At 42.7% G+C, this 278303-nt stretch overlaps 3 protein-coding genes and 2 long non-coding RNA genes across 10 annotated transcripts; 2 read left to right on the forward strand and 3 right to left on the reverse strand.

Moving 5' to 3' along the window:
* Positions 1 to 7945: 7945 nt before the first annotated feature.
* Positions 7946 to 154010, forward strand: ROCK1 (Rho associated coiled-coil containing protein kinase 1). 4 transcript variants are annotated; one of them, XM_006139046.4, is made up of 34 exons: positions 7946 to 9706; positions 63718 to 63799; positions 70110 to 70210; positions 71341 to 71478; positions 73168 to 73343; positions 76326 to 76410; positions 86732 to 86876; positions 89811 to 89949; positions 93849 to 93940; positions 94809 to 94968; positions 98477 to 98543; positions 103747 to 103835; positions 106620 to 106668; positions 107836 to 107971; positions 109292 to 109383; positions 109580 to 109826; positions 111522 to 111628; positions 112444 to 112594; positions 114041 to 114201; positions 115487 to 115671; positions 116323 to 116392; positions 121736 to 121830; positions 128505 to 128670; positions 130901 to 130994; positions 132511 to 132599; positions 133250 to 133438; positions 134143 to 134308; positions 138891 to 138961; positions 140659 to 140747; positions 141571 to 141649; positions 141740 to 142001; positions 144129 to 144336; positions 148622 to 148678; positions 152557 to 154010. In XM_006139046.4, exons 1-34 carry the CDS (start codon positions 9614 to 9616, stop codon positions 152558 to 152560), a joined length of 4134 nt encoding a protein of 1377 aa, XP_006139108.1. In that variant the 5' UTR covers positions 7946 to 9613; the 3' UTR covers positions 152561 to 154010. The 4 variants fall into 4 exon arrangements, with proteins under 4 accessions (XP_006139108.1, XP_075777025.1, XP_089632422.1 ...); XM_075920910.2 differs by lacking the exon at positions 148622 to 148678; XM_089776296.1 differs by lacking the exons at positions 148622 to 148678; positions 152557 to 154010 and having other exon boundaries at positions 144129 to 144340.
* A 2484-nt stretch (positions 154011 to 156494) lies between these two features.
* Positions 156495 to 158196, reverse strand: LOC142827109 (uncharacterized). The gene is made up of 2 exons (XR_012901532.2): positions 157891 to 158196; positions 156495 to 156639 (listed from the first exon to the last, which is right to left on the reverse strand). It is a non-coding gene; the product is annotated as an uncharacterized LOC142827109 (long non-coding RNA).
* Positions 158197 to 160191: 1995 nt separating this feature from the next.
* USP14 (ubiquitin specific peptidase 14) lies at positions 160192 to 197849 on the forward strand. The gene is made up of 16 exons (XM_075920914.2): positions 160192 to 160624; positions 162709 to 162854; positions 163494 to 163526; positions 165916 to 166020; positions 169340 to 169443; positions 171351 to 171409; positions 173438 to 173568; positions 175867 to 175947; positions 177617 to 177696; positions 180781 to 180895; positions 185493 to 185558; positions 186957 to 187049; positions 191189 to 191317; positions 193601 to 193661; positions 196878 to 196985; positions 197161 to 197849. The coding sequence occupies exons 1-16, from the start codon at positions 160609 to 160611 to the stop codon at positions 197304 to 197306; spliced, it is 1473 nt and encodes a 490-aa protein (XP_075777029.1). The 5' UTR covers positions 160192 to 160608; the 3' UTR covers positions 197307 to 197849.
* Positions 196417 to 202034, reverse strand: LOC149525298 (uncharacterized). The gene is made up of 3 exons (XR_016348789.1): positions 200647 to 202034; positions 198967 to 199004; positions 196417 to 198132 (listed from the first exon to the last, which is right to left on the reverse strand). It is a non-coding gene; the product is annotated as an uncharacterized LOC149525298 (long non-coding RNA).
* An 11624-nt stretch (positions 202035 to 213658) lies between these two features.
* THOC1 (THO complex subunit 1) lies at positions 213659 to 244977 on the reverse strand. Of its 3 annotated transcripts, none has more exons than XM_075920913.2 (21): positions 244820 to 244977; positions 242497 to 242570; positions 242339 to 242399; positions 241061 to 241127; positions 237458 to 237576; positions 235080 to 235128; positions 234420 to 234515; positions 234022 to 234104; positions 231544 to 231617; positions 228869 to 228977; positions 226990 to 227121; positions 225254 to 225354; positions 223940 to 224006; positions 223022 to 223072; positions 222339 to 222409; positions 220536 to 220631; positions 218828 to 218893; positions 218324 to 218407; positions 217571 to 217718; positions 216249 to 216327; positions 213659 to 214071 (listed from the first exon to the last, which is right to left on the reverse strand). In XM_075920913.2, exons 1-21 carry the CDS (start codon positions 244865 to 244867, stop codon positions 213776 to 213778), a joined length of 1971 nt encoding a protein of 656 aa, XP_075777028.2. In that variant the 5' UTR covers positions 244868 to 244977; the 3' UTR covers positions 213659 to 213775. The 3 variants fall into 3 exon arrangements, with proteins under 3 accessions (XP_075777028.2, XP_075777027.2, XP_089632423.1); XM_075920912.2 differs by having other exon boundaries at positions 233998 to 234104; XM_089776297.1 differs by lacking the exon at positions 213659 to 214071 and having other exon boundaries at positions 216267 to 216424; positions 233998 to 234104.
* Positions 244978 to 278303: the final 33326 nt, after the last annotated feature.

The raw sequence follows: 278303 nt of genomic DNA on the forward strand, positions 1-278303 counted from the left end.
CTCCTGCCGCACCCAGCGCTGGAGGGGGATGTCATTCTGACGTCACCAGCTGGCTCCACCCCTCCCGCAGTGTCTGTGCCACCGCCGCGCCTGAGATGGTCAGCTGGTCTGTGGCGTGGGTACACCCGGCACAATGCCGCTGCGCGCTTCCCCGCTGCCCGAATAGGGCTTTTGCTGCGGGGGTTTTAGTGCGGGGTTGCGGGGCCCCGTCACACCCCCTCCACCACAATGTGGGCCCTGCTGAGACTGGCATTAAAGGCCTGCTAGGAGGGGTTGAGGTGTCCCATGTAGGGCTTCATGACCCAGGGATGTAGCAGGTAGGCCGCATCCCCAACCAGGCAGACAGGCATGTACACGTCACCGACCCTGATGTGGCGGTCGGGGAAGAAGGTCCCGGCGTGCATCCTCTGGCACATAGAGGAGTTGCGGTATGCCCGCGCGTCGTGTGCTTTGCTGGACCAGCCCACGTTGATGTCCAGGAAGCGGCCTCGGTGGCATAGGCCCTGTGGCCAAACAGACTCTACTCCTGTAAGGGCTCTGGGGTTAGGGGGGAGGGGAGCAGAAGAATTTTCCTGATTTGGCCCAGAGTGGCCACGAGGGCACCCTGGGAAGGGCTGGAGGCCCCTATTTCGAAATAAGCGTCTACACAGTGATTTCAATTTAGTTATTTCAGATTTGGTATTATTCATCGTAGAATGCGGTTTACCAAATTTGAAATAAGTGCTCCGCTATTTCAAATTTATTTCGAAATAGCGGTTTGCCTGTGTAGACACTATTAAAGTTAATTTGAAATAATGGCTGTTATTTCGAATTAACTTTGATGTGTAGACATACCCTATGAGAATTTGGGGGAATTTGATAGGCAAACTATGGCACAGAGTGTTAGATCTCCACATGCTGTTTGAGTACTATGGAAGCAGGAGTTGAAAGACAAGGAAAAGCTGACTGAAGTTGTGACGGGGCATACAGCCCATCTGTGCTGCCCCGCACTGAGATAAATGTCAGACGGGGGACTGGGCAGACAGGCGGGGTGGTGGGCGGCAGCAGGTCAGCCGTGGGGAACCCTGGGGCCGTGCTGACCGCGTCCAAGGCAGCCGCGGACGGGGATTGGAGGCCCGGGCAGACGTGCCCTGATGACGCCCTCCGTGACGTCATCCGGGAGTGCCCGGAGAACGGGACGGTGCATGCAGGGGCAGGGCCAGCTGGAGACGCCAAGCCGCGGCCCTTTCAAAAGGGCTGGGGGCAGGAGGACAGAGGGGGGAGCGGCTGGGAATGAGAGCATCCCTCCACCCCTCCTAGTTGGCGGACCAACGGCGGGCAGCTGCAGCTTTCCATCCCCCTGAGAAGGCGACCAGCGGTGAGTTTATCCCCACGCTGGGGAACCAAACTTTGACCGGGAAGAAGTGACCCAGGGCAGGGCTGTGGTCCCCATGAGTGGAGGGTTTAGGGGTCTCAGCCCCCTCCACTGGCAAGGGACTAGTGTCCCTGTCTTAGGGCCTTGGGTCGGGGCTCGGAGAGAGGGAGGGCCCGAGTCCCCTTCCCGACCCCTGGCAAGTAAGCGGGTCTGAATACGGCTATACATAGCAATACATAACAATTAGAAAGGTCTCGTGGGGAGGACCGCGGATATGGGACAGCTTCCCACCCGAACTCGGAGTGAGTCCTGGTAATAGGGTAACAGAAGTCAAAACTAAGTTTTGAAAATAAGTTATGGATGGAAAGTCATATGTCCAAATGTGGATTTAGATTTTTTTTATAAACTTAAGGGTAAAAAAGAGACAATAAGTATTAAAAACAAAGTATAGTGGTTCAGAAATGAAACGTGGAGTCAGTTTTGTCAAATATATACAGATGGGTTCAGAAAAGAAAAACAGGAAGAGTAGGAATGGCATTACTGCATACCAAAACTGGGAATCAGTACATCTAAAAGACTGTCTGACTATATAGCTGTCATAACATCTGAACTACTAGTAATAATGCTGGTATTAGATTGAATCTGGGATGTTTGCCCAGCAGCTTTTTTTTTTTTTTAATTCAATTCCAGGCCTTACGGCATTTTTTAAAAAAGGGTGTCTCAGTATGTAGAAGTGATTTAATCAGTGAAGTTATATTTCTAATAACAGAGTACAGAAAGCACGTAGCATTAGCTTCGATGCCAGAACATTTTGGGACTGAAGGGAACAAAATGGTGCACAAACAAGTTAAAAATGCTGTAAGAAATGGAAGGATTAAAATAAAATACTCTTGGGTAAACAGGAATTCAAAAGCCTAGTACAGAAAAATTTAAAAGAGGAATGGCAAAAAATGTGGATTAATGAAAACAGCAGCAGCAGATGTTTTTTAATTGTTCTCTATATTTAAGGATTACAACATAATTCAGGACCTGAATAGGACTGATGAAGTGCTTTTGTTTAGCATACTAACTGCCCACTGTGGCTTAACTCTTTTCCCAACAAGAAGACATATTGTCCTTTCCTTAAGGTGAAAAAATAATTGATCACCTTTTATGGGCATGTAAGGGCTCTGATAAAGAGAAGGAAAAGCTTTTTGAGGAATTAAACTGTCTTAAGGTTTTAAAAAATTGCATTATATGATTTAGTAAAAACATTGGTGAAATGGAATACAGGTTGAACCACTCTAGTCTGGCACCCTTGGGATCTGACTGGTGCCAAACCAAAGAATTTGCCAGACCACAAGAAGTCAATATTGTCTAGCAGCATTACTAACACTTCCATTTAAGGGTAATTTAAAGCTAAATAACAGCGCAGAACACTGAGACCTAGGACTAGTGGCTATAAACAAACATTATGGGACCACGGGAAACTTCGCCACACCTATATGAGTGAACATCCAGCTAACTAAAATCATGCTTGGGTAAGGCAAGCAAGGCGGTAACTTTGGGCCCTGCACTACCTGGTGCCCACCCAGCTGGCCACTCGCTGCCCTTGCTGGGAGCTGCCTACCCATGCGGCACAGCCAACCACAGCATGCTGCCTTGAACTCGCAAACTCTTTGACCAGGCCTGATCAAGGATGGATCACAGTGGATGTAGTGGACCAGAGAGTGCAGGACTAGAAAGGCTCAACAAGTATTATTGAAAAGGTGATGTTACATGATTTGAAAGACATGGGGCAGAGTGAAAAGATATAAACTGCTAAGTACCGAGGAATCATGGCAGTTATAGACTATTCAGTCAAGTCTACTTCACCAGAGAAAAAAAAAAGATGTGACAGAGGAGACCCTGACTTGGAGAAGTGTTTCCTAGCTGGTTGGTGAACTCCAGCTAGGAAAAGCTAGATCTGGCAGCTTTTGAAAGAGCAGACTAGGACTAAAGAAGAACTCTGCATCTGGAGCAATCCTCCGCACCCAGGGCCCCAGACGCAGGGCCTGGACAACCACCCTGCCTTTCCCTTGCTTCATCCCTCCCCAGCAGTGTTCCCTGCAAGCTGGGCAGCAGAATAGCTTCACAGGTGATTAATCAGTTCCAATGCATGGAGCCCTGACTGGGCAGGGCTGATTAATCACCTGTGAAACTGTACTGCCGGGCGGCTTAGAGGGAACACTGCTCCCCAGCCCCCCTTACCCCTTTCCTTGAGCAACATACGGCCCTGGGAATTATAGAAGCCTGGTTCAGTGGCACAAGGGTTACTTACCTCCCCTCTTCCCCACTCACAACATGGGTGGCAAGAGCCGGTGTGACCTGGCAGCCTCCTCTGGCTTGCTGCACCTTGCTTTTCCACGGGCGACAGGAACTGGAGTGCCCCGGGGTGCAGCGCTCTGCTTGCTAATGCACACAGCAAACCAGGAGAGGATGGTGGGGCAGCCTACCTGTGGAGTGGAGGAGGTGACTCCTCCTTCTATCATGCCAGGCTCCTGTAATCCCCCGGTCTCGCCCATCCATAGGATGGTTGAGGTGGCCTCAAAAGCATGGGGTCTGGAGCAGCCACCCTGATTCATCCTATGGACAGGATGGCTCAGTGTGGTACAAGTCCTCATGTGACATCTGCTCAGCTCTGGGCCTGAGGCCTCTGCACTCTACCTGTCCCTTCCCTATCCCACATTGGTGGGGAGGGTCCTATCCTAACATAGTGAATGCTAGTGGGAATGCGGTAGGTTTAGAAGATAAAATAAAAAAAAGAACAAGTTAAAAATTGCTTTGAAAAGTTAGATGTCTTCAAGTCACCAGGGCCTAATTAAATGCAACCTAGAATACTCAAGGACCTGATAAAGGAGGTATCTGAGCCTTTAGCTATCATCTTTGAAAAATCATGGAAGATGGGAGAAATTCCAGAAGACTGATATAGAGCCCATCTATAAAAAGGGCAATAAGAACAAGCCAGGAAACTACAGACCAGTCAGTTTAACTTCTGTGCCAGGAAAGATAATGGAGCAAGTAATTAAGGAATTAATCTGCAAACATCTGGAAGAAAATAAGGTGATAGGTAACAGCCAGCATGGATTTGTAAAGACCAAATCATGACAAGCCATTGATGACTTTCTTTGATAGGATAGCAAGTCTTGTGGATAAGGAAGAAGCAGTGGGCGTGGTATACCTAGACTTTAGGAAGGCAGTTGATATGGTCTCTCATTATCTTGTTATTAATAAACTAGGCAAATACAACTTAGATGGGGCTAATGTAAAGGGGCGGGAAGGCATAACTGTCTGGATACCCATTCTCAGAGAGTAGTTATTAATGGTTGACAGTCATGCTAGAAGGGCATAACAAATCTGGTTCCACAGGGTTTTGGGACCGGTTCTGTTCAATAACTTCATCAATGATTTAGATATCGGCATAGAGAGTACATTTATTAAGTTTGCAGATGATACCAAGCTGGGAGGGGTTGTAACTTCTTTGGAGGATAGGGTCATAATTCAAACTGTGTGACACTGTTGCAAAAAAAGCAAATATGATTCTGGGATGCATTAACGGGAGTGTTGTGAGCAAGACACGAGAAGTCATTCTTCCGCTCTACTCTTCACTGATTAGAGCTCAGTTAGAGTATTGTGTCCAGTTCTGGGCACCACATTTCAAGAAAGATGTGGAGAAATTGGAAAAGGTCCAGAGAAGAGCAACAAGAATGATTAAAGGTCTAGAGAACATGACCTATGAGGGAAGGCTGAAAGAATTGGGCTTGTTTAGTTTGGAAAGCAGAAGACTGAGAGGGGACATGATAGAGGTTTTCAAGTATCCAAAAGGGTGTCACAAGGAGAAAAATTATCGTCCTTGGCCTCTGAGAACAGGACAAGAAGCAATGGGCAGGGGAGGTTTAGGTTGGGAATTAGGAAAAACCAGTGCTTTTTATATATATATATATAAAAAAGGTGTCAGTACTAGGGTTTGGTCAAAAAAAAAAAAAAAAAAAAAAGAAAAGAAAAGCACCAGGGAGATGCTTTTTAAAGGAAGCCCCTTTAATTGCCGTGTGTCCTGAGCAGGCTTCCATCTGGCACGGCATGGCGTGAGTGTTCCCCAGGTCAGCTGGGGGCTGTGCTGTAGAAAAGCGGCGAGTGCTCTCAAAAAAAGATGACAGTACATACTGGCACAAAAAAAAACAAAACAAAAAACACGCTGGGAAAACTTCCTAACTATAAGAACAGGTTGGATAGGCCTCTATCAGGGATGATCTAGAATGGTGCTTGGTCCTGCCCTGAGGGCAGGGGACTGGACTCAATGACCTCTCAAAGTCCCTTCCAGTTCTAGTGTTCTATGATCCACACTGGATACTGATTTCTTAACTGCAGCAGCAAAAGGAGTCCATGGCCCAAGAAGACACTTCCTCCATTGTGTCTGTATTGGTATTTCCCCCAGCCCTGCCTCCAGCCCTATCTTCCTGCATGGCTGTACAGACCTCAGCAGATGTGGCTGTGTGAAAGGAGCGGGGTGGTATACGCCAGAGGAACTGCCAGCATGGGATTGCCCAGCTGTCTCTTGTTCCGTTCTTTTTGCCACTGAGGTCCCTGCTGAATGTGCTCCCACCACACATGTGGGGAAGGGCACGTGACCTTTCTTGTCCTTCCCATTTGTCACCATTAGCTGAGTATGAATTTTTATGTTGCAACATTGGACTTTAGTTTGGAACCTTAGGGATACTTTTGAACTGTTTCTGTTATTAAACCAGTCCCAAGCAAGGGTAACATTAGTCATGAAAAAGAGTGTGATGTTTTGAAGTGGCCCCAAAGACAGAAAATAAGAGGCAGGATGCTATAAGTGCCACCACTGGCTATGGACGGGTGCTCAGGAGATGGCTGACCCTGTTACAGACCTGTGGAATAGCTAAGGCTCCAGTGCTGCATACATGCACTTAATTCTATACATGCACAATTCTATAAAGTAGCTTCAATGAAGTTACACATGTATGAATAAGTGTCTCTTTTCAGAGTGGGACTTAATACATTATTTAGGTTACTAATGTGTCTCCAGCGTGCTCAACCTAATGGCTCTATGCCCTTGGTGTCTGCTGTACAGTTTCTCTTCTTTCTGCTGCTTTTGTAGCGGAATCTGTCTCTCTCGGTTTTATTTAAATGTATCCTTTAACTGCAATTTTTAAAAACTATTATGGCTATAAAGATTATTTTAGCTGTATTTTAAACAGATTACTTGCTGCATCACATACAAAACCTTTGCACAAATATACACATATAATAAGCCTTGTCTTGTATATGATATGTTCTCTGTGGATGGAGGTTATTCAAACAGAACACTGCTATTTCAAAGAACAATCAACAATTCAAGGTTTTGTGGTAGCAGCCAGCAAGTGTTCCAGAGTATGTGTACTTCAACAATAACTTTGTATAATTTATTTTTATTATTGGAGATATATAGTTATGGCTGAGAATTAAAAAATAAATGACCTGCTTCTACACTTCATAGAGAATATCGCATCATTAAACTTTTGCTTTTCTAATGACTAGTAGTCTTCATAGACTTTCAGGTCAGAAGGGACCATTATGATAATCTAGTCTGACTCCCTGCACAGTACAGGCCACAGAATCTTGCCCACCCCTCTTAGAATAATCCTCTCACCTATGTCTCAGATATTGAAGCCTTCAAATACTTTGAAGGCCCCAACATGCAGAGAGTCCTTCAGCTGTGATCTGTGCCCAATGCTACAGAGGAAGGCGAAAAACCTCCAGGGCCTCTGCCAATCTACCCTGGAGGAAAATTCCTTCCTGACCCCAAATATGGCGATCAGCTAAACCCTGAGCATGTGGGCAAGACTCACCAGCCAGACACCCAGAAAGTTCCCTATAGCAACTCCTATCATCCCTCCATTGACCTATTTCCAACTGATAATGAATGGTCAATTAGTTACCAAGATCATGTTATTTCATCCAACCATCCCCTTATCATAGAATCATAGAACTGGAAGAGACCTCAGAAGGGCGTCAAGTCCAGCCCCCCGCTCTAGGCAGGACCAATCCCATCTAAATCAACCCGGCCAGGGCTTTGTCAAGCCGAGACTTAAACACCTCTAGGGATGGAGACTCCACTACTTCCCTGGGTAACCCATTCCAATGCAATCCAAAACAAGTTTTATATAACACAGTTTGCAACTGCAACAGAAGGCAAGGAACTGAATCTGCACAGGAACTTCTTGATATGTAACGAATCTATACCATTTGAGTAATAATTAAAAAGTGATGATCCTTGTTGGAATTACAAATAAATATTTGTTCATAGATACTTTACTTTGTAAAAATGAAGCAGCAATTCAAGAAATACTGTAGAGCTGAAGTGTTCAATACCATGTTTTTTTAAACTTCTGATGTATTATTTTTACTTTGTCAGTCTCTGTTCCACGTGTGGGTCTTGGCGGATTGTATATGGCAGAATATCGCATCTCGGGGCCTCCTGTAGTATGGATTGTGTGCAGGGAAGCAGACTTTGCACCGGAGACACTCCATCCCGGCGGCCAAATGTCCACTCCCAGTCTACGTGTCCTGGATATGTTGCTGTTTTATGCAACTACTTTTTCTGCTTGCAGTGTACAGTAAACTTGAAACTGGAGAGTCGGGAGTGGAAAGATCACAAAGTCTCAGTTTCTTGACTCCGGATGGTGCAAGGCTATACCAAGAATTGTACCTCTCTAATCAACATAATTGGTAGAGGAGCTCTGAAAGCATAGTGTGTGAGAGCACCCTTGCAAAACAGCAACATCCTTTTAAAAGTGACATCAGCACATTTTATGGGGAACAACTCTGAAGCGGTCTACAATATTGAAAGCGCAGACTTCGCCAGCTTCAGTTTCCCATTCAACTAGTGCCGTTGCTCCTTTTTCTGCAACTGCACTTAACTTCCTTATGCAATAGACAACCCCTGCCGCAGAACGGTCCCTATCCTGAAGCTCACCCCGGTCTCTAGTTTACGGCAGTTTGGAAAGACGGGGAGAGAGGCTGGAGCAGGACATACCACAACCCTGCTACTCCCTTGCAGCTTCTCACCTCCTGCCACCTCAACGTTCCACTAGCGCTGACTGGCCCACGAGAAATCGCTCGCGCACCAGCGGCGAACGCTGCCGGCGGCTCGTGGGCATCCATCCGGGTAGCGGGCGCGCGCTTCCACCCGTCACGTCAGTTCGTGCGTGGGCAGGAAATTCGCTCGCGCGTGCTCGGCGGCAGTTGAGCGGTGGGCTTGGGGGAAGCGCGAGCTTTTTGGTCTCTGCACCGCTTCCTCCCTCTCCCCTCCTCCCCCCCACTCACTGGCGCATGCGCCCTGGTTCCAGGCCCTTCGGTTTAAGCGGAAGGCGGACATATTTTTGAGTCTCCCCCTCGCTTACTGAGGCGGCTGCCCCTGGACCTTGCGTCGCTCGGTTCCTTCTGCCGGAGAAGCGGCTTCCTTCGACGGGCCCCTGGGGGACAGAGATGGGCCAGGAGCCGGGGCTGGAAGTTGCGGCGAGTTGAAGCGCGGCTCCCGGCCGGGGACTGAAGCGGGCGGCGAGTCCCTGCGGGGCCGGTCAGGAGGGGCGCGGGGGAACCGCGGAGGAGCCGCCGGGGCCAGGCAGGGCGGAAGATGCCGCTGTCGCTCCGCTGAAGCCGTTCGTGCCCGAGGGCTGTCGCCGCGCTCTAGAGAGGCCGTCTGCTCCCCCGGAAGTGGGGGCCGGGGAGGCCTGCGCAGCTGGCACCCCCGCTGCCCGGAGCAGCCTGGGCACAGGGCGGGGGCAGCGCCTTTCTCCGCACCCCCGCCCCAGGGGCTCCATGGAGGGAGTAGCTCCGAGGCGCTGAGGAGTTTCCTGTTTTCATGGTGGTTTTCGCTTCAAAAGAAAACTGCTCTTCGGGAGCTGGCGCCGAGCAGCGGCAGCCGCGAGAGGAGGAACCGCTCCGCTGGCTCCGAGGGCGGCCGCCTGGCTGGCGAAATGCGGCTGGTGAGACAGAGGTGGAGCAAGGAAGCCTGCAGGGTTGTGATCACAGCCTAGAAACGCGTGTGTGCGCGTTAGGGGGGAAGCAGCTCTTCCTGCCCCACCCTCGGCTCTAAATCTTGGGGGGCGTGTGAGGACTTTCCTCCCCCCCCCCCCTCCCGTCCTGACTTCTCCGATCTAGGCGATACTCAGGAAGAATCGCAGCCTGGTGGTTTAACTTACTTTGTTCTGAAATAAGGAAAACTTTATCCTCGAAAACATGTCGACAGGAGAAAACTTTGAGTCTCGGTTTGAAAAAATCGATGTAATGTTAAGGGATCCCAAATCTGAAGTGAACTGTGACTGCTTACTGGTAAGTAGCGTGTGCATGGAGATCCCTCTGTGCCTTGTTTCTATGAATCTGCAACCATGTAGAATCAAACTCTACACACTTTGCTTAGCCGCGTCACTTAACTCCTACTTATGTTTGTTTACCAGTGATAAGTGCTATATTGTGTGCGAGTATCTGAAAGGTGAGTGAATCTTCTATAAACGCTCGAAGTGTCTGCTTAGTCTTCACTCCTCCCCCTTACGTTTCCTATACGTCATATGTTCTTGTTCTAGCTCTTTGACTTCGCTACGTTTATAGGGGGCAATGTTCAGGTTATTGCCACGTCTGAACCTAGACAGTATCCTGTAGCTTGTCGAGGTATATACACTTTCTTAATTGTATTGTTGAGAAGTGTGAGGCTTATATGCAACTTAGGAATCCTTTCATTTGAGAATCTCAGTAAATACTTACTGCTCATATACAATAGTGCTGTGCAACTACTAATTTTTACAGTGTTGCAGTAAAGGTGGTGAAAACCATCTTACATATGGGGAAAATAAACATGGGGTTAAGTGATTTGCTGAAGATTTCCTGGCAAGCCTGTTAGAGTGCTGGGAGAACTGGGGGCACTGTTTTCGAGTGGGGAACTTAAGGTCCGGGGGTTGGATGCAGCCCCTGGCTTGCCTGGATCTGGAGCTTGGGGCCCTGAGGCTTGGGGCTTCCCCCATCATTGAGGAGCCCAATCTGGTGAGGGGTGTTTTTTTTTTAATTGTTTTTCTCACTTGTGTGCAGCCCCTGACCTGATTTTTTTCTATGGATCACTGGCCACTGACCCAAAAAAGAACAAGGGTGGGGAACCTACTTGGTCCTATAGCCCTGGTTGCTTCCTCAATTCTTTAGTGTCTTGACACATTTCAATATCATAATGAGTTACACATGCTAAAACAAAAGATCTCTAGCTCTTGAAATGGTTTTCTCAAATGGTAAAGTCTGACGACCATATGAAACTGTGTACTGTTTCTTTCTGATTGCTTTGTAATGTAAATTTGAAATAGACTCGTGTGGCATGGATGCCTTAATTTTACAGTTGTTATACCTCATAATGATGAGTTATGTAAGTTCTGCAAAATTTCTTGCTGGAGTGAAGTCCCCAGTGAAATAAAATAGATGTTTTTCAGTATTGTTGTGGTGAAGGGCAAGTAAAGTAGATTTTGTACCTAATAAGCTGTAGAAAAGCTGTGTTGGAGATACACACAATTGTTCTTTTTCATAGTTGTTACCTTATACTTGTGGCAAGATTCAACCTCAGATGTAGGCAAAAAGGGTATGTGGTACCAAACAGAATGTGTACATGTTGAATGCAGTGATTTGAAAGTAACCATTTGTAAGCCAAGCTGAATCTACTACTTAATTATGGAATTTTGAAGTTCTAACATTTTGTATTTTAGCCAACCAGATAAACTTCTCTTAAGCTACATCTAGACTACATCCCTCTGTTGCGAGAGGGGTGCAAATGAAAAACTTCAAAAGTGCAAATTTAAATATCCTGCACTTCATTTGCATAATCATGTAATGGCGCTGTTTCAAAAAAGTGCTATTTTGAAATTGAAACCATAGTCTAGACGCGGTTCTTTCGAAAACAGGGTGCTTTTTCGAAAGATCCTGTAAACCTCAGTCACGCCATTATGTGATTATAAAAATGAAGCGTGGGATATTTAAATCCTGGCTTCATTTGCACTTTCAAAGTACTTCATTTACATCCCTCTGCCAACAGAGGGATGTAGTCTAGACGTTGCCTTAATTAAAAGTGAGTGGGGCATAACTATTACTATTTCATGTAACTTCTGAGAAATGCATGCTCTAAAAGATGCAAGCGTCAATTTATTTTTGCATCAATATGAATATTTTGTTGATGGCGCTACAGTCTAACATAGTTGAACTCCTAATGAGTAATAGTATTATATAAGTATGGAAGTACTGTTCTTGCTATTCTTTAATTATTTTTTAACAAATTTTAATACTTGTATCTAACATAGGTGTATCTGTGGTGTATATTTTGTTTTCACCACAGCAAGTCAAATATTTCCTCTATACAACGCTTGCGGTTTTTATGCTAGCTTTGAGTAACAAATCACTAGAACATCTCCTTGTCCACCTCATAAAACTGACTACAGACATAATATGGGAACTGTGGCACAGGAATTACAATAATGTTGTTACCTCTTATTCCTACCACTTGCATTATCAAAGTTTACACCCAACATATTAGACCGCAAATATGTCAAGGAACTTGGTTACACACATCGCTCCAACTTGTAATGTAAATTGGACCTTACCCATATTTCATAGCCTTCTTTTGCCTCATCTCTTAGGTTCACTGACCTACTTATGATGTAGATAGGGCTTGTTGTTAGCTCCAGCCCAAGACTTGACTCTTTTAGTTTTGGGGTCTTACAGGACAGATAAGTGGGATTAGATTCATGTTTGAATAGAACAAAGCAGTCTAAAACTTATTTTTGCTGACTGACAGGAAATGCTTTTTTTCCCCTAATAGTATTAATGTCGTAAGTCCTTTGTATCTTGAATATAAAATCATTGCTGACTGGATGCTGACTCCATGTCTCATACAGCTGCTTTTAGTGAAAGCCTACTACTGCCAGAGCATTTAAAATCTGTACACTAATTTAAGTTGTCCTAAGATCTTGGGTATGTACTGGTTGATATCAATCTGTCACCACAATTGGGATGTCAATGTGTAATTGACTATACGATTCACTGATAAGCCTAGGCTTATCAGTTAATCTTGTCAACTACATGCTGAGGCAGTGAGTGGGAGCCAGTGCCCCAGAGGAGCTGGCTTTAAGCAGGCTCTCCATGAACACCAGATCTGCCTGCCTATCCTCCACCCCTGTGCTGTTGTCTCTGCCTTTCAAGCTGGCTGCCCATGTGTTCTGGTTCCGTGGACCATCTGCACCCCCCCCCCCCCGCTGCCTCCCCCATCAGCTCCAGCTCCACGGTGCCATCTGCCCATATCCCCGCCCCCTTGCTGCTGCCTCTATTAGATGGAGAAGGGGGGGAGGAGTGGCCGCTTTGCAGAAGCAGCCTCTGTCCACGGGGATCCAAGCTCCCATGGAGCAGCTTCTGTCCGTGGGGCACTTAGACCCCCCCTTGGACAGGGGCTGCTGCCACCCTGCAGCTCATCTGCAAGGGTAGCTGGTTTTTAAACTGGCTCCCATTGTGGACCAGCCACCCTGTTCTGTCGCTTCTAATGGCGGGGGGAAGGGGCTGGGAGAGCACTGGTTTCTGGCCCTGCCCCCGGGAAATATCCAATAGTCATATCACTGTGTGTTTCTCCATAACAGTGAAGCATCTCCCAGGTGGGGTGAGCATTGAAAGATGCAAGTAGACGGGAAGGCTGGAACAGCAGGGTACAGGGTTAGTCCCCAGGGAGAAGGTGCTGGGAGCGCTGGGGCAGTGCTGGCTGCTTAGCCTTGCGGGCACAATTTGGGAGGTGCTGACTGGCTTACACTGGCCACGTTTGGGTCCGGCACTGCGGCCAGGCAGTCCTGCCTCTGTCTCGCATGGAGCGATGGACTCCCACGTGGGGATGTCAGCCCTGCTGGTAATCCAGGACTGGGCTCCTGGGCACCTGTCCTTTTTTGCCCCTCGTGTCTGCCATGACTCGTCCAGCTCCCTGCCCGCCGCAGGCTAGAGTGTTCTGGCTTGGAAACTTTTTTTTTGGACACAGAAGAAGCCTGAAGCTTCAAGCTAAACAACCAAATCACTGGTATACAATTTTCTTTTTAATAAGAAACATTAAAAATGGCAACAAAGAAGAGATGCTTGTTGGATGAACACAGCGGTTCAACCCTGTTTGAGAGATGGAATTCACTTTTGCAGAGGTAAATGGAAAACTGATGTGTCGTCTTTGTCAAAAGACTGTTGCTGTGTTAAAGAAAACAAACCTGCAACGGCATCATGAATTTTGTCACCCTGAATTCAAAGACTTGTATCTACTAGCAATTTAAGAAGAACTAAGATACGTTCCTTACTGAAGGATTTCTGTACTCAACAAGATATGTTCCATTCACAAGTTAAAGACAGCGATGCCATTGCAGAAGCCTCCTTCAAAATGGCTTGACATATACCGAAATCAAAAAGACTCTTTACTAAAGGTGAATTGATGAAGCAGTGCTTGTTTGACCGCAGCAAATCACTTTTTGCAGAATTTAATAACCAAGAGGATATAATTAAACAAATATAAAAACTGCACATGTCTGATTCAACTGTAGTAAGACTAATTGAAAGCATTTCAGGCGATCTATTTTCAAAACTGCTAAAAGACATTGAAAGCACTATTTCAGTTTGGCGATGGACAAATCTACTGATCGTTCAGACATATCTCAGCTCATTATTGGGGTGCGTTTTCTCAATGGCAAAAAGTATGATGAAGCACAGTAAACATTTATACCTTTGACTGGTCACACTATGGGAGAAGACATTTATTCTGCGCTGGTGGCATTTTTTGAAGGACCAGGAATATACATTGACTTTTTTAAATAAGCTTACTTCAGTAACAACTGATGGTGCTCCCTCCATGGTTGGAAAACAGAAGGGGTTAATTTGTTTGCTGAAGAAAAATCCACAGTTTCCAGATTTCTTTTCATACCATTGCACCCTGCACCAAGAACAGTTATGCTGCAAACTGAAAAGAGGATTTCTCAAGAGCACAATGGATCACAATCATTAACTTCATTGTTGCAAATGCCTTGAAACATAGACAATTTCGAGCTTTAGTTGAGGGTTCTGAAACACGGGATGGTGACTTGGCAATGCTTGCAGAAGTTAGATGGCTGAGTCGAGGCAAAGTGTTAGTTAGGTTTATATATCTACTGCCTGCTGTAGGAGTGTTTTTGGAGGCAAAGGATCACCAGGATTTACTGTCATGTTTAGATGATGAGAGATTCCTGCTAAACGTGGCTGATATGACACACCACTTAAGTGCACTCAATTTTAAACTTCATGGCAAAGAAAAAAACCTGCTTTCTCTGATGTGTGATGTTTCTGCATTTGAAACAAAACTGGCCTTTTTTTTTATCAGCTTCATGAGTGAGACTTTACTTACTTTCCCGTCCTCAACTCACAAGTGACACAGCTGAGTGAATGTGCATTTTTGGGGGGGGGGGCCTGATTTTTTACGGAGTATATCTCAGAGCTGACAACCGAATTTTCTTTTCACTTTCTAGATGTCAAATCCCTGAAGACAGTTCTTGAATTTATACTCCATTTTCAATTGAGGTCAGTAAAGACAGTCTTACATTCAGCAGTGAGATCTGGTGATGAGAGGGCCACATTTGAAGAAGTGATGATAGACCTGCAAAACAATTGTTTTTTAAAAGCTAGGCATAAGGAAGAGGACACTGAAACATTTTGGATGACCTATGTACAGGAAGACAAGTACCCTGCATTACTGAAATGTGCCAAAAATGGTGCTAACTGGCTTTGGGTTCATATATGCCTATGAAAGTTCATTCTCCTCCATGGGAATCAAGTGAAAATTGTGCACCTCTCTTAGGCTATGTCTACACTGCCATTTTTTTGCAGCAGAAGATATGCAAATCGCACTCTTTTGCATATCTTCTGCCGGTCCTTTTTTGGAAGATATGTAAATGAGAGCACGATTTGCATATCTTCTGTCGCAAAGAAATGGCAGTGTAGACGTAGGCTTACTGATAGACATCTGACCAACTACTGCTGCTACAATACAAGCCTGATGTGAAACAGCTGGTGAACAGTTTGTAGACACATTCTTCACATTGATTGTACTTGTACTCCAGTAAATTCCAGTACTGCATTGGCAGTTTTTGTTGATCTATTAAAATTGTGAAGCCAAAACAAAGAAGTAGTCAATATAATGGTCTTCTGTTGATATGTGTTTTAGTAGTTAAATTCCTGGACTGTCATTGTTCATTAAAAGTGCTGCCATATGCAGGGCTCGACAAAACATTGAATCTACTCGCCCGTGGCCAGAAGAACCAATGGACAAGAGTGATGAAATATAAATTGTAAACATATACCTGCTGCTTGCTCTTTTTCTGTGAGTTCTAAGTTAGGAACTGGAAGAAGTAAGATGAAGTAATCAAATGAATTACTATGCCTACAAAAAATATTGGGCATGGGAATGGAACAGGCCTTGACGTACAGATGGTAAGTAGATAGAGAAATGTATGTTTAGTCACGATCAGAATATTTTGCTGCTTGGTTAAACTTCTCTGTGAAATCCATGTGCTTTCACATTTCCCCCCCCCCCCCCATTCACTATACCTAAGCTGTGCCAGAGATACCATTTTTCTTTGTTTAATCTGCTTTTTTTCTCAGTTGCTCTATAATACCTAGCAATCAAGTATGCTTTATCGCAGTGGCTCCCAACCTTTTTGAGCATACCAGACCCCTTTTGAATCTAATAAAATTTTATGGGGGCCTCCAAACAATATAGCTGTTTTCAAATATTCCATTACTTGATAATCATTAGATAACATGAACTATTATACGTTTCAAAACTAATATAGTAATATTGAGAGCTAATACAGGGTGTCCACATTGAAACATAACAGCATTGAGGTGTCTTATATTTTTAGTGAATAATGCGAATAGAAGAATATGTACACAACTTACAGGTAATATGTTTGTTACATTTGGCCTATGGGTACACATTATTAAGGTGCACATGTGGAATGTGTACCATTCTTAGCATGGACTGTGTCACATTGATCCTCAATTTCCCTCCACACATAGTCTAATATTGCAGGTGTCAGTCTGAAACACGGAAGAACATAACAAAAACAATGTGGTATCTGTGCAAGATTCAACTTTCTCCCATGCATTATAATTTTTTTTTAGATATGATTCAAAGTTGTTACACTTCAGTGTGGACACCCTGTACTTCACTTAGTTAATGAGGTGGCTGATGCTGTAGAGCTGATGACAGAGTATGGACGTCTGGTTGGACTGATTACCCTCGCAGCCTTAGATCTGATTCCATGTTCAGTCAGCATCAATTTTAATGGAACCAGTGCGGAAAATTCAGTCTAACAAATGCAAATTGTTGGAAAAGAGATCAAGTATTTTACAGCCTCGTAAGAAAGTTCTGGATACTCAGTAACAACTTGTAGCCACAAGTCAGTCAAGAGCTTGTGTTTGAAGACAAGCTTCAGTGAGTTGTCACGTGATTGTCTTGTTTTTGGTGTGTCAGACTTCGTTGGTAGCCATGTCCACAAATGGGAGTCTGATCCTGTTGTTGTTCGTGTTGGTGATAGGAAAGTGCTCACTCATCTGTACTTTGAGGTTTTGCAAATGCTCTCTGATTACACATTTACATTATCTGTGAGTTGCATTTCTGAGCTGGCCAAAAAATTGGACAGATTTGGCAAAGAATCATAGTTAAATTGATCAAGTAAAGATGTCCACAGGCCCAATTTCTTGATCATAGCATCAATTTTGTCATTGAACTGGAAGATGGTCACAGCTTTTTCCTGAAAACTTAGATTAAGCCCATTTAGGTAGTTGAAGATATTGGTTAAGTAAGCCAATTTAGCTAGCCAAAGAAACTCAACGAGGTGATGAAAGAGCTCAAAATGATGGTTCAGCAAAAAAAATCCTCATTTCATCACGCAATTCAAACAGGCACAAGAGAACCTTCCTCTTGAAAGCCAGAGAACTTCTGTGTGAAGAAGTTGGCTGTTATCACTGCCCATCTCATCACACAAAGCAACAAATAGTCTTGAATTCAATGGATAGGCCTTGAAGAGATTGACCATCATCACTGACTCATCCAAACCTGTCCTTAGGTCAGCAGGCATTTTTTTAACAGCATTTCCCTGTGAATGCTGCAGTGAATGAATGTAGCTAACACTGTCACTGCTTTTACTTGAACAGTTACTTCAGTGTTCTGGCTGGTTATTGCCCAAGCTCTATTGGTACTGATCCCCACACATTTTGACCAGTCAATATCATGCTTCCTCATGAAATTGCTCAACACATCAAATATAGCCTAGCCAGTTGTGTGTGGGGGCAAAAATTTGCAAAAGAAAGTCCTCTTGGCTTAGAAATGTACTTGCCATGTTTCGTTTGTGTGATGCCGAACATTAGCTGGTTTTAAGCTCTCGTTTGACAGCACTTCCTTACTTTGTAAGCATAATGGACATGGTTCAGATTCATTGCCAATCCATATAAACCGTAATTCCAAGTATACATCGCTATATTTTTGCATTTTGTGTTTACTTGTGTTTTGAAATGGAACTTGATATTCCACAATGGTCTCCGGTTCCTTTCTTTTCAGCATCCCTGTCTTGATCCACTAATCCATTTTTGCTATCCCAACTAAACCCTTCCCACCACTCTAATAGCTTTTGAACGGTTAGAATGGGATAACGTATTCATGTAACATAATCACGGAACTAAATATCTAATATATATATTTGTGTTCACATAATATACGAATTAGTGTTTTACACTATACGTTTCCTTTAATTTCTATTTTAATCTTTCTGTGGACTCCCCTAGAGCAGTGTTTCTTAAAATTTTTGAGACCACGGAACACCAAACTTTTTTTATGCGGAACACGAAAATTTTCTTCAAAAAAAATTGTCAGACAAAAACAAAAAAGAGGTCACGGCACACCTGTGAGTTGTTCACAGAATACCAGTTTTCCGTGGAACATAGTTTAAGAAACTCTGCCCTAAAGTACTGCCACGGACCCTCAGGTGTCCATGAACCACAAATTGGGAACCACTGCTTTATTGAGTTTCTTTTTGCTGTGTTAATAAAACCACCTTTTTTAAGGAGATGATTTGATTCTTGTATCCTGGAAGGTAACAGGTTTGTGTGTGTATCTGCCTAGGCTGAGAGGTCTGCTATTAGAGATTGCAGTTGTTTTTTCTGTTTTCTTTTTTTTGCTCTCTTGTAGTAAAAGAGCTTGGGGTGGGTAGTCTTCTGGAAGAAGTTGAAGTGATTCTTTCAGAGTTTTGAAAGAAGGAGTTGGACACTTGATGTGGTAACCTATCTCTGTGTCAGTGAATCTGTGGCTCTGGGGAATTCTTGTAAGCAGAGCCTATAAAGGCAAGGTATTTTTAAGGTCTCTTTCAGGCCCCCACTTTCTGCACTTGGAGTGCCAGAATGGGGAACCAATCCTGACAGCATCCTACCTTTTTAGGTGTAGGAAACATGTTTTTTTTTATAGTTGTCAAGTGCTTCCTACCCCCTTTCTTCCCAACTTGCTTACTTTATATGTGTATTTCCTTGTCATGTAATTCTGTATCATTCAGATTTGTGCACATCATGGACAAGTTTCTCTGTAATCTTTGCTGTCCTTGTAATGAAATCTGAAATATGATATGAGCATAAGACAAGGAAGACAAATGCAAAGAGACTGGGAAGTGCCAAAGAAATGAAGGGGTAGTATGATGTGTGAAAAGTGACATCAGAGCTGAAGAAAAACCTATCCTGGGGAAGAGAAGCTGCACTGGCCAGTAAGAAGAACAAAGTGAACTTGGGAAGAAAAATACGAATGCCGAAAAGACAAAGAATAATAGGAAGAACAAAATTCACACTGTTTTATTAACTACTTAATTTCTGTCTTCAGTTAATTTTATTATGTGTTGGTGTGGTAGTTCTACAGTTTCACTTTCTTTAAAAAATACGTGTCAGAGGGCATCCGGTAACTTCTCAAGATATGAAGCCTTGAAAGTTTAATATGTAATGTTGAAACGATCAAATAAATCAGAGGGTGTATTAAACAAGTAGTAAGACATTCTAGGGTGTGCACTAATGACTGGTGCACACCTAATGTAGTAAACAGGGCTAGAGGCAAAATAAGAGACAAGCTATTAATGCAAGCTGTTTGACTAAAAACATTAAACAATTAAAACTTATGTTTGTTGAATATACTCTCTACAGTTTGTATAATTTTTGTATTAATGAGAAAATGGTCCAAACCTTTGTTCTAGTACTTCAGCACTTTCTGAATAAAAATGTGTTGCTCTGAAATGTCTCCTACTTTTTATAAGAAACACGTAAGTTTTTTAAAATGGTTTGGTAAAATTCCATTTGTCTATTTTTTGATTTCTGAGTACAAAAAGGTCTAACTTGTTTTCATGCCTTAACTATCATTCAGACATTTGATTAACTCGCACAGCTTACTTTTCAAACTTCAAACTTATCATAGTCTTAATCCTCAGAACACTAAGTTCCTGTTGATTTGTTCAGTAAATTGACTTAAAAATAACTGTTTGACAGAAATGTGTACTGCACTATCCACTGCTAATTTTATCGAGTATTAGAAGAGGTAACCGTTTGTTTCAAAATGTTTTTGTACAAATTCTGGATTATGCAGTACTTTTCCTAGCAGTTTAAGGATGTGATGTAGATGTTTTGATCTTTCTTAGGTTTAATGAAATTACTGACCCCATGTTAATGGCCCAAACTTACACTAGTGTGATTTGATTTACCCATTTAAGTCTGCCTTCCCCAAAGAGAGATCTATTTGCTTTAAAATATTTAGTATTAACTTTCTGTTGCTATTAGAATATTTTTTCTGGAGATTTAACCACACCCTCTTTCAGCTAGCACTAATTTGAATTTTTTGCAGTCATATTCCTTTCCATTCTCCCTCTGTATAAAACTGTGATGTTGCATGACATAGTGAAAGAGATGCATTGAACCATGAAAGAAGTAATATTTCAGATAGGGATGTGAACGGATTAACTGTTACCAAGGAGAATAACTGGTTAACCTGCACTGGCTCCCAGCTGCTAGCCCTGCTCCTGGGAGCAGGGCCAGGAGCCAGTGCATCCTAGCGAAGAGTGCAACCATAAGTGTATACTGGCTCCTGCTTGCCCTCCTAACCTCACCCCGCACTGCTGCCTCTATATTGGGGAGGGAGCAGGTGGGTCCGCAGAAGGTGGTGCTCTTGGGGACCCAGCTTTTAAGCTGGCTCCCACTTGCTCCCCAAGCTGCTGCTCCCCAGGCAGCAAGGCAGGGGGTGATGGTGGTGTATTCATTAGGATTAACTGATAAGATCAGGCTTACCAGTTAATTATGTAAATGGTGGGACATCCCTATTTATTACCCAGTGCAGATTCCTGTTTTATGTTCCAGGCCTTGGAGCATGTCACATATCAAGTTTAGGTGGGGCTAGTTCTGAGCTTGATTACTGGGTTGCAGGGGGAGGATGTCCCTGGCATGGACCTCTTCCCCCTCCCACACTTTTTTTAAAAGAATAAAAAATGGGGGCTGATTTGATGTGCATTTTTCCAGTATTTTCAATGAACCTCTCAAAGTCCGCATTACCGAGTCTGCTTTACGATTGCTCTTGCATACCGTGGAGTCAGCCCCTTCATTTGTCCCCCGGTTCAGATGTTTGGCCATTGATGCTGCACTCCATCATTCCAGTACCTGTTTAACTCTGTTTTCGAAAATAACTAAAGATGAGTTATCAGTGGAGTCCAGTTTAAGGCCTTCCTGGACCTGTACATCCAGATAGTCACCAGATTGCGTGAATGGCAACTGGAATGTAGAGAGCCCACCTAACTCATGCTCTTAAACTAAGGTTGTGCCCTCCGACCCAAGCAAGCTAAATTTTGGTCAAGTTCATACTAGATGACAGTGGATGGCTCCATCTATCCCTGGAGGAGCAGAGTATAACAGTTTCCAAGTGTCTCGTCAAAATTGCTGCTAACCTAATGATAGAAGAGACTAATTCCACCCCTAGTTAGGGACCGGAGATTGGGTACCACTAAGGAGAAGCCTTGTGGTTATGCTAACCCATCTATCTCCATATTTACGGATTCCCTTGCAGTTGTGGATCCTGCAGATTTTTGTGTGCAATGGACCTTGATTGATTGGGAGCAACTTTATGAATTTTTTTTCCGTGGCGTAGGTGGTAGTAGTATAAGCTAGCTTTACCCTAGATGGGGTAGAAAAAGTGGATTGGTCACTACTTGCTATGGATGCAGGTACACCTAAGACTTCACAATTGGAAGTGGTGACTGTGGAACACTGCAAAGTCCTGAGATGTATCCTTATTTCCTCCCTAGGTTTCCCTCTGATTTTTTTGGGGGGGAGGGAGCCGCACCCTGGCTTATTGTTATGGTCCCAATGTCTCATTGCCTTCCCATAGATCTTTTATTGGAAGAAGTATGTTTTCACTAGCTGGAGTGACTCGGCGTTGCTCAGTCCCGCTCCCCGCTGGCTGATTCGCTTCCCGTCCCACCAGCCCTGCTTCCTGCTGGCCGTTTCTCCTCCTCCTGATCTCCCCTGGCCAGCTCTGTTCCCGCCAGCCCTGCTGCCCTGACACCCTCCCCTCCCTCCCAGCCCTGCTTTCCGGCCCCCCGCCTTCCTCCCAGCCAGCCCCGCTCCCCTCCTGGCCGGTTCCTCTCTCTCTCTTCTCTCTCCCCCCCCGCCCCCCAATCAAATATGTCTGGTGTTTTTTTCGTTTTTGTTTTTGCCCAAGCCATTGTGGGGGTTGGGTGAGTCCTGGACGGCATGGGGGGGCTGCAGGCGGTGGGCATATGACCTAGGATGGGCGGGGCTGCCCATGCAGTGAGGCGGGTTATTTTTTATTTTTACAGGTTGAAATCGGGCTCGATCAGGTCCAAAAGTACCCTAACCTTTCCTCCAGAAGAAGGTTTTATCCCATGGAAAATTTGGTTGCGGTATGTCTTATAGGGTACGTCTACACTACATGCCTCTGTCGGCAGAGGCATGTACATTTGTTTATTCAGCAAAGGTAAATGAAGCCGCGATTTAAATGATCGCGGCTTCATTTACATTTACATGGCTGCCGCGCTGAGCCGACAAACAGCTAATCAGCTGTTTGTCGGCTCGCCGCTAGTCTGGACGTTCCCCCTGTCGACATAAAAACCCTTTGTCGGCAGCCCCGTTATTCCTCGTGGAATGAGGTTTACCGGGGCTGCCGACAAAGGGCTTTGATGTCGACAGGGGGAACGTCCAGACTAGCGGCGAGCCGACAAACAGCTGATTAGCTGTTTGTCGGCTCAGAGCGGCAGCCATGTAAATGTAAATGAAGCAGCGATCATTTAAATCGTGGCTTCATTTACCTTTGCCTACAACCCTAATCTACATGCCTCTGCTGACAGAGGCATGTAGTGTAGACACAGCCATAGTGTCCAAGTTATTAGAGTACAAACATACAAACATTCTCCTTTGTATATTATAGAAGATTATGGCTTTTTCTCCTCTTTCTTCGCATGACCAAAATGGGTCAGAAAACTGAACTAGACTGGTGTCTATAATCCTATGATATATTTAATGATTCAGACCATGGTTCCATACTCTTGTACAGATAGCAACATGCAAACTTTAGAAATCATTTAGGCTTTAAACAGTCTGCTTCATGAAGACCTCTTTGCTCACCCTGACCTTTACAGATTTGATTTTTAGTCTGGTACCTGAGTGAGCCATTGTGGATACTTTTAGAGCAATGGTTAACTTTCTGTTAACCCTAGAACCTTCCATAAGCACAGTGTATGAGAATGCAGGTTTCCTCTAACTAGTATATAAAAAGCAGTCTAAATCAGTTTTTCGCATCTGTTGAACAGCCATAGAACTTTGTAAAAACTTAAAACAACAACGAATAGCCTAGCAGCACCTTAAAGACTAATAAAACATGTAGATGATCTCTTTGGTTAGCCTTTAAGGTGCTGCTAGACTATCCGTTGTTGTTTTAAGTTTTTCCAGTTACAGGCAGTCCCCGGGTTACGTACAAGCTAGGGACTGTAGGTTTGTTCTTAAGTTGAATCTGTATGTAAATCGGAACTGGCGTCCAGATTCAGCCTCAGAAGCGCGGGAACCTGCCGCGGCTGCGGCTTTGCTCCCGATGCCCCTGGTCTGCTGGAGACGGTCCCCAGCAGACCAGGGGCACTGGGAGCAGCTTTTCTCGCCCCGGAGGTCGAGGTGGCTGACTGCTGCCTGTGAGCTCCGGAGCGAGAGAGCCCCTTTCGTAAGTGCGGATCCGACATAAGTCGGATCCGCGTAAGTCGGGGACTGCCTGTAGTTTGTAACTCAGCTATCCTTCTGAAGCTTATAGAACTTTGTATTCTTCTCCTCCATGAGGGATTAAGCCTCCTTTACTGAAAGGTTCTGTCCTCTGACTTTTGGGGTTATTAATCCAAGTTTTCTGCTGGCATCTGTTTTTTTCATTCTTATTGCATAGCAGAATCACTGTGGAATTGTAGCATTTCTTCAGACCCTTTCAATGCCTCGTTTTTAAACTAATCCTCCTTGTATTTTTCCTTTTCCTTTCTTGTAGCAGTTGTTTCCTAGTAGTTGAAAAGGGTTGGGAATTTTGATAGTTAAATAGCTCTATCATTTTTTTCCTGCAAAATAAGTTGAAGATCTTGCTTAATTTGTAGGTCCAATTATTACCTGTGTGCTCAACTATTTAAAAAAAAAAAAAAAGCTGAACATTCATAAAATGACTAGATTGTTGATGGAGGGGAAAAATAAAAGAAAGCTAGACTAGCTCAAAGTAAAACACTTGCTGAAATAATGTGTAGGGACTAGGTTTAAAATAATGCCTGATAAATAAAGTGTGGGAGCAGAAATCTACAAATCGGAATCGGTGTATTGGAAATAAGCCTAAGTGATGGACAGAACTAGAGGATGGGCTATTCTGCGAATCACTCCTGTTTGGGGGTTGCCAGAAAGAGACTAGGTGACTGGACATGGATGTTGCTAAGAGAAGGGAATGGAGTCAGTTTAATTGCAGCAGCCATTTCTGCGACAGCCATGGGCCTTTTTCATTCTGATTCTGAAAATATCTTAATCAAACTGGGCGGGAGAGGATTTCAGATGATTTAACATTCAGCGTAGGCTAAATCTTTAATATTACCCTGGGGGGAGGGGGGGGAAGATTCTGTCACCAACCTTTCCCTATTATGTTGTGTGTGGTTTTTTTTTCCTCTCTTCCCTGCCTTATTTTTTTCATAGCTAAGATTATATATTGCAAGTCTGTGCCCAGAAAGCCAGCTAAAAGAGCTACTGTAAATATTCTGTTACAGTACAAATTTGTCAGGTTTTGAAGTGGCTAATAAGACCATGTGGTAAACGTGATTTATTTATTAATAAAGAAGTGAAATGTAGTGAAAGTCAACAGTAGAGTCAGAAACTGAATTTTCTTTCTTTACTGATCTTTTCTCTTTTTTGTGGCATTTTGCCTTTTAGGAAATGGTTTTGAATGTTTAATAACAGATCTGGCCCATCTCAACTAAATTTTTTGCTCTTTCCCAAAAAGGACAGTGCTTAGCAGTCCACCTAAGAAACTGTTAGAAGTTTTTTCCATTTGAAATTTGCTACACCTACACGGAAAAGAAACAAGGGATGTTGTTAAAGTAAAAGCTTTATTTAATATTTTGTATGTCAAATGCATTGTTTTCCCCTCTATCTTTAATAAAAGAGAAAAAGGATTTGTGATGGTTGCTTTGTATCATAGCAAATACATCTGAAGTGCCTCTATACCAAACCCTGAAAACTCACTTAAAATTCTTGAATGTTGGACAATGACAGGCCCATATTAACATCTGTGACTCTTTGGACCATTTATTCAGTCTGAATTTAATATAGTAACCTCCAAGAGTGACTTGTACATAACTTAGTTTAAGTAGAAATTTTTGACTATTGCCTTATTTTTGTTTATATCTAAATATTGAAAGGGGGTAGCATTAGTTAAATGTAAAATAAGTTTAACTGCCACAGACTAAAGGAAGGAGAAAGATAACTTTGTTCATTTTTCATGATGAAGGTCTTCAAGAAAGTTTTAGAATCACTACGTGGTCTTTCAGCGGATCACATCATACGTATCAAGCATGCAAAGCATCCAAGAAGAATTTTCTTCAGAGGGGCATCAAATTACATTCTGTAAAGGGCTAATCAGAATCTTAAGCTGAGAAACATAGAGCTTTGTATAATCAAACTTGAAACATGTGGTAGGTTGAGATCCGCAGTTTTTCATCAAAGTCTACAAGCCTTTCAGTTATCAAGGCAGTCTTTGATTGTTTGTTTCCCTTGATCTAAATGCAGTAAGCAAATAACTTTAAAAATAAAACTAAAAGGACTTGTTTTTTTAACTTCTAAAGGGATTGGGTATTGTGCTTAATACTTCTTCCCTTCTATATTATAAAGCCTGGCCATTACTGCTTGCTTCTTCTCTTGATCCTCATATATGAGGGGGAAAATTACATTCCTTACAAAAAAAGCAAGTTTGTAAGTATCAAGACTATCCAGTGATCTGAACATGCCACATCTGTAAATCAAAATTGCCCCTTTACCTTAGTCCATCTCATGCTTTCTACCACATTTTCCATGCTTGCTTACCAACTGCCATGTGACCTAAGTCCTCCCATTTCAAATTAAAATTTTCTATAATTGTACTCTTCTAAGTCATGCCAGGTCACCCCTTCCCCTTTCTTGTTGGATTTTCTGGCTTCTGAGAGCCATAATTGGTAATCAGTTATGATCCATTCATAACACATGCCCTAGCCATTGATGTTTTCTATACAGTAAAACTCCAAGTGTCCGGCAACCAGTGGTCCAGCACTCCTGATAGTTCGGCACCAACTGGAACCCGGAAGTGCTCCGGCCAGCTGGGCAATTGAAGAAGCCAGGGGCAGAGCAGCTCCAAGTCAGCCGCTGCTGAAACTGACCGGCGGCTGACTTGGGGAAGCCGGGGGCAGAGCAGCTGGGGTGCTGCTGGGTTGGTTCTGCAGCGCTGCCCTCTCCCATGCTGCACAGTTCCTTGCCGACCCCTCCCCCAACTCCACCCCAGACCCTTTAAAATCCCTTTCCGGTACTCCGGCATATCTGATAATCCGGCACCCTGTGGGTCCTAAAGGTGCCGGATTATCGGAAGTTTACTGTATAAATTATTTGTGATAGAGGTTTCGGCTTGGCCATTTTCTGTCGTCCTTGTTGGTTTGTTTTTCATCACAGCTTACTCCTAATGTTTTTCGCAAGCACTTAAGATGAAATGCCTCTAACTTCTTAGCATCTGTTTACTTAAGTTGCCAGATTTAACTGTCATAGGTTGATATTGCGTTAGTGACAGCTGTATAGATGATCTACTTTCCGCTAGCTGTTAATGGTTGATTTTTTTTAAAAAAAAATGTTTAATCCATATCTCCAATTACAGTGGTTTTCTCCATTGTTTCTTTAACTTCATTTGTGCATGCTTGAGAGTCCTTCAGCATTTTCACTTCTTTTTTTTCTTGGCATGAAGATTATTTTCTTTATCAATAATTTTTATTTCTCATTATTAATGGTTTCTACTTGTCTAAATAATACTCATTCAACCACCATGGATGCAGCTTGGACACCTTGTTGCCCTTTCCTTCTCAGTTCCTTACTCCTCTGCCAAATTATTGGTCCCTGAACATAAGAGTAGATTTCCAAAACTGCCTATGAACTAGGACACATTAATCTTAGGATGTGGAGTTGGTGTTTGATCTATTCGCGTCTTTGCTTCTTTATCACCCTGTCATTGGCCTTTGCTTGCTTGTTTTTAGCTATGCTGGTCTTTGCCTAATTTTTTAAGTTCTGAATTAAGGTGGTGTTTAACATGAACACTAGATATCTATTATTATAAAGCAGGGCTCCTCAACATGCGGCCCCGCAAGTCGCATGCGGCCTGAGGCTCATTTGTTTGCGGCCCATGGTGCAGTTTGGATTTATGCAGGGCTCAACCAAAACAAAAATGTAGTCAATATAATGGTCTTCTGTTGATATGCATTTTAGTAGTTAAATTCCTGGACTATCATTGCTCATGAAAAGTGCTGCCATATGGTTGGAAATTGGGTCAATATTGCATTTTATTAATATCCGCAGACCTGACTTAAATGGGGTCTACATGTTGTGTAGTCTTGCTTTTATCTTTGTATTTATGCCTGTCAGTGTGAAAGAAGCTATTTGCATAGCTATTTGCATGTATATGCAACCACACTTAAGTTGAGGCCCTTGGCATGTGCTGTGAGTATCATTGTGGCCTCTGGGGCTTGCAAAGTTGAGTAGCTCTGTTATAAAGTAACATATCTCATTTAATCAAATGTTGACTAATCTTATAGTAGATCACTAGTCAGATAACTTAGCTCTTACAAAAAAAGATTGTGATGCAAGAGTTGGAATGGCAGTTTGGGTGAGATGTTTTGAGGTACAGTAATGCTAATCAAAAAGCATGTTGTGTGATCCTTCCATAGATGGATTCCATGCTCCAAAAGGCATTGGTGTAAATTAAGTCACGAACCCATGCCTATCTTAAGGCTTGGGGGGAAAAAGTACATGTTCCTGCTCTTTACTTCTGGATGTTATTTGTTTATATTCTGATAGTGCCTTAACTAAGATTGGGGCTACATTTTGTTAAGCTTTATACAGAGAAGGGATATGATAGTGTAAAGGTGTAAAAGGTTAACCAACTTTCAAATTACATGCAGGCCCCCCTCTTCACTGCTACCTCTATCAACAGCAGCACGCAGGAGGAGGGGAGGCAAGCGAGAGCTGGCTTTTAAGCTGGCCCCCCCATGTGTGTTGGCTCCTGTGGAGCTGCCTCCCCTACCTCCTATGTGTAAATGTGTACCTGCTGAAAACTACCAAAATAACATCCCTAATACAGAGGCAGACAACATTTGATATCTAAAAGGGCATGATAGACAGAAAGTGAGAGTTATTTTTTATTACCTGAATAAACTGAACATCGTGATGAGATGTGAACTTTGCTTAAGCATGTTAGGCATTAAATGTGTACAGTTTCAAGTAGATCTCTAAAGCATTTCTGTAAACCTATGCTGCATATAGTGTTGAGTCCATGTTCGATCCATAAGCTTGAGCTCATAGAGGTGAATCTTAACCTTTCTTTATCCCTCATTTTTATGGATGGGGGAAACTAAGATACTGAGGGTATGTCTAGATACTAGGTTCGTCGGGGGACGGTGACCAAAACCCTGAGGGGAGTGGGAAAGTCAGATACCGGGAAGAAATGCATAGAGCAAGGAGCGAGAAAGGAGGACCCCAGTTTCGAATGGAGAAGATAGTGCAATCAACTGGTTACCTGAAGTGTTTGTACACTAATGCGAGAAGCCTGGGCAACAAGCAGGAAGAACTGGAGGCCCTGGCCCAGACCAAGAAATATGATTTAATTGGGATAACAGAGACTTGGTGGGATGACTCGCATGACTGGAGTGCTGTCATGGAAGGGTATAGATTGTTCAGGAAGAATAGGCAGGGGAGAAAAGGAGGAGGAGTTGCACTATATGTAAGAGAGCACTATGATTGCTCTGAACTCCAGTATAAAGAGGGAGAAAAACTTGTTGAAAGTCTATGGGTCAGGTTTAAAGGAGCAAACAGCAGTGATGTTGTGGTTGGTGTCTGCTACAGGCCACCGAACCAGGTGGATGAGGTAGATGAGGCTTTCTTCGGACAACTGAGCGAAGCTTCCAGATCGCAGGCCCTGGTTCTCGTGCGGGACTTTAATCACCCTGACATCTGTTGGGAAACCAATACGGCAGTACACAGGCAATCCTGGAAGTTTTTGGAGAATGTTGGGGATAACTTCTTGGTACAAGTGCTGAAGGATCCGACCAGGGGCCGTGCACAGCTTGACCTTCTCCTCACAAACAGGGAGGAACTAATAGGGGACGTAGAGGTGGGTGACAACCTGGGAAGCAGTGATCATGAGATGGTAGATTTCAGGATCCTGACCAAAGGAAGGAAAGAGAGTAGTAAAATACACACCTTGGACTTCAAAAAAGCAGATTTTGACTCCCTCAGAGATCTGATGGAAAGAATCCCCTGGGATGTTAACATGAAGGGGAAAGGAGTCCAGGACAGCTGGCAGTATTTTAAAGAAGCCTTATTGAAGGCACAGAAAGAAACCATCCCGACGCGTAGCAAGAGAGGCAAACCTGGTAGGAGACCGGATTGGCTTACAGGGGAAATCCTTGGTGTACTTAAGCACAAAAAGGAAGCTTACAGAAAGTGGAAACTTGGACAAATGACTAGGGAGGAGTTTAAATGTATAGTTCGAGAATGCCAGGGGGTTATCAGGAAGGCGAAAGCGCAAATGGAGTTGCGACTAGCTAAGGATGTAAAGGATAACAAGAAAGGTTTCTACAGGCATGTCAACAAGAAGAAGGTAATCAGAGAGGGTGTGCAGTCCCTAATGGATGAAGGAGGTAACCTAGTGACAGAGGATGTGGGGAAAGCTGAAGTACTCAATGCTTTCTTTGCCTCTGTATTCACGGACAAGGTCGGCTCCTGGACTTCTGTGCTAAGCGATGCAAGATGGGAAGAAGATGGACAGCCCTTGGTGGGTAAAGAACAGGTTAGGAAATATTTAGAAAAACTAAACGTACACAAATCCATGGGTCCGGACTTAATGCACCCAAGGGTACTGAAGGAGTTGGCAAATGTCATTGAGGAGCCTTTGGCCATTATCTTTGAAAAGTCGTGGAGATCGGGCGAAATCCCGGATGATTGGAAAAAGGCAAATGTAGTGCCCATCTTCAAAAAAGGGAAGAAGGACGATCCAGGGAACTATAGGCCGGTCAGTCTTACCTCGGTTCCTGGAAAAATCATGGAAGGGATCCTAAAGGAATCCATTTTGAGACACTTGAATGAGAGGAAAGTGATCAGGAATAGTCAGCATGGATTCACAAAGGGCAAGTCGTGCTTGACCAATCTGATTAGCTTCTATGATGAGGTAACTGGCTCAGTGGACATGGGAAAGTCAGTGGATGTTATATACCTTGACTTTAGCAAGGCTTTTGATACGGTCTCCCACAATATTCTTGCCAGCAAGTTAAGGGAATGCGGATTGGATAAATGGACGGTAAGATGGATAGACAGATGGCTAGAAGGCCGGGCCCAGCGGGTAGTGATCAATGGCTCGATGTCAGGATGGCGGTCGGTTTCTAGTGGAGTGCCCCAAGGTTCGGTTCTAGGACCAGTTTTGTTCAATATCTTTATTAATGACCTGGATGAGGGGATAGATTGCACCCTCAGCAAGTTTGCAGATGACACTAAGCTAGGGGGAGAGGTAGATACGCTTAAGGGCAGAGATAGGGTCCAGAGTGACTTAGACAAATTGGAGGATTGGGCCACTAGAAATCTCATGAGATTCAACAAAGACAAGTGTAGAGTCCTGCACTTGGGACGGAAGAATCCCAAGCATAGTTACAGGCTGGGGACCAACCAGTTAAGTAGTAGTTCTGCAGAAAAGGACCTGGGGGTTACAGTGGATGAGAAGCTAGATATGAGTCAACAGTGTGCCCTTGTAGCCAAGAAGGCTAATGGCATATTAGGATGCATTAAGAGGAGCATTGCCAGCAGATCCAGAGATGTCATTATTCCCCTTTATTCGGCTTTGGTGAGGCCACATCTGGAGTACTGTGTCCAGTTCTGGGCCCCCCACTACAAAAAGGATGCGGACGCATTGGAGAGGGTCCAGCGGAGGGCAACCAAAATGATTAGGGGTCTGGAGCACATGACCTACGAGGAGAGGCTGAGGGACTTGGGTCTGTTTAGTCTGCAGAAGCGAAGAGTAAGGGGGGACTTGATAGCAGCCTTCAACTTCCTGAAGGGAGGTTCCAAAGAGGATGGAGAGAGGCTGTTCTCAGTAGTGACAGATGGCAGAACAAGGAGCAATGGTCTCAAGTTGTGGTTGGAGCGGTCCAGATTGGATATTAGGAAAAACTATTTTACTAGGAGGGTAGTGAAGCATTGGAATGGGTTACCTAGGGAAGTAGTGGAGTCTCCATCCCTAGAGGTGTTTAAGTCTCGGCTTGACAAAACCCTGGCCGGGTTGATTTAGATGGGATTGGTCCTGCCTAGAGCGGAGGGCTGGACTTGACGACCTTCTGAGGTCTCTTCCAGTTCTATGATTCTATGATAAGGGGATGGTTGGATGAAATAACATGATCTTGGTAACTAATTGACCATTCATTATAGGGAACTTTCTGGGTGTCTGGCTGGTGAGTCTTGCCCACATGCTCAGGGCTTAGCTGATCGCCATATTTGGGGTCAGGAAGGAATTTTCCTCCAGGGTAGATTGGCAGAGGCCCTGGAGGTTTTTCGCCTTCCTCTGTAGCATTGGGCACAGATCACAGCTGAAGGACTCTCTACATGTTGAGGCCTTCGAAGTATTTGAAGGCTTCAATATCTGAGACATAGGTGAGAGGATTATTCTAAGAGGGGTGGGCGAGATTCTGTGGCCTGCGCTGTGCAGGGGGTCGGACTAGATGATCATAATGGTCCCTTCTGACCTTAAAGTCTATGAGTCTACACGTCAAAGTTAAGTCGCAATAATAGCTGCTATTCTGAATTAACTTCCATAGCGTCTATACAAGCAAACCCCTATTTCGAATTAAATTTGAAATAGCGGGGCGCTTAATTCGACTTGGGCATTATTCCTCGTAGAATGAGGTTTAACTAACTCGAATTAGCTAATTTGGAATAAGCGCTGTGTAGATGCTTAATCTGAAATAGGGGGCCTCCAGCCTTCCCAGTTTCCCCTGGTGGCCACTCTGGGCCAAACCAAGAAAACTCTTCTCCCTCCCCCCAGCCCTGGAGCACTTAAAGGGGCAGACTCTGGCCATAGTGCCTGTGCCAGCTCCAAGCCTGCTGGCCCAGAGCCAGCAGTCACTGCCCCGACTCAGTGGCCCCAAAACATGAGCCAGCAAGCCACCAGCCGCCAGCCCTCCACTGTGCCCCAGGAGTAGTCTGCCAGCTCCCAGGAGCCTGCCAGGGCCCAGAGAAGGCAGGCGCCTTCCTGGGCCAGGGCGGAGATCAGGGTGGACTGTACTCAAGTTTGGGGGGGATGCCCCCAACGTCCATGATCTCTGCACTAGACAGAGGAACACAGCCATCTATGGCAGGATAGCTGTCAGCCTGGCCTCCCAATGCCACATGCAAACCCAGGAGCAGGTTTGCTTGAAAATCAGGTTGGTCAGGCAAGACCCCCCCAACCCTGAGCTTCTCCTCCCCCTTCCTTCCCTTGCCTCCCCCTTCCAGCTCCCTCCTCCCAGGTTTCCCCCTCCCTTTTCCCACCCTCATTCCCACCCCAGTTTTGGTCAATAAAGAGAGTTTGTTTTTGACAAGAAATGTGTTTTTATTTGATATCAGGAAGGAGGATTTGGAAGGGGTAAGTGGAAGGAGGGAGGACACACTAGGGAGGCTCTTAGTGTTCCTCAGGGTGGAAGCTTTCCTGAAGGGCCCCCTGGATACTGACAGCCCCCTGATGGACCTCTGGGATGGCAGTGTGCAGAAAGTGCAGCCAGGCTCGCAGCAACACGTCCACGAGAAGCCCAGGGTCAGCTCCAGCTCCATGTTGCAGAGTGCTGTGGTGTCCCAAGTGAGGGCAACCAGAGCACGCAGAGACACAAATGCTTTGCTGTCCCTCATCGAGGCAGACAAGCAAGCAGAGACACCTGAGAACCAGGGGGCGGGGGAGTGGGGTGTCCCTTTAAGCACAGGGGTCAGCCTCAGGCAGCAGCCACACACACACAATCCTGACTTGATGCCCTGCCTGACCTGGTTTTGGCTGGCCTTAAATCCAATTCTGTGTCCAGTCAATGTGGATGCAGTATTTCGAATTAGCAAAATGTTAATTCAAACTGCATTTTGTGTGTAGATGCGTTAATTCGAATTAGCTTTATTCAAATTAACTATTTCGAATTAAGATAACTCAAATTAACACTGTAGTGTAGACATACTCTCTCAGGGTAAGTGACTTGGCTAAACTGACACAGGAAGTCTGAGTATAGCTGGGAGATCTAGATTCATTTCCGAAGTCCCATTCTAGTGCCTTGACCACAAGACCACCACCCTTAGAAATGATTATTCAGACCAATAGAGTAAAGTATAATTTTGTGCCTGGTATATTGGGCACTTTTTCTTTAAAAGGAAAAAAAACACCTAATAAGTGATCATTAAGCTGTCATTTCTTTCTATTTGCATTAGAGCGTTGATACTTCCAATTCATTTTACATTACATAGGAAGTGATATTGCAGTGACAGGCACTAGGAAAAAGTCCACAACGAACATGTGGTTTCTAGCACATATTGTGTACTAGTGTGATGGGATAGTCTGCCCCTTGAGAGAGACTATCTGTTGGTCAGTCCACCCTGCTAGCTTACTGGCTCTTAAAGAATTGAAAGGTCCAATTATAGAACAAGGACTAGGAAGGTATTAGGAAAGTGAAAGTGGTCCTTGGGGTAAGTACCAAAAACTCCTCCCAAATTTTACTTTTTGTTTTGTTTTGATTTTTGTTAAATAGTTCAGGGCCTGCAGTCTTCTCCTTACTATCTGAGGATGAGATGAGGATTCAAATAGATGGTGCTTCCTCCATACTAGTACACATTGAAGAGAGTAAGATGTAGGGATGTTAAAATGTGTGTGGTTCCCCCCCTTTTTTTGGGTAAATGTAATTCAGCAGTTACATATTGACACAGTGAAGGAGCTGGCTTTTAAGGTAGCTCTCCATGCGCACCGACTCCCATGGAGACATCTCCCCCCATTCTCTCATGCTGCAGAATGTGTGGGAGGGTAGAGGTGCCCCCACAGGCAGCAGCACAAGCTGTCTCCCTGCAAGCATCTGCCCCACCCAAGCTGCTGCCTCTGATACTGAAGCAGCAGCAGGCGTGGGGAGGGTTTGCATGTAACCATGAAGGTTAACTGATAACCCTGGCTCATCGGTTAAACATGTACACTATCCTATCCCTAGTCAGAATGCTTGTGCAGCACCTTGAGTTAACAGAAAATATCAGGAGTAGGTTGGCCTCAAGACTAAATGGATACAGCTGAAAGAGACAAATTTCAAACCAGCTCCAAGAGAAGAGCTGGGGACTCTTGGTTAGGAGAGGGACAATAATTGCTTGAACTAAGCAAATTTCAGGAGGTCAGCTGGTACCCCAGCCATGAAAAGACATGAAGGCGAGAGAACTTAGAGAGATGGGAATAGAACAGAGATGGTAGGCTTCACTTCAGAGGAACCCTGAAAGCAAAATGCATGTTTTGTTTGTGGGCCTCATGTTAATGACCCTTTCTGCATGAGGTTTTGTAATACCCTTTTAAGGATTGATTAGTTTATAGTAAGTCAAGCCTTATAAATGCCCAAAATGATGTTATTGGCTTTCTGATAAGGGAAACGGAAGCAGTGAGTAAGTGTAATGCTATGCTAATTCATGGGGAGAAGGGGTTCTCACATGACAGGTATACCCTATGACTAGTATAGTGTAGAAGGTTCTGCTTGGAGTAGTTTGTATGTGAGGGGTGAATTTGTGTAGAGTAGGGATAGATTAGAAGGAGGGCTTGTTATTGCCATTTTAGTTCTGAGGGAAAAGCTTATTAGCAAGGGAGGTTTTGCACTCTTCCTAAAAGCTATTAGACTTCAGATTAATCTAGTCTTTGTAAAGGTTTTTTTCCCCCTTTGGTATAATGGATCCCCTCAGCTGAGTATTTTTGTTCCAGCTCTCATTTCTCCGTACTCTTAGTTAGAGATTTTTCTGCTCCTTCTCATTCAACAGTCCAGTGGGTTTCCTTCTGCTATTCAGATCTGACATGTAGAATGAATAATCAGTTACTGTTTCCAGTATTTCTTTACCACTCATCTGTCATCTTCCTCCTGGTTGCCTCCTGCACTTTCCTCAGTATGACTGTTCCTCCAGCTGCCTGCATTTTCTCATAGAGTAGTTCATCAGCTGGAGGAATGGGAAACACTTTGGGTGTGGTTGTGTCTAGAGACTTTCATTGGCAGGTCCATTGTGCCATTGTTGTGCTGCTAATCCTTAACTATATCTACACTGCTAATAAGTCCTATGTCAGCTGACACAGGAAAGTCAAATTAAGGCACACAACTCTAGCTAGGTTAATTTGAGTTTCCATGTGGTCTCCACAGCAAGAGCAAATGTTTGTCAGTTTCCCTTACTCCCTGGCAAAGAGCAGGAGTTTTATTTAGCAGGTCTTAATCAGACTTCAGAAGATTGATTGTGGCAGCATCGATCTTCTTTGTAATGAAGACAGTGTCAGGCCCCAGGGACTTGGGCTCTGAGACAGTTTAATTGAAATATATAGACTTCTGAGTTCAGGTCTTAGCCTGAGCTCTGACAACTTTTCACCTCATAAGGTCCTGCAATCTGAGCTCCAGCTAGAGCCCAGAAGTCTACACTGTAATTAAACAGTCATTCAGCCAGAGCTCTATGAGCCCAAGTCAGCTGGTAGGACCAGACGCTGTTGTCTAATGACATTGTAGACATATCTTCAAAGGCTGACTTTAGCAACCTCAGTCTTACTTGATTCTAAGCACAGGTGGTAGAATTTTCAGCAAAACCTTTGACAATTGCAGAAGGCCAGGAAGTTCTAAGTTCAACTTTTTCTTGGGCTTAAGTTTTTGTGTAAAACAAACCATCCAAAACTAAAAGAGAATCTTACCTTGAAAGGAAGATACATACTTCTAACGTGTATGTTGACACTAAAAGTTGTCTGGTAGTTTATGAAGCCTGTGTGTTGTAAAAGGGGAGTTACAAAAGTTAAGGTGTGTAGTTTTTATATTGCTGTAGGTAGAGAAATTGAAATTATGGTTGACTATAATTCTTTCTTGGATTTTCAGTGTTAGAAGAAAACTTGTTCTGATTGACTGGGGTAATCTTAATTTATTTTAAGTAATGTTGTGGTTTTGCCACTGTCCTCTGATAGATACTACAATATATGCTTTATACCGGGGTGACCAAAATGGCTTGCAAGCCACATGAAGCTGTTTCATCATTAAAGTGTGCTTGCAGAGCACCCCCATACCCTGCCCAATTCTCCGTCTACAGATTTGGGGTTGGGATGGGAGCGGGAGAGTTCAGGATGTCTGCCTTGCTAGAAGGTGGTCTGAAAGGGTTTCTGGGGTGGGGTGGGGTGTCTCAGATCTTCAGCACTACAGGGTAAACCTGTCCTGGGGCTCAGGAATTCAGCAGAAGCAGGGCTGAAGCCAAGAGCTCAGAAAGATCCACTCTGGCTCTAAACTTCCAAAGATTATCATATGAAACTAGGAAAGTCAGTAAGTTTCACCACCCTTGCTTTATACTATCATGTATCTTACATATTCTGCATATGTTTGAACAGCTGTTTTAGGAATGCCTTACTCCCAATTCTATTGCAAATGGTGTTTTCTGTACCTGAACATTCTGATCTGCAATAAAGGATACACGAGGGCTCTTCCAGGATTAGAGAAAAATGCTGGATCCTAGTGGTAAGCAGGTAGTATTTCCTTCTAGTCTTGCAAATATTGGACTTTAAACTCACCACATTTAAGAATAGGAAAGACCAGGACTGAATGTTACTTGTTTTGGACCTCAAAACAAGTGTGATTTTGGTAGAATAATGCCATATGAGGAATACTAAAGAAGTTTCCTTTTGTACTTTTCAAAAATGCCAAAAAAAAAACCAGCTACTTAGAAGCTGATATGTATTTTAGAATGATCAAAAAACAGGACTAACAAGATGGTTTATTAGGTGATGAGCTTTCGTGGGCCAGACCCACTTCCTCAGATCAAATAGCGGAAGAAAATTGTAACAACCATATATACCAAAGGATACAATTAAAAAAATGAACACACATGAAAAGGACAAATCAAATTTCAGAACAGAAGGAGGATGGGGGAGGGAGGGAAGGTAAATGTCAGAGAGCTAGTGATATTAGAGGTTGATAATTGGGGAAGCCATCTTTGTAATGGGTAAGGTAATGGGCTGTGGGGGAAGGCCACTTAATACATATAGTTGAGGGAGGGCAGGATGGGTATAGCTTTTTAAGGGACATGGTGGCACAAGAAGTTCTTCAGTTTGAGGTACGCTGATAGTAGATGAGCAAAACCCTTCAGAGCTGGGTGCCCAGCTAGCAACTGCTGCTCTTCACTCTGCTGCCAAAACAGGGTAGTGGTGGTATAAGTACGTGGGAGGAATTATAAACAACTATAGATACAGAGTAGGGGTGCCTGGTCAGATAAATTCGAGAACCATTGCTTTAGCATAGTTGTGGAGATCAGTGCTGCAGACTTTAGAGTCCTGAATTTAGAGTGGGGTAGGCAAATACCAACCAGCAGTCTGGATCCAGTCTGTCAGGGTTAGCTCCTGGCAGGGCCCCATCCCCAATATTTCCTCTAAGATTTTCCATCTGTGGATGGGTTGAATTTTTTTATGGGCATGTTGAAATTTATGTGCGCCACCAATATTGAGGTGGTGTGTGGATGTGTACCCACCAGTACAAACAAAAACCATACATATAAATATATATTTTTAAATAGTTCGTAAGTATGGAAGAAAATATGTTAAAACAAGGGATAATTAACAAGCAGCAATGCTTATGACTGTGTAATATGAAATCAAATAAAAAGAAAATTAACACTACCCTTGACAGAAGTGGGTTGTGCCCTCGAAAGCTCATGATACTATTTATATATTTTTGTTAGTCTAAAGTGCTACAGGACCGTTGTTGTTGTTTTAAGTTTGTTTGTTTGGTTTTTTTTAAGACCCAGACTAACATAGCTACCCCCTCTGAGACTTTGTATACAGACTTTGTAACAGACAAATGCATGATTCAGAGATCTTGCAAATAAGGTTTCATCCAAAAAACAGCTGGCATCACACCTAGTACTTGTTGCTTCTGACTCGTAAGAGCCAGCACTCTACCAGATAGCAAAGATTTGGCCTTAATGCAATATGGTTTACCATGTATTAATTAGTAACATGGGATTTTAAAAAGATCATTAAGATCAGAGTTGTAGATATCTGCAACACTCCAAAAAAATCTGTTAAAAGAATCTTTTTCTTTCTTACCGTAAGCCAACAACACAAGGGTGGGCAATATTTTTTATGTTAATGGAGGAGGTGTAGGAGTCTGGGGTGGAGGGTAGGGTGCAGAAGGGAGCTTGGGTAAGGGACTAGGGTGTGGGATCTGGGAGGGAGTTTGGGTGAAGCAGGGAATTGTGGACTGGGGTGAGGAGGGGTTGCAGAGTCTGGTGACTTGAGGGGGGTGGTGTAGGGATTTGGGCTGTGACGAGGGATAGCAGATTGGGGGGCAAGATCTGAGGGGGCTGTGACTTGAGGAGGGATGTAGGAGGGGATGCAGTGTCTGGGAAAGTGTATGGGGGCTGGTGCCGGGGTACAGAAAATTTAGGTTACATGGGGTAGAGAGGCAGAGGGTTAGGGGAAGGAGGGACAGAGGGGCTGGGATGCCAGAGATAAGGTCTCTCAGCCAGACACTAGCTGGCTCCAAGCCAGCAGCCCAGCAGGTTCCTTAGCCAGGGTCCCTGCCTTTCAGTCCCTTTACATGCCCGGGGAGTTGCAAGAACCACATTTATTGCTCTGAACTGAATGCTGTGAGCCTGGGCGATGAGGGAAGAGGGACACTTCACATACTGCCTGTCCTGCAAATGGGTAGCTTCTATTGGCTAAAACCAGCCAATGGGAGCTATTGGCCCAAACTGGTCAGTGGGGTGGGGGGCAGCGTAAGAAGCTTGTTTCCCCTCCCTCCAGGCTCTCAACATTCTCAAACTCATTCTGGGCCCTGCATCCAACTTTCCTGAGTGCCGGGTGGGGGCAGGGAAGGCATGGAGCCGGTTGAGGCTCTGGCTGCTGGATCTGGGCCGCAGATCATCTTTTGTCCAGCACTGGAGTAGAGGCTAGAGCCAGCTTCTCCATTTTTAGCAGGCAGCAGCTGCTGCTGCTTCAGCTCCTCCAAGAAGGCAAGGGCCCTTCATCCTTTCCCCAATCGATCTGTTGAGCTCCCTGCCTGCCTGCAAGGGAGCTCAGAATCTCTGCGCAGGGCTCAGAAAAGGGTTGCATGACAGTGCAGGTGCACAGCTTACAGGGAATCTTGCCCATCACTAGATTTATCTGCAAGGCCACAGGTACTAGCGATCCCAGGTCCAACTCCATACTGCTTCCTATTGCTCCCATTGACTGGGAACGGTGATCCACAGCCAACGGGAGCTGTGATCGCCACTGCCTGTGGCTGTGCAGGTAAAGATAGTGGCTGCAGCCCACCAGGAGCTAACCATGGCAAACTGCCACCATTTTAGTCCCCGCCCCTGCTTTGTGTCTGTACTAATGACCTATTAGAGACAAAATTCCTTTAATAGAATTTGAGATTTTTTTTTTTAAGTTTAAACAAACTAGTCAATTACATAAGATGTTCAAAGAGCATTTAAAGTTGCAAAGTCCCAACGTCTTAGGAAATACCAGAATCAAAGTTGTCTATTCAGCCTTAATTTGCCCTTCTTGTATGCCTTATGATAGTTTTAATTGTACTATATTGGTCTTAAAAAAACCTCTGCTTGCTATGGCACAGCGAATAAGAACTGAATATATGCTTATTAGAACTGTCAAGTGATTAAAAAGTTAATTATGATTAATTGTGCTGTTGAACAAAAATTGAATACCGTTTATCTAGATGTAGTGTAAACTCTAATGAAAAACGAACTCACAAATGTAGAATTATGTACAAAAAATAACTGCATTTAGAAAGAAACTGTAAAATTTTAGTTTATTGGTCCATTCACTCCTCCTCCTTGTTCAGCCAATCACCAAGGCAATCAAATGTATTTATTTACAGTGTTTTTGAGTGCAGATATGTAACAAATTTACATTTGCAAGTTGCACTTTCACAATAAGGAGATAGCTCTGCAATGCTTTTGAGGTGAATTTACTATTTCTTTTGTTTTTTACAGTGCAAATATTTGTAATAAAAATATAAAGCGAGCACTGTACTCTTTGTATTCTGTATTGTAATTGAAATAAATATATTTGAAGATGAAGATAATTTCCCAAAATATTTAATAAACTTCAGTGGGTATTCTATTGTTTATCAGAGCAATGAAAATGGCAATTAAGTTTTTCATTTTTTGAGTTAATCCTGTGAAACAGGAGAGCTGTCAATCAATTGCAGTTTTTAGATATTGGAATTTTTCTGGCTCTACTACAGATTTCGTGATTTTTGGGAAGACTTTCATAATACACATGCAAAAAAGATCCAAATTAAGTTGGTATATACAACCTAATTTCTGATGTTTCCTAGCATTTCGGTGCTTGACATTGTAACATTAATTTTTGTAATTTTTTTTGTGGTCTCTAATTACACCTTTGTGTGTTATTTAGGGTTCTATGTATCTTATTCCTGTCATAGTTGTGGAAGGAGAAGGTAATCTGTAAGAGAGAGTATCTGTTAAAAGAAATGTAGATCAAGTGATGCTTTGGGTATCAGCTTCTTCATATCCACAGAGTTATGCTGTGATTGTTTAATGTCTTAAGTGGTGAGATGACTCTTCACTTGGATGGTGATTGACAATGACTTAGAAATATACTTCAACCTTTTCAGAGTTTTAAAAAAACTTTTTATTACTTGTGGGCACTGCTGGCCAATGTTCCCTTTTCTTGTTCAAGAAAATGCAGAAAAACTAGAGTTCTTAAGTCTGTTACTTAAATTCTTTCCACTTCTTTTTTCCCCCCTCTTTTTTTCCCCCTTTTCTTTTTTTTTTTCCTCCCTTCTCTTTTGACAGTGTCACATCTGTTGCCCTATTGCTGTGGCAGAGGCATGATTTAAAAGTTAGTTCTTGTCTACATTTGCAAGTTTTGTCACCAAAACCCCCTTTTTGTGACAAAACCAAGAGAGCATTCACATTGAGATGCGGCAAACACTCATTTTTGGCAATAAAAAACTTCTGCACAAGACTTTTGTGTCTCACCTTGCTATTATGGTCAACAGTCATGTAGCCTATACTGTAGTAGGTTTTTTGGTCAAGTTTATTGATATCCAGCATGTTTTCTCTAGGGATGTTAAGATGCATTTAATTATGTAATCATTTAACTGCTTAAAATGTCAGTTACATGATTACACACAGGAGGCAGCAGGGGGAGGGGCCGGAGTTTGGTCGGGGTGTGTGTGTGTGGCTGGGGGGGGGGGGAAGGAACTGGCTTAAAAGAGGCAGCATTGCTGGGGGAGGAGGACCTGCATATAACTGTGTACATTAACCGATGAATGAATTGGTTCACTGTGTAAATTGTTACACCTTCACATTCCTATTTCCCACACTGCCTGATAAGCCACTCTGGCCAGTGTTTTGAACTCTGCTGCTCTGAGTTAGGTAAACTGATGCACCTCTCCCGCCCCTGAAAACCTTAGGAACTTTAAAAATCGCCATATCCTGATGTCTGGCTCACTGTGTTGTGGTCCTCATGGTATCTTCTCAGGGAACCATGGGCGGGTATCACTCAAAACGCTCTCCTACTTGGAGGGATGCAGAGTTTTTGAATCTTATCTGTGTGTGTGTGGTGAAGAATCGGTGCATTCAGAGCTTTGAGTGACCCAGAGTGACTGGGACACATATGGTCACATTACTCGAGCCCTGTGTCAGAAGGAATATAAGCAAGACACCTTGAAATGCAGAGCCAAGGTAAACAAACTCCTTTGGCTTCTGGTACGCCTAATGGAGGCAAATAATTGGTCTGGGTTGCACCTAAATCATGCCGTTTTTATAAAGAGCTGATGCAATGCTGGGTGGGAACCCCTTGTCAATACCCAAGGAGAGCGTGAATACTTCACATAGCACAGAATCAGAAATACTTGTTCCAGAGACTGAAATTATCGATGAAGGAGTGGAAGTGGACAAAAGGGAGAGTTAGGGTTAATCTGGTGGCAACCAGTGTGCCAGGCAGTGAAGATTTGTTTTCAAGTCCCAGTGTTTGCAAGGACTCTCGGCAACTGGATGTGGAGTACGAAAGAGATGCGGGGGAAGAGATGCAAGGAAGAGATGCGGGGCCATGAAGCAAGGGAAGAGACGCAGGGTATGTTGCTGTGCAGTCAGGGGGTGGCAGTCTGATTGGTGGCCATGCGGGGTACAAAGTTCTAGTGCAGCCAGGGAGAGGGAGCTGCAGTCGCCTGGGGTGCTAAGATGCTCTAGTCTAATACAGTTGGAGTGTGGGGGGGTGCTGGCTCTGTGAGGTGCTTAGTCACTGTGTATTTCCAGTTGGGGGTGGGATGGGCGACGCCAGCACAGGGTGATAAGTAGCTCTTGCAGTGGAGTGGGGGAGCGGTGGGTGGCAGTGTGGGGCTAATGGAAGCTATCTTTTGAGCTGGCTGTGTCCTGCCTGGGTCTGCTTATGTCCAAACAGCACATTGATGCACACAGAGATATCAGTAGAATCTTGCTGAGAGATGGTGTTGAACCTTTGCCCAATGTACTTATCAATTTTCTCATGGAGATTCCATGGCAGGGCTTGCCATTTCCACATCACTGTGGTACGACACTCTCCCAAATCATTCCACCGTGCTGCCAGAACCATGGTGGTGCAGAGTTTTGCCGCATACAGAGCAGTGCACCCCCTCACATGCAGAAGCTGAGCTTTAGCTGTTAACCGTCAGTGGGGATATATCAATTAGCGTACCCTTAGCCTGTGGACAAATGTAAGATTATTATAAATTGTTTCCATGTGCAGCTGCTGCGCAAGCCCAGGCTGTACTTTCTTGGGGAACCTGTGCCTCACACTCATTCCCCACCTTTACTCCCACATATAAAACCCACCATGATCAGAATAAGATGGATGCAGAAGGTTACCAACGAGGAATTATGTAGGAAGATACAGCCATAAGAGAACTACTGCAGAAGGTTATACAACTGAAGTTACAGCTATTCGGGCATATCTGCAGAATGAACGACAAGAGAAAAGTTAAGACCCTGGTATTCAGCATAATGTATGGTCTGAATTGGAGAGGCAGACCCCACGGGGAATGGGTAGATGATATAGTAGATTGGTGTGGAGCTAATCTACAGAAACTAAGCCACTCCAGACTGGACAGGGAAAGATGGAAGGAAATAGTGAGGGAGGTATCGGACACCAACGGGCGTTGAGCCCATGGTCGATGATGATCAGAGGGTCTGGAGAAATGTATGTTTTGCTTCTAGGGTAACAAGAAAAGTGGCAAGTTTCGATCAGAGACGTTCATGTTAGTGAAACATTACAATTTTTATCATGAATGGAACAGTCATTTCATTGTTAATGGTTACTTTTCCAGACCAGACCTTGAAGTCATGCATGTTCACCAGCAAATAGACTCCATCGACTAAGAAAAAACCCACAGAACACCACAAAGGATCTGGTCAAGGCTGTGTTGCATCACTCAGCACTTCAAGCAGAGAAAAGAGAGCAAAGAAGAGCTACGGAGATCAAAGTGAGAACACCAGTTAGTGCATGCTAAAGCTCATGGAAGACCAAAGTGAGATGCTGAGGAGTCCTATCAAGATGCAGAGTGAACATAACCACAGGCCCCACTGTCAACACATGCAGAAATCTTTTTGCAGCGATCATCCTTCTATGGCTGCACATGCAAAGTTCTTTATCCAGCAACCTTTCCTCTGTCCACACACTCATTTTCACAATCAAATAACCATTTTTTCCCTACTAACTCCAGTCCCTGTGAAAAGCAGCTGTAACTTTTAACAGATGGATGTTAATACTATAAGGTTTTCCAATAACCCTTACCACTGAACATCCTGGCTGAAAGACATTAATAAAGACAAATGTTTAAAGACACGAGTTTTGTTTTGTGTGATACAACCCCCACCAATGGCTTTGATCCCCTGTAGAAGCATAAAATATCCCTTGGGTTTCATGGGAATGCCTTGCTTAGGATAAGCAGTAGGATGAGGCAGGGAAGCAACCCTAACAAACAGAAATGTCAGCGCCCATTATTGTTCAAGTGGTTCCTCAGACCCTGACAGCATGAATGTCTGCCTGTTCAAACTGTGCATCCAGACAGTGTGTCTCATTTTTTCCATCTATGGCCTTACTTTCACACAAATTATGTAAGCAACAGTAGGCTGCCACCATGTTGGAGATATGATCCTCCAAAAGGTCCGGCCTGCCATAGAAATGCTTCCATCTAGTTTTCAATCTGCCAAGGCACATTCAACAACCATGTGGCATCAGCTTAGCCTGTTGTTCAATTAGTCCTTACTGCTGTCCAAGTGCCCCATACAAGGCTTCGTGAGCCAGGGCTTAAAGGGGTAAGCCGTGTCACATGGAATCAATATAGTGATTTCCATATTCCCCATTGTAACTTTCTGATCTGGAAAGTAAGTCCGAGTATGCAGCTTTCTGAATAGACCAGTGTTACTGAAGATGTGTGCATTATACACCTTTCTAGAACACTACACATTTATGTCTGTGAAATGCCCATAGGGATCCACAAGCACTTGAAGCACCATGGAGAAGTAAACCTTACGGTTGATATACTGTGAGTCAAGGTGGGGTGGTGCTACAGTGGGAATATGTGCTCTATCTGTTGCCCTGCCACAGTTTGGAAAGCCCATGTTAGCAAAGCCAGCTACTGTCATCCACGTTTCCCAGAGTCAGTCCTACACAGTAAAATGTGATTTATTGAACTGCACACTTGCATAAGTGCTGCCCCGACCAGACTTCCCAGCTCCAAACTGATTTGCAACTGAATGGTAGCAATCAGAAGTCTCTGTCTTCCACAAAGCAATGGCAACACATTTCTCTACTGAGAGGGCAGCTGGTTTCCCTAGCCCAAAAGCTGTCTTTGGTGCACAACTAATCTGTGACAGCCCAGTGCAAAGACAGTGTCCCTGTCAACATTTTTGTCCAAATCCGAGTCTTTGTCCTCTATAATGAATTGCTTTAAGAAGCTGTGCTGCAATATACAATGTCCTAAGTACATACAAGACAGCATGGGAGAGAATTGTGGGATTCATTATTTCTCACAGCAGATGCTGGAATTTGCAGTAAAGACTGTCATTCAAGTGGTGTAAAAGTAAGCTGGAAGTCCAGGAGTGTTGGGAACTAAAGAGGACATTTTTCATGTTCCCAAAATGCACAGCACTATGTTGTACATTCCCAGAGTGCTTAGCGTCTGACTGAAGGTGATGCCTGGACAACTCTGGAATGCTCTCCCACATTGTTTTACTCTATCTGTAGACAGGGTGTTAACAATGTGACCATGAAATGTTAACAGTAGGTGGCAGAAAAAACAGTTTGGTTTTCACTTTTGGTGACTTTGCATGTCGACAGCACTTTCCTAGCCAAACCTTCCCAGTGGCTGTGGCCTTACGCTATCTCTCCTGGCACTTTGGGCATTACGACTTCTATTGCTTGGGAATGGGAAGGCATAGATGGCTTTATTTTGTTGCCAGGAGAAAACTCTCCCAACAAAAAAGAGTGGTTACATAAGCACACCTTACAGAACTGTGCTACAACAGCATAGCGGTGCCATTGCAAGGTATGCAGTGTAGCTGTAGCTTTGTATTCCATCAGTGGTTATGAACTTGTTGTCCACAGACCCGTGGGCATATATTGGGATGTTAAAATGTGCTTAAATAATCATGTATTACATGTGTATGTGGGTAGTCGGCTCCCAGGCTCATTGGTTAACTGTGTACACAGTTACACTTTCACAACTCTAGTATTGATAGCTTATATCTAAGATTTTCAAAGAAGTCTGCAATTTGAATGTGAAAAATTTGAAATTTTTAGGATGTTGAAAACCACTGTATTAGATTTTGAAACTCCTTTTGCAGTAATTACTTAATTCTACTAAAAGCTGTATTCTCAGCTTGAAAATGCTTTTTGAAAATTGTTGAATACGCATATTGGTTCTTTTATGTTGATGGTGATGAAATTCCATAAATTGTGTGGCAGTATTTCCAGCATTTGGCAGTACTTCACATGGAATCTTTAATAACATGAAATCAGCTGGTGATTTAAGATATCTAAACTTAAATTTGAAAATCAGTCCTGCTGAGAATACATTTTTTTTGATGGAGGAATTAATGAAGTGTAAGAAAACTGAATGATTTTGTCTATTGAGGAAAAACTTGTATTCACCAAAGGGCACAACTGAGCCTTTTTATAACACATACAAAACAAGCCTATACAGTAGCTAGTGGCTGCTGTATAGATCTACACAATACACTTATTTTACAGTTTAACAGTGCTAAGGTCTTGTTCAGTTACCTATTTTAAATGTGTGTGATTGCTTGCAATGGAATACTGCAGATATGTAGCTAGTGTCATGACAGGAAGTTGTGCATTCACGAGCATCTCAAGTTGAGTGCTCTTTGACTCTGCAACAATTCAGTCTATTTCTGTTGTGCAGCTTATACGCTTGGGCTACACATGACGACAACAACAACACAAAGTCCATACTTGAAAGAAATGAGAATAGTAGTTCACAGGTACTTTGTGATGTTGTTCTTGACCTTAATTTGTATGTTGCCATAGTTGTTTTTTATCTCCCTATTTGAGGGGAGACTGGGAACTTGCTACTGTTCAGGTATAGAGCCACCCTCACTTTCTCAGTTTCAGTTAGTAATGCTTGTTCAGTAAAAGTACAAAATTGATGGATTCTTCTAAAATTTGAGTTGTGCACTAAACAACTGTGTGTTTGTGTGGGGCAAATAGGTCTGTCCTTTTAAAGCTATTTTATGACGTGTAAAAGAAGGCCTGAGAGGTTAGTAATGAAGTGATGGGAGACTTTTAAAAAAAAATTTTTTTTCAGAGATTAAAGCCATCCTGGACCCTGAGGATCATCTGGTCCTACCATCTGTGTAAAATACCATGGAATTTTGCAAAATGATTCCTGTTTCAGACCCATAACTTCTGAAAGACATTCATTAGTTTCAGAGGGGTAGCCATGTTAGTCTCTTTTTGCAAAAACAAAGAATCCTATGGTGCCTTCATGACTTTTTTTTTTTTTTTTTAAATTTAGGCATAAGTTTTTGTGGGCTGACAAAATACATGAAGTGGATACTTCTGTTTGGCAGGCGTATATACAGCTGGTCCCCGAGTTGTGAATGGTCGACTTACGACCATTCGCAGTCACAACCAAAGGTGTCGTAAATGGCTGACCCCGAGTTATGAACGTGATCCGCGCTTACGAACAGCGCGGTTGCGTGTAACTCTATGGGATCCGATTTACAAATGAACCGAGTTACGACGAATTGCTTGGTCCATAACTTGTTAGTAAGTTGGGAAGAGGCTGCACACACATGCAAAGGTGAATGTGTTACATTAGGATGGGGAGGACTAGTGCTAACAAGGTCAATTTAATCAGGATGGATGTGGCCCATTTCCAACAGCTGATGAGAAGGTGAGAGTATCAAGAGGGAAAATGACTTTTTGTAGTGAGTTAGCCACTTCTAGTCCTTAATCAGACCCAGTATGATAGTGTCAAGTTTGTGTATGCAGTTTCATGCTAAAGTCTGTCTTTGAAGTTTTTTGCTGAAGTATGGCAACTTCCAAATCTATTAATTGAGTGTCCAGGAAATAGAAGTACTTTCCTATCGTTTTTTGGATGTTACCACATTTGATGTCTGATTTATGTCTACTCTTTGACCAAACCAGTATTTCTTTACGCAAATGTAAATGGCAAAGGGGCATTGCTGGGATATGGTGGCATATTAGTTAGATGTGCAGGTGAACAAGCCCCTGATGGCATAGCTGCTGTGGTTAAGCCCGATGATAGTGTCACTTGAGTAGAAATGTGGACAGAATTGGCAACAGGATTTGTTGCCAGGATTGGTTTGGGGTTTAATGTTTCTGTTGTGTGATTGTTTCATGTTGGGGTGCTGTCTGTAAGGGAGGATTGGCCTCCTGATAAAAATCTTGTCCAACCTTACTTACTTATATTCAGTTACAATTCTGTACCTTTTTTATTTCTGCTCTGAATCTGTATAGCTTCTGAATCCATTCATTGAGTCTAATTTTCTGTAATCAAATGGATAATCAGTATACAATCAAAATTGCTCAAGTAACCTCTAAATGTTTTGTATTAAACTAAACAGTTGAAGCTTTTAGTTTCTTGAGTTTAAGGCAGAGTTTCCAGAGCTCAAAATACTCAACAGTTCGTTCTTGGCATCCTTCTTAGGTGGCATACTCAACAACTCCTTTTCTGCATCCTGCTTTGGGCTGTAGAGGGCTTGCCTTTTGTACTTCCATTTTCTATCCTGCCTCATATTTTCCAACAGAGGAGGTGAGGCCTTACAGTCCACAGGGTGGGTTGTGTGGTCCCTCTTGGTTTAACTCTAAGGGAGGCTATGCCTCCTTGCTACATTTGGAAAATCTTGTTTTATTCCTTGAGTTTTGGGGTGCTCCCTTTTTGATGCTTTCATTGACTTCCATGTATATTTCAAATTTCTTGTCCTTATCTCCAACACTCTGACCAGCTTGTTCTTTCCTGTAACTTTGCCCTCTCTGCCTACTTTCTTTATACAAGTCTTTTCTAGTTCATTCTTGACCCTTGTGAATTTTGTTTTATCTGCAAGCTTCTCCTTCCTTTGATATGTCAAATATCTATCTTTTCATTCTAGCCCTTTCTTTGTAATTTCTAATCTTGCTTTCAGAAAGCCTAGTAACTTTTTGCTGTACTGTTTGTGTAGGGATGTTAGTGTATAGTCGAGTAAACGATTTACTGATAAGCCTATGTTTCTTGGTTAATCCTATCAACTACACACACTCCCCCCCACCTTCCTGTTTCTGTATCAGTGCCTGTGAGGAGTTGGCTTTAAGCAGGGTCCCCATGAGCACCAGAGGCAGCAGCACAGAGGATGAGGGGGGATGCATGAGCCAATACACGCAAGGAGCTGGCTTTGAAGACAGCTCCCCACATGTACTGGCTCCAGCAAATCTGTCCCCCCCCCCCCCCCCCGCTGCCTCCTAGAGGAGGCAGGCAGGAGCCGATGCTGGGGAGAGCCTACTTAAAAGTGGGTTTCCTGCAGCACCAGCTGTGTGCTGCCAAGCTCCACACAAGCAGAGGCTGCTCCACATCCCATAGAGCAGCCTCTGTCGACAGTAAGCCTGGGCCTACTGCAGGCAGAGGCTGCTTCATGATGGCAGCCTCTGCCTGTGTGGGGGTCCAAGCTCCCACAGACAGGGGCTGCTGCCACTTCATGCTGCTGCCTCTGTATCAGGGGAGCTGGTTTTTAAACGGGTTCCCCTTGTGGACCAGCTCCTGCCTGCTATCCTGTGCTGCTTCCTCTGATAAAGAGGCAGCAGTATGTGGTAGCAAGGGGCTCCTCAGGAGTGAGGCTGGAGTGCACTGGCTGCTGGCCCTGCCCGTGGGGACTATTAAATAGCTGTGTAAAGGATAATATTTTGTGATTACATGACTATTCAATTGCATGATATCTAACATCCCTAGTTTGTTTTTAATATAACAGTGCATGGCTCTGAGATCACTTCAACTTGTGCATGAGTCTGAATTGTATCTAAGCTTTTGTCTTTTTTCTGCATTAATTTTATTGGTATCTCTTGTTTCTGATATTGTCAAAGTGTACATGGAAAAGAGAATAACTTCCTAAAACCCTGTCAACTCCTGATAATGTTTAATTATCATGTATCATTAAATGGAAGTCAGACCTGCACTCCTGATGATAAACTAAAATAATGAAGGATAAGACTTGACTCTTTTCAGCAGTTTCCTTGGTATTCTGAGAGAAAACATATCGCTCTGTAACAGTTTCCTGTATTGAATTGATTGAAAGGAGTTTTGATAGATCTTAATATATTCAGAGAAATAATTATACATTTAAGTTTAGCACGATAAAAGTTTGGTCACATAAAATGTATGTTTAAAAAAGCAAACCAAAATGAAAACAAATTGAGAGCAGTGGAAGTCAACCTAAGCTTGAGTTTCAAAATCCTTTATCCATCATTTAGAAACATCTCAGAAAAGCTTTTTGTCCATGAAAGAATACTAAAGAATATTATTAATCTCTTTAAAGTAACCCAGATTCTTTGTGTTTATTATTATATTAATACTAGATAATGAAGTGAAATAGGAATGACTTTTGTGCCAATAAATAGCACAAGGAGAAACTCTCAGACAAATTAATTCTTTGAGTGCATATGTTTCAATACACTGAAAGATTGTGCAGAGTATATAGTGAACAGACAATCCGAGTGCCATTACATGCTCTGATGTTGAAAAGCAGTGACATAGAATGACACTAGAGATAAGGTATTGAGCTTTCCAGTAAATGTTGCAAACATGGCAGAATTCAGAGCAGGCCAGAGTAGTGAAGTTAATGATTAAGGCTTAGTTAAATCTCCTCCCACTGCTCCAGTTTTTGGTTTCTGTGTGTGAGTATAACTGTTTTTCTTCTCATAGTGCTATTAATATCTTGCCTCCTTTGTCTATTGATGTTCTTCCACTTGCAGCTGAAGGAAAAAATGTCTCCCTGAGATACACTGGCATAATTGTGGTCTGTAGAGTTGCTAATGCTAGAGCGGGGGGCCGCTGGAAGGATTTAAGAATGGTTTTCTGCTCTGATTTGAAATCACTTAGGCAAATCTATCTTCTGTGTACATGTCAGGGGGCACTTTTTTGAGGCGGCTTGTGAGAGAGCTGGCCTTGGAAGAATTAGAGGAAGAATTAGCTAATATGTTGGGTGTAATCATTTCTATGGTGCACTGATGCTATTCTTAGAGGGAATTAAAATTTTGTATTTGGCTTTGTGATTTTGAATAATTGGTGTACTTAGACCCTAGGTACAGATCCTTTTAAAAAATACTCCTCTTTTCTAGCATTATTAATCTATTCATATACGAGCATCCGTTCAAAACAAGGTTCACAGTGAAAAATCCATTTTAAGCAGTAGAAACATGCTGCTTAAAGTGTAATTACAGGATTATTGCTGTTCATGGATTGGGGGTAGGGAGTGTTACTATTGATAGCTCTGAATTTGTGTCTGTGTAGAGAAAGCATAAGATTCCAGTAGATTATCCTGGTTGGATTGTGCTTTTTCCAGAGGTAAGTAGTGTTGTGCCAGGTCTGTGAAACTCCATTGACCTTAGAAGATGCATTAGGCCATCAGGAACATCTGTTCCAATATCCTCTCTGAGCTTTAGGCTTTATCTGTATTTGTAACTTGAGAGGGCAGCTGCGGCAGTGCTATAACATGGCAATATGGTCATAGCATTAGCAGTGGGAGGAGGTCTCCTACTGTGCTAGGTAACCCATCTACATGAAGGGGTAGCTATCAGTGCTGGGAGCCTGTTTACTCTGGTGCTTTACAGAACTATAACATGCTGCACTTGTGTGTGTGTGTGTGTGTGTGTGTGTGTGTGTGTGTGTGTGTGTGTGTGTGTGTTTTTGCACAGCAAATTACAACGTAAGAAAATGGCAGTGTAGACGAGCCTTTAGTGTATATCCTCTTAAGCTTGTCACATTCTCAGGTCTTACACAATTTGCCATATTTTTAGGCTGGTTCAGGTGTAGTATAGAGATAGAGGGATAAAAGAATCCTTTCAGAATCAGAAGAAAACATGCCCTCTGTTAATAGAGTATTAGAAATAATTAATGTGTGCAGTGTTTCCCTGAGTGCCTATTAAGACTCTTTTTTTTAATGTATTTATGGTAATTTTGTGGAGTCTGTTTTAGAGAAGTCAAGAAAACTATACTTCAGACTTTACAGATCTTTAAAGAAGTAATAATAAACTCTAAATTTGTTGAGAGATGATTGCAACTTTAGTGGGTAGTATGTTACACTTTTACCCTCATGAAACAAAAGGTTTAACCATCTGAAATATTTAGTACAGGTTGAACCTCTCTGGTCCAGCATGCTTTTAGTTAGCCGGATGTGCATTTACCATGGGTGTGACCAAGTTTGCCATGGTGCCATAAAGTTTGTTTACAACCACCAGTCATGGTTCTCGCTATTCTGTGCTGTTGTTTAGCTCTGTTTTACCCCTAAATATCTTCCAAGAGCCCAGTAAGGAGTGGAAATGTTGGTAGTGCAGCTAGCCAATACTGACCTCAGGATCTGGCATATTTTCTGGTTCATCATTGGTCAAGTCCCGAGGGTGCTGGATTAGAGAGAATGAACCTATATAAACAAGTATTTCTGTTTAAAAAAAAAAAAAAAAAAAAAAAAAAGTCCTCTTAGGAAAGAGGAGACAAAGGGGGGGGGGGTGATGTGATAGAGGTCTATACAATCATGACAGGTATGGAAAAAGTGAATAAGGAAAAGTTATTTACTTATTCCCACAATATAAGAACTAGAGGTCACCAAATGAAATTAATAGACAGCAGGTTTAAAACAAACAAAAGGAAGCTTTACTTCACTAAGTGCACAGTCAGCCTGTGGAACTCCTTGCCAGAGGATGTGGTCTTCGCTAGGACTTCAACGGTTCAAAAAAGAGCTAGATAGATTCGTGGAGATTAGATCAATCAATGGCTATTAGCAGGGCTCGCCGAACTGCAGTGAGCCCCGCTCGCCAGCCGCGCTGTCCAGCAATATGTGCATGCGCAGGTCGCCCGAACCCAGCTCTTCCGGGTTACAATCTACTCACCACAGGTGAGTAGATTGTATTACTTGTTGAGCCCTGCTAGCCCAGGATGGGTAGAAATGGTGTCCCTAGCCTCCATTTGTCTGGAAATGGGTGATAGAAGAGGGATCACGTAAGGACTACCTTTTGTGTTCCCTGCTTCTGGGGCATCTGGTATTGGCCACTGTCGGCAGACAGGATATTGGGCTAGATGGACCGTTGGTCTGACCCAGTGTGGCTGTTCTTAAGTTCTTATCTAATTTTTCATCTTGAGAAACTAGTATTCACAATTTTTTTAAAAGAATTTTGACAATTTTCAGGACAATTTTACTTTAAATGAAAAAATTACTGAAAATTCTTTCTAAACCATATAAGCCTAGGAATTGCCTCTTCTATTTGTGTTATTTGGTCACATCAAAATATGGCTCTTGTCTTATATCGTTGTATTTCATTTCTCTAATCACTTGTTAATCTTATCTCACTTTTTATAAATACAGATGTGGAAACTAGGGATGTGATAGTGTAAACATGTAAACGGCTAACCTTCATGGGTTAACCTTCACGGTTACACACATGTCTTTCACCCTCTTACCCCATTTGCCCTGCTTCCTCTGGATCAGAGTCTGCTGCCTGCTAAGCCACTTCTGCTCCTCCTCCCCCCATGTTAATGTGTAGCTGATAAATTTTGTCAGTTACATGTTAACCTGAATAAACACTTTTTAATATTCCCAGTGGAAACTTAATGCATTAAATTTGTTCTATGTCTGCATCTGTCCTCTGCCTCCTCTCCTGCTTCACTCACCAGATTTCTAGTTTTCTGTGCCAGAGAATATGTTGTTTAGCCTTCCAAAATTAGAACTACCCATTCTAAAAAGTCAGCTGGTTTAGAAGAAGAAAAACTCACCTTTTTGAGAGTTTTAGTTGTCAGCATCCATATTAATATTTAGTCAGTGTATAAATGGCCTGCTTTAAAAAATTGTAGCTGAATTGCCCACTGTGGATAGCAGGGAAGGTTAGGGAGCAGTGTTCCCTCTAAGCCAGGGGTGGGCAAAGGGCTGCCAAGACGGTGGATCCATCCGTGGCTGCCCTGGTGCTCCCCCACCTCCAGGATACTCCAGGCCAATCAGGATGGGAGGAAAGCACAAGAAGTCTAGCCCCGTGCCTTCCGGGGTGGCCCAGTGCCACTTCAGAAATTTCTGAAGTAGCCCCCTTTTTAAAAAAAATTATTGCCCACCCCTGCTCTAAGCTGTGAGGCAGCACAGCTTCACAGGTGATTAACCAGCCCTGCTCAGTCAGTCAACTGCATGCAAGGAGCCCTGAGCCTCTGACTGGGTGGGGCTGATTAGTCACCTGTGAAGCTGTGCTGCAGTGCAGTTTAGAGGGAACATTGTTAGGGAGCTGGATTAATTTGCTATATAATCTTGGGCATATTGTCTTTCAAAGATTGGAAGGAAATCAGTGTCTTATAGATCTTATGTAAAACTATTATGTTGGATACTAATGGAATATTTCTGAATGTGTTAATAAATTGAGTCCCTATTGGGCAAGGATTGATATACTGTAACCAACCTTTTCTATGCGTCTGGGCTGTCCCGCTGCCCGCGTGCTCCGCGGCTTTGCTCCCCGTCTCCCTGGTCTGCTGGTCTCCCGGAGACCCGGAGCAAAGCCGCGGAGGACCCGGGCAGCGGGACTGCGGTGCGACTCGGTCCGCCGCCCGTGTCTCCCTGGTCTGCGGGGGGGGGGAGGCCAGCTAGTGCGCCCCCCTCCCTCCCCAGCAGACCAGGCTTTTCTCCGGACACCTGTGGTAGAGCAGCTGGGGTGCTGCCGGTTGGTCCCGCAGCGCCGCTCTGGGCGCTGCTGGACCAACCTGGTAGCACCCCAGCTGCTCTGCCCCAGGTGTCCTGATTCAGCCGCTGCTGGTCAGTTTCAGCAGCGGCTGTATCAGGACGCCTGGGGCAGCGCAGTTTGGGTGCTGCTGGGTTGGTCCAGTAGCGCCGAGGAGCAGTGCTACTAGAGCAACCGAGCAGCACCCCAGCTGCTCTGCCCCAGGTGTCCCCAAGTCAGCCGCTGCTGAAACTGACCAGTGCTGACTACAGGAAGCCCGAGGCAGAGTTGCTCTGCCCCGGGCTTCCTGGAATCAGCCGCTGATCAGTTTCAGCAGCGGTTGAATCTGGATGCCAGTTCCGACTTACATACAGATTCAACTTAAGAACAAACCTACAGTCCCTCTCTTGTACGTAACCCGGGGGCTGCCTGTATACTGCTATTTTTGATTAGCAGTTTATCTGAAAATCATAATTTTGATATGGGGGGGAAGTATTTGATCAGTTAAGATTTAGACAAACAAATAAAACGTATGTGCCAACACCAAAGCAAAAAGAGATCAATACTTGATAAATAATACTAAATGTTCACTTTCTAGGTAAACAACTTCATTACTGAATGTTTCCCTTAATTATTGAGCAAATAATTAAGGAGTTCATCTGCAAACGTCGTCTTATGTTCCAGATAAGTAACAGTCAGCATGGATTTGTAATGAATAGATCATGTCAAACCAGTCTGATAGCTTTCTATGTTAAGATAAAAAGGCTTGTGGATAAGGGGAAAGCAGGAGATGTGATTTAACTAGACTTTAGTGTAAAGCATTTGATACAACCTTGTATGAGCTTCATATCAATAAACTAGGGAAATACAGCATAGATGGGGTTACTATAAGGTGGGTACATAACTGGCTGGATAACTGTTCTCAGAGTAGTTATGAATGGTTCACAGTCATGCTGGAAAGGTGTAACAATTGGGGTTCTGCAGGGATCAGTTTGGGACTGGTTCTGTTACATATCTTCCTCAACGATTTGGATATTGGCATAGAGAGTACGCTTATTAAATTTGCAGGTAATGCCAAGCTGGGTGGGGTTGCAAGTGTTTTGGAGGTTAGGGTCATAATTCAAAATGATCTGGGCAAACTGGAGAAATGTACTGAGGTGAGTAGGATGAAGTTTAATAAGGACAAATGCAAAGTACCCCACTTACGAAGGAACAGTCAGTTGCACACCTACAAAATGAGAAACGACTGTCTAGGGGGGAGTACTGCAGAAAAGGATCTGGTGGTCATAAAGGATCACAAGCTAAATATGAGTCAACAGTATGACATTGTTGCATAAAATTCAAACATGATTCTGGGTTGCTCATAACATTCCTGATTAATGCATGATGCAAGAAGTAATCTTTTGCTCTACTCTGTACTGATTAGGCCTAAATTGGAATATTGTTCCAGTTCTGGGCACCACTCTTCAAGAACGATGTGGAGAAATTGGAGAGCATCCAGAGAAGAGCAACAAAAATGTTTAAAGGTCTAGAAAACATAACCTACGAGGGAAGACTGAAAGAACTGGGTTTATTGCTTTTGGAATAGTGAAGAATGAGAGGAGACATGATAGCAGCTTTCAAATACCTAAAAGGGTGTTACAAGGAGGAGGGAGAAAAATTATTTTCCTTTCCCTCCTGATGATAGGACAAGATGCAAGGGGCTTAAATTGCAGCATGGGAGGTTTAGGATGGACATTAGTTAGGAAGTTTTTCCTAGTCTTATTGGTTAATCCAAATGATTACATGCAGCCTCCATCCCTTTCTGCCTCTGTGCCAGAGGCAGCAAGGAGAGGCAGAGCTGGTGTCTAAGGGGAGCCAGCTTTTAAGCAGGCTCCCTGTGCGTTTTGGTTCCTACAAAGCCGCTTGCTTCCCAGAGGCAGCATCATGGGGGACAAAATGGAAGCTTAAAAGCCAGCTCCCCGTGACCCTGGGCTCCATGCAGCACTGCTTCTTTGAAACGCTGCGCGGAGCACAAGGCCAGTGGGGGACTGCTAAGTGGGGCTGTTGCTACACTTCAAAGGCAGAGGCGCCTTATTAAATAGTCAATGCTAATTCCATTGACTATTTGATTAGCCGATTAATCTAAATTTAACATGCCACACTATTGACTCACATCCAGTTTGTCATCCACTGTAATCCCCAGGTCCTTTTCTGCTGAGCTGCTGCTTAGTCATTCGGTCCCCAGCCTGTAACAAAGCTTGGGATTTTTTCTGTCCCTAGTGCAGGACCTTGCACATATCCTTGTTGAACCTCATCAGATTTCTTTTGGTCCAATCTTCCAATTTGTCTAGGTCACTCTGGACCCTATCCCTACCCCCCAGCATATCTACCTCTCCTCCTAGCTTAGTGTCATCTGCAAACTTGCTGAGGTTGCTTATGTAGAGCACATGGCTGCAGTCTCCTTTCATTTTAAAATGATTGAGGCAGGGTGGATTTGATTTAAAGCAAATTGATTTAAATCATGATTTAAATAACTTGTGAGGAAGACTTGATTTAATCGTAAAAACAGTGTATAGTCCTGTGGCACCTTAAAGACTAACACAAATACATATAAGTATCATGAGTTCTCGTGGTCAAAACCCACTTCATTTATTTTGCCCATGATAGCTCATGATACTGTAAATATTTTTGTTAGTCTCTAAGGTTCCACGGGAATGCTCATTTTTTTTAAAGTTACAGACTAATACGGTTACCCCTCTGAATTGATTTAATCATGGTTTTCTACATAAAAGTGCATCCTTGTTGGTTGTTATAACCTTAATACATATTCTTCACAACTCAGATGTTGGTTTCATTTTTAGAACATTGATTTATTTTATGCATTTTTAAACAGTGATTTATTTTGAAAACTTTTGGGATTAGTTTTACATTTATATCAGAAAATTAATGATTGTTTGGTTATTTCATTTATCAAAGGAAATTGAAGCAGATATTTATGAAATCATTGGGAGGTGAATTATCTCCATTTCAACATGTTAATCCGGTGTTTCTCAAACTGTGGGTACTGACCCCCTGGAGGGTCACGAGCAACTTAGAGGGGGGTTGCGGTATCACAGAGTTTGAGAACCCCTGGGTTAATCGTTAATATTTGGAAGATTTTCTTGCTATTCTGTATTAGAAAAGGAGAACATCACCAGACAGACATTTAAATTGTTGTATTTAACTAAAACAACAATGTTATATAGTCTGGATTTTTTTTCTTCAACAGCAAACGTAATATTTTAACAAAACAAGCATATACTTTTTTAAATTTAAACATTCAAGTTTTTAAAAATCAGCTTTGCTTATCTAAAATAGGTAAATGAAATATTTAAAAAAAAATTGACTAGGTCAGCCAAGTCAACATGAGAAATTTGCAGATTCAGACTAACACAGCTACCCCTCTGATACTTGACAGGTATGTTTGTCCACCACAGTCCTCCATCCCCATACCAGTTACTCTGTCAAAGAAGGAAATCAAAGTTGGCTTGGTATGATTTATTCTTAGTAAATCTATGTTGGCTGCTAGTGATTACCCTTTTATCTTCCATGTATTTATAAACTGAACCTTTTATATATTGCTCTAGTACAGTGGTCTCCAACCTTTTTAAACATGAGATCACTTTTTGAATTTAAGTGTAACCCTAGATCTACCTCAGATCCAAATACCCTTACTCCACCTCCTTTGTGCTCTTTTTCCAAGGCTTCACCCCTGGTCACTCCATCCTTCCTCCCCCATCCTCCCTCACTTTCAGTTGGGGCAGAGGGTTGGGGTGCAGGCTTTGGTCTTGGATTGAGGTATTTGGAGTGCGAGAGGGGCTCTAAGCTGAGCTTGGGACAGGCAATTAGGGTGCTGGTGGAGGTTCTAAGTGTGGGTTCTGGGAGGATGTTTGGATTCAGGGGTGCTTGGGCAGGGGCTTGGAGTGGAGGAGGGGGTTCATGACTGGGGTAGAGTTTCAGGATGTGAGCTCCAACTGGACACTGATTACCTCAGGCTGCTCCTGAGGCCCTGCACCACTTCCAAAAGCAGCCAGCAAACTCCTTCCATCCCAAGCCCTGTTGTGTCTTCTCTCTGCTCTGTGAAGATAGGATACAGGATGGGAGGGGGAACCCCCAGAATTATCAGGGGTATTGGTGGCTGAACAACTTGTCAGGGCTGGGTGGCCCTGGCTGGGGAACTCCGGGGAACTCCTGGTGGCAGCAGGGCGGGGAGCCCAAGCCTTGAGAACCCCAAAGAGAGGAGCCGGTAGTGGGGCAGCCAGCAGGGAAACATTGACCACCTCTGGTCCAGCAAACTCCCTGGTTTGGGACAATTCAGGCCCCGAGGGTGCCTGACTAGGGAGGTTTAATCTGTACTTAGTTTTTTTATTATTTGTATTACTTTTCTGTTCAACAGTATGGATTCCAAGATTTTTAGTAATTTTCATTCAGATGGCATTCATTCAAGCTCTAAAATGTTGTGATATGAACTATAGTAAAAACATGTTGAAATTGAAAGTATATGGAAAGCTTTATATTTTTTTAAGCCAGAAAAATTTGGTTTTGTTGTGCTGTCTAATGTAATGTTTTTTGAAAAAATAGATTTTCAAATGGCGTATATCAGAGCATTTATTTTCCAGCCATGAGAGTTTTTGGGATATTGATCAATAGTGTGGGCTTATTTTATGGTGTTGGTCAAGACTTAATCTACAAAGTTTCAGGTCTTACACTAACTCAGTTCACTCTGATTTATTTTTGTTGCCACATAAACATCTGACTGCAATTGAAGGTCTCAAAACAGTTTTTCTCATCAAAAGTATAGTCATCCAGGACACTTGATGGGCTTTTATTAGATGAGGTACCATTTTTTGTTGTGAGGTAGAGTTTGTTTTATTATCAGACCTATAAGGCATAGCCATGTGAGGTGCTATATGCTTCCTGTGAAGTTAAGAGCACATTCCACTCGTAATGGGAAAGCACATAGTACTTTATAGGACCTGCAAAATATCTTGTATGCATTTGTGCGTGTTCTTGAGTATCCTAAGGCTTGTGTAGATTATCAGCTAGTGAGCAGCAAGTAATATACAGTGCAGCTGAAGGTGGTTGGAGAACATTAACTTTTTATATGGACCTTGCTATTATGCAGTGAAAGTTTCCTGATGTGCTATGATTAAGAATGTAAAAGATTAACCAGTTACCCGATAAGCATTTGCCTTACCAGCAAGCTTACTGGGGTAACCGGTTAAGAGGAGGCCTGGCTGGAGCAGCTTGCAGTGTGCTTTGGCCGACCGGAGCAGCGCCTTCCCATCCCCCACCTAGGGTATGGCAGGCCTTGCCCTGACTGGTTAGAGCAGTCCACAGTGTGGCGGGCCCAGATGGGCTGGAGCAGGTCACGGCCCATGTTGCCTTGCGGGTAGAGGGCTGTTCCAGACTGTCCAGGCCCACCGCACCATTCTGAGGGTGGGCAGTTGTTCTAGCCTGGTCAGACTGGAGCAGCTCCTTGTTGTGGGATCCTGGTTAACCAGTTACACGGTATTTTTTAACTTTTAAAATGGGATTTTTACATACCTAGCTATGATATATTCCACTTTGATATCCAAATTGTTTACTAGGGAACTTTGAGTGTGCAATAAAAGGGCCTACATATATTTACACCACTGCTATAGACATCAGTTTCTCTTCTTGCTGGGGGTAGAGGTGTGCTTGCCCCTACCGCTCCAGGACCCAACCCTACTCCACCCCTTCCTGCCTTTTCCTGTCCCTGTTTCTATCCTGCCCACCTCTTCCCTACCTCTTCCCCCAAGCACTCTTTGTCCCTGTTCCTACCCCTCTCTCCCAGAGCTTGAATGCTGCAAATCAGCTGTTCCTGGCACTTTAGAGTGCTGGGGGTGGGGAGGAGGAGTAGGAGTTGGTCAGTGAGGCTGTCAGCACCCGAGATGTGTGGGGGGAGGGAGGGGATGAATGAGAGGAGAACTTGGGGCAGATGGGTGTTCTGCACCCATTAATTTTCCTCTGTGTGCGCTCCAGCCAGGGCACTCATGGAATTGGTGCCTGTGCCTCAGCTTGTCACTTTTGATTAAGACAAGCTGTGATGGATAGGAAGAGTGCCAGCCTTTTCTGAACACCCTAGCATTCAGTAACCAAAGGGTTAAACTCAGGTAGCTAGGAGGTGTTGTCAGGGAGCCAGGAGAGAGTGGTGGAAGGTGTTGAGATCTGAAATGAGAGAAACTCTGCTTGCTTTTTTCTTTGTGTTGGTTTTCTTTGTGTTGGTTGGGAGCTGGGGGAACAAGATGAATTGAACCAGGCAGGACTACCCTGCCTACAAAGAATACTGTGCATGGAGGGATAACTCAGTGGTTTGAGCATTGGCCTGCTAAATCCAGGGTTGTGTGTTCAAGCCCTTGAGGGGGCCATTTAGGGATCTGAGGCAAATTTGTAAGGGATGGTACTTGGTCCTGCTATGAGGGCAGGGGATCGGACTCAGTGACCTCTCAAGCTCCTTTCCAGTTCTGTGAAATAGGACCTTGAAGCACAGATCTGTGAATGATAGGAAATGTCCATGTAGATGCGATCAGGTTATTTTCTTCATTTTGTTGTTTTGTTAAAACTTCTCTGTGCCAAGTCCACGTGCCCCTTCGTACTTTAAGCTGTATCCCAGGGATGGAATTTCTCTGTTTTTTAGATTGTTCTTTTCTCAGTTACTTTACAACACCTAGCAACCAAGTATGCTTTATCAAGTATGTCTCTTGGTTTTGTTTAATAAAATCACCTTTTTTAAGGTGGTGATTTGATTTCTGTGTCCTGACAGCTAACCTCTCAGTCCTAGGCATGCATACACAGACCTCCTGTTATCTATCAGAGATTGCTTTTTTTTTTTTCTTTCCCCAAGCTCTTTTGTGGTAAGAGTTTGGGGTAACCCTCTGGAAGAAGGTACCAACTGCTTTCTTCCTGGGTTCAAGAAGAAAAGGTGTTGTTGTTTTTTTGTTTGTTTTTTCCGCTTGCCTGGTGGCAGACACCTCTGAAGGGAACCTGTGATCTTGGGAAGCTTTTAAGCAGAAGCCTAATTTAGTCATGGTATTTTTAAGGTCTCTTGTGGGCCACCCCCTTCTGCACTCAAAGTGCCAGAGTGGGGAACAGCCTTGACATAAGCCCTAATACTTTACACTTTTATAGTAGCTAGAGGACTCATAGCTGACTGTTTCTTATTCTATGCTAAGCTTTGTTGCAGCAAAACACTTCTATATAAAATCACATGCTTATGAGTCAGGCCCTACCAAATTCACTGTCATGAAAAATGTGTTCTGGACCATGAAATTGGTCTGTTACCCTGTCCTATACAAATTTAATGTGGAGGGACAGGACCAGCATTTCCCAAATTGGGGGGCCTGACCCAAAAGGGATTTGCAAGGGAGCGGGTCACACAGTGGTGTTTTTTTGTTTTTTAAGGAGGAGGTAGTGTGATTGCCATTCTTTCTTCTGTGCTGCCTTCAGAGCTTGGGTGGAAGGTAGCACAGCAGCACAGGAATAAGGGTGGCAACACTATACCATGCCATCCTTACTTCAGCAGCACTGCTGGGAGTGGCTCTGCCTTGAGAGATGTGGTCCAGGCTAGCAGTTGTAACTCTCCAGCTACCCAGCTCTGAATGCAGTGCTGCCATAAGTACAGAAGTAAGAATAGCAGTACTGCAACCCTCCCTATAATAACCTTGCAATCCCCCTCCCCACAACTTATTTTTGGGATGGTACTCCTACAATTACAACATTGATATTTAAAATATAAATAGCTGAAATCATGAAATACAGGATTTTTAAAATCTTATCTGGGAAATTGACCAAAATGATGAATTTGGTAGGACCCTACTTACGAATAAGTTTGTTTTAGTCATGGGATTTTTTAATAAAAGTCATGGGCAGCAAATAAAAATCCACTGCCTGAACCTGTCCATGACTTGCACTATATGCCCCAGACTAAGTTCTAAGGGCAGCCTGAGGGTGCCCCAGATGCTTGGGGTGGGGTGGGGTGCGCAGGTGTATGGAGGTGTGCAGCCCAGGGTACTTGCTGTTGCTTGTGTGTATGTAGGCAGACAGATGGCCGGACATGGCATAGTACCCCTGCTGCTACGGTGGTGGCACTGATATTGCTTCTACTTGGTTCTGTGTCTCTCCCCAGAAGTGGCATTACATCGGTTCCTCAGCTCCTAGGTGGATCTGTGGCAAGGTTGGCTCTGCATGCTGCCTCCGCCCAGAGCGCCAGCTTCTCAGCTATGATTGCCTGGGAACTGCTCTCTAGTACATAGTCCCTTTCCCACCCAATCTCTTGTTGTTGCTTGTGGAAGGAGTGGAGGGGGTACCAGACTGCCCCTGCAGCAGCCAGTGTGGCTGGCCCAGGTGCTGTCTGAGCTACTCAGGCAGCTTCCTGTCCAGCCTCACCTGGCTTGTGCTTCTTGCTATGACATACTTTACTCTTTGGCAGTAGTACACTTTAGTCCACATCAAAATTATGTTTTCTTCACTTTCTAGAATGGATAACAAGGTGCAAGAAGAGTACTTGAGAAATGGCATGCTTTTTTTTTCTTTTAAAACAAATTGTCCATCTTTTTCTCTTGTTTTTTTTTTCTTTCTTTCCCCTTTTATAGGATGCATGGAATTTGTGTTTTAGGCAGATATGCAGGCAAAATCAGTGTATTGCCTTAAATGTATTTAAAGTTTATTATGCAATTAGCAAACTTTAATTTCATTAGTGTGGAAATTTGGCAAGGTCAATTGTTTGTCTGATTTTGATTTAACATAAGACTTAATTGTGTTTCAAAAGGAGATATAATTTTGTTTGTGTTTTTTTTTCTGTGTTCAGGATGGATTGGATGCTTTGGTGTATGATTTGGATTTCCCTGCCTTAAGAAAAAACAAAAATATAGACAACTTTTTAAACAGATGTAAGTATTTAGTATTTTATTATATTATCAAATAAATTTTAACTAATAAAGTTATTAATACTAAGATTTAAAATTTCAAAAGTTACAAACAGTGAGTATTCCTGTGGCACATTAGAGACTAACACAAATATATATGATATCATGAGCTTTTGTGGACCAAAACCTACTTCTTCAGATGAGCTGGAGTGGAAAATAAAGGAACCCAGAACAGAAAAAGGGGGGGGGGGAAGAAAATACCCTGTCAATTATAGTGCCACTGCTAATGAGGCTAATTGAGTGGGCTGGAAGTGTCCCAAACTTAGCTTTTGATGTGTATGAGGTGTTAAATGTATGGAAAGGTGATTTTATAATAGGGCATCCAGTTATTGTCTTTGTTCAAGCCAAGGAACAGTGCCAGATATGCATATGAAGGTGAATTACACACACTTCCTCTGTAATTGGCTTGTGAAAATCATAAGTACATTTTTTGAGTCTTGAAATTTTAAAGGTGCCGGACTTTCAGAAAAGACTGAACACCCAATCCTGAAAATCGAGACCCTTCAAGGTATTTTATGTTGGGACACTAAAACTCATTAGTAAATTTGAAAATGTAAGCCTGGATCATACTTTTTTCTATATTCTTCTCAATCTGGAAGATTGACTTTCCCTGTCAAAATTTGTGCTACAGCTGTCCTACTGGCAGAAGTGAGGATCCATTTCACTTTGAAGCTAGAGGGAATGCTAGTACTTTAAGCAGTGCCTCTGTTTCCCCCTTTCACATTCAGCATACTAAATTCTCAGAAGTAAGGGACTGTATGCTACTCTACCAAGCTTTAAGCAGTGCATGTTTGCTGATGAAGTTTTAAAGCAAGTGAATCTATTGGACTGTTGGAAGTCAGTGGCTAAGCACCTTGAACGGGAGTTTGCTGAAGTACTAAACAAATTTGAGACAGGAGTAGCCTTTTTTTGTAGGAACAGAGGATATTTTCTTTCAGCTTATTTTGCTGGTTCAGTTTAATGACTAGTTCATTCAAAGTTAAGAAACTGATTAGACATTAAACACAAGCATTGCTGTGTTTTTCCCATCCAATCAGCAAATAAAAACTAGATATGAGAGGATGAGATCTATTAGTTCTAAAATGTTGAAGGACATGGTGACTAGAAAAACTCAGTTTAAATCACTAGCTATCAATACTACTACTATTATTGATTACATTTGTTAATTTTAAAAGCAAAACTTGTTTTAAGAAATCCTCTTTCATACATGTCCAGTTCATTTAAAATGGTTTTATTTAAAATATTTTAAAAAATCAAGAAGACATTTAAATGTTTTTGTCCATTATAATGGAATTCCAATTTCTAGCCAAATAGAGCTTGACACAAATCATGAGTTAAAATGATCCTCTAGTCTAGTAAATAAGAAAATGCTTAATTTGCTGTTTTCTATCATAATAAAAAAGTAAGTTACGACAGTGATTATATGTTAAGCTCTACAGTTGTTTAAATCAATGTGTAACTAAAGTGTGTGCTGGTTAACAAAAAGTTCCAAATTCAGTTGCACATTTGACGTGTTTTGTAATAGTTACCAACCATGAAGAATCAGCCTTTAGGAAAATAACTAAAAAGTATGAATGCAAAACAAGATTAAAACGGATTATTTAAATTGTGGTTTCCAGCTTGCTTGATTTTTAAATCATGATTAAAATAAATTATTTTAATTACTCTGATTTTAAATCAGTCCACCTTATTATTTGAGGATGGAGAAGGTGCTGATATGGAGCTTGGTGTTACTGTGAACTGAACTGACCGGCATTATAATAGTGTTTTTAAAGTATTTTATTTTTAAGGCTGTTTAATATTAAATAACTTGTAATTGCATTTATTGTATAATAGGGAAAAATATGATTAAAATAATGCAATTAATTTATGACTTAACATTTTTACTATAAATTTGGGTTTGTTTTTTTCCCTCATGATCAGACCATGAATTTTCAAATAATCTTACTTGATAAACTTCTATCCCTAATACGGTGTCTAGTGAAAAATGAAATAAGTAGAGCCCACTTGGATTTAGGTAAGAGTTTTTTTGCTGCCTGGTTGCTCAGATGCCTAAGATCAAGTGTTTTGTTTAACTTCCTACAACTGAAGTTACACCTAAGGTAGTATAACCTTGTTATCATGAACATATTGTGTATTCAGTTGTTCTCAAAGAAGGTGTGGTGAAACTTTATTGGAGAAAGGGGAAGGTAGAGCTGGGCAAATAAAATATTCATTGCAGCAATTAAAATTAATGTCATTTTGATGATTAGAAAACAACTAGGCTTAGAAAACTTTGAATTAGTGGTAAGAAAAGGAAACTCACATTTGCATCTTCATTAAAACCTATTTCTCTAAGTAAAAATTATATATCATAGATGGAAGCATAACAGTACAGCCTGAAATAGTATCAAGGTGGAGATATATACAACAAAAGCAAAGGAAATAAGATCACAGTGCTCCATGTGCAAAATGCCATGACACAGTGGGGTGAGTTTGAGACAGTAGTTGCCATAAAGAGACATAGTCAGGTCTTATTTGATAGATAGTGTTACTATAATAATAATACAAAAAAGCTTTTACACATCCTAAGAAATATTGCAACAATTCTATTTTTCTTTCTAGTTTTTTTTTTTTTAGTTCCAATGGAAAATAGTTTTAGAAGAACCAAAGAAATACGCTCTTGCAGTGTTTGCAATCTAAATATTGTAGCATTGTTCTAAGACCCTAAAATGAAATTGCCTACAACAAAAACTAAAGCTTGCTGATTTGCTTTCGCAGTCCAACTTGAGAGACATGCAAAACAATTACATTTTAAAATAGCCAACTATAACAACTTAGAGTGTTTTAACTACATTTTCTTGTTTGTGTCATTGTTCAAAATATAAAAGAATTAAAGATGAATTTTAAAAAAACCAGGTATAATAAGATAAAATGAAAAAAGATTACACAATGAAAATGTATTTGCCGAAGGAGATTCAAATTAGCAATTGGGCAAGGACAACCCAACCCATGGCTTGGACAATCCAGTCCCCATTCTGTTCGCAGTTTGGCTGGAGCATACCAAAGTAGAGCCAGTCAATGGAGTACTTATAATTATCTTATTCTGCCAGATACACATGTATCTAAAGCTATGTCTACACAGCAGCGTTATTTCAGAATGTCAATCATTCTGAAATAATGTAGTGCAGGTCTACACAGCAAGCCCATTATTTTGAAATAAATACAAAATAACGAGCTTCTTACTTTGATTCCTGTAACCCTCTTTGTATTGTATGAGGGGTGTAAGGGAAGTCAGCTATTTCGAAATAATTGCAGTGTAGACAGTGCCAAAAGTCAAAATAAGCTATTCCGACTTGAGCTACGGTAATTGCGTAGCTTATTTCAAGTTTAGCCCTACTTTATAGATGTGCACTAACAGATCCTTGTATTTCCGTGTCTAACAGAGTATCCAGACACTGAAGAACAAACCCCGCAAAAGTGAGAGAGGGTTGATGTATAGCAGTGGTCCCCAACGCGGTGCCTGCGGGTGCCAAGGTGCACGCCGGAACATTTATGTGTGCCCGCTGAAACATCTGGGCTGGCCGTGCCCCGGGCGCATGGCACATGCATGGTGCCAGCCCCGCGTGCATGGCGCATGGGTGTTCCCTACCCCAGGCGTGTGGCGCATGGGTGTTCCCTACCCCAGGCGTGTGGCGCATGGGTGTTCCCTGCCCCGGGCGCGCGGCACATGCGTGGTGCTGTCCCTGGGCTCAGGGCGAGTGGGCGGCCCCTGCCCCGGGCGTGTGGCACATGCGCAGTGCTGGCTCAGGGCGCATGGGCGGCCCGCACCCCCGGGCATGCAGCGCATGCGTGGCCGCGGCCTCGCCCCTGGGCGCCCGGCACATGAGCAGCCCCGCCCCTGGGTGCCCGGCAGACACGAAAGGTTGGGGACCACTGATGTAGAATATCACTGCAAGTAAAAAAAAGACCAATTATTTTCTTGCCCATAAATGGGGATGGAAAGTAGAGAGAAGGGGGTATATCGTTGGAGGAGGGGGAAAAGCATGGTTAATTCTCCTTCACAGAGAAATTTCCCATCAGTATCTATTAGGTCTATATTATTATTCAAGTTTATTGAATACCTAGAAGCCAAAACATTTAGCTCCAAATAGTGCTTAGCGTAGTACCTGTTTAGCACATACCTCTGCATTAATGTGAAGGCTTTTCCTACAGTGTTGACAGTCTTTTTGTCATTGGATTGTTAGGCAATCAGTTGTTAACAAACAGAAAAAATTTGTCATGGTGATTGTTATCTATCAGCCCTGTCAATCCTACTGATCCTCTAGCCTTAGACTAAGTCACCGTGCTCAAATAGTCAAAGAACTTAAATTAGATCTTATGCAAATTTACCAAAAAAACTGACCATTTTTACAAAATCTGAATCACACTTGTAATTCCATATTTATATAGTATCATTTATTAAAATCTTTGTATTATATACTTCTCTGTAAACTATGGGTTAGCGTTAGAAAGCAAGAGAAAAGACTACTCAAACTAAGGTAAATTCAGCTATGTTCCTGTTTTTTTACTTTAAATTTGTCCTTTTAAATATGCAAATTAATTTCTGTATGCATCTTTGCTTTTAAATATGCTCCCAATGTAGGGAAACCAAGTCTCTTTCAGTAGCATGCCAAAGAATTAGGATTTTTTTTTAAATGATTACTGCAGTGTCAATTCCTGTCCTCACAATTCTTTCAAACTTTCCTTTTTGGTCTAAAATTCTATTTTGGAAATAAAAAAGGTTTACTGCTATAAATGCTCCTTAAAAATGGGGCTGTTTAAAAGCTGTTCCATTCTTATACTAAAATGTGAAGCTTTTCCATGTAATCTCATGTGATTGTTGACCTATATGGATTAAAATAGCCTGTTTTTAATCTATGACCAAATTTGGAATTAGAGTATCTGCCCACTGGGAGTTTGTAAATTATTGTAGTTTATAGAGTGATAGGTTTATATAAATATTACAGTGATTCCCACTGCATGTTTTAAATTAAAACCCACTTTTGCAAGTACAGAAAAGTAATAAAAGTACCAACAGTGTATTTTCTAAGGAATTTATTTCAGTGTATTTTATATCTATATGGTATGTTAGTTTCTCAAGTCTTTTGCATACATGCCCTTTTAACGAAGATCTTTTATATTCTGTATATAAGCAGGTCACTCTAGATGCAGAATTTCTGCATTCCAGTAGCTGTTTGATATTTGTTTTGAATGAAAGCTTTCAATATTGAAACGGTTTGTTTCTCAGCTCGATCCTACAGTGAAGTTCTTGTACAGTATGGCATTTTTCTGTTACCATGGTGATGAAAGTGAGGTCATGGTTTCAGAATAAAGATTTCCAATAAGAAGATGAGCAAGTCCTTGTCTTAAACATACCTTTTAAGAAGCATCAGGTGTTGCAGGAACAATTATGAGTAAATGAATTGTACATTTGATTTTTGTGTTTAAATCCAATATGCTTGAAAGATTTTCTTAATATGGATGTTTTAATATTACTTCTGGGTGAATTCTTCACACAGTAGTTTAGAATTCTGCAAAACTCTGTGTATTTTATTTGTCAAAATAATACAATATAATCATACAAGTTTCAATTATTTTGTTAATATATTTAAAAATACCTCTCAATAAGTATATCTGTAACAATACAGACTACAGAAAGATTCAGGAAATACTATTTTGAAAAATAAATTCCTAACTAGGCATATTAATATAGAACTTTGTGTAATTCATTTGAACTACATCGCCATTTCTCCTGGCATTCTCTGTCCTCGTGTGGCTTTGCATCCCCCTGCCAATTGAGTCCCAGGCTCAATGTTGTTTTCCCCCCACTAGCTCCTGTGTCCTCAGTAGCCCTTCTGAACCCCATTGTGTGACTTCTCCAGGAATTCCATGTGCCCTGCTATGTCTAACCCCCCTGACCCTGTGAACTGTGTTCTGCAAGGAAGGCAGTCTCTGTCTTCCCTCTTACCACAGCTGGCTGCTCCAGGCCATGAGCCAGCTGTCCTCGCTTTTGGGACCACATCAGGCCCCAGGGGGCAAAAGGTGTAAATGTAGCATGACTCCTTTTGTTGCTTTCCTTTGGCTCCCCAGTGGAATCAGAGATAATGTGCAGGGAATATTAATTCTGAACTTGAACAATGACACAGGTGTATAATTTATAGTTCTGTAATTACCTGTATAGAAAGACACTGACAGTTTTATTAATGAATTGCTATACTGGTTTAATGCTTTATATTTTTTCTCTTTATACAAGATAAAGATATACTTAGTAAAATCAGGGATTTGCGAATGAAAGCTGAAGATTATGAAGTGGTGAAGGTGATTGGCAGAGGTGCATTTGGGGAAGTTCAGTTGGTAGGTTGTATTTCAATGTGTAAATAGATTTGGATATTACTTTGTGCTAGAGTGCCACTTACCTTTTTATTTTTAATAAGATACAGGTTGAGCCTCTCTAGTCCCAGCACCCTTGGGACTTGATGGGTTCCAAACCAGAGAATTTTCTGGACCACGGGAGGTCAATATTGTCTAGCAGCATTACCAACACTTCCACTGCTTAGTGGGCTGTTAGAGGATGTTTATGGGTAAATGAGGGGTATATAAAGTACAGAACATGGAGAACTAGGACTAGTGGCTGTAAACAAATTTTATGGGACTATGGGAAACTTGGTCACACCCATGAAAAGTGGACATCTGGCTTACTAAAATCATTCCGGACCATGGATGTTTCCGGATGAGAGTTCTGAACTAGAGAGGTTCAACCCGTATTTTAAAAATTACCTTAATCTTGTTATATAGGAGCTGTAAGCCTCATGAGCATTTTATTCTCAGAAAGTTTTCTATTATCATAACTTTTAATATACATGCATAAAAGCTGAAAGTGCGTGTTCCCTACCCAGAGGCTGAGTACCTCTCCGTAGTCCTGGTCACTGCAACTCTGTGAATTTGTGAAGCAGTTCTTGTGCTGGTGTAAATTGTCATAAGCTGATGTCAGTATGTTCTGACAATTTGCATCATCTGAGGAGCTGCTTCTAAGACCTGAACAGAGATTTTCCATTTATAATATTTTTGTGTGTTGTGAGTTCACAACCATTCTTGAATTGAATCATTTAGATGGGTAGCTAATGGATGAAATGTTAAATAAAGAAAATGTGCTCTTCAAAATCTTGATTTTCTTTTTACATTATTTAACAAAAATATCTACCCTTTTATTAAAAATAAATGCAAATTATGGAGCAATTATTTTGTACGTAGATCTTTTAAATATTTTAGCAAATGTTTTGGTAATCATATTGTAGTAAGAAACTGCAATTGTATACCATGTTCAGCAATATAATAATTATTTTTACCAAATAATAGCTAAGAATTGGATAAAATTGGTTAATTAAGGAAAAATGGGCAAAGCAGAAAAAATATTGAATTAAATATTTTAATTGATTGTCAGTATGAAAAAAACCTATTTTTATATCTTAATTTTATCTTCAAAGGTAAGGCATAAATCATCAAGGAAGGTGTATGCTATGAAACTTCTGAGCAAGTTTGAGATGATAAAGAGATCAGATTCTGCATTCTTTTGGGAAGAAAGAGACATTATGGCTTTTGCTAATAGCCCCTGGGTTGTTCAGGTATTGATACTACTGTTAGTATTTTTTTTATTATAGCCAGGTGATTTTGTTATATCACTGGATAGATTTCATTGTAATTAAAGCATTATATAATTGTTCAGTTCTAGCTTTGTTTCCTAAACAACTTACAAAACTGCCTTTTTCAGCCAAATTGAAATATTCTGTTTGGAAAATCCATTGAAAATTTGAAAGCTGCAAAATCAAAATTGTAATTGCCACAATTATTTTAAAATATTAAATTAAAGAGATATGAGTCTTGCAAATACTTAGCCGTGGTACTACTCTTAATTTTAAGAATAGTGTCTTCATCTTTGGTGGGTTATGATTTGAATGGCCAAACTTACAAGATCAAGCTCTTGTAAGCCATATTTACATTGATCTGGGAAATCATAATAGTATTTTTCCTATACAATTATTGTCTGAAAAGATTTTTTTTCATTGTTTCCAGACAGAGGTGTGTAAGTTTACGAGCCATTAATTCATTCGTGGTGTGTATTTTGTGCAAACTTATACTAACAAATAAAAGATGGACTTTTTATTTACTTTTCAGATTGTGTGAGTTGATAGAAGAATGCTAAATTTGCAATAGTAAATCAAATGACCAGAGTTATAAGAACATTGCAGAAAAATCAGAAAAATTGAATACAGTAATTCCTCCTTTAACACTATAGATGCGTTTCTGAACATGTTTGTGCTAAGCGAAAACGTGGTATGCGGGGTCAATTTTCCCATTAAAAATAATGGAAAAGGTGGGGGTTTCATTTCAGGTTATGGTGGCAAAGTCAGTTTTTTGTTGGTGCTGGGTTGTCAATGTCAACATCAGATATCTTGCGACACAAGATATCTACCAACACAAGTTGCCAAGGTTTGTTAAAACACAAAGATTAACACATAAGTGAGTGGAGGAGTGCTGTGGCCACGTGTATTCATCTACTCATGCGTATTACCATTGTTTTCACCAACTTATACCGCCGCGTGAAGTAGTCCGCCACTTGATTATTTTTGTTTTATTTCGGGGACAGTCATGTTATTTGAAAAAGTTCCCAAAAAATATTGTGCTATTACGAAAACGTGTTAAGCAGGCACGTGTTAAACAAGTAATTATTGTAGTTGACATCGATAGCTTATGCATTATTGATAGGCAGATATACACTCCTGTATTGCTTCATGCATTGGTTAGATGACCAATTTGTAGTTCTATGCAATACATTATTTTAATAAGATCCTAAATGAAACCACTATCTAAAGACAATATGCAGGCACTTCAGGATAAAATGCAGACAGATACCTTTGATAAAGTATTTCTTTTTTTGTGCATTTGTAAACTAATGAATTGTCTACTACTGTAAACTAATGAACTAATTGATGGAAGTTTGTTGCCTAGTTATATGTACGTGTATAGTCTGAAGTGATCTCAGTGTTCATTGGGTCAGATTGTCTATCAGTCAATCTCCTTTAAACTATTCTTTAGCAGCATAAAGAGACAGGAGACAGCAGAAATACTGCCGCCTCTTCATATAGGAATTCTGGTTGACAAAAGTTGCAGGAATGGTTCTAGTAATTCTAGTAATCTTTAAATGGTAAAGTATTTGCAGAGAAAATAATTAGATTAATATAATACACAAAAATTGCAAGCTTTTACATTGAATTACTGAATATTCAGTTACTTATTTTTGTTCTCTTTTATAGTTATTTTTTGCATTCCAAGATGACCGTTACCTTTACATAGTGATGGAATATATGCCCGGTGGGGATCTTGTGAATTTAATGAGCAACTATGATGTTCCTGAGAAATGGGCAAGATTTTATACTGCAGAAGTTGTTCTTGCATTGGATGCAATTCACTCAATGGGCTTTATTCACAGGTGCATATAATTGCTATAGTTAAAATAAATCTCTATTCATCTTTACTTTTTCAGAATGTCTTTTTAAGAATTACTTAATCTGTTTTAAATTTGTTGCTGATGTTATTACTGCATGGCTGTTCCCCATAGACACCTTCAAAATTTCTTTGTGTGAGGAAATGCAAATTGGAGATAACTTTCAATGTTAAGATTTTCAGCAATTGACAGTACATCAGTATTCTGTTCTCTGTCTGAGTTTGGGTTTTCTAGGATTTGCCCACTTTACAGGAAATAGAAACAAAACCAAAATGGATCTAGTAAACTTTCCCAAGACTTGTTACTAAAATTTTTAGTTTGGTAGAGAAACTACATGATTTAGTAACTAGATAATAATAGCATTTGGTAGTGTCTACTACTAGGTATTACTAGTTATTGGAAGTATTGGAATAGAGCCTAGTGATCAGGGCTCCATAGGGCTAATTACTGTGCATGCAGCTAGTAAGAGAAAGTTTCTGTGACAGTTTTGCTCACAATTTAGAGGAACAAGAAAACCAAAGGGTAAGAGGGGAAACCGTCAGAGATGGATAGTGTCTTATTGTAGGTTGCATAGCAGATCTAACTGGAATAGAAATTGGCCTGGAACTTGGGTTATCAGTACCCTAATCCACTGGATGAAGCTGCAATATTTGCATTAGACTATAATTCTAATGACATCCAATCAGTCTTACCAGTCCTCGGATTATAAAGGATTGAACAAATCTCAGGATTGGGTACAATCTTTCTGTATTTGTTCTGGGAAGTAAGCGACTAGTGGAGTGACTACTTGACTACTCGCTCTCCCCCTCCTCCCCTCTCTTGCTGCCTCTGTATTAGAGGCAGCAGCGGGGAGGAGAAACAGGAGCCGGTGTTGATTGGGGGTGGGGGGGCGGAAAGCGGGTTTAAAAGACAGTTCCCCTGCACATCTGGCTTCTTCTATAATTCAACTGAAGAGCTACAGTGGGAATAGCTCCTGGACCTGACGCAAGCCTTATCGACTAATGGTGTAGTCGATACAAATTGTATCGACTACATGATTATACAGTTACCCGCTTCTTAATATCCTTAATTTGTTCTACTTCAATAAATGTAATTTAGTTTTGTCTCCAAACTAAATTAAATTGAGGTATATTAGTAAGTAAAGTAGCTCTTTCAGCCTCTTGCTAATAAGGTAACACTGAAAGAGCACGTCAGAGAAAGGAATAATACTACTTGCAACTACAGCAATCATTTTTCAATTCCTTAGACATGGATTTCTGTCTGTGCATGTTAGTTGATTCACAGGAACAAAAAAATAACATGTACCACACTTCCATTCATAGTCTCCATCTCAGATTTTTTTTTAATTCATCCCTTCTTATTTGTAAAAGCAGAGTGCCTAGATAGAATACACCAATTTTAATGGCCTTTTACTTAATCCATGGTTGATTATGGATTGGCTATATAAAGAATGGGAGGCTTGTTTTAGTAAATGACATATATTGATATCTGCTTAATACCCATGAATGTGGCTACAGAATCTGTGTCCCCACAGGATTTTATATATAATCCATATTTTTCATTTTTTGTGTGTTTAAAAACAGCAGAATATTACAGTTCTAATTTACTGTACTATTAATCCAAATACAAGTTTCAGTAAAACCTCAAAACCACTAAACAAAGGAACATTTGACTATTTGCTTTGGTTGAAAAGAAAATGATCTAACATACAAATTTTCTGTTGTACAATGAAACAACATAAATTAATCAAATTATTTTGAATTAAATATGTATAATTCATTGCATTGTGAGGGGTCCAAAATACTTTGCACACTGTATACATTTAAGAATTACCTACTCATAACTGGAATAAGAATGCCTGGTGTAGAATAAAATAGGTATTTTGTGGTTAGAATTTGTGTAAAGTTTTTTGTTTTTTTTATTATTAATTATGAACTCAAGAATAACTGCTCCAACTGAGAATATAAGGGTAATTTTAACTTAGGACAAAGTAAATATCCTATTTGCAGTTTGGCCTTGTGGTCAGGATTGATACTTTAACAAAAAGAACTACTGTAAGAGTCAGATGTTTGGTAGAATTAATATTATACATAATTAATGATTAGCCATATCAAACACAATGAAAACCAGTTCCCATTATATGAAAGTGCATGTGTATTGCCAAAGTTAAAAGTAAAGTTAAATCACTGAGGAAGTGGCTAATAGCATTCATAGGTAGGTTGTTGAATTTACATATTTGTTTTTTATTAGACTCTTTTTTTCTTCTTTTGGATTTCTTTATTTAAATTTAGGAAGTGAATAGACAAGAAAGTGGGAAAAGTAATCTTTCTGTTCTAAACAATGAACAAAAACCAGATAGCAACTGAAGAGTCTGTTCTAGAGAATGTCCTAGATTTAATGAATTTTATATAAGTATAATCTAATACTAGTTGTGTGCGTGTTTCACATATACTTAAGTTTGAAACCTGTGTCCTGAATGTATTATGGCTCCAACTGAAGATGTAAAGACTGGGACATCCCTAGCATTCCCTTCTTGCCACTTGTGGCTGCAAGTCAGAGTGTGCAGCATCCAAACTTCTCCACACACAAATGGTATATTGTTTATGTAAATAAGTGTGCTGAGATTAATCCAGTGCACAAGGACTTTCTCATAAGGAAGGTAATTGAGGCGCTTGAGTTTCTGTAATACAGAGACTCTTGAACTGAACCTGTATCTGAGTCTCAGCTCAGTGTCTTAATTAGAAGACCATGCTTTTACTGATAATGGAAATTTGGGGTGTGGTAGTAGTTTGAGAATTTGAAAAATTGGAGAGGGACAAAAGGAACACTTGCGTTTCTTTTTAAAAATATCTTTTTTTGCTGCTTTAAGTGTCTTAATCTCTCCTTGTCATGTTATATCAGAAAAATAGCAGTCTCTTGGTAAGTGTAGCTAATTTGTATTTTAATTAATAAACTGATTTTTTTCAGAGATGTGAAGCCTGATAATATGCTGCTGGATAAAGCTGGCCATTTAAAACTAGCAGATTTTGGTACTTGTATGAAGATGAATAAGGTTGGTATATTTAAATCTTAAATCAGTACTGCTATTTGAAGGGAGGATCCAGTGATAGTGTTCTTTGGGATGCTGTTTGCTATAGATTGATTAACATGTTGGTGCTTAGCACTGTTGTGTTTGAGCTAGGGATGTTAGCTATTAGGTAACTGAATAGTCGTGTAACCACATGAAATTTTAGCAGTTACACGACTATTCAGTAGTTCCCGAGGGTGGGGCCAGCAACCCCTTCTATCCCACGCTGCTGCTGCTCGATCAGAGGAAGCGGTGCAAACTGACAGGGTGAGCCAGACTGTGAGGAGAGCCAGTTTAAAAACTCTGTTTTAACAGCAGCTCCCCAGGGATAGATGCAACAGGTCGGAGGGTCAGCTCCTCCCAGCTCCTGATCCCCTCCTTGCTGCCTCCGATACAGATGCAGGGAGAGCTGAGTGTGCATGCAGTCTACAACAGTGGATCCCAACCTTTTTTATGTCACGGACCAGCAAACCCACTCACAAACATTTGGTGGACCAGTGACATTTTATTTGCACATTTTCATTATGCAAATTATGAATATGCAAATACAAATAAAATGTTCCCGTTCTGCCTAACCCTAACCCAGCTCCTTGCTCCCCAGTGCCTAACACCTTTTAACCCCCACTCCTATATCCCATGCTCTTAGACCCTTTAACCTCTGACTTCTACAGCCCATGCCAACACCTTCTTGCCCCATGACCACACCATGCCCTCACCCATCACCCATTTGCCCCCATGTTCACCAGAACAAGGCTTCCCCCTCTAGGGAGTGTGGCCATTACTGCTGTATGGGTAGGGAGAGTGGCCTTTCTCCTTCGCGCCTCCTCCCCCCAGCATGTCTTGCACTCCTATGGGAAGGAGATCACGGAGCCTTGGCTGGCTGACATTATGGGGGCGGGGAGAGGAGGGAGGGAGAGAGGTAGGCGCCTCCTACTTCGCCACCTTTTGTTGGTGCCTCAGCACCACTGCTGGCAAAAGCAGCTGCGTGGGTGGGGGAGAAGGGGAAGTGGAGTCCTGGAGGAGGTGCCTTCTGCTTTGCTTCCTCCTGCCACCGCCAGCAAAAGTAGCCGCGCAAGCAGGGGGAGTGGCCATTGGAAGTGCACACGCCTCCCTTCTTTTTCGTACACCCTCTCTCTCCAAGTGTCTCTCCCCAAGTGGGGAGGAAGGAGGTGCTTCCTGCTCCGCCTCCTGCTGTTGCTGCCTGAGCCACCATGGTGGCTGGAGGTGAGCTTCTGGGAACAGCTGGCTTGAGCTCAGACAGCGGCTCGGTGATTGGGAACCACTGGTCTACAAGATTCACCGATAAGCCTAGGCTTATTGGTTAATCGTTTAGTTGACTGCACATTGACATTCCTAGTTTGAGCACCTCATGTCTGCTAACAAATTTAGCCTCACAGCATCCCTGTGAATTACAGAGAAATTAATGTATCAGTTTTGCAGATGAGGTATTGAAGTACTAAGAGATTAAGTGCCTTTCAGACACACACAAACATAAAAAGAAATTAAGTGCCCTGGTATTTGCCTTAGTCATAAGAAAATCTTTTTCATATCTAGGTGTGTAATAATTTCCGCAGTGTGTACAGTGGAAAATTGTTTGTGTTGTGCTCCATGGTTTCAATTCAAAGAGGGCAAATGACTTATTCTCTATTTGGTGTTGGTTAAAAGGAGACTGCTAAAAGTACTGACACCTCTTAGGTGGTTACCAACTGGGAAAGTACATTTAAAAAAAAAAAAAAACACCTCCAAGAACTTGGGGAAAAAGGGGATGCAACTCTCTCAAAGTACTGCTTTTTCAAATGGTGAGAATGTAAAATGCCTTTGTTGTAGGTTTTTGTTTTTTCTTTTCCTTCCTCTCTCTACTTCTCTCATTGATCTAGACTTGAAGAGTGAGCTTCTTGTTTCATTTGTTTTAGGGGACTTAAGTTATTTAGCAGTGGTAAAAGGGGAAAATAAAAATAAGAATGTTAGAGAAAGGAGACTCTTATCTCCCCCTGAAGACAATACTCTTAATATTATTGTTCTTTCTGTAAGGATGAACAGGGGAGGAGTCCCTATCCTCCCAAGTTCCTGAACTTTTTTCTTAGCTCTGGTGCATGAGCGTTCGGATTTAGCACAGAGCACCAGCGCCTTGGTGTGCAGTGCCCCAGCACTACCAGCATCACCCACCAGCTCCATACAAGCCTAGGCAAGGTCAGGGCAGGCCTTCTGGAGACAGGCCCAGGATGACAACATCTCCAGCTGTTGTTAAGCAGAGATCTCAGGTTTCTTCAGAGTTTGGGTCCCCCCCTCGCTCCCCGGCCCGATCTCAGAGTGGCATTCAACAGCTCCGGATGCCATCGACGCCAGAGGCTTTGCAGGTAACTCAGAACATCTTGTCTATGCCAGTGCCACTCTCACCTGTAGTTACAGGGACCACGCAACAAGGAAAAGCCAGCTACGGCACCTCCCCGGTCTCTGTAGAGGCACTGTTCCCTCTCTGGTGGAATGTCAAAAGACTCACCTCCCTGAAGCCTGGCCCAGTCCCCGGTGGGGCCCAGGGCCACTGACAGCAGTCGGAACTTTGGCGCAGATCTTTTGGGGCATGTACCTCCTGCTATGGACATTATGCTTGGCCCTGGTATTCCACATGGTCCGCATCCTGTTCGAGGGACAGGTCCCTGGCACTGCATCGCTCACCACGCCAGTACCTTTCCTTGGCTCGCAACTCCCCACAGCGTGTCCTTGAGCTGGGAAAGGGCTGGTGATCCTGCTCGACTTTGCAGCGTGTTTTGGTTCATTGGCATTTGTCTTGCAGCCACTCCTGAGAATGCCGGCCACGATCACCCAGACTGCAGATCTCATAGTGGACAACGCTTGCAGGAGGATCGTTTCTGGTGGTCCTCCATGTCCCGAGCATTTGTGTCACTGATGAATGTATAGTGCCACACTGATGCCAGCCCTTGTTCCTGGTCCCCCAGCACGGCGCACTCCAGGCTGGCCTTATATCAAGCCTTAGTACCCCCAGTACAAGCTCCTCCTCTGATGCCTCCAGTACCACAGATGGAACTCCAGTTGGTGTAATGGCTGCAGGTATTGCAGCCTCAGTGGTACCGCTGAAACCTATGCGAGTTCTTTGTACTGTCCCAGGTATTGCACTCAGTAGCTGGTAAGCTAAAGGAACCATCGGCCAACTCCACCTCTATTAAACACCTCCAAGCTTCCAAGGCTCCCAGCCCGCAGGAGGAGAAGAAGGTTGAGACACAGGCTCTGGCCTTCCTCTGGCCTTGAGGAGGTTCCCCCAGCGCAAGCATCTTCATCATCTCCAGATCTGGTCATCATGGGACCCCCCGATGATGCGTGGTCCCACTAGGATTTCTTCAGGTGGGTAGCCACCAGGTTGAACCTCCAAGTGGAGGAACTTATGAGCCAGAGGATACCCTCTTTGGGGGTATTAATACAGTCAGCCCAGCCAGGGTGTCCTTATCCTTCATGACAGTGACCAAGATCATCACAGCCTTGTAATAAATGCCCTCCTCCATTCCCCCTACCTCCAAAAGGGCAGAAAGAAAGTACTTTGTCCCGAAGAAGGGACATGAATATCTTTACTCCCCTCCAGCTCCCAACTCCCTGGTGATGGAAGCCATTAACCACTGAGGTGACCCTGAAAAATAAAGACTTAAAGAGACTGTATTTATTTGGACAAAAGTTTTATTCGTTCTCCAGCTTATAGCTCTGGGTGGCATATTACTAAGCCTTCATGGCCTGCTACGGGATAAATCATGAAGTTCGAGTCCTCTCGTTTGGATGTCTTGAAGGAGTTTCAGGTCTCGTCAGAGGGGGCAACGGCTGCTTGAGCAGCACTCCAGGCTGCCTCAGATGTGGCAAATGTGGCAGCTTGCTCCATAGCATCGCCCATATTTATGCAGAGAATGTCATGGATGCCTCTCACTATCCTCTCCCCCAAGACACAGCAATCTGTGCAGGAGCTCCCCTTTGAAGAGTGGCTCCATTTTGCAGAGCAGAAGGATAGTAAACTGCACAGGCACCATCCTCCACACCCTTGGCTCACATTTCCCAGGACTGTCATGTAACTAATTCAGGCCTCAGACCCCGTCTGCTCAGCCTTTCTAGCCTTGCCAGGAGTTGGGGCAGAGCTAATATAAAGGGTTTAGAAAGAAACAGTCCCAGTCTCGTTCTTCCACGCAACCTGGCTCCTCCTATTGTAAGGTCATTTCCAAGTGCCTCTTTTGAGGATATGAGAGAGGATGACATACCTCTTAGACTGCCTTCTGGATCCTTATCTTGAGACCTTTTCACACTGTCTGCACCCTTTCCTCCCAACTTGGTGTTCTATAAGCACAGAGACAGTGTCCTCAGCATGGTGCAGCAGAGTTATACCCTCCAACTCTCCTCTACTCCATCCCCATCCCTCTTCAGGGACCCTTTTCACAACACGCACCTTCTGTATGAAGTCAGGGGCAGTGGAGGCACCCAGACTGGGGGAGGTGGAGGAGATTTTGCATTGCTACCAGAGCCAAAGGTTTAATTCCCACTACTTTCTGATCCTTAAGGCCAACAAGGGGCTCTGGCCCATTCTGGGCCTGTACAGCCTGAACCATTGCCTGGAGAGTCTCAAGTTCCCCATGGTATACCTGGCTGCTATTCCCTGGATTTGGAAGATTGGTATATTGCCCTTGATCTCAAGGATGCTTACCTTCCACATTTGCCATTTTCGAGGGTCACAGATGTTTTCTATGTTTCGTGGTGGAAGCGAACCACTACCAGTTTGTTGTTCCCCCATTTGGCTTTGCCACAATCCCTCAAGTTTCTACTAAATGTATGTCAGTGGTGGCCATCTACCTCAGGCAACAAGGGGTGCAGATTTATCCTTACCTGGATGATTGGCTCATCAAGTGCGACTCCTGTTCCAAGGTCCATTTGCATGTAGATCTTCTGTTCTGCCTATGCCACTGTCTCAGCCTGTTTATGAATGCAGAAAACTCACAGAGTTTGTGTCAATTCAGCTCATCGAGTTTGAGAGTGGTGCTAGTTTTGTCTCTGGCAAGAGCCTTCCTCCCTATGGACAAATTTTGTGCCCTTTTGGACTTTCTGACTCGCCTGGGCACTTCACTGACTACTATAGCCTGGGCATGTCCAGCTAATTGGGCACATGGCGGCATCCACTTATGTGGTCATGTATGCCAGACTCCTTAAGTGTCCCCTCCACCAATGGCTGATATCGGTCTATACCCCCTCCAGCAGGGTGGAATGATTTAAATCAAGACTATTTAAATCAGTGATTTTTAAACCACCAAACATCATTGATTTTTTTTAAATCAAGTTTTCCACTGATCACATTTCTTCAAACAGTATTGCGAACACGTTAATTTACATCTTAGTACAGCATATAAGAGGATCTATTGTATTTTTTTTTTTAGATAGTGCATAATACTCATTACTTGTATCAAGCTGCAGATGCAGCAGCAATATATTAGGAATGGTAAGAACTAAATCACACACAAACTCATTAGCACTTACATTTTACTAAACAAAACTTTGAATGTTAAATATTTCACATTTGCAGTTAAAGAGAATCCTGAGTTGGCGGCTGATGGCTGTCCTTAAACTCTATTTTTTTTATTTTCAAATTTTATTAACTCTTAACTGACAAGTCCTCAAGACACTAAATGTATGGTGTCCTTAAAACTTCTACAACTAGCTCTCATCTTCCTCCACTTTCACTGTCATTTTGAGTGAGATCTAATTCCAAGTTACCAAGAAAGCTAAGACTGTATTTAAGAGTGCACTTAATTTTGGAGTAACCACCTTTGAAAACAAGTATGCGATGGGGTTCCTTTGAGAAAGCAGAGTTACACTGAAGTTAAAAAGGGAATATACTTATGGCATCACTATTACGGTGTATGACCACGATGTTCCAAAATAAGAGGCATATATTATGTATTTAAAAAAAAGAAAATGACACTCAGTGGCAACTGGCAACTCTAGCTTTCTGTACTGTACTTGGTGATAGATTCTAAATCTAGTTAACTAATTAAATAAGCCATAAAGATTAGCTAAGCCAAACTTTTTTTTATTAACATCCAACATAGTAAACAGTTTGGGAATTTACTTATTAAATCACACTTATACTAAAAGGCATAAAGTGTCTTGAAGAATGATGCATTGCAAAAATTGATCCACCTTGTCCTTCAGAAATATCTACATCATTTTCTCCCAATAAGCAGTTTTCCTTGTGTTTCATTCTTGAAGGTAGGTTCTGTATCCTCTTCCTGGTCGGCTTACACTTGACACATTTTCCTTTTTTACCCAGGGAATGAATTTCTTCAAAATATTCCTGGATAGGGTCTCTTGTGTACCCAGAAACCATGACAGTTTTTTGGAGGCAAAAGTGCAGGGGAATATAGGAAACTGTGTGTGTGCTGAATAATGTCTTCCCTTTTTCCTTTCTAGTCCAATGTTCTTTTCCACGCTGTCTCTGATTTTGGACAATCATAGAATCCTAGAATACTAGAACTGGAAGGGACCTCTAGAGGCGAAGTCCAGTTCCCTGCCCTCATGGGAGAAGCAAGTACCATCTAGATCATCCCTGACAGAGGTCTCTCTAACCTGCTGTTAAATATCTCCGGTGATGGAGATTCCACAACCTCCCTAGGTAATTTATTCCAGTACTTAATTACCCTGGCAGAAAGTTTTTCCTAATTTCCAACCTAAGCTTCCCTTGCTGCAATTTAAACTCATTGCTTCCTGTCCTGTCATCAGAAGTTAAGGTGAATATTTTTTTTCTCCTTTCTCCTTGTAAGATACTTCCTCCTTTTAGATACTTGAAAGCGGCTATCATGTCCCCTCTGTCTTCTCTTTTCCAAACTAAAGAAACCCAATTCTTTCAGTCTTCCCTCATAGGTCATGTATTCTAGACCTTTAATAATTTTTTTGCTCTTTTCTGGACCGTCTCCAACTTCTCCACATCTTTCCCTGAATTGTGGTGCCAAGAACAGGACACAGTACTCCAACTGAGGCCTAATCAGCACAGAGTAGAGGATAAGAATCACTTCCTGTGTCTTTTTCTCACAACACTCCTGTTAATGCATCCCAGAAAATTTGGTGATTTTTTTTTTCCCCCCAACAATATCACACTGTTGACTAATATTTAGCTTGTGATCCACTAGATCTTTTTTTGCAGTACTGTACTCCTTCCTTCACAGTCATTTCCCATTTTTTGAGAACTTCGCATTTGCCCTTATTGGACTCTATCCTCTATCTCTAGTTGGTTCAGATCATTTTGAATTATGACCCTATCCTCCAAAACACGTGCAAGTCCTCCCAGCTTGATACCATCTGTAAACTTTATATGCATACTCTCTTTGCCATTAAGATATTGAACAGAACCAGTCCCAAAACTGATCACTGTAGAACCCCACTTACGCCCTTCCAGCATGACTGTGAACTATGGATAACTACTCTCTGAGACTGGTTATCCAACCAGTTACGCATCCACCTTATACTAGCTGTATATTGTATCAACCTAAGGTGGTCTCTGCTTTTCATATGGGTCAGGATATTTTACTCCCAGTCTTCATACTGATGCCTGATTCCTCATGCAACTGCAGAGGAGAGGCAGTTGCATGCCCTGGATGTTCGCAGAGTTCTTGCGTTGTACATTGTCAAAACAAAGCCATTCTGCAAATCTCTACAGCTCTTTTTTGCCTATGCTAAGTGGATGAAGGGATCTCTAAATGGATAACCTCTTGCATTTGTACATGCTATCAGCTGGTGAGGACTCACTTGTCCAAGCCTCCTCTGTGACCTATCCAAGCCCCCTCTGTGACCTTCCTTACCAATGTTCCTATCCTGGACATTGGTGAGGTTACAAACCTGGTCTTCAGTACACACCATGCACTATGCCATGCACTATGCCATGCTGCAACAAGCCCAAGAGGATGCTGCCTCTTTGAAAGAGCTGTGTGGCAGTCAGCATGCAAGTGGACTCTTCCCATCTCCAGACATATTGCTTGCAGTCACTTATGTTGAATGGAGATGAGCATTCATTCGAAGAAGAACAGACAGTTACCTATTTCAATAACTGGTGTTCTTCGAGATGTGTTGCTCATGTCCATTCAACTTCTCACCCTTCTTCCCCACTGTCAAGAGTTGTCCAGCAAGAAGAAATTGAGAGTGGAGGACACCAGAGGTGCCCTATAAAGAGCGACATGTGCGCACCACTCCAAAGGGCACCACTCCAAGGGGCTGGCTCCCCTACTGGTACTGCTGAGGGAAAACCATCCGGCACCAGTGCACGTGGCGGGCACCAGTGCACGCACAATGAATGGACATGAGCAATACATCTTGAAGAATGCCAGTTACGGAAACTTTTTTCCCCCCCTAAATGGTGTTGTAATTGGTTTCTGTCAGACAGTACTGCATATATGAACATATGGGGATGGGGGGAAACCTTGAAATAAGTGATCTTTGATATGCCACATGTCACTGAGCCAGCACACCTGCTAAATCTTTTCAGGAATACTTAAATGAAGAATTTGCTTACAATAAATAAAAGACAATAAGAGCTCCTACAAATAAAGCCAGACTTATGAAGTATGTGTGATCAGTTCCTCACCTTAGTGGCTTCACTGGGATCTCCTAGGAATGAATTTGGCTCTATGTTAAGCTTAATTATTTGTAGACTTGGAACAGTAAGGTAGTGATGAATTATGATGAAGAAAAGAGACTCCCGCATATACTGGTGTTGCAGAGGCACTTCTGTGTGTGGGATACACTTACTTTTACTCTGAAAAAAAAATTGCATTTACAATGCTAGTTTAAAATTGGATGTGTTAAGCAAAATATAGTTATAAGCAGCAGTCTTCCATTATGAAATGGCCTCTGCAAATCCCCTCTTTGAAGCCCTGTCCTATGGAGCCTAGAATCATTTCAGACTTGTAAGATTAAGGTGGCCCTGCTGGGACACCCAGGCACACAACTGCCGCAGGTTTAAAATGCAGCCAGGTGGCTCTCTGTTCTGGAGGGAGGGAGAGGCTTCATGTGATCTCCCTGCCCCCAGCCCAGTCCTCAGCTCCTATTGGCCAGATACAAGCTGCCAATAAGAACTGACCCCAGGAAACAACCAGCCAATAGGAGCTGAGAGATTAGCCTTGGGGTTGGGGGCAGTGAATCTCTCCCCCCTCCCACCCCCAAGCTGCATGAAGGGAATAAACTGCAGCTCTAAGTGATCTGGGGCTGTAGCAAGCAGGGATCCCAACCTGCCTTAGGGGTGCTGGCCAGGAGACGCTTTAAGAACCTCCCAGCCATAGCCTGTCTCTGGCACCCCTGCCCATCCCACACCTCAACTCCCTCCCCAGGTCACCATCCAAACCCTCTGCACTCCCCTGCCCTGGGTCACAACTCCTTCTTCCCAGGTTCTGTACCCCCTCCTACACTTCTCCTCAGGCAAGAATCCTCTTCTCCATCCAGACACCCTCCTAGACCTTGCACCCCCATTCCCTGACCCAGATCACAACTCCCTCCTTCACTCAAACTCCCCCTTAGACCATATACTGTCTCCTTCACCCCAGTCCCTTACCCGTGCGCCCTTCTATATCCAGTCTCCGTCCTAGACCCAGCACCTCCACCACAGAAAAGTGCGGCCCTTTACCACTTTCCAAAATCTAACCCCCCCCCCCCCCCCCCCCCAAAAAAAAGCATTGCCTACCCTGGGCCAGACCCAGGGGTGAGGAACATTTTTTGGGTCGGGGTCTTCTGAACCACAGAAAAAAAACAGTTGGGTGGGGGGCCGTGGCAGCTGGATTGCCAGCACGAGCACCCCAGTACTGGGGGGGTAGAAGCCCTGGAGGCTGGATCTTGCCTCTGGGCCTTAGGTTCCCCACCCTGGTTTAGACTATGAATCCAGTATTCTAAATCACAGCCAAAAGACTGACCCAGATTTGTCAATTCTTTCTCCACTGGCACAAGAAGTCATGGAACATTCCTTCCAGCTCTTAGCCCTTATTTAGTTTGTCATCTTAACATTTCAAGTTTCAATATTTAGTTTTTGTGTTACTGTGGATTTTTTCAGATATGCTGAATAGTTATTTAATAGCATTAAAATATATCTTTGGCAGATCAAGAGTTGTGTGCTGCATTCGAGAGATATTTTTAGAATTCTAAAATGCCCATCTCAAACCAACATTGTCAGAGTCTCCATTGTTTAGGAAAAGAGTATTTGCCTAGATGATAAATATCTCTTTAAAATATTGTGTATTTCCAAATATAAACATTTGAACATTACTGTTTTGTTTTGTTTTTTTTGTAGGAAGGTATGGTACGATGTGATACAGCTGTTGGAACACCAGATTATATTTCTCCTGAAGTACTAAAATCCCAAGGTGGTGATGGTTACTATGGACGAGAATGTGACTGGTGGTCAGTTGGGGTCTTTCTGTATGAAATGCTTGTTGGTGAGTAACAAGATTTTCAGTGTTTTATGACTACACTTACCACCTGAGTTTAACATTACATTTTTATGTTTCTCAAGAACTTCATTTCAGAGTTATCCTGCCTTTATAGATTGCCCATAACTGTAATATATACAAAAAAAATTGTGCTTTACCTAAGCACCAGCAATATTATATCAGTAGGCTTTTGTGGGCTAGCATTGTTGATTTTGTTACTAAGTTAAAGGGACTACAGGCAGTCCCCGAGTTACGCGGATCCGACTTATGTCGGATCCGCACTTACGAACGGGGCTTTCTCGCCCCGGAGCTCGCAGGCACTGGGACCACCCAGAGTGCAGCGGTCCCGCTACCTTGACCTCCGGGGCGAGAAAAGCTGCTCCGGGTGCCTCTGGTCTGCTGGGGACCGTCTCCAGCAGACCAGGGACACCTGGAGCAAAGCCGGGGAGGCGGAGGGGTCCCGCGCCTCTGAGGCTTTGCTCTGGCAAAGCCTCAGAGGCGCGGGACTCCACCGCCGCTGTGGCTTTGCTCCCAGTGTCCCTGGTCTGCTGGAGATGGTCCCCAGCAGACCAGGGACACCGGGAGCAAAGCCGCGGAGCACGCGGGTAGCGGACTGCCCAGACGCGCTGCTGCTGTCCCGCTGCCGGCGTGCTCCGGGGCTTTGCTCCCCGTCTCCCTGGTCTGCTGGTCTCCAGCAGACCAGGGAGACGCAGAGCAAAGCCACGGAGGACCCGGGCGGCGGAACCGCGGTGCATCTCGGTCCCCCGCCTGCATCTCCCTGGTCTGCTGGGGGGGAGGGGGAGCGCAGCTAGTACGCCCCCCCCCCACCCCCCCCCCCGAGCAGTCCAGGCTTTTCTCCAGACGCCTGTGGTAGAGCAGCTGGGGCGCTGCCGGTTGGTCCCGCAGCGCCGCTCTGGGCGCTACTGGACCAACCCGGCAGCACCCCAGCTGCTCTGCCCCAGGCGTCCTGATTCAGCCGCTGCTGGTCAGTTTCAGCAGTGGCTGAATCAGGACGCCTGGGGCAGAGCAGCTGGGGTGCTGGTGGATTGGTCCAGTAGCGCCGAGGAGTGGCGCTACTGGAGCAACCCAGCAGCACCCCAGCTGCTTTGCCCCAGGCGTCCCCAAGTCAGCCGCTGCTGAAACTGACCAGCGCTGACTACAGGAAGCCCGAGGCAGAGTTCCTGGAATCAACCGCTGATCAGTTTCAGCAGCAGCTGACTTGGGAATACCTGGGCTTCTTAAGTTGAATCTGTATGTAAGTTGGAACTGGCGTCCAGATTCAGCCTGTTGAAACTGATCAGAGGTTGATTCCAGGAAGTCCGGGGCAGAGCAACTCTGCCTCGGGCTTCCTGTAGTCAGCTGCTGGTCAGTTTCAGCAGCGGCTGAATCTGGACTCCAGTTGCGACTTACATACAGATTCAACTTAGGGACTGTAGGTTTGTTCTTATCTTGTACGTAACCCGGGGACTGCCTGTATAGATAGAATTCCTGGCTTCTGATGTACTTTTATTCTTATCGCAGATACTGCAAAAACTTCCCTGTCGGGGGGGAGGGGGCGGATGGGATGGCCTGTGGAATGCACTGAAATGCATCAAGTAGCAGGTATTTTCAAAGATGTTTTGCAAGGAAGCCTAGTTCTGGTGATCCTAGAAGTTCTTAACTCACTTTCTCTCTCATTTCAGATGAAACAAGTTGAATTATTTGCTGTATCTATACACTGGTCTATTATTCGGAAACGATATAAAAATTTGAGCATAGTGCACTTCATATAGCTTGGCCCAGTGTTAATGGTCATGGTTATGAGAGACCATTTTTTAAAAAATGGGCAAATAAATGAGTATATTCATTTTCTCTTTCTTTTTGCAAACATATAGTTATGCATGTGCCTGTTCATCACAGGCTGAGGAGAGTGGGAACTGAGAATCCCCCCCCTAATAAAATATTGTCAGCACTTCAGTAGTGGACATTTTAGAAACTTAGAATACTACTTTCTTGAAGTCTTACAGAACAGTAAGCACCTTAACAATTTTGTTTGATATGAACAAAAGGAATCATCACAATGTTTTTCCTATAAATGCGATGCTTATATTAGTAAGACTTAATTTATTGTGGTTATTGATGAACCCAACTCAATGACATCTGAGTATATTTATGTAGCTATAATTTTATATCAGTCATTTTGCCTATAATATATTGTAGCAAGAGCCACCCACCAAAAATGCTACTTAAACCAAAATCAGGCAAATAATTGAGCAAATAAACTAACCATCAGTCACAGCAAGATCAACTAACTCAGGGTACGTCTAGACTACATGCCTCTGTCGCCAGAGGCAGGTAGATTAGGCTACCAGGCATAGTAAAATGAAGCGGCGTTTTAAATAATCGCCGCTTCATTTAAATTTACATGGCTGCTGCGCTGAGCCGACAAACAGCTCATCCCAGGAGGCATACCTGGGTGGTCGACAAATACCTTTGATGTCGACACCTGCGCGTCCAGACTATCGCCCTGAGCCGACAAACAGCTGATCAGCCATCTTCATTGTGTTTTCTTTTGTAGCGCTGTCTGAAAACCTTAGGTGATTTAAAAGGATGTTATTGAATATTTCAGATTTCCTTAGGCATTAGATTTGCTATGGAGTCTGAAAATACTTATTAATGTCTAAAATAAATGTGCACAAAAATTGAAACTTGCATATTATATGTCAAATATCAAATTAAGAAAGTGATGTGCTTATCCAATTCAAATCTGGGGGCTATTTGATGTTTTTATTGAAGTTTTAAAATGAAGAATGTGTTCACTTTTAATTGAGTATGAGCACTGAGTGTCTTCAAAGGCACAGAATATGATAAAGAAATATAATGTTTTAAATTATACTTCCGTTTCTTTTGCTATTTATATTTTATATTGAGATATTTAACTTTTTATTTCTATTTCTTCAGGCGATACACCATTTTATGCGGATTCCTTGGTTGGAACATATAGTAAAATTATGAACCATAAGAATTCTCTTACCTTCCCTGATGATAATGATATCTCTAAAGATGCAAAAAGCCTTATATGTGCATTCCTAACTGACAGGTAAAATAGCTCCAAATTTTGTTCAGAATTTAAAATTGGTTTTTGTTAATGACACTTTCTTCTCTTGTACAAAACAAAAAAATAGATTGTGTATAAACGATAAATTGTTGAACAATATTGAAAAAATCAGTTGTTCTGACCTCTGTGAAATATATTTATAGACACTGTCACAGTTGTGAGACCAGCTGTACTTTCTGTCTGTTTTCTTGTTTCTCTAAGAGCACCTCTATCGGCTTTAGCCGCTTCCACTTTTTTTCCCTCCTCTTTTCCCACCCTCATTTCTCTTTACGTTTCTTGGGTGGGAATCTCACAAAAAGGAGCCCGTACACTACTCTATTTAGAGAAAACTAACAACCTGCATATTGAGTCTCACCTAATCTTCTGCTTCTGTACAAGCTTAGCTAGGCTTTTCCTTTAAATTACAAGTTCCTCTCTGTGTATCTCATTCTGATTTCCCAGGTGATAAGGGCAGTAGAACCAGAGAACTTTGTTGGTTCAGTTTCTAGCATCTCAAATGATATTCCATTCTCGTCAGTAGGGCCTGCAAACAAAAATTTGACATGTCGTTTTGGTATTGTGCCATAACATCACATTTAATTCAGTTTGTACACATGAAAAGTGTTTTTGTCATGGTAATTTTTTAATTGGCAATTTGATACATTTCCTACATTGCTAAATGGATGTTGCTTGATTTTTAGATTAATTGCTAATCCTTAAATAGAATTACATGCTCACCTGGTAATTAATTGTGTAAATGTAGATGAGAAATCAATATTTTAAATTCCATAAAAGATGATATGGGAAAGTTTAATTCTGGACATTCCAAATGTTTTTCTCCTCAGATTTTGAGAGCATGGGATTAAATATTATCCAGGCTCCAACACAATCAACTATCTAGGGGTGTGTCTAGACTACATGCCTCCTTCGACGGAGGCATGTAGATTAGCCAGATCGGAAGAGGGAAATGAAGCCGCGATTAAAATAATCGCGGCTTCATTTAAATTTAAATGGCTGCCCCGATCTGCCGATCAGCTGTTTGTCGGCAGATCGGGGGAGTCTGGACGCGATGCCCCGACAAAGAAGCCTTTCTTCATCGACACAGGTAAACCTGGTTTCACGAGGCTTACCTGTGTCGATGAAGAAAGGCTTCTTTGTCGGGGCATCGCGTCCAGACTCCCCCGATCTGCCGACAAACAGCTGATCGGCAGATCGGGGCAGCCATTTAAATTTAAATGAAGCCGCGATTATTTTAATCGCGGCTTCATTTCCCTCTTCCGATCTGGCTAATCTACATGCCTCCGTCGAAGGAGGCATGTAGTCTAGACACACCCTAGGTGAATAGCAAGAGAAGAAAGAATCCTAATTTTTAAGTGCAGCTTTCTATTACTTCAGAACTTGTTAGATTATTATAAGGGTAATTGATTTTACTTCTTTGTAGTCTGGTGGACTACCAAAAATGTAATTATAATAATTGATTTCAATTTTAGAGTGAACATTTTATGTGGTATACTAGTGTTAGTTTTTTATCCTTGTCTTTACTTCTGACGTAATATTGTTATCTGTTTCTCTTCCTCTGATTTCATCTTTCTCAGTCTTAGTTTTTTATCCTTGTCTTGACTTCCTGGTCTTTTTCCCTGTGCCCACTTGTAATTGCTTTTTTTTCCCCGTATCTTTTTTTCTCAATTTTCTTTTGCATTGTTGCCAAGTAACAATGGTCTGCATATGGAAATGCTACATGAGAAAGCTGAGTGCGTCATGTGAAACATTTTTATTGATGGTCATATATTGGTTAGTTCTGCTCCTTCTGACGTTGGGTGAATGCTGTCAGTGAACACTGTTTTTATCATAAAGAACTTGGACAAAAGATAATGGGCCTGATTCTCCTTAGCAAGTTAAACTGAGTTTCATAGAATCACTGATTTTCAACAGTGACATTGAGGTCCAGGTTCTCAGAGACACACGTCTTCAGCTGTGATTTGATAGTGTATAGCCTTGTAAACACTGAAAGGTTTATTTGTATACAGGCAGTCCCCGGGTTACGTACAAGATAGGGACTGTAGGTTTGTTCTTAAGTTGAATTTGTATGTAAGTCGGAACTGGTATCAGCCGCTGCTGAAACTGATCAGTTTCAACAGCCGCTGAATCTGGACACCAGTTCCACTTACATACAGATTCAAGGTAAGAACACCAGGCGTCCCCAAGTCAACTGCTGCTGAAACTGATCAGCAGCTGATTCCAGGAAGCCCAGGGCAGAGCAACTCTGCCTCGGGCTTCCTGTAGTCAGCTGCTGGTCAGTTTCAGCAGCGGCTGACTTTGGGACGCCTGGGGCAGAGCAGCTGGGGTGCTGCTGGGTTGGTCCAGTAGCGCCAAGGAGCGGTGCTGCGGGACCAACCGGCAGTGCCCCACCTGCTCTACCACAGGCCCCCGGCTTTGCTCCACGTCTCCCTGGTCTGCTGGGGGAGCACTAGCTGCGCTCCCCCTCCCCCCCAGCAGACCAGGGAGATGTGGAGCAAAGCTGCGGAGGACCCAGGCCGAACCGTGGCGCTTCCAGATCAGCGCCGCGGTCCGGCCCGGGTCCTCCGTGGCTTTGCTCAGCGTCTCCCTGGTCTGCAGACCAGGGAGATGCTGAGCAAAGCCACGGAGGACCCGGGCGGACCCGAGGCTTCCAGATCAGCTGAAAGCGCTGCGGGTCCGGCCCGGGTCCTCCGCCGCTCTGCTCAGCGTCTCCCTGGTCTGCAGACCAGGGAGACGCTGAACAAAGCGGCGGAGCACCCGGGGCCAGACCCGCGCCACTTCCAGCTGATCTGGAAGCGGCGCGGGTCCAGCCGGGTGCTCCACCGCTTTGTTCAGCGTCTCCCTGGTCTGCAGACCAGGGAGACGCTGAACAGAGCGGCGGAGCACCGGAGGCCGGACCTGCGGCCGCTTCCAGATCAGCTGGAAGCGGTGCACGTCCGGCCCCGGGTGCTCCGCCGCTTTGTTCAGTGTCTGCAGACCAGGGAGACGCTGAACAAAGTGGCGGAGCACCCGGCTGGACCTGCGCCGCTTCCAGCTGATCTGGAAGCGGCCGCGGGTCCGGCCCCCGGTGCTCCGCCGCCTTGCTCCCGTCTCCCTGGTCTGCTGGCTCTGCCAGCAGACCAGGGAGACGAGGAGCAGCTTTTCTCGCCCCGGAGAAGGCGGGCGGCGGGACCAGGCGTCCTGCTGCTCTAGTTCTCCGGGGCGAGAAATCCCCATTCGGAACTGCGGATCCGACATAAGTCGGATCCGCGTAACTCGGGGACTGCCTGTACACAAAGGTGTGAATTTAATTGAATATAATTATCAGTATGACCTCTCCTTTAAGTACTCTAATTGAAGAGTAAGAATGTAATTGATTGATTAGTTGATTTGTTTGCTTAGCTTATGTTGGTTATAAGAGTAGCAATATTGGTTTAAGATAAACCAAAAAGGCCAGTTATACCGGAATGAGTGTCTATATTTATGTGTGTGGGCAGGGAGGAAGCAGTGTTATGCATAGAGCCCTATGTGGATACAGAATTGATATCTACATTTGCATCTATAAAAATGATCTAGGAATGTGATTACCTGCAGATGTGCATGGATTTGTAGGGCTCTAGTTATGCAGATATGACTATACATCAGTGTAATCGATAAAACTTTCCCATGTTAGACAAAGCCTAAGACCAGATAGCAATCTGGGATGAAGGGAAGAAATCCCATGAACCTACTTTTGCTGGTATAGGGCATTCCATGTCACAACTTCGGAGAAACTAGAGCTTTTAAATGCCCCTTAGTTAACAGGTGTAAGCTCTTGCATCTAAATAGTAGGTAGGACATTTGAACCACTCATGTTTAAAGAAAGGGAAAAATCTTACATGGTATTTTTTTAAACATCTTTACAGGGAAGTAAGGTTAGGACGAAATGGCGTAGACGAAATCAAGAGACACCTCTTCTTCAAAAATGATCAGTGGGCTTGGGAAACTCTTAGAGACGGTGAGTAATTCTTTATACAGAAGCAATAATAGGGTATGTCTACACTTGCAGCCTATTCCTGTGCTTGATTTGCATCTTCCCGGCCGGGCGCCATTTTTTGAAATTTACAAGCCCGGAATAACTGCCTGCTTCTGTACGTGGCAGTGAAATGGGAGTTCGAAATAGGGCTTTATTTTGAACTACCTGTTAACCTCATTGCAGGAGGAATAAGAGGTAGTTTGAAATAGGACTTTATTTTGAACTCCCGTTTCACTGCCGTGTGTAGATGCGGGCAGTTATTCTGGGCTTGTAAATTTCAAAAAATGCAAGAGGGGAGGGACGGTTGGTGTGTGAATCAACTATGCTTTCTTTGCTCTAATTAAGATCTCATCAACATTAGCAGAAATCAAATTGGCGTTTTTCTGCCTCTCTTTCACTGCCTGAGTAGCACAAAGGAGCTAGATCACACAAGAAGATCTTGTACTAAGGAACATAGTGATTCTTTACTGGGCTGCTCTTCAGTTTTGTCTTTAAACTCCTCTCTTGATTTTTCATGCTGTCCAAGGTTAGCTTGATCTAAGTTGAAGCCCAGATCCTATGTATTGCATAGCACAAAAGTGAACTGATGCACCTGCACAAAGCCCCACTGAGTAGCACTGTAGGATCGGGACCTAAGTTTGTTCAGATGACACTGTCACATTGGTCCACCTACTGACACACAGGAATCCCTAGATGTCAAGACATGGCTATTTAAAATTACACAAAATTTAGTTACTCTGACTCGTGTAGCAGAAGGGACAATTCTAATATTAGTCATAATATACACATGTATTTATCATTCATCTGGTTGTTATTTGAATGGAATTATGATAATTTTATTTTATTGTAGCTGTGGCACCAGTTGTTCCTGATTTAAGTAGTGATATTGATACTAGTAACTTTGATGATTTGGAAGAAGACAAGGGAGAGGAAGAAACATTCCCGATACCAAAAGCATTTGTTGGCAACCAGCTACCTTTTGTAGGATTTACATACTACAGCAACCATCAGTAAGTATAGAGGAAACAAATTAATGTTGTGTATTGTCACCAAGTTTTGTATTTTTGATTCTTCTTCATATATTTAGATAATAGACAATTTTAAAATGAAAAATTCTAGTGTCATAGTTCGTGATATTTACATGAGACTGCTACCACTACAGGACAGTAGTGTTTTTAAATATTACAGGAAGCTTTTAATTGGGTCAGTGTTGCCAATTATGAATTAACCATATGTATAGTGGCACAGTAGTAATTGGACTTAAATGTATACAGCTGGAATCCCATACAAAAGGCTGAAGATTAGTTTTGTGAGTGTCTCTGCAGAGTCAGAGGGGTGAAGTCAAAACCAGAGATCCCAGGGCATGGAAAGCTAAGTACAGGCCAAATTCACTTTATTCCCAAGATGATGTTTCTGGACTTTGCTTGGGGAATTTCTTTTAGCTCAGTTTCTAACTAAAAGATAAAGAATAGATTGAAAATCACCTCGTGTGCTAGAACAAATAAGGAATTTTCTTATTCCAACTTGTCAGTGGTGAAGGTAGTAGTTTCAGTACTTTACTTTGCCTATTAGCCTTTTTATTCTTTTGAAGTTTTTCAAAACACCAGCATTAAATTGATGTGGTGGTTTTTTTTCTGCCCATAAGATTTTAAACAACATCATTTCATACAAATAGCAATGCATACAGTTTGAACATGTCTGTTCAGTATTTTAGGTGGTGTTGGTAGCAACAATCGTTAATGGATGCTTAATTTCTTCTGTTATAAGACTCTGTTTTCGCTTGCTTGTAACGAAGTTTTTAGGGCTCCATTTCTGTCAGAGGTTGTAAAAGTCACAGATTCCATGACTTCCGCAGCTATTAGGGTGGCAGGCCTCAGGACCAGTTGCTTAAACAGCTCTAGGAACAACTACACCCTGTCACTGCTGAAATGGTTCTGCAGCCAACTGCTTGGGTGGTACCTCAGCCAGCCACTGCTGGAACAGTCCGAGCCCTGTGGCCAACTGCATTGGCCATGGCTCGGTCAGCCTGGGGCAGCTAGCCTAAGGACTACAGAAGTAGTGGCTGATGCAGCTGGCCCGAGAGATTTCCTGAGCAGTGGCTTCGGGATGGCCAAAGCAGCTGGAGCTTGGTGACTCCTAGCAGCAGTGGTTGGAACTGTAGGTGACCTGGGGCTGCCCCTCCAATGACATCCAGAGGGACAGTGAGTCCCCCAAGTGCTCACTCCACCCATGTCTGGAGAGGCAGCAGTCCCTCATGGAGCAGCAGCAGCTTGTCCCTGGGCTCCCATTCCCAGTGCTTACTTCCCCCCCCCAAAAAAAGATTGTCAGGTTTTGGGGTTTTTTTGCCTGTTATTTGTCCATGACTTTTACTAAAAATATCCATATTAAAGTTTAGCTTTACTTATAAGTTTTGCTGAACTTAGCTGTTGAGACATATTTTCCATGACAATGTATTCCTCAGGCATTTTTTTAACAGTTTGAGCAAAAAAATCAAGTTAGCTGTTTGAGAATGTGGTTAGGGAAAAAGTAAATAGTTTTGCCTGTGTTAAAATATATTACAGAGAAATGGTAGTGCATCTGTGCTTTGGAGCCAGGCCCTGAAATTTGGCTGGTGACTCAACTTTGTGTCAGATGCATGTTTTTCATCACTGTGGAAAATCTCCCCAAATTCCGGATAAATTTATAACCCTTTGAAAATAACAATTTAGATATGCTTACTAGTGATTTGTTAGAGGCTGGCAGCTAAATTTTCTAAAGATTGTTTGTGCTGTGCAAGCTTTATCTACACAAAGTATGTTACGTACAGGCAGTCCCCGGGTTACGTACAAGATAGGGACTGTAGGTTTGTTCTTAAGTTGAATTTGTATGTAAGTCGGAACTGGTACATATTGTAGGGGAAACTCTAGCCAAACATTTCTCCAGAGCTCAGTTTTATTCTCCCACACCTCACTTCCCTCAGTCCTTTATTCTCAAGCTGAGGTGTCTGCTGAGAAAAGCCGCTCTGTGTCTCCCTGGTCTGCTGGGCTGCGGGGGGGGCGCTAGCTTCGCGTCTCCCTGGTCTGCTGGGGGGAAGCAGCTAGTGCGGGGTTGCCTCACCCCGTTTGTAAGTAGGGATCCGATGTAAGTCGGATCCATGTAACCCGGGGACTGCCTGTATATGCCAGCCAAGCTGTGCACATGTCATTTGCACAGAGTGAATGATCATGCTTAGTCCTGGGGCTACAGGAACTGAGAACATCTTTCCCTGCAATTGTTCCTCCTGGCTGACAGGGACCACTGTAATGTGATACACAAGAATGAATAGTAGGAAAGCTATTTTTCCTGCCTTCCTAGTGCCTTGAGGTGGTGCTCAAGCTTTTTGGAGGAAACTGTCTGATTTTAATTGAAAGGAATAAGGAGCAAACTGGGGGTAGGAGTAGTCTGGGGTTGATCGGATAAAGCACAGGAGACCACTCTGGGGGTGATATTAGATGGAAACAGGGATTGGAATCAAGATGGGCATAAATAGTGAGCATAAGAAGGGATGGGGCGGAGTGCATAGCAATAAAAGATAGAAGCCTGAATGGGACAAATATGGGGTGGATGAGATGAGAATCACATGTAAGCACTAAGGATGTTAAGGAGTAGTTGACCATCTGATAAGCAAATGCTTATCTGATAGCCGAGTCAACTAGTCAATCCCCTCACCCCCCCCCCCCCCCGCTACCTCCATCCGATAGAGGCAGCAAAGGGGGAGGGGAAGAGTGGGTACTTCAAAGTGGTAGTGCTGCACAGAGCCCATACCCAGGCTCCATGCGGCGCTGCTGCTTTGAAATGCCCTGGTGGTATTTCAAAGTGGTGCAGCACAGAGCTGACCCTGGGCTCAGCTGTGTGGTACTGCACCTTTGAAACACCATGGCGGCGTTTCACAGCTGAGCCCAGGCTTTGTGCGGCGCTGCCCCTTTAAAACGCTGCTGTGGCATTTGCGTGGAGTCAGCTGTGTGGCATTTGAAAGCAGCAGCGCAACATGGAGCCTGGGATTAGTGGGGGACTCCAAGTCCACCGCTGACCCTGAGCTCCATGAGGGCTCTTCTGCTTTGAAATGCACAAGAGTCCCCATGTGGACGCCGCATGCAGCCCGAAGTGAGCAGAATTTCTTCCTGTCCCCGGACTGCACCTGGAGTTTCGCATTCCTTCTTTGAAATGTACAAGAGCCCCAACAGGGCTAGTAATTTACTCAATATTTTACATCCTTAATAAGCACTAGAGCACACACTTGTTGAAAATCGGGAATAGGACCTGGGATTCCTGAGTTGCAGTATCTCCTGAATGTGGTTTTCAAAAATTCTTGTTTTAACATTTGAGAAAAGCCAATACCTTTTTCCTAGTAAAATGGTAAAAACTGCAGATTTCTACTTAACACAAAGGAACTATGTTTTTAAAAGAAATGTGTTTACATCTTAACATAGAAAAAAGTGCTTGCGTTTGTTTTCTCATAACCTTGTTTTTAAATAATTTTAATTAAATATTTTGTTACAGGTATTTATCTGTCTCTGCAGAAAATTCAAATGACAACAGAACAAGCTCCAGTATAGACAAAAGCCTGGTATGTATTTTGAAAGTTTTGTGTAAACTGATAGTGCATAAACTGTATATTGAAATACTGAAGTAACTTTAAATTACATGAAATGGCTTTAGTGTTTTGAAATACGGGAAACTATTACATTTATTTTAATTATTTAGTCTGACCTATAGGAGCGGTCAGGAAAACAAAAATTTCAGTTCTGAAAAATGAATTGATATTTCAGAAAAAATTACCCCGAATCAGACTGAAAAATGCCAAGAACTCAGAATTTTCACTGAATTAAACCTCCACATGGGTGCCTTCTTTGCCGCTGGGGACTCTTGTGCATTTCAGTGAAGGCATCCATATGCAGCCCGGAGTGAGCAGGACTTCCAATTGGTCCCAGTCTGTATGCATTGTTCTGCATTCCTCCTTTTGAAATGTACAAAAGCCCCAGAGGAGACTCTTGTACATTTCAAAGGAAGAATGCAGAAGTGCCTATCGACTAGGCAAAAAACTATCCTATAACAAAATGCTTATTGACTAGCCTTTAACATCCTTACTCTGGATACCATTGGAGTCCCAGCTCCAGAGCAGCTTTGCCTCATGAGCTGCCAAGTAACCTTGAGAGCCTCTCAAGCTCCCCATCAAATAAGATACTGAGAGGCAAAGATTCCAAGATCTCAAGCTCCTTGCCAGGTGACCTATTGAACCTGGGAAGGTCCAGTTTCCAGGAAGGCGGTAGGGTGGAGGAATAAAATTAATCAGATTTCCATAGAAATTTTTGAAAAAAATAATCCATTGCTGCTGAATATCAAAACTGAAAATGTTCCATCAGAAAATTTTCTGGCAAGCTCTAACAGCTGTTGTGGTAGGCTTGGATGGCACTAGCAATATCCATACCTAAGCACATATCTGTAATTGTTCTATTACTATTTATTATTAATTAGATTGAAATACAAGGTGTTCTCCATACAGAGGAAGATAAAGAGTTGAATGAAAGAACAAAAAAAGGGGGCTACTGCAGAACTTGCTCTAATTTATGTCTATTTTTGATGACTTGATAGCAGTGGTTCTCAAAGTGTGGTCTGTGGAGGCTTGGGGCTTGTCCCTCTGCCCTCCTGTGCCGCCTGCCTGCATAGGATACCCACACCAGTGCTTCAACCATCCCGTCCCATTAGGTTGGAGTTCTAGTGCCTGCTTCCTACTGTTGGGGATGGGGTCTGGAGCCCTGAACCTCGTTGACTGGCTCTGGCTTGTGGGGGAAGGAGTAACCAGCTCCCACTGGCTGGGGAAACGGCAGTGCAGGAAATAGCTCGCCAGAAAGCTTTCCTTGCTGCTTTTATTAATGGGAGCAGCTGAGGGAGATGCTTGGGAGCAGTGGGGGGGTGCAGAGCCAGGTAAGCCCTCCCCATGTCACTCATGCCTAGACTCCAACCCCGTCTCACACATCTCTGTTGCCCAGGCCCCTCACCTCCATCCCAGTCCTGCATCCTACCTCCTGCCCAGACTCCCTGCTTATGCACCCATCTTCCTGCTCAGACTCTCCATCCCCAGCCTGCTCTTGCACCCATTTTGTCATCATGGATGATTGGTTGATGGTCCACGAAAATCTTGTGTTGAGCGGGGCTGGACTGTGGACCAAAAAGTTTGAGAACCACTGCCTTATAGTTCTTAAATACTGTATTACCTACAGATATTTCAGAGAAAGCAATTTCTCTTTCAAAGGAACAGGAAGGATTTCTTATAGACTTACAAGTTAAAAAGACAGTTTTAAACAATTTCTTACTAACTTATAATACACAACATATTGTAATACCTCGCAGCAGCAATAAAACAAAACTTTGTAAACAAAATCTACATAATTATATAAAACAAAGCTATAAAATAAAGTCTATGTAACTACTACTGTGTGTCAGGCCTACACTTAGATACAACATTGTAAATAGTATTACAAGTAAATGTAACACAAGATACTTTCTAGGTCTACCTGTGTAATTATGCAAGATGCTGTGTGCCTTCTGGGAGGAATTGAGTGCCTGCAATTTCCAGGGAATACACTAGGTTATGAGGATCTTCAGAACCTCATAGCATTTGACCTTAAGATTCTAAAGCAGAGGTCAGCAACCTATGGCATGCATACCATAAACAGCATGAAAGCTGATATTTCTGTGACATGTGGGGTGGGAGCTTATCTGCACCCTTTCCCACATGCAGTGGGGCACTTGTGCTGTGGCTTAAGCCTCAGCCACACAGCTGCATGCTGGAGCACCAGCTCTGACTTCCTACTGAGAGGAAGGGGCAGGAGAGGCACGCATGTGTCCTTGGGACTGCCCCTGCCCAGTCTGGGTATGCAGCTCCTGGGAGCTAAGAGGTTAAAACTCTAGAGAGCTTTTTTTTATTTGCTTTCTCCATTGTTGGCAGACTTCTCCAGACTCTCTCCTTGCCTTGGAATACAAAACAAAAACTGAAAAGTAACGAAAACATATATTTATTCTAACTGCTCAGTTTGTTGAGTTCTAGGCTTTTACTGGGTGGTATTTAGCCTTAGACTTTAGCCAAAACCTCTTTGATAGTTATTAGAAGAGAGGCTAAGGTAACTGGCTGCAGCAGCTGCTAGCATAGCATGTCTGGGCAGGCTTCTGAGGGAATTACACCATATAGGCACCCAGAAGCACAAGGCAGCCTGCTCCAAAGACAGCAGCAGGATTGAGTACAGAAATGCCTGGGCTACCCTCAGCAGTCGATTTGGACAACTATTGCTCCCCTTCACCAGCCTCCCCCAAAGGGCTCCCTTGAATAGTAATTATGATGAGAGATGGAGGGAAAAAAAGAGAAGAGTAACCTAGACTCACAGGAGCAAGTAGGCAGAAAGGAGCCCTTCATTTACTTCTAACTCCCATGCCCTTTCTTATCGAAGTCTGAGTGAACCTTAATGCATTAACCCAGTCTTATTTTTTGTGTGACTCAATCACGCAAAGTGGTTCTTCCATGTACAAGCTTTTCTGGGTCCCACCTTTTGTCACCCCAAATTATGAAGCTAGGCACCACCCATAAAGTCAAAGGGGTACAGCTTAGGAATCTTTTCTTTCCAGGGTCTCTCACATTCTATTGAGCAGAAGTAGGTTGGATTCTACCTTTAGATTTCCTTGTCATGCCTATTCCAACATCTCAGGATAGAGTCCACTTCCTCTGGCAGAGATTAGGGAACTCCATGGTATCTCAAAGCTTTGTGGCGAGTCTGATAAACTCACAGCATCCTGTCTTATCTAGATAGAGGACAGTTACAGAGCTCTTTTACTCTACCTCTGGATACATCAAAGCAGCCTATTTATGTGGAAGCAACATGATAAAACCAGCAGCAGCAGGCCAAACTTCTCAGTCTGTTGTGGAATATGAATTCTGTGTCCTTTTCATTCCATTGGAATAGCAAGAAAAGTCTAACAGATAGAAAAAGGAAGTGAGGAAACATCCTGCAGATGAAAAAACCTCACATTTCTCCCATTTAAGATATATAAAGTGTTAGAGTCTCTCCCCAAATATTAGATACCAGCAGAGCAGAGGAATAGTTCCTGTAGAAAGTATTCAGAAGGAGCATGGACAGGTGTCAGGTGGAACCTCCTTTCTCAATCCTACTATGCATCCTTATAACCTAATTTCTCAAAGCACAAATTCAGAAGGAAGTGAGGTGGGTGGGGATCAAGAAGAGTAGACCTTCGATCCCTCTTCCTGCAATAACTGATAGTTGTCTAACCCCTCAGAATACAGGAAGAGACCTGAAACAAAGCTCTTGCCCCAAAGTATTTTCATTCTGTTGTAAAAAAAGTCGTAGCACATCTACACTTTCCTTCAGACAACCCACCTGAGAAGTTGCTTGAGGAGGGTGACAGGATACATAGGAAAAACACTTGGATACTTGTCCTTTCAGGATATCAGTTGGAATTGTCGGTCCCTTTCTGTGTAGCTCTTAAAATATGAGGAGTGAAGACTTGGGGCTATGTCTAGACTGCAAGCCTCTTTCGAAAGAGGCTCTTTCGAAAGATACTTTCGAAAGAGCCTCTTTCGAAAGAGAGGGTCTAGACTGCATGCGGAATTTCGAAAAAGCAAGCCGCTTTTTCGAAAGAAAGCACCCAGTGAGTCTGGATGCTCTCTTTCTAAAAAGCCTGTTTGCTTTCAAGAACGCCTTCTTTCGAAAGAGCACTTTCGAAAGAAGGCGTTCTTCCTCGTGGAATTAGGTTTACCACCTTCGAAAGAAAAGCCGCATTCTTTCGATTTAATTTCGAAAGAATGCGGCTGCAGTCTAGACGCAGGTGAAGTTTTTTCGAAAAAAGGCTACTTTTTTCGAAAAAACCCCTGAGTCTGGACACAGCCTGGGAGAACCAACTAAGGTCAAACAACTGAAGAGACTGAAAATATTGAATGTCTTGGATGTATCTTGGTAGCCATTGTTTTATGGCAAAAAATAGATTTTGTGCCGTAACTTTATTGTACTAAGATACTCTGAAGTCCTTCATAATAGCTACAAAGTGGTCATAAAGTAGAATCTGTGGAAATTCTCTCAGATCAGCTAGATCTTTGAGGACTGAACAGCTTCCTCAAAGTAAAGGCTCCCAGTTCGGATTCTGCTTCCAGAGCTGTTAACAGGCAAAAGATTTAATAGAAAAAGATTTGTGGCTCTTCCTACCAGAGAGGGAAAAGGAATTTTTTATGTAATGCAAATACTGTATCCTATGTCTATTGCGATACTTGATCTTGGAAACACTTAAGCATACAACTGATTTTTTTTTCATGCGTTTTTAGCAGTACTATTTATGTACATAAAGTTTCATTTTTGGGCCCAGATGTTTGCATGATCAGACCTTACATAATTTTACATATTCTGTATAATGAATCATGAGTTGAGAGAGTACCAAAAGAATAAGTTGAACTTTGATTGAGAGATACTTTGCTCAATTTCTTTATTGCTACATTGTGGTGGTGTTTTCGCAATTACTGTATTTTAAAAACCTCAAGAAGGGAATGTTACTTTAATAAGCAACAGAACAGTCTTTACATTTTTCTTCCCATGCACCTACTGGTGCATGGAGTGGAAACCAGTCTCTTCCTTTCTCTCTCATTAAATGCTTAATATAAAATAGATTGACATCATTTAGCAAGTCCAGGCAAATGCTGGAATTTTTTCTACAGGCTTCATAGACTGTAGTGCATATTTTTAATATGTGCATATATATATATATAATTTAAGCTGGAAAATATGCAGAAAACTATCTATCAGTTGGAAGAGCAGCTTCAGAATGAAATGCAACTGAAAGATGAAATGGAGCAAAAGTGCAGGTAAGACTGAACTTAAATACATTTTCAGAATTCAATAATATAAAACATCAGCTATGTAAAAATACATTAAGGATAACAAGCATGATATCTGTATAACTACTGTAGTAATTCAGAGGTCTAAGAGTTCCTAGGCCACAAATTAAATGACTTGAAAATTATATCTCAGAATGTACATTTTCCTGTGTATTTAAAGAGGAAAGTGATTTGTTTGTGTTAGTATTTGTGAAACAGACAAATATCTTACCCCTGAATATTTGAAAGCTGTGGTGATTTTCCTTCAACTACCCTGATAGGTTTAACAACTCCTGCAGGACACAGCAAACCCATAGTTTTTTATATTCTTAAGAAAGCTATTTGCATCACATGTACTAAAATATTGGAGTTTAACATTGTCCAGAATCCTGGTATGTTAAATGCTGCTGTATTAGTGAAAGGTCCAATATGTGACTTTTATTGAGATAGATAGAAAACTGCTGCTCATATCTGTCAGAGTACTAAATTCTGTTATGTTCTTGAAAAAAATAAATATCTGAAAAATTACTGCCTATTCTTCCACATTCATCAACATGAGCATACAGTTGAAACTCTTGGCATCTGATAGTCATGGAACATAGTGTGCACACAGAGCAGTTGATCATTTTAGAAGAATTGCTGTCAGAAATGGCCTTAAGGGATTTCAGACCAGTCAGAGTCAGTCTCTCTCTCTCTCTCTCTCTCTCTCTCTCTCTCTCTCTCTCTCTCTCATATATATATATATATATATATATATATATATATATATATACACACACACACACACACACACACACACACACACACACACACACACACACACACACACACACACACACACACACACACAATCTTTTAGAGTACATCTCTCTTTGTGTCTGTCTGCAAGTCTGTTCAAGAACTCCACCTAAATGGTAAGAGCTAGAACCACCAAATTTGGTATGCAGCTTCCTCTTAAACCAAAGTCAGGGGTTGGTTGTGCCTTGAAAACACAAATTGCCAGGAATGGGACTATTTCCCATAACATGGAAGGGGAGGGAGCAGAGAGAGGAGGAATGCGAAAGGGAGGGACACAAAAATGGGGGGTATGCAATACTGAGAGTGGCCAGTGGGCCTGAGGCTCCACCATCTTGCTTGCCAGAACACTGTTAAAGAGCCTGCCTGCCCCCCCGAGTAGAGCCTGCAGGCTGTGAGTGTGTGTGGGGCAGCTGGAATGGGGGACTGGCCCCAGAGTCTGGCCACTCCACAGACTAGATTGCTGACTGCTGGAGGGGGGGGGGGCGTGTTGGAGGGAGGAAAGCCCCTGGCGCTTCCCCTCCTCCCCAGAAAGCCTGCAGATCCTGGGGGGAGAGGGTGCTGGAGGCAGCAGCAGCCCTCCTGACTTTGCACCTCCCTAACAGCTTGCAGGCCCCGGGGGAGGGTGGGGAACTTAGAGAAGGGGAAGTTGGAGTTAGGGAAGCCTTGAGAGCCTGGCCTCGCCCCACATAGCCTGCAGGCCATGGGTAGAGATAACGGGGCGGGGGGGGGGGGGGGGAGGAGGGTGTGTATGTGTGCTGGCAGGAGAGTCCTGTCCTGGCGTCTGGGAGGAGTTGTCACCACAGCAGTGCCACCCTCGCCACCACTGGTGGTCTGGGTAGGCCCCCCCACTACCTTCCTCCCTCTGCCTGAGCCCCCCCTACTTCCCAAACCCTGCCCTAAGCCACCTTCCTCCTACCCCACCTCACGCCCAAACTTTCACTCCACCCTTCATTTTCCTTCGTTTTAAAAAAAAAAGAGAGAGAGAGAGAGAGAGAGAGAGATCACTTCATTTACAGACTGAGTGATGCTAGGTACATCTGCTAGTACTATTTAATACATAGTGTGCACTTTTACACATGATCAATGTTTCACTGTCCAAATACTGACTACCTACTACATGATAGCATTTGGAATACTGAAAATATATTCAACAATTATATCCCTATAATCACACTGTCAGTGTGGATTTAGTAACATCAGCATGTCCTCTGATATCTCACTGTTAATAAATTTGATTACATATGTTGGTATAAACTGCTGTATATTACATGTCAGTTACTACTATGTCAATCATTATTGCTATAACTTTTTGGACAAAGGTAAATAATTAAAACAGGCGAACAGTTTGTTGTGGCCTAATGTTTTATAAAAGTTGGACAGATATACATATCAAATATATAGAACTGGGGGAAATCTTGCTGCAAAGTAATGGACATTCCATATTGCTGGCTGCTGAGTTTGTATTTCTTTTCTGAGGTGTTATTCAGCACTTCACTTTTTTGTGGGGCCTGGCGAGGCCTGGGAGTGTTCCCTCTCCAGGAGGCCAGGAGAGAGAGCCTGATTGGGAGGGTGAGAGGCCGGAGTTGGCTACAAGTGGCGGTGTGTGTGCGTCCGAGAGGCCAGGCTGGCATGATTGCTGGCCCTCCCTGGATTCCGGGAGGAGAGCCGGGCCTGCCTACCCCACAGATAGGGGGCTTGGCAAGTGTAGTGAGCAGGGGTGGCACTGCCTCCTATTTAGTACAAAAATCTCTTACTTTCCACATTTTTTTGTGGATTTAGGGACAGAATTTGACCCTTTGCATTTTTGGCACCCACTATAAACTACTTGGCATTTTTCAATTTAAAATATTTTAGAATGAAGCATCATGTATATAGTAAGCCTTTTTTAAATAATGGTCTTGAATAGTTTAACTATTGAAATGTATGAAATAAAGTATTAATCATTTATACATTAAAATAATTCATTGTTTATAGAACTTCAATCATAAAACTAGACAAGATAATGAAGGAACTGGATGAAGAGGTAAGTTGGTGTTTTTGTTAATCACAGAATATTTAACTGCTAGACGTTTATAATTTTCCTTTAAAAATTTGCACTCGCAATTTAAATTTGAGAAGAAATCTCCACAATACAAAACGCAAATCATTTTGGCTATATTTGTTATAAAAATGCAAAATGTAATTGTAGAATTAAATTTGTTTTTGCTTCTAGAATTCAAAACTACTTGCTGAATCTTAAATCTCGGCAGAATTCTCTGTTAGCCTCATTCTTCAGAATATTCAATATAATTTTTCAAAATCAGCTAGATTTCTATAAATCAGAGTGCAGATAATCCTGTAGCACATCATTATTCTGTGGTATTCATAAACCTAGTACAGTAAAACTCCGATGGTCCGGCATCTGATGGTCTGGCACTCCTAATGGTCCAGCACCATCAGGAACCCGGAAGTGCTCCGGGCAGCCGGACCATTGGAGCTGCTCTGCCCCCAGCTTCCCCGATTCAGCCTCTGCTAAAACTGACCAGCGGCTGAATCGGGGAAGCAGGGGGCAGAGCAGCTGGAGTGCTGCTGGTAGGTCCTGTAGCACTGCCCCTCGGCGCTATGGGACCTACCGGTAGGTAGCCAAGGGTCAGCACTACGGGACCAACCTGGCAGCACCCCAGCTGCTCTGTTGCAGGCGTCCCCGATTCAGCCGCTGCTGAAACTGACCAGCAGCGGCTGAATCAGGGACGCCTGGGGCAGAGCCAGACTATTGGAAGGGGGGGCTATGAGGAGTCTGGGGTGGCATCCCCCTCACCCCATCCCAGACCCCTCATAGCCCCCCCTTCCGATAGTCTGGCATATCTGATAATCCAGCACCCTCTGGGTCCTAAAGGTGCCGAATTATCAGAAGTTTACTGTAAACAGGAATTTTTTTGCTTTTGTGTGAAATGCAGTCATTGCAGTGATATGATAGCTTTAATGAGAGAGGAGCTTCAAAAGTGATTATGGGAATTATTAGATTCTGATCTGCAAACCTGCTGTTCATATTGGTCATCTTACTTGGTGAAATACTTGCCCTACTGGTTTCATTTGATCCAAGGTATCACCAGCTGAAGTCAATGAATTAGATTTACTGTACAGAATAAAGAAGTTTTTAAGATCATTCTGTAAAATGTGAATCGAAAATGCTGGTTTATTGTAATTTCAGGGAAATCAAAGAAGAAACTTAGAATTGACATTATCTCAGACTGAGAAGGAAAACATGCTGCTGCAACATAAAATAAATGAATACCAAAGAAAAGTGGAACAGGAGAATGAAAAAAGACGGAATGTAGAAAATGAAGGTAATCGATGTTACCCATGTGCCAGAAATATGGGCTTGAACACTACAATACAGTTTTATGAATAATGTGCTTTACTTCAGGTGCTTGTCCACGTTGATCCCAAATCAGGTTTGTGCACATCACATACACGGTTGTCTGAAACTTTTCCCCTAGCAGTCTCTGTAGGGTCAGCTAAGGGAGCTCCCTGGAGTGGCGCTGGTATATGGCTGACCCACACCCACCAGTTCCTTCTTACCGTCCATGCTGGCTTTGGAACATTGCTCGCTTCCTCTGTGAGTGTGCCATACCCTAGGTTGAGTTCAATAGTTCATTTTCTTCTCGATTTCTATCCTAAGCCACATATTAATTCAAGGCAACAGCTGCTACACTCACTGGATGTGTGTAGAGTGCTTGCTTTTACATTGAGTGCAAGAAACCTTTAAGAAAGTCTTCACAGCTTTTTGTGGCAGTTGTGGACTGCATGAGAGGTCTTCCTGTTTCTTCTCAGTGCATTTCTTTGTGGATCACAGAATATATCCATAAATACTCTGAGTTAGCAGATTCCTGCCCTGGCGATTGCCACCTAGTTCATGAGGGCCTTGTCCTCTTCTATGGCCTTTTTAGCCCAGCTCTTGATTCAGGACATCTGCAAGGCACCTATCTCTTCCTCAGTGACCACCCATTGATCACCAGGCTTGAAATGACGCTGCAATTTGTAGTGAACTAACTCAGATTCGTAACTGTACTTTGAGATGTGTTCACATCGGTTCCGATACCCATCCTCCTGCCCTTCTATCGGAGTAGCCAGCAAGAAGGAACTGAGGGAGGGTGGGTCAGCAGGGTGATATATTCCAGCTTCAGTCAATGGTGCTCTCTGACTGATCCTTCAGAGGCTGATAGGGGAAGGTTTCTAATAACTGTGTACGCAGTGTGTGCACATGTAAATTGGAATGGACGTGAACAGTACATCTTGAAGAAAAATGGTTATGAAAGGTTAGTAATTTTTTTTTTTGCATTTGAAATGTCAGAATAGGGTTTTTTGTAAATACTGACTGATAAAAAGATTAATCCTTTTGTCATAGATATAAAAGGAATGTAGCCTTTTATGTTTTTGATATTTGAAATATCAGATTCTGCCTTTAGATGTATGCATGTGGCGTTCCTAATAATTTGTGTGATAGTGAGATATATATATTCAAGAACAAAATTTGGCCTCAAGAATTTAAAAGGAAATATCCTAATTATTAATGCAGAAATGTCTAGTAATGTCTCAAAGATTTTCTGTTCTGATCTGCTAGGGAAATTGAATTCCTTATTTAATACTCTTATTTCTGTATCTAGTGTCCACATTAAAAGATCAGTTAGAAGACTTGAAAAAAATTAGCCAGCATTCACAAACTACAAACGAGAAGATGACTCAGATACAAAAGCAAGTAAGTGATTGCTTTTCAATGTTTTCATTGTTCGTTCAAATTTGTCATAGACCATTGATTATGTATGTAACAAAGCCGAATCTTGAAAACGAGTAGTCCTTAAAGACTAACAAAAGACATATATATGTGTATATATATGAATTTGTTAATTATTACACTTTGAATGAGAGAATCTTTCCTTTTTTTATACTAATAGCTAGAAGAAGCCAATGATTTGCTAAGGACAGAATCAGATACAGCAGCGAGATTGAGAAAGAGTCATACAGAAATGAGCAAGTCCATAAGTCAGTTAGAATCCTTAAATAGAGAACTTCAGGAAAGAAGTAGAGTTCTAGAGAGCACAAAATTGGAAGCGGAAAAGAACAATTTTCAATTGCAAGCAGCATTGGAAGCAGAACGAAGGGACAGAAGTCATGGATCTGAAATGATTGGAGATTTACAAGGTAAATTCCATGCACAGCAATTTTTTAATGTTGCTGTAAATATTTATTTTTACCAAAATCAATTTTTATATCTTCACTATGTTGCTTTATACTATTCTCTATAGCTTGGAAAAGATGTACCATCAGTTTTCAGGGAATTTAATTTTATTCATTTAGTCTAGCAGAGCAGTAATCCGCATATGAATTGCGTATCTCTGGAAGGCTAATACTTCAGGGAATTTTAAAATATGGTTTAAGGTATCAAATGTCTTATTAACTCAGGTACATAATTCTTTTGTGGTTTAAATTTGGGGCTAAGAGGGAAAGCAGTATATTGTGGACAGCAGCAATTTTCCCCTTACCGTTCTCCTACATAATTTTTCTCTCTATGGATCTTAATTGCTTTAGAGCAATGTTTATATATTCTAGCACAGTGACATAGCAGAGGTAATACTGTAAATTATCCAAAGGCGCACTATTCACTTGGAGAAGAGTAGGTATTCTGCTTGTTCCTTAGAGTTAAGGAGCAGGTTTTTCCTTTTGGTATATATTAGGGTTTTGCAGCAGGAGTAGTGGTAATTGTATTTTAGGATGCAGAATAATAATCCACCCTCTCTTTTTTCCAAATGTCTGAGTGGTAGAAATATCAGAAATGTCCAGACAATTTGGAGAGTTGCGTATTTAAGAAATATATTAAATTCTCTAGTCCAAGATAGTCACAATGAGAGCAAGTGACAACTCACTGAGACAGCTCAATAGAACAAATTGATTTCAGATTAATTAATTTAGACTTTTACTGGGGTAAAATGTAAGAGGGCAATTTAGCCAACAGAAGAAAAATAAATATGTTCAAAAAGTCAGAGGGGCAAGAGGAAGTTCTCCTGTACACTTTGAAGCAAACCTAACTGATGCAGTGTTAGAGCTACACAGCACTTAAGGCAAGCATGAAAGGGTAATCTTTTTCAGAGTTCCTGAACTGTACATACCAGGATTTTCTGCTGGTATCTAGCCAGAGAGTTCCACAATAAATTTGCGCACACTATTGCCAGTTGTTAACAAGCAAATCTTTGACAACTAAACACAGCATTGAAATTCTGGACGAAAAAGTGTTTTCTTTTTCACATCATTTAGTCCTCTAAGAATTCCTAGGACACTTTAAAAAAACAACTATGATTATCATGCAGTGTTTCAGGTAGACTGATATACTTATGAGCGATGTGCATACACACATGTAAGGTATGACATTTTAACACACAGTAATACAAGTGTCCAAATTACAGTTGCAATTGGAAACTTAATATGTTATTGACTTTCTGTTTAAAGTCTCCAGTTTACGCTAAAGTAGCTTCCTGAGATGAGACAAGCTGTTTCAAACTCAAGATGTCAATTTTGTGCAGTGATCTATAGGTTAAAAATAATTCCTTTTTCTCTGAAGAGCGTCTTCAGTGTGTACATTATTTTATTTAGGTTTATATACTTTTGCAATATCATCTTGTGTTCCCAGATGAAGTAGAGGCTCCATTGTGTTGTGGACTGAATCTACCCATGTTAATGTCCTCAGAAATTGTGGCTATTGTGGCTCATTTTGTAATGAGACATGTATTAATGAAAGGAAGCATCTATATATTAATAGTTGGTCAAAATAAAATCGAAGTCCTGTTTCTGCATCTAGGCATTGAGGCTGAATTTGAACTATTTTTAATTTGTGTATGCTAGCTCGGATTACATCTTTACAAGAAGAAGTAAAAAATCTTAAAAATAATCTTGAAAGAGTGGAAGTGGAAAGAAAACAGGCACAAGACTCACTTAATCATTGTGAAAAGGTAAGATAACTAATAATACATAGTAATTAAAGAAAATGCATCTTACTGGCTGTGGTCAGAATATAATCATGCATTGAATTGTTTTGTATTGTGTAAATAAATCACAGCTTCTTTGAGTGTGCCAGTATGGATCCCACTCTGGACACGCATGCATCTCCTATGTGAGAATGGACCTTTATTCTTGATCTGAGGAGACTCAGAAAATACATAATCCAGTCTGAGAATGGTAATGTGTGCCTGCATTGCTCCAAGCTCTTTGGTGGTTTGTTGTTTTGGACTTCCAGGATGGTATCCTTACATAATGCCATCCGTCTGGCCCATCGGAAGTGCCTAAGGTTAATAGTGGGGATCAGCCACTCCTAGTTCAGGGTGTTGCCTTTCACACTCTCCATGGCGCTGAGGGCAACATATTTAAGAAAACATGGCATTTACACCTGTTCCTATGTAGATGATGGACTGATCAGAAGCAGGTTCCAGCAGGAGATGAGAATGGCCCTGGATTGTGTTTTCTTCTTGTCTCACTTTATGAATCATAGCCTGCTAAATAAAATGAGTGATTTTTCTTCAAAGACTTCTTTACCCCTTTTATGCCTTGTTTTTAAATACCTAAAAAAGCATGGTATAGTACACACTATTAATATTGTGACTTGTGAATAAACAAGCGTGACATCTTTTTGTTGTTGTTGTTGTTGTTGTTGTTGTTGAAGGAGGAAAAGAAAACGTGGGTTCCTTTCATGGCCTTGTAAAATACTGCAGAATTTCATTTACAGTTCTGTTTTAATAACATATTGGGTTTTTTTGGTCCTGATTTGCAGGAAAAGAATAATTTAGAAATAGATTTAAACTATAAACTCAAAACATTACAACAGCATCTGGAACAAGAGGTCAATGAGCATAAAGTGACTAAAGCTCGGTTAACTGACAAACATCAGTCAATTGAGGAGGCAAAATCAGTTGCAATGTGCGGTATGTATTTCCTTTTAGTTTCAAATAGACTTTATTAGTGCTTAATATTTTATTTTCCTAATTCCATTATAATGGCAATTTTTTTAACGCAGTGTTTGTAAAATCAGCTTTTAATCCTTGATGTAGGGAGAGCATAGATGCATGTCAAAATTTAAAAATCTACATAATGCAATACATTATTTAAAGATTCCGGGCTATCTTGTTAGCTGGTGTGAGTCAGCATAGCTCTGTTAATATCAGTGTACTATACATTTGATAATCCTGTATTGTTTATATCTTTAAGTTAAGGGAAAGTTATTTATTTATAATTTCACTGCTTCGAAGTTTTCACCACACATGACTTGTCCTCATCCACCTGCTTCCCCTCAGAGTTTAGAGGCTTGGTCACCGCTACTGATCGGGTCACTAAAAGTTCAATTGGCAGCACAAAGGGGCTAAGGCAGGCTCCCTTCCAGCCCTGGCTCCATGCAGCTCCCTGGCTTATAGGCACAGTGGTGGCAATGGAGGGGCCATGCACTGTGAGAGCTCCTCAGCTCCCATGGACAAATGAGAGCTGTGGGGGCAGCTCCTGCAGGTTCAGGCGGCATGCAGATTCCCCTGGCCCTTACTCATAGGAGCCAGACATGTCTGTAGCTTCCAGGTAAGTGCTGAACACATGCAACTTGCACCCCAAACCTCCTTCCCCAGCTGTGTAATCCCTCCTGTAGCCCGTACCTTCTCCAACACCAATCCCCTGCCCCAGTCATGTGTCATCTCCTATACCCCACCCCAGAGCTAAAATCCCAACCTCCTACCCCACCTGTGAGCCCCTCCCCCCACACACAAACGCACTGTGAATCCCTTAGTCCCAGCCTGTAACCTACTTCTACACTCCAAATTCCTCATCCACAGCCCCATTCTGGAGTTTGCACCACCTCACACATTCCAACTCCCTGCCCCAGCCTGGTGAAAGTGAGTGAGGGTGAAGGAGAGACAGAGGGAGGAAGAATGGAGTGAATAAGGATGGAGCCTCAGAGCAGGGTTACCAAGTTAGAAACTGTAATGTGTTCATACGCTTCAGGATATTTTTTGCTATTCAGTCTTCTCCAAAAAAATTATTTGATTGAATTTCCAAATGGCTGCTGTTGGCAGTTAGTGGACTGACAAGTAGCTGTCTGTATGAGGGATGTAATTTACTGATATTCACTATCACTATCCCTCTGTTTGTTGAAACAGTATTATGATTTTGTTCAGTGGTAGACTAGAGATGCATTCTCATCTGGCTGTGAAGGATTTCTAACATCTCAGCCTTGGGAGTTTAGGTTGTAGAAATCCTGTGTTAAATCCCAAAGAAAGAATATTTAAGAAAGGCATGGTCAAGCAAACACATTCTTAGAAGTACCATGTTTGTATTTTTGCATATATACATTTTTATTGTGCTGTTAATTGCTTTCGTTTCCTATTTAGAAATGGAAAAAAAAGTGAAGGAAGAGAGGGCAGCAAGAGACAGAGCAGAAAATCGAATAGTTCAGATTGAAAAACAATGTTCCATGCTGGACTTTGACCTGAAGCAGTCTCAGCAGAAACTTGAGCACCTCATTGAGCAAAAAGAGAGACTAGAGGATGAAGTAAGCAACATTTGCATTGTTACCTATCATATTTTCTGTGTAAAAGACAAGTGGGGAAAAAAAATCTATTTAAATTGAGATGTTTATGTAGCATAATGCAAAAGAATATGACTCTACTAAGAAATGTCACTTAAATGGTCAAATGCCATATCTTTCAGTCTTCCTAATAAGAGCTGTGCATTAACAGTGAGCTTATTTCAGACATGAAGTCACAGGGGTCCTATGTAATATAGATATGCAGGAAATAAGTTTTGCAGAGTTTATGGGTGTCAGAGTGGCTAGCATATTTTCTTATGCATTATCAAAGCCATCTCTATATTACTGAAGGATATACTATTTATTCTATCTGTTCTGTGTATTAAAGGACTCTAAGCTGAATTGCAAATGTTAATGTTTCCATATTAATGTTATTTAACCAGATCTGACATTTGACATATTGTAGTCATGTATGCTGTTATCCTTGCATGGCTTAATATATAATGTTTCTATTGTGGGAAGCTAACTTGTTGGTGTCCTGTCTCTCTTTGTGTTTTGAGCTTTTACCTGGTTGGTAATTTTTAAATTTCATTTTATTTTTATTTTTTTAAATATCTTTTCTGTGAGTTTGAACATGCTTTCACATTGCACTTGCAAAATAGACATTTTGTGTGATCTGAATTTGCATCCTTCAAAATGAGTGTGCAAAACTTGATCCCAGGAACACCAGTTGAAAGTTGTTGTAAGATACATATGAGCTAGTTATTTTTTTAAAAAAAATTATTGTTGTTGTCATCCCTGTGATCCTTTCAGATTAAATTGGAAGAGTCAGTCTGAAAACCTTTCTGCTGGGCCATGATATCTGCAGTTCAAATTTTAGACCACTCAGAGAAGCATAATTTCTAGGGTAAAAAAGAGACAAAACTTGTAAAAGCTGAATTCTACAAAGAATGGGGATTTGTCAAACTACTTGGGTCTCATCCACTATCCCCCTTAGGGCTGAGAAGATGAGAGTGAATTCAGACCTTACTCTTGAGCCTGTTACAAAAGACACTATGGCTGGAAACAAGGACATTTTTAGGCCAAAATATAGACCAAAATCTATAAGAGAAACTGGTTTCTATGATACTGTACTCAAGTCATTTTGGAGGCTATTTTGAATATTTAAATACATTATTTCACGGATAAAATATAGGAAATGGTTATTGTTGATATAAAATAATGCATATGAGAAACATTACTTTCAACAAAATTTAGGAAAATATTTGGAAAAACCATTTTAAATTTAAATGATTTATTATACCATTAGGTTAAGAATCTAACACTTCAGCTGGAACAAGAGACAAATAAGCGAGTAATGACACAGAATGAACTGAAAATGCAAGCTTTTGTGGCAGACAGTTTGAAGGGTTCTGAGAAGCAGCTGAAACAGGAGATCAATACGTTGTTGGAAGCGAAGAGATTATTGGAATTTGAGTTGGCTCAACTCACTAAGTAAGTAGAGCTCTGCCATAAAATGAAAACCCCTTTTTTCATGTTCATGTATTTTGTCACTTTTTTCCAGAACCCCCAAATAATTGAGTATTGGTATTATTTTTTGAAAATGTGTGTCTGTGAAGATGTATATTTATTTATAGCGTTAGGATGTTTTTTTGTGTACTTTCCTGATACTTCTATGCTTACGCTTGGCCAGCCTCACTGGAGCACTTGAAGTGCCTGTCCCCAAAACTACCATTTGAGACTTAAATTTTTAGACCACCCGTTGAAGGATAACTGAGCTTCATGACTGGGTACATTTTTTTCTCCTTAAAAACATTCCTCCTCTTGCTTATTTTTTTAGTTTGACAGGATACAGCAACAAGAATATCCTTCCTTTAGTGAACCTCTGCCGTATAGTCTAGAGGTTGAAGACTGAAATAAAGTACTTTTCTCAGCACTGCTTCCCATCTAAATTACTCATTATGGTACCATAATTTATATTGTTAAATCAGAATCTTAAGATAAGGTTTTCATGAATTACAGGTTTATAGTTTACAGGTGCTATGTGAGTAAGGTAGTGAGTGCAAATGATGGAAAAAATGCTGTGTTTAAAGGTGCACGTGTCATGGATGGCTTTTGTATGAGGTTTTGTTTTCTCTCTTTTAGGCAGTATAGAGGAAATGAAGGTCAGATGCGGGAACTTCAGGATCAGCTTGAAGCTGAACAGTATTTTTCGGTAGGATAAACAAAGGATAGTTTTGTTTTAATAACTTTGACTTTGTACCTCAGTGCCCAGGCATAAATGAGTGATACACAAAATGCTACTAAAACACGCACACAAATCAAGCTAACAAGATGAAAGATTGTGCTATATGTATATTAACAATCATAAATACTGTATTGGATCTATTACTATTTTGTTTATATGATTTAGTGGGCAGCAACATTTTGTATTCCACTTAAGTTGTACTTCAAGAGTTACGCAGCATCACTTGGGTCCTTAACTCAATTAACTTTAGTTTTTCTTCCTTTAAATAATTGTGCTGGGAATGAGGGTTCAGTATATGAGCTTCTGGGGTATATGGGCTACCCCAGTCCTCTTACTGCAGCAGCTTGGGGCCAGGTGAGAAGCACTTCTCCATGCTGCTGCAACTCCAGTGGGCACAGCCTGGGGAGGGATGCATATCCCCAGGCTGGGGCAGGTCCAGGTGTGTTTCCCCTGTGCTCCCCAGCTGGAGTGAGGAGTACAGCAAACTGTGCTCTTTCTTCTCAGGGGAACAGACAACAATGTTCCAGTACAAATTATGGATGGAGGTGATTCAGCCCTGTTTTCTCCCCCAAAGGGCTCTTGGGTAATGGGAGGCTTGGGGCTGAGGTAGTCCTGGATGTGGGCAGAGCCTTTCAGCTGCCAGTTGATTCTGTTTTCTGAATGGTTTTATGAGAAGCAATCCCATTCCAGGAACATTTAATTTTCCTGGCACAACCAAATCCTTACCTTGTTTTAAATTACGATAAGAGGAAGCTGTATACTGAATTTGGTGATCCTAGCTTTTTCCGTTTAGGAGTAGTTCTTGGACAGACTGACTCACAGACAAACTCTCTCAGATATATTAGATTTGAATTTGTCTAGCTTTTGCTTCTACAACAGGTTCTTGTTATGCCATTCTCCTCAAAGTTAGAGCCCTCTAGTGCCCAGTACTTTCTCCTCATGAAAATAATTATATACTGCATTCCAGTCACATTCTTTATGTCTTTCTTTCTGCCTTTTTAAAGTAAATGCTAGAGGGCTGTGCCTCCTGCTCACTATGCTCACCAACCCCCCTCTCGTGGGAGGTAGGCAATCCTGACTGTCCCACTGTATCAGCCCATACTCCTTCCCCACAGCCGTGCCACTCTGAACCCCTTCTTCCTCTGCGCCCCTCCCACCATGTCAGCTGGGCCCTTTCTCTCACCCCCCGCCCCTTTGGCTGTGACCTAACCCTAACTCCTCTCCCAACTGTGGTGGTCCGCGCACTCTCCTCCCTTCCTTTAGGAGGGCTGCTTTGAGGCCTCGCAAGCCCACGTGGCAGCCGAGCACTGCGGAGGGAGGAGGCAGGCGGGACGCAGAGTTGACATGATGACGTCACTCTGCCGTCCTGCAGGAAAAGATTTTTTTCTCTAATATATTGAGAGAGATTGAGCTTTGAGTCTCTCTGTGTACAGTATTTTATCTGGCCTCCAATAACTTGAGGTTTTGTTCTGCACCTTCTCCAATTTTTCAACATTCTTTTTTATAATGGACAGCAAAGAGATGCACAGTAGTTCAATATCAGTCTCACCAATGTCATATATGTATAAGGCAATATTAAGTGATGATTCCTCTTCGAGTGGTCCCCATGAGTGCTCCACTCATGGTGTCGGGCTCGTCCCGCACCGCAGCTCGGATGCTTTGTTTAGCTGTTTTCAGCCGGGTGCGCAGGATACAGCTCGTGCCGTTCGCACTCTTTGATCTTCGCGCACACCCGGCTTCCCTGTCAGTTCCTCTTAACCGTCCCTGAACGCAGACAGAGCTCTGATCTTTTCCTCACAGCATTTCTCCTTCCCTCAGGGAATCTGTAGTTAAATAGTTAATTGTATATAGTTAGATTACCTTTATTGTTCTTTGATCTTGTTTACTGAATTAAAAAAAAAAAAAGGATACCTCTTCATTTAAACCGAGGCTTACAGCCACTTCCCACTGTTAACAGCTGAAAGAGCAAGAACAAAACCACAAAACAAAAAAACCACTTTGTCTCAGGAAGAAACTGATCAATAATCATGCCTGGGTCTCCAGGCTTCAAGAAATGTGGCCATTATGGTGAGCCAATGCCTCTCTCAGACGGGCATTTGCTTTGTGTGCGTTGCCTGGGGGGAAGCCACACTCCCCACAAGTGTGGGCACTGTGCGAAAATGACAGCCCGAATTCGGCGAGATAGAGAGATAAGGCTGAATGGGTTTCTACTTGATAAAGCGCTGGACTCCAGGACAGAAAATGTTGAACAGAGGGGGAGAACCCCTTAACAGAGGATCTCTTCCCCGGATCTGAGGGAGAAGAGGCAAAGAATCTCCCCAGCCAGATCCCTACCATCCGATTATATTGGTGGTAGGTGACTGAGTAACTTCTCATAATCCTCTCCAATTTTTCAACATTCTGCCTATTTGTGTATGTGTATTACGATAGTCTGTAATTACATGATTTCATACAATTTCTTTTTCCTGTAGGACATGTGCTGCTTTCACTAGACAAGTTGAATATGTAAGGAGTGGAATTAAGGCTGAATAGACAACTGTAAATCTGGCATTTCTTATCTATTGAATACTTGGCTTTGCAATCAAAATGTTTAATATGCCTTTTTGTATGTAATATTATACCGACTTTGTTCAAATGGCTCTTCATGCCCACAAAACCTGTTCCTTTAATACACGAGATTCTTGATTCATAATTGGGCCAGTCAAACCAAACCATCTTTAAGTTAAATGCTCTTTATCAGAAGATTTTCAGTGTGTTGCGCTTTGTTTGTGGTGTAGGTTAATACTTGTCTACTCCTGCGTCACAGAGAGATCCATTGTCTACAGCCAAGCACGTAGGTACAACCATATTTTCTCCAGCCCCTCAGTCAGAGACCAACACCTACAAAATCTTCAACAAGCATTCTTGAAACTGATACCCATACGAGGAAGTAAGGAAACAGATCAATAGAGCCAGAAGTGTACTCAGAAGCCTCCTGCTGCGGGACAAGCCCAAAAAAGAAACCAACAGAACACCACTGGCCATCACCTACAGTCCTCAGCTAATACCTCTCCAACGCATCATCAATGATCTACAACCCATCCTGGACAACAATCCCTCACTTTCACAGGCCTTGGGAGGCAGGCCAGTCCTTGCCCACAGGCAACCTGCCAACCTGCATATTCTCATCAGCAACTATACACCGCACCACAGTAACTCTTAACTCAGGAACCAATCCCTGCAACAAACCTCGGTGCCAACTCTGCCCACATATCTACACCAGCGACACCTAACCAGGACCTAACCAGATCAGCCACACCATCACTAGCTCATTCACCTGCACATCTACCAATGTAATATATGCCATTGTGTGCCAGCAATGCCCCTCTGCTATATACATTGGCCAAACTGGACAGTCCCTACGCAAAAGAATAAATGGACACAAATCAGATATTCGGAATGGCAATATACAAAACCCTATAGGTGAACACTTCAATTTCCCTGGACACACAATAGCAGATTTAAAGGTAGCCATCCTGCAGCAAAAAAACTTCAGGACCAGACTTCAGAGAGAAACTGCTGAGCTTCAGTTTATCTGCAAATTTGACACCATTAGCTCAGGATTAAACAAAGATTGTGAATGGCTATCCAATTACAAAAGCAGTTTCTCCTCTCTTGGTGTTCACATCTCCAGATCAGCTGCTAGAAGTGGGCCTCATCCTCCCTGATTGAATTTACCTCATTATCTCTAGCCTGACTCTGGCCTGCATATTTATACCTGCCTCTGGAAATTTCCACTACATGCATCTGATAAAGTGGGTCTTTGCTCACAAAAGCTTATGCTCCAATACATCTGTTAGTCTGTATTGCTACAGGAGTCCTTTTTGCACAAAAAAAACCCTTTTGCGCAAGAGCCGTTCTTCCTCATTTTGAGGGGGTTTTTACGCAAAAAGGCGCCATCTACATAGTGCTTTTTTGTGCAGAAACCTCTTGTGCAAAAGGGAAAGGAAGAGGAAATGCAAATGAGTGTGGCATGTGCAAATGAGCGCTCTATTTGCATTTGGTCTTCCACAAGAGGCTCGTAGTTTAGACGAAGCCTAAGGAGATATGATAGAGGTCTATACAATCATGACTGGTATGGAAAAAGTGAATAAGGAAAAGTTATTTACTTATTCCCACAATATAAGAATTAGGGGTCACCAAATGAAATGAATAGGCAGCAGGTTTAAAACAAACAACTGGTAGAACTCCTTTCCAGAGAAGGCTGTGAAAACCAGGAGTTTAACAGTATTAAAAAAAAGAGCTAGATAGCCATTGATTGCCTAACCTCCATGAATCTATTAGCCAGGATGGGTAGGAATGGTGTCCCTAGCCTGTTTTTCTGGAGTTGGGTGACAAGGAAGGGATCACGTGAGGATTACCTGTTGTGTTCCCTCCCTCTGGGGCATCTGGTATTGGCCACTGTCGGCAGACAAGATACTGGGCTGGATGAACCATTGGTCTGACCCAGTATGACCATTCTTACGTTCTTATTCCTAAAATGATCTCAGAATTCCACCTGAACCAGTCTATTACCATACAAGTTTTTTCCTGAGGCCATCCTCATTGCCTGGAGAAAACAAGCTTCATACTCTGGATGCTTCCAAGGTCTTGCTTTATTACCTGGATGGGATCAAGTCCTTCATATTTTCTCTTTCTGTCTCTTCTTGGCTTTGTCTGGTGCATCAGCAAAGTCAAAGCAGAACATTCCAGAGAATCTCAAACAAAATACAGGACTATGTAGCAATTTAAAGACTAACAAGATGGTTTATTAGATGATGAGCTTTCATGGGCCAGACCCACTTCCTCAGATCAAGCAAAAGTACAGTATTTTTAATCTGATTTTTCCCCCTCCATTTCATGAATTCCTATAATTAAACAAAGAAACATTAATTGGCATGATCTGAATTCTTGGCCATATTTCTTCAGAATGAAATGTTTCTTTTAAGCTTACAGGTTTATAATGCTCTTTTTAACATTTGTATTACCCTGGTACCTAGGGATCCTGGTCAAGAACCAGGACTCCATTGTGTAATGTTGTGTCCAAACAATAAAAATATATCCTCTGCTCCCAAGAGCTTGCCATCTAAGTATAAAACAAGAAACAATAGGTGAATACAGATAGACGGGGAGTATGAAGAAGCAATGAGACCATATTAATCGGCAGCAACTGCAGTGATATTAGTGTACTATGTGTCTGATTGTTGTAAATTTTTTTTGTAGGAATCACAGCAAAGGAGAGTTTTAAGGAGGGATTGGACTAATGATATCTTTCTAATGCTTCTCTCACAGACACTTTACAAAACTCAGGTTAAAGAGCTTAAAGAAGAAATTGAGGAGAAGAATAAAGAAATTCAAAGAAAAGTACAGGATTTTCAAAATGAAAAGTAAGTCTATTTTATATTTTCAAGCAGAAATACTTTTACTTTACATAGTAATGTGATATCAATATTGAAACCCTGAATCCAGGATAAAAAAAATAAAATGCTGTAGTAATGCTGGAAAATGACTACTTATAAAAATATAATAGGATTTGTAATATGATAAATACATAGGATGTTACTCACATTGATTGATGATTAAGGATGGAGTCAGGACTTACATTTATTTTCTTGGACTAGGTTTGGGGGTTTTGAAGACAATTATTATTAGTCCTGAGTGTTTAGAAATGTGTGAAAAATTGTTTGTTGTTTCCATAATTTATTTGTGAGACTCCTCCAAAAATGTTAGCCTGGTAATTGCCTATAGGTTTTGAGCCAATAAATACTTTTCAGACAAAGAATTTTAATGGAGACTAGAGGTCTGTGCTTGCTGAGCTTGCCAACCCCGGCTCTCCCCCCCCAGCCACTGTGGAGAGCTGGGCTTACAGCTGTGCTAGTCCAGGTCCTTTCTTCCTCCCCCTTCCCTCCCGCCCAGGGCCCTTCTCTCCCTCCCCCCACCGCCCGGGCCCCTTCTCCTTCCCCTGCCATGCCAGCCCAGAGCTCCCTTTTCTTTCCTCCCCCCCACCAGACTGGGACCTGTCTGTCTCTCCCCCCTTCCCTCCCCCAGTCATGGCTCATGCCAGGGCCAGCTCTAGCCCCGGTGGCCAGGGAGGCACAGAGTGTCTGCCCACCCTGCGCAGGGCACTGTAAGGCGCAGGTAGTGCCTTGCGCATATAGTATTCCAGGACACTGCAGCTTGCTGAGGTTGGGAAAGCAACAGCATGGGGGGCCACTGTCTCGACCTCTCCCCCATGTGGTCTCACCTGTGCTGCTAATTGCCCAGCTCTTCCCGCAGAGCCCAGGGCCATCTGCCCACCAGGAGCAGAAGGGAAGGAGCAGATAGGTTGGTGTGGCGGCTCCCCCAGGCAACCTGGGGGTGCTCTGGCAGCCATGGTAAGTGCAGCTGTTGGGGAGGACATGAGTCTCCACAGGAGCGGACAGACTCTAGGCATTCAGGTACTGCGCTCCTGCTTCCCAAGGACCTGGTGGTGAGAGAGCCCCCAAGAGCCCACTGCTGCTGCACAAGCCTGGCTGGGAGCCCCGCTCCTAGTGCCTGTTCCAAGCACCACACTCTCACCTCCTGCCCCTGGGCTGTCACAGCTGCAATGTGGAGTCTGCCAGCTATTGTGCCATGTTTCTTGGCATTGAAAATCCTGTAGGGTGGGGGTGGAGGAAGGTAGAAAGGTGTGACTCAAAGCAACGTGATGATGTCACTCTGTCATCCCGCAGGAAAAACCCAATATATATAGAGAGAATACTTCATTTGAAACCTATTCTAAATGTGTAGCACTAATTACAACCAAATCAATTGTTTGCAAACAGTTTTGTAATTGAAGAATATACAGTTTCAGTATTTCAAAACTTATAAAAGAATATTACTTAAAACTGTTTCCCATTCAATCATTTGTTCTTCTATCTATGCAGAATTAGACCTGTCCATTTAATAATTTTCATTGAGAAATGGTATTTTTACACTTGTCTATATTATAGAACATGATACTTCAGAAGCATGATCCATCCATACTGCACACAAGTCATAAGAGTAAATGAGAGAATGTTAAAAACGAGTAGCCCCGTGGCATCTTAGAGACTAACAAAACATATATATAGGGTATCACAAGTGGGCTTTACCCACGAAAGCTCATGATACTATATACTTTTTTGTTAATCTCTGAGGGTATGTCTACACTACCACCCTAGTTCGAACTAGGGTGGTTAATGTAGTCATACGAACTTGCAAATGAAGCCCGGGATTTGAATTTCCCGGGCTTCATTTGCATGTTGCCAGGCGCTGCCATTTTTAAATGTCCGCTAGTGCAGACTCCGTGCCCGCGGCTACACGTGGCACAAACTAGATAGTTCGGACTAGGCTTCCTATTCCGAACTATCTGTACGCCTCATTCCAAATTCCAATCCCGGGCTTCATTTGCAAGTTCATATGACTACATTAACCACCCTAGTTTGAACTAGGGTGGTAGTGTAGACATACCCTGAGGTGCCACAGGACTACCTGTTATTTTTAAAGTTACAGACTAACACGGCTACCCCTCAAAGACTGTTCAAAAACAATGTTCACCGTGGATTTGGGAAGAAGGAAGGGAAGGAGAGAGATGACACCATGTTGTTAAATATGATATAAGGAGAGAATATTAGTCATCCACAGCCTGGGAGCAGAGAGGGGGGAGAGAGAGAGAGACTCAGTTCCTCCAGGTGGTTAGAAGAGCGGATCCCTCTAGCTGTCTTAGTATCTCTTCACTTCTTTGCCCAATCCCATTTATTTTTATTCCTTCACCTCTTCAGCATAACATACATTATATTTTTAGATTTGTACACAATCTATTCCAAATTTATTCTGTCTGATTGTTGCCTGTCTATGCTTGAGGCATTCTGTTCTACAAATACACCATATAAGGGAGTCAGGTTCAGTACAGTTGTCCTTGAATGGTGAAAACTTATTTTTATTTTGCAATACAGATAGGCCTTTAACATTACCTCCTACTGCAGTAAAAACTATAACTGGTTTTAGCAGGGTTTGGGGAAATTGTGAATGATACTTTTTTTTTTTTTTTTTTTTTAAATCATGCTTGTGGCTGTGATGTTTCCCTAAATTGTGAGGTAACTTGCTACATCTTCCCTTAACTTGAAAAATCTTTGCATAGTGCCAGCTGTGGGTTAGCTCCCGAGTGCCACTGGCCACGGGTAACACAAACACTACTATCTAGGCCCCACAGGTCCTACTGTTACTCTGTAGGTTACTGATTGGCACAACCAATGTCTCCGACCCTCCAAATGTCTCCCTGGAGTCTCCAGCCCCTTGTTGGACACTCTCTTAGTTTTCACAGATTTACTACTTCCAAAGAAATATTGGTCCCAGTTAGATATGTTCATAGGGAAATGAAGTATAAGTTAATTTAACAAAGCATAGAGATTCAAGTAGTAGCAATTAGAACTATTGGAAAACAAACAGTTACATAATAAATAAAATCATAACACATTCAGGAGCCTAGATTTAAGACATTAGAGTGTCTTGTTAATTATAGAGTATTGTTTTCCCAAAATACTTAGTGCTTCATCATCAGATTGAATCTTTCACCTAGGAGGCCAACTAACAGTGTGCTTGTCTCATGAAAGGAGCATCAGAACCAATGTGTTCATTGTACTCCAACCTTTTGTCTTTATTCATAAAGAAGATACCCTCCCCCTGTTCCTTGTTTCCTGTAGATTTTCTCACTTGTAGATTTTGCAATCACACCATTCACACTTGGTCATAAAATCATAGAAGATTACAGTAGGAAGATATCTCAAGAGGTCATCTAGTCCATCCCCATGCTTGCAGGAGAGCCAACCCCTACTAAATCATCTCAGCCATGGCTTTGTCACGACAGGCTTTTTAAAACCTCTAAGGATGGAGATTCTGTCATCTCCCTAGATAATCCATTCCTGTGTTTCTCCACCCTCCTAGTGAAATACTACTTCCTAATATCCAACCTTGACATCCCCCAATGCAACTTGAGACCATTGCTGTTTATTCTGTCGTCTGCTACCACCGAGAACAGCCTATCTCCATCCCCTTTGTAGTCCGTTCGTCCGTCCCCCCCCCCATTAGATAGTTGAAGGTTGCTATCAAGTCCCCCATCTTTCTTATATTCTGCAGGCTAAATAAACCCAATTTCCCTCATAAATCATGTTCTTTGTCCTGCTAATCATTTTCATTTCCCCATGCTGGACACTCCAATTTGTCCACATCCTTTCTGTAGTGGTCGGGGGGCGGGGGGGTGGCAAAACTGGATGCACTACCCCAGGTCAGGTCTTACCAGTGCCAAATACATCTGCTGACAATGCTCCTACTAATAAAGCCCAGTATGCCATTAGCCTGCTTGGCAACAAGGGCACACAGTTGACTTGGATCCAGCTTCTTGTCCACTGTAATCCCCAGCTCCTTTTCTGCACAACTGCCACTTAGCAGTTGGTCCCCAACTTGTAGCAGTGCATGGAATTCTTCTGTGCAATCTGTACTTGTTCTTCTTGAACCTTGTTAGATTTCTTTTGACCCAGTCCTCCATTTTATTTAGGTCATTCTGGACACTATCCCTACCCTCCATCACATCTTATCTTGGCCTCCCTTCCCAGCTTAGTATCATCTGCAAACTTGCTGAGGGTGCAGCCCCTCCCGCCTTCCAAATTACTAAAGAAAATGTTGAACAAAATGAGCCTCAGGACTGACAGCTGGGCATTCTGGTCCAATATGCATATAGCCGTGGTCCCCAACACGCCATGGCGCCCGCGGGGGCATTTCTCTGTGCCCACCAAGTGCTCAGGGCTGGCCTGGCCCCGGGCACGTGGCGCATGCGCGGTGCTGGAGCCGCCCCGGGCGCGTGGCGCACGGTGAGCGCTGGCCCTGGGGGCGCCGCGGATTCACCCCCCGCGGCGCATGGGGGAGAGAGAGCGCCAGCGCCGGCCCCGCGCGCGTGGCGCTTGCGGGGGGAGGAAGCGCTAGCGCCGGCTCCGGGCGCGCGGCGCCGGCCCCGGGCGCGCGGCGCTTGCGGGGGGAGGAAGCGCTAGCGCCGGCTCCGGGCGCGCGGCGCTTGGGGGGGGCGGAGGGGGGAAAGAGCGCCGGCCCGGGCGCGCGGCGCTTGCGGGGGGAGGAAGCGCTAGCGCCGGCTCCGGGCGCGCGGCGCTTGGGGGGGGGGGAGGGGGGAAAGAGCGCCGGCCCGGGCGCGCGGCGCTTGGGGGAGGGAGGGAGGAAGGAAAGAGCGCCGGCCCTGGAGCGCGGCGGAGGGAGGGAGGAAAGAGCGCCGGCCCGGGCCCGCGGCGCTTGGGAGGAGGAAGGAGGGAGGGGGTAAAGAGCGCCAGCGCCGGCCCCCGGCGCGCGGCGCTTGGGGGAGGGATGGGAAAGAGCGCCAGCGCCGGCCCTGGGCGCGCGGCGCTTGATGGGAGAGCGCTGGCCCCTGGAATGCGGCTATGGGGGGGCCCCCCCCGGCGCCCTGCGGGCGAACGGCCACGCCCCCGGCGCCCGGCAACCCCAAAAGGTTGGGGACCACTGGCATATAGGTATATAATACAGGTTGAACCTCTACAATCTGGGACTATCTGGTCTGACAACATATGTGGTCGGGGCTGGTGCAGAGCAAGAGCGCAGTCCCGGCTGGGGCTAGTGGCGGTGAACTCAGCTGCAGCTGGCGCTGGAGTCAGCTGGGCACACAGCTTGGACCAGCACTGTGGCTGGAGGGGAGGTGCAGCCACTGCCGGGGCTGGAAGCATCAGAGTTGCAGGGCTGGCCCCTGTCTAAGGCTGGCACGATGGGGGGCTCAGGGCTGGCACAGTTGGGGAGAGGGGCGGGGGGGCTGAAGGCAGCAGCAGGGAACACAGCCCTACCTGGAAGCAGAGCATACAGCTGAGATGGGAGTCTTGTCCTCCCCTTGTCTGGCAAACTCCATTGTTCCCAAGGGTGCCGGACCAGGGAGTTCCAACCTGTACACAAATGGCCCGACAGAGAGACTAGTATTACAGTAAAACTCTGATGGTCCGGCATTTGATGGTCCGGCACTCCTGATGGTTCGGCACCATCAGGAACCCGGAAGTGCTCCGGACTATTGGAGCTGCTCTGCCCCCAGCTTCCCGGATTCAGCTGCTGCTAAAACTGACCAGCGGCTGAATCGGGGAAGTCGGGGGCAGAGCAGCTGGAGTGCCACAGGGTAGGTCCCGTAGCGCTGACCCTTAGGGCTGTGGGACCAACCTGGCAGCACCCCAGCTGTCCCCGATTCAGCCGCTGCTGAAACTGACCAGCGGCTGACTCCAGGAAGCCCGGGGCAGAGCATCTCTGCCTCGGGCTTCCTGGAATCAGCCCCTGATCAGTATCAGCAGCGGCTAACTTGGAGACACCTAGGGCTGAGCAGCTGGGGTGCTGCTGGGTTGGTTCAGTAGCGCCGAGGAGCGGCGCTGCGGGACCAACCCGGCAGCACCCCAGCTGCTCTGCCCTAGGTGTCCCCAAGAGCAGCTGGGGTGCTGCCGGGTTGGTCTCGCTGCGCCAAGGGTCGGTGCTACCTGACCAACCCGGCAGCACTCCAGCTGCTCTGCTGCAGGCGTCCCGATTCAGCCGCTGCTGAAACTGACCAGCAGCGGCTGAATCAGGGACGCGTGGGGCAGAGCCGGACTACTGGAAGGGGTGGGCTATGAGGGGTCTGGAGTGGCATCCCCCCCCCCACTCCAGACCCCTCATAGCCCCCCCTTCCGATGGTCCGGCATATCTGATAATCCGGCACCCCCTGGGTCCTAAAGGTGCCGGATTATTGGACGTTTACTGTAGTTTCCTCCTGCCTGAAATGAACACCTTCATTGTATGTCAAGTCCTGGTGACCTGCTGAAGACGTTAACAACATAATTTATTAGCATACCATGCATACATATATTTCGCAGTGATTATCTAGTGGGCTTCTAGCTCTTGGGAGAGATATTGTATGCCTCTGTTCAATGAACACATCTCACATGTGGAATCTCTGTAAAACTATTAAGCGTTTGTTTTCCCTGCAAATGTTAAATATTTTCCATAGGAAACATAAGATCTTAAAATTCTGTTACAGAGAAACTCTTGCTACACAGTTGGATCTGGCTGAAACCAAAGCTGAGTCAGAGCAGTTGGCCCGAGGTATCCTGGAAGAACAGTATTTTGAACTGACTCAGGAAAGCAAGAAAGCAGCGTCAAGAAATAGACAAGAAACTACAGATAAGGACAACATTATAAGCCGGGTAAGTTGTTACTATTTAAACCTGTAAGAAGTGGTTTTGTTGTTTTTTAAAAAATGCAAACAATTATCTAAAAGTGCCCCCTCATAGCCCTCACTTCTCCCCAGTCCTCTCTGAGCTTGAATGCTATTTGCGATGCTCTGGAAACTCTGGGAGAAGCGAGGGAAGAATTGCTGAGTGCCGGGCCCCTAGCTTTTCCCCATGAGTGCTCCAACCCCAGATTACTACAGATGCAGAATAGGGATGTTTCCAGATGAGGGAAATCCAGTTTATAGAGGCCCAACCTCTTCTTTTTAAACTGTTCTTTCACTGCAGCTTCCTGCATATGTGTACTGCCTAACATAAGCCTCCAGTAGAATGTTAAGCAAACTAAAATGTGGTATTTTTCTTGCATGGTATTATGCACTTTACATCCTTATACTAAATTATTTGACATTACTGCATACGTGTTCCATGTGCTGTAGCCATATGAAATAACCTTTAACTTTACAGAATGCCCCATTTTCATAAGGGACTATTTTAAATGACTGCATCAAGGTGGATTCTTAAGTACAAACTTCCAACCCATAAGTTGTCAACTTCAGATACTGTTGTTTTTCTAACACAGTCATTCAATATATTTCTGTAGATTTCAAGGAAAACTTGCTTACTGAACACAACTGTATTCTTCTTAGCATGTGTTGTATGGCATCCAGCAAAGTGATACTGATTGGGAGCTAATATAGGCAAATAATACAGGTTGGATCTACCTGGTCCGGCACCCTCAGGATCTGATCAATACTGAATGATGAAAGCGGGGCCTCTAGCCCTCCTGCCATCTGCCCAAAAGCTGCCACCAGCTCTGCTGCTGCTGGGACTGGAGCTCCATGTCTGGGGCTAGAGCTCCATGGTTGCCACCACAGAGCTCCCTTGCTATGGCTGGAAATACACAGCCGGTGCTGGCCCTACTACTGGGGCCAGAAGTCCCCACTGAGTCACCAGCCTCCCTTGCTACACTCCTGTCCTACTACCAGACCTCTATGTTCCTGGGCTCTGGTCCAGGAACGTCTGTTCTCTAGTTGCTGGACTAGAGGGTCCTACCTTAATTTTCCCTTACAGTTTATTCATAAATCCTGTGTGCACTGTTTCACAGAATCATATAATTGGAAGGGACCTCTCAAGGTCATCAAGTCCAGTCACCTGCACTCATGGCAAAATACAAATCATTTCTTTTTAACCATATCTCTGTCTCTTTTCCAAGATATATAACACTACCCAAATGTAAAATTCATGGACTGAGAGTGATATTAAATTCTATAGCTATATCCTCTCTATTTAGTTGTGGCTAGTTATATGTTTATTGTTTACACAGAAGTTCCTTAAAATGTAGTGAAAGCTGCTGCACCAAGTACACTGCAGTTCTGCTTAATTCCTTAAATTATGTTGATTATTGTTTATTGCCTTCTGAAAGTGTGTTCAACAGTTCATGGATCATAAAAGGAGACCTAGTCCTTTTCTCAGATATAGTTGTATATTCAATGTCTTTTTTGTGAAAGAAAAGGGGATCAGAAAGAAAATACAAAGTTGTACCTCCCTGATCTGGCAACCTTGGGACCTGATCGGTCCCAGACAAGGGAGTTTGCCAGACCCATGGGAGGTCAGAGAGAGGGAGGGCACCAGCCTCCCCACTGGGATCCTCTCCCCGAGGATGAAGGTTCTGTTGCTCCCAGTTCTGGCAGCCATGCTGGCTACATAGCCCCATGGCTACTGGCAAATCCTCCCTCCCCCAGTTCTGCAGCCCTGTAGCTTCAGGTGGCCCTGCTGGATGTGCGGACTCTGCTGCCCCGTCAGTCCTGCAGACTGTGCTGCCCCATGGGCTTCAGCGGCCCTACGGACTGTGTAATCCTGTAGGCTCTGTTGCCCCCTGAGCTGTGCTGCCCCACTGGCCCTGTCAGCCTGCTTTGCTCCCTGCTTCTGAAACCTTCTATTGCTGGGGCTCTCTGATTCAGAAATGCCTGTGGTCCTGCCAGACCATGCTTGTTCCTAGACCAAAGAGTCCCAGACCATAGAGGTTCAACCTGTATCTAACTTTATGTACAGTTATGAAGCATGAACAGTTGAGTTAGTATGCAATCTAAGAATGGTGATTCTATGTGGAATAGCATTATTGATTTAAGAATATTTTAAAGAATAAATGCAGTTTTGAATATGAATAGCAAATGCTTTGTTTTAAAATGTGTTTGTTTTCATGTAGCTGGAAGAAACAAATAATGCATTAACCAATGATGTTGAGTTTCTAACAAAAGAAAATGCAGAGCTCGTTGACAAAAATAAAAAACAGGAAGAAGGTATGCTATGTTTTGAGTTTTCAGTGATGTTATGATGATATAGAGAATCACGTTTGCTGTTGCGACTTGAAAATCAGTATAACAGTTTTGTCCTTCAGTATTAAGGGCCTTAAAATCTTTCTGCCCTGTCAGCATAAAATTATAATTTCCTCCCTCTCATGTGATGGGGTACCCGGTGGTCCCCTTTCTTCTACTTAGGGATTTCAAGTGGAAACACCTATTGAGGGAACTTGTATTGTTATGAGGATGAGAAAAGGCTACGGGGAGCTATGAGCTAATGAAAAGACTTGCCTGGACCTGCTGGTTTGTAGGCCAAATCCTCCGCCACATTTCATTTGTACACCAAGATTGCAAATCCCACCCTCTCCTATAAAGAACAGATTATGAGTACAAAGTATACGTAATACAAGCTTTGTGCTTTTAGCTTAATTGTATATCTGAATATGTTCAACACGATATAGAATATAGAACACAGATTGGAAATAAACATTTTTTTATATTCCATATTCTAATCTTCATGATGGCACTTAAATATTAATGGAGTTTTGAAAATTTTAGTATGAATATTTAATGTTATGCCAGCGATGTTCATGACCGCATAATTAAGGCTGCATTTGAGTTTTTGTTTTGGCAAAACTTTTAAACCTTTCTTTTGTAAAAATCTCATAAAAATTGCAAAAATCAAAACAAAATATGAACTTCCAAGTGCTAGAAACAATATTTATGAGGTCCTTTGATTGTTCTCTTTTTTGGGATTGTTTATAAAAAAAAATGCCAGTACTGAATTGGTCTGAGATCAAGATAAAATTAAGTAAAGATAAGTATAAAGTACTGCCCTTAAGAAGGAAAACTGAATATTAACCCGCTATGTAATTCAGTTTTGAGAGACTTAATATTGTTCCTGGGGTAAATCATAGGAGTGTCAGAAATAAATTCCAGGAGGAAATCATTTTGTTCTACCTTAGCATCAGTGAGACATCAGTTGGAGTTTTGTGTCTAGTTCTGGGCATCACATTTCAGCATTGGAAAACTTGGAGAGTCCAAAGGAGAGCAACAAAAATGACTGGATGTGGGGAACAATGGTAACATTTTTTTTCAAATTATGTTTGTGGCGCTCATGGGCTAAATCTGCCGCAAGGTTGAAGTTGGATATTAGGAAAAAAACATTCCATCTAATGGGTAGTAGGCTTCCAGGGAAGTTTGTGGAATGTCCATCACTGGAGTTTTTTAAGAATAGTGTAGATAAATACGTATCAGGGATATTCTAATATGTTTGGTCCTGCATCAGAGCTGGAGACTGGAATAGATCACCTTTTGAGGTTCTAAATTTCCATTACTTTATATCATTAAATATGTGGGTTTTATGGTTACAAAATGTCTGTGTTTGTATGCAAAGTCAAAGAACAGTAAGATGGGGGAGGGGGGCCCACATACTGTGGAGAAATGAATTAACTTTAAAAATGATTTTCTTGTCATAAAATGAATATCTGAGAAAAGTAATGTTATTTTTGGACAGAATTTAGATTGAAGAAAGAAGAGGAAATCAACAGTATTAAAATCCATTATGAGAAGAATCTTCACACTGAAAGAACTCTTAAAACACAGGTATTAATTTTAAAGCATTTTATCTGAGCACTTCGACTTCATTGTGATATACCAGAAGTTTTCAAATTTAAACTTTCATTCCATCTGAAATCAGTCCTCCCAGCTCTTTGTGTCTTCGTGTAATTACTTCTCAGCCTATAGCTAGATGAAATTTGTATTAATACCTCTGTGCAATTCTTAAATTTCTATTGATGTAATTTAAAGCTAAAATCATAGGTCGTAATTGTGTAAATATGGTACTTGATTAAAGAATGTTGAGAGTTTACAGGATCAGACCCACAGAAGCAACATGTTCATAGGAGTTTTTTTTTTTTTGTAGTCCATGCATTCACTTCTCTAATTATGTTCTGGAAAATCCACACCTTTTTAAGCGACTCCGGTCATTAAAAAAAAATTCAAAATTGAAATGTTATATTTTTCTTTTCTCTTATTTCTTTTGTATTACCGAAATGTGTGTATTTTAGCAGTTTGACAGCTACAGTAAGAAGGGGAGAGAAAGCCAGAGAATTCTATATGATAGCATGCTGAAATATAATGTGGATTTCTGTAATCCAAGTGATCTTTTTCTCTCTGACATTGTGATTCTGTACCAAGAGGAACTTTTATATTCTTTACAATAGCATTTCTCTTAATTCATTTACTTTGTGCAGGCTGTGAACAAATTGGCTGAGATAATGAATCGGAAAGATTTTAAAATAGACAGAAAGAAAGCTAACATGCAAGATTTGAGGAAAAAAGAAAAGGAAAATCGAAAGCTACAATTGGAGCTTAATCAAGAAAAAGAGAAATACAATCAGATGGTAGTGAAATACCAGAAGGAGCTCAATGAAATGCAAGCGGTAAAACCTTTTCCTTTTTCATGATAGTCTGTGATCCAATCCAAAGGGAAAGAAAGTACAGACATAAAAGTAACTGTTATGATATAGTTGCATGTACTAAAGGCACATTTTTTTCTGTCCAAAACACTGTGACTATATTTTTCCAATACAGTAGAATCTACTTGATAGACCCATTTCATTTTAACAATTACCTGGGAACAAATCTGATACTATGCAGTTGACTGGTTGAACAGTGGAAAAAAATGTCCTAGATAATATGGTCTATTTTTTGCAAGCCAATTTACAGTAGTTTATGGGTACAAAGAGGTGTTTGCTGGTATAAAAATTCCCTTACCTGATCTTTAACTTGCTTTATTACAAATTAAAGAAATTTATTCTTGCTCTAATTTAGTTTTTAAATGGTTTGATTAATACTTGATATTTTAAGAAAAATGTTAATGACAATCAAAATATTTCTTAATGTAATGTATTCTCATGAGTCCTTAATAACTGGACTGATTGCTTAGTTAGTTATTTTAGTTTCAAACAAAAGCCCAAACCACTTCAGAGAATTCTATTATAGTCATACAATAGTAAAAGATTATGAATAGTAATGTTACCAGATTTGTAGATTTACTGAAGTATTGCAATCCATCATAATTCATTATTATTTTGTTTCCATATTCTCTTTGGACCGTATACTTATGGTGTATATGTAAATACAGCAACTAGTGGAAGAGTCAACATATAGGAATGAGCTTCAGATGCAATTGGATAGTAAAGAGAGTGATATAGAACAATTGCGTAGTAAAATTTTGGACCTTCAGCAAGGAATGGACTCTGCCAGTGTTGCTAGCCTCCAGTCAGATGAAACTGATGGAAACCTTACAGGTAAGAGAATTATGCATTTAGGCAATTTGTCTTTTGTAGATGCATACACTTAGTGTTACAAATAATCACCTTTTAAAATGACTTTTCTCTTACCCTTTCTGCATCCCCTGTTCATTATTTTAACTATTGTATTTATTAGTTAGTTGAAGTCCTGAATGGGGGAAAAAAAATACAAATTGAACCTCTGAAATTCGGAACTCTGGTCTGGCAGATGTTGCGGGATCAGAGAACCCCAGCACCTGTCCCAGAGGAGTCCCGGGTGTGACAGCAGCAGGGCAGCCAGCAGCAGAAGTGGGGCAGCCGGCAAGCCCTGTCCCTGCAGAATCCTGTCCAGGTGGGACAAGTGAACCCTGTCCCTGGGGATCCCCAGTCGAGTGTGGCAGAAGCAGAGCAGATGACAAGCCCCATCTCCGGGGATTCCTGGTTGGGCGGCAGAGAAGCGGGGCTGCTACAGCTGATGAACTCTGTCTCCTGGGTGCCCCCACAGGTTGGAGTCCAAGCCCTTCAGGCTGGAGCCCAGTGGCAGTGGGGCTGGAGAGGAAAGCTAGCTGCAGGCAGGAGGAGCATTCTGGGAGGCTGGTGGCAGGGACTAACTAGTGATTTCATAGTTTTGCTAGCTATGAATACGGGACAGTTATGCCTTCATTCCATCTGAAATCAGTCCTCCCCAGTTAGAGCCATCACTTCCATTCAGTGAAAGAGACAAGTCGTACAGTTGTCATTATTGTTGCTACACTGTGTGACTATAATCGATGGAATATGTGTTGTAAATGAGGAATCTCAAATCTTTTCAAAATGCAGACCATATTGTAATGCAACACTTCTTTATGGACCACCTCCCTCTAGTTTACGTAGCATCACTGTGGCAATGACAAAAAAATTCTCTGAAAAGGTAATGTTAGGAAAATATTTAATACATATTTTCTAAATATTGTGATTCAGCAGATGAACTAACCATCTCTCTGCAGACCACGAATGTGTAGTTTAGACTGCAGTTTGAGAATCATTGTTGTAGACACTAATTACTTTTTCTGGTACTAGAACAGAATAACCAGATCTCTATTATGCCAACATACAAGATCTGTTTTAGACACAGAACAGCATTCAGTAATAATATGCTGTGCTTTAAACTGCCCATAGGGCAAAGTTATCTAGATTATTTTCTATATACTGTGGTGTAATTTTCCTCATCAAATTAGTAATAATTATGTTTATCATGTGACTTTAAAATCTGAGTGCAAAGTATCAAAATACATCTAAATATCTGTAAATAAGGGTTGGACAATGTCATCAATAGCATTATAGACAGGAGGAAGAATGGTTCTTTGTTTACACATGACCATACAACCTCAGTGGATGAGTAATGTAAAAGAAAACATTTTAGGCATGTCTCTTTTCCTATTGATGCATTTTCTGTAGACCTTCAGTTTTTCCAAATCTTAAAATGGTTGAAATCTTGAATTTCAGGTATGTAACAATCGCTAGTGAATATTTTTAGATAGTAGCCTCCCTACCTTTGTCTGCATTGGTGTCGTCTTGTCTTAGTTAATTTTTGTGTGTATATGGGTGTTTTTTTTTTTTTTTTTACTTTAAATGTTGATTTTAAATTATATACCTTTCCCAAGTGTTTTTAGTCAGTTATTAGAATGTCAGAATTATCACGATTGTTGTACCATGCACAATTCAAACTGTAAAATAGTAAGATTTTTGAAAACCCAAATGGTATGTGTGTGCTGTATTTGTTCCAGAACATTTTTGAGCTGTTGGTATATTTGATGTTATACCTCTCTCACATTTGCTGTTGGTGACTCCTACAGTCATTATATTCATGTAGGAACACGTCTCTCCTTGTTTTCAAACTCTAGGAAGTCTCTTGTTGTTACCAAACTGTCAGTAATATCCAAGTCTGTTCCAAGGAACTTTTATTCCTTGATGACATTTTTAATGTTATTTACTAAGCTATTGAAAAGGGATCAGAGATCTTCAGCTGGTAGCTTTCCAAATGTTACTAAATGACATCAAGCCTTTTGTTCAGCAATATCTACTATATGAAAAGAACCTCTGTTGAACCTGCCTACACAATTTCTGAGCTCTTACCATTTGAAATCATAATTTTCTCCCCTAATTGGTTAATATCTTAGAAATCTTGTGTTGTCTAGGAAGTATGTCCTTCATCTGTTGAGTTCTAATTATATCCAGTCCAAAACTACCAAAAATACTCAACAGTTAGCTATAACCATGTACTTACTTGTGTTTCATCTACTCCAAACCAAGGAGGTTCCCCACAAAGTGGAGTCATAGCCCTTCTTATGTTGATAAAATCACAAGGACAAAATTATGGCAGTACTGAATACAAAAGGATTGTGAAGGATGAAACTATAACTGTGTTTAAAAAAAAGAATTAGATAAGTTCATGGAGCATAGGTCCATCAGTGGCTGCTAGTCAAGATGGTCAACTATGCAGCCCCATTCTCTGGATGTTCCTTCCCTCAGAATGCCGGATACTGAGACTAAGGGTATGTCTACACTTGCATCCTCTTCCGAGAAAGGGGTGCATATGAAGACATTTGAAATTGCAAATGAAGCCGGGGTTTAAATATCCTGTGCTTCATTTGCATATTCGTGTTATGGCGCTATTTCGAAATAACAGCTGCTGTTAAGACGCGGTTATTTCGAGAGAAAACCCTTCTTTCAAAATAACCCTTATTCCTCATACAATGAGGTTTACCAGTTATTTTGAGAGAAGGGTTTTCTCTCCAAGTAACTGTGTCTTAACAGCGTCTGTTATTTCAAAATGCCATTTCGAAATAGCGCCATAACGTGAATATGCAAATGAAGCGCGGGATATTTAAATCCCAGCTTCATTTGAAATTTCAACTGTCTTCATTTGCATCCCTCTCTCGAAAGAGGGTGCAAGTGTAGATATACCCTAAGAAACTTGATAATTGCCATGTTCCATTCATTCTCTTTGAAGCATTTGACTTCAGAAGATAGGCTACTGGGCTAGATGAACAATTGGTTTGATCCAGTATGACAATTTTTAGGTCATTATGTAAAGCACTCAACAAATGCCCGAAAGAAGGAAAATATTGCCTTCTATATGTTCCAGTCAGGCCACACCATCAAGTGTTTCTGAGGTTTACACTGGCTTCTATAGACAATCAGTATAAAGCACTGTCATTGGTCTTTCAGCTACCCCTCACTCTTTATAGAAGTGCTAGTGACCATTGTTGCCACACTTCACTACCCAGGGATCCACTTTGTTCCTAGATGTTACAGCAGACTTCCGATAATCCGGCACCGTTGGGACCCAGGGGGTGTCGGATTATTGGATATGCCGGAGTATCAGGAGGTACTCCGGCGGGGGGGGGGGCTGTGACGGGGTGGGGGGGGAGGTAGGGCGGGGAACGGCCCAGCGTGGGGCGAGCCAGGTATTGGTGAAGGGCAGCACTGCGGGACCAACCCAGCTGCACCCCAGCTGCTCTGCCCCAGGGCTTCCCCAAGTCCGCCGCTGGTCAGTTTCAGCAGCGGCAGCAGAGGACTTGAGGAAGCGGTGCGGAGCAGTCCCAATTGTCCGGCTGGCCGGAGCACTTCCGGGTTCCAATAGGTGCCGGACTGTTGGGAGTACCGGACCACTGGATGCTGGACAATTGGAGTTTTACTGTACTTTTATGATACGTTCTCTACTTCTAAAACTATACTTAATTATAATATAGATTTTCCATGATGAATATCCATTGTTATTTAAACTCAGTTGAAAGCAAGACCATGTTTCATTACTGTTCAGTTCTACTCATATTTTTAAAGCTGCATCCCAAACAGTTTAGATTTAGAACCTCAGAAAGCTAGAGTTTTCTGTAGTGATAGCCAGAATGAAGCAACAAAACATTAAGGTCAGTATGGGAAACCTCAGTTCTTTTCAGCGTTCAAAATAATGAATTTTTCTTTCAGTAAATGTGTTGTAGGAAAATACATTATCAAAATACTCATCAGAAAATTGTCCTATGAAAAACAAATAAAATGTTTGTTTCTTATTCTTTATATCTAGTTGATTCTTCCTGCATTCCTTATTTATTTATCTTCTATTCTTATCTTCTGTGAGTAATGGGACACTTGCGTACCTTTGCTTGCTTTTTTCTGCACTCTCTTTTTATATTTTGTAAATTATGGCTCTGGTTTGTTTCATTTGCAGCATATTCCTGCTAAATATTTTCATATAGCCAATTTGAATATTAAATTGTGTTTATCTTCCATTTTTGCTGCAACAAATTTTCAAACCAAAGCATCCTTTTCTGGCTTTAACTTTTTTTTTTTTAAACATAGTGTTAGATACTAGCCTTCTAGAAAACAGCTTGACATTTTTTCTGCAATAGCTGTGTGAAAATAAAATGTTAGTTTGTGATGAAGCATGAAATATAAATGCTTATATCCTTGTTTTATTTAGCTATTCTTTTAATTCATGCTTTGCTGATCTTTTGGGTAATTGCCTATGGCCGCATGAAGGCAAGTGCGCTTTGTTAAAGTATTTTGTTTTTTTATAATATGTTAAAAGTCTATTTAATTTGCATGTTTTTTAAACCAGAATCAAGAATTGAGGGTTGGCTTTCCATACCAAACAAAGGAAATATAAAACGACATGGCTGGAAAAAGCAGGTATGAAAAGATTCCCTTCATTCCCACCCTGCCATCCCTGAATAGTTCTTTAAGCATACATCAACATTAATATTGACAGTACAGTTTACATTTAGAAATATATATATATATATATATATAAAATACATTGTGTCTGTCTGTCTGTTATGGATGTAGTCTACACATGCCCTATGAGTACATTCCTAGTGAATTCAAGGAGATGAGTCTCCTCCTTGTATTTCACTCTATTTACCTACCAGGAGTAATACATGAAATCTGGCAGGACAAGGCCAGGATTATTCTCGTTGCCCTAGTGTAGACCAGATGTCAGTGGCCTTCAGACATTGTAGGAAACACATCTATTTTTATCATTTTCACAAGATCTTTTGACACAAGTGGAGAAAGATCCATCAAAGATATTTCATCTAGCATCTGGATGTTTGATTCTCATTGTTTCACAGCTTCGTTGCTCATCTGAAGTATGTTGAGTGCTGGATCTCCAGAATGCTGTCAGTCCTTCCCTTCTGTTGCCTATAAGTGGGAAAGATTCTCTCTGTGGGCTGGGTCAGGTAGTGTAGCTCCATCCTTAGCAGTTGTTCCTTTTTTACTGGAATATTTACTGTACCTCAAGTTGGTGGGATTGTCACTTTCTTCAGTCAAGAAACATCTGTAAATCATTTCTGTAGTGTAATTCTGTCTAAACCCATGGGAGAATGTTCCCTGTTTCTCCCTTTTAAAAGAACTTTGATGATAGCTGTAACAGAACGGTGCTGCTATGATTCAGTCTGTGCACCCCATTAGTGAAACTACCCTATCACAGGACATCATCTTGTTTTCAACAGTCTTCTAGCCCACTGAGATGATGAAGGGCCATTTGTGAAGCACACTCACTAGCCTAAGTTACCCAATGCTGCTTTATGGCCCTCCATAAGAATTGAATGGTCCTTTGAATCTTTCCAAAATTTCTTGATAGGCTGGTAACTGTTTTCCCTTTCAATCAGAGCTTGAATCTGTGAGTATTTTTCCCAAAACGTCACTCTTTTCCAGGGGAAGTGAAGTCACATACTTTAGAGACAAAGATGACATTACTGTATTTAATTAAGTTAAAAAAAAAAAGTATTCTCCTAGGCTTTTTCCTGTGGGGATAATCATGAGAGTCAGGTGATTGCAATTTGATAGGTGTCCAAGTTGACAAAATGCTATGTTAAGGAATGCTCTAAACAGCCTTGAGTCCCTATTAGAGGAGCTCAGGGTCTATTCAACCAAGGCTATGGCAATTTCCGTGTTTCATCTTAGGTCTGTCCCAGTAATTAAGATCTGCAGAGCTGCTGAGTGAAGCTGAGTCAACACATTCTCAAAACGCTATTTAGTGGACATGGCATCAAGATCTGATGCTCAATTTGGGGAAGCCATGTTACTCAACATTTAAATAGGACTCTTCATCCAGCCATTCTAGGGAGGATAAGCACTGCTTACTAGACTTCAAGTAGTGGGAAGTAGTTGAAAGCATTTTACTCCTCTTTCTATTGCCTCACCTTCAAAAGTTTGCAAGGAAGGAGTGCCTTGGAACATCTAGTGATCACTGCTTCCTGAAGTTTCAACCAAATCAGTCAAACTACTAGCACATCTCCTAATAGTGAGGTAAATCAGAAGTTCATCTTGAAGAACTCCAGTTATTGGTGTGTAACTGTGTGTAACCTTTCCCCCTTTTATTTCAGTATGTTGTTGTAAGCAGTAAAAAGATATTGTTCTATAATGATGAAAAGGACAAGGACCAGTCTAATCCATCCATGGTACTAGATATTGAGTAAGTGAAGCTACTGTTAATTTGACGTAAAACAAATTTGGTAGAAAAGCATTTTATATACAGTGACTGAGAAATTTGAAAACTCAGAATCAAGATACGGGAAACAACTTTGAGTCTCCTTTGTGTTTTTGAATATTCATGTTTATCTGTCCTGCTTCAAGATACACTGAACATACTAGTACTTTGTTTCTAATATCTTCAACATTTAGACTTCAGTGATAATTTCTAGTGCACAGGTAGTCAATACATGGACCATGAGCAAAATCCAGTCTGTTAGATGGTTTTGAATGGACCCCCCAAAATTTTTGTATATTTATCATCATTATTATTATTTGTATTGTTTTCTCTGGAGTCTGGCTCTTGACTATACCTTGATTAAGAAATTTGACAAAAAATTGACTGCCTCTGTCCTAGTGTCTTGTTTTGATAAAATATAAAGGAAACAAATTAACTACAGGATATGATGATGATTTAGGCCTAGTACTTCCATCCATAGTTATCATATTGCAAACATTAATGAATTAGGCCTCACAGTATTACTCTGAGGCTCTAAAACCTCCCTTCCTGTCTTCAAAAAGAATGCATACTTAATAAAATGATCCTAGTCCCATTTTACATATTTTGGTATTCCTTGTGTACAAAGGAACAAATTATGCATAAACATATTACTAAAGCCAGATTACAGCCCTGATATCAGTGGGATAACGTGTATGAGTACAGTTAATAATAAGATTGAGCCTGCAATCATGTCTAGAGCAGTTTAACCAAGAGATTTTATGTATTTTCTATTAGCACTTTCCAAATCTCGTTTGTATAATTTCAGTAAACTATTCCATGTCCGACCTGTAACCCAAGGAGATGTATATAGAGCAGAAACTGAAGAGATCCCTAAAATATTCCAGGTAAAAAGGAACCTAAATACTTCTTTAAAATCAGTAAAATTTGTTTATTATAAAAGTTTTTCCAATAAATCTTTTTAAAATTTTGCTCAGATTCTCTATGCTAATGAGGGGGAATGCAGAAAAGATTTGGAAGCAGAACCAGCACAAACAATGGAGAAGACAAATTTTCTAAATCACAGAGGTCATGAATTTATTCCTACATTATACCACTTTCCAGCCAACTGTGAGGCCTGTGCCAAACCCCTCTGGCATGTCTTTAAGCCACCCCCTGCCTTGGAATGTCGAAAGTGCCATGTTAAGTGCCATAAAGATCACATAGATAAAAAGGAGGAATTAATTGTCCCATGCAAAGGTAAGGCACTCTAGCTATTATATTTGTTTTGTAACTTGAAACAGCTATTCTGTGCATTTCTAGCCAAATATTTCAAATTACTAGAGGAAAACAAAAATAATTAATGATAGGTTTAGAAGAATCTTCATTGGTAAGGATAGTGTTAAAATGTTAGACAACTAACACATTGCCATTAAAGAGGCTAACTGTGTTCTGCCTTCACTTGCTGTATTATAATATATGTAGAGTAGTGTATTACATGAAGAGAATAGGCAGTAGGAAGGGGAATCTATGGAGCACTCACTGCCACATGGATTCTCCCATCTTCTGTGCCAGGGAAGATAATGGAGCAAGTAATTAAGGAAATCATTTGTAAACACTTGGAAAGTGGCAAGGTGATAGGGAACAGCCAGCATGGATGTGTAAAGAATAAATCCTGTCAAACCAATCTGATAGCTTTCTTCAATAGGATAACAAGTCTTGTGGATAAGGGAGAAGCGGTGAATGTGGTACACCTAGACTTTAGTAAGGTGTTTGATACTGTCTTGCATGATATTCTTATAATAAACTAGGCAAATACAACTTAGATGGGGCTACTATAAGGTGGGTGCATAACTGGCTGGATAACCGTACTCAGAGAGTAGTTATTAATGGTTCACAATTCTGCTGGAAAGGTATGACAAGTGGGGTTCCGCAGGGGTCTGTTTTGGGACCGGCTCTGTTCAATATCTTCATCAACGATTTAGATATTGGCATAGAAAGTACACTTATTAAGTTTGCAGATGATACCAAGCTGGGAGGGGTTGCGACTGCTCTGAAGGATAGAGTCATAATTCAAAATGAACTGCACAAATTGGAGAAATGGTCTGAGGTAAACAGGATGAAGTTTAATAAAGACAAATGTAAAGTGCTCCACTTAGGAAGGAACAATCAGTTTCACACATACAGAATGGGAAGTGACTGTCTAGGAAGAAGTACGGCAGAAAGGGATCTAGGAGTTAGTGGACCACAAGCTGAATATGAGTCAGCAGTGTGATGCTGTTGCAAAAAAAGCAGACATGATTCTAGGATGCATTAACAGGTGTGTTGTGAGCAAGACACGAGAAGTCATTCTTCCGCTCTACTCTGCACTGGTTAGGCCTCAGTTGGAGTATTGTGTCCAGTTCTGGGCACCGCATTTCAAGAAAGATGTGGAGAAATTGGAAAGGATCCAGAGAAGAGCAACAAGAATGATTAAAGGTGTAGAGAACATGACCTATGAAGGAAGGCTGAAAGAACTGGGTTTGTTTAGTTTAGAAAAGAGAAGATTGAGGGGGGACATGATAGCAGTTTTCAGATATCTAAAAGGGTGTCATAAGGAGGAGGGAGAAAACTTGTTCATCTTGGCCTCTGAGGCTAGAACAAGAAGCAGTGGGCTTAAACTGCAGCAAGGGAGGTTTAGGTTGCACATTAGGAAAAAGTTCCTAACTGTCAGAGTAGTCAAACACTGGAATAAATTGCCCAGGGAGGTTGTGCAATCCCCATCTCTGGAGATATTTAAGAGTAGGTTAGATAAATGTCTGTCAGGGATGGTCTAGACAGAATTTGGTCCTGCCATGGGGGCAGCGGACTGGACTCGATGATCTCTCGAGGTCCCTTCCAGTCCTTGTATTCTATGATTATATGATCATTTTCTGCACCTTCATAGAGGGACACATTGGAACCATAGAGGATACTGTAGCCTAAGGCTAGAACAGCAGCCTTGAAGTGGCTATGCATCTGTCCCATGGGCAGAAGGTGAGCATTCTGCCTTTGTGCTCCCAGAGAGCAGTACACATCCCTATACTGGGGATGTGTGTTTCTCTTGAATTTGGGCCAGAGAGTACCAACACAATTGTACCAGCTCTATTAAGACTAAAATTAAAGTCAGTCTCCATAACATTGATTATATTAATGTAGACAGCTTTGCAGATTTTTGTTTAATTTCTGTAATTTCTCTTCAACATTTATTGTATGTTTTACAAATATATAACCCATTTCAATAAAAATGTGCTAGGTTATGCAGATTCCAGCATTCTCCAAGCAGCATCATTATCATAACATTGTAATCCTATTAATGATGATTCCTAGATTTTAATTGAACAGTCTTCTTTCTTCTCTTATTTATAGTGAGTTATGATGTAACTTCAGCAAGAGACATGTTGTTGTTGGCATCCTGTCAGGATGAACAGAAGAAATGGGTCACTCATTTAGTAAAGAAGATCCCCAAGACACCCCCATCCAGTTTCATTCGTTCTTCCCCTAGAACTCTGTCTGGAAGATCCTCTGCAAATCAGTCTTTCCGAAAAGTTGTTAAAAATGCTTCTGGAAAAACTAGGTAAGAAATTAACTATAAAATTTCTAGCTCATTTTCATGCAAAAAGTCCATGTATCATACGTTATGGAGGCTTTGTTAGTAATTCTGCAGATAAACTTGTGATGAACTTTCCACTTACAAAGTAAAATTGCTTTGTTTCACAGTTTCATTTTTTAATAATCTTCATGAAAAACAGATACAAATCAATTTTGAAATTTAGTCCTGAGACTCTCATCTTTCAACTTTGAGTGATTGTCCATATGCATATTCCATTAATGGGGTGTGTGTAGCTCCTGCACCTCAGCGCAGAACCTGTTGTCCAGCATATCTGTATCAGGAACATGAGGAGCTGCAGATGCATGTGCATAAGTGAGGGCATAATTGGTGGAGAACACCATCTGCCATCAGTTTCTCTGTCACGATTTGGCAGTAACATAAAGCAGTTGTTGTCCATACCCCTATGTTCTAGTTTAGTAGTGCATTCATATTTATAATTATAGATAGTGTGCTTTCTAATATTGAGAGAGAGAGAAAATACTTTTTCTGAGGTGGCCACCTTAGGGTCTCCAAAGTTTAAGTACATCCCTTTTTTCTAAAGGACCATGTCCACCAGTGAGACATGTATTAAAGGCTACTAGTCTTTCAGAGAATTTTACATTCCTGGAAAATATAAAAGTTGAAAATTATTCACATTGCAGGCTTGTAAAAACAGAGAGGGCAGTACTTCAGATTTTTCTGTGTTAGATCCATAGAGCTGACATCAAATCCAGGCTGACTACCGTCCCCTTTTTCCCCCTACCCCAGTATGCTCTGCTCCAAAGAGTATATTTGTGGGCTCCTTACTGCACTGGTGGTCATGCTGCATGACCCACAAATTAAGAACAATGAAGAAGAGGCAAGCTGAAGAAAAAACTCAGAGCACAGGAAACTCTAAGGGCAGATTCTTTCTTGTAAGAATTGTGCAAAGTGGAGTTCTCCTCTCATGCACAACTTATCAGAAGTTTTGTAGCCAGCCATGCACCTGTAGAAGCTTGATGTGTCTTACTACTGAGGAATCTCTGAGGTTGACACCCTCAGGATCCCGGAAAACAAGCGACACCAATCCTTGATTTACTGCCTTAAAAAGCTACATTTGGGTGGGGTGGGTGGGTGGGTGGGTGTGTGGGTGTGTGTGTGTGTGTGTTTTCTGTCAGGTGACAGATTGATTTCATCATGCTCTCTAGCCGCGAAAGCCTCCGCAGATAGGGGGCTTGGTGAGCACAGGGTGCTGCTATTATTCTTTATGAGCACCTTGTATCAATTTAATTTAAAATAATTTTCTTTAAGGACACCATACATACATGATTCCCTTTGCCTCAGTGGATAAAGAATCTATGAACAGGGGAAGGTTCAGTCAGTTAGCGCAAACTCTTCCCCTTGCGGAATTCCAATTGTTCAGCTCCCTCTGAACCTTTTTATTCAGTTCCTTTTTGAATGCAGTCAACAGTTGAGCTATGTAAGCTGCTCACTCACACTACTCCTGCTCTCTTTTAAAACGTGCTTTAAAACTCCACTGGATCCTTCATTCATCATTCCCTTTTAATTAATTAATTTTTAGTTGGCATTGAGCCTTTAGACTCAGTTTTGAATAGCTTTCTTGAAAATCCTGGTTGTTTCCAAGAACACTTCTGTCTGGGGTTTGAGGCTGCTATTTCATCTTTGTCTGTTGAAGTTTAAAGCAATTAAGAAGTCTTAATTTGCCTGTGCCACATTGGAACAATAGCTTTCTTTGGCACATTGATGTGTCAGGAATGAGGACATCTCCTGCATTCAATTAATTTGTTAGTATGGGTAGTATATCCTATTTCTTCCCCTCTCCCCATCTTTCGTTTGTTTCTTTGTTTGTTCTCTCAGGGGGTTTGTTTATCTGTGAAGGCTACTTCCACTAGTCTTCACCACATAGCACTTGAGGTTAATCTGGCAATATTTTCTGGATGGCTTATGCCTGGTTCAGTGACCTTCTGTCATCAGATTCCTAAATTCTATAAATATATCTCTAGCCAGAGTTAAGGCATTTCCTCCAGTTAAAGGTCAAAGATCTCAGTATCTCTGCAATCTAACTGTCATGTCTGGGTTTTATACTGGGGTCTAGCAAAGACTTGAACTGTCAGGGTTGTTCGCTTTCAGCACAAAGTAGCCTTCTGACACCTTGCTCACTACTAACTTTTATCTGACAAATTTAACCTCCTCATACTACTAAGAATGTAATAGGATCCCCCCATACCACTTGGATAATCATTGCTCCCTTATGAGGTCTGGAGAGCTGTCTTACACACAGTAGTTTACCAAATGTATGCCTCAACAAGCCCAATAGCTGCTTCAACTATTAAGGCTCTAGCACTTGGGGGATCCCAAATAGCACTCTAACTGCTGAACAACTATCCTTCTCCCAGGACAACTAGAGATCCTGCCTCTGAGCCATTCTAACAAAAGCCCTGATCCAAACCCCATGCAAGTCAGTGGAAAGACTCCCATTGACTTAAATTTGGATTAGGTCTTAAACTAATAATGGGCAATCTAGGCTAGTGACTGGGCCGAAAGAGTGGCCCTTCTTCGTCTTCAGGGGCCGCAAGATTGTGGTAACCAAGATAGTCTCCTGGGATAGGGTAGTTTAGCTTAACTGTTCTTGCATATTTAGAATTTGCGGGTTGTGCCAGTTTAACCATAGCAATGCTTTCATTGGATGCAGAGGGAGTGCATGGCTCTTTTGGTCAGTGTTGTGTGCAGCCTCATTTCACATGCCCTTGCTTTACATGTGTCACTTGAGTAATACCAGTAAGGGGGAAGGGAGGGAACTATGCTGATGGAAATTAGCATAATCTGGCAACCCTGCGTGTAGGCAGCATTAAACAAAATGTCTCATGAGCCCCACATAGAATCCCAGTGGGCTGTATGTTGCCCACCACTGCCTTAAGTGGTCTTCCACCTGCCATAGAATATTCTTCTTTTGGCACCCTCTAATTCTCCTCATGAAAAAAGAACCCACTGATGATTTAATATTGTTTAGCTGATTCTTAACATAACCTTGTAATTCTGCTTCTTTTAAGATACCTTCACATAGCATTCTTCCTTTCCCACTCGCTTTGCCTTATAATTTAAGGGTTTTATTGTAAATTTGTGTGTTGCTTTCAGCGCCTTTGTATGTTCATCCTTGAAATGATCTTCATGCAGTGAATTCTGGAGTATTCATAATTGTGGTTGAATACACTTTTGCATTATCTAAGCACAAGGAAAGATGCTTCTAAAAAGGAACGTGCATTGTTGGGTACCTCTCTGGAACAAATCCCAGATTTCTTCTAAAGGATGAATTTAGGGAAAAGGGGAATAATATAACATTGTATTATGTATCTTAAGGCAAAATGTGTTGTGTTGATCATTGGAAATATACAAAATAAAAATAACCATTGGAATGTCACAGTCCTCATTGAATGATTGTAAAAACTACATTTTTTGAGTATGCCAACCAATATATCTGCCTGTTTATTATGCAGTGTCTGTTGCATACTGTCACATTTATGCCTGTAAAATAGCTTATATTTTACTTTTTGTATATTTATAGATTTGTGTCCTTGGTTTTCTCTTATCAGGGAGTTACTTTTTCCTTGTGCAAAGGTTTCAAGTAGCTGTTACTGTGTAATAGTCCAGTAACGCGATCTTCAGCTTATGGCATATTGATCCAATGATCTTATCAATTGTATATTCTTCAAATTATAGCAACAGAAGTCTCCGGATGGACTTTCGCACATGCATCCTCACAACAAAAAATCATCAGTCTCTGTTTCTGATTTTACTTACTTCAAGGCTCATTTAAGCCAAGGGTTTCATTTTATATCACAATACCACGTTAGACCAAGAAGTTCTGCTGTTCAGCTAGATTACAATTGTCAATCTCTTTGTTGGATTCTCTTGTACTTGAAGAACAATCAGATTCTTCACTTAGATCATGCACTTTTGAATCGAGCAACTTGGCTTCTGAGATTTACCATTTCAGGATCTTGAACTTCACCCACATATTCTTAAAGATTATTTAGGAGACACACAAACTTCCCATTCAGACTCTTAAAAAATAATGAGAAGACATTCTCTGAGAAGTGGAAAACCAGTTAACTGAATCCTTTCCTCTCTCTTTTAATAGCAGTTTGCTCTGGGTCTTGTCTTTAACGAGCCTAGACATACAGTTTACTTTTTTAGATGCTCACATAGAGTGCATTGAGCATTCAGTGCATCTGAAATTTTTCTTGAAATGTTCATTTCTACATTTCAATAGGTCAAAAGATTGTGGATCTATGGGGGAAAGTACCCATTCAGAAATCTCCAGTTATTGGTGAGTAATCTTCCCTTTTAATCCAATTGACACCTTTGTGTCATGTAACAGCAAAAAATCTGGGAAAGAGTCATTGTGTTCTAGCACTGAATAAAGAACTTCATTATAAAAAAAAAGGAAAACAGATTCCTAATTTTCTAAATTATCTGTTTTTCTCTCTCCCCTTCTTCCCTCCGCCACTTCATTGTAGATCTTCTGCCCAAACCTTCTTTTGCCCCTTTACTTTGCCTTCCTGCTATCGCTGTAAATAAACTAATCAGATACATGCTCTCAGTGTAGGATCTGAATTTTACTAATACAGTATGTGCCAGGATGGTGGGAGTTAAAACTTTAATAGCAATATATTCTTCTCAGACCTACTCTGAATCTCTTGGTGGAGATGTACATAATATCAGCAAAGAAACATGCCCCAAGAAATATTGTCATGTTCTCAGGACTAATTCAGACCTACTTTATTTGCAAAACACACAGCATTTTCTGCATTTTAACTGTCAGAGACTGTAAGAATTGAGTGTGTATCCTGGGATAGATACTGTTCTTCAAGTGATTGCTCATGTGCATTCCAATATGCGTTCATGTGCACAACCATCAGAAGATTTTTCCCATCGGTTCTGCTGTAGCGCTCCTTGTGGAGATGCTTTGCAGCATCACACATATAAATCTGCCTACCTGACCTCCACTTCAGTTCCTTCTTTCCGCCAGTGACCGTGTTGGAGTTTCACAAGTAGTTAGTCCCTAGCATAAGGTTTCTTTTTGTTGGTTGTGTAAATTAGTTGTTCTTCTAGTTAGTTGGTTGGTTAGTTTGGGGAGGGGTCCCCCTCTTATTGTTCATGCTCCCAGGGCATTCAGCAGCCCCAGGGTTTCAAGCAGTGTGTGAAGTGTGGTAAGCAAATGCCTGCTTGAAGTGCCTTGGAGGGGTCACCTGCTAGATAAGTATAGTATCTGCAGGGGGTTTAAGTTGAGAACCAAAAATGAGAGGGACCAGCACTGGGTTGGGGCACTTATGAACCTGGTGTCCCATGTGTTTAGAAGGCTGCCGCTGAGGCTGGTCCTGCTCTCCCATGACAAAGGTCGTTTGCTCCATCCAAGCCTCAGGTCGCTCCATTTGACAACATGGCTCATCCATGATTGAAGCTGCAGGAGTTGGCATGTTTGGGGGACATGCAGCGGATTCTCCTTGGGAGTTGTAAGCCCTCAGCGCAATCCACCTACGCTGCTAAAGGACCTGTTTTTCCATGTGGGTGCGGCAGCGGTGAGTAGTTCCTGCCGAGGCCTCCCTTCAGGAGATCCTGGACTACTTGCTGTCCCTGAAGTTGCAGGGTATGGCTTTGGCCACCATCAAGGTCCACTTGGCGACCATCTCCGTCTTTCACCCACTGCTGCAGGTCATTCAGTATTCTTCCATGGATTACCTCTTGGTTCCTAAGGAGACTGGGTGGCTCTACCCCCAAGTCAGGGACCCTCTTCTGCATTGGGATCTTAACCTGGTCCTGGCAAGGCTCACGGGTCCCCCATTCGAGCCATTAGCCATGTGCCCCCTTTTGCTACTCTTCTTCAAGGTGGCCTTCCTGATTGGCATTACCTTGGCTAGACTGGTATTGGAACTCCAAGAGATGATGTCAGAACTTCCGTATATCCAGTTCTTTAAGGACAATACCCAGCCTTTCTCCGTGAGGTGGTCTCCACCTTCCATGTGTACCAGGGCATTTTTCAGTCAGTCTTCTACTCTAAGCCTCATGCAAACAAGAAGTGCCTCCATTCACTGGATGTGCGTGAGATGCTGGCTTTTTACCTGGTGTTGATGAGGGCCTTTCATAGCTTTATGCAGATGTTTGTGGCCTATGTGGAGCACAGGAGGGGTTCCCCATCTCCTCCCAGAAACTGTCTAAATGGATTACTTCCTGCATCCATATGTGCTATGAGTTAGTGAGGGCCCAGCCACCAAAGATGATTAGGGCCCAGTCCACTAGGGCTCAAGCTTCCTCACGAGCTTACCTCACACATTTCCCAATCCAGGATATCTGTAAGGTGGCAACATGTTCATCGGTTCATACATTCATGTCTCATTATGCCATCACACAGGAGGCCTAGGAAGATGCTGCATTTGGCAGGGTTGTGTTGCAGTCTGCATTTTCATAACTCCTACCCCCCTCAGCAAACATTGCTTTCAGTCACCTATGTTGAATGGACATGAGTACACACTCGAAGAAGAAAAGACAGTTACCTATTCTGTAACTGGTGTTCTTCGAGATGTGTTGCTCATGTCCATTCAACCTCCCACCCTCAGCCCCTCTGTCAGAGTTCCAGCAAAAAGGAACTGAGGAGGGAGGGGCTGAGGGGGCGCCCTATACAGCGTGGTGAATGTGCACCACTCCAGGGGGTGCTGGGGACCCCAGGCTCTACGGGTGCTGCTTAGGGAAATACTTTCAGCACCAGTGCATGTGGCAGGCACACACACACGCCTTTGTTGAATGGACATGAGCCACATGAAGGCACCATTTATAGAACTGGTAACTGTCTTTTTATGACCAATACTGTCTGCAGATCTGAAAGGACACTTTATGATTCTCACACAACTTTTTATGTTGAGGGTTGGTGTGCCTCTTAATATTTTTTATATTTATTTTGATATAGTAGCTTAGAATTACAAGGAGAGTGCGTAAGATCATTACTGTATTTGCAACATTAATATTTACACTGAAACCGAATAGGCTTATCAGGTAAAGTCCATTGTTTTGGTCATTTCCACTTCAAAACTTTATAAAAGCTTTGTGATATTTTCCTTCACTATTAACTTAATCCCATTGATTTTTATATGCATTTACCTTATGTGAGACAAGGTAGGTGAGGTAATATATTTTATTGGACTAACTTCTATTTGTTACCTCATGCACGTCTCTCTCAAACATCCAGGACCAACATGGCTACAATACTGCATACATCAATCTTATGTATAATCTAATTGTGATTTTAAAACTTTTAATATAAAGAATTTCATTTTCTTGTCTAAAGTGATACTATGAATGAATTTTCATTTAATCACAACATATTTACTTGGAATTTTATGTGAGCTTTATGGCTTTTATAATTTGCTATTTTGTAAGTGTGGCTGTAGTGCAGTGGTTCTTAAAAGCATGGTCCATGGACCATTTTGCAGGGGGCTCCCTCCCACAGCAGGGAGCCCTCGTTAGCATTTCAGCCCCGCCCCCTTCCCATGGTGATGGCACATCAATGCCTGTTTCCCGCTGCAAGGCGGTGGAGACTCATGTACTGGATCCAGCTTTCAGGGTAAGGAAGTGACTGTGTACTCTTCCACTCCCCCTTTCCCTAGCTGGGACAGGGGCAGGGAGCAGCAGCATAGGAAACTGCTCACCTGGAGGCTTTCCTTGCTGCTCCCATTGGCCAGAATCACAACCAGTGGGAACAGAGAGGGGCAGTGCCGAGAGCAGCAGGAGGATTGTAGCCGGATGAAAGTCCCCCTCATGCCCAGACCATGCACCCACATCACCCTCCCATGCACCTCCTCCGGCCAACATCCCACACCCCCACTGTGCTCCTGCACTCTCCCTTTCTCCCAGATCACACACCCCCACTGTGACCCTGCTCCCTTTCCTTTCTCCACCCTCAGCCCAAAAGCTCCACCCTCAGCCCAATCCTGCACCCACTTTGTCATCGTGGGTGGGTGGTTGGTTGGTGGTCCATAGAAAGGTCTCTTTTGAGTGGGATGGACCAAAATGTTTGAGAACCACTGCTTTAGTGTCATGCTGTTATAATTGGAAAAAAGTTAGAATTTTTTTTTATTTAATCTCTTGATTAACATTAACAATGAGTGTCCTTGTGATTTTTCATTAATTGCAATGTTGTCTTCTTTCTTGCAGCTAACCATATATACAGTAATTCATGGAATCTCATGGGATGCAGTCTGAGAAACTGGGCTTCTTTAAGCACACAGAGCAGTGCAGACAAACTGTTGTTCTTTTCAACACAATTATCCCAGGCTTCAGGGTTAAGATTGCTGTTACTCTCGCCTCCCTGCTTTGGCACAAAAAGCACAATGAGGGTGTTTTATTGCGGGTTGCCTAAAGGTAGATTAGATTAATTATTACTATGTAATGCGAGTTAAAGAAAATAACGCTTAGCTAGGTGTATGAAAAAGGTGCTGCTTTTTTGGATTTATAAGAAAATTCCTGTCAATCATGATGAAATGCAGTCAACTTTCCTCATGTCAATGAGAGAGAAATACTGTTTGCCTTTTGGAGAGGATATTTATATCAAGTTCAGTACACAAACTTGAGCAGAGAAGGAAGATATCTCAAAATGAGAAGAACTGAAATTTCTTTGAAGACTCTGAGTTGTGCTGTTGAACACTGCAGAACTAGCTTAAAAATGAAGCTGTATACTCACTTGAACTTCAGTGCCTTCACTGCAGAGCTCTTAACAGCCTTAATGCTAATCACCCATAATAGAGTTGATTGAAGTGTTAAATAGTTTGCATTATGCTTTACAAAATATTGATTCAGAAAGTGTGTAAAGGGATGAGGACAACAAACATTTAATCTATGCATTTTTGCCAAGCCATATTGAATTATTTTACTATTAGAGGCATTAGAAACTAACCACAAAAGAACCAAGTTTGGAAGAATATTTTGGGGTACATGATTTCTGTAATTGTTTAACATATTGCCTTATTGTTTTAAATGATAACATACATTAAGTTAAATGACATTTAAGAAATGTATGCACTGTTTGAAATATAAATTATTCTTAGAACACTTAAAATGGGTGTTGGATTTCCCTTTTAGTGCCTTATTTTGAGATAATTGTATTATTGCCATGTCAATAAGTGTAGAAATCTCAAAAATCTATTCTGTATCAGTAGTTTTACTGAACTTTAATTGGTTGAAAGTATTGTAGATAGTAGATGCATTTCCTAAATTGAATACAAGAATGAAAACTCCTGTTACAAAGAAAAAATTCGCATTCATAAGTCAAGAAATTACCAGAAAATTCAAAAAGCATACAACACAGAAACAACAATAAACAGTATACCCATGAAACTTTTTAAAACTCCAGATAATTCAGGAATTAAAGTATAAATGCTGTTTAAACTCTTGCTTTGTCACAGGGATACATTCATGGTATGGACAATATGGTTTTATTTCCTATTTTATTTTTTTAACCAAATACCTCCTCAGTAATTTATAATGGCTTTGCAGTTGTATATTAAATAAGAAGCACTGGAAAACTGATTCGTTTTGCATGTTTCAAGTAGTGTTGAAAGACACACTGCACTGATGGATATGTAATAATAAACATATCAGTTATTAATATGGTAATGACTCTGTGCTCATTCAATGAGAAATAAAAGTAATTTATGGAAGGATCTTTTTGAAAATGACTGGTTTGATGTTTTTGCCTGACTAAAGTGTACATGTCTTTGAGCACCCAAAACATTTGCTGTAAAATAGGATGAGTATGTCAAAATATTATTTCAGTTTCTCTTACTTTAAAAATTGTTGCATCTGTTTAAGTTGGTGCAAGAAGCTGGTACAGAGTACATTGTAATTTGTTGTTTATGGATCTGAAGAATTACTTGTTCTGCTACATGAACAAGTAAATACCATAGTAACAATACTTGATTTTCAGCTGAAGAAATCTGAGTAATAACAGTGGTAAGTAGCTTACCAAGTAATAGTTCTTGAAATCTCATATAATAATTTTTGTTTTGTAACTTAGTAATCTTTATGTTTTCAGTTATAATTATAACATGGCTAAAAGCAAAATGTATGTATTGCAATACATCTAGGGCAGTGGTTCTCAAACTTTTTGGCCTGTGGCCCACCCGGCTCAATGCAGACCTTTTTCTGCAGAAAACCACCAGTCAGCCACCCATGATGACAAAACAGGTGCAGGAGGGGGGTTTGGCCAGGAGGTTGGGTGCAAGAGCAGGCTGTGGGTGGGAAGATCTGGGTAGGAGGCTGGGTGCAGAAGTGGGCTGAGGGTGGAAAGTTCTGGGTGGGAGGGAGGGTGCAGAAGTGGGTTGAGCCAGTGGGAGCAGCAGAGAGATCCTCCTGGTGAGCAGTTTCCTGTGCTGTCCCTCCAGCCACTTCCTTTGCCCCGTGAGGCTCCTTCCCACCCAAGCAGGGAGCCCGCATTGGCATACCAACCTCAGGAGAGGGGGAGGTCTGGGGTGTCAGTGCAGGCTCTGGGAGGGTTGGGAGGGGCAGAGAGTGAGTCTTAAGCCTGTGGCCCACCTGCAAGATGGTCGTGGACCACACTTTGAGAACCACTGATCTAGGGTCACCAATTGAGAATCAGTACTCCATTGTGCTAGTCACTTACTCAGAAAAAGCTAGTCCTTGTTGCAAAGAGTTCCACACAAGGCTATGGCAACACAATGTGTGGACTCTACTGAATCTTACATATCTTAGTTGCCTTTTTTATTATGAAGTGAATACTTCACACAAACACAATGACCTTATCCCACATTGTTTAGAGTAAAAGATGATGGTAAGAAGTTGGCATGGAAGCTTAGCATTAGGAAGTTTCACAAAAAACAAAGGATTTAAACTAGTGATTTCTGATTAACAGATGAGAAAGTGATATAATGCTTCAAGAATAAAGACGGGAAAAGGAAGATCATCAAACGTGGACATGAAGATATTACCTCATTCACCTATTTGTTCAGTTTTTCCCTGAAATAGATGTATCCATGTCTATAATTGGCCTAAATCATAAAAATACATTTGAAACATTTTTAATAAGGGGTTTATTTATTAAGAGAGTGTGGGCAGGTACACACAAAACAGAACCTACCCATCTTCTCCCATTCAACCCCTGTCTTCGCAAAGAAAAGTAAGCTGATCAAATTTAGATTACCTTGCTTCAGAAGTACACACACATTATAAAAGACATTTGATTAAAAAAAAAATGACAGGCATTTCCTCCCTGGGGTCAGATAATTCTCAAGAACTGGGTGTTTTGTTAGTTTTCCAATTCCATTATGAAGGACTGAATTTTTGTACTTGAGACTTAGAGCCTGTTCTTGCAGTGAGATATGAGATTTGGCAGCAATATCATTCCTCATTTAGAGTTTAAGTGTTGAAGGCCTTTAAAGATGTATAACAATGTTGAAGGTAGACAGTGACTTGCAAAATAGGTTATGACTGTGAAGCAATAGATAGGCTTCATAAACTACTTAATATGTACCTGCACTAAATTTTTTTGAATTCTGTTTTTATACTTAGAGAGGAACTTGTGAAGTATAAATTTAAATTGATTTGTATGTTGGGTACGTTGCAACCAAATATAATAAAGTCTAGACATGCAAATTACAATTTGTGTGCTGCTATGTAGACATTGATAATTGTTTACTGTAAGTGTGCTGTATATATACACAGGACAAGAGTATTTTGAATGACACACCCAGGCACATATATTCACTCTCAGAAATTCTTGATTATGACGACAATGTCTGAGCTGGCTTGTCAGGGCAAAAAAAATCACTGAATTATTATTAAACATCAACTGTGCCATTCTGAAAGAAGGCATGAAACTATACTTATTATTGCTGTTATCTTTTTACCTGCTTTATATCATCTTAAGGTAACTCAACTGTTTTCCCTGCCATTTAAGTTCTATTATCCCATAGGGATATTTTATCCATATGAATTGTAATACAATGCAAGAATGAATGTAAGATCTGAACATTTCAGAACTACATGTCTGGACAGCATAAATCAGCATAGCTCCAACAAAGTCAGTGGTGCTATGATGACCTATACCTATTGAGAATCAGAAGAGACCTATTCATTCATTCTGACCAATAATGATCAGGTTTTAATTGCAGCCTCCATCCATCCTATGTCCTCTCACTATAGGCATCCTTAGCATGAGTAGGATGCCAAGATGAGTTTTCGGTCTTCATAAGCCTCTCAACTCCTCAAGACTCCTGGTTCCTGCTGAAGGAAGCACAAAAAGGAACATAATTGATGGGTAAATTACTGGAGTGAAACTGCCTAAATGGAAAGGGGCAGACATCTCCAAGGAATGGGAAGAATTCTACAGAAATTCCCATAGACCTACCAGCAACAAAACTAGGATACAGAAGAAAATGCCTCAAAAGACCACTAGACTCTGGTGGTCTCTGCCACCCGGAAGGGTAAGTGAATGGTAGAAGAGAAGCTTTTACAAGAATCCCTTCATTAAAGAGTCTAGGAACTTCAACATTTTTCCATGGAAAGAAGATCATTTAGTTCCTTCATCAACACACAGTAAATACTCAGATACATGTTACTTCAGTGATTAGAGTAGGGTGGGCTGTAAGTGGTTTGTGGACTGGATGCAGTTCTGCAGAGTTAGCCCCCAGTGGAGTCATCAAACACTTTATTTAGGTACAGCCACTCAGAGTTCCTTTTCACCATTCCCAGACAATGAGAGCTGTGGGAAGCTGTGGCCTGGCCCACATCGCTTTCTGCAGCTCCCATTGATCAGAAATAGTGAAGTGGGGCCAACAGAAGCTGCAAGAGGCACACCGGCAGATATGCAAGTAAATAAACATTTGGCGGTTGCCAGGGGTTAACCCTGGCAAACCACATCTGGCCCATGGGCCACTTGCCCACACCTTGGTTAGAGGAAAGTGACTCTTAGAACACTGATTTGACCAGGAGTAGGTTCAATGCTAAATACCCAGTAAGCAAGGGATAACTCTGTGTCTTCTCCCTTTGCACAAGTATTCAAAAGATGGGCTAAAATGGGCAGCTGGAGAGCAAGAAACAGGAGTAGATCTGGAAGGCAAGGCTCCATGTACAAATTACAAGGATTGGACTAAATGCTGTCTAGGGAAGTGATTGATTTGTTTGGTTTATGTGTGTGGAGAGGCGCGGCCCGCCCCGAGGGCCACGCAGGGTCCTCCGCCCTCCCTTCCGATCTCCCTCACCCGAGGTCTCGTCCTCTTCGTGCTCCCCGATCACCCAAGAGCCCTGTCCCGAGTCTGACAGGGTCCGTCCACGCTCGGTCTACTGCGAGTGGCGTCCACGTTGGCGTGAGGGGGTAGGGGGGCTCGGGCCCACCCTCACTCCGAGCCCCGACCAAGGGCCCTAAGGTCTGGGGGGGATACGCCAATTCCCCGCAGTCCTGGTTGGTGGGGGATGGACCCCCTAAACACACCAACCCCCCTGGGTTCTAGCACCCTGCCCTGGGTCGCTTCCTACCTCCCTCGCCGGGCCGCCGTGACGACTAGGTCTCGGGTGTTTACGCAGACGGGGTCCAAGGTGCCTCTGTTGGTGCTTCCTCCTTCCAGCTGCGTGTCTGCCTTTCCCCCCTTGTCTCCGGCGGCAGCGCTCCTTTTAAGCATCCCGCTGCACTGACATCCTCCGTAGTGGGGCCGGCACGCCCCCTCCGTGGGGGTGGCTGGCCCGCCAGGGCACCAGTGCGGGTCGACGCCATGGGCAGTGTCAGCGCCCGGCACTCTGGCACAGCTGGGGAAGCGGCGGTGGAGTCGGGCGCAGCTGATTGGGGCTGCTGCTTGGCCCCGCCCGCGGTAGAACAAGCCGCGCAGGGCAGGAACCGGCACGGGGCCGCTGCTTCTCCCCAGGAAGCTGGGGACGGCTCCTGGTGAGTGCGGGGCGCGGGGGTTGCCCCGTCACAATGTGCAAGAGAGAAACATGAGGTATTACGTTAGCTTTGCCCACACAACTTTATTTATGGTTATAAAAATTGGCTCCTGCTGAAAATAAGATCACTACTAACTTCTGATGTCTTAAGTTATACAACTGTTTTCAATTACATATACCATCTTGCTCTGTCCTTGCCTTCCATTCATATGCCACTGTCTATGGTGCTATCCATGAATGGTTAGAAATGCTAAATTATAAAACTGACCATTCAGAATAATCCTCACTGGAAGAAAGAGTAGTACCTCTGTCAGATGGCAAGATGAGTAGAATGGAAACAATAGGAGCTGGGTTAAAGTCAGCAAGCCCATATTGTGTAGAGGCAATGTTGCACAGACATTACAGAAAGATGATTGGCGGACCTTTTTTTGTTTGTTAGTTTTTTGGGGGTGGGAGGAGAGTGGTGGTGAAATTTTTTTCACTTTTTTCCAGTTCTTCTGAGATTGTTAAATAACTGAAAGTATAGGAAGGAAAACATTTTAGGATACATTTTCAGAAGATCATCCGGTAAGCAGCTTTCTTGTACCTTTACAATCATTACACTTGAAAGATGTGTCCAGCCAGATAGCAGGATGTAGCTTTGTTATAAACTATACTCCAGAATTACTGGCAAAAACTATGGTTTGATAGTGAAAAAGATAATATATTTTCACAGATCATTGAAACTACACCCAATAGTAAATATCCCTTTCTGAAGAATAATCATTTGAGTGTGTGTTTTAATTCTCATTTACTAAGTTTCCAGAATAATAATAACAAATCTGTTTCATATGAGCTTCATTACAAAGAGAAAAAAAATCCTAAACTGCTGGATTCACGGGGATGGCTCGATTGCTCAGTGGATCTGAACAAATTGTCACCAGTCAATGAGTCAGTCATTCTGCCCCGTATTTCCCCTATTATGTACAGTGACCATCTGTCCTGGATTTTCTGGGACTATCCTGATTTGAGCCTCAGTCTTCCCTATCCCTTCCCCTTGTACTGTGGGGCTAGAGTGCCAGAGGAGTGCGGTGTCTCAGTTGACAGGCACACCAAGTAGGCGTTTTCGTGTTTCCCTGCCATAAAGAAAGAAAACATTGAAACCCAGGTGGTTTACAAGCCAAAACATTTGAGAACCACCTAGCTAGATGCACCCCCCGGCTCTCACTGCGTTAATGCCGTGCAAGTTGGGTTATTGCAGTTCTGCTATGTCTACGTTGGCAAGATTTTGCGCAAATACTTTTAATGCAAGAGTTTTTGCGTTAAAGTATTTGCACAAGAGAGCATCTACAGTGGCATGTGCTTTTGCGCAAAAGCATCTGTGCCAGTGTAGACACTCTCTTGCGCAAGAACACTCCGATGGCCATTTTAGCCATTGGCCTTTCTTGCGCAAGAAATTAACGTTGCTTGTCTATACTGGCCTCTTGTGCAAAAACAGTTGCGCAAGAGGACTTATCAGTGAGCAGGTGCCTCAGAGTATTTGTGCAAGAAGCACTGATTTTCTACATTGGAACGTCAGTGTTCTTGCGCAAGTATTCGTGGCCAGTGTAGACAGGTGGCAAGATAGTGCAGAAAAGCAGCTACTTTTGCACAAAATCTTGCCAACGTAGACGCAGCCTTCCCATGTAGTTGCATGGGGAGCCTTATGCTGCACAACCCCATCTTTGTTGGTAGAGGATGGGGGGAGGAGTCCTATGACCCCCTTTCCTTTGGGTTATGTTCTGTGTTCATCTTAACCTCAGCAGTACCACAGCCAGGCCCGGCACTGCAGTGGTAAGTAGGTGGGGCTACGGCGTCAGGGGCGTGGCTAACGTTCCCATTTTGGTTCGGAAACCTGGTCTCCCTGCCCTGCCGAGAGCGGGATCCTGAGCCCCACCCGCCTCTCCCAGTCCCCGCGGGGGGCTCTGGCTGCGGGCTCTCAGCAGCGCTGCCGCGTCTTCGTGCGGGCCAGGCATGAGCAGCCCGGCCCACGAGCAGCGCCGCAGGGAGGGGCGGGTGAGGGAGAAGCCTAGGCCCACGGGCACGAGCCGGCGAGGCGGGGCCGCGCTCAAGTCCCGTCTCCGCAAGGGAGCCGAGCGCAACCGCGTGGAGCCGACCCCGTGACAGGAAGCGCCGGCGTCTCTTCCGGAGCTGCGCGCGCCGCTTCCTGCCTTTCCACACACACCGCTTCCGGCGCCCGGGCTCCGCTTGCAGCGTCATCGCGAAGGGCCGGTTTGAATGAGACCCTGAGAGGGGGACGCGCCGCAGCCGCCGCCCCTCCCCGCCCGCCCGCCCGCCATGCCGCTCTTCTCAGGTGAGCCGGGCCTCCCGCGCGGGCCTGGCGGTCCCGCCCTCCTCGGCCGCGCTGCCCCCGCAGAGCCCCCGGCTGGGGGGCGAGCCCGGAAGAGCTTCCCCGCCGCAGGGCGCCGAGCGGGCCGCTTGCGTTCCCGAGCGGCCGGGGCCCCGCGTGGGGCCGTTGCGCCTGGAGCCGCTGGGTAGCGAGCGCGCTGGAGCAGTCGAGTGGCAGCGCTCGGGCTCCGAGCCGGGGGCTGCCCCCGCTTGATAGGAGCGTCCGGTAGCCGCGCTCCTCTCGTTGCAACCGCAAACCAGCGCGGCCTGCTGCCTTGTGCCGTGTGAACGCGGCCGGGCCGCCCGGCGCCGGGGCTCGTGACTTCTGTGTCTGTCCCCTTCCCCAGGAAGCCATTTCCCGGTGCGCTGCCAAAGCGGGGTCTGCTGCGTCAGGGCATGTGCGCTCAGTCGGCGGTTCTTATAAAGATCGTTTAAAACCCCTTGAAAGCGTCTTACCTATTGCTCGAAATACACTGCTGTTGACCAGACAACGTAATTCTACGCTCATTTCTCCTAATACAGGCCCATCAGCCTGGGCTTTAAAAAAAAAAAGCTGCATTGTGTTCTTGTAAGCACTAGAGAAACTGCAGTTTAGCACAATTGTTTTTCGTCTCCCCACCCGTTTCCAACATGTAACTGACAAAACCTGTCAGAGCCCAGAACTCCCACTCTTTGGTGCCTCTCTTCAGGGAGTTCTTGCTGGTGATCTGCATTTCATTGTTTAGCCCTTGCAGGCACGTTGCAACATTTCAGTGCTTGGCTAATGAACTTAAAATGGGACTGTGAATTAATATACTTCTCTGTCTCCCTGCAACCTGATCAGTGGTTTGCAAATTGGGGCATTGTTTGGAGTTGATGAATATGGCTTCTCAAACTCATTTAAACTGTCTGTTTCTGTGCTGTATTGCCAAAGCACCATTACTACTTGCCCCATTCCCCCCACTATGCTTTCCAATAGATGGCCTAACTTCTGTTTTAGTTGTTTGGTATAATCTTTGCTTGTATTGTTTTATTGCCTTTTCAACAGCACTGATATTGTACAGTATATTTCTGTTTCTATTTCCTCCCATAGCAGCGGATGGGGCGGGGGGTAGGGGAGAACTGGAAGTGAAGGGGAACACAGATTGCCAGGTAAAGCACCCTTTGCCAACCCCCTCACTTTCTCCTTGGCCTGGCAAAAACTTCAATCCAGCAAACCCTATTATGCAGGATTGCTGAATTAGAGATGCAAGTGTATTAAAATTACCCCCAGACATTTTCCCATAGTCCACTATCCCGAACCTATATAAATGATGAAAGACCCTGTATTGATTCATGCACACTTTATCCTTTATTGAGAAATCCTAAATTGCGGGTTTGATAAGAACAGATATTGTCGTGACTAATATGCTTCAGCCCAGCTGGAGCAGCCCCTGCCTGCAAGTCGCCTGGGCTTGCCATAGACAGAAGCTGCTCCAGCTAGGACAGGCCCACAGGGCTGGAACAACCCCTTACAGCCCTCACTGGTTAACCCTGAAGTTTAAGTGTGACCTGGTAGGGTTAACTAGTTAAACATTCATGTCCCTATTTGCCACCAAAAGTATTAACTTCTATTTAAGAATTGTTTTGTTTTGGAAGAGAATAGGGTTATCTCACAGAGAATTATACTTACTGTCCCATGATTGTTTGGTTGTTGCAATGAGCATGTCTATAGATTGGAATTAACTTTCTAATGATTTCCTAAATCTGCACAGATAAATAGTTTTGCTTCATTTCATTATGAAACGTGAATTGAGCACTGACAGTATGATGCAGTTGAAAATGAAATTTACACTTGCTTTACATAATCATATTATGTACTTGTTTTGAAAAATGTATTCTAATGGCAGAGACTGTTGAATCTTGAATAATCTTTTCAGACATGTTGATAGTCCACCTGAAACTGAATGTGTGGTGTGAGGGCTCAGGTCAGACTTAGGTAATGTAGTGTATATACTCAGAAGTTGATTCTAGAAACTAAATAAACTAATGTAAAAATAATGATCCACATGTGTAATGTTGTCTTTGCAGTGAATGTAAAATGGGGGAAAGAGAAATTTGATGGTGTAGAGCTGAATACTGATGAACCTCCAATGGTGTTCAAGGCTCAGCTTTTTGCATTGACTGGAGTTCAGCCAGATAGGCAGAAAGTTGTGGTGAAAGGAGGCGCTCTAAAGGTAGGAATCACCAATAACTTCCTTGTATTTGTCTAATTCTGTTTAATGTTCTGATGAATGTTTAGTCAACAATAAGAATATAATGGTACAAATTTATAAATGCAACCTTGAGCAGTGCAGAAAAAAATGTGGTATGATGTGTTGATGCTGTAGGGTCTATTGCTTGTTACTGGCCTTTTGCAAGTCTACCGCTTAGTGCCGAGATAGTATGTTGGTATTTTCCTTGTTGCCTAAGAAATCAATAATACTTAACTAGAATTTTCTTTCTTATAGTTTGGTTAAGAATTTTAGTTTGTTTCTGCGCTGCAGGCCAGAAAAAACAATCCAGAACAGATACTTTTTATGCCAATATGCCAATCAATATGACTTGGTTTTGACAATTTGCCTTCTTTTCCTTCCTTCTAAACAGATATTTGAGCTGATCAGTTGTAAAACTATAAAAAGCCATCTAGAAAACGGGACCTTGCTGGGTTTTTTGTTTAGATTGACACAAGATTGGAAAAAGTATAGTCTTTAGTAAAGTCTATAGTATGCTGCTCAGAGACAAATGGCTAATGTTGGTGAAAGTATCTGTTAGCCTTTTGAGTCTTCTAAATATAGTATAAGATTTTAACAGTCGTTTTCTTTCCTTCAAAATAGGATGATGAGTGGGGCAATATCAAAATCAAGAATGTGAGTATCATCAAAAATTCATGGTACACTGCCAAAGCTTATTCATTTTATTGTAGTGATGGTCTTTTTAAGAGTCATTTGTATCATAATTGAGGTGATAGTTTTATGACTTTCAGGAAAACATAAGAATTCTGTAGTGAAGACCACCAAAATAATGGGAGACAATCAAAATTTTCATTGGTATTGTTTTGTAACTGCAGTGGCCTTTAGATTAGGAAATATTTGTCTTTCCTGCTCATATTTTATAGAATTTCCACACTGGGTCTCTTAACATTTATTTTTCTGGGAATATAGCAAGAGAATCTTGTGAGCTAAAACATGTGAGGAAATGACATTGTCTTCCTGATATGGTTTGAGAGTTTTATTACATTTTACATTGATAACCACTACTCAGTCATTTGTTCTTCTAGGATCATTTCTGTTGTATAAGGTATGTCCTGCTTTCACCAACTTGACAGATGGGCTTTAACTGCAATTTTTCCACTCCCTGGGGTAATGCAAGAGATTCTTCTTGTATTTGTTGTTGTTCTTGCCTTGTTTTTGTTCTTTACTTTTTTTGTTGTTCTTGCCTTGTAGCCTACTGGCTATTTTACTCTACACATTCATGTTGTTTACCCATTATTCTGACCAGCCCAGGGCAGAGGTTGCTCCTGAGGTCTCTGTGATACTTCCTTTCTGCATGAACTTAATAGTTCCCCTCCCTTAGATTAAACAGCAGTCTTGTAGGGAGGGGCTCTTTTAATGAGCAAATAGAGGAATGTTGCTTGATTCTCCTAGCTCTCCAGCACTAATGCAGTGTGTCAGGGTGGTGTGATAGATCAAAGAGATATGGCAAAGGCCAGGGCTCGACAAACTATGTAATCTATTCATCCATGGTGAGTAGATTACATCCCAGAAGAGCCGGGTTCAGGCGATCTGCGCATGTGCAGAATGCCGGACAGCGCGAATGGCGAGCGGGGCTCGCCGTGACTCGGCGAGCCCTGACAAAAGCTATCTCTAGCGATGTGCACTAGGGATAGGTAAAATTGTGATCTTGGATGGTGTACCAGTTGATGGTGGCCTTCCTCCAATAATCTAACTACACTTTGGGGTATCTTAAGGAATGTATACTACTTGAGGTGAATCTCTGGTTACTTCTTATTCATATTCTGATGTGCCCTTCTCATCACCAGCACCATACTTTCAAACACTGATTTGTTGGCTGAATGGGAAAAATGTATATGGTGTAGAGCCATCCAGATTATGATGGCAAGCTCCTTTTGCACATGTTGTCCCGGGAAAGGCTATTGCACCAGTATTTTTTTTCACTGACTGTCCACCTCTTGTTCTCTGGGCAATAATGTGGAATACCCCAGCCCATTTTTCCCTCATATCTATGACATATTTGCTACCCTAGACCACAGGGGCAGATGTCCATTTTGCGGGGCCCCGGGCAGCATAATTCCGCGGGGCTTTCTGAAGCACGAGGTCCGGGGCGGCTGCCCCATTTGCCCTGCCCTATATCCGCCCCTGCTAGACCAAATATTTCTCATTTCCTCAAATGGATTCCCCTGTCCTTAAAGGTAGCAGTTCGTTTTTCCCCACTACTATTAGTAATCCCAGAACAAAGTCCACAAGACAATCATCTTGCTAATTAATTCATTAAGAGCCTCTCAGTCACTTCCAAATCCTTTGCCAAATAAGGATAAATTTCTTCCCATGCAGAAGTAATCTGAATTTGACTAATTAGGAGCTTTTGCACACAGAGATAGAGATTATAGTAAACTTTATTTTATCCATTCGCATCTGAACATAGTTCTGGCTCCTAATTTCTTGACACCCAAGATCAGACAAAAGGAGGTTAAAGTATTTTCCCTTGAACTGGAGTATGAAAGATGGTTGACTCTGAAAGGCTCAAAAATGGAGTTTTCATTTAAGGGTATTTTGTGGCTCATTAATTTTATAGTCTAATCTGATTTTAGTTAAAGCTATTCATTAGAAAGATCTTGACTGCTGGCTGACTACAGTGGCAAGTCCAGATGGAAACTTGTCAAAAATACTATGAATTTTTTCCTGTTGTGCATTTTTTACATAATTAGAAAGTTAGCAGTCCTACTTGGAGATTAATGGGCTAATTTTTTTAAGATTTCATGAAGGAAGCATGTTTCAGTAGAAAGATAAAAGAATAAAGCTGTAGTTTCATTTCAGATTTTGTTTCTTTAGTTACCTTTATCTTCAGAAACAATAATACAGTATCAAATAGACGTTATAAGAGAACACTGTTAATTTACCCTCCAGTAGGAGATATCTGAAATTATTAAATTTTAGAGAGATGCAGATTTCTACTTTTCTTGCACTTATATTTTATGGATGTCTTTAATGTGTTGGATTATATCTGCTGTATTTACAGGGGATGACCTTATTAATGATGGGCTCCGCAGATGCACTCCCTGAGGAACCGGTAGCTAGACCAGTGTTTGTTGAAGACATGACGGAGGAGCAGTTAGCCTCAGCTGTAAGCATATTTTATATCTTAGATTCCATTTTTTTGAATAACTTCATTTTTCAATAAGGATGTAATAGTGTAGTCGATTAAACGATAAGCAGGTGCTTAATGCTGTTGGCTACACACAATCCTTTCCCATCTCCCCCCAAGTAAAATTTTTAGTGGGCTAACTGACAGGCTGGTTCAGTCCCGGCTCATGCCGGGTCTTGGCAGCAACCTCTGCCACGACTTTGCGTTATTATGGGAGTAGGGAGCCAGTGCGCAAGCAGTCTGGCTCAGTTCCAGGTTGAGCTGGGTCTCAATATCAACCCCCGTTGTGGGTGTATATTAGAAACACTTTGAGACAGCATGCAGGCAGGTCGGCTCAGTCCCCATATAATGCAGAGCTACAGCAGGAGATGTTGCCGGGGTCCTGCTGGAGCCAGGATTAAGTGCTTGCAATGCTAACACTGATCGATTAATCATGTAGTCAACACAATTTTTGTCAACTTCTCGATTAACGAATTACGTGTTTCTTAACATCCATACTTTTCAGTGTATTCATAATTTTTATTTGAAAGTGGATCTTAAGCTACACTTTATCTTTTATAGTATCTAACATGAAGGTGTTGACAATGTAACGTGACTTAGGAGAAAATGATACAAAGTTTGCTTTAATTTGTAGCTCATTTAACTAATATCATTTAGCTTGAAGCAACTTTATTATGGGATAGTAGAACCTCAGAGTTACAAACATCAGAGTTATGAACTGACCAGTTAATCACATGCCTCATTTGGAACTGGAAGTACACAATCAGCACTAGAGGCAGGGAAAAGCCAATACAGTACAGTACTGGACTTCTCTTGAACAGAGACTGTTACCTGAATCAGATTTCTTGGTGGCTTTTGTGTATTTACAATAGTGTACCCTGAATATATTCTGGTTGTCTTTTGTGATAATTTTGTTCTTGGTTGAAAATTTGAAACTACTTTTCCAACTGCTGGAGTAGAAGGGGGTGACAACATACAGCATGTTGACTGAATCCGATGCACTAAACATTTCTTCGGCCCATCATGATCTACCAGGCCATAGCTGGAAGAAAATATTCTGCGGGGCAGTGAGGCAGTCTGTCTGCTTGTCACTGGCTTGGCTGTGCTGCTGCTAGCACCCTATCCCTTAATATCTTTCATTATATATAAAAATGTTTTTCCTGCTTGGTGACAGAACGATGTCATCACGTCAGCAGCTCTCTCGGTGAAGCGAAAGCGGCCAGAGGGGGAGGAGGGTAGGTGAGCAGAGGGCACAACCCCCTAGTAATAGAAAAGTGCAGTCTGTGACCAGTTACCAAAATTCTGGGAGAGCACTCTCCCTCTCTCCCCCCCCACAAAAATTGCTTACCTCCAAAGTAGAAGGAATTTTCTTTGGGAAAGAAGGATCTTGCGGGGGAGTGGGAGGGAATTGATTAAATGTTTGAAAACAAGTTTCCCTAGTTTGGGATTTTTTTTAAATAACTTGAATAGTTTTGTTTCTTTAATTTTAACTATGAGCTCTTTATGATGTTTTTTAAATTAAAGTAGAACAGCCAAGGTGACTTTTGAACACTGGGCTACTGCACACGTGAAACAATATTATTATTATAAATATCCATATGTTGACAGCTTTGTAATTTAGGATTGGCATGTATTTTAATACTTACATAAGAGCTGCCTAGGGACAGCTTTGTAATTTAGGATTGGCATGTATTTTAATACTTACATAAAAGCTGCCTAGGGTCTAACAGGAAAATAATTTATACTTAAATGGTATAAACCTAGGAGACTATAGCTATCCAGGTGAAAAAGGAGGCATTCGTCTTGGATAAAATATGAAGAACTTGTTACTTTTTCTTTTATCCAATTTGTATGTACTTGCATTTTTGACACATGAATTTCAGATATGCTTCCAGTCTGTTTAATAAATACACTGCACAGATTGGGTAGCTAGATTAATGCTTTTCCCCAACAAATTTACCCAAATTCATAATTGACTCGTTTTGTATTAATCCTTTTTTCCTGACATCTGGCTCACTTCTTATTAAATAAGCTTTACAGGATACCATAATGTATTTGTGCATTTATTTATAATGATTCCTGAAATTATGGTCCAGTTGTTATTAGTATAAAAGAAATTAGATCAATATTAAAATGTAAACTTGAGGATTTCAGAAGTTTAAAACATTTCTTGAATTCCTCCTTGTACACCAATGATAAAGCAAAATATATTTTAAAATTTTAACCATGGGTTCATTAGTTTTTCAGAGTTCTGCTGAGAATGTAGACATTGTTTTAACCTTGATTTACCGTATATACTCATTCATAAGCCGAATTTTTTGGTAAAAAATATCCCACTGTGAGGAGCAGGGGTTGGCTTATGAGTGGGTTCTTCCATGGTGGGGAGGGGTTGGCAAACTTCCTATGGCTCCCATTGGCTAATGGGCCCCTGCCCACTATGTAGTTCAGCCATATGGTCTTGCCTGCCTGCCACAGCGATCCTTGCTCTGGCTGCAGGCACAGAAGCTCTCAGCTTCCATTAGCTGGTGCTGAGAGACTCTATGCCTTCAGCCAGCACTAGGATCGCAGTGGCAGGCAGGCAGGGTAAACTGTATGGCTGAGCTACATGCAGGCAAGGTAAAAGACCAATGTGAGCCACGGGAAGCAGCGCGGGCTGAGGGGATGTGCTAGCTGCAGGCACAGAGCCTCTCAGCTTCCATTGACTGTGTACAGCAAAGAGTAGCCAATGGGAGCTGAAGGGCACTGAGGCTGATGAGCTGTATGCTGGAGGCAGCTTATAAAAGGGTCATTGACTTAAAATTTTTTTTTCTGTGAGTTTGGGGTGTCCGCTTATGAATGAATGGGCTTATGTTCTAGTATATATGGTAAGTTTATTATCACTGTCATTAAAAAGATATGCAAGATTATCAAAGCAATCAGCAAGAATTTTATTATAATTTTATTTTAATTTGAACCTTTGTGAATACTTTTCAAGAGTTTGTCCTGTAAATTTCATTCTATTTATTATACCAAAATGTACATAAATAAAATGAAGCACTCTTTAATGTTTTTAAAAGCACCAAAACACAGTAAATTCACACTAATAAGGTACTAGAACTGGGAAATAAATACACTTTATAAAAATTAAGTTTGTTTAATAGATTTACTAGATGAATTTGTTGTAACATGGTGGTTGATCAGATTTCTTTAATTTCAGACCTCTCCTGTTCAAACACGGTAGTGTCTGAGTTACAGTATGTATACTAAAATTATTTCATCTCTCTTAAATCTTCAAGCACCTTGTATGTTTTCTTGGCAGATGGAATTACCGTGTGGTTTGACAAATCTTGGCAACACTTGTTACATGAATGCTACAGTTCAGTGTATCCGCTCTGTGCCAGAACTGAAAGAGGCCCTTAAGAAGTAGGTTTCAATACAAAAGTAGTAAGATTAAAATTGTTTTCTTTGGATTATGAAGTGTCTTTTGGGTAAAACTGTCTTCCTAATAGTGCTACAGACTAATAGAATCATTGTACAGTAAAACTCCAGTTGACCGGCATCCAGTGGTCCGGCACTCCTGCTAGTCCGGCACCACCTGGAACCCGGAAGTGCTCCAGGCAGCCAGACAATTGGAGCTGCTCTGCCCCGGGCTTCCCAGAGTCAGCTGCTGGTTAGTTTCAGCAGCGGCTGACTTGGGGTGCCCGGAGCAGAGCAGCTGGGGTGCTGCCGGGTTGGTCCTGCAGCGCCGCCCCCCCATCCCTCTCACACCACCCCAGACCCCTCATATTCCCCCCTTCCGATAGTCTGGCATATTTGATAATCCGGCACCCCCTGGGTCCTAAAGGTGCCGGATTATCGGAAGTTTACTGTATGTGGTACATCTTTGTCCTTAGTAAGAATTCAAAACAGTTCACAGTTTGTGTTGTAAAGTTAAAGCTGCATATTTATAGGAGCTGCAATATTTTTAATAGGGAGTTGATTCTGTCTTGCTAAAAAGTTCACATCCAAATTCTGATCCAGTCTGTTGCAAATAAAACTTCACAAAACTGTTCTGACAGGCTGTTGTGTGATCATCTGCTCTTTGGAGGTTAATATTTTGATCTTGCTTAATGTATTACAATTAGGGTCCAACCAAAATCACAGTCCATTTTGGTTAATTTCACAGTCATGGGGTTTTAAAAATAGTAAATTTCATTATTTCAGCTATTTAAATCTTAAATGTCATTATGTTGAATTGTAATAGAGAGGTAGCTGTGTTAGTCTGCTCTTGCTAAAACAAAAGGAAAAACTGTGTAGCACTTTAAAGACTAACAAGGTGGTTTAATAAATGATGAGCTTTTGTGGGCCAGACCCACTTCCTCAGATCATATTCTGGAAGAGAATTGGCATGACCATATATACCAAAGGAATACAATGAAAAAAGTGAACACATGATTAAACTGACAAATCAGATTTAGTACAGAAGATGGGGCGAGGGGGAGGGAGGGAGGGAATAGTTATTTGAGTCAATGAATGGCTAATCAGGGGTGATAAGTGGGAAGCTTATCTTTGTAATGGTTAAGGCAATTAGCATCTTTGTTAAGGCCTGTTTGTAAAGTGTCAAATTTAAGCATGAAAGAAAGTTCTGAAATTTCCCTCTGTAATCTGGTGTTAGTCTCTTTGAAGTAAGATGCATGTAGTAAGGTCTTTAAAACTATGATGCATCTTACTTCAAATGCTCCCTGTGCATTGACTCCTCCCCTGTGGCTTAGGAGTGATGGGGGTAGAAAATTGGAGGATGCAAAACTTCCTGCATCTGGGGATATGATCTAGGCATGGCTGCTCCATGCAGGGAAAATGTTCTGCCATCTGAGCCTGTCACAGAGTAGGAGCCACTGTATAGAGCTGGGGAATGCAAGGAAGCAAAGAAATCTGTGCAGGACATGGTTCGGCAAGTGTTCAGCCTTACTTTTCAAGTGCTAACCAAGGAAAGCCTCCTCTTCCAAGAAACAGGAGGGAAAGGGGGAGATAATTAAATGGAAATAGAGTGCATGCAAAATTCATAATAAAATAATTGTTAAACATTTGGTTTCATTCACAATTTAACAGAAATGATTTGAGGAATGCTAGCCTTTTCTCTGCTTCAGCATGATTATAGCAGAAATGATGGTTTAGAATGAATGTCAAAGCTCTGGACAGTGTATGCTGTCAGGTGGTCACTGGATCTCCCCAAAAGAAGTTTTCACGGTGTTTTTAAAATATTTAACCATTTAACCCCCCTTTTGTAAATTTTAATCCTGGTTGTTTTTTAGATGCTTTAATTTCATGCAAATTATTTGAATCTGTTTTAGGTACGGTGGTGCCTTAAGAGCTTCGGGAGAAATGGCCTCTGCTCAATATATTACTGCAGGTTGGTATTTGGATTAGAATCCAATGTTTTTGCTATTGTGTAACTTTACTTCTTGGCAGCTGGAGTCCAGGAATGCTATTGCAAGTCATCAATGTGTGTTTTTTCTTTTGAATCTATGCCTTGGGAGCTCCAGATTCATTACCACTGAAGGGTTCATTTTAACTTTTACCAGCTAATGTACTTCCAAGGAAAAAACTATTAGATGCAAAGCATACTTTTGTGCACCTTGCAAAATGTACTGCAACAAAGGCACACTTGAAATAGTGTGGATTGCATACATGAATCTAGGCACAATCTAGCTGTAAATGTTTAAAAGCATTATATCCCTTATTTCTCAAGTCTGTTTTAGAGTAATTGGGACTTTGTAAGGCACTCCTTTTCTTCATTTGAGGTGAACATTTTCCATGTAACCATTTCAGTGGACAATTCTTTTTTTTTTCCTCTTAATGGTAGGCTGTAACTACACTTTTTGAATTCACTGTCCTAGTAACACTACTTTTAATAGATGTTAATCGGCCTTGTAATACCAGTAATTTCAACTACTATCATCAGTATGCCATAATCCTTATGCTAGAGATTCGAGCATTGTAATAGTGTCAGACATTTAATCTCCAAAAGGAAAGCCACGTTTTATTTTGGTGGTGGTGGTGGTTTGGGTAGCAGGAGCTCACAAAGGCCCAGTATCTCTGAGCTCTAACTAGAACTCTAGTTAGACCCTCGACATTTGAATAAGGGTACTACTTGTCCACTTTGTTTTCTTTTTTTACTCTATTTCATTGCCCCACTAAGATGCTGGGTCAGCACACTGGGATTTCTACCAGTCCATTTAAGGAAAAACAAAACAAAATAAAGAAGGAAAGGTCCTGTTTGTGGGTATGCCTGCTGATCGAATTTTGGGGTGGTAAGTTCAATGGTTACTCTATACAACCATGCCTGCCCCTTCCCCTCTCACTGCATCTACTTTGTGTCCCTTATTTTCTTTTGAGGTGACAATGTTGCTTCTGAGGAGTCTAATACATTGATAAGTAAATCTTTAGTTAACTCTTTGGTGCTGGGCTGGTCAGGAGCTCCTGCATGACACACAGGCATTTTTAAAGGCATTTTTGGGATAATGCCTCTTCTTGGAGCAATATTTAAGAGCTGTTGTATCAATGGGACAGAAGGAAACAGGCCAGAAAATTTAGTTCCTTTTGTTATAAAATAACATTAGCTATATCCATTGGTATGAAAGCTTTCATGCCTCAGTCTCCTTACCTGTAAAGCATATATCATAGGCTGTTGTAAGCAGCAGTCAGTGTCCATAAAGCACTCTATAAACTTAGTGCTGTATAATGGGTACATTTTTAGGAATAAGATTAATATATACTGCTAGGAGTGTGGGGAAAAGGTGTGTGTGATGCCACTCAACATACTCTTAATCAGCATCATCCACTGCTAATAGTTTTTGAAATCTCTGCACTTGTGTACATTCACTTACTTTTCCTGGGTGCAAAGTTTAAGCATTCTCTGAAGAATTTTAAGTGTGGAAAATCAAGTTTAGTTTTGTATTGTCAGCAATAAGTGACATTTTTATTATTACATTTCTATGGCTTTCAGTTACAGAAAGCGAATCTTAACCCTGAACACTTTTTAATATTTTTAGATGTAGATGTGTTACAAGGACATTGTGCATCAGGAGTGTTAAATAGTTTCTGATGAATGTAAATTCCATTTTGGGACTGTTAGTGAGGAACCCGATTCCAGTGGCATCAAAGGGCAAGGCACTGTGTGCCTATCTTTCATATTTGGGTCATTTGTTATACCTGTTGTAGTAATGCTTGCAGGCATATTTTGCCAGTGCAGTTGTTGTGCCTACTGTTATACAATTTGGCCCTATCCTGAAAAGCTCTAATTTTATGCTGTTAAATAAGTGTTCCCTTTGAACATTGTCGTCGTCTTGCTGTTCATTTTAACTACTAGTTTGCTGTAATATTTTAAGTGGATTTTTAAATTAATTTCCTTTCAAAACTTACTTGCTTTATTTTTAAGCTCTTAGAGATTTGTTTGAGTCCATGGATAAAACATCCTCCAGCATCCCGCCCATCATTCTCCTGCAGTTTTTACACATGGCTTTCCCACAGTTTGCAGAAAAAGGTGATCAGGGCCAATACCTGCAACAGGTAAAGACTGATACTTAAAGTATAATATATTGTGCGGTATTCAAGCAATACATTTCTGGAGATGTATTTATTAAATAATTTATTCTGTCATAGAATATAGTTAGAACATAAGAACGGCCCTACTGGGTCAGACCAAAGGTCCATCTAGCCCAGTATCCTGTCTACCGACAGTGGCCAGCACCAGGTACCCCAGAGAGGGTTGACCGAAGACAATGATCAAGCGATTTGTCTCCTGCCATCCCTCTCCAGCCTCTGACAAACAGAGGCCAAGGACACCATTTTATCCCCTGGCTAATAGCCTTTTATGAACCTAACCTCCATGAATTTATCCAGCTACTCTTTAAACTCTATTATAGTCCTAGCCTTCACAGCCTCCTCTGGCAAGGAGTTCCACAGGTTGACAACACGCTGTGTGAAGAAGAACTTCCTTTTATTAGTTTTAAACCTGCTACCCATTAATTTCATTTGGTGACCTCTAGTTCTTCTATTATGGGAACTAATAAATAACTTTTCTTTATCAGCCCTCTCCACACCACTCATGATTTTATAGACCTCTATCATATCCCCCCTCAGTCTCCTCTTTTCTAAACTGTAAAGTCCCAGTCTCTTTAGCCTCTCCTCATATGGGACCCGTTCCAAACCCCTAATCATTTTAGTTGCCGTTTTCTGAACCCTTTCCAAGGCCAAAATATCTTTTTTGAGGTGAGGAGACCACATCTGTACACAGTATTCAAGATGTGGGCGTACCATAGTTTTATACAGGGGCAGTAAGATGTTCTGGGTCTTATTTTCTATCCCTTTCCTAATAATTCCTAGCATCCTATTTGCCTTTTTGACCGCCGCTGCACACTGTGTGGAAGTTTTCAGAGAACTGTCCACGATAACTCCAAGATCTCTTTCCTGATTTGTCGTAGCCAAATTAGCCCCCATCATACTGTACGTATAGTTGGGGTTATTTTTCCCGATGTGCGTTACTTTACACTTATCCACATTAAATTTCATTTGCCATTTTGTTGCCCAATCACTCAGTTTGGTGAGATCTTCTTGGAGTCCCTCACAGTCTGCTTCTGTCTTGACTATCCTAAACAGTTTGGTATCATCTGCAAACTTTACTATCTCACTGCTTACCCCTTTCTCCAGATCATTTATGAATAAGTTGAAAAGGACTGGTCCCAGGACTGACCCTTGGGGTACACCACTAGTTACCCCTCTCCAATCTGAAAATTTACCATTTATTCCTACCCTTTGTTTCCTGTCTTTTAGCCAGTTCTCAATCCAAGAAAGGACCTTCCCTCTTATCCCATGGCCATGTAATTTACATAAGAGCCTTTGGTGAGGGACCTTGTCAAAGGCTTTCTGAAAATCCAAGTATACTATATCTACTGGATCCCCCTTGTCCGCATGTTTGTTAACCCCTTCAAAGAACTCTAATAGATTAGTAAGACAGGATTTCCCTTTACAGAAACCATGTTGACTTTTGTCCAACAAATTATGTTCTTCTACATGATTCACAATTTTATTCTTTACTATTGTTTCGACTAATTTGCCCGGTACTGAAGTTAGACTTACCGGTCTGTAATTGTCAGGATCGCCTCTAGAGCCCTTTTTAAATATTGGTGTCACGTTGGCTACCTTCCAGTCATTAGGTACGGAAGCCGATTTAAAGGATAGGTTACAAACCACAGATAATAGCTCAGCAATTTCCCATTTAAGTTTTTAGAACCCTTGGATGAATGCCATCCGGTCCCGGAGATTTGTTAACATTAAGTTTTTCTATTTGTTCCAAAACCTCCTCTAATGACACTTCAATCCGGGACAGTTCCTCAGATTCATCACCCACAAAGGACGGTGCAGATTCAGGAATCTCCCCAACATCCTCAGCCGTGAAGACTGAAGCAAAGAAATCATTTAGTTTCTCCGCAATGGCTAAATGCAAAATTGCTTCTTACGTCTAGCTTTTAAAGTCCAAAAATCATTCTGTAGTCTTTTGAATCCTAAAAAGCCAGATCATAGATTCATAGAACAGTAGAACTGGAAGGGACCCTGAGAGGTCATCGATTCCAGTCCCCAGATGTTTTTGTAGAATGTAGAAAAAGTTGCATGAAGACTCAAACACCAGCTCAGTCAAATTAGTACTTTTGGAATGGCAATAAGTTCAGCGTTAATGAAGTGTCAAATTCCAAATGTCACGTTATAATTAGGGAATTGACGTTTAGTTTCGTAATATTACATATCTAAAATAATAAATGCCAATTACTGGTATGTAGTCAAATTTCAATAGTCTGTGTTTTTTTATAGGATGCTAATGAATGCTGGGTACAAATGATGAGGGTACTACAGCAAAAGCTGGAAGGGGTAGAAGGTGATGCTCTTATGGAGGTAATTGAAATCATCTTATAGTCTATGATTCTGACTGTACATAAGGCTATAAAATGGTATTCATGACTTGTTGGATGTGCATATTGTAGTAGGGTCACCAGTGTAATAGGTCAGGATTTACTGGTGTGATGTCCTGACAGGTCTCCTGCTCTGTCAGTGATGATAACCAGAAGGTTGCATGCATGTGTGCTCAATCATATGTGCTGTGTTGAGAGAACCCCCAAAGACCACAAATCAGATAAGGATCTAAGGTACCCAGCCAGGTTTATTGTTGAGTGAAGTACAGTAATAATTGTCAATTGACTCTACTGAACCACTACACATCTGTAACAATGGACTTAGCTCAATCAGTGGGAGGTCCCACTGCCCCCTAGGCTGAACAAAGATTGCCCCTCCAAAATATCACTTTATATACAGGTACAAGCAAGTTACACCTCACTCCTGAGAGGGTGGTAACCTGATATGACTCTACTTAGATACCACTCATCACACTGTACCTTGTTCGATTAGAACATCTATATCTATTATGCTGTAAGTTCAGACTGTTTCCTGAACCTGAGTCAGTATCTTTGGGGAGAATGGGTACCAAGGTCTTTTTTTTTTTTTTTTTTTTTTTATGAGCTGGTGGTACCATCCTTTAGAACGTGCTTTCAACTTATGACCAGTACCAATTACTGTTCTACACCTGGGCCTATTACCAGTTAGTGTTTTGCACTCTCAGCCATGTTTATGCCAAGTTCTGTGAGCAGGGGCCTCTCTCTTGCTCACAACTTAGCTTTGCTTTATATTAGCCAAGTTTTGTCCATTGTTAGCTAGGCCTGTGCTGCATGGACTTATGTTTTAGGCCCTCATCTTACTACATATATCAATAAGTAGTTGAACCAATTTCATTAGGCTGGAGCACACTACCATGTTTTCCTTGTGTTATGTTTATAGACTAGTAAGTGTAAATGCCCCATGATTTTGAGGGACAGTACAAAGCCCTCCATGCCATTTAAATCCCATATTGATGTGCCCGAACTCTGGAAAGTGCCTCCCTATGTAATCCAGGGTGGAAGACCACAGTGGTTATGGGTCTCAGGATCGATGCTTGTTTGAGTCTAGTGGCACTAACATTGTATTCATTCAATACGTCTTTGGCTGTTACTGAAAAGCATCTTTGTGCTGTGTGGAATCAGAGAGGGATGTCAGCAGGAACGCTGTGGCAAACAAAGGATTAGCTTTGTCAACTCACTGAGAAGTTTATTTCCTTTGGGGTTAAGGCTGAGATTTCCTCCAAAGTATATTTTTTATAAAATACATTGTGGAAAGTTTGGGGTTAAAAGGTCACTGGTAAAACAGCTTCATTTATAATTTAAAAAGTATTCTAGAGTACTTTATCTTTCAGTGGAAAATAAAGCAGTGCTGTTCTTGATAACACAGACGCTTGTTGGTTTTTGGTTTAAAGAGACTGCTTTCATAGTAATTAAATATTGTTGGTGTCTAGTCTGATTCTTTTTCCTTCTGATATGGAAATTTCAACATACTTACTTTTCTTACATTAATGATAGGTGTGTGTTCTTTTGGAATGACTAGGCATTAATGAACTTTTAAAAGTACTTGTCTGAATGAAAGTGACTTATTTTTGTTTGCTACTTACAATTATAATAAAGGAGAATCTGTTTTGCAGACAGACTCTGGAGCTACAGCAGCAGCCTCTAAAAAGAAGAGTTTAGTTGATCAGTTCTTCAGCATTGAATTTGAAACAACGTATCCTAAGGATTCTAAATCAAGATGTGAAGAGCAGTACTGATTTAGTAATTAAATTAGGGGATTTCACATATAAGGGATAGGATAACATACATTAAAAGCATAGTCCAGAAGAGGCTACAGAGAGAAGATACCTGGGTAAAAAGTGTGCCTGGTATTATAGAAGCACATAAAAGGATATTAAACAAAAATTAGAATAAGCAGTAACAGGGAAAATGGTGCCTTTTGGGGAAAAAAATCCAACCCAACCTGAAACATACACGGTGCTTCTCTAGAGACTAACAACATTTGAAGTTCTTTGCCTAGGGAAATGTTGAAAGTCTACTTTTACAGGGATGCTTAACAGTATCTGAATATAGGGGGGAGGGATAGTTTAGTGGTTTGAGCATTGGCCTGCTAAACCCAGGGTTGTGAGTTCAATCCTTGTGGAGGCCACTTAGGGATTTGGGGCAAAAGTTTGTCAGGGATGGTACTTGGTCCTGCTGTGAAGGCAGGGGACTGGACTCAATGACCTTCAAGGTCCCTTCCAGTTCTAGGAGATAGGCAATCTCCATTAATTTTAATTTAATATAAATATGGCTAGATTCTTAACAATGTATAAAACATGGAGTAGACTGCCCCTTTCCAGAGGAATTTTGTCAAATGCAAAAAATAAGTCTCACAACCTTCAGAGGTGAGGAAGTGGGCCCATACACAATTTTTAAGCAGTAGGTTTTTAAATAGAAAAATAATGTGTTTAGGGAGGTGGATCAACACTGGCATACTCAAGGGAAGTGGCATTTCAGGAATAATGTGGTATTCTTGCACATCTACCTGTAATGAATTTAAATACCTTATTTGGGGCCTGGGAAATATTTTTCTCTGGACATATGGGAAGGACCTAAGGCAGTTTGTTTTCCTTTCTGAGATATTGAGAAGGAAATGTCTGTTAAGCTCAGGGTAGCAATCACATATAATTCTCTAGAGTGTAAAGACAGGCATTAGATCTTAGGTCTTTTTGGAGCAAGAGGGTCATGCTTTTCTGTTCTCATACCATGGACATCATCTTAGTATTTCAGCCCCTAAATTGTGGCAGGAACAGATTGTGTAGTGTAAGAGAATGGATGCATAGGTTAGTGGCATGATGAAATGAGTCCACAGAAAGTTTGGGGTGCAGTTTGGAGGACGGGGAGAACATGGCAATGGAAGGGCATAGTGGAACAGAGATGAAGGTATGGGGAAGAGAAGAATTAGTTGATAGGAGGCTAGGAGTGTGCAGTAGAAGAAACCACAAAAGAGGAGAGCCTGGTTGTAGATAACCTAGCCGACAGGTGATCCACTGAAAGGAAGGAAAAGGAAAGGGGAGGATGGATAGAGTTACAGAAAAGAGGAAATGATGAGGACACTAGTTAGAGAATCAGGGAAGAAGGAAGGGGAAAGGAAGAAGGTGTTGGGGGGGTGGGGGGGAGAATGTGTACCACCTCTGAAGATCCGATTTAGTCATAGCAGTTATGACTTCAGTGGCTGAAGCTGGGGCTGTGCCCACTCGCCCTCCTTCGCCCCCACAGCTTTGATTGGGACTGTGCACCTCTCTGCAGATTTGATTGGGGCTGCAGCCAGGATTGCAGGCTACTGCCGCAATGGCTGGAGCCAGGACTGTGCATCCTTCCATGTGGCTGCATGTGGATCTGGAACTCTGCCCACCCACGCACTGTGGCTGGGGCCATGCACCCTTACCATGTGAATTTGAAAGGAGGGCTGTGCTCCCTCTTCTCCCCCACCACTCTGGGCTGCAACGAAGGTCAGAGGCAAGGCTGTGTTCCTCCCCAATCATGGCAGTGGGGCTTGTTCTCTCATTCCGTCCTTCCCCCTCTCCCAAATGGGGCACCAGCTGTCATTCCTCTTCCCTCACTAGCCTAGCTCCCTGTTTATTTGGATCGTGTATTCCTGTGAATATTTGTCTGACTTTTAGTAAAAAAATAACTGACAACATTTGAACTTTAACCATCAAAAAATACCAACCAGTTTGCAAAGAGAAGGCTAGTGGTCTAAAGCAGTGTTTCTCAACCGTTCTGTATAAAGTACTCCTTTTTCACAAAAAAAAGTACACATTAAACTTAATCATAGCCGGGCGGGCGATGAAATTTTTGGGTGTAAAAAATACAAAATAAAGCGTTGTAAAACTTAAAACAAAATTACAGTTTCCCCAAATTTCAGTTGTGTTGATGTACCCTCCAGACTTCTCTTGAGTATTCCTAAGGGTACTCGTACCACTGATTGAGAAACACTGGTCTAAAGAAGTGGGGGAGCCAGGAAAATAGCAAATGTAAAAGAACTTTTCTCTATTTCCCTCATTCACTACCAGTAGAGTGTAATATTGCAGCAGATGCCAGGATTTAATATTGGCAAATTAAGTCGAGCAATTAATTTCCTGGTAGTAAAATGGCCTTTACAAGGCGAAGTATCAACAAAATGTTTATTGCGAGTTGTTGCTAACACTCTAGCCATTAGATTTGTTAAAGCAGAGATGAATGGGTAGGGATTTGTTTAACAGAAGGGCTTTTCAGTGTACTAAATCTTAGTACAGTTAAAGCTTTGTTATCCGGTACTCTGTTAACCAGAAAGCTTTAACCAGCATTGCCCCCAGCCACAATACTGTCACATCTTCAAGTGCACAGGCCTGGCTTGGTTTACCATGACTGGCTTAACAATTTTTTATTTAAGAAGTACTAACCATCTTTAACTCAAAATAGAAATGTGAGCCCAACTACCTCACACTACAGAACTACCAATATTAAAAACGAGTTTTACTGTTGTCCATTGTTTTTTCCTAGGTTGATGGGACCTTCAGATAACCAGAATTTTTAGATAACCAGAACGCCCTAATCCCTGAGCATGCTGGATAACACAGGTTTTACTGTAGTTCTTCTGATACTAAAACCATATTCATGTAAAAATTAAGGTTTCTAAAGGGATGAATAAAGTACTATGCAATGAGGAGTTTCAGATTGTATTCACTGATTTAGTATTCCATTGATCCTATCTATGTAAATAGCACAACAGTTTATCACTTAGGATGTCATGGTTTTCCTTAACTGCATGAAGCATGAAATGTACAGAAGCAGAAGATGAGGAAGTAACTAAAGGAAAAGAAAATCAACTTCAACTTAGCTGTTTTATTAATCAAGAAGTCAAATATCTTTTTACAGGACTTAAATTGGTGAGTAATATTAAATATACCTTGTTTAATTTGCATTCTAAATGACCTATATCAGTGCCCTTGGCTTTGAGTCAGCATATGATAGCAGGTTTCACTTTCCCAGCTTTAAAAGGTAGCTGAAATTTTGGGGTGGAATATGGCAAGAGGAAAAGGGGAAGTAAATTGCATATTAACAAACAAATAAAACAGCACTAGTTGGAACCTGACATAATGCAGCCAGAGATTAGGGGTGTAAAAAGTGCTTTTAAAACTTAACCATGTGACCACTAAAAATCCTGGTGGTTACACAGTTACATATATAAAGCTTTATACTGCAGAGCCCCTGGTGAGCCAACACTGCTCATACCCGGGGAGGCTTTGCTGCTCCAGTGAAACCGGCTCCTCAGGAGCGGAGCCAACAGCTCCTGCTGGCCCCCCTCCCAGGGAACCAGCATATGTAGAGTGGGGAGGTCAGGCTGGGCCCCCATAGACAGGGGCTGCTGCAGCCAGTTGGAGCAGCCCCTGCCTGCTTGTGGGCAGGGAGCTGCTTCAGCCCCTATTGGTTGACAATTTACATTCCTACCAGAGATTGATTTCTAATTCCTGTTCTCTTCAGGAAGATCTATAAATCATGCTAAATTGTGCTCCAGACTATTATGGGTCTTGGATAGATATTCTCCATTAAACCGAGATGAGTAAAGCAAGTATCCTAAATGCTTGAAGCATGTCTTTCCAGCAATAATGCCCAATACTTTGTACTACTGAGGAAAAACGTGCAGGTAGCACTATTCATAATTGCAGATATTTTGATCAAGTCAGCCACTGTTCAATTTACCTTTGTAAAGATGCTTTTTGGCTGTTGGTGAAACAGCTGTCACACCAAATTGAAGCATACTAATAGGCCAAGCAAGCAGAATGACAACTCTGAGAACCCTTCCTACTCAAATGTAAGCTGACATACAAGGAAGAGAGAGGAAGGAGTACCTGTCAATTCTTGCTTCCTCAACAGCCAAACTGATTTTTTTTCCTTCTACTTCACCCATCCAACGGCAACTGCTAGAACAGTTACTGTACCGTCACTAATAAATCCAGAGGCAAACAAATATACAGCAGCATAAAGTAGAAGTGACTTAATGAAAGTGTTCTACACAAATTTCAGGGCTTTGCTATAATTTTAAGCCCAACATATAATGTATGCACTACCTGGATTACCATCAGTTGTGGTATTTGTACAAAATAATAGTATTTTGAGAATTGTTAACCTTTTCTAAATTATTTCTACAAGAGTTCACTCTTCTTTGTGAGAGAAATAGTGTATTTGGGTGCGATAAGAAGCTTTATGTACATTTAAAAAAAAAATTACACGGGTTTCATCTAGATAAAAGTAAATTACCAGTAAGTAAGCTGTCTTATCAATAACCCAATTTCAAAAAGGAAGGTACTGCAATTACTGTTTCAAGAAGGCCAAAAAACATCTGGTAAAATATAAGAGGTTTGAAATTAGTTTCAATTTAGTCAATAAATGCTGACTTACTTTTGGGTGGACCATTTTATAAACTGATGACACCATGTCATTTTAAGATTTCACCAAGATGAGACCATGCTAGCTTCCTCAAAAATAGTCTCTGGATGGCTGATACTTTTGTGGGGATCACAGATTTACAATTCCTGTGGTATACAAAAACTCCAGATAGTTTAAAATAAAAAAAATAAGCAGGACTCTTCCAAATTGCTGCTTTACAAATGATGGCCTAATTTGACCTTGATTGGACCAAATTGCAGGCCTTATACCTTATCTGTCCAAAGACCTCTGAAGGAGGGTCTGCCAGACTGAGTAAATTCTCCAGCTAGGAAAATTGGGGGAAGGCTAAGAATCCTCTCCTTTTGGGACAAGCCACTGGAGGGAAGACAGACCTTCCAGAATTCCCAAAACTTGTAAACTTGGGATAAGGAAGTTATGATGACAACAACTAGGCCACTGTAGCTTTTAACTATCTGCATCTGATGGAGGTTCACTAGTAGGAAGTGCTGTGCCAGCAGCATGTCACTACCTGGCTCCTGGACTGCAACTTGAGATCCTGATCTAAGGGCCAGAAGATCAAGAGGTGAAGAATTGGTATAAAAAATTCCCTTAAAAGAAACAGAAAACTTTTTTGTCTGGTTACATCCCCGTCCATATTAATCTTTACTGTTAGGGTGTGGAAGCATTAGGAGAAAATCAGCCCTAAATACTGTCTCATAAAACTATTCACTAATGCATGTTTATAAAGTCCTGAGAGGCGTGAAACTTCCATATGTAATTTCTGATAAATAAGAGTGGTGAAACTTGTTTACAATATATGTTAACACACTTCCTTGATGATAACTCTGATGGAGGAAAGAGAAGTAGTTGCCACACAAACTGACCATCAGGTATGAAGCTTTTGAGCTGCTTTAGTTCTGAGGTTGTGCTCTAGACATTAGATGATTTTGGTTTCAATATTAATCCACTCCAAGTTATAGATTTGATCAACTTTGGCTACAAATCTCAACTAAACAGCTTTACTAAACAACCAGTCATTTCTTTAGAACCCTCTGAAAAAGTATAAATATTGACTATTTGATGATGTCACTGATTCAAACTTGTTAGCTGTATGTCGACAGAATTGAAGAAGGTCTTTAAGAACACTTCTCCCAAGAGTTAATTTAATAACCTGACCAATCCGCAAGGGATGGTATTTAAGGTAGCGACCCTCTAACCATATCTGATCACGGGAGAGTGAGAGAGATTAGATTAAGGTGGCGCATTAAATAAAGACTTAAGACTTGGTTTTGAACTGAAAACCACCAGACTATATTGTTGCACAAATAAATTTAACAAAACAATACTTCAAAATAACTCAAGGGGGCAGTCCCCTCTTACACTAAATGGACCAGGAGGGGAAGTACCTCAAGGTCCCTATACCTACAACAGAGTCTACGGCGAAGACGATGGATGGATGCTGGCGACCTACGACCCTAGGGCTAATTGGAAGCCTTTGGGGAGGACCTGCCAGGTGTCCCTCGTCGGCTGATCCGGCGCTTGGCGACCTACGATCCTTTGGCTATTTGCTAGCTGCAGGAGAGGAACAGCCAAGGTGATCCCTCGAAGCAGGAGTTGAGATCGAAGACGGTCAATTCGCCTTCTGCAGAATTTCTGGTCCTCGACGCCTCTTCTCGCGCTTCGGTGCGACTGGATCAGGCGATGGACGACTCTGGATCCTATCTATCCTAAACCTAACCTAAAAATAAAACCTTAAACTAATCCCGACGCGCCCGACGTACAGACACGACGACGGCCGACATACTTGGACCGACGCAGCCTGACGTACAAACTCGATGACGGGAGCTATAGTATCTAAAAGCTAAACTACCTTAACCTAACCTAAATGAGAGAACTGATCTTCCGTCAGGTTCTCTAAAGAAATAGCTTTACACGACCTTTCTCATTCTATCAGACCTAGGACAAGACTTGAAGAATCTCTCTCTCTAGAACCTAACCTATCCCTAAGCCCGACGCAACAGGTAACTGCTGCGTGACAGAAGCTTTTATAGTTTTGGCCCATACATATTCATGAACCCTAAGGTTTCAAATGATTGGACACTAAAGGATGATCTTACGGCGTGTTTTAAACTGGTAGAACAGGATGCTTGTGAATATTCATAGATTATGTAAATTCCAACAGGTAGGTGAGTTGCTATTTTCAAACTCTAACAGCTACCTGTGAACGTAAAAGAATGCATTACTCAAATGGATGCTACCAGAAAGAGTTCTAAATTCAAAATGGAGTTTCAGACTCCATTTTGAGACTTTGCCAAACTTGCATATTTTTAAGTTTACAAACATTTCAATAATCGAATTGACATTGAGGTATGTATACAAGGATAACCTCCGTCCTTTAGCACTTATACAGATGTTTACAGGGCGAATCTACATCAAGATCTTCCATTTGCATTTACACTTCTCATTTAAATATCCATTTCTGCCTTACAAACTCCAGTCCAATATTGAGACTTATTTATTTATTTTTATAATGATTTGATATTTACTGCTATATTCTTTAATATAGCTTAGCTTTGGTAATATATTGATCTTATTTTTAAAGTTTAACAAGACTTTTACAAAAAGATAGTCATTTCTTTTAGTAATCATGGTTCCTAAACCTTTGAGAAGCTGGATGGATAACAGGTGGTTAATCTGAATGTATGATCAGCTTCCCCCAATTAGTTGTATGTTACTTGGTTTTGTTTGGATGTTACACTTACTATGTATTGTATTAATATTTCTAAACAATTCAAACAGTATTAAGAAAATTCTGTTACTCAGTTCAGAGCACTGGCTACGCTCTTGTTAATTTCACTGAGGAAAATACTAATTTTAACTAACATTTACAGTGTTACTCTTGTAATTGCTTATATCCTTCTGTGGAAGGTTCTGATATCTCTTATTTATAGCAAGCTATAGAAACTAGGTAGAAGAGTAGTCGGTGGAGTAAGGACTATAGTTAAGATAGTATATGTTCCATACAACAGCTTTGGTTTTATATTGAATGGGTGAATATTAGTTCAGAATTAATATTATTACTAATTTCTTTTACAGCGTCTTCAAGAGGAAATCACAAAACTTTCTCCCACATTGCAAAGAAATGCTGTGCACATAAAATCTGTGAGTAGTAATCAGTCATCACTGTTCTTGTAATCTTATAACTTCATCATGAAACAAAAGACAGGACTATGCAGCACTTTTAAGACTAACAAGATGGTTTAATAATAACCATAAACTAACCATAACTAAATAATAAACCATCTTGTTAGTCTTTAAAGTGCTGCATAGTCCTGTCTTTTGTTTCAGCAAGACCAGACTAACACGGCTACATCTCTATTACTAACTTCATCATGTTGACAATAATTTTCTGGCTCAAAACACTAAGTTGTTACTGGAACAGAATCTGTTGAACCTTTGCAGATTTGAAGAATCAAGAAGTGTAAAAATGTGAGCAATGTATTTCTTTAATACCAGAACATCCAGAAGCTCCAATCAAAACAGGGCACTTTTGTGCTAGGTGTTACACAAACACATAGGAACGGTGTTTCCTAGGAGTTTTTAATGTCCATGTGCAAAATTACTTTTGTTATGATGCATCACATAACAGAAGTCATTCTTCACAGTGGCTGGGGTGGAACTAAAGGGTTGGGCTGAGGACTGTAAATGGGGATTCAGGTCTCAATGGGGCTCTGGACTGTGTGCGAGAGAGGGTGAGAACTCCAGCTGGGGATGTGGGCTCAAGAGTGGGTCTGGAAATGAGGGGTTTAGGGTATAGGAGGGGGTGGGGGCTCTGGAATAGGCCTGTGGATGAGGGGCAAGAGGAGACTCCAGGTTTAGGGAGGGGCTCATACCTGGGGTGTAGGCTGCAGTACAGGAGGTGGCTGTGGATGGGATGAGTGGAGGTGGGGCTTGGGCATATGTGGACTGCTCCTGGTCAGCAGTGCTAAGGCAGGCTGCCTGGTGCCTGCCTGTCCTGGGGCACTGCACTACGCCCTGGAAGCAGCCAGCAGGTTTGCCCCCAGCGGGGTGCATGAGGCTCTGTGGCGCATGACTTGTGGGCAAGAACACTGCCTTACCAGACCAGTTCCCATTGGCCAATGGCAGTGCAGAGCCCATGTTCAGAGAAGGGGCAGCATGTGGAGCCCTTCGGCCTCCATGCCTAGAACCTGAAGCTGCTGCTGGCTCTTTCCCACCGGCTCTGGCTCAGAGCTACCCTGGCTCTGGCAGCTTCACGCTCGGGCTGGAGGGCCTCTCTTTACTGCCTACAGTAGCTCTGACCTGGGGCTGAGGGAGGAGCCCCTCTTTTCAAGCAATTTTGGGACTTGGGGAGAGTCCCTTAGGTGAAGACCTGAGCCCCTGCGTGGGTATTAATAGGAAGCTGCACAGCTTTGCAGGATCTGAGCATAGGAAGACCCAGTCCCTCCAAGAAAAGCCTATAGTCTAAAACAAAAACGCTTAATGTCTAAATTTTCTGCGAACATTTGAAATGTAACGGATCCCTCTAAATATTTTATTTAGTCCAAGATTAGTCGTTTGCCTGCCTACCTGACTATTCAGATGGTTCGATTTTTTTACAAAGAGAAGGAATCAGTGAATGCCAAAGTTCTTAAGGTCAGTAGCAATCTTTATCAACATTATATTGAAGTTTAGCATGTCAGAATTTTGTTCTAGTTTATTAACGCAGATAATGTTGTTTCCAGTGGATTTGTTCTCAAATTACTCCTCATATAGATGGTACATCTTCATCCCAAAAGCATTCAGTGTCTTTGTATAAAGAAATATGTTGAAAAGGTCACAAAAACTGCATGGTCAGACTAAAATGTTTTTCTGCATGGAACTGAAGTAAACTTTACCTGATGCTATTAAGTATTTTGTTACCCTGTCTTCACCATTAGTTCAGAGGAGGATGTCACATTTGCAACTTTGTGAGTATTCTGTCTGTGGTGAGGGCCTTTGCTTTCAGCTTACTCCCCAATCAAAACTCAGAGGAGAACATCCAGACTTAGTGAGCCTCTTATCTTTGACTCACTGCTTTATTTTGTCGTGTTAAGGCAGCAGGGCTGCTTAGATTCCTTAGAACCTGCTTTTCCACCTTTTAGGAAAAGGAATGAGAAATAAAATGTAAACTATATAAAACAGAGAGAAGGCTTGTGTGCAATGTTCCTTCTAATATTTTCCATCCATATGTGGGTTGAGTTGTTACGTCCTGCACCAATATCAAAATAACGTGTGACTGTGTGCCCCTAGAACAAACAAAATCCCTAGCTATAATATACATTTTTAAACAGTTCATAGTTTTAGAAGAAAAAATATTAAAACAAAGGATACTTTATTAGCAAGGTGCACTGCTTAAGATATTTGCTTAATACAAAATCAAATAAGAAAATTAACACAGCCTTTGTAGCATTTTTATAATCCTTTCTATAAATTCAAGCTAGTAAACACACAAAAATGCAGTATACTGAAAACCGCTATATAAATAAAACAAAGTCATGGTCACTAAGTAAAAGCAAAAAATATACAGCTGAGGCCCAGTTTAATAACCTTCTCTTACTATAGTGTCTGGTCACTAAATCTTCAGGGAAAACGGCTTTCAAAAAATGAAACATCTGCTAAAACACTAACATGATACAGACTTTTTGCAGTTCTCAAAACTACTCTTCTTGCATGCATGTTATCTGTGCACATAGCTCAGCTTTAAAATGCTAACAAATCTGAGTCAAATAACAGCCATGCCCTCATCACAAATGTTAATACAATATTTTCTGATAGTGGGAAGCAGAGTGCAAGGCATTTACTCAGGCTTATATAATTACTCTGGCATGTCAACTCTCAACTTGATTTAATACAGACCTGATGGGGGTGAAGAGAGTAGATGCCCTGGGACAGAGCGATTTGAAAGGGCCCAGGGCTAGCTATCACAACAGCGGCTGGAGCCTTAGGCCTTTTAAATCACGGATGAAGTGCTGCATAGCTGGCTGGGGGGGCACAGTGCACAGCAGACACACGAAAGGCCTGCTGTCCCCAGCCCTACTCCTTCTGGGAGTACAGAGCCAGCCCCCCTCAGTTAAGATTGAATACACACAGAACAGTAAATAAAGCAACAGAGGAAGTGCGACAGAACCGTGTAGAAAGAGGCAACCGTATCCTGGTTTGAAACTTTTGCTGTGTCTCACCAGCTCAGAAACTCCCAAGTAGAAACCCCAGAGCACATGGCTTCAGAGTATGCAGACAGACCCCCTGCTTCAAAGAGTTTGCAAATAAACTACCCAACACCTAGCACCTGCACAACACCTAGCACCATGCCTAGTGCTTGCTACTTCTGAGGCACTGGGAGTATTCTGAAGAGCCAGTAACTGCCATATAGCAAAGATCTGGCCTTGATGGTTTCCAGTGCCTCGTCCCAAACAGATTCTAAAACATAAGGGAAATCACTTGTCTGGAATCCAGCTCTAATTGAAAGGCCAAATAAACAGGATCCAGGGTAGAATTCTTCTAGTGAACAATTTACTGTGTATTAGTTACTGACACAGGATAGTTCTTTAAAAAATCATCTAGATCAGTTTTCATATATCTACAACATAGTTTCTGCTAAGGTGCGCGTCTGCATGGCCGAGCACAAAAAATTCTTCCCCTACCCACCTCCTCTGGAGAGCTGTGCAGCACCACTTGTGAAGCAAGCAGTTGCCCTAGTGGGTGGGGTAGGCTGAAATGGTGTGGTGAGAGGGAGCCACTGGAGTGAGGGCCAGGACCTGCTGCAGCTCCGGGGGCAGGGAGGAGGCCTGCTCCAGTGGCTGGGGCTGCCACATGGTGGGAGGGGCTAGGGCCTGTTCTGGCAGCTGGGTCCGGGAATTAGGGTTGCCAGGTGTCCGGTTTTGAACTTTCTGTTTGGGAAATAAATAGAAAAATATAAATGTCTGGTATTTTCTAAATAAGATGTAATGTAGATTGTGATGTGATGTCAAGTGTGTCTGGTATTTTTGTTGAAACCATCTGGCAGGAATGGAGGATGGGGTGTCTGCTCCAGAGGCTGGGGGGGGTGGGGGCGGAGGGGAGTGTGTGTGTGTGTGTGTGTGTTAATAACTTGTGACACACATCCAAACCAGCGCACATGACCTCAATATTGATTCACAAGCCAAAACTCCACTCCACTTATAATTGGAAAATCTTAAGAGGGAACGCTGATCTTCAACACTCAAAGAATTACGTTGTTAAAAGAATCTTTTTCTTTCTTTCTTTCTTTAAGCCATTAACCTATGTAAATTTTAAAATGTTACCATGAAGATTATCAAGGTTGAGGCCTAGTCCCATGCTTTTGCTCCAGTATTCATTCACTAAAGTCCCTACCCTGCAAGTGTGTTACATTGGTTAGTGTCAGGATCTAAGAGAAAGTAAATAGTATGAGAGCGGTTTCTTAAAGTGACACCAGTCACAACAAAATCAGATATTTTTAACTTTGAATTGCTGTACTTTACCCGTAATCTCACTGTAACAGAAAGTTCAGAGTGTTTCTTCAGTTTGTTCCCTGGGTGGACTTGTGTAGTTTAGGGCCTAATACTGTGCTTAAGATCTCACTGCAACCTAATCTGCAGTCTGCACTCTTTAAAAATTCTTATAACCTCCTCAGAACTCTAGGAAGAGGGCACATTATTAACACTTCTCTACAATAGCAGCCTAAATGGTTTATAATAAAAAAAAACCACGCAGGTGAAGTCAGATCCTGCATTAAGATCTGCTAATGCAATCCTTTTAACCTTTCTGTTGTGGATTTGTTTCTCTCCAGTCAAACTAAATCTAAGCCCAGTCTGGCATCCCCAAGCGCTAGGCTGCTGATTCCCCACCCCATGGGGCTGGCCTCAGCCCTCCACCCTTGGCAAACTGCAGGCAGAGGGTGCTCCCTGGGTAATGGTTAACTGTTACCTGGTAAGCCATTCAAGATAGGGATGTCAACATGCAGCTGACTACATGATTAACCAATAATCCTATCAACTATGCGCATTCCTGCCCCCTGCCTCTGTATCAGAGGCAGCAAGTGGGGGAAGCGGGAGCTGACCCCCACAAGCACCGTATCCTGTGGAGCTGCATCTCTCCCCTCCCCCACCCCCACAACTGCCTTTCTGAGGTGGGGAGCAGGCGGGAGCTGGTGCTTGAGGGAGGGAGAGGTGCTTAAGTCTCCACTCCCCCTGTTCTGCTGCCTCTGAAAACAATTTTCTAACACCGTTATTGAAGTAACATCTAACATGCCCAGTTCAGGATGATGCCTACTGGGTAACTGGTTATCCGTTCACATCCCTAGCTGATGCCAGTGAAAAATGTTTTGGCCTAGAACTGCACTGTTTTGTGTTAGCTGTACAATTTTAACAGTGGGAGTGCCACGTTTTTCTTTCTCCATTATATCATTCTTAGCATATTGCAGAGCTTAGAATTATATCAAGCAATCAGATCACATGTAAATGTTTTTAACAATTCTGTTGTAGCTTGCATTACCATGACCTGTTACAAAAGCCCTTCATTTCCCTCCCTCCCCATATGCAAACATACACAAATATTTATAGTCAGTTTTTCAGCAGAGCACTTGTCAGACAGTTGTGTATATTTCTGTAACATCTGTTATGTGGACATCTAAAATTATTTGATACTTTTGAATTAATCAAGAAAAGGCTGTATCAGAAAGATGGCTGTTGCATTTAACTGATCAGAGGGGGGAATGGTAAACTAATAGCCTGACTCTTTTTGTAACTTGTTCCTAGGATGTCAAATTTCCTCTTATGTTGGATGTATATGAGTTATGTACACCAGAACTTCAAGAAAAGATGGTGCCATTTCGGTCAAAATTCAAGGATCTAGAAGACAAAAAAATAAATCAGCAGCCAAAGAATGTAGGTTACATGAAAATTTCTTAGCTGTTTTATATAGTTTCTTTAATGTTCGGTTTCATATAATCTGTGAAAATAGAACAGCATGTCTTAAAGCTAATATGTATGTCAATTTGCAAACCTGCATGCTGACATAATGGACAATAGTTGGAAATTTTTTTCATTCCTCTTAAAAAATAATCTGGATTTGATTGAAAAATCTCCACCTTAGATTATACACACACTTGTGTATTGGTGAGATGAATAGTACATGTTGGACCACAGTTGTTCTAGGACCAGAGAGTCATGGTGGTGGGCTGGTGGCTGGGGGAGCCCCAGTGGCAGTAGGGCCAGAAATGATCTCCCCTGATCTAGCAAAATCCCTTGTCCAGACTGGTCAGGTCCTGGACAGGGAGGTCTAACCTATAGCTGCTTTAGATTTACTGTATGAAAAAGTGACTGTTTCATGTGATATGTTCAAGCAACTTCAACTTCAGTTTTGTAGGCTGTGAAAGCTGCTTATTATGTTAGAGAACGTTAACCTGGTTTTACCAATGTGCTTTAATGTCAGTCATACCAGCTTTAACTTGAGGATTTGCATAGTGATCAGATTATGAAACTTCAGGTTTGTTTAAAGAATATGGAGTAAATGTGTTCCAAAATGCAAGCTTGGAATATTCAGCAGTATTTGGTAAAAATACATGTCTAATTTGATTTAAAAATTCACCTCACACGACAAAAGGCCAGAAAACAATTGCCTTAAATATTGTACTTTTTTCACTACCTACTGAAAAAAATAAGCATAATACGCATGCATATGGGTATATCTACACAACAGAGATATTTCAGGATATCAGGGGTATCCCGAATAGCAACCCCCGTCTTTTGAACGCATCCACTATTTCAAAATATAGCAGACATGCTATTTTGCCATTCCTGTAAACCTCATTGTACGAGGAGTAAGGAATGGTTCGAAATAGCGCAGTTGCACTTTTTTTTTTTGAGGGTAGAGAGCAGTCACATAGAACAAAGTATTTTTCCCACATAAAGTCCTGTAAATATATAAACTGTGAAATGTCCAAATATTGCAGATCACTTAATTCTCAATAGGATCAAGTTGTTCTCAGCTCTGTCTTAAGAGTGCCCAACTGACTGTGATTGATATTGAACTGAAGAGTGGGAGTAGATGTCTTTGGCTCGATATTATGTCTTTAAAACTGCTTTTTAATGTAAGCTTTGATCTTGTTATAGAACAGGACAGATCTAAAAGCAGTTTTCATCTCCTGTATGCAACACTGATTTAGATTCTTCTTTAAAGAGTCACGTTGTATGTTAAGCTGTACAATTGTATAGATATTGCTAAAGTTGGTCTGTTCATATCACGTGCCACCTTTGCTTTCATTTCAGTCTTTAATGAAGGACTGTTTTCCCTGTAGATTTGGGAGGAAAAGTGTTTGCTGTGAATAGCATTGATTAGTTTCTCCCATCTTTTTATTTTCCTTTCTAGCCTTTCCCCTGCTTTCAAGAGATGAAAACTTTCTATTGTATAATCTTGTTGGCACTCCATTCCATTTTCAGATTGTCTGCTGATATTATTCCTGTTGGGAATGTAGTCCCAGTCAAATACTTTCATGCATGTATCTATCACTATAATAGGGGACTGGAGCACATGACCTATAAGGAGAGGCTGATGGATTTGGGCTTGTTTAGTCTGCAGAAGGGAGGAGTGAGGGGGGATTTGATAGCAGCCTTTAACTTTTCTGAAAGGAGATTCCAAAGAGGATGGAGAGAGGCTGTTTTCAGTAGTGGCAGATGGCAGAAGGAGCAGCAATGGTCTCAAGTTGCAGTGGGGGAGGTCTAGGTTGAATATAAAGAAAAACTATTTCACTAGAAGGGTGATGAAACACTGGAATGGTTTACCTAGGAAGGTGGTGGTATCTCCACCTCTAGAGGTTTTTAAGTCCTGGCTTGACAAAACCCTGGATGGGAGATTTAGTTAGGGTTGGACCTGCTTTTATCAGGGGGCTGGACTTGTGAACCCCTGGCATCTCTCTTTAGCCCTAGGATTTCTATCTGTACTTTGAAAGGTAAATAGTGACTGAGTGCCCAACTTGAAATCTTAAATTGGTGTCATTTTCAGAATGTGGGTATTCAGCAGATTTTTGAAATCCGGTTCTATTAAAGTGTTTAGTGTGAAGCAAACTAAAACTCAAGACAAACAACCTCTTTAAAGATGTAGGCTGTACCTTTATAGTGCTATAAGCAAAACATTTTAAAATTAATCATCAAAAATTCATTGTTTTCTAGTCTAATAAAGGTGATGGTGCACAGAAAGAAGTTAAATATGAACCATTTTCCTTTCCTGAGGGTAAGTGAATTTTGAGAGAGTTAATGTTAATTTAAAACTTGTATTCTAATTAAGCAAGAGCAAAACTATCTTGTCTATAGGGAAATTCTCTATTGGTGAACTTTATTTTTTCATTGCTTTGAAAATGAATCATCAAACCCTGGTGCAGTGTAAAATACAGGCAGTCCCTGAGTTACGCGGATCCGACTTACGTCGGATCTGCAGTTACGAACGGGGCACTTCCTTTCTCTGGTCTCCAGCAGACCAGGGAGAGGAAGCAAAGCGGCAGAACGCGTGGCCAGCTGACAGCCCAGACGCGCTGTGGCTATCCTGCTGCCCACGGGCTCCGCGGCTTTGCTCCCCCCTCTCCCCCCCGGGTCTGCAGACCGGGGGGAGGGGGGGCAGGGGGGGCAGAGCAGAGCGGCGGAACACACGGCCAGCTGACAGCCCAGACACGTCTGGGCTGTCAGCTGGCCGCGTGTTCCTCCGCTCTGCTGTGCTCCGCTCTGCTCCCCCTCCCTCTGATCTGCAGACCGCGGGGGGGGGGGGGGAGCAGAGCGGAGCATGCGTCCAGCTGACAGCCCAGACGTGTCTGGGCTGTCAGCTGGCCGCGCATTCTGCCGCTCTGCTCTGCTCCCCCTCCCCCTGGTCTGCAGACCTGGGGGACGGGGAGCAGAGCAGAGCAAAGCCGCGGAGCCTGAGGGCAGCAGGATAGCCATGGCGTGTCTGGGCTGTCCTGCTGCCCGCGTGTTCCGCCGCTTTGCTCCCCGTCCCCCTGGTCTGCAGACCAGGGGGACGGGGAGCAAAGCAGAGCAAAGCCACGGAGCCCGAGGGCTGTCCCGCTGCCCCCGTGCTCCGCGGCTTTGCTCCGGACGCCTGTGGTACAGCAGCTGGGGCGCTGCCGATTGGTCCCGTAGCGCCGCTCTGGGCGCCACTGGACCAACTCAGCAGCACCCAGCTGCTCTGCCCCAGGTGTCCCCAAGTCAGCAGCTGCTGAAAATGACCAGTGGCTGACTTCAGGAAGCCCCTGCCCTGGGCTTCCTGGAATCAGCTGCTGATCAGTTTCAGCAGCAGCTGACTTGGGGATGCCTGGGGTTCTTAAGTTGAATCTGTATGTAAGTCAGAACTGGCATCCAGATTCAGCCACTGTTGAAACTGATCAGTTTCAGCAGCGGCTGAATCTGGATGCCAGTTCCGACTTACATACAGATTCAACTTAAGGACAAACCTACAGTCCTTATCTTGTACGTAACCCGGGGACTGCCTGTAATGGAAAGATTAATGGCAAGTCAAGACATCTTTGCTATCAGGGTAAGTGCTCCCTGCATAGACAGACACCATTACAGGAGCTGAATATTCTTCCATTGGGCAAGCAGAAGAAATGTTGTGCACTGAGAGGCACTTGCATTCTGATATACAGGTGCTTTCCAAGTCTCCTGGTTGGGAGTTGAATTCCAACATTAGAATTGAATTTAAATAGAAATATTTATTTTGGAATTATGTTTTGGTATTTTAATGATTAGTCAGCTCAATTCATTTCTCTTATAGAATCCAGGCTTGGGGTACAAGTAATGAAAACACACTTGGGACTTTTTTTATTCATTATAGCAATACAAGTTCAACTCCTACTCTAGTGTGGTGGTGGCTTGGCATTGCGCAGGTAGCAGATTAGTAGAGCATTCAACTGATGTTCTATTTAACAAATGACTGCTTCCAAAGTGACTGCAGTGCAGAACTTCTGAAGGACAAAAATCATAGTGCTGTGTGACATGCGAGCTTTCTCATCCAATTTAGTTGCTTGTATTCTCCCATTTCAGATGCCTCCTATCCATCTGGGTTCATCCACATTTTTTTGCTAGACTTTTTTATTTAGTGATAGACAGCTAAGGAAAACCTCTCCTTTTCAGATGTATTTAAGATACACGCAGTGAGGTTTTACTTTAAGTTGTACCAATGTTTTCATTGGATTCTAAGACACCACAGGAGGAAATGCTGCCCCTACTGAATTACAGATTTTAAGCAGTTTTCAGGTTTTCGTAATGAGTGATGACATCTACATGCTTGCAGTAATAACAATTCAATAAGAAACTATTTTCCATGTTTCTGTCTAAGTTCACAATACAAATAGGTAGGAGCAGGAACTTCAAAATAACTTTTCTATCCCATGTTAAGTTACCACAAAAAAAGAATTTCCAAAACCAGTGTTGGCAGGTAAAATGAGATCTGCTTTAAGTTCAGCATGCTCTCAAGTGTTGCTCTGAACTCAGCAGTATTTCTTTTGTAATAACTCAGATTCCAAAATCATTTATCCTGTTCTGTGGGGTGAAAGAATAATCCTGGTAAATAGTTGACTTTACTGTTGCATTAGTGCAGTGGTAAATAACTGCATGTGAAGAGTAGAAATATCGTTGGGTTCCTTTGAAGTTGAACAGCATCAATGTTGGCCAAAAATTATTAAAATCTACAAAGATCATTTCAGGTAAATAAAGATCTCAATAGCTATTTCATATTGATTGTAGAATCATGCTGTAAGTTGTAGTATAGAACTGTACATTATTCTATATGTGGGTTTTGAGACCTTTTGGCAACTGATGCCAGGCCAGCACAATGTAACTCGTAGTACAAGGAAAAAGGTGACCTAAGTTGCGATGCAATTGGTTCCTGAGGAAGTGTCGCAACTTGAATCCTCATTTACGATAGGCATTGTTCACCGTTGTATATGCAGGCTGAGGATGTGAGTCGGGGGGGGGGGGGTTCCTGGCCCCTTAAAAAAAAGTTGTAAGTGCGAAACTGGAAGGTCACAACTTGGGCAGTTGCAACTTAGGGGTTTTCTGTACTATTTAAATGGGAAAACCTGCATTAAAAGCAAGGTTAAAGTTCTCTCAGATTTTCTGTAAAAGGCTGGGATAGATTGCAGACAATAATCCAAAAAAAAATCACAGGAGCAAAAGTCATCTGTCCCTGACTTTTACTAAGAATACCCTGCTTTTGAGGGGAGGGAGCATAGGACAAATAGAGCAATGGAGGCTGTGCAGCTGATCCAGCCCTATAGCTGCTGCTTTGGCAGCCCTGTTCCAGAAGAAGTCAGACTCCATGAACTCTGCAATATTTAAAGGGGAGTCTGGCAAGACAAGCTTAAAGTGAATACAGATTAATGTTACTCAGTAGGTTCTGTGCTTTGCATGTCAAGTCCATTTAATGTGTGAGTAATCAATGTGATGTATTTTTTCCCCCCAGATATTGGCTCCAATAACTGTGGTTTTTACGACCTGCAGGCAGTGCTAACACATCAGGGAAGATCTAGTTCCTCAGGTCATTATGTGTCTTGGGTAAAAAGGAAACAAGGTAAATAATCCTTTTCAGTGCTGTTAGCTGCACTGCTTAACTTGTGGCTAAGTTTTTCATTTAAACTGTTTTAAAACAGGACCTTTGTATCCTTTAGACAGGAAGAGGTATCACTAAATACGCTATTTACGTATTTGAGAATTACAAGTATTACAAGTATCTTTGTTTTTTGTAGATGAATGGATTAAATTTGATGATGACAAAGTCAGCATTGTTACACCTGAAGATATTTTGAGGTTATCAGGAGGTGGAGACTGGCATATAGCTTATGTTCTACTCTATGGACCTCGCAGAGTTGAAGTAATTGAAGATGAACACTAGCCTGCAGTTTTAATGGTTCCTGCCTAGGTGTGAAATAAATGTTGATCGCTGACCATTTCTTTAGCCCTGGAGCTTTAACAGTGGAGACATTTTGTTCAAGCCATTTCTCCTCACATGAAGTGGGAAAATTAATGTTTTTGAAACTGCTCCCTGTAACAAACAAACTCATTGCTGGACTGTACTGCTGCTCACTCAGTGGTACGACAAACAGCTTTAACCTAAGGATAATTTTTTTTCAAACTAATTAAAATGAGCCTCCCTCTAACTTCAACCAAATATTTATTACACACCTATCATTTGTTACTCTTGCATGGTTTATGGCACTTGTTCAATCGCTGTCCATCCTTTGCCTTGTCTGACAGTTTTGCCAGGAACGTGAAAGGGAAATTGTCTCCTTGTGTAACTCAAGTGCTGCTGCTCATAACCCATGAAAACATGGCTACAATCAAGTATTTGTCCAGCGTGACCTGCTGCCTCAGTATGTCCTGTTGCTGGCATTTCATGTCTTTCAAATAAATGGTGATCAACACAAAGGTGCTATTATTTAAAATTGTCCTTTCTTTGTCCTGAAATGTGATGTCATCTGTGTTTCAAAGCAGGTAGTTACACTGCAAACTAAAGTGACCACTGAATCAGTCACCTCAGTACTTGTCAGAGCACATAGGTAAATGCTATGGATTCTTTAGGAACTGTAACTTGTAGAGCAGCATCCCAAAAGTATCTGTGAGGCTTAATTCAGAGGTTCTGATGCCACTTCTCATGCACTTTTACTACTGAGCTCCTATGGGCATGTTCTTCTGTACGTCAAGGCAAGAGGTGCTGTCCCCTGCAGAAAGTAAAACTGAGCATTCAATAGTGTTTACATCTCAATCCATTTTTTTTTAAGCAACTGTCCTTTTAAAGCAGGTTAAATAGAGGAAACTTCTACCAGGCCTTGCTCTTGGAATAAGAACTACTCTAATATTAAGTTATCAATCTGGCTGCAGAATTCTTCCAAGTATAAGGCACATTAATACAGAACCTCAATTCATTTAAATTACAATACACAATTTTATTTCTACACCCCTCAGAAGCAATGCCAAATTTTGGAGGAGCTGCATGAGAGGGGAAGGAGGCTGGAAGTGAACCTGTTTGGTTGTGAATGGGAGAAATATGGAACAAGGCTTAGGGGCTTTTGTGGGCATATGGAATTGGCTAACCCTGAGTTCTCCTATTGTCTAGTTCATGTGCTCTTGCACCCCCCACAGCTCAATGATTTAAGTGGTAAGATTTTATTTAACAAGACTTTTTCCTGTTTGTTTAGTTACTCATGTTACTTAAATGTAGCCCTAGAGCTACAATGAAGGCCTACAACTATATCTGGACTGGCATTCTTTTTGCAGAAAAGCGTCTGCCAATCTAGACATGCTTTTGTGCAAAACAGCCCCGATCACCATTTTTGTTCTTGAAGAAATTCAAGTGGCCTGTGTAGACAGCTGGCAAGTTTTTCCACAAAAGCAGCTGCTTTTGCAGAAAAACTTGCTAGTCTAGACACAGCCTAGGAGTCCTACCTTTCTATTTAAAAGCAAGAATCTAGCTTCCTAAGACATTCTGCTATCTTTTCTCCACAAAATTTACTACAGCCTCTTTGAACCCTGATCTCCTTTGTTAGTCATCTTACCTCAGATCTGGCTGCAGTGTTCTCTTGTGCTCGTTCTCCTAGGTTAAGAGATAAATAAATGTACTCAATCTGCAAGAACTGGGGAGGAGGAGGCAGCACCATGTATGGGTCTATTAAAAACCTAAGAAACAAATGCATCCCCCCTCACAAATTTGGGCACTCAAGTTAGGAAATGCCAGAATTAAGGTTGGCTGGGTAAGTTTCATTGTGTTCCTTAGTCCATATCTGTTAGTGATAGTCATTACACAATTACATACTACTTGTGCTATAGGATCTCTTACCTCATTCAGTGAACAAGTTTAATGATGCTTAGAAAGGTGCAAGGCTGCGTCTAGACTGGCATGATTTTCCCAAAATACTTTTAACGAACAAGTTTTTCCATAAAAGTACATCTAGATTGGCAAGTGCCTTTGTGCAAAAGAATCCGTGGCCAGTCTAGATCCGATTTTGTGCAAAACATTCTTCCCTGTCTACACTGGCCCTCTTGAGCAAGTATTCTTGTGCAAGAGGGCTTTTTCCTGAGCAGGAGTGGGAAAGTATTTGCACAAGCAGCACTGATTTTGTACATTACAAAGTCAACGCTCTTGTGCAAATTCAAGCGGCCAGTGTATACAGCTGGCAAGTTTTTGCACAAAATCTTGCCAGTCTAGATGCACCCTAACTGGTTTTTTTATCCTGTTTTGTAGCCCTTGGCCACAAACTCCACCCTGAATTACATGTTTTCCTACCATGCTTATCACACATGTATTATGACAAAAGGTAGATCCAGCACTCACAAGTAAGTGCTTCTAGTGCAGCCTGACCTGTACACTGATCACAGGCTGGTAAGTTAACAATCCTTGTGGTCAGTGTTTCTCTGGAGATTAGAAAAGGAAGGAACTATAGAACAGTTTGAGGTGGCTCTTGACAACATATTTGTTCTATTACATCCCTAGAATTTACAAAAATTATACCATCATTAATTGCCTTCTTGAGAAAATAACTCACTTGATATTTTATAGTGTTAAAAAAACCCATATAAAAGGCTGACATGACATTCCTCTAAATATCAGGAGACAAAGTGCTGGGTCAGAACATAGACTTGACTATAAAATCACTGATGGGAATTTAGTTAATCAATCCAAATGATGTGTTTTTCCTGCTCATGACACAAAACATTGTTAATGTGGAAGGGCCAAGATCAATCATTTGTTAACAATCTTTTCCATGTTGACAATATGTACAATGGTCTAAAACATCAGAACTCCACGTAACCCTAACTCTTTTAGGGTTAAGACTCAGGAATCACCTTGTACTCAACTAATTCCATCTACCTTAGTACCATTGTTCTCCCAAGTGCCAACGAGCAAGAAAGTAACAAAACCCAAGGCTACATCTAGAGTGCCCCTCTTGCACCAGAGAATATGCAAATGAGGCAAAGCAGTGAATATGCCACACTTCATTTGCATATTTAATGAGCCACCATTTTTGTGCAAAAAGGAGCCATCTATACAGCTCCTTTTTGCACAAAACCCCCTCTTGCGCAAGAGCTGTTCTGCCTGAAAAAAAAGCAGAACAGCTCTTGTGGAAGAGTGCTAATTCCAAAGTGAAGAATTCAACCCCATAAACAAAGGTAGTCAAAGTAAAGGTAGTCCCTCAAGTCCCATAAGCAATCAGCATCCCACTCTGCATGGCACCTACCTCCAGTCTCCACTCAGAGAAAGTTTCTTGGGGATAATTTCCATTTTGCTAGTAGCATCTCCCACAGTTTTGGACATCTGGGTTGCTCTCCTCTGTCTGTGGCTCACAGAATGGATGTGTTTTGGCTCTGTGCAGTCAGTCTATATGCCCTCTACTCCTGCTTGCTGTGAGATGAGACACTTCCAAGCATCATCATTAACAAATATTCTAGAGATAGCAAAATAACTCTGTTCTTTAGCTCAAAGACGACGCAGGATAACAATAGTTTTGATTATATGATTATTATAAGAAGTTACAATAGGTTCATATTCGTATTAAAAGTTAAGGAAAAAACTAGCAGGCCTATGCCTGGGACTTTTCACCTAGATTGCACAGTAATTGTGTATATATTTAGTTGTTCTTCAGGTGATATCTCTGTGGGTGCTCCAACTTTGGTGACAGGTGGCCCCAGAGCTGCAGATCAGAGTCTTTTGTAGCAGTTTTAGTTGGCCACTCATGCACGAAAGCACCTCATGCCAGTCACACCTTGGTGTTTCACGCCTCAACCTCCTTCCCCTTCAGTTTCTCGAGTTCATCTCTTGCCTCAGGCATTTTCTCCTCATGCATTTAGCGTAGTGTTGTTTCTCCTTAGCTAGCCATCAGTTGAAAAAAACAAACAAACAAACAGAGGACTGCAGGGCAGAAGGGCCTTCTGACTGGAAAGTCATGTCCCTCGACTTTCTCCCCACCCTCCTCCATGTTTGTTTTTGAACAAAGAAAAAAAGAGAAGAACAAAGCGGGGCTCACCGAGGTTTGAAAAGTGTGACTTATGTCAAACCCATGCGTGTGTCTGACGGTCATGTGTCCTGTATTCACTGCCTGAGAGAGGCTCAAATACCTCAGAAATGTGAGCATTGCCATAACCTCATGGCCCATGCCAGAAAAGACAGGGAGCTTCAGCTCCGAATGATTTTATTTGAAAATGCCATGCAACCCATGGATAGGCCCCTCAGACAGTGACGAAAAGATCTGCTTCACCCTTGCCACATAAGGCCTCAATGAGGAGAGCCTCTCCAGTTAAATATCTTCCTCCGACACCTCCTAGAATTAGCAGGAGAGACAAACCAGGTAGACCATCCACCAACACTACTTCTAAGGCTCCCACCTCCCTTAGTGTCAGCTCGAACATCTTCAGCACTGGAGGCCACACAAACAAACCTCAATACCAGCCCCAGCGAAACACCGACACTCAGTGTTGATAAAGTCACCAGCACCATTGGCCAAACAGGCCCTACGCAGGTCATTTGTGCCACCATCAAATCACACGGCATCAGCTTCAGTGCCGCCACCGGCACCACAGCAGGACCACACGTGTGGTGAGCAATCAGCACCGTCAAGGTGCATCTCTGAATCACCGGCACCAGTTGGACATGACGCTGGGCACACTTCCCTTCCACCATCCAGGGAACACCCTCCAGTGCCATTCTCCCCCTATGCTTCTCTGCTTTCATCATATCACCAGGTTCATCAGATGCTGTCTGAACGCTCTGCCTTTCCAGAGATGACCAGAGGAATGTCTTCTCCTACGATGTCCAGACATTACTACAGACATCAAGAAAGGCAACGCCACCCTTCTAATCACACTCACTGGCCATATCCTCTGCCTCAATTCTCACCTCACTGGGTTCCAGGGAAGCACTGAGGCCCACATAGACACCATTCCATGGCAGCAGCCACCCCAGCTAGGAGGCCCCCACCAAGTTTACCCTCTCGCACACTCCCGACTACAGTGGATTCGGAAGAAGAGGAAGGCCAAATTCAAGATGAGTCTGACATGCACGCTCCCAGCAATTCACTAACTGATAACTTGTCTTCATCACTGGACAAGGCCGTGATCCCAGAGGATACATGTCCTTCTGATGACTTGAGGTGATTTCAAGAACTTTTTAAAAGAGTAGTTACTATCCAAGAGGTTAAATTTCAGAAGGCTAAAGAAAAACTGAACTGCCACCTCAAGAATATCCATCCTAATTCTCAAGCTAAGATCACATTACCCATTGATAAGATGATTATGGAGGGATCAGACAAGATATGGCAAACCCCTGCTTCAATCCAACTAACATGCAAACGTGCAGACAGAAAATACTTTTTCCCTCCTAAGAACTTAGACTTTCTCTTTTCGCACCCACAGCCAAACTCCCTGGTCATTGATGCGGCAAACCACCGGGCCAAGACTCTGCAATTCAGATTGACGCCAATAAGGAGCATAAGAAACTGGATCTACTTGGAATAAAATTATACTCCCCTGCACCTCTTCAGCTCCGCACTGCAAATTATTCAGCACTTCTAGCCAATCATGACTTTGATAACTACTCTAAGTTGGCAGACCTAATGGAGCACTTCCCAGACTCCAAAAGACCCATCCTTCAGTCTGTGATCCTTGAAGGTCATACTATTACGCACAAGGCCTCACTCAGCATGGCAGACAGCTGCCAGGGCAACAACTATGACTGGGGTAACATGCAGAATGTTTTGGCTCCAAGCAACCAGGGTACCCAAGGACCTCCAACCAAAGGTGGAGAACCTCTCCTTTGATAAGTTAAAGCTCTTTACTGCCAAGATGGATGAGATCCTACACATTAATAAGGACTCACAAATCACACTACGTACCTTGGGCATGTATATGCCACTTTACCAACAGAAACACTACATTCCCTATCATAAGAACTGGGACAGCTACTACAACTGGTCACAGCAGAGGTCCTAGGACTATAATTGACCCAGACAGTGGGCTCAGAGGAGGCATCCACCTCAGTCACACTCCTCCATGTCTAAGGTGACCAAACAACAAATTTGATAATTTAGTCAAGGGTCTGACCGACCTCCCCATCAATCCAGTGCCAGCAAATCACAACCGTTTTTTTGCCCACAGACTACATCCCTTTTTGAACACTGGGATTCCATAACATCAGACCAGTGGGTCTTGGAGATTATCCATAGGATATACACTATTCCCTTGATATCACTTCCCCTTGCCCTTCCTTCTACGCCATCTCTCCTCAGGGATCCCTCTCACAAGACTACTCTGAGACAAGAAGTTGACTGCCTTCTTCTAGAGGCAACAGAGAGGGTCCCTGAGAGAGGGGTTTTTATTCCAATTATTTCTTGACCCAGAAACATACAGGCAGCTAGAAACCGATTTTAGATCCACAAATTAAACCAGTCCTATGCAAACAGAGGTTCAAGATGGTCACACTGGCATCAATTATCCCAGCACTGGATGAAGGGATTGGTTTGCAGCCCTTGACTTACAGGATGCATATTTTCACGTCCCCATACACCCAGCCCAGAGAGGATATCTATGATTTTATGTGGGCGAGGACCATTTTCAATACAGGGTCCTCCCCTTCAACTTATCTTCCACACACCCCACATTTTTTTCAAAGGTCCTTGCAGTGGTGACAGTGCAACTTCAGCAATATGGGTTAGTGATATTTCTTTATTTGAATGATTGCCACAAAGGGTCGGTTATACAGAGGCAGCTGACAGTTTGCAAAACCAGACTTTTATTGCACCGTTTAAGGCTCCAATAAATGAGCAGAAATTACCTCTAGATTCCATTCAGGATATAGAGTTTATTGAGGTTCGCCTCAAAATCAGGCAGATAAGAGAATTATCTACCACAACAATGCTTTTTGGCCATACAAGATCTCATAGCAACATTAACCATAACTCCTTCCACTACCATTCATATCTGTCTTCAGCTAATGGGTCACATGGTGCCCACCACATACGTCATGCGCTTCACATACCTTCACTTTCATGCCCTGCAACATTGGCTGGTGTCAATCTATGAGCCCTCCCGCCTTCCGTTTCACAAATTGGTCACTGTTCCAAAGAAAGTATTGGATTCTTTCTAATGGTGGACGTCACCCAACAACCACCTACGGGGTGTTCCTTTCCTTCAGCCTGAGCCAACAGTGCAAATCACTATCAACACCTCCTTACTGGGCTGGGAAGCGAACCTCTCAGCATACCGCTTAGGGCAGGTGGCTGTCCCATGAAATCACGTTTCATATCTACTTGAACTCAGGACTGTGAGGAATGCATGTGCACACTTCGTGCACATTTCAAACTCTGTTATCCGCATACCTACAATGTGATCACCATGTTCTATATAAAGAGGCAGAGGGGTGCGCCCATCCCCAACCCCTTTGTGCAGAGGCCATCCGTCTAGGGAAGTGGTGCATTCACCACGGAGTCACCTTAAAAGCCACATACCTCCCCGGGATGAACCATGTCACAGCAGATGCCTTGAGCCACAAATTTCTCCACCAATCATGAGCAGGAGTTACACCCCACAGAGCTTGCCCATGTGTTCCATGTGTTGGGGCTATCCTTCCATAGACCTCTTTGCTACTCAGCAGAACGTCAAGTGCCCCCGGCTTTTGCTCTTGGGCCAATCTTGGCCAGAGCTCATTGGGAGATACTTTCCTGATACACTGGCACCAACTACTCTACTACGCATTTCCACCAATTCCGCTCATCCCAAGTCCTGTGCAAGATTTGCTTCGACTGTGTCCTGCTCCAGGCAAACCTGGTTCCCGTATCTCCCCTGCATGTCGCTAGAGCTACCACATCAGTTTCCTCAATGTCACAGCCTCCTCTCAGAACCAGAGGAAACTACTCCACCCTCAGCCTCATACTCTTCACCTACAAACATGGCTCCTCTCTGGTTCCATGGAGTTGAATCCCAGTGTTCCGAGCAAGTGAAATCTGTTTTCTTTCATAGTAGGAGGCCGTCTACCAGATATACTTACCAGTAGAAATGGAAGAATTTTTCCCTTTGGTGCCAATAAGCTCACCTTGATCCCCGACACTGCTCTGCTTCCCTGTGTCTTGGACTACATTTTACATCTAAGACTGGGGGGGAGGGGGTTATCCCTTTCTTCTGTCAAGATACACCTGGCAGCAATAACAGCCCTTCACAAACAAATAGAAGAGTCATCTATCTTCACACACCCTACTACAAGATTTCTTCAAGATTTCTGAATTTCTACCCCCTGCAACTACATAGGACCTGAATTTGGAGCACGACTGTCTTATGCAACCCCCATTAGAACCTATGGCCACATGCCCTCTTCTTTTCTTTATTATGAAAGTGCTGTTCATGGTCGCTATCACCTCAGCCAGGAGGGTCAGTGGAAGAGGAGCATTGATGATCGACTCACCCTACACAGTCTTCTCAAAGGACAGAGTGACTTTGTGATCATATCCTGCATTTTTGCCAAAAATTGGTACCTCACTCCACCTCAATGAGCCCATAGTTTTGCCCACCTTTTTCTCAAAACTGCATACATCCCGCAAGGATGCAATGCTCCATTCTATGAACATTCGACAGGCATTAGCCTTCTACATAGACAAGGCTCATGCTTTTTGTAAATCTCCCTGTCTCTTTGTCTCCATCGTGGATCGAGCCAAGGGCACACCAATCTCAACACAGCAGATCTACATTTGGCTCTCATCCTGCATAGTATGCTGTTACTCTCTCTCTCCACCAAGAATGCACTCCACTCATGTGATTGCCACCCCTACTGCCTTCTTGAACAATGTCCTTCCTCAGAGATATCTTCTGGGCAGCCACTTGGTCATCTGACCACACACTTTTGCCAGGCATTATGCCATCATGCCTTAGCTGGCAGCTGATATAACCATGGCTATAGTGGTGCTATCTTCAGCTGCCAAGCAGTGACTCCAAATCCACCATCCATGTTGAGTACTGCTTCATAGTCAACCACAGTGAAGCACCTACGGGGAAATCACCCGAAGAAGAAAAGGAAGTTACTCACTCTGTACAGTAACAAGTGTTCTTTGAGGTGTCCCTCCCCCCCATGGGTGCTCCACGACCCTCCTTTTCTCCCCTCTACTTGGAGCCCAGCCTTCTCCGGTGTTCACAAGGAACTGAAGGGTGGGGTGGGGGTCATGCATGCGAGGTGCAAACCGCACAAGACAACTGTCACACATGTGCGGGCTAACCAATAACTGCTTCAAAAGACTCTGATCTGCAGGTCCAGGGGCCATCTGTCACCAACAGTTGAGCACCCATGGGGATATGCACCTTGAAGAACAGTCGTTACTGCACATTCTGAGTAACTTCCTTTTCACTTAGATGAAGCACTCTTTAATGGTATCAGGGCTTCCAAGAATACCCTCAAACTTAACAGGTATACCGTGACTTGGAAAAGCCGAAAATAACTACTGAAGATCAGACTGAATAACCACGTAGGACAAAAATAACAATGTAATATATAATACAAAATGGCCATGGTAACAAATTGACATATGATAGTAAGTTGAGATCGATGATATACTGACCTGTAGGAAAAAGACACAGGAAACGTAGTCCTTGGGAAGTGCCAGAATGATGGCAAGAGCTGACAATGGGGAAGGTGATGAGACAGATGATGGATAACACTTCAAGTTGTACTAGAAGGAATAGTGTGAGTATATAGAAACACAGAAGTACATTCCTTACCTTATAAAGCTGGGATGTTTGTGACTGGGCTAAATGTAGTAAACGATATTTGTAAATATACAAGAGTTCCTCGAGTACGAGTGTTATATCTGTGTACATCAGGGTTCCCAACCATGGAATAATTTAAATACTGGGCCAGATCCTGGGACAAAGACCTGTTAACCCTCAAAGTGATTACTTATGAATTTCCAGTTATCTAAAAATCAGGCAACACAGAATGGTTGTAATTCCTGAATTTCTGGGATTTGCTCACTGTGGCACCTGTCACCAGTTTATGAATCTAGACCAAATAGAGGAGTGCAGTGTTAGTGTCGATACTCTTGCACATTAAAGAAATATTGTAATGATTCTGCAGGAAAGATCAGGACCTTCTAATACTTCACTATCAGTAGGCTATTAGTTGAATCTGTTTCAGATCCACATGAACAGATCTTTAAGAGAGGAAGCCTAGTCTCCATGGAAGCTGGAACAGAGGTTTCAACTCCAGCAGAATCTAAGCACTAAGGTCTCTTTGGCCAATGAGGAATTATTAATGTTTGTTCTCATTTTATTTTCTGGACCACCTCCCCCAGAACAGGAAGGAATGAAAGTATTTAAAGTGGCCAAAATGCAATAAGGCATCTAGTGCTTGCCTTCCTTGTGAAGTATTTTGGCCTCTATGTTCAGTTTACAAACAGGTCGATTGAAGGGGCTGATTAACGACTTTGAAAACTCCTGATGTAAGTGCCACTCAGAATTATTGACCTCGTGCCTACTCAGCCAATCTGCCTTTTGTTTCATGTGGATCACTGAGGGAAATAAAGGAATCTTTGTCCACCTTATTTCTACGGCTGCTAAAAGTAATACTGGATTGTTCCCCCCTTACGCCTGATTTTTAAATACACAGCCACTGTCATATTGTCTGATGGAACCACTTCCTGGTACAATCTTAGGGTGGACTGAAACCTTCATAGAGCTTGATCAACCAGTCAGATCTGGGAGATTTATATGTTGCTCCTTAGGGGCCTATTTGCATGTCCAAGTGGGATATCGTGGTGAATGGAACCACAGAACTTCTCTTGGCATTGATGAAGCAAGGCACTTGGATAAGATTCAGCATCCAGGCAGCTCTGTGGTGCTGCAGTTCAGATGAGAGGGTCATCCAGGAAGGGGTACAAGAGAATCCCCTGTGACCTGAGTCTGGCTATTATTACCACCATCTCTGTAGAAACCTCTGGGGCTAAGAACAGACTGTTCAGTACTGATGCTTCCTGCCACAATCAAACCTTGGAAATCTGTGGTGGTATGATCTGATGGGGATATGCGTCTGCTAGATCAACTGAAGTTAAGACCCCCTGGAGATAGGGATGACAATGTAGAGGCCAGAGGCCTCTCACACTAAAACATTTTTTTCTTCACTTGTCAAGGCCTACTGAGGTCAACAATGGCCCTAATACTGCCTCCTTCTCCACCCCAATACAAAGATGATGGAATAAACCTGGAGAACTTTTTTCCCCTAAAGAAACCTGTAGTAGATATTTCATTCTGGATCAGATTGTTTTTATGGGATCATTGGAGCTGGGTGATTAGATGATGAATGGATGAAGAGTAGCCCACAGGTTGAGGGAGTATCCCTGGCTTACTTGTTTGTGGTTTGTCGAGGAAATGGGAAATGCTGCCCCTTGCTTCAGTTCTGGATGTGTGCCTATGTGATCTTTGTGATAAAGTGGACATCAGAGTTGGGGGAGACTGAGGTACCTAACCTGAATTCTATTGTTTCCTTTGGGGAAATCTGTTGTCCTTTTACTAGCTGTCTATGAAGATGTGGTGCAAAAGCAGTCCGTCTGAAGGCTGATCTTGAGGGTACTTCTGTGGGTTAGGGAGAGACTCTTTGGATTTTGCTGCATTGTCAGTCACTCCCATATCCAGCTGTTCTCCAAAAAGGAGAGAGGGAGTGGGTAAATTTGGCTGAGCAGAAGACCTGCTCAGAATGAGCATGCACCTTCCAGAATCGGAGCCATAGGAGGTGCCTGGCTCCTGAATTAGATGCCTTGGTTAAGGCTGAGAACCTCATTGCATTCACTGAAGCATCAGCAATGACCACGATGGGCCAGGGAGACACTTTCATTGAAGTGGAGCCAAAGTAAGGATGATTCTCTGTTCTTAAGGGCTTTGAGATTTTCCAGAGGTATTGCAGCCTTGGAAGAGGATTTTGGAGGAAGCAATATATTCTGAGGTTTACTCACAGGATTCTGCTCAGGTTGCATTTGAATCATGGAGACAACCTTGCTGCACATAGCTTGAAATTTTTCAGAGGAAAGAATAAAAAGTTTTGCTATATATCTTCCCCCATCCTGCTCAGTGACAGCACCAAACAGTTCATCTTCCTCAGTGGATGAGGAAGGGAAGTCAGAGGACTTGGACATCCATGAGTTTTCTATGCTTTTTCTTTTCCCTTCCCTTTTTAGTCTCTTTGTATTGAAACCTGTTTTACACATTTTGGTAGTGTAGTCATTCTGCTGCAGCCTTTTGTGCCTTGTGTTCTCTAGGTCCTGGCACCTTCTCAAGAGATCCTCAGAATCCTCCCCAGCTGAGTCCCATTCTCCCTCAAGGGGAGGGAACAGGATGACAACTTGCCATCCACAACTGGCTTAGTTGAGATGGGCTGATTAGAAGCCCTGCTACTTTCCCCAGAGAACTCAAGACTCACTTTAAGACTTGGACAATGAGACTGGTGACGTGCAAGCCTCCTCTCTGTTCTGCAGGGGTCCGCTCAGACTTACCACCTGAGTCAATTGATCACTTGGTCCATTGGAGTTGTCATTGCCTTGGTTTCTAAGGAATTCCAGCTGCCTGTCCGACTTGCAGCCCTGAGAACTAAGAGTTGAGGATAGGCAGCTGGGTGTAGGCAGGATACAACTAGCTTTCTGCCAATCCAAGGATGATTGCCTCAAACAGATAGCACCACCTTGAGGTAGTTAAGTCTCAGGGACCATTAAGCCTGCAAAGGATTAACTGGCCCGTGTTCCCTGTAAGTTGTGAGCTTGTGCAACCAATTCAGGAGAGATTCATATGCCGCCCAGCTGATAAGCAGCGCGCCCATAGCTAGGTTTTTTGTTTCTACTGGTAATGCACATTTGCACATGAAAAACGTATTCCACACATGGGTGGAAAAGATTAGAGGGAACGCTGACTGACCCAAGAAGGACAAATACTGAGAGAGAGAACGTTGCTCTGCACTGCAAAGGAAATACCAGTGTCTGCTGCTACAGGGCAGAGAATCTGGCAGCAAGTAGGAGCAGAAGGGGCATAAGCCAGATCATCCAGTGCCAAAATGCTGATTTGCTTCCATGAGCTACAGAGAGAGGTTGTGTCCACGGTTGTGGGAAATGTTAGGCTGCAGAAAAATGCTTCTATTTCATAGCTCTTACTTTCCTGACAAGGGAGGTAACCTCCTTGCCAACACAGATCATCCTCCAACAGCATCCAACATCTGCCTTGAAATACTGGTCTGGCACCCTTGGGTCCTGAACAAGGGAGTTTGCTGAACCAGGGGAGGTCAATTACATCCACATTGCCACTGACCTCACAGCCAGGCTCTGCTTCTGGCTTCTGGCCCCCTGGCTAACTGCTCTACACCTCCACTCCTGGTCGCCCCCCCAGCTGACCACCCTGCCACCAGCTCAGCTGGGCTCTCGGCTCCGACAGGACTCTCAGCCACTGGTCCTCCTACCAGAGGACTCTCAGTGTCCGGGTTCTCTGATACAGGAAAATCCATGGTCTGGCCAGACCAGAGTCCCAGTTTAGCAAGGTTCAATCAATATTCCTGTCACTCATTCAAATGTTTACCCCTAATGTTTTACCCAAATCGCAGTATTTCACATCCGATCCCATAACCAGCAAGATAGGCACTCTGGATCAGGTCTGCGGTCCTGTAAATCTGTCTCCAACAGCAGCCAGCAACAGATGCACCTGCCTGAAAGCAACAAACGCCACAGTACACAGATGCGGGATCCCATCAGTCTGAAAGTCTCATCCTCACCCTTACTGGTCAGGGTTTAAATTCTGAAGAGGGTGTTCTATATCCCTTCTAAAAGCTATTCAAGCATGTACCAGCACAAGAGAGTCTTGTTATTCCTAGAAACATTCAGTCCCTCTTTGAAGTTGCTGATATTCTTGGTCTTAATGACATTCTGTAGCACAGAATTCTACAGTCCGGTCACACTGTGTGAAAAAGTATTTCATATTGTTCATTTCCTGTACACTGTCCTTGTATTCTGTGAGAGAGAATACACGATCAACCTTCTCCATAAAACCACCTATGTCAGCAATCTACACACCAGACAGCAAAAAATCTTTTAAATGGGGCTCCTAATTATACCATGACAACAAAACTCCTTATAGGTTTTAACCAACAGGAAAAACCTCAGAATGATAGTTCTCACCTGCAGAGCCAAACTTCCCCACTACCCTGCTCTGCCCACAAAGAAACACAGTAGGTGTCCCAGCCCGAGTTCTGTTAGGCTGGGGAAGGAATGATGGAGTTTTCTAAAAGTCCCCTCCTCTGTTGTCACTGTGGTCAGGCTTGGAGTCACAGTAATTTGATATCTTCACAGCTTTTTAAAGGACTCTGTTCTCCTTATAATTTCCTTATAGTCTACTTTCCAGGCCCCTAATGGCCAGGGTAGCTTGGTGGCTTCCCAAGCCAGGACATGATGGCAAATCTGTTCCTTTTCAGTCTTTTTTTTTTTTGTTCAAACTCCCCCCCCCTTCACATCACACACACACACAGAGCAGCAGGAAGCAATAATCTAATACCACTGGCCCCAGGCTGCACATCGCATTTCAAAGCAGCAGTGCTGCGTGGAGCCAGGGATCAGCAGGGGACTCCCAAACTGACTCCAGACTCCACGGGACGCTTTCACCCTAGGGCTGTTGCTACACTTCAAAGGCAGAGGTGCCCAGTCGATGCAAAATGCATTGACTACTTGGACTAGTCAATTACCTGATACTTAACATCCTTAGTGGTCTGTGCAGTCATTGGCTAGCATCTATTGAAATTCAGAGACATGATTCTGCAAAGATAAAAATCCAATGATGCCTAAACTTTCCAATATTCAGTGATTGATGCACTTTGGTTCATCAAGCAAACTCTATAATAAATTCAGAAAATTTCTCCATGAAGGGAGCCCTAAACAACACCATCAAAAGCTCCTGAATTTTTTTTAAACATACTATATAACCGTGGTCCCCAACGCGGTGCCCGCGGGCGCCATGGCGCCAGCCAGGGCATTCGTGGGCGCCTGCCAACAACCTGGGCCAGCCCCGTCCCCAGCGCACGGGAGGCGCTGGCCCCACGTGCGCGACACGCACCGGTGCTAGGTGCGCGGCGCTCGGGCGCGCGGTAGCACTGGCCCTGGGCCCACGGCACAAGGCGCTCAGGCAGCCCCAGCCCCGGCCCTAGGGCACACGCCAGCGCCAGGTGCAAGGGCATCCCAGTCCCCTGGCGTGCCCCCGGACGAGCGGCCCCGCCTCCGGGTGCCCGGCACGTGAGTGGCCCCTACCTCCCGGGCGCCCGGGAGCCTCTGAAGGTTGGGGACCACTGCTATATAAAGACATCAAGACCTCAAATATGCACCAAATCCAAAGAGCACTGGGAAAAGAACACTACTTCTCCCCAGGACACTGCTTCACTGCAGTTTTAGCAGTTTAAACCAGCTTTCCTTTGCAGGAAGATCACCTACTAGATGACTAGTAACATTTTTTCCTAAGTTGACGTAACACAATACTGACAATCAAGTTTTCAGGAAGGGAAGCCAGAGACCTGCATATGATTCCACTCCAACATTTGCACAAGCAACCAAATCCCTAATTAGGGGTCATCACGAGTGAACAAACCTTTGAGGGAAGCTGGCTCCTGGCCCTTCCTCCTCTGCTGGAGGACTGCAACTTCTGTGTTCCTTCCCACACTGGAGCCAGGAGCACAACTGAAGCAGCCAGCCCCTCTTCTCCCCTGCAGCCCCAACAATGGGCAGGCGGCACAGCTGGAGTACTGGGTAGGCAGCCTGGTCCAAGTGCCAGAAGGGTGGGCAGCATGGTGCAGCCCCAGCACAGGGGTCTTGTATGCACCGCAGCCCTGACCCTGCCTGCCCCAGGCCCTGGGTCATAAGGGAACAGCAGTTAGGAAAGGATGTGAGTGTGGAGCATAAGCAGGGCGACATCAAGCTGGTTGGGGAAGCAGAGTCTTCCCCAGCTTATATCATCCCCCAAGTCATGTCATCTTACTCAGATATAACCCGAGTTACATACAAGTTACATATAAAGGAAGTGCACATTACATACAGGCTTTCAATCCCCTTGGCAACAAAACAAGGCCCTCCCTCTAAAAATGGCAGGCCCTTAAACTATTACAGCAAGTGTTACAGAACACTGCACTGGACCTTTGCTCTCCTCTTTTACATTTTCATAATTTAAGGATCTCTATTACTAATCCTTCTCTGAAACGCTTATAAAACTAACCATTATAGAAAGCTTTTATTGTTTAATAAACATAAGCTGCCCTAGCAAGTGTCAGATCTGTTACCTAGCAACAATAATTACAATTGTTTTAATAAAAAAGTTGCAATCTGAAATAAATTAACTACTGTTTTCTGTATCATTCATTAGGCTTTCTGCAAGGTCACTTAATCCAGCTTTGTTCATCGCAGTAATCAGATTCTCAAGTGTTGCATGTATTCCCTCTTGATCCTGCCAGGCAACAAGTAGCTGCTTAGCTCTCATCTTCACATCCTCACTATCTGACTCAATCTGTCTTATATCAGAGTCCTTCATTTCCAAGTAGGGTGCCAGAATCTTCCACTGTTCTCCAAGCTTGATAGCAAATAACTCAATTTGTTCCCCTGTCACGGGTTTGTCTCGCTGTACATCAGGACCTAAACAAAGACACAGAAAGAGTTAGATTATGACCTGTGCAGCATGCCACATTCCTTGTGATCTGCTAAGATTATTTGTATGGAGGCTCTTGTTTGTTTTACCCGTTTAAACTATTCATCTTATTTTGTATTTAGGCTTTGAAGTCCCTTACACTCTGTTCAGAAACAGTCAGTCCATTTTACATAATCCAATCATTGCCTGAGTTTAAAAGAATCTTCAGCTCAGGTATGTAAGTGAAAGACTGTCCACTAGGAGAGTTTCTAAACCACAAGTCCAATTTGGTACAGCTACTATATTTTTAGATACATCAGAAGCAACCATCTTCATTGCTGAGAATAAGTAGTCTATTCTTGCAAGCCACTACAATTATCAATACTTGGGTTGATAGATGCCTCAAAAATCTAAAACCCATCACTGGAATTCCACAACATCTGGAAAGATCTAGGTTAGTTACAATATGCAAAGCTAACCCAGTTTAGCTTGTCTAAATTTGTGAAAAATGAAATTTACTTCCCTTTAATTGTATGACAAAAGGCACAGAGAGGAAATGCAAACTCTGGTCTTCCTGCTTACAAAGCACCCTGCATTAGATTATACAGAAGATTTTTTTCATAATATAAATGATCTTTTCTCTTAAACTTTTGGCATTAAAATAAAAACATTTTAAACTTTGTATTTTGCTGAGAAGACAAATGCTACAGTGAGTATAAAAGTGAGTTTATCACAGCTTGTCGTATATGTGCTCTGCTACCCATGTTCACTATGTATTACATTACCAAAAACATAGCAATGGATGAAGTTACCTATACAAGGAGTTGGGATAATGTTCTGCATCAATGTCTCTTTCATCAAACAGCTCTGAGAGCCAACTGGTGTGTTCTGACTGTTTCTAACTCCCTCCAATGCTTATCAGTCACACTCATTTATAGGATGTTTCACAAAGAACTAAAACCGTTACATCAAGGGTTAGGAATTGAAGTCCATGAAAGTATGGGACAAAGGCAAACAGAACATTTCCATTATTGCTCAGAGGCACAGCATGCATCTACTGCATCATACCACAGCTCAGCCCATCTTTACTTTAAGATGAGATTTAAAATGCAATGGAAAGACAAAAAAATGGAACAGGGAAGGTTGTTTCAGGTATTGGTAAGCTGAGGAGGAGAAAACGGCTCTTGCATTGAGAGTAACAAGATTGTCCTCCCTCTTCCCTTCTGTAAGTGCTAGATGGAAAAAAGGCAGTGGAGTAAATACGCACAAACACAAAGAACCATGAATGGTTTTAAAAACAAGGAAAAATTGTTTTTTAAATTCAACCCTGAAGTGAATGGAGCACCAGCGTGCCTGGGGATGAAAATGAAATCACATGCAACTTCCAGCAGTACTCTCCACATGCTGGATACCAGAGAGTCAGATAGTGAAAGACCACACAGGGAAAAAAGCTGGAATGAGATGAGGGCATGGGTAAGGATGAAGATAGGCAGGTTCACTCACATGGGGAAGGAGAGACCAGAGTAAGAATATGCCAGGATTATGGGCAGGAGGCAAATGAGAAATCTGATACATGAAAAGAAAAAAAAAAAAAAGAGGTGGGGTTATCAGGAAGAATGCTCCTTCTCTGTCACAGAGAAACATCTGCATTTAGACATATAGATGAAGAGAGAAAGAGCTCAGTGATTTTGGAGACAGGTTATATACTATGATTATTGGAAGCACTGCAAAGGGTATTTAAGGGTCTATAAACAAACACTATCTGGGGCAATTTAATTGGTAGTTCCAATAGAGGCAGAGAATTCATACAAAATGTTTCACATAGCTGTGCCATACTTTTGGCTTTCAACATCTAATTACATTGTAAACACACACTACCCAAGAGGAACATTGGGAGAGATTCCTGATTAGGTGCTCTGAGCATAAGTTCCACTCAATTCTGAGGAGCAGAACACACCCAGCGATGCAGGAGCAGGGGATATCCAAGTAACTATTAGCTTTATGAGACCTGCTATGGTCAAGGTTTGTCACTTTCAATATGAGCATGGGTGCTAAATGTTGAAGATGATTAAACAGGACAAATGACCTTAGGGAGAAAGTATGAAAAAAAAAAAAACCACCTTCTAGATATGGACCAAGAGTGAAACTGAAAAAAAAATAAACCCCAAGAATATGTAAGTCTTACTTTCATTGTTTTCCTTTAATAAAGCATCATTATCTTCCTCATCTTCATCCTCTCCTGTTTTTATTTCTTCAGAAGGAGGCTATAATGAGAGAACTGAATATCACTTGCTGAATTTTGAATAGCCATAGGATGGTCCTTGACATGCCTTTAAGAACAGACAACTTGGCAAGACACATCTGTGTATAAAAAAAAACTCTTTAACCAAAACCTTAAACAAAAAATATTCCTGATTTTTTGAAGAGAATCTCCTGCTCTTTTTAAGAGAACAAAAGCATGAACAGAACTTGCTTACTTTAGAGGAAACAAATCATTCCACTATGATCTGAGATACTATTGGATAGTCAGTGCTTATTTTTCCCAAATTCTGTTCCCCATTCCCGTGCCCATTTTCCAGTTCATTAATTGATGGTGACATCCAATGATAAAAACAGCAAGTGTATGGCCTTCTTTGCTCCTTTATCATGGATAAAAAGCCTGAGAGGATTAAAACAAGGTTCCTGTTTGTTCAACATTTGAAATTCAGTTCTTCTCTTCTCATTTTTGTTGTTGTAGGATCTGATAGATGATTAAACAACTAGTAGCATGTCATTAGAGTAACTATGCCAAGTGAACTATGAAGTGTTTACCGAGTGCTAAAAGAATTAATTTATTCCAACTAATTATTAACAACTAGTTAATTCAAATGACTGAACACGCTGAAAAAAGCTTTTTATTAAGAAATGAATTCAGTCTCCTCCACTTCAGGTTAAAAATAAAAAAGCTCCCAAATACAAATACAGATCCTCCAAGACTAATGACAAACACCACAATCAGAAGAGACAGACTACTCTGATATTTGTAAGGGAGATAAAAAAAACAGATTTAAATACAAAAAAACTAAATCTCACCCAACTTTTCAGGCCACCTTCATATACCAATGAAAGTAAAAAAGGCACAAACCCAATATTTCTCTTGTTCCTTTTAAGGTCACCTTCAATAACACATTTAAGGCAAACTGACCCTGAAACACATGAAAGCTGAATGTTTCTGCATATATTTTAAGAGAGTCACTGTCAGTTTTTCTAACAAGCCAAAATGTTAAGCATGTGATAGCAAATCAAATCTGTACCAAAGTCTAACATGAGCCAGGTCTTAATAATGGAGACCACCAGTTTTAGTTGCAGTTTTTGTTTTAGTACACAACCATACACATGAATAGGATTCTTTTGCCATGAATCAAACATACATATATAACTAAAATTAATTTACCATTCTGTAGAATAAAAGACCATCAGGAGGTCAGTTAGCATAATTTGATATAAGCGCCAGAAATTACTACTTACAGGCAACTCCTTGGCTAATTTGATTACCATGTTTTCTAAGTATTCTGGTAAACTCTTAAATTGTTGATTGGTTGGCTGGAAGAAGTGAGGACTTCTGCGTGCTAGTAATCTTAATGCTCTCCATCCATAATTAGAATTGTTCACAGCCCTATAAAGACAAGTAGTGTTAGTTACGTGTTCATCATCTATACATAGGCTCTGGAAAGCAAAGAAAGAAAAATGCCGCTACAGAACTTATTAGCATTTGATTTAAGGATACTTACTTTATATAATTTGATATGTGATATTAACAATTTGTGTTTTAATAATTACAAAGTTTGAACTTTTTCAATCCCAGCACATATGGTAATTAAATAATAATGGTCTTATCCTTCAATTGTCTGACCCCCTTCAATTTTCCACATATTTAAAAATTTAAATAAATATTTTTAAAAGCTTAAAAGCCATAATTTTGCATGAATCTGAAAGTTTAAATTGACAAAAATTTTAAAAATACTTACAAATAAACTGATACTTTTGAAACTATAAAAAAAAATCTAATTCCATCAAGCCTATCTGTTCAAGACAAAAAAAAAAAAAAAAAAAAAAAGATTACACTCATTTCCCAACTAATACTGTTCTATCCAAACTTGCTGGTCTTCAGGACAGAATTTCAGACCTGAAATTCCCAGAAAACAGATTCTTTGATTCAATAACCCAAGCAAGTGTTAAAAAGAGGTACACATTCAGTGGAATAAAAGGAAATCTACTCACTTGTACTCATTTTCAACCATATTTTCAGGATCTGCTTGTTCAATGGCCTCTTCAAAGAACTCCTCCAGAGTTGGCATATATTCCCTAAGAAATAAATCAAAAGTTTGATACTCTTCACATTTTCATTCTGACTGATCTCTATTTGTCCTTCTAATTAATTCATGCACACCTCAGTCTTCCATATGAGGAGGCCATTGCCACTGCAATTATCTACGCATTGCTAATGTTGCTCAGACAAACTACTGCTCCATCACTACAATGGAACTAAGGTGTAATGTGATCTATTATTACTTATGCACCATCTGAGACAACAAAAGACAAAATCCGTTCCCTGAAGAACTTATAGTCGGAGGCCCTGATTCAGCAAAGCTTTGACTTCAAATAGGACTTCATGCACATTTAAGCACCTTTCATGTGTTGCTTGCTCCTACATAATATTTTAATCCTGTATAGCTACAGTGGTAGAGATTTAGCTATGGGTAATGAAATACTCTTCCTCCTTACCTAGTCTCAGATTTACAAGCTTCCATGTTGTCCGGACATAAGTTCCAAAGTCGAGTTAGCTCCTCACTACAAAGAGGAATATACAATTGTGTGTTAAAACTGCACATTAATCATTCACTAAAAGAAAAGGTGCAAGAAATATTCCTACCACATTACCATCAAACAAGCCGAAATAATTTGTTATAAGGTATAAGACGTATATAGACTTGATACGTTTTGGATTTATAATGTCAGTGACTGATGGACCTTGGAGTCTTTGCTGGCCATCAGGACAATCTGGCTATGTCTAGACTGCAGGCTTCATTCGAAAGAGGCTCTTTCGAAAGAGCCTCTTTCGAAAGATCGCGTCTAGACTGCAGGCGGATCTTTCGATAGAGGAAATCCACTTTTTCGAAAGAGAGCACCCAGCGAGACTGGATGCTCTCTTTCGAAGACGGCCTCTTTACATTGTAGAAGAGGAACTTTCGAAAGAAGGCGTTCTTCCTCGTAAAACGAAGTTTACCGCCATCGAAAGAAAAGCCGCGTTCTTTCGAAATAATTTCGAAAGAACGCGGCTTGAGTCTGGACGCAGGGGAAGTTTTTTCGGGAAAAGGCTACTTTTCCCGAAAAAAACCCTGAGTCTGGACACGGCCTTACATTCCTAACATATGTGCAACATGCTGACATAGGGATTTGGTATCAGAAAGAGAATAACGAGTTTTACTTCCGAAGTTAGAAAAAGTTGGCCCTGTCATGTTGGTGATAGAGCACTGTCTTGCTCAAAGAGGGCTTTCTGATAACTAAACAGGAAGGGTTTTGGAGCTTGAAAGAAGGTTGAACCTCAACTCTCCTAGTTTGAGGTTAAGTGAACAGCCACAATGGAAAGGAGAAGAAAAGAGAATTTTTTATTCCTTCACCCAAGAACAGTTAAAAGTAACCAGTAAATCATATTGCTGTGATTTTCTGCTTGTTGCCTTTATGCAACATCACCGTATTTGTGGATGCATAAGCCAGTGTCCTAAAATGTTTATAATTTAATTCATCCACAGAAAAAACAACAGACCTAATGCACAGTTAGTTACATGGCAGATACACAAGGGGGAAAATAATTCATAGTGTTGCAAAGATCAATGTGCATAGGCCAGGGGTGGTCAACCTGTTCCGGATGAAGAGCAAAGATATTAGTGAATCCACCGCAAAGAGCCGGGGCAAAGTTGTAGAGGGAGGGAGGGGGGGAAAAAAAAGGACTGTCGCTTTAAGAAGCACTAGAAGCTTTTTGGCCTCAGCAGGCTTCCACCGGCTGCCATCATATTGGAAGCACCGGATGGCTCTGCTGCCCCGGTGAGCATAGGGGGGCTGGGAGGCAGGGGACGTTCTCAAGGGCACGGGGGCGGCTTCGCGAGCCACGCTGACAGGAGTTGGGGGGAGGGGATAAGAGCTGCATGCGGGTCAGCATAGGCTTTTGTACCTTAAGAAAAAAATTAATGAACAAGAGTGAAAGGTGGTTCAACAAACGGTCTAGAGAAAGGGTGAGAGAGAGAGAGAGAAATGGTGAACATGAGCAGTTTCAGAAAAAGGTAATTAAAAGAAGGCATGAAATAAGGAATTAGAAGACACAGCTATACTCTGAAAAGATATTTCAGTAATTTAGCTCATTCTAAAATGTCTTACTTTTCATATCACCCAAGACAAATACACAATGAACTGTGGCAAAGAAAAATTAACGTACTTCCCCATGAGAATTTTTTTGTTTGGTCCTTTCCCTAGGAAATCCTCTGGAGCTGGCCTCTTTCTCACAAGTCTTGTTGGCTTGGAATCTGATGGTCTAAGAAAAAAAACCCCACATTTTTCAATGTCAAAATTACAGTATTTGGAGATCCAAAATGAGGACAATGCCTTCTAACTGAATCTCAATGTAAACTTTCCACTGGAAAGATTAGCAATTAGGATTTTTGGGGACTTGTCTGATACTGTATTACTCCTCAAATTCATGAGGCAACTGATAAAACATCTCAAAATCAGACAAGAAATAATTCCTATTTATTCCAATCAGTACATATTACGTGTGATCTGCCCTACTGTATGTGTCATCTGCATGCAACCTCTAGGGCCGTGGTATCCAACATGCTAGCCACATGTTGCCATTTGGCCGGCTGACTTGAACAATGTGGCTATTTGGCTGGTTGAGTGTGGCTAGTTCCATATAGAACTGGTTCGCTTCAGAACTGGTTGGATGCCATGGTTCTAGTGGATGCAGATTCTCTCCTCACAATTCTGCTATGGCATCAGAGTAAGACATGAAACTCCCACATCACTGTGACAGCCAGGGTGAGACTTACTCAAACTGGGATCTGGAAAAAGACATTCAGAAATTATAAAATTTGACTCGTTATAACTATTTGTAGCATTGTAGTTTCTTAGAAATTCCTTCTTCCCCTCACATCTTTTACCATCTCTGCAAATTTATGAAATCAGAATGAGAAGGCTCCATCATATTCTCTCCTCAGCAAATCAGGTGACCCAGCTGTTTCTCACCATGGAACATGCCAGTTAGTCAGAAGGAGAGGGACAAGGATGAAAGGCTCTGGGAAAATGGGCCACTACTTTGTACTAAAAGGGTACATTTTTATCCTCAAGTTTAATGTTCTATCGTATCTTTCCTTTTAGGTCATTCAATGAGCAGCTTCTTGAGAACTTTTATCCATTCAAGGATAATCACATAAAATCCTATACCCCACTCTAGCAAGATATCTACAAGCTTTTATGTTCACTACAGTCAAACTATCAGGGAACTCATTACTGGGAATCCACACAAGAAGTGGGCAAGTATTTCAGTTTGAGCTATCTTGTCTTTTCACTCTGAGCTCTTCTAACTGCAGCAGGTGGGGAAGAACACGACACTCCACCAATCTCCCACTCTCCAGTCAGAGTCCTTGGTGTTGTCCAAGGGGAAAACCACTGCCATGAAGGCAACTGATCCTCCTCTTCCTGCACGGGAGAGGAAAAATCCACATGTGGAAAGTCATCTGTGTCTTTGGGAACACAAGCATGATGGGGCCCTAAGATTTTACCCCAGAGACGTAAATACCATATACACACACAGTATGTCTGTACTCCAACTGAAAGTGTGACTGCATTTCAAGTGGAAACACCTGCCCTAGTTTTAATCTAGCTAACATGACTAAACATAGAAAAGACACAAGATGCAGGATGGGTTGGACAAACCCACACAGAACCCCAGGTATGTATACTGATTGCTAGCCCATGCCTTGGTCTGTGCTGCTACATGTTCAACTGCTGCTTTTAGCTGTGCTAGTTACATTAAAACTAGCACAGGTATGCTTACTCCAAGCTGCAAATCACAACTCCAACTATATCATGAACACTCTTAGGTGTAATACTTAACTATTCTATTTAGCAAAGTTACCTGCTAAGACACTAAATGCATATATGTAGGTACACATACATACCTGGAACAGTCATTTCAAGTTATTTATAAAAAGGAAGTTTACTAATTTATGAGTACATTTACCTTTCTTTCACAAAACTTGGGCAACCTTCATTTTTCCAGGTGTTCCAGTTTTCTTCAGTGTTTAATATATGCTGAAAAACAAGTAGACACCTTACATCATTAACTTAGTCACCTTTCAAAACACTGCCTGCATTTTTAAATCCACAATTATTATAAACACCTGAGAATGTCAACCAAAAGATTAGAGGGAAAAAAGTCTGGTTTGTAGTATGTTTGCCCACAAAGTGCTGTAAAATACACAAAGGAATCAGTTACACTATTTCACTGGTATAACCAATCTCCCCTTTTTCATTTTATACACTGGTATGCTCATGCACACATTTCCCCCACAGCAAAAGGCTGGAGAGAGAAGCATTTTAAAGAAATACTAGGGGGGTTGTGCCCACTGCTCGCTATGCTCACCAAGCCCCCTCTTTCCGGCATCTTTCGCAACCAGAGGGTGTGAGAGCGCGATAACATCATTCTGTCGCCTGGTAGGAAAAACTTTTTTATATGTAGAGATGAAAATATGACTACAAAAAATACTGACAGGGAACTGGAATTGGTTAGGACACCTGAAAATTTTAGCTCATGTCTTGAAAACTGATTAAATAGATCTCAAGACAGTGGCATCCTTTTTTAGAGCCAACTCTGATTCTGTTTAGATAAGCATATATTAAAATGTATTTTGTTTAAACACTTACCTCTACCATTTTTGAGAATCTTTCCCCATCTGGGGGGTTTTCTGAAAGAAGCTGCAATTGAAGAGATCATAAGATTAGTATTAACTTTTGGTAATATATTGGGAGTAGAACACTTGAAAGAAGGCAAACAATCAAAAACTGTGATAACCAACTAACAGATAAGAAACGCCATTTTTCTACCTTTCAGATATTTTCCCAGGATTTGTAGTGTATGTTCACATTTAAGACGACAACATAGCTAAATTGCCACAGAACAGCTATCTAGAATTATTTAAAACTGAAAGAGCAAATGGAATAAGGAAGCCAATTCAGTTACAGGCTGAACCTCTGAAATCCGGGATTCTCTGCTCCGGAAACATCTGTGGTCCATCAGGAAGATAGATGTTACTGGATAAGAGCGCCCCGGAGAGAGAACCCCAGCCCTGGGGAGCGCCCTGGTCAGACAGGGAAGAAGCAGGGCCAAGGAGACTGAGGAGCTCCTTCCCTGGTGTATCCAGCCTGGGCAGAGCAGCAGCAGGACCAGCGAGTGGCAAAAGAGGGGGCAGCTGGCAAGCCCTGTCCCTGGGGAGCCCCGGCCAGCAGGGCAATAGCAGGACAGGTGAGTCCCATCCCAGGTGGGGATTCTCAGACGAATGGGGGAGAAGCAGGGCCGCAGAGGCCAGGGAGCTCCAGCAGGCAAGAGCCCAATCCAAGCCCCGCAGGCCAGAGCCCAGGGGCAATGGGGTCAGAGCGGAGCCAACTGCAGGGAGGGAGAGTGTCCTGGGAAGCCAATGGCAGGGAACCTCCTCATATCAAGCAAATTTCCTTGTTTGGGAGGGTCAGGTCCCAAGGGTGCCAGACACAATAGGTCCAACCTGTATTTTTTTTTGAGAGAGAGAGAGAGTTACAAGAAATTTAGAACATCTCTACTGTACTGACCTGATAAACCAATTTAGTAGTATCTTCAATCCAGAGGGACTGTTCATCAGTTAGAACATAGTTTGAACTTGGGAGATGAAAAAAAAAGCACTGAGTAAAAACAGGCTGGGTGATGAGAATCTGAACATTAAAGGATCCAATTAATCTAGAAACAGTAAGTAAGTTAAAAAAAATCATCTCCAACAATAACTTCAGACTATTCTTTAGACTTTATGAAATAAAAGACAATGTTTCTTTATGCACCGATAATCTCAATAAGAGTGGCAGGTAAGAGGAGAAGGAATGGGAGTGAGAAGCAAAATATTGACAATATCTGTGACATGGCTCATTTATGAAAGAGAAGAGTAATTTTTACAAACTGAAAATGAACTTTAAATTCAAAATTTTGAGTTTTCACTGGTGAAAGAAAAAAGTCCATCTGTAAAGTGGATCCCTGGGAATATAAAACCTGAATCAAACTATTCAGGGGCACAACAGTATTATTTAGAAACAGCATTTTTTGGTCACTTTAGGACTAAAAAAACTCCCCAAAACCCTAGAGGGCTGCATCCCCTGCCCACTACACTCACCAATCTCCCTCTCTCTGGGGGTTGGAAGCCCCAGTTTTCCTCCCCACTGCTGGGGAGGGCCAGACCTAGGTGTGGCAGCCCTGACCTGCTCCGCCCCCCCCTTTTTTTGACCACCGGGCTGAGGCCAGCCCACCCACAGCTCTCTCTCCCTTGTTGCCAAGGGAAAGGAGGGCTGGGCTGAGGCCTTGCCAGGCCCCATGCTCTTCCCCCTGCTATCATGGGAGGGGAGCTGAGCCAAGGCCTAGCCAGGCCCCATGCTCTCCCCAAGCTGCTAGTACTCCCCCAAGCACTTGGGAGGGGGGAGGCTGCGGCACTGCAGCCCCATCTCCTGAGCACTGGGAAAAGGGGTTGGGAGAGGGAGAAAACGAGGCAGGTGGGATGCAGAGTGATGTTACGATGCCACTCTTTTGTCCCGCAGGAAACATATGAGAGAGAGAGAGAGAGAGAGAGAGAGAGAGAGAGAGAGAGAGAGAGAGAGAGAGAGAGAGAGAGAATGAATAACTTCTGCTGGCATTCTGGACACAGAAAAAACCTTTAGCACACAAAGGGACAAATCCTTTAACCAGATGATCCACACGGACAGATCTTACAGCCAGCTCAAATCCCATTGTCACAACTCATCCTAAATGTTATTCAAAATTTTGCCTTCAGAAGACAGCAAATTTGATCTCTCTTGCAAGAATTATTTAGTCTACTTTTACTTATAAACCCAACCGCCCCCAAAAGACAACCGTTCCCAACTTACCTTTTAAATTTTACCTGACCCTTTAGATACTGAAATAGTATTAGATATTGCAGCAAGATGTGACGGCGGAAGTTACTGTCACTCAGCTGTAAATCCATTAGCTTAAAAAAAAAAAAACACCAAAAACTTGGGATTAAAAAAACCACACCAATTATACATGATTCATTAAATCCAATATATTTTCATAACATCTTCATGCTTTCAAATGGAAAGGGGGCATGTATTTGATAGGCTAAGTTGAGACTTGTCCTGCATAAATCTGAAGTTATTCACATAAAGCTGTAGTCATAATTGCCTATATGTGGCAATTCATCTTAATGATCTTCAAATATATTCTGTACTATTCTGCCCCACTTTTATTAGAATGCCATGACAGCTAAGGCACCAACTTTGATATCTTGGGTGACATATTAATATAACATCTGTTAAGAAAAGAGAAAAGCGTGGAGAATGAGAACTCATAGTTTCTTGAATCTATTACCAATGTTTTATGTTGCTGTGCTAGTGGACTACATAACATTCTCCCTGAGGCACTGTTCATTCAAAGTGTGCAAGAATTTGGACAAAACTACAAATACACTCAACAGGTGTATAACTTTGTTCCTTTTACCATCATGCATTTGCAATCCTGGAAAGTTGTTACACTGCATAATTAAAAGTTTAAAAATTAAGAAAAGGGTTCTCAACATTTCTTTCCAATGCAACATTGTGTTGCAACACCTAGTATTTGCTACCAGATTCAATTTCTACTAGCAAAACTTCCTATACAACTGGCCCAGTGCTTGGCTCCCAAACAATATATTACTAATATTACACAAGTTGAGGAAAAGAATAAACTTTTAACAATTCCATTCACTGTGCAAAAGGGGCAATGATGTGTTATGCCATAACTATACTTGGGGTCTATGAAAGAATATTGGCAATACTATTCTCTGAATTACACTTTTCATTGCTTAAAGTAATAGCAGTGAAAAAGTTTCATGCCTCCCTATACCAGATGATTAAGGAAACTCAAGAAGTTTGTTTGCTCAACACAAAATAAAAGGTAACTTTAGTAACAATTTGAATTACTTCAAAGTTAAGTGATGTGTATTATTCCAAAAGGTAAACATTTTAGTATTTATCAATTTAAAATCAAATATTACTATAAATTACATAAATCTTTGAATTCTATGTACATTACTACAACACTAATCAAGATTTGCAATAATTTCCTCAAAGAATATAATACCACCATAAAGCAGCTAAAGCACAATTGTATGCTCATGTGAAGTGTTGAAAGTTCAGTTGTATGTGATAGGGATGTAAGAGTGTAGCCATTTAAATGGGTAACCCGGCTCATGCTTATTGCTTACCCAAACAGCTACACATGGTTCCCAGTCTGGCTCCCAGGGAGCCGTCTGCTGCCCAGTGCTGTTGCCTCTAATACTGAGGTAGCAATGCAGGGCCGCAGGTGGCTCCCCAAGAGCAGGGTGGCAGGCAGGAGCAGATTGCTGTCCTGCATCTAACCACTGAAATTTTTTAGCAGTTACATGGTTAATCAGTTACAAGCATTTGAACATCCCTTGTATGTGATAAGAAAAAAAATCATATTGTAAATATTTAACTTTGCTCCTTTACCTTATATTGTAACATTACAGAACAATATAGTTCAGATACAACTAAATATTGTATCAACTTTTATCATGATCCAAGCTTTTCCTTCTTTATATAGAAACAAAACTTAAATATAATACCTTTTCACTAGTTAAGAACTTTGCAAAGTAGACATGTTCTCCCCCTGTTTTTAGCTCTTCCAATTTTTTTCTGGAAGCTTGAGTGTCATCCAATTTGTAGCTTTTAAAAACAGCCAAAACTTCTTCTGAGTACTGTGAAGCAAATGGTCTCTATTATGTGAAAATACTACCTATACGTTTTTATTAGAAAGACACCACACTATCAATTCCATAAGGTTCTGATTTAGTAAATATATGTATAAGTTTGATAGTCAGCATCAGTAGAAACATTTAAGTTCAGTATTAGACAAAACACAAAAGGTATCCATTTAATTTTCACAGGAAAATTTGACTGAGCTTTTTGAATAAATTCATGACAGCAAAAATATATGTGAATATGTTGTTCTTCAAGTATACAGTGAAAATTACTGACAAATTAGCAAAGTATAATGTTGACTAAAGGAAGCTGACAGGTATCATAATTATGGCTCCCTACAGTTGAAGTCGTATGACAAGTTCAATTCTTTGCCCTATGTTGGCCCTCTCCCCTATCCCATTTTCTAACGTTTTCACACAAACTCCCCCCTCCCCCACTTCGACCTGAAAAGTCTTATCTTACAATTATACCAAAGGACAGAGTGCACAAGTGTGAAAATTTCAGGGAAACTGACAGGCAGTTGAATTATATAGTAGTAAAAATGTCATGTGTCTTTTTTAAAGATTTAACTAGTCGTTTGGGCCATTCACTTCTCAAACAACACTTTTTTTCTAAAGCTCCAACACTTCTGAAGCACTTCATTTTCCACATGAACTAAATGCACAGAGTATATTTTATACAATTTAATCCATGAAGTGAAAGTGATCTGAAGTCTTTATATTTAAGATACATGTTGTGCTTTCCTGTATCAATCAATGGGCGTAAACTTTTAAAAATAACACTTTTAGTGCTATGCTTAGGCATCATCATAGTTCCTTTGCACATGCTTGAGCAGATACTAAAAGTTATACTTATAGGTCTACTTTTATGATTACTTTAAAAAATATATATATAAAATTATACTGATGACAATTCAGTCTCAGAGAATGCTTGTGAGAATTTCCCAAACTTTGGCTAAGTCCTGCCATTCTTGGTACCCCAAAACAATGCTATTTTTTTTTGGTCGGAGATTTAAAAAATGAAGAATTTTTAAAGCCTTGACAAGACATAACTTTAAAAATAATATCTGCTCATAGAATGAGGCATTTTAGCATCAACACATGAGGTAGCTTGAAATAAGTAAGGTATCCTTCTACTGAATGACAAAGAGGTAGAATGGGGATAGCCAATGTCTATTACAGAAATGGTTTAGCAATTAAATTTACTAGTCATCTTCATATTTACATAGCTTGCAAAGCTGATAGTTATTCACTATCCAACTGTTAAGATGAACTACTATGTATATAAGTTACCATATAAAGTCCCAATTCTACAAACAGACTGCCCAAACAGAATTCTATCCTGCACAGAGCCCCATTGAAATCAACAGGACTCCAAAAAAGCATATCTGCCTGGATTCATTTGCAAGATATAAGATTGAAATAAATGTCTTTTTCTTATCTAGTTAAAAAACAGGTTCTGTTTTTTGCTATTAACAAAAGAAAATCTGCTTCTGATACAGTTGAAATACAATAAGCTTTAAACGTCAGGTAATCATATGTACATGTAACTTTGTTAGTGGACCTACTGTGTGCACAAACAAATTACTGGATATCTACCTTTGCATAAAATGTAGAATGCATGAACTCATGCATTCTTATTTTCCAGTATCATGAACAGTTTAATCTTTTGGAATCTTTAATCCTTCACATGTGTGGAAAAAGGTGAACTACTGAATAGGTTTCATACAGAAACATAAATTACCTTCAGAAATGTCTTCCATGAAACCTTCTCATAGCACTGTACAGGATTCCTAAAGTAATCTTGAAGCGACCAAAATTTTCTATACAAGTTGTAATCTATTGGAATGGAGCTAACAAAGCAAATAATTATTTTATTCTGGATAATTTTGGATAGAAATGTTAAACAAAAGTCCATTATATTGAACATGGAATCACTGAAAACAGAATGATCACTATTTTTGCAAATCAGATAAGCAAAAAGCCAGTAGTAAGTCCTTCCTAGAGTTAGTAATTCAGAGTTCCAGGCCAAAAAGGGAGTTTTAGTCAGCCTTTTCATTTTCATCTTGTTACATAAAGCCTCCGCCTGAGCTTACTTGATTTATATACATGGATTTTCTAAAGCTACACCAAACTGTAAGGTCTAAGGTTTTAAACTGCAACTTATTGTGATCCTTGTCAAACTTTGTAATCTGTGTAACTCTCAGAAACTTACTGTAAACTGCAACTTTGTAATCTTTGTAACTCTCAGCCACCTTGCTTGTAACTTAAGCAGCATTCTCCCCTGAGTGAATGGAGAAAGTGTGTGTTTGAAGGAGGCTTGGAAAAATGGAGCACATTTCAATGAGTCATCAGAGTCTGGTCATGTTCCCTGCTAGATAAAGGGAAGTCTGGGCACACTCCCTGATGATGAGGTGAATGAGTCAAAGGAGCCATTCAGACACTATATAAAGAGAGGGAGCATATGTTAGAGACTCTCATTTTTCCCTTCCCCTGAACCTGAGAAGCTCCTCTCCAGTGTCTCTCCTCCTGACCAGCTTCCCCAGCCATGATGAGCAGACAGACCCTTCAGGATCCACATGCCTTGGCTCCTTCTGCAACCCATATGTCTGTGTAAGCGTGTGACTGCCTGAGGGCAGGAATGAATTGGTGTGAGAGAGAGATCTATCTTCTTTAGTTTAAACCTTTGGTAGCTGCTTTCTCCTCTTTAGTTTTACCTAGTGGAAATAAACCCATACTAATGTAACCCTGGGTGGTCTCCAGGGAGAATATTTTTGGGGTAACATCTATAATATTAGGATAAGAACCCTTTTCTCACACTCTTTCTCCATGTTCAACTTCAATACTATCCTAAAAGCTGAGAAGCAGTACAGCCTCCTCTCCTCAAAGCATCCAATAAGGATTTGTACTGTAGTCATTCTATAGATGCTTGAAAACAATGTTTTCATTCCTCTTTTGGGCAACCCACATTAAAATATGTTAAGACACATTGGGGTAATGCCTTTACCTTGTAATGTCTAGAGAAACGTAAGTCTGAAGACTGGATTTGAGATTGGTGTTGCACATAGCAATTAATTATGCAATTATCTGGGCTCCTGAGTTGGCCCTTTAAATTTAACACCCATCAGTTTTAGGCACAGATCTACCTTCCCTCTAACGTATGTGCGGATGCGCACCAAGAATTTGAGTCCCGCCTACATCCTCAGCTGGGCCATGCAGTGGCTGCTCAGCTGCTCTGGGATGAGGCCACGTGGCAGGTGGTCAGCCACCATGCAGCCCTAGGCCAAGCTTCAGCCCACCAGGGCTGGAGCTGCAACCAGGATGGTCTGCATGGCAGGTAACAGTTCCAGTGGCTGGGGCTAAAGCTGCTGCTTGGTAGATGGTAGCAGCTCTGGTGGCCAGAGCCCCCGGGTGGCGTCAGCTCTGGTGCCGCCATATGGAAGGTGGTTGTATCAGCTGCCAGTGCCACCACGTGGCAGCTGCTCCAAGCTGGAGCTGCGTGGTGGGCAGCTGTGGCTGGGCCAGAGCTGAGTGGCGGGCAGCAGTTGGGGCCAGGGCCAGGGCCAGGGCCAGGGCTACACGGTGGGTGGCTGCCCCGTCATAGAGCCAGTCTCAGGGCTGGGCAAACTGGGCCCATGCCCAAAGCACCATAGCCAGAGGGTGAGAACAACTGGACATGGGTGTTGCTTCGCAAAGGGGGTGGAGGGTACTGAGCAAGGGGGCAGCGTGGCAGGACATGCTGGAAGGGCAGAGTTGGGGTTGGGGGGTACAGCTGGAAGGGAAGTGTAGGGTTTGGGATGAAGGGGACACTGTGTAGAAGTAAAGAGGCATAGGCAGCACAGGATGGGGGTGTAAGGATTGGGGAGCCGATGCACTCAGGAACAGTGGGAACAAGGCTGGGTGCCAAGCTGGGTGGTTTTCAGGGTGGGTGTGTGCAGGGTCATGCACCTTAATTATCCCTTGTTTTAGTATTTATTCTTACATAAAAGGTTTTTTTATATATAAACAAACAAACAAACTGGTGGTACCACAGTGGCACACATCTGAAAAAGCGCACATGATGTCAATATTGGTGCACAAGACAAAACTCATTCCACTAATGGATGGAAAATCTTAGAGGAAACACTGGCACAGATTCTGCATTTTCTAGGCACAAGTTTTAGAATTGCTCTCAAATGATCTGAGACAGAGATTTCATGTACACTAACAGTAACTCTGAAATACATAGCCTGGACTGGAAGATTTTTTTTACATTAGATCATAACTGTTTAGAGAAAAGAAGAATTCTTAATACAGCATAAAAAAGTATAGTTCCTAGGCTAAGAATTCTTAGGCTAAAACTCCAGGAGTTTTCCATCTACCAACTGCATATTTTCACTTTTTAATCATTTTAAAGGTTCAACTAAGCTTTAAGCTCACCAACTTGTAGGAGCTTCATCATCTCCCATTTCACCTTCTTCTACTTCCATTCCTTCATCTCTCTCCTCTATGTGCTAACAGAAGGGGGGGAGGGGAAAGAGTAAACACAAAGTGTAAAAACTATATATGCAATTTTAATCTGAATATCATTTTCATTATGCCCATTTTCTTGATCTTCAATATTAATTGAAACCAAAACGAAACATCCTTTGAACAGTTTTTCGTTTGTTCATTCTTAAGTCATGTCTTCAAACAGCAACTATTAAAACAATGAAGTAACATTGCCATAGCAAGGTTGCAAGTGCTGCAGTTCAAATTTTAAACAACATGGAAATTAAAATAGGTCTTGAAAAGCAACAAGCTGTGAAGGGAATTCTCCTTCTCTTCAATCCTTTCCCCTCTAACAGCCTAATTTAGGAGTGTCTCTATATGAACAAAAAGATGCATAAGCACAGTAAGAATGGAACTCAAACATATGCTTAAGTGCTTTCCTGCACAGAAGCCTATAATATGTTTTCCTTCTTCTCTCCCCAGCTCTGGGGAGTTATGCTCAATATATGCTCTGAAAAAAAAATGTCTTGAATCGAAAAAAATTAGGAGCAGTCATGGACTGCAATTTCTACAAAAGTGTCATTCTAAGGCAGGGGTGTCCAAACTTTTTTCAAAGAGGGCCAGATTTGAAGAAGTGAACATGCGTGAGGGCCGACCATTTTGCCTGACATTCTTTGAACCATTAAAATTAAATGCAAATTAACTATTTTATGCAAAGTTTATTGCAAACGGCATACTTTTCATTTCGTCACATGGATGACAAATCTAAACAGGTGTTAAATCACTCTGCCTTTCATATCTGAAGGCCAGATGAAAAAAAAATCCAGGAAGCTGAAATATATGTCAGGAACATTGTAAAGTACATTACATATTATCAACTTTTAAGTTCAAAAAATATGAACAGGAACATAACACCAACTATACATGTTGTGTCCAAATATATTTATAACTGATTTAGACCAACTGACATTAACTGAGATTTTACAATGTATTCATCTCAATTGAAAAAAAAAAACTTGCCTACACTAATGTGAAGGGTGAAACTGAGATCTGGACTGCAGCACAGGAGAGCGCAGGGCACGCTGGCCTCACGGCGGCACGGGGGCAGGCGAACCCGCAGCCAAGCGGGGGAGCGGGGCTGCGGACGTGTCCTACATGGCAGGCTTTAGGACCGCAGCGGCCGCCATGGACGGCGGCGGCGCGCTGTGCGCGCCAGTTCAGAGGAGCGCCGGGTAGCCAGGAGAGGGGGAGGAAGCGGAGACTGTCCTCGCACTCTCAGCCAAAAAGCGGAGGGCCCGCGGGGTCAGAGAGTGCAGGGCACGCTGGCCTCACAGCGACCTGGGGGCAGGGCGAACCCGCAGCCAAGCGGGGGAGCGGGGCTGCGGACGTGCCCTACAGGGCAGGGTCTAGGACTGCGGCAGCGCGGCCCGAAGCGGCGTGCTGCGCTGCGCGCGCCAGTTAAAAGGAGCACCGGGGAGCCGGGAGAAGCGGGGGCCGTATTAAATCCGACCGCGGGCCGCAATTGGCCCGCGGGCCGGACTTTGGACATGCCTGTTCTAAGGACACAAAGAAAATGAACTTAAATATAAAAGATAACACCAAGGACATTGGAGTGGGGAGAAATCAGACAACGTGCAGTGCAATTTTGGTTTCTTTAGTACTTTAGAAAATCTGGATTTTATAACTTGCTCTTTATTTTTTAATTTTTGGATCAGAAAATATAGGACAATGTTGAAAGAAAAATTCTCTAAATTATTGTATCCTACACTACGAGGTCCCTCTCAACAAACTACACTACATATTATATATCCACATACATATTAAGAAAGGAAGAGACTAGTATCAACAGGGCTCGACAAATCCCCGTTCACCAGCAGCGTGCGCATTTGCAGTGTGGGGCTGGCAAGTAGATTTCACCGCCGTTTGTCAAGCCCTGAGTATCAAGCACCTGATTCTATAATGGACTAAACAAGGACAGAATTTCTGACTTCAGTAGAGCTCTGTGAGGAAATTGTACAGGCCCTGGACCTGCATGTGTGTGTGAGAGAGAGAGAGAGAGAGAGAGAAAGAGAGAGAGAGAGAGAGAGAGAACATGCTAGCACTTCAGTCTCATAAGAAGTTAGGGAAATTCTTATTTAATACAAAATGTTAACTCTTGAGCCCCAAGTTAAAGCCTCCTGTCTCAAAATTCCTACATCCCATCCTACCTATAACTGCTGATAGAGTAGAAGAAATGTGTTAACTTAGAGGCCAGAATGGTGTTTTATGGGAGCGCTATACACAGCTTTAGAAGTATATAATTCTAGATACTGGTTAAACTGGTTGTGGTTTTTGTGCCAGCTTTCCTATAGCTTTTTCAGAATTTTCGGCAGACATAGTTGAATGTAATACATTAATTCTCACCTTCTGTCCCACATTAATTCTCACCTTCTGTCCCAAAGTGCTGTCTTGTTCATTAGTATTGAAAACTGTGACATTTTCCAGATTAAACTGACTTTGCAAGTTAAGTCCTGCAGAAAAAAAAACCAATTTTTTAAAAGAGCAAATATATGCCAGTCTGAGAAACTATGAAGTTCACAGAGTCATGATTGTTACCCAAAATACAACAACCAATCTGCAGGAAACAAATCAAGTACCAATTTTTTTTATTTAAATAAAAAGTGAAAGGTTTTTAATTTCTATATTAGGCACAAATTAAACTAAGAAAAAGTTAGAAGCTGATTTCTGGTTAAGATCAATTTTATTTGGAGTAAGATTATACAAGACTGGAGTATTTAGTCTGTTTTATGTTACTCTTCTTTTATGTGAAATACATAAAAGCTCACCTGACTTCTCTGAAAGAGGAAATAATCTAGCAAGGAATAGTTGAATTCTTCCACAAAAGACTGTATTTTGTGATTTAGATAATCTTCTTAGGAGGTCTAAGTAATATAAAAATGAGAAAACAAGAACAAGCAGTAATGTTATCTCCCAATTTCTCATCCACTTTATCTCTAGCACTAATTTTAAATGTTCATTTAGGTGGGACTCATATAGCTAATAAATTTGAGAAAACTAAATTATAATGCTTGTACCTTAAATTATCCTTGCTCTTCAGACCTTAAATGCTTATCTACTGTATCTGAATGGATCAAATTTCTGAAATCCCACAAACCAAGAGCTTGTGAATTCCCTAAAACTGTCTTTAAAAAGAATTGCATAAAGAAATCTATTGGACCATTCCTTCCAATACAGTCTCTGGCAATGATGAGGGCTTAAATATCACTCATTTTTTTTCTCTCTCTTAGATCTCTCCTTCTCTGTGTTAAACAGAAACTGTCCCATAACCAAAAGCTCATATTGAGCAGCAAGGTCTTGAACACCTACCAAGACAAAACAACTCTTTTAAAAAACTGTTAGAGAAAATATTCTAATGTGATTCAAATATTAAGACCCAAGTTTTGTTCAGAAGCTGCACAGCACTTCCCTTAAGAAATGCTACTCACCATTGCACATTCTCAGCAAGTAATTCTTCCCAGCTGAATAAAACGTATTCTGAAAAAGAGCAAATGTATCAATATTGTTCAGAGGATGCTGCAATCTTCAATAATTTTTATCTTTTCAACACAACAACATAATACAAGTCACTTTAATACTAGAAATACGTCAATCTGAGCGCATCTTGTTCTTAAACCTCAATTGTGAATTTCCACTTTTGAGAGACTCTACAAAATTAAAATATGTCCCATTAATTCCAAGAAAATGTCTAGTTCATCATGCAAATCAAGCTTCCTGTCAACCTCTATACAAATACAAGGAATGCATGTAATCATTTTTCTGAAAGGCTCTTAACAGAGTGGAAGACACTGATTCACATGTATCCCATTTTTATTTTTCCCTGTATGTGTTTTATGTATAGCATTAGCAGAGAGGAATCCTGTGGCACCTTATAGACTAACTGAAATGTTGGAGCATAAGCTTTCGTGGGCAAAGACCCACTTCGTCAGATGCATATGTATAGCATTCAAATTAAGAAAAGCATGTAAACACAAGATTCAGAACAGCACCAGCTGGCACTAGAGATATGGCAGTACAAGAAGTGAAATGGGTGATGTTTAGGATAGGGATGTTAAATTGTGGTTAGTAAGCTAATCGAGTAGTTGATGGAATTTCCATCAACTATTCTGTTGTCAGTCAGGCAGGGTCCTCCTGACAGGTCTCTAGCTCCATCGATGATGATATCCATAAGGCTGATTGCGTGTGTGCTCAATGATGTGTGCAGTGTCGATATGTTGGTTAACACAGCAAACTTCAAGACAGCCCCCAAAGACCACAAATCAGAGGAGGATCAAAGGTGCCCAGCTAGGATTATTATTAAATGAAGTACAGTAATAGTTGTCAGTAAACTCTACTGAACCACTATGCCTATGGAATTCGTAACAATGGAATGACTTAATCAGTGGGTGGTCTCACTGCCCCCTCAGACACCACTTTACATACAGGTACAAACAAGTCACACATCGCTCCTGACATGTCAGGTTACCACCCTGTGATGCTACTTAGATACCACCTATCACTCTGTACCTTGCGGTTTGATCAGATCGTCTCTATTTACCATGCTGTCATTTTAGACCCTTTCCTGAACCTGGGTCTCTATCTCTGGGGAGCGTGGGTACCAAGGTCTTTTTTAACGAGTTGGTATTACCATGTACTTTCAAATTATGACTAAGAATGTTATAACAGTTACAGTTATTTTACTAGTTGATGCAATTTTAACTACTCGACTAATCGATGTTCATTTCAGAGGTGGAATGCAGAAGTGCCTAAGGGCTCCTTGTGGAGCTCTTGTACATTTCAAAGGAGGAATGCGGAACTCTGCATGCAGTCCGGGGTCAGCAGGGCTTCCACTGGCCTGGGACTGCACACAGCATGCCAGCTTTGAAATATACAAGAGTTCCCAGGCTGACCCCAGGCTCCATGCTGTGCTGCCAATTTGAAATGCTATGCAGAGCCGGGGACTCCCCAGCTGATCATGGGCTACGCATGGATTTCAGCCGAACCCAGGATCAGCTAGGAACTCCCCAGATGACCGCGGGTTCCGCGCAGCATTTCCACAGAACCCTGGTTCAGCTGGGGACGGAAATGCCACCCTGGAGCCCGGGATCAGCAGGGGAGTCCTCAGCTGACCCTAGGTTCCATGCATAGTAGCAGCGAAGTGGCGTTTCAAAGGGGCAGCGCCGCACAGCCAATCCTGGGCTCAGCTGTGCGGCGTTGCCACTTTGAAGTACCCTCTCTTCTCCCCCTTTGTTGCCTCTATCTGATAGAGGCAGCAAGGGTGGGCTGGGGGGAGGAGGGGGGCGGGAAATCAACTAGTCAACTCGTCCTTAACATTCCTAGTTATGACAAGTAACAATTACTGTTTTACAGTGCGTACCTAGTACCAATTACTATTCTATACATGGGCCTATTACCAATTAGTGTTTTGCAATCTCAGCCATGTTCGTGCCATGCTCTGTGAGCAGGCTTTATGTAAGCCATGCTTTGTCCATTGTTAGCTAGGCCTCAGACCAAGCCTGTGCTACATGAGCTTATGTATTGGGCCTTCATCTTACCCCATATTCAATTAGTGGATAAGGGGGTTAGCTCCCAGGGCAGCAGTCCTGACTCACATTGGCTCCGGGATCACTGTGGCTTTGCTTTTTAAATGATGTAAAAGCCCTGGACTGCTCTTACTACATTTAAAAAGCAGAGATGCAACATTTGGGACCCTGCTGCGGATCTGCTTTTTAAATGTAGTATGAGCCTGGGGGCTCTTTGGCAAGTTATGACTTACACATACGTTATCTTTGGCAAGAAAGAAACATGCTTTAGAAAAAACACTTACAGACTTCCACGTAGTGACATTTTTTTCGACAAAGGTAAAAATTTTATCACAGTGATCCAAAGGAAGGCAATCCAGAACATCTCCCAGAAGCACAAAAGGGGTTGATGCTGTGCAGATTCCTTTAGAGAAAGGTGGAGTTCTAGTTATCATTTTAGTCAGAAAATATAGTTATTAAGTGCAAGCCTAACAAGAACTGTATGAGGAAGTTGCAACATATCATATTAGAGAGATGGTACCAAGAGGCTACAGTGTAAATCCTTCTGTTTTCCCGTAGGTGTGTGCACACAACCATGTACCATATCTAACACTATGGTGGTACTGCTGTAATACAAATAAGATAGATACAGCAGTAGTAATCACAACTCAGTAGGTTTCCAAAATAAGACATGTTGGAATTTTTGTTTAAAAGTAGTTATTACAATTAGGGGTGTCTATTAATAACAATTAACTCAAAAAAATTAATTGCTATTAATTGCACTGTTCATAGAAGAATACCAATTGAAATGTTTATAATTGTTTAGATGCTATTCCACATTTTCAAATATACTGATTTCAATTACAACACTACAAACTCTACAGTGCTCACTTTATTTTTATTACAAATATTGCTAGTGTAAAAATACATAATATTTTTCAATTCACTTCATACAAGTACTGTAGTGCAATCTCTTTATCATGAAAGTGCAACTCATATTGATTTGTTTTTGTTACATAACTACACCCCAAAAAAACAATACAAAACTTTAGAGCTTACATATCCACTCCGTTCTACTTCTTGTTCAGCCAATTGCCTAAAATAAATACGTCTGTTTGCATTTACAGGAAATACAGTAAGACTCCAATAGTCCGGCACCCAGTTGTTCAGCACTCCTGATACTCCGGCATCAAAATGTCAAGCGCTCCTGTCCAGCTGATTAAAAAGCTGGCCGCTCAGCACAGGTGCCAGCTGTACCCAGAAGGAGCATAAGGGTGGGGGGGAGGGAAGTGGGATCGTGTTACAGTATGGAGAAGAGCGTTTTGCTTCAACTAAGGGGAAAGGAGAGGGGAAGGGATCAGGTTACAGCATGGTGAAGAAGAAGTGAAGAGGAAAGGAGAGTGGAGAGGGAGGAGGATCAGGTTACAGCAGGGAGTAGAAGCAAAGAGGAAAGGGGATGGGTGAGGGAGGGAGATTGTGTCCCAGCCACCTGTTAAGCCGTACAGCTGTACCGGGACCTCCCGATATTCTGATACTCCGGCATATCTGATAATCCGGCACCACGTAGGTCCCAAAGGTGCCGAATTATCGGAAGTCTACTGTAATGTAGTTCACTTAGCTGCTATGTCTTGTGAAAGAGAGAACAGGCATTTGCATGACACTTCTGTAGCCAGCACTGCAAAGTATTTACATGCCAGATATGCTAAACATTTCTATGCTCGTACAGGTTGGACCTCTGTGGTTTGACACTCTTGGGACCTGGCCAGTCCCAAACAAGGGAATTTGCCGGACCAGGGGAGAGCCTGTCACCAGCCTCCCAGGCACACACCAACTCTGTTTCTGGCCCCAGCCAGCCCCAACTGCCTTCAGCCAGCTGTTCTGCCAAAGCCTTCAGTCCTGGGACTCCCAGCTGTGCCTCCTGAGTCCCCTGCCACAGGGCTTCTAGCATGCTGCAGGGCTCACTGCACTGCCTAAGCCCTTGCTGTGCTCCTAGCTGTGCCACCAGAGCTCCCCCCACAGCCTGAACCCCTGTTACAGGGCTCCTAGCTGTGCAGCGGGGCTCTCTGTATCGCTTGAGCTCCTGCCACACTCCTGGTTACACTACTGGAGCTCCCCACGCTAGCCAAGTCCCCTGATGTGGGGCTCCTTATGCCGCCAGAGCCCCTTGCCACAGGCGCCTCACCCCCATACCACAGGACTCCAGGAGCTGCCTGAACCCCTAGCTGCACAGCTGGTGACTCATACAGAGTTGCTCCCTACAGCAATATGCTACTGGTAGAATCCTAAATTCTCCTTAAGTAGCACATCACTACAGGGAGCAGCTCTGTACAAACCACTGGAGCACCCCGCACTGCAGAAATCCCTACACCACCTGAGCCCCTCTTGCAGGACAGGTGTTCCAGGCACTGGCTGACCCACCCTGATGTGGAGCTCCTTACGCCACCAGAGCCCTCTGCCATAGGGCTCCTGTCCGCATTGCGGGATTCCCTGCGCCGCCTGAGCCCTCTGGCGCTGTGTTCCCTGCCCACCACTGGCCTCCCTGGTCCAAGAACATCCGTGGTGCCTGACCAGAGCGTCCCGGTTTAGGGAGGTACAACCTGTATGTGCTTCAGCCACCATTCAAATGACATGCTTCCATGTTGATGGGGCTTCAGGGGGTAGCCGAGTTAGTCTGTTACAGAAAAAACAACAAATGGTCTGGTAGCACTCAGACCATTTGTTGTTTTTCCATGCTGATGATGCTCTTTAAAAAATAATGTGTTAATTAAATTTGAGACTAAACTCCTTTGGCTGGACTGTCCTTAGGATTTATGGAGCCCTACACAGTACTATTAAACAGGAGCCTTTATGCCCAATGGTAGCCTAGGGGAACAATGATGATTTTTTTAGAGATGTGATTTTATAATCTTCAGCAACAGATTAATGAAATATTTTAAAGCAAATTTTAAACTCAGGTCCTATAGACTAATGCCATAACTTCAGAAACCTAGGGGTTTCAAATGACTGTTAAATGGCTTCATTACTACTTAAATGGCTCTTTCACAGGTTCAATTTTCTGCTAAAAGGTCTGGTGAGTGGAAAGTTTTTTCACTCTTAAGTTAACTAGATACTCTCTGGAGTTAGATTCACCAGGCTTCAGAAGCCACAGACCAGAGATAGGAAGGAACAGGAGAGTGGACATTAGGATTCACTGATGCCCCAAATTTTGAGATGCCCCAAACAGCTGCATATTCTGCATATGGTTAAGGACGACCCTGTCCTTGGGGAAGATCTATATGTCTACTGCTCTATTTTACCTGCAGTCTGCCTTATACTTCATGTTATAGCAGTCTCCGATGATGACCAAGCACACGTTCTTAGTTTTAAAAACTCTTTCACTTGCAGATTTTACAAAATGCAAAAAAAGATACCAATGTGAAATTTCTAAAGCTAACTATAGCACTAAATCCAAGATTTAAGAATCTGAAGTGCCTTCTAAAGTCTGACCCCCGTAATCCCAGTCTGAAAAGCGCTGAGTTAGTCAAGTGAATATTACAATGGTGCTCTGATAAATGGATGCAGAAGTTACAGAGATACACAGCATATGGAATCACACCGAATAGGTCACACTTTATACTAATCATTCATGAAATAAAAACATTTTGCAGAACAATGATTACTGCAGCTTTTTTTTTTTTTAAAACAGGAATGCACTCAAGTGACTTTATTTTTCCCTATTCATAAACAAATGGAATGTTTGCATTTCACTCCTCACCATAATATCTTATCACTTATGCAAAGGAGTTCACCTAACTAAAGCTAAGGACCATGCACTAGCAGAGTCAACATTTGTAAATACTATTGAAATGATATGGTAAGTAAACTCAAATGAATACCTCATATCAGGTTATTTTATATAAATTACTCACCATCTGTAACTCCATTAATAGCAAGAGAAATAATAGCCAAGACATTTTCACATGAAGCTTGGTTTATCTAAACAAATGTAAAACATATTTACTACACAGAGTCCAAATAATTTGTATTACTTTGATCAGATATATTTAATGAAGTCAGAGAAAGCTAAAGTCTTATTTTACTTAAATATATTTTATTTTACAAAGTTCAAAGCCTCACTAAGGGCAAAAGGAAAAATCAGTGTTCATTTCCCCATGAAATTAAGCATATTAGGAAGTAACATTCTGTAGCAAGTATTTCATATAAAGCTCACACTAAGTTAAACTCACGCAGCTAAGTGACATTTCCAGATTACTTATGGTAATTAATGACTTTATAGCACATTATGCATGGCCAATGTCTAGATTTCCTCTGCAATTTTCAGTTATCTGATTCCTTCCATAAACAGTGACTGGGTCTATGCTCAAAATTTAAATTGCTACTGCACTCAAGAGCATGAATGGTGGACTTAAACTCCAGTATAGATGCAGTCAGGTTCACAGAGGAATAGTTCTGTTAACCTAGCTACCTTTGCTTAGGGAGGTGGAGTGCCTACAGTATGGAAAGAAATCCTACATCACTCTGGACTGTATCTATACTATGGGATTATGCCTACAAAGCTACAACTATGTTATTACAGCCTCCGCAGTGATATGCAGACTGTTATTAAACAGTTAACATGCTCCACCAAAGAAGCATCTGCATTTTGTTACTGGATGAAGTGAGTTTCTCTATATTTTGTGAAGTGCTTAGGTATGAGCAGCGATACTATTCGAACCTAAGATTAAAAGGCACTTGTTGGGGTATACACAACTACAGACAGAAAAGTTAGGGAATGTGCACTTTAAAAAAAAAGTTTTCTTTTCGAACTGCCAAACAAATCCTCCAAGTGTGCACTCTGTTAGGTATTCTTTGATGCAAGTTATTGTTTTCAATTTTGTTTTACTCTTAGGTTATTGTTCAAGGGCTAAATAATGAAAAAAGCACTCTCTCTTGAATTTTCTTATTAAGACACTATGTTATGAAACATTATTTGTGAAAGCATTTTAATTGCAACATTTTTAGTTACTATTTATACAGCAAAGTGACTCATTTCAAACTTCATTTCTAAGTTTCTACAAGTTGTTACTAATAGTCAATACAATACACTCAAATGGCGAATAAGTATACATCAGCTGTACATTAGCTAACATATGCAATTTCCATTTATAATCAACAGAATTACAAGTGATGTAAAATGAAACACTTACAATTTCCTCTTCTAGAACAACTCTGAAAGATTGATCCAGGGTACATTTCTTTTCATTTTCACTACAAACAGAAAATTGTTAGACTATATTGATGAAATTGTCAGCATTAATAACAATGATTTGAAAAGACATATTTTTAAATGAAAAGAGCTCCTTACCTTCCAGGAATCTGGTTGAATGCATTCAATAAGGGCTTAATAGTTTTGTTGGTCAGAGCATCTCGAGTAGAATTCTAAAAACAAAAATGACAAAATAAATTGCAAGAAACTCCCAACAGAAAATCATAAGGAAACCAAAAGTAGTTCAGATACAGGAGTCTCTTTTTTAAATCTGACAAAGAAAAAAAAAGTTAAATATTAATCAATTTACTTGCTCTTTTAATATGTGGGGATTACCGTTAGGGATGTGAAAGGTTAACTGGTTAACCTTAATGGATGATGCTTACTGGTTCCAGTTAACCAGTGAGAGCTGGAGCAGCTCCTACCCACCGGGCTGCTCCAGCCATGCGAGGCCCACTGCAGATAAAGGTGCTCAAGCCAGACCAGAGCAGCCCCTATCCATGGTCAGCTGTAGTAGGGCCCACCCCCCGCTCTCCTACACTCTCCCCTTTAATTGGTTAACTGGCTAAACACTACATCTAAACTGTTAACTAATTAAGCAGAATTTTACAACTCTTATTGCCACAGATCAACTTCCACTAAGAACAAACCTATGCAATGTGGTGGGTCATCATACATTGGAATGTAATGCCTTTAAATCACCAAAACATATGTTAAAATAATTAAAGTGTTCTTAACATGACAAATGTTCTAGATTAAGGATGTTAACTAGTGGTTAATTTACTAGTGAGTAGTTGATGAAATTTCCATTGACTACTTGACAGGCACTCTGCATTCCTCCGTTGAAATGTACAAGAGCTCTCACTGGGGCACCTGTACATTTCAAAGGAGAAATGCAGAACTCCACATGCAGCCCAGGGCCAGTAGGAAGTCCCATTGACTCCAGGTGGGCTAGCTTTGAAATGTACAAGAATCCCCAGGTGACGCCGGGCTCCATGTGGCATTTTAAAGCAGAAGTGCCCTCATGGAGCCCGGGCTCAGTGGGGGACTTAGAGTCCCCCGCCTCCCGCACACTGACCCAGGGCTCCATGCTGCGTTGCTGACTTGAAATGCTACACAGAGCCCAGGGTCAGCTGTGCGTCACTGCCCTTCTAACACTGTCTCAGCATTTCAAAAGGGCAGTGCCGCACAGCTGAGTTGGATATCAGCTGCGCAGTGCTGCCACTTTGAAGTACCCTCTCTTCCCTTCCCCTTTTCTGCCTCTATCTGATGGGGGGTGGGGGGAGAAGAGGCGGGAAGAGGGGATCGACTACTTGACTATCCGATAAGCATTTGCTCATCAGATAGTCGACTAGCCCTTAACATTCTTATTCTAGATCAGCGGGTCACAAACTTTAGCAACCCAAGGACCCCCATTTTGATTTACAATTTTTCATGGATCCCCAACAACATTCCCTCTAATTTTTTCAATCCATTGTGCGGAATAAATCTTGCGATGTGTACCAAGACATGCGCAGATGTTCACTAGCAGTAGAAACACATGCTGCTGACTGTAGGCGCTCTGCTGATCAGCCGCGCTGTATCTGAATCTCTCCTGGGTGGCTGCCCAAACACTCAGTTTACAGGGAACACTGATTCTCCCGCAGGCTTCTAATTTTCTCCACTCACCCATCCCACCCTACTCCATCCTTTCCCCCAAAGCCGTGGCCCCACTCCACCTTTTTCTGCCCCATCTCTTCAATATCTTTCTGCCCCTTGCCCTTCTCCACTTCCACCCCTCCCAGGTGGCACTGGGAGGGAGAAGGTGGGCTTGACTGGCAGGGCCAGTGGCCCCCAGAGTGCCCCCATGGACCCCTATAGGTCTGCACAACCCAGTCCGAGAACCGCTGTGCTCTACGACGGCCTGGTCTACTCACGAAGCTGCACCAGCCCAATGGGACGGGGGGGGGGGGGGGGAGGGGGATTTGCGGATTTAAATTCAAACTGATTTAACGAAACGGGTTCACGTGCAGCTGGGCACCCTGGTGTGAGTGTGGCGCGCGGTGGGCCCCGACACCAGGCTGCCACACATGCAGGTACCCGCCTTTAACCGGATTCCCTTTTTAACGGACTAAACCGCGGCAGCCCCCAGCGCCAGGTGACGGGCACCGCGCTACCTGCGCAGAGCCCCTGGCGGGCAAACCTGCTGGGTCTGGGACCCGGCTCCTCCAGTCCGCCCCCGCCCCCCCCCCGCGCGCCGCGGCCTCTCAACGGCCGGGAGAGAGGCAGGCGAGCGCGCGCGCGGTGGGGACGCGCCCCCGCGGGGTTATGCCAAGCACGTAGCAGGGTGCGCCGGGCACCACCGCCAAGCCCCGCGCCAGGCCTTTGTGTCGGGGGAGGAGGGGAGTCCGCGCGCTGGTTCCGGCTCCGCGCATAGCCCCACCGTGAAGCGGAGCCGCGCCTCGGGCAGGCTGAAGAGCGGTGGCGACATCGTCCCTCCTCCAGGCCCCGCGCTCTGGGGCTTGGACTGATGACGCCATCGCGCGGCGCCCCCGCTGTAGGAACCATAGAGAGCAGAGCTCCCCCCCTCTCTCCCCGGGCTAGAGCGCCCCCAAACAACGGCCTCTCGCTTCCTGCTAGCGGAGGGCACGGAGGGCGCCGCCCAGGGGCGGGGAGTCTCTCGCGGGGCGCCGAGACGGCCTGTGCGCTGTCTCCCCTCAGGCGCTTCCGTGGAGCGGCTCTAGACCAGGGGTGGGGAACTGCAGGCCCGCGGGCCGCATCCGGCCCCCATGCTCAGGCCTCCCGCAGCTTGCGCTGGCGATCCAGCCCCGCTGTTGCTGCATCATGGAGGCGGAGCGCACAAAATCTAGGAGGCTGCCCCCCCCAGGCTCTAGTGTGTGGGGAAATATGGGGGGGGGGGGGGGTCTGCTTCTCAGTCAAGGGCCATGCCAAGAGGGGGGTTGTTTTCTTTTGTTTCTCACTTGTGTGTGGCCCCTGATTGATTTTTTTCAGTGGGTCAGCAGCCCCCAAAAAAGGTCCCCCCCCTTGCTCTAGACCAGCAGTGGGCAGCCTGTGTTGGTTGGGGTGCTATTTGTGGCCATGAAACGTTTTGTCTATTGTTGCCCGCACACAGGGTTGCCAGATTCTTCTGGTTTTTGTCCACATCATTTTTTCCCCTACCAGTATTACTAAGTTGACCCATAGAAAGCAAGAGCACATGGGTGCCTGCTGATTGCACACAGCATGGACTGTGAGAACTGTGCAGTCCCTCTGCATCCAATCGGCTGCTACAATTCAGTCAGCACATCCTAAAGATTCTAACTACACAACCACAGTTAGCAAAACTACCCTATCCTGGGTATTAATGTAAAACCCCTTTAATCAGTTAACCAACAACTTATGGGGGAGTGGGCGGGCCGGCAGGCTGTACCTGCTGTAGGTTGGTGCCGTTCTGGCTGAGCTACACTGCCCACCACCACTCACTTATGGTGAATCCCAGTGATATCGACTAGTTAACTATTTGCATCCTAATCCCAGGAGACTATCTTGGTTACAACAATCTTGCAACCCACTGAGATGAAGGAAGGCCATTCATGTGGTCCACTCACTAGCCAGAGTTGCCTCTCCCTGCTCTAAAACCAGCCAGTCCACTTCTTATCTTGTTCTCTGCTACAGATGCAATGGGTGTACACATCCTCAAACTAACTGTAACCCAGTAACACCTGGGCTACGTCTACATTGCGCATTCTTGCACAAAGATATGCAAATGAGGCATGGCAATGACTATCGCTATGCCTCATTTGCAGGGCTCGACAAATACACTTGCCTGCTCGCCCGTGACGAGTAGATTTTACCAGCTGGCGAGTGCCGGGGCAGACTGGCCTGGTGGGCTGTTGTGATGGGCTGGCCGAAGCCCACAGTACGGGCAGTGCAGCCCCATTTGATCCTCCAGCCGGTGAAGGAGCAGAGCGCCGCCGGGAAGGGGGAAGTGCGGCGATTCTCAGCACCGGGCTGCCTGCGTGCAGCTCCGGCATGAGGAGGTGGGGCACAAGCCAGAGGGCAGGATACCGGCAGATGCCAGGATGCTGGCATGATGTGGCATCCTGACATCATGTCCGGCGACCGCCGGATTAAAAAAGGCTCCAGCAACCCTGTAAAGTGAAAGGCAGAAGCCAGGTGGGGAAGGGAAAGGGAAAAATATGGGGAAGAGGCTTGTGCTGAGGGGAAGGGAGGAGATCAGGAGAAGAAGAAAGGGGAAGAAGAAAGGGGAAGGCACCAAGGGACAGGGGTGCAGGAGAGAGAAATGCCAGGTGGCCAAGTGTAGACAATGAGGAAAAGGGCAGGAGGGGAGGTGTCAGTGGGAGGGGGGACAGGGTGATGCTGGGAGAGGAGAAGGTAAGGGCATTGAGGGCTAGAGGGGAGAGGGAGGTACTGGGAGAAGGCTTGAAAGAAAGGGTGGGCATGAGGAAGGCGGGGATGGAGCAAGGCATGTGTGAGGATACAGAGGCATGAGGGGAATGGGGAGAGGGTGGTGAGGGGGTGGGTATCAGGGAAAAAGAGCGCAAAGGGGGCAGGGGCAGTGAGGGAAGGGAGAGGCACCAGGAGGTGCCAGAGGATTCGGGGGGGGGTGAAGCTGAAGGGCAGACACCTGCAGGGGAGGGACCAGCACTAGAGGAGAGAGGCAGGGCAGGTATGTAGAGGGAAGTGTTAGGAGAGGGGGTAGCTCACATGATCAGAGTGGGGCTACTGGAGGAGCGGGCACAGAGAGGATAGAAGGGCTGGTGGAGGGGGGCAGGTCTCAGGAAGGCTGAGGGCAGTGAGAAGGGCAGGAGTCAGGACAGCAGAGGAGGGTGAGGAGTTGGGGGGCAGCAGGCACCAGGGGAGCTGATGGAGCAAGGGGAGGAGACCTGGCAACAGAGGGAAAAAGTAGAGGTTTATAAGACATTTATTAATAACTTATTAGTAATTACTGTTCTTATTCTTAGGAATTTATGCTATTAAAAACACTTTGGGGAGGGGTGGCGAGTCCTTTTTCTACACAACTCCTTTTTGCACAAAAACCCCCTCTTGCGCAACAGCCATTCTGCTGCTTATTTTCAGGCAGAACAGCTCTTGCGCAAGAGAGGGTTTTTGCACCAGAAGGGGCAGTGTAGTCTGCTCCTTGTGCAAAAATGGCAGCTCATTAGGTATGCAAATGAGGCACAGCAATATTAATCACTGTGCCTCATTTGCATATCCTGCGCAAGAACGTGCAAAGTAGGTGTAGCCCTAGTGTGGTTCACTGTCTAATGCAGTGGCACCTAGATCACAGCAACAGATAAGACAAAGAAACCTCTACAGCAAGGGCTGAGAATCAGCTGGCTTTATAGTTCAAACTATAGAGGCTACTATATGCTTCAGAGGTCCTAGGTTCAAATCTGCTTGGTGGTGGTTACATAATCATTCTACCCTGATTTTGTGTATAAACCATATTTAACAATAATTAATATTTAACTATAAATTGTAAAAGAAAGCTCCAGCTTTACTACACATCCAAGTGTCATCATCTTTGTGAGGAGGTGGGGTTTGTCTGGTATCCCATTTGTTAAAAAGCTTAGTTCTTAAAGCAGTGGTTCTCAAACTACCTGGTGGACTTCCCTAGGGAGGCCTGGAATTTTGTCAAGGGACACATGAGCTACATGGTTTGGGTTTTATTATGGGTTTGTTTGCTTTTTTAATATGTACTCTGGCTGGGTCTCACACAGAAGGGTCTACACACCTGGGAGGCAGGGTAAAGTGGACAGCCATAGCCTTGCCACTGGGCTTGAGCTTTTTTCCCCACCCCTTCCCCATCTCTCATCTGGAGGCAGCAGGGTTCCAGGTGTCAGCCCTGGGATGGCAGCAAGGGCGCAGAAATGAGGGTGGCATAGGGGTACCACTTTTCACATTGCCACTCTTACTTCTCTGCTGCTGTTTGTGCATTTCTCCTTCCTCCCCCATCCAGAACAACTATCAAAATCAGAGGTCCAGTCAAGGAACATTGCAATACAGGCAGTCCCCGGGTTACATGGATCCGACTTACATCGGCTCCCTACTTACAAATGGGGAGAGGCAACCCCGCACTAGCTGCTTCCCCCCAGCAGACCAGGGAGACGCGAAGCTAGCGCCCCCCCCCCAGCAGACCAGAGAGATGCGGAGCGGCTTTTCTCAGCAGACACCTCAGCTTGAGAATAAAGGACTGAGGGAAGTGAGGTGTGGGAGAATAAAACTGAGCTCTGGAGACATGTTTGGCTACAGTTTCCCCTACAATATGTACCAGTTCTGACTTACATACAAATTCAACTTAAGAACAAACCTACAGTCCCTATCTTAGCGACAAGGAGTCCTGTGGCACCTTATAGACTAACTGAAGTGTAGGAGCATAAGCTTTCGTGGGCAAAGACCCACTTCGTCAGAACACTTCAGTTAGTCTATAAGGTGCCACAGGACTCCTTGTCGCTTTTGCAGATTCAGACTAACACGGCTACCCCTCTGATACTTGAGTCCCTATCTTGTACGTAACCCAGGGACTGCCTGTACAAAGGATTGTTTAATGGCCCAATAGCACCTTTTAAATGCTATGTGCAAGGATGCTCATCCTAAGGACTTGGAAGGTGAATGAAGGAATAAAACAAGGAAAAAGGAAAAAGTTCTATCTCTGCTGTTTGAGCTCTCACAGGGCCAAAGACACCTAACCAAAGCCAGAAATTCCCCAGGCTTACTCTTGGGCCTGCCATGACTATGGTGACCATATTTTCTAAACCAAAAATGGGGATGCATTAGCCACACCCCTGATCCCGTTAGCCACGCCCCCTGATACTCTAGGCCCTGCCCACTTACCACAGGAAGTCCCACCTTGGGGTTAGTACTTCCAGGGTCAAGATGGACACATGGCAGGAAGTAAAGGGTGTCATGTGACCCCTCTAAGAACTCCTCCTACCATACTCTACCAATAGGGATCGTTTGGGGTCCCATAGGAACCCACCATGCAACTATACTGCAATTACATTAACCCAGGCCCCAAACCTAGGGTCCCATGACACTGCAGTGCTAGGAGTCTAATCTCAATTCAAGATGAGATCCATGATCTGAGACTTGTTACTTTGCAGTGTAGATGCAGCCCCATTTGACGCAGGACCTTGGAGTCCACTATCCCACAATTTCATGGGACAACTTGCTTAGTCCTTTTAACAGACAATGCGTATCGGTTCCAATTAACTGGTAATCAGAAGGGGCTGGAGCAGCTCCCCACCTGCAGCAGGTAGGCGGCTGCTCCAGCCCCACAGAGGGCCCACTGCACACAGGGGTTGCTCTTGTCCAGAGCAGCTACTTTCTGTGGGAGCCCTGGGGGTTCTGCAGGCAGGGACTGCATCAGTGTCCAAAGCAGCCTCTCTCCATAGGGAGTCCAACCTGCTGTGGACAGGCTGTTTCAGAGGGGGCTGGGAGATAGCGGCAGCCCCAGTGTGACCTAACATTAACCAGTTAACTGATTAATGGGAATTTACATCCCCAATGAAATGTACTGCAATTGCATTTTTTGAAGTTACTGCAAAACTATCAAGTGTCCTCCATTTCTACAAGCTAAAATGGCAACACTGAACTAACCCCAGAAAAGTAAACCTGGCCTATGGGAAGTCCTGAACCTCAGTCCTCCCTGTCCCTTCCCCTCACCTCATGGGGCTGGAGCACCAGAGCTTTTCACTGCGAGACATGAGTGTGGATGCAGCCTTGCTTTTCACTGTGGCATGAATACATACCACTGCGAGCATGGACAAGACCTTTATATGAAGCCAAATATTCACCTTGATCTGCTGGGGTGTTAAAATATAACTGGGCCTTTCTACAACAGAGTTTTAAAACATGTAGTTACAAAGCATTTGTTGGTAAGTTTACAAAACAAAACACTCATTAACGTAGTCTTGACAAAATTCAAGAAACAAAGGTGTTCAGTACATTGTAGAATTGGGTCCTTGTAATGCTGCTGAATACTCAACAGAACACTCTTGCATTCCAAATAATAGAAAAGCTCAGTAGCCAAGACAGTTTGACTGTCTGAGTCAGGAAGAGTCTTTTAGCATTACTTTCTTGTGGTCATACTGGTCACTTGGGAGGAATTCTACTCTTGATGCGTTTTCCTTTACTTGTACCTGGTAATAAACAGTTATATGGACTTGGTGCGCGCGCGCGCACACACACACACACACACACACACACACACACAAAATGCGGTTTCCCTAACTACCAGACATTTATATAGGCTAGCAAACCTATGTACTATGAATTCCAGTTGACTAGCTGTGAAGCTGGTTTAATGGATCAAAAACCAACTTCTCTGTAGATATGTGCCTCAAAGATACTTTGATTTATTTTACTGTTTCCTTACACTAAGGAAAGGACATGGTTGTTTTAAATTCTCCTTACTGCATTTTCTGCTTGTGTAACTGTAGTTAGTTATTCAACCACTAGAGGATAGTATTTACAAAGAAAACCATGTGCAGTAAGTCCCCATCTTACCAACCCATTGTGTTCTAAAAGTTTGTTCCTAAGTCAGTTGTTTGGAACTCAGAATGCATTTTCCCGTAGAAACAAAGTTATAAATCAGGGGTGGGCAATGAGATTGCAGTGGTTCACCAGGGATAGCCTCTGGCAGGCCCCCTCCATTTTATTTACATGCACTTCCGCAGGTACAGGCACTTGCGGCTCCTGTTGGTTGCAGATTGCTGTTCCCAGCCAATGGGAGTTATAGGAGGTGATGTGGACTGGGACACCACTTCCCGCAGCTCCCATTGACAGGGAATGGTGATCTGCAGCCGACGGGAGCTGCAACTGCCCATACTGCAGAGATGCAGGTAAATACAGCAGTGGTGGCACACCAGGGGCTAGCCTTGGGGAACCGTGTCTGGCCAGTGGGCCAATTATTGCTCACCACAATTCTAAATGGTAGTTAGGTTCCCATGCTAGCCCACTAAAGCCTATTTAACCTATAATGTAGCTGAAATATTATATATTCACAATGAAAAATAGTAGAAATAGGTTTTTTATTTAACCTTGAATGCTGGTACCTGAGGAAGGGCAAGTTTAATTAGAAGAGAGAGGTGGAGATTCTGAAGGGGACTTCTGTGCATTCCCTGGTAACCCCTCCCTTCCCTCCCCCCAGGCTACACACAGTCTCCATTCACCAGCAGGTAGCAAGTGACATGAGTGCAGGCTGGAGGACTCCAGAGGAGCAAGGGGTGGCTGTGCAACTGGAGAAAGGCAGCAGTTTCCCTTTCCCACCCACTGCTCTTCTGGAGCCCTCCGATCAGCACTTACACTGCTCGCCACCACCTGTGCCACTTGCCTGCTCCCTGAGGCTACAGGTGAGCTTTTGTCTGTCGGTGCAGATGTTTGCAAGTTGCTGAGCGCTTGTACTTATAAACATCTTGGTTAGTTAAAGTGAGACTTGGTTTGAAGTAGTTTCTAGAGTTGATGCTGTGCTGCTAATGGGAATCCAACAGTATTTGGCCAACTGAAAGTTTAACATCTCGAAATCAGACTATTGTTTATCAATAAACAATTGTTTATTGTTTATCACCTAGAAATCAGACTATAGTTTTTCATTGTCTGAAAAGTTATTCATGTGTCATAATCAGGACATCTTGTTTCAAGCAGTTAGAAAAGAAGAGGGGGGTTGATCACATTTAAAGTAAGTGGTTATGTTGTCTTCATAGGCGTGCGCACGGGGTGTGCCTAGGCACACCCTAATGTCTGGGGCCAGCCAGCAGCTGCTGGAGAAAGAGGAGGATTTGTGATGGAGCGCCACAGCCCCTCACTTTAAATTTCCCGCAGCCATCTACTGGGCACTGTGGGGCAGAGAGAGCGCATGCGCGGCATCCTCAAACTCCGCACAACAGGTGAAAGGGGAAACGTCAGGAATTTTAAAACCCAGTGGCCCAGCTCCAAAAGCAGCTGGGGCCCAACTACAGAAGGTGGCCAGAGCTGTTTTTGCGGCCTGGGCCCCGCCCTACAGCACCACGCGGTGCCCCTCCCCAGCCCTGCAGCTTGGGCTGGCTCTGACTCCAGCCCTGCAAGCTGTAAGGCAGAAGCTGAAGATAAGGAAGAGTGGGGGAGAGGGTGGGGCGGAAAACAAGAGGAAGGGGTGGGAGAGGAAGGGGCTTTTGCAGTGGGGGAAGGTGGAGGAGGAAGAAAGGGGAAGAGGTGGAAGGGGCTTGTACAAAGGGAGAGGGGGAAGATAGGGGAAGGCACCAAAGGGACAGGGGAGAGGAGACACAAATGCTAGGGGGTGAAGTGGAGACAATGAGGAAAAGGGCAGGAGGGGAGGTGTCAGTGGGAGGGGGACAGGGTGATGCTGGAAGAGGAGAGGGGAAGGGCATTGGGGATTGGAGGGGGAGGTGCTGGGAGAAGGCTTGACAGAAGGGGTAGGCATGAGGAAGGTGGGGTTGAAGCAAGTCACGTGTGAGGGCAGAAGGGCATGAGGGGAATGGGGGCAGAGAGTGGTAAGGAGATGGGCATCAGGGAAAAAAGGGCAAAGGGAGCAGGGGCAGTGAGGGAAGGGGGAGGCACCAGGAGGGTGCAGGGGTAAGAGAAGGTGCAGGTGCCAGGGGATTCTGGGGGTGAAGCAGAAGGGCAGACACCTGCAGGGGAGGGACCAGCACCAGAAGAGAGAGGCGAGGGAGGTGCTAGACGAGGGGATGAGGAGGGGTAGCTCATATGATCAGAGTGGGGCTACTGGAGGAGTGGGCACAGGGGGGAGAGAAGAACTGGTGCAGGGGGGCAGGTGTCAGGAAGGCTGAAAGCAGAGAGAAGGGCAGGAGTCAGGACAGCAGAGGAGGGTGAGAGGTTGGGGGGGCAGCAGGCACCAGAGGAGTTGATGGAGCAAGGGGAGGAGACATGGCAGCAGAGGGGAAAGGTAGATATTTATTAATAACTTGGGGGCCACAATGGCACATCCAAATAAGCCACATGAATTCAGTACTGGTGCACAACACAAAATTCATTCTGTTCATGGGAGGAAACTCAGAGGGAACACTTCCCCCCCAACCCCTCCACCTCCGCATTAATGTCACACACACATTGGTTAATGCAATTGCAGGATAGTTGCATATGGGGAGGATGTTGGGGGGGCAAACTAATCCCTATTGGTAGGAGGATGGTGGGAAAAGTCCTTGGGGGGTGTTTCTGTCACATAACACTTTTTACTTTTGGTCATGTGCCCATCTTGCCTGGAGAGGGTTACCTCCAGAGGCGTGGTTAATGGGGACAGGAGCGTGGTTAATGCGGGGTCAAAGAATATTTTTAAAAAATCCTTTGGGTGAACACACTAATGAAATGTGCTGCGCATGCCTATGGTTTTCTGTTTATTGTTTTGAATTAGTTGCCTTCATATTACTAGTCCCACAGATATGTGGAATATTATTCATTCAGGCTCACAAGAAAGTTTACTAGCTTATTTCATAATTCCTGTTCTCATTTTGATAAATTTCTGCACATTCACAGTTAGTCTAGGATAAGGGTTTGGCCTTGTCAATTCATTAGTCTTTCCATTCTGAGTACATCTCTTGATTCACTTCCTGCTTCTCTCCACCCATGCTTTGAATGAGAAGCACCAAAAGAGCTCTCAATAGTAACTGTGTTTTAAACTTTAATAAAGACACTATTAAAACAAATCACAAGTACCTTACAGGCATTTACTATGTAATCAAACTACATAGAGATTTCTTTTCAATATAGGCTCCTTTAGCCATTTTGGGTTATACAAGGATAGACAAACTGCCAGCTAATTGAAAAGTAATACATATGTTAGCAGGGACTAAATATATCTCTTGTTATCAGGGACTGAATATATCTGAAACCACTAAAATATATTTTTAAAATCTCATATCTAATATAGCTCATGTATCTAATATAGATCACCATTTCTCTACATTTTGCAATGCAGATGCTGTCAGAATCAGCTAAGATACTTCTCAGTCAAGTTGGATGTGGCTTTTTGAAGCAGAGACACAGATGATTAAAATAGTTCATATTTGACTATAAGAACATAAACTTTCCTTCCTCTGAGTCAGAGGTTGGAAATGGGTGACAGGAGAGGGATCACTTGATGATTACCTGTTTCTGTTCACTCTCTCTGGGGCATCTGGTATTGGACACTGTCGGCAGACAGGATGCTGGGCTAGATGGATCTTTGGTCTGACCTAGTATGGTCGTTCTTATGTGCTTATTTCTTTATGTGGTATCAGTAAGGGTACGTCTAGACTACAGGGTTTTGTCGACGGAAGTTTTGTCGATACTGTCGACAAAACTTCTGTCGACATAGAGCGTCTAGACACATTCAGTTCTGTCGACAAAGCAAGCTGCTTTGTCGACAAAACCCTGTAGTCTAGACGCAACCCTACAGACAATAACACCTTCTGTCGACAGAACTCTGTCGACAGAAGGTGTTATGCCTCATAAAATGAGGTTTACCAGCGTCGACAAAACTGCTGAGTATAGTTTTGTCGACAAAAGTCCACTTTTGTCGACAAAACTCAGTAGTCTAGACACACCCTTAGATAGAATTCTTAGGCTAAAATATATTTTGTTAAATTAAGAATGTCCTTCATTCAACATCCTCCTCAATAACACTAAGGCTACGTCCAGACTGCCCGCTCTTGAGCAAGAAAATATGCAAATGAGGCAAAGCAGTGAATGTCGCCGCACCTCATTTGCATACTTAATGAGCCACCATTTTTGCGCAAGGGGCTTTTGCGCAAAAAGGAGCCATTTACACAGCTCCTTTTTGCGCAAAATCCCCCTCTTGCACAAGAGCTGATCTTCCTGAAAAAAAGCGGCAGAACGACTCTTGCACAAGAGGGTTTTTTTGCACAAAAGGGAGCCGTGTAAACAGCTCCTTTTTGCACAAAAGCCCCTTGCACAAAATAGCAACTCATTAAGTATGCAAACGAGGCATGGCGATATTTACCACTTCACCTCATTTGCATATTTTCTTGCACAAGAGAGGGCAGTCTAGATGTAGCTTAAATGTTTAACAATATTTTTTAAATCAATGGTACATATTATCCCCTACCTCTCCCCCTCCTCCCCCCAGATAGTTTGGAAAACAGTTTAAAGTCCATATGGACCAAAATGCTTTAAAAAAAAAAAATCAAGATCTGAGAACATTGGTGTGTTTAGAGAATCATCTATACGCCAGCTATCATGTCCTAGAGAGTTGGCAACACTAATATGTTGGCCATTTACTGTTTGTCTAGATGGGCACGTGGCATATGAGCATGCTGGCACTCTTGGGGCAGCATCTGCTCCTGGGGACAGTGCAGCAAGGCAGAGGACACTGATCCCCTGCCAGGGGAGCCTGCTGGGAGGAGAAGGAAGTGGAGGGGACCCTAGAAGCACCCTCCTTGGCAAGTGGTGTATGCTGCTCACACACCTCTCTCTCCAACACTCTGCCCCCCCCCCCTCTCCTCCAGTGGCCAGGGATTATACGTCCTCCCTCTCTGTGGATTTAGACAAATACAGTAGCCAGGAGTGCAGGGGACTGGACTTGATGTCCTCTCTCCAAGTTCCTTCCAGTTGTATGGTTCTATGAATCCAGTTTCCATTTTTTCCTTTTCCCCTTGTTCCCAGGTTACTTCCAGTTTATCTTCAATTTATATAGTAATAGTCTGATATAATTTAACCAGTCAATTTAACCAGTCAATTTACTAAAATTTAACTAATCCTAACATTGTCACATGATTATTTAACCAACCATTTCAGGAGTAGGAAGCTAGAAAGAAAAAAGGCAGATCGTGGAAGAAGGAAATAAGGGTAACAAATGAAGGCTGACGAAGTGAGAGTCTTTCAGTTGATCTCAGTGGGCTTTAGATCAGGCTCCAGATAGATAGTACTAAAAAATGTATCAGATAGTTAAGCAAAGCCAAAAAATCATGTTGTCATGAATACATTCTTCCTGACAGACAATTGGATAAGGATTTACAAGTTTAGCATTATTTTTGAAGTGATTCATTATATTCAGGAATGTTTTATAATACCTGGTGCAAGCATTAAAGAACGTTACACACACCAGGACATTTTTTAGACCACAGACCCCATGCTTCCCTACCATGAATTTTTGGGGGTTATTTCCTTTATCTTTGTATCACTTACTGCTATGAATTCCTACATACAACCATTGTGTTTGTGTTATAATTCTAAGCCTCTGCTCTATGTGGGCAGCTTTATTTCAGATTAGATTACTGGAGATCTTGCTATTGGAACTGATTTATTGGTATTATTCATTGATATTAATCTAAGCATATGTGGCACATTATAAACAAATAAGACACAGCCCTACATTAAAAGACCCCTTAGAATCTATTTCAAACATAAATATTACAGAAAAGACCCAAAGATGAGTTGTTGATGTAAGAATCTGGCAGTGTTCACTCTCTAAAAAGGGATTGCAGAAATATTTTCTTTGAGGAGGACTTTGAAGCAAAAGAATGACTTTTTTTGGTATATGAGATGAGTGAGGCTATTCCAAGGATGAAGAGCAGCATGGAAGAAAGTGAGGGGCAAAGATGTTGGAACCTTCCCAAAAGCGTATGTGGGGGCAGAGACTGGGATTCCCCCGCACTCTCCTCTTCCCCTGAGTTCCTGCCTCCACTTTTGAGGCCCTGCCCATGCCTATCCTCTTCCCCGGAAGCCTTGCCTCCAGCCAAGCTCGAAGGTGTGTGTAGGGTGGGGAAACGCAAAAGCAGCCTCCCACCCAGAGCAGGTAGAGAGGCCCAGGTTTTCAAAGAGCTGCCCATCCAGCCTTCAGCTGAAGGATGGAACCACGTAGCTTCATCCCAGCCATGATAAGAGCCACATGGGCAGCTGTGGGAGGTGCAAACTTTGCACCTGCCCATGTTGTGGAAGGCCCAGAGTGAGCAACATCTGGCTTGTGTCTCCACTTTTCCAGGCTCCCTGCTTACAGCTCCCCACTCAGTTCTTACAGTGGCTGGGCTGCAGTGCCAGAGCTGCCTCTCACTCCCAATAGCCGGGTCAGGAACAGAGCTATATAGGCAGCTGTGGGAAGCCAGTGCAGAGTTGTGGACCATCCACCTGCCCTGGGCCTGGTGGGAAGCCTGGGGGTGGGAACATAGGCCAGAGTGGGGCTGCTCTCAGACATGGTACCCTGCACTGCAGGCAGCTGGAGGCTCACACCACTGCCCAGGCTTCCGAAGTGAGCTCCTGGCCAGGGCGGTAAGGCTTTGGAGGGAAAGAAGCAGAAGACGGTGGTGGGGTCTGGCCCACTGAAAAGTAGTGGGCCAGGCCTGTCCACTTTCAAAAGGTGGAAAAGCTATGTTCCCCCACCCCCGGGCTCTTCCAGTTTCAGCATCGCTGGTAAGAGAAGGCCACAAAGAGGGTAGATAAGAAGAAACAGGGCTGGATTTAGGGGCAACCAAGCTAAATGGCTGCCTGGGGTACCAGACATGGGATGCCCTGGGCTTGGGGTGCTGTTTTTAATTGTTAGGAACAAAAGGGAAAATAGAATATTTGAAGTCAAATATTTCAAGTATTCCATGTACGGATTCATTTTTAACCCCCTAAAATGTCATGCACCTTTGTAGAACCTTCCAGACTTTGAGAGCTACATTTTCCTTGAAGCTCCTAGAATAGGGGTCTCTAACTCACAGGACACAGGATAAAGCAGTTGTGAGTTCCAGCCAAGGCGTATCAGTGGGCCTGCATGCACAACTGGATCTATGTTTGAGACCTCTGTCCTAGAATATACTTATGTGGGTATATAAAGGGTGGGACATCAACAGTCAGCCAGTGCGATATAAGGGTGTGCCACTTTTTTCAAAAAAACCTTCCCCTGCATCTAGACTGCTGCCATGTTCTTTCAAAAGGAAATTGAAAGAACGCGACATTTTTTTCAACCTCAGAAAACCTCGTTTTACGAGGAATAACGCCTTTTTTCCCCACAAGTGCTCTTTCGAAAAAAGGCTCTATGTAATGCAAACTGTGCTTTTTAAAAAGAGAGCAACCAGACTGCCTGGGTGCTTTTTCGAAAAAGCGGTTTGCTTTTTCAAAAGTACTGGTTGTAGTCTAGATGCTCTTTCAAAAGAGGCTTTTTCGAAAGTATTTTTTGAAAAAGCCTTTTTCGAAAGAGGCTTGCAGTCTAGACATAGTCTAAGTGAGAACCTCGCTGTGATATTGTGAACCTCATTTTATTGTGTAAGTTTAGTTATGTTTTAAGGCTTAAAGAGTGTAAAAAGTGATTAATAAAGGACATATTTAATGATGTCATGTGTGAGTGCCTACATCAATTAGTTTGGAAAGAAGCAAAATACTTCAAAATTAATTGATTGACCTTATAGCAAGGAAGATGCTCAATAACACCTTGAGGTGGCTTGACAAAATGAATTACTATGCTGTAATAATGGACTGCCCTCCTGACAGTTGTCACAATGATAAGATGTCATTTACAATAATGTTTGTTGATGACAAGAATGACTGGAACCAAATGAAGGAACATTTAATCTGTTTCTGGTCTGTGAATGACTCTACTGAAAAAGGCCTAACAGAACTGCTTATGAATCTTTTGAATGAGAATAAAAGAAAGAATCAGGACTGCTGCAGCCAAGAGACAATAATGGTATGACCATGAAGGGAAGAAACAGTGCCAAGGGAAGGGCTCTTGCACTGAATCCAAGCGATTTCTTCGTATCTTGTGGCTGCTTCAACCTGGTTGTATCAGATGCAGCATCATCTACTTTACATCCAATATCTCTCTTCAGAGTACTGCAAAATAGGTATGTCCTACATCCCAAAATCAACTCTCAGGTGGAAGATCCTCATGTTACAAATCTTACCGTGAAGCTGCTACATGAAACTCCCTGCTCCCAATTTTGGGCCTTCTGCAATACAAGTGGCATCAATAATGCTCATCATCAGGGCTTGACAAACCACGACAAAAACCACTCACCAGCCCCGCACTGCACGTGCACGAACCACCAGTGAACGGGGCGACCAGCTGAAATCTACTTACCATGGGTGAGTAGATAAGCGGATTTGTTGAGCCCTGCTCATCATTCTGACCTGTTTGTGCACCAGAGTCTCTTGTTTTAGCTTTGCTGCAGTTGGAAATATCCATTTTTTGGCAGCCAATGAGATTCCTTAAAAGTCAATTGAACACGAAATGGAAAATCCAGCCACGTCCATGTGTAAATTATGACTAACGCATATGTTATTGAAAACTTTGCTATCAGGGCTTTCTGTTGCCTTTTATTTATATCAACTTCAAGCCTGCAAGAATGTTTTGGCTGCTTTTCAAAACATGAAGCCTTAGCATATGTGGAGTCACTCAAAGGGAAATTAGTCACACCTATTAGCTCAGAGTACCCAATCACTTTAAAATCCCTGCAACATCAATATGCCTCACCATGAAACAAACTCCTTTGTGGCTTTCTTGTTTGTAACATTCTTTTAATACAATTGTCTCTCCCGGAGTGTACATCAACTGAAGTATAAATAGCATATGGGTGTACTGCTTGTTCTTTTGGAAGAGCTGGGATGATAGGGCAGACTTAAAATTATCCCAGGGCTTGTTTGTTGTCTTATTATGCTAACAGAATGATTTATATTGTCATAGCTTGAGGTGTCATGTGACCACAATAAAGGCTCACAGTCATTCTTTTCAAGTGCTGAACAAGGAATCCTGTCAGAATAAGGAAAATAGTATTAATCCCATAGCGATTGTTTCTCTGGTTCATTGGGATGTGTCTGACTTGTACTCTTCTCAGTTCCTTTAGCCTGGACTCTTTCTAGAGTTTTTGTTTTGTTTTACAAAACACATATCCCCAAAACCAAGGTGACTATGTAGCATTGTAGTCGTCCTAAGGATAAAAACTCTGATTCTATCTTTATCTGTAAAATATGGCTGTCAGGCTGTGGGAATGATGTCTCAGAATGAAGGGCTTCCCCAATGTCCCATCAGGGAAATGGGCACAGTAAGTGGTTTGATTGCCATCAAAGGAGATTAAATGTGCCACGTGGCCCAAGGTGGTGTTTTTAGCAGCTGGCTCCAAAGCAGAGCTCTGCTATATCCCTCCTTGGATGAGACCCCAAGTCAAAGATTTCCTCATCCATCCCTGAGGCTCTGGTAGAAAAACATGTCTCCTCCTCCAGTGCCCTTCCTACATGAAGATGAACCTGGTTTCTTGATTTTCCTTGCTACAAGAGCTATGTGAGCTTCAGCTCTAGAATTAGGGCTCCTATGCACCATGATAATTGAAATACTTATTAGTATTAATTATTTTTGTAAGAATGGAAGGGAGAATGGTTAAGGCTCTGTGCCGGAATAAGGAAGAACCAGTTTACATGTTTCACACCATCCAACCACCTCTGTGGCTCCAATTGGTGGACCAGGTGCAGATGCCTTTTATTCCTCTTGTACATTGGATCTGTCTGACTGCATAGTAATCTTCCTTCAAGTTTGTCCCTGGGGAAGATGCTAAGTTTGTTTTGAAACGATACCTAAGCAGCCAAGTCTATTGCTTTCTCCAGAACACACGAAAGTGAAAGAGTTGAGGCTGGCCTACACCAAAGCCAGGGAGTGGAGCTCCCGTTCAGGGGCAGCACCCCAATCATATCCCTATACAAGCCCCTCCACCACATCCTAGGAGGGGAGTCGGTCCCTTTCCCCACTTGCCTAAGGACACCTTCCTGGAGCTCTCCCGAGGAAACTCCACTCCAGTGCTTCACCACCCTCCTGGGACAACGGCAAGAGAATCGTATCTGCCTGAGTATGGCCCCAACTGTTGATCTCCCCACGCAAAACTGGTTCCCGGCAGAGCAGTAACTGTCTGGTGTGGTGAGCTTCCAAAGTGTGATGGTGACCCACTTCTGGAAGGGGATGGCGGGTTCCATGTGCGTATCCCTTGCAGAGCTCCAGGAAGGTGTCCTTAAGCACATGGAAGTTCTACAGCCACTACTGGTCATCCCGTTGCTCCATGACAATCTGGCCCCACCAGCTGGAACCTGTTGCTAGTCGCCAGAAGTGGCAGTGCCTGGTGTGCAGGGTAGGGTGGGAGAGATCATGCTGCATGAGCAGTACGGAGAAAGAGGTGAGGAGGTGCCCTACAGGGAACAGTGTGTCCTGTTCCTGCAGTGCCATGTGGGCAGCATGCAATAACTGCACCAGGAGGCGTGGTAGCAGATCTAAGAGATGGCAATTACTTTCTAGCACATCTAGCTCCATGCCCTCAAGAGCAACCAGAGCAAGAAGTGAGATGAGTTTGCTGTCCTTCAAGGCAAAGGTGAAGAGCCTGAGACATGGCTGTAGAAGGTAGCCCTTTTAAGCATAAGCCTCAGATAGCCTCAGGCAGCAGCTACAGGAAATGACTGCTGTCCTGATGCTCTGCCCTGATGCTTCCAGGGGGCCTTAAGAGCTATTCAGGCTTCACTCAGTGTGGACACACTATTTTGATATATTTCTGCACTATTTTGATGGGCTTTTGTAGTGTGGAACATAGTATTTGAAATAGCTATTCTGGGAGTTATGATGCCAAAATAGCTTATTTGTACCGTCATAGTTCCAGTGTAGAGGTTGCACATGAAATCACCGGGAATGAATTGTGTAAGTTCAGAAATATCTCTAGTGCTATAGTGATTGAAAGGAAAGTTCTGTCTCCCTGATTTCTCTCATCATTTACATGATCCAAATCTAAATGCGTCATATTCACCACTAAACTAAATTAAAAACTTGTGTGTGTGTTGTGTGTATCCTTTTTTTAATTAGATTTCTTTTTTTTTTTTGCCTCCTTTGGTTTTGTTGAATGTTACTTTGAAGTGAAATGTGGCTCTAATGCCTTGTGCCTCAAATTTTGCAATTTGCTGCATGAGCAGTATGGGGAAAGAGGTGATGAGGTGTTTCTGCAGTGCCATGTGGGCAGCATGCAATAACTGCACCAGGAGGTGTGGTAGCAGATCTAAGCGATTCATATTACAATCCATGAAGTTACGGCCCATGAAGTTACAACTACTGTTTTGGTTTTGAGGGAGTTGGCAGGTATATAATAAAGTATTCATATGGACACGCTTAAGTGCTTTGTTGTGTGGAAACTCCATACTTTGCAAAAGTAATACAATGCATTTATGGCAGAGCAAGGAAGATTTCCTTCATATAAAATGAGCCAGGAAGACCAATGATCTTGATCTGTGACAGATTGCTGCACACAAAAAGCTTCTTTTTGTTGGGGAGAACAAAAAATGGAGCCCCATGCCATTTGTACTAATGAAAGAGGAGACCTAAGGAATCAGTCTGGAATGTTTGAAGTATGGGGTTTGGATGCCCTCTTTGCAAGTCCTGCATCACCTGACAGTTGAACTTACAAAACAACAGTCACAATGTTACTAGCTTCCCAAAAGTAAACAGTACTTACCATTGGGTCCTACATTAGCAGGTGGGGCACTGCTGACTCCCTAAAGTGCCCACAAGTCCGTGGGACATGCCTCGGCTGAGTGAGTTTGTGAGGCCCCATCCGGGGTCAGGGCAGGCGGACAGACATGGGGTTAATACAAATAGTCATCAGTTCACAGTTTAAGGTGCCTTGGGTCAGGGCGACAAGTGTCTATTAAAGCTCTGTCTGGGTCCCAGCCGGACAGGGGTCGGGTCTCCTCGCTCTGTGAGAGCCGACAAGCACAAGGGTTTTGGCCCCACAGGGGGAACCTGCCACTCAGGGGAAAGGGTTGCAGGAGGGACGCAGGCCCTCCCTACTCCACCGCATCCCGCACCAGGGCCCTAACAGTGCCAAGGCAGCAGCCACTGGACCGGCAGAGCTCCAGGCCATAGCGCGCCGTCCAGGTCGATGGGAGTCCGAGCCACAGCGCCCTGCCCACCTGACCTCCACTTCTTCAGCCATCCCAGGATCGACTGTCCCTGAGCCACTTTCCAACCCCCCACCTCCCCCCATGGGCCTACCCAGTTGTTCTGTTCAAATGCTTATCAATAGTGTGCATGAAGTTATGAGATTTTGCCAAATGGTTGTTACTGAAATATGCTGTAATTTTGAGAGTCTTTAATGCTAGGTGATGAACCACTTCCAGGATGGTATTAAACATTCATTAATCAATAGGGGAGTTCTAATCAAAGGGTATACAATTCAATAACAATTGTGCAAGCACCAAACAATGGAGACTGTCCAATTCTAGGATGCAGTTGCACAAGATCACATCAGTGGTATTGCTTAGCCTTGTGACTCAGGAAAGTCCATCAGGACATGTCTTCATCGGAGCAAGTGTCTCATAGGTACGTGGACTAAGGATACAAGATAGACAAAAGCCTGGTGCCACTGTTCCCTTTCTCTTCCCCCACATATGCTGGAAGGAGGAACAAGAATGCTTGGAAGACAAAGACTTCAACTGAGGAGACTGGACCAGGGAGAAGCCTGTGTATTAAGAACTGTAATATCTAGGGGGTGAGAATACTGCTTGACCTAAATACTGCATAATATAATAAGGTTTAAGAGTTAGATTGTGTGCTTAGCTTCTATTTTCTTTGGTAACTATCTCTGATCATTTATGTCTACCACTTAAAGGGTGCCTCTACACTGTGCCTGTAGCTTGAAATAAGATACGCAATTTGAGCTACGCAAATTGCATATTTTATTTTAATCATATTTTGAAATAGCTAATTTCAAAATTTGGCACTGTCTACACAGCACCTATTTCAAAATAAATTGCTATTCTGAAAAGTCCCTTACCCCTCTAATGCTCATTAGAGGGATGTCAGAATAGCGAGCCCATTATATTTCGAAATAACGGGTGTGCTCAAAAGACGCAGAATAGCTATTTCGGGATACCTCCAGTATCCCGAAATAGTGCTGCAGTGCAGATGTAGCCTACAGAATCTCTCTCTCTCTCTCTATTTAATAAATCTGTTTGATATTTTACCCAGAACAGTGTTTTCCTTGAAGTGCTTGGGAAATCTCAGCTCAGGTTAGAAAGGCTAGAGTGTGTCCTCTCCACATTGAAGGATGGGTGGACTGTGTAAGAAATATACACTGGTCAGGCTTCTGACCAGGAAAAGATGGTGCACCTTTTGGGCAAAAGTCCAGGGAGGTGAGAGGAATTGGCTGGCTCCTTTCTCTTTAAGATTTGTGAGTGGATCTGGGAGCTGAATGATAAATAGCAAACCCTGCCAAGCACAGCTGTCACTTGCAAAGCATTGCGAGATAGCGCCCAGGCTGGAGAGTTAAAGATGCTCAGTGTTACCCCAGTTCCAGGTTGTACCCTGCCAATTCAGTCATAACTATCTGCCTCTGGACATAGTGACATTCTGTAACATCCTTTCAGACGTGACAATGCTCTGTCATTGGATAAGTATATTGTTCCATGTTTTAGTCGGAGTTGTTTTGTGGTAAGTTTGCAGAAAACGAGAGAAATTATGTTGCACAAGTCTACAGGAGGAAAAGGTTTCCAGAGGATGTGGTAATTTTATGTTTGTTGCAGCAAACAGACTTGTGTGTAATTTCAGAAACAGGTAGAGCTGCATACTGTGGGTGTCACTTTGAAATGGGAATGCAGAATCCCAACTCCCTGGAACATCTCTTTCAGATCAGTTTGTGTCTAAACTTTGCAATTCAGGCTCACTCAATAACATTGACTAATGAATATTTCCTAAAGTGGGGAAGGAGAGGGACCTTCCCCCTGCTAAATTTTCTCCAGCCCGTGGCAAGTCTGCGCACCATGGGCTGGAATCCCTGACTCTCAGCTCCCTCCCAGTCATGGGGCTAGAATCACAAGCACTGGCTATCCCCATTGTGGGGGAAGATATGGTGCCAGACTGGTCAGCTGCACCTGCAGCCCTGTATGTGCAGGGGTCATCAATTAGAGTCCATGTGCACCTGCCCCCATCAATGGGTCAGGAGAACTGAGGGAGCTGCATCTGTAGGCATGGCTACAAAGACTAGGCTAATGGACCTTTCTTGCCCATGTAGTTGCTATATGCAATGAATCATGTCCCATCAGCTTGAATTCTGGAAGAATGAAATAAAGATATTTGACGTGAAATTCTTCATCTGCTGTTGAAGGGTATGTCTACACTACAGCGCTAATTCGAACTAACTTAATTCAAATTAGTTAATTCGAACTAAGCTAATTCGAACTAGTGCATCTAGACCTAAAAACTAGTTCAAATTAGCGTTTTGCTAATTCGAACTAGCATGTCCACATTGAGTGGACCCTGAACCGGGGTTAAGGATGGCCAGAAGCAGTGCCGGCAGGGCATCAGATGAGGACTTAGAGCGTGGAGCTGCTGTCTCAGGCTAGCCGAGGGCTGTGCTTAAAAGGACCCGACCCCCACCCCGGACAGACAGTTCTCAGGGGTTCCCTGTTCACTTGTCTAACTTGATGAGGGACAGCAAAGCAGTCCTGGCTTCAAGTGCCCACACTCGGCCATCAGCCCGGCTGCACTCGCCATAGGCTGCCATCCGGGGACGGGGGTCAATCGGGGGGCTGCAGGAGAGCTTCCACCCCGAGGAGCCCGCAGAGCCAGCCCAGTCCTCCCCATCGGGGGCTCGTACCCCAGTCCTCCCTCACCTCCTTCCACTTACCCCTCCCTAGCCCCCCTTCCTGATGTACAAAATAAAGGACAATTGTGTTCAAAAATAGAATCTCTCTTTATTGAACAAAACTCGGGGAGACTGGGAAAAGGAGGTGGGAGAGGGGAAGAGAGAGGCTGGGAGAGGGGAGGGCAACTAAAATGACCAGGGGTTTGGAACAGGTCCCATATGAAGAGAGGCTAAAGAGACTGGGACTTCTCAGCTTAGAAAAGAGGAGACTGAGGTGGGATATGATAGAGGTCTATAAAAGCATGAGTGGTGTGGATAGGGTGCATAAAGAAATGTTCTTCATTAGTTCCCATAATAGGAGGACTAGAGGACACCAAATGAAATGAATGGGTAGCAGGCTTCAAACTAATAACAGAAAGTTCTTCTTCACAAACCAAATAGTCAACTTGTGGAACTCCTTGCTGCAGGAGGCTGTGAAGGCTAGAACTAGAACAGAGTTTAAAGAGAAGTGAGATAAAGTCATGGAGGTTGGGTCCATGGAGTGCTATTAGCCAGGGGGTAGAAATGGTGTCCCTGGCCTCTGTTTGTGGAAGGCTGGAGATGGATGGCATGAGACAAATGGCTTGGTCATTGTCTTCGGTCCATTCCCTCCAGGGTACCTAGTGTTGGCCGCTGTTGGCAGACTACTGGGCTAGATGGACCTTTGGTCTGACCCAGTACGGCCATTCTAAGCTCAGGGCTCAGGGTCGGGGGTCTCACTGGACCACCTTGATTTTCATACATACTTGCTCCTGGGTGGCCAGGCTGGCAGCTCTCCTGCCCTAGACGGCCACTTTCCTGTGCCTAGTGCGGAGGTCGTGGATGAGGTCCACGATGTCTGCACTAGACCAGGCGGGCGCCCGCCTCTTGCAGACCTGGGCAGGCTCCCGAGAGCTGCCAGCCTGGTCCCGGGAAGAGGCAGAGGGCTGGGTGGCAGCGGGTGGCTGGCTCGAGCTGTGCCAGGTGCAGGGTCTGCTGGCTGGGTGCTGGCAGGCTTGCACCTGGCACTGGCACCGTAGCCAGCCCGTGCCCCTTTAAGGACTCTGGGGCCGGGAGGGGGGCAGAAGAGTTTCCCTGGTGGTGCCCACAGTGGCCACCAGGGAAAGCTGGGGAGGGCTAGCCTCCCACTAGTTCGAATGAAGTGGCTACACAGCCCTTAATTCAAACTACTTAATTCGAACTAGGCGTTAGTCCTCGTGGAATGAGGTTTACCTAGTTCGAATTAAGTGCTCCGCTAGTTCGAATTAAGTTCGAACTAGCGGTTTGCTAGTGTAGCACCTATCAAAGTTAATTCAAACTAACATCCGTTAGTTTGAATTAACTTTGTAGTGTAGACATACCCGTATAGACTCAGCGCTGGAACTAGGAAACAAAAGCAGAGTCTCCCAGGATCAACTTGGCTAACCCCTAAGAAAAGACATTTAGAGCTGATTGTATTTTTCCCTAATTAATAAATCCTTAGTTAGTTTAGGATTGGCTACAAGCATTGTCTTTGGTGAGCTCAAAGGTACAAATTGACCTGGGGTAAGTGACTGCTCTCTTGGGATTGGAAGCAATGGAAATATTTTCTGATATGTGGTGTGTACTTGACCATTTATCACCAAGCTCAGATTGCCCAGGTAGCTAAATAGACAGGAGTGCCTAAAAGGATTGTCTGTGACTGGAAAAACAATGAATAGTCTAGCAATGCCTTAAAGACTAAGAAAATATGTAGATGGTATTGCGAGCTTTTGAAGGCACAATCCACTCCTTTGATGAAGTAGATTATGCCCTTGAAACTCATGATACCATCTGCATGTTTTCTTGGTCTTTAAGGTGCTGCTAGCCTTTTTTTTTTTTTTAACTTAAAAAAAAAAAGTCTAACTCAGGTACCCCTCTGAAGCTTGTGACTGTATGGTAAAACTGTTTTCATTCTTGAGGAGATCACGCTCATTATGGGACTGGTGAAATCTAATTATAGAACATACCACCTCATTGGGGTGTCTGTCCTGCTTTTGACAGTCATCATTTCTCCCGAAGAAAGGGGCTTTGCCTCCAAGAGCTCACGATATACATCTGTTAGTCTGTAAGGCTACGTCTATACTGCAGCCTTCTTCCGCAAAAGCTTATGCAAATGAAGCACAGAATAGAATATTGCTGTGCTTCATTCACATAATTAAGTAGGGGCATTTTTGCACAAGAGGCTTTTCAGCAAAATGGAGCTGTGTAGATGGCTCCTTTTTGTGCAAAAACCTCCTCTTGCGCAAGAGCCGTTCTTCATTTTTTTCAGGAATGAATCCCATTGGTCACAAAATGCAGGACAATGTAGCACTTTAAAGACTAACAAGATGGTTTATTAGATGATGAGCTTTCGTGGGCCAGACCCACTTCCTCAGATCAAATAGTGGAAGAAAGTAGTCACAACCATATATACCAAAGGATACAATTTAAAAAAATGAACAAATATGAAAAGGACAAATCACATTGCAGAACAGAAGGAGGATGCGGGGGGGGGGTGGGAAGGGGGAGGAAGGAAGGTAAGTGTCTGTGAATTGCTGATATTAAAGGTAGGGAGAGTGGGATGTTTGTGAGTTAATGGTATTACAGGTGATAATTGGGGAAACTGTCTTGATAATGGGTGAGAAAGTTCAAAGACTTGTTAAGTCCTTGTCCGTAAGTGTCGAATTTTAACATGAATGACAGTTCAGAGGATTCCCTTTCAAGTGCAGATGTAAAAGGTCTTTGTAGCAGAATGCAGGTGGCTAAGTCATTTAGAGAGTGTCCTTTCTGGTTAAAGTGGCAAGAAACTGTTTTCTCTTTGTGATCTTGTCTAATATCTGTTTTGTGGGCATTAATCCTTTGGCGAAGTGTCTGAGATGTTTGTCCAATGTACATAGCAGACGGACACTTTCGGCACATGATAGCGTAGATTATATTTCTGGATGCGCAGGAATATGTGTTCTTGATCTTATAACTCACTTGGTTAGGTCCAATAATGGTATCAGCAGAATGAATATGTGGACAAAGCTGGCAACGGGGTTTGTTGCAAGGGAAGGTACCAGGGTTGGTATTAGTGTGGTATGTCCTGTGGTGGTTGGTAAGAATCATCTTGAGGTTAGGTGGTTGTCTATAGGAGACTATGGGTCTGTCTCCCAGAGCCTCTTTGAGTATGGTATCCTGTTCCAATATAGGCTGTAGTTTCTTGATAATGTGTTGGACAGGTTTAAGTTGGGGGTTGTAGGTGATGACAAGTGGTGTTCTATTGTTGGTTTTCTTGGGTCTGTCTTGAAGTAGATGGTTTCTAGGTATTCGTCTGGCTCTTTCAATTTGCTTTTTTGTTTCTCTGGGTGGGTAGTTGAGATTTATAAATGCTTGGTAGAGATCCTGAAGCTTCTGGTCTCTGTCAGTGGGGTTAGAGCAGATGCGGTTGTATCGAAGGGCTTGGCTATAGACGATGGATCGTGTGGTGTGTTCTGGATGGGAGCTGGATGCATGTAGGTAACTGTATGAGTCAGTGGGTTTTCTGTAGAGAGTGGTGTCTAATTTTCCATTGTTGATTTGTACGGTGGTGTCCAGGAAGTGGATCTCTCGTGTAGAATGGTCCAGGCTGAGGTTGATGGTGGGGTGTAGGTTGTTGAAATCTCTGTGGAATATCTCCAGTGTTTCTTGGCCATGTGTCCAGATCATAAAGATGTCATCGATGTACCGTAGGTAGAGGAGGGGTGAAAGGGGACGGGAGTTGAGGAAACGTTGTTCTAGGTCAGCCATAAAGATGTTAGCATACTGTGGGGCCATGCGTGTACCCATGGCTGTGCCGCTGATCTGGAGGTATAAGTTGTTCTCAAACCGGAAATAATTGTGGGTGAGAACAAAGTTACATAGGTCTGCTATCAGGTTGGCAGTAGTGTCCTCTGGGATAGTGTTTCTAATTGCTTGTAATCCGTCTTCATGTGGGATGTTGGTATATAGAGCTTCTACATCCATGGTGGCAAGGATGGTATTATTGGGGAGGTTATCGATGTTTTGTAATTTCCTTAGGAAGTCAGTAGTGTCTCGGAGATAGCTGGGGGTATTGGTTACGAAGGGTTTGAGAAGAGTGTCTACATAGCTGGATAGACCAGTAGTGAGCGTGCCAATACCAGAGATGATGGGACGTCCGGGGTGCCCAGGTTTATGGATCTTGGGAAGTAGATAGAACAATCCTGGTCGGGGGTCAGAAGGTGATTCTGTGAGGATTTGTTCCCGAGTAGCTGTGGGGAGGCTTTTAAGGAGACAGTGTAGTTTCTTTTGGTAGTCCAAGGTGGGATCAGAGGGGAGAGGTTTGTAAAATGTGGTGTTCGAGAGTTGTCTGGTTGCCTCCTGGTTATAGTCGGCCTTATTCATAATGACCACAGCACCCCCTTTGTCAGCTGGTTTGATTACAATGTTCTGCAATGTGATTTGTCCTTTTCATATTTGTTCATTTTTTTAAATTGTATCCTTTGGTATATATGGTTGTGACTACTTTCTTCCACTATTTGATCTGAGGAAGTGGGTCTGGCCCACGAAAGATCATCTAATAAACCATCTTGTTAGTCTTTAAAGTGCTACATTGTCCTGCATTTTGCTTCTGCTAACACGGCTACATTTCTATCACTATTGGTCACAAAGTCTGTGTTATTCCTTAGTTAATGGCCAAAGAATTAGTTAAATTCATGGTTCAGATCCTGCACTTATTTTCTTCATTCTTACCTTAGCTGAATACACTTTAATATTAGTTAGGGCCAGAAAGCTACTTTGCAGCAGGCTCTTGGGAGCTGCTGACACAATGCTTGCTGAGGTCAGTGGGAATGAAAGACCCTCAGTTCAGCATCCACTGGGATCATCCAGCAGATTGCAAGGTGAAATTCACCCTGGTGCAGTAGGCCAGCACAATACCACTGCGCTACTTCAGATAAGCCCTCCCAATACTGTTCAAGTGGGTCATGCAGAGCTGATGAGAGGAGGGATGGAGGGCGGGGGGAGGAGACAATTGTACTGGGCCTGGAGACGGAACAGGGCCCTCAGAATATCTGTAACTGTGGTGAAATGGGAGGAGGCAGGACTCCAGGGAACATGATGTTTGGGGGCTCCCCATTTCTGTTGAATGTCCTTTTACTGGCTCACTGCATAAAGTAGCACTCCTTGTATCTATTGCACATTCGCAGCAATATGCAGAGGAACAGAAGCCCAGAGCTTTAGGACTTGTAGAGTGGTTTGCCCACCCTGTTACACCATGAACACTCATTTTTCATTCACTATTTATTTATACAGAGCACCAGAAAAATTCCTGGCTTTTTCTCTTGTTTCAAGCCATATATTGTTTCAGTGTTTATCTTGGTTATAGGGTAAGCAGTTCAGTAGCCTCCAAAGTAGAAGGAAACCAGCAAATCAAAACACATAGCAGTATTCTTACCCATGGTGCCAACTTTTGCATAGTTGTGGAAAACACCATATGCATGCCTTTGTTGCTTGCAATGGCAAATTAAAAAAATATACTACTATATATAAGTTCAATATACTCTACCTACAAAATTGAAGTAACCACAAATGATGTGGTACAGATGTTTTCTGTTGCCAGTGAGATGTGTGCTTGGCCCAATTTCTCTTAAAATATCATAAATATAATCTAAAATTTACAACTACAATCAGACTGGAAGACTTAAATGGATTTTCAATTGTAGTGTTTTCCCCATCAGCATGGACTTTGTTCAAAGTCTGGTCTGGATAAAACAGCTGTTCTACTTGGATTGTTTTATTTTTAGTCTCTTCTCACATGTAAAGTGCCAAGTTCTGCATATACTCTGAGATTCATTAATGATGTCTGCTAAATAAGTAAAGAGCTTCTAATGACATTTTAGTGAAACATTCTGGCATACTTTCTTCCTTATTCAAAATTGTTAACTCACACAGCAAGAGAGTTGATAAGACAAAACTGGGACTTTCATCCACTTATTCCTTTTCTAAACTTTGGTGATTTGAATACAATAGGATCTAGATTTGTTTTTTTGAAAACTAAATCCCTGAGTGATGAAACTAGAAAGTCCCAAACCAACCTAGTTTTGTTCCTTTCTGTTTCATACAGTGTTGGGATTCCCTCCAAGACTTTTCCATTTGGGTTATCCAGTTCTGGGAGAACATTTCATCCAGTTCTCTGGGACCCATAAAAACATCAGTTCAACTCCAAAACATCAGTCAAGTTACTTTATTATTTACTTTCCTCATGCTGGCCAAGTACAAATCCAGGTTGATACCACAATTTCAATTTAAATCTTACATTGCACAATTTCTATAAATATTTCCTAGCTACTAACATCTATACTTCTTGCACATGAGGACCAATCACTTTACTCACAAATGTATCAGTTCAGGATGTTCCTGCTTACTTTGTTTACTATACACATACCCACAATACCCAAGTTAGTTTCTGCTTCTCTTGTTTCAGCAATTCCTTGTTCAAGCTTGTTTTGTCTTAATTTGATCCTACTCATGTCGGTTAAGTTAGCTTCACATCTAGATTTTGAATGAAACTGAGGTCACCCGCCATACCCCTTATCCAAAAGATTCCTTTGTATACTGGATAAACAAGGATCTAGAGCTGAACTTTTTCATACCCCCGAAAGTGTTTCCTCCACATTTTTCCATCCATGCATGGAATAAATTTTGTTATATGCACCATGGCATGTGCAGATATGCACCCTTGTAGAAACACACGCTGTTGGCTGTGGCTATGTCTACATTGCAGAACTTTTCTGGGATACTTTTCCAAGGAACATATGTGCTTTTCTGAAAAAAAAAAAGTCAGAAAAGCAGATGCATTTTTTCAGCATCCCTGTAAACCTTGTTCTACAAGGAAGAAGGGATGTTCCGAAAGAGGTTTTTTTTCCCCCGACACGTAAGTGGGCCAAATGTCGGAAAAGCCTCTTTTGGAAGAGAAGCAGAAAAAGATACGCAGCTTGCAATTTGCGTATCTTTTCCCAACTTTTCCTTGCAGTGTAGACATAGCCTGTGAGTGCTCTGCTAATCAGCGGAGTGGCATTGAAATATCTCCTGGGTGGCCACTAACCACTCAGCTTACAGTGAACAGTGACCCTAAAGTAGCTCTAGTTTTGTTTAAAGAATTCCTCTTTTGTGTCTTGCTGGATGTTCTTAGTTGGTTCAAGATTCCTAAGAAGGTAACATTTGTATCATGAGAAAAAAAGTGACCAACTAAGCACAGTTTTTTTAAAGCTGTATGGGCGGGGGGAATGAGGGGGTAGGAGAAGGGTACTATTTCCTTTTTCTGCAATCCGTCTTCACAACTCTACTTCAGTAATTTGCACTTTTAACACAACTGAAAAACGGGGACACTCCTACATTTCAGAACTTGTGCAGGAGGAAAAGAATGTGCATACAATACTGTTTGTTCTAACTGAAGCAACACATTTTTAAATTTCAGGCTTCTTTTTAACTTTTAAAAAAGAAAATTGAAATACATGTTGTCATACAAGGTCACGGTGACTCAAAAGATATCAGAGTTGTTTTTCCAAAAATGTCTAAACAAAGTTTTTCAGGCCTTCTCCCCCCAAAAGCATTTGAAGCATTTGACATGAAGCATTGAAACGTTTTGGTTGACCTGAATCTGCAATTGTTGCAAAAAAGGTTTTTAGACATCAAATTTTATCCTGTTTGGAGGGGACCACCGTGAGAACTTCAGGGCAGTCCTCCCTCTGCAATAATTTGCTACCCCTTTCTCCATTTCTCCCAATGCTTTTTCCAAGTCCTCTCCTTTCTTTTGCCTATGGCCTTTCCTCCCCTGTCCCATACTCTCTGAAGTTCTTTGTCCTTTCTCTGCTTCTCATCTTAGGCTATGTCTACACTGCAGGGAAAAGTTGGAAAAAGACACACAAATTGCAAACTGTGTATCTTTTCTGCTTTTCTTCTGAAAGAGGCTTTTCTGACATTTGGCCCATTTACACAGGGCCAAATGTTGAGGGGAAACCCTCTTTCGGAACATCCCTTCTTTGTAGAATGAGGTTTACAGGAATGCTGAAAAGACATCTGCTTTTCCTAATTTTTTTTTTTTTTGGAAAAGCAGGCGCATTCCTTGGACGCAGCAGAGCTTTTCCAGGATACCTCCAATATCCCAGAAAAGTTCTGCAGTGTAGACATAACCTTGGGGGGTGAGGAAGAGAAGAAAAAAAAAAACAATTTCAAAAGTATTTGGTAGACACTACATGCCTAAGTGAGATTGCGAATAACCAACTCCCATGGTTGAGTGGTAAATTTGCTGCTGAGAGCTTAGGCCAGAATAAAGTTCTATGCTAGTATCACTAAAACGTTAGCTATTTATTAATAAAACTGACATCAATTATGCTAGCAGATTGTGGTGCTGTCAGACATCAGGCCAGGAACACTGCCTGTTTTGACCAATACAGTAAGGAGCTGCAAAGCTTGAGACATTTTTCTCTCAGTTGCTACTTGCATTGCCAATTTTTTACACTAGCACTTGCGGAAAACAGAGAAATTACACTTGTTTTACTATCAGTAAACAAAATCTATCGCCTCTTCTAAGTGAATGTAGTCAAAGTGAAGCTGCAGAGTTAAAAAAAAAGTTTTCTTTGCTGTCTTCCTGGAAGTCAAAATGTCAGGGATGCAGGAACATTCGTCTTCTCTGCTGTACATTCAAACTTTTAACCCCCACCGTTGCACCAGTGGCAGTAGTTTAACTCAAAGGCCTGTTTCTTTGGTGTCCTGAGTACCTGGCGCTTTCCCAAGTCTCCAGACAAATGCCTTTGTTTGGGCAGCTTAGTATAGTTTAGGCTGATGGAATCAGAAAATTAACCACTTCAAGTCACATGATTCTTTTGAAGAGCCAATGGTTGATTCTCAACTCACACTGATGAGAATCAATATACATGAGATTGTAACCACCACCTGGCAAATTGATTGTGGGAGCTCAGTATAGGAGCCTCTGCAGCTTGAGCTATAAAGCCAGCTGGCTCTCAGCTTAAGCTGTAGAGTGCCCTTGTTCTTATCTAGAGGTAAGTGGTCTAAGTGCCACTACATGGGACAGTGAACCACACTAGGTGTGCAGGTTACAAGTTCACACTCGCAGTGTCCTTCATTAAACTGCACATAAAACCCTCCTTTAAAAAATCTGTTAGACAGCTACAGAGAAGCAAGAAGAGCCACAAGTCCCAGGATTTAAATTAGTGGAGCATGGTCAGGGGAGTGAGGAGCCAATCAGCTCTCCTTTCCCTCTGGCTGGCTAATGAGAGACAAAGAGCCCATGGTAAAGGAGGCACCATCCCCTCCAGTGTGTCTTCCCACTTCCTCCCTTTTTCTTTCCATCTGTCTCCCTTCCTGTTGGGCTTATCCAATTTTCCACACCTGTTGATTCAGGTCCAAGGTATTGTTCTCAGGTGTTTACATCTTTCCTTGGCTATGCCTCAAGATGAATGAGACTCAACTGACTACTGCAATTACATGTGTAACCCCCTTTTTCCTCCCCAGGTTACTCAGGAGCATGTCACACTCACAGGTGTGCCTGGGCACCTGATGGTTTTAACATAAAATGGGATCTTGAGTACCCCAGTGGTGATGTTGTTTAGTTGGAGATTCCCTATCCACTCCCTTGCTGCAGTCCCTTGCTCATAAAGAATATACAATGGCAGTGCTTCCATCTGGCTGGCTCTGTACACACTTAATGGTGTGCCTTGGGAGCCTCCAGGAATAAAAATATTCCAGCAATAATCTGGATCTAACCCCAGGACAACAATTATAAATAATATACATCTAGTTGATTAGATTAAAAGGAACACACCTTTACTTAACTGAAAGAAACAGGGTTTAACAAAGTAACAGTGAATAAAATTAACAAAGTATACAGAAGTAATAGGAATTTATCTAGCTGGCATTTGCACTGCCACCATTTATTCCACCCCAGAGTGCACTCCTCTGGGCTCACAGTCCCAGACACTTGCTTGTGTGAGTGTGTTAGTACAAGCTGTGCAGCCAACTGAAAACTCCCTCTGCCACTGGAACAGGCACTACTAAATGCCAGCAATTCTGGTTCCCTGGGTTGGACACTCTGCCTCTCTTTGGACCCACAGTTAGTCTGAGGTCTGTTCCAGGCAGCACTGTCCCAAAGAGCCCATTACTTACAGCCTCCTCCTGTGTGCTGGTTGTTGTGTAGTCCTTCTGAGCCACAGGCACAGCCAGAGTCTCTCCCCTCTAGGGCAATCAGCTGCCCCAGAAGCAGCCTGCTAGAGCCAAATCCCAAAGGCTCTTAGTCCTAGGCTATAGCTGGAACATAACATCTCCAGTACTGTATAAGGCTCCTCCACAGCAGCCTAACTCCTCTGTCCCAAAATGGAGTCCCTAGACTCTGAGACCCTCTCTCCACATGCCTGGACAAGCCTTCCCTTCCTGGTTTCCTCAAGGGCTCATGGGAGTTGTAGTCTCTAGGGCTAGATTGCAGCACACAGGATCCTCCCAGAAAAAGTAGAGGCACCTTTAGTAAGGGGACTACACATGACATAGCAAAGGGTTAATGGCTATTTTGGAGATGCAGTGTCATTCATTAACCCTTTCCTAGACATAACAAATGGTTCATTGGTCATGCCTTTCTGCTGGGCTGAGTCTGTTTGTAGCACCAGCTGTGAGCTCTGCTCTGCAGAGCAACACCTCAGAAGGCATATTAGAATCACCTGGTTGTACTGGGAGAGAAGCAGTAGCAGTGGATTTGCTTCTGTTAGCACTAGGAACAAAACAGGGGAGCATACTATCAGCTGTGGGGCACCTCTAAAAATTACTTTTAGCTGAGAATTGATTTCAGCAGAACTATGGGCCTTTAAAAATCAAGCCCTTGGCTGCCTGGAAACAGGCACTCCAAAATGGAGACACTCACAAGTAACAGAATTTAATCTCTCTTTGCCTCAGTTACTCCACCTGAAAAATGGGGATTAGAATGCTTACCTACCTTAGGAAAGCACTCATAGACACTGAGATCTTCAGACAAGAAAACACTAAACTTATGCAGTTATCAAATAACAGCAGACTGTGCATTATGTTTCTGGAACAGTTTTCTGATTGAAGTAATGGGTGAAAACAACCTAACTGGATTTAATATGGACCTTGACTAACTTTATGAGCAGGATTATATGACAGGTTGCCTGTGATTGCAGATAACCCAGGCAGTCCCTTCCAGACCTATATTCATGTTAGTTGCCAAGTGCTGTGGCTTTTATTGGTATTAGAATAAAAACAATCTCAGATGAATTCTGGAACATTAACCACAGTTTATTTTGAAAAACAAATCTTTTATCTTCATCTCTGAGACAGAAAAAATATTGGTTCCTAGAAAAAGAAAACAAATTAGAATTTATTTTTCCAAATCAGGGATTCTTTGTGTTAGATGCCATTAAACAAGAGATGGGAAACTTAAGTGAGGCAATGAATTGACAGGTGGACTGGTAGTTCCTAGGAAGAACCTCTGCCTGCTGCTGAGCAACTTTGCACAATGAGACAAAACAAGGGAGGAGCTATTCTCTGAGATGTCTGACCAAGGCATAGTCAATTCCAATTCTCTTTACATATTCTTCAAGTAATAAGGTTCCAGCAGGGCCATTCCTGTTAACTGGCTGTGCCTTTCTTGTAATTAATGTATGTGCATTACTTTGACAGTGTCAAGTACAATACAGTGTAAGTCAGAGGTGGGCAATCATTTTTGACCGGGGGCCATTTCAGAAATTGTTGAAGTAGACCCAGGCTGCCCTGAAGGGGCAGGGGCTCAGGCGGAAGGGGTGGGGCCAGGACACTTTCATGCTTCCCCACCCACAGACCCTGATTGGTCTGTGGGTGGGGGAACATGTGAAGTCTTTGGTCCTGTCCTGCCCAGAGAGAACCGCCAGCTATTCTGAACAGCTGGAAATTCTCTCTAGGTACCTGTGTCCCTGGTGGTGGGAGGAGATTTCGCATGCTGCCCCACAACCCTCAGGTCAATCAGGGTTTGGGAGCAAGGGGAGCACTGAAGTCTGGCCCTGCCTTGCAGAACCACCCGCCAGCTGAGCAACAGCTGGCAGTTGACTCTAAGTGCCAAGCCCCTTGCAGGGTGGGAGAGTTCATGTGCTCCATCCACCCCCAGGCCAATCAGGGCTTGCGGGCGAGGGGAGTGTGTGGAGTCTTCCCACCCTGCCCCCGTCCTGCAAGAAGTGCATGGCACTTGCACTCCTTGCAGGGTAGGGGCAGTGCAGGAGGAGACTTTGCCCTCTTCCCCATGCCCCCAAGCCCTGATTGGCCTGGGGATGAGAGGGGGCATGGAGTCTCTTGATCCCTGCCCTTCGGCATGTG

The sequence above is a fragment of the Pelodiscus sinensis genome, chromosome 2, assembly GCF_052426305.1.
Source record: "Pelodiscus sinensis isolate ZL-2025 chromosome 2, ASM5242630v1, whole genome shotgun sequence".
NCBI lineage: Eukaryota > Metazoa > Chordata > Testudines > Trionychidae > Pelodiscus > Pelodiscus sinensis.

Coding starts and splice junctions, on each gene's coding strand:
- ROCK1 (XM_006139046.4), top strand. CDS start 9,614: ATGTCGACAGGAGAAAACTTTGAGTCTCGGTTTGAAAAAATCGATGTA. Junction 93,941..94,808: donor TTGGGAAACTCTTAGAGACG/GTGAGTAATTCT, acceptor ATTTTATTGTAG/CTGTGGCACCAGTTGTTCCT. Junction 134,309..138,890: donor AACTGATGGAAACCTTACAG/GTAAGAGAATTA, acceptor TTTTTAAACCAG/AATCAAGAATTGAGGGTTGG.
- USP14 (XM_075920914.2), top strand. Junction 166,021..169,339: donor AGGAGCAGTTAGCCTCAGCT/GTAAGCATATTT, acceptor TTTTCTTGGCAG/ATGGAATTACCGTGTGGTTT. Junction 185,559..186,956: donor ATGCTGTGCACATAAAATCT/GTGAGTAGTAAT, acceptor TATTTTATTTAG/TCCAAGATTAGTCGTTTGCC.
- THOC1 (XM_075920912.2), bottom strand. CDS start 244,867: ATGTCGCCACCGCTCTTCAGCCTGCCCGAGGCGCGGCTCCGCTTCACG. Junction 223,073..223,939: donor CTACTAAATTGGTTTATCAG/GTCAGTACAGTA, acceptor CTTCAATTGCAG/CTTCTTTCAGAAAACCCCCC. Junction 216,328..217,570: donor AATTAGCCAAGGAGTTGCCT/GTAAGTAGTAAT, acceptor CTCTCATTATAG/CCTCCTTCTGAAGAAATAAA.